This window comes from Gigantopelta aegis, chromosome 7, assembly GCF_016097555.1.
Source record: "Gigantopelta aegis isolate Gae_Host chromosome 7, Gae_host_genome, whole genome shotgun sequence".
In the NCBI taxonomy this organism is placed as follows: Eukaryota; Metazoa; Mollusca; class Gastropoda; order Neomphalida; family Peltospiridae; genus Gigantopelta; species Gigantopelta aegis.
The window spans coordinates 3,762,592-4,033,541 of record NC_054705.1 but is presented as its reverse complement, the minus strand read 5'-3'; the positions used below and the strand labels follow the sequence as shown (position 1 = coordinate 4,033,541).

At 38.6% G+C, this 270,950-nt stretch overlaps 6 protein-coding genes and 1 long non-coding RNA gene across 9 annotated transcripts in view; 4 read left to right on the top strand and 3 right to left on the bottom strand.

Moving 5' to 3' along the window:
• Positions 1-9,052: 9,052 nt before the first annotated feature.
• LOC121377233 (zinc transporter 2-like) lies at positions 9,053-33,981 on the bottom strand. Its single transcript, XM_041505142.1, has 9 exons — positions 33,631-33,981; positions 30,435-30,463; positions 26,564-26,674; positions 21,712-21,858; positions 21,080-21,233; positions 18,669-18,699; positions 14,779-14,884; positions 12,114-12,248; positions 9,053-10,713 (listed from the first exon to the last, which is right to left on the bottom strand). Exons 1-9 carry the CDS (start codon positions 33,900-33,902, stop codon positions 10,568-10,570), a joined length of 1,131 nt encoding a protein of 376 aa, XP_041361076.1. The 5' UTR covers positions 33,903-33,981; the 3' UTR covers positions 9,053-10,567.
• Positions 33,982-44,534: 10,553 nt separating this feature from the next.
• LOC121377704 lies at positions 44,535-56,027 on the top strand. Its single transcript, XM_041505783.1, has 2 exons — positions 44,535-44,801; positions 53,896-56,027. The coding sequence occupies exons 1-2, from the start codon at positions 44,652-44,654 to the stop codon at positions 55,105-55,107; spliced, it is 1,362 nt and encodes a 453-aa protein (XP_041361717.1). The 5' UTR covers positions 44,535-44,651; the 3' UTR covers positions 55,108-56,027.
• Positions 56,028-56,864: 837 nt separating this feature from the next.
• Positions 56,865-57,462, top strand: LOC121377631. The gene is made up of 2 exons (XR_005958638.1): positions 56,865-57,038; positions 57,091-57,462. It is a non-coding gene; the product is annotated as an uncharacterized LOC121377631 (long non-coding RNA).
• Positions 57,463-59,167: 1,705 nt separating this feature from the next.
• On the top strand, positions 59,168-72,232 carry LOC121377113. The gene is made up of 2 exons (XM_041504997.1): positions 59,168-59,364; positions 70,496-72,232. The coding sequence occupies exons 1-2, from the start codon at positions 59,182-59,184 to the stop codon at positions 71,708-71,710; spliced, it is 1,398 nt and encodes a 465-aa protein (XP_041360931.1). The 5' UTR covers positions 59,168-59,181; the 3' UTR covers positions 71,711-72,232.
• An 8,872-nt stretch (positions 72,233-81,104) lies between these two features.
• Positions 81,105-84,316, bottom strand: LOC121377418. The gene is made up of 2 exons (XM_041505400.1): positions 84,157-84,316; positions 81,105-82,338 (listed from the first exon to the last, which is right to left on the bottom strand). The coding sequence occupies exons 1-2, from the start codon at positions 84,283-84,285 to the stop codon at positions 81,169-81,171; spliced, it is 1,299 nt and encodes a 432-aa protein (XP_041361334.1). The 5' UTR covers positions 84,286-84,316; the 3' UTR covers positions 81,105-81,168.
• A 15,269-nt stretch (positions 84,317-99,585) lies between these two features.
• LOC121377232 (diacylglycerol kinase theta-like) lies at positions 99,586-214,078 on the bottom strand. Its single transcript, XM_041505141.1, has 25 exons — positions 213,710-214,078; positions 179,509-179,588; positions 163,424-163,526; positions 141,601-141,689; positions 138,653-138,784; positions 137,666-137,795; positions 132,460-132,686; positions 129,934-130,006; positions 128,926-129,042; positions 128,001-128,098; positions 127,552-127,624; positions 125,994-126,138; positions 124,392-124,497; positions 120,235-120,348; positions 117,959-118,109; positions 116,558-116,715; positions 115,644-115,795; positions 113,200-113,348; positions 110,327-110,435; positions 106,348-106,551; positions 103,988-104,143; positions 103,046-103,211; positions 101,554-101,652; positions 101,238-101,365; positions 99,586-99,991 (listed from the first exon to the last, which is right to left on the bottom strand). The coding sequence occupies exons 1-24, from the start codon at positions 213,885-213,887 to the stop codon at positions 101,243-101,245; spliced, it is 3,132 nt and encodes a 1,043-aa protein (XP_041361075.1). The 5' UTR covers positions 213,888-214,078; the 3' UTR covers positions 99,586-99,991; positions 101,238-101,242.
• A 27,970-nt stretch (positions 214,079-242,048) lies between these two features.
• The window catches only part of LOC121377142, a 35,748-nt gene continuing 6,846 nt past the window's right edge, over positions 242,049-270,950 (top strand). The window contains exons 1-11 of one of the 3 annotated variants that reach the window (XM_041505037.1): positions 244,434-244,762; positions 246,582-246,698; positions 249,024-249,147; positions 250,531-250,626; positions 251,453-251,525; positions 252,903-252,959; positions 256,172-256,356; positions 258,080-258,699; positions 261,268-261,421; positions 262,820-262,948; positions 263,687-264,194. In XM_041505037.1, the coding sequence (XP_041360971.1) occupies positions 246,591-246,698; positions 249,024-249,147; positions 250,531-250,626; positions 251,453-251,525; positions 252,903-252,959; positions 256,172-256,356; positions 258,080-258,699; positions 261,268-261,421; positions 262,820-262,948; positions 263,687-263,709 (1,569 nt within the window). In that variant the 5' untranslated portion in view covers positions 244,434-244,762; positions 246,582-246,590 and the 3' untranslated portion in view covers positions 263,710-264,194. Of the gene's footprint in view, positions 242,139-244,433; positions 244,763-246,581; positions 246,699-249,023; positions 249,148-250,530; positions 250,627-251,452; positions 251,526-252,902; positions 252,960-256,171; positions 256,357-258,079; positions 258,700-261,267; positions 261,422-262,819; positions 262,949-263,686; positions 264,195-270,950 lie in introns of those variants that run through there. The other 2 variants (XM_041505036.1, XM_041505035.1) reach the window with 2 other exon arrangements.

Sequence of the window (270,950 nt, the reverse complement as noted above, 5' to 3'; positions counted from 1 at the left end):
TATTCCATCTGTGGGATGGTACATATAAAATATCCCTTGCTGCTAATCGAAAAGAGTAGCCCATGAAGTGGCGACAGTGGGTTTCCTCTCAATATCTGTAGTCCTTAACCATATGTCCGATGCCATATAACCGTAAATAAAATGTGTCGAGTGCGTCGTTAAATAAAACATTTCTTTTTTGATCATGCAAATTTAACATGGAAACTAAAATGTGTGCCCCACCAAAACTAGATTATTATTTTCACAATTGGCCAACACCTACCGTTTCTTTTATTGTATCCAGTAGTCTGTACAGGAAAACCAGGCCATCTGTAGGAATTTGTGCATTACTTAACACAATAATAGAGCATTTTTGGAAAATTTAACTAAATAATGCACTATGACATTGTGGAATCGAACGAGGTTATTTTGGGAAAAAGATGAAGGCATTAAAGTTGTCGTGGTTATATCGAAAATCAGATGGGTAAGTATTTAGGGTATCAAGGCAAGTGAGAGGGATCAAGGCAAGTGAGGGGCATCGTGGCCAATGAGAAGGGATCAAGGCAAGTGAGGGGTCACAGCAAGTGAGGACATACAAAAACAATATACCCAACTTTTATGTCCAATTCTTGCTTTAAAAAAAAAAGAGTACCAGCGAGGTATATGATACGCCCCATCTGGAGTTTGATTGAAAACCAGATATTAATGAATATGTTATGGATACGATTCAAGTCTATTTATGTGAAGTTTGTTTTGGACCATTCCAAGTTGTCCCTACATGCGAGGTTTGATGGTCCTGTATGCAAGAGATGGTCAAGACAAGGATTTACTGTTACGTGCAGTAGACCGTGAAAAGTAGGTCACAGTGACCTAGTAATAGTACACGACACGCCGCAATCCCAAGTTGTTCCTACATGTGATGGTCCAGTATGTATGGAAGAAATGGCCCCGACAACAAAACGTTGAGGGACGGAGTCATACCATCATAGATGGGCATATATGAAAAGAACTTGCATCACCACATTAGTTTTGGGCATATATGAAAAGAACTTGCATCACCACATTTAGTTTTGGAACTTTGGTCTTAACTAGAGACGGACCTTTTTTTCTTTCTTTTTTTTCCTTATTATTAAAGCCAACAGAAAAAATCCTTTGACTTGCACATTTATAACATCATAGAGATGTTAAACGTTTTTTAAAATCAATATTAATTTTTGATACTTCATAGACTGTTGTTACGTGTACAACAATGTTACTATTTGTACCACAATATTGCTAATTCAGTCATTGGTTTGGGGTTTTCTCAAGAAAAATTAATGTTATTTACATTTCAACCAATTAAATACCTTCGAATACATAACATAAAGCAAAATAACTAATAATAAATCGTAAAGATAATAATAATAATAACCAGACATTACAAATTATCATTTATTAGCAAATGTATCGAGATCCAACAACAAAATGTTACTGTTTAGAAAGTAAACTCTTGTAACCAACGTTTGTTTATGCAGCTCAACCGTGTACCCGAAATAACAGATTACAAATAGAAATCTCACTAAACAAAACATTCTCTGTCCAGCAGCAGAAGACCCTAATAGCCATATTACTGTGCTCTTAAAGTTTGTTTTTGTTTAACGACACCACTAGAGCACATTGATTTATTAATCATTGGCTATTGGACGTCAAACATTTGGTAATTATAACACATAATCATCAGAGAAAACCTGCTACATTTTCCCCTAATACAGAAAAGGATCTTTTATATGCACTTTCCCACAGACAGGAAAGCACATACCACAGCCTTTGACCAGTTGTGGTACACTGGTTGGAACGAGAAAAAAACCCCAATCAGTTGAATGGATGGTTTGATTGTGTGACGACAAGCACCTCAAACGAGCACTCAAACTACTGAGCTAAATCCCATCCGTGTGTTTTTACTGCCTCGATGCGTCCCCTCCCCCGTGATGTTTGACTAGGTAGGGCCCTAACAATTAGACACTTATTAGTCCTTATAAATCAAGTCGGCAATACTAATAAAGAGTCCTTGGCTGCTGGGACCCTGCATTGCTGGAATGTATCGTAATTTATAGCATAATTCATAAGTCATTATTTACTCTCAGTTTTACCATTTTACATTGTGAAATGTGTATTATTAATACTTGAATATCACAGAGTAATTAGAGCCTATAAAAAAAAATATATATATATATGTGTGTGTGCTTCCTGGAAACTGACCGTACCTAGAAAATACATGTAGGCTTTGAACAAATAGTTTTTTCCACTTTTTTTTTTTTTGAGGGGGAGGGTGTGTTCCAATTGTTAAAATTAATATGTAGATGAATAGAGTACATACGTAACATTTACCTGCATTTATCTATATGTCTTTCTTTTTTTTGGCATGTTCCTAGAAACACAATTTGTTGTTAAATTAGGCCTAATGTAATGCACCAATGTAAGTTACATAATACAGCAGTCTGCCAAAAGTTCTGTACACCCAGACTCGTAAGAGCCAGAAGCTACTCTTCCCTGTGTTGTCAACATTGGGTTACATACCACTAGATTACTAGTACACTCTCTTCCAACTTGCATTAAATCATTGAAACTTACTTTTGAATATTATGAACACATTTTACATTTAGTACAGAAATACTATTTGGCTGTTACATAAACTCTACCAGCCAAAATGGTTTTGTTTTTATGCACCACCACAGGGTGGATCCAAAAAAATATTGGGGTGGGTGGGTGACACTAAGGGAAAAAGTGCACCCCAATAAAAGTGGTAACATTACCCACAATTAGTAGATAACACGCAAATGTCATTTTTGATTGAAGACATTAGCCGTAGGTCAAAAATGAAACATTTGCTGGCATCAAATAGACAATAACACCTGCAAATCTAAAAACTCCATTTGGTTATGTCCATTGTAAACTGAATTGTTTTTTTACGGAACTAACTGTATATTTGGTATTTCTTGAAAAAAAATACGTGGCTACAATCTAACTGTAGACCCTTGAATCGTCAACTTCGCCTGTTCCAATTGCTAATGACGTAATTAGCTTTCCGGGTGTTTGATCCCGAAAAAAGAATGTAATTAACCAATCACAATACAGAACACACTCGCAGTTAGTTTACAATATACATTTAACACATATGAATACACACCCAAAGTTTATATAAAAATAGCTACTTACAAAAGCTAAAATTGTTTACAAACAAAAGGGACAAGTAATTTTTTTTTGGAAGGGGTGTATTCCCATGCCCCCTCCACCCCTACACCACCATCCTCTTGGATCTGCCGCCTGCTGCATGGAAAATGCAAAGAGGGCACATTCTGGCTCTTAATAGGTGAACAAGATTTTCTTTATGAAATATGGAAGATGAACTCGCATAATGAATAATCAAAAACGTAACGAAAGTTTAGTCAAAGAGTTTAAATTTGATATAATTTATATTAGCTGCACCTTATATTAGCTGAACCTATCTCTGAGAGTCTGGACCCATATGACACTTGATGTGTACGCTGCAGACAAGCTAGAAATGAATAATGAATACAGATTTGTATAACACTGTCGACCTGAGTACAGATAATACCCACTGGACCAACATATACTAAATTATGCAATGAACAATTCAATTCTTCTTGCACACATGTTGGTTAGAACATCGTTTGTTACCTTTTATTGTATTTTATCCAAAGGAACAGACCCTCGTTTTTAAAATTCACAAGGCATATAACACAAACTGTATTCACATATATCTGTGACACCAATTCACATATATCTGTGACAACAATTCAAAGACAACAATTCAAAGACATCCAACTGGCTGTTACTAGGTGGTTACCAGGTCACCACTGGTATTTTATCCAAAGGAACAGACCCTCGTTTTTAAACACAAAGGCATATTTTCACCTAGGCCCTAGTTTTTAAACACAAAGGCATATTTTCACCTAGACTAGTTTTTAAACACAAAGGCATATTTTCACCTAGACTAGTTTTTAAACACAAAGGCATATTTTCACCTAGACTAGTTTTTAAACACAAAGGCATATTTTCACCTAGACTAGTTTTTAAACACAAAGGCATATTTTCACCTAGGCCCTAGTTTTTAAACACAAAGGCATATTTTCACCTAGACTAGTTTTTAAACACAAAGGCATATTTTCACCTATACCCTAGTTTCAACCCTTAAAAATGGACCCTAAGCTTGTTAATTTACAAACCTGTAACAGATTTGGATACAACAGAGTGAAACAAGTTTCTTTGACATTGAAATACCCTTAAAAATAAGACTAAAATGCGACTCATTAACCGATACTTGTCAGACGCACATGCGCTTTTAAAAATATAAAAAAATGCATTTTGTGGCATTAGAAACACCAGAATGATCAGAAAAACTTTGGTTGTACGGAAATGGATAAATCTAAACAATAAAATATAAGTAATGTTTGATTTCAGTGATCATAAATGGCTTTAATAGTTAAAACTATGCCTTAGTGTTTAAAAACTAGGGTATGTCCCTTTAATCTAAAACTGAATACCCTGTGACCATAAGTTACCTGTTGCAGGTTAAGTGCCATAATACCAGTCTTATTTTGAAAAGATGTTAAAATGTATTTTCAATATATTTTTTTGAGGATATATAAGAAATAGAGTATTACAGTCGTTGTGTGTGTTAAATACCATTTATCTTACAACTCGTTTAAAAATGAATTCAATTTTTTTCCCCACTCAATTAATACATTTTTAAACAACTGTTGTAAGATAAGTTATATCCAACGGCCACTCATGTATTATTCTGTATGTATGTCAATGTCTATCTTATATGTCAACTATAGACAAGAGGTTGTAATGCAAAGGTGCCCATTAGAGCAGGTTCAACTATATAACAATAGAGTAACTATTAAATAAACAAGTGGTCATTGTATGGAGTTAATTCATATCTATCTGATATGTCCATTATATGTGGGTGGTTGTAATACAAAGGTGTAACAATAATAATGTAATGACCGTTTCTTTATTAGGAAGTGGTCATTGTGTCGAATGTCTATCATTAATTATAGGTAAGTGGTTGTAATATAAAGGTGATTCCTATATCCAATTCAACATGCATAAAAAAAAAAAAAACTTTTTTTTTTTCTTAACGATAAGACCAGAGCATATGTGATAAGGAAAAAGTGCATAAATCTAACTAAATGAACAAAAAGAGGGTTAAGTCTTTAAAGGTCAAGGTCTTAAAAAAGGTCTTGTAGGCCTTACCAGAAGGTGAAGGTCGAAAAAGGGGGTTTAAGTCTTTAAAGGTCAAGGTCTTAAAAAAAGGTCTTGTAGGCCTTACCAGAAGGTGAAGGTCGAAAAAGGGGGTTTAAGTCTTTAACGGTCAAGGTCTTAAAAAAAGTCTTGTATGCCTCACCAGAAGGTGAAGGTCGAAAGAGGGTTACATCTTTAAAGGTCAAGGTCTTTAAAAAAGGTCTTGAAGGCCTTACCAGAACGGCAGAAGGTGAATGCCTAAAAAGAGAGTTAAGGGTAAAAGTCAAGAGAACCCTTCAAATACTGAATGGTAAATACACACACATATATATATATATATACCCTGTAGATCTGTCCCAGGCATCGAAATAATCTGAGTGTGAGGTAACTGATGTACAGGTTAGCACCAAATACTCACTTAGCTAGCTACGTGTTAGGACATATTTATCACGCTTACGATGCCCATTAACATTAACTATATATACTATACACACTAAAGCTGTCATACTTTATCCACCCTCAACCCTAATGTTACAAAATAACATTCTTGTCATAATTATAAGTTTTATACAATAGTATTATTTTATTATAAAATGGTTTGATTGCATCTCAGAAAGACAGGTTTTTTTTAACAGTGACATAATCACCAGATGCTGGGGAAAAAGATGAAATACGACAAAATGTGATACTGAACTGTACAAGTTATTGCATAGGCACATACCGCTAGTATATCACAGAGAAGATAATACATCTACAAAAGAAATGATTTACAGCTCCGACCCCCATTGAATTATGTTACAAAATAGCATTGTTACACAGTACAAATATTTTGGTACAACATGATTGTGTCAAATAACAAATTGAGGTCTTATCAACAATGATTGAAATCATCAGCTTGAAAAAAATTGTTTTGTTTAACGACACCACTAGAGCACATTTATTTATTGATCATCGGATATTGGATGTCAAACATTTAGTAATTCTGACATAGTCTTAGAGAGGAAAGCCGCTACATGTTTCTATTAGCAAGGGATCTTTTATATGCACCATCCCACAGACAGGACAGCACATACCACATCTTTTGATATATACCAGACGTGGTGTACTGGCTGGAATGAGAAATAGCCCAATGGGTCCACTGACGGGGATCGATCGTAAACCGACCGCACATCAGGCGAGCACTATACCACTGGGCGACATCCCGTTCCCAAATATATAGAGCTCCCAGCCCCTTGAATTATCTTACAAATATATATAGAGCTCCCAGCCCCTTGAATTATCTTACAAATATATAGAGCTCCCAGTCCCTTGAATTATCTTACAAATATATAGAGCTCCCACACCTTGAATTATCTTACAAATATATAGAGCTCCCAGCCCCTTGAATTATCTTACAAATATATAGAGCTCCCAGTCCCTTGAATTATCTTACAAATATATAGAGCTCCCACACCTTGAATTATCTTACAAATATATAAGCTCCCAGCCCCTTAAATTATCTTACAAATATATAAGCTCCCAGCCCCTTAAATTATCTTACAAATATATAGAGCTCCCAGCCCCTTGAATTAGGTTACAAAATAGCACTGTTGTTATATTTTACTTTTTACACAGTACAAATATTTTGGTATAACATGATTATGTTCAATAACAATACTGACAGTGCTGTCACTATGCATTTACCAAAAAAAAAAAAAGAGTATGGAATCTTGCCAAAAAAGAATCAAAATAGTCTTTAAAAAAAAAAAGTACTAAAAAAGTATAATTTTTCATCAACATAGCCTGATAGGTAACCATATACATGTAACATTCATTACCTTTGTCCTACTAATGTTTGCTGCTTATGAATGGAATGGTGTGTACCATGTTGTGAGGATTTGTGATTGTTGAACACTCTGTTCTGCATATTTCAGTACCCTGTCATTTGGTCACTGAGAGCAGCAGGTTCAGAGAGCTCTACAAATAACAAATCACTCCTGAAAAGATTAGCAAAGCATAAATCTCACGATAGTCAAATTTGAAATTGGATTTCTTAAGTTATTTTTTGCAGAAAAAAGTATTTAAAAAAGTATTTTCATGTTGAGAGGAAAAGAAAGAAATGTTTTATTTAACGACGCACTCAACACATTTTATTTACAGTTATATGGTGTCAGACATATGGTTAAGGACCACACAGATTTTGAGAGGAAACCCGCTGTCGCCACTACATGAGCTACTCTTTCCGATTAGCAGCAAGGGATCTTTTATTTGCACTTCCCACAGGCAGGATAGCACAAACCATGGCCTTTGTTGAACCAGTTATGGATCACTGGTCGGTGCAAGTGGTTTACACCTACCCACTGAGCCTTGCGGAGCACTCACTCAGGGTTTGGAGTCGGTATCTGGATTAAAAATCCCATGCCTCGACTGGGATCCGAACCCAGTACCTACCAGCCTGTAGACCGATGGCCTAACCACGACACCACCGAGGCCGGTACACTGTAGTGAAGTCTTTTCAACAATGACTGAAATCACCAACTTGAATGCAAGTCATAGGCAGAATGTCAAAATCTGACAATACGTCATGTCAAATTAATCGAGTTGTAGCGTAGACACATCTCAGTAATTAAACAGTGAATAAAATCTAAGTTTTTTACATGCTGTGGTTGATCTTCAACAAACTGAAAAAACCTGAATCACTGAATAAGAAAAATGGAACAAACAATTTCTTCATTTTGTACTCCCAATGTTTTACCACAACTGGCAAATATTAAATAAATTGTCCCCAGTTTGTTGTCACTGTAACACCTTTCTCATTAACATAGGTTGCTTTAACAATTAAACTTGCATATTAAATTTTATCATTTTCTGAATGATCAACTGTTTTAACAGAACTGGCAAATATTAAATACATTGTTACAGTGGCATAGCGTGGGTTGCCGGGGCCCGGGGCAAGGCAAGTATAGCGCCCCCTAACCAGTGGACCGTTAGCATTCCCCCCCCCCCCCCCCCGAGTCCCTTCCACCAGTCCAGAATTTTGCGCCCAGGGCAAGGGCCCCGCCCACGCTATGCCACTGCGTTGAAGTCCCCAGTTTGTAGCCACTGTAACACATTTCTGATTAACATAGGCTTCTTTAACAATTCAACTTGCATATTAAATTCATTACCTGCATGATCATCTGCTTTACCAGAACCGGCAAATATTAATCATCCTGAGTTTCTTGAAATTGTAACACATTTCTGACTAACCAAAGACTTTTTAACAATTAAATTTGCATATTAAATGGCTTCATTTTCTGCACCATCAAATGTTTCAGCAGATCAGGCAAATACTAATTAAAGAGACTGTCGAGTTTATTGCCACTGTGTCATGATCCTAACTATATTAGCCATTTTAACAACTAATATTACATATTAAATACATTTTCTTCTTTTAAATATCAAAGTCTGTATATTCGGGGGAACATTTTGTTGAGTATTGCATCGCGATTCACTATGCAGGTTTCAGAGGTTGCTATACAAAGAAAGGTAAGGAAATGTTTTATTTAACGACGCACTCAACACATTTTTTATTTACGGTTATATGGCATTGGTTGCTATACAATTCTGTCAAGTTAAATACTCGTTGATAATAAAGGAAAGAAGGAAATGTTTTATTTAATGATGCACTCAACACATTTTATTTACGATTATATGGTGTCGGACATATGGTTCAAAACCACACAGATATTGAGAGATGAAACCCGCTGTTGCCACTTCATGGGCTACTCTTTTCAATTAGCAGCAAGGGATCTTTTTATATACATCATCCCGCAGACAGGATAACATATACCACAGCCTTTGATGTACCAGTCATGGTGCACTAGCTGGAGTGAGAAATAGCCCAATGGGCCCACCGACGGGAATCGATCCCAGACCGACCGCGCATCGAGCGAGCGCTTTACCACTGGGCTATGTCCCGCCCCTGGTTGATAATCAATTTTGAAACATAACGAATCGAAATTTTGAAACCAAAATATTCCCTCATCTACATAGTGCTTTTTTAGGTTGTTCTAATATTTATAGTAGCCAAAATTAAGATTGATTTTACTTTCAAATACGTCCACACATATAATCAACAGATTTGTAGGATATTAAACAGGCTTCCATTTCGTATGATGTTTATGTCCCAAGTGAAATAAATTTCAATTGTCATAAACTTGATACGAAATGGTAGCGAGTTTAATATCCTATTTATTACCCATAATCGATCTTAATTTATATCACTCAACTGGTTTGGTTGACGTTCCTGTGAGGTTGTAGTGCACCCATCGACAACGTCATCGCGTGACGTCGAAGTGTTACGTCCCACTTGGCGTTTTAATGGGACAAATCACTTTGATATGCACCAAGATATTTTAATCATATGGGTAATAATAAAATAAATTCTGAACAATTTTTTAAAATTAAATTTGACTATGTAATTTTAGTCATTAAAAACAAAACCCTGTCTGTTAGTCTGAAAAATGTTTTACAATGTCAGCTCACACCAGTCCATCTATTTAATGATCTCTCAGTGTTAGCTGTAACACTGTCGGGTATAACAATCTCATAGTGTTAGCTGTAACACTGTCGGATATAGCGATCTCACAGTGTTAGCTGTAACACTGTCGGGTATAGCGATCTCACAGTGTTAGCTGTAACACTGTCGGGTATAGCGATCTCACAGTGTTAGCTGTAACACTGTCGGGTATAGCGATCTCACAGTGTTAGCCGTAACACTGTCGGGTATAGCGATCTCACAGTGTTAGCCGTAACACTGTCGGGTATAAACATCTCACAGTGTTAGCCGTAACACTGTCGGGTATAAACATCTCACAGTGTTAGCCGTAACACTGTCGGGTATAAACATCTCACAGTGTTAGCCGTAACACTGTCGGGTATAAACATCTCACAGTGTTAGCCGTAACACTGTCGGGTATAAACATCTCACAGTGTTAGCCGTAACACTGTCGGGTATAAACATCTCACAGTGTTAGCCGTAACACTGTCGTGTATAAACATCTCACAGTGTTAACACTGTCGGGTATAACGATCTCACAGTGTTAGCTGTAACACTGTCGGGTATAACGATCTCACAGTGTTAGCTGTAACACTGTCGTGTATAAACATCTCACAGTGTTAGCTGTAACACTGTCCTGTATAAAGATCTCACAGTGTTAGCTGTAACACTGTCGGGTATAACGATCTCACAGTGTTAGCCGTAACACTGTCGGGTATAACGATCTCACAGTGTTAGCCGTAACACTGTCGGGTATAACGATCTCACAGTGTCGGGTATAATGATCTCACAGTGTTAGCTGTAACACTGTCGGATATTTCAGTCTTTTAAATCCTGGCACTTGGTGCAGTCCTGCATCTCATCCACATACTCCTCGATCTGCATCGTTGTGTCGACAATCCCATATTTCATTTTTATCCTGCGCGACGCATCTTTGATCAAAACCAGTGGGTTCTGATCTTTATCTGAAAGTAAACAACAATAAAACATAGATGATACAAATTTTACAGAAATGAGTAAGTGATACCCACTGTATTACAATCAGTGGGTTCTGATCATTCTCTGAAAGTAAACAATAAAAAATGTAAATGTAATTTTCACAAGCATACATGTATTTATAGGATATTAAACAAGCTTCCATTTCGTATCATGTTTATGTCCCGAGTTTATTGTCACGAGCTTTAGCATAAACTTGATAAGAAATGGTAGTGAGTTTAATATCTTATTTATAACCTATAATCGATCTTTAGTTATATTACTCAACTTGTTTGGTTACGTTCCTGTAAGGTTGTAGTGTGCCAATCGATGACGTCACCGTGTAATGTAGAAGTGTTACATCACACTTGTCGTTCTAGTGGGACCTAACACTGTACCAAGATATTTCACCGTGTAATGTAGAAGTGTTACATCACACTTGTCATTCTAGTGGTACATAACACTGTACCAAGATATTTCACCATGTAATGTAGAAGTGTTACACACTTGTCATTCTAGTGGTACATAACACTGTACCAAGATATTTCACCGTGTAATGTAGAAGTGTTACACCACACTTGTCATTCTAGTGGGACAAGATATTTCACCGTGTAATGTAGAAGTGTTACACACTTGTCATTCTAGTGGTACATAACACTGTACCAAGATATTTCACCGTGTAATGTAGAAGTGTTACATCACACTTGTTGTTCTAGTGGGACATATCACTTTGATATGTACCAAGATATTTTAACCATATGGGTAATAAAATGTGATATGTCATTTTATCCACCTACAGTATAACTTACCCATAATATCCATGTCATAAACCCATTTCACAAGTCCAGTATCAAGGGGTATCTGCTTTAGAGAGGTTTTGTTGTGAACTGATATTTAAAAAATCATCCAGTTTTGAGGGGCATCACTGTACAATGTTCAATCACTGCTTCTAGTAATGTCAATGGGGATCTCCATCACTGTACAATGTTCAATCACTGCTTCTAGTAATGTCAATAGGGATCTCCATCACTGTACAATGTTCAATCACTGCTTCTAGTAATGTCAATAGGGATCTCCATCACTGTACAATGTTCAATCACTGCTTCTAGTAATGTCAATGGGGATCTCCATCACTGTCAAATCCTTTTATTTTCACAGGATTAAATTTTCTTAACTTTATTAAAATTCTGTTAGACCTAAAGGTAGCACCATAAATTCATATAGTTAGTACACATGTATTATGTTTGTGTTGTGTTGTGAAATTCGTGAACCGCCTTGTCTAAGAATGACATGGAAAGTAAACGGCCATAAACAAAAGTGACTTCACAGTATATAATCATTATTTGAAAAGACAAAAAATGGTCTTATTAAATTACATCTTCATACTAACCTACTGCAATATGAACAGACAGGGCTATCTTGTCTAACGTCAGTGACCAGACTCGAAGATTGTGAATATCTTTAACACCATCTATCTCGTAAAATGTCTGCCTCACTTCAGAAAAATCTACATTTTTAGGTGTCCCTGAAATAATAAAATAAGAGTACATTTACTTTACAGTACAATCTGAATATGAATGATAGTAGGTGTCATAAGCGTACAAGACGGGGGGTGGGGGGGGAATGTTTTATTTAACAACGCACTCAACATATTTCATTTACGGTTATATGGCGTCAGACATATGGTTAAGGACCACACAGATATTGAAAGAGGAAACCAGATATCGCCACTTCATGGGCTACTCTTTCTTTATTAGCAGCAAGGGATCTTTTATATGCACCATCCCAAAACAGCCAGGATAGTACATACCACAGTCTTTGTTACACCAGTCGTGGAGCACTGGCTGGAACGATATATGGCCTAATGTGTCCACCGACGGGGATCAATCCTAGACTAACCGTGCATCAAGCAAATGCTTTACCATTGGGCTACATCCTGCCCCATGGGTGGGTGGGGGATTGGGAGTGCTAGCAAAACCTTAAATTCAGGAGAAAATGAGAGAAATATTCGGGTACAATGCGCTAACCTGAGACCTTTTTACTATGCACATGTATTTCCATCATTCTACCCTCAAAATTAGTTGTAATTCATGTAAAAATGTGTAGTGATTCGTTTGTAACCCTATATAGCTGGTTGGCAGTAAAGTTAATATGAATAAATGCTGTTATCCACATTTGGGCATTTTCTTTTAATTCGGGCAAAAGGCAGCCTTACCGCCTACAAAAGTGGGAGCCTGTATGCTCATGATAGGTGTTCAAAATAATACCTCTGCACAAGAGAATCCAAAGAATGTTTTGACAAGATCATGACTTCTTCCATGAATCACTCTAAGGTATTCTGTCTAAAGGAAATGTTAACATTTGTTTTGTTTAACGACACCACTAGAGCACACTGTTTTATTAATCATCAGCTATTGGATGTCAAAACATTTGGTAATTCTAACATATAATCTTAGAAAGGAAAACCGCTACATTTTTCCATTAGTAGCAAAGGATCTTTTATATGCACCATCCCACAGACATGACAGCACATACCACGGCCTTTGATATACCAATAGTGGTGCACTGGCTGGAACGAGAAATAGCACATTAGTCCACCAATGGGTATTGATCCCAGACCGACCGCGCATCAGGCAAGCGCTTTACCACTGTAAAAAACTCCCTCCTGTCACCAGAAAGACTGCCACTCTCTAGAGACAGCACTAAACCATATAACTTCCAGCTGGGTCAAAGTTCGAGGTGCACCCAACTTTTGATAGAGAAGTGAACACCACAAGTCCTGTGATAGGTGATAAATGTGAGTGTGTTGTAAAAAACAAAATAGTTTCATCTGGGCAAAAATATATGCAATTTTCTTTCATCTAGTACCAATGTGTCAAGTAGCCTTGTGCTTGAAACATGTATGGGGTACCTGTAAAAAAAAGTACTAAAATTTTGTGCAGAACTAGGGTAGTCATAGACGCTACCAGTTATCTCAGAAATGAGCAGCTTGACCCCAATTTTTTTCGGATTCACTTTAAGGGTGAGGGGTGGTAGTATTTATATCCGTGGTGTCTATGTCGATTGATACGTTGCAGGTAGGAGTTTTAGCCACATATGTTACTATTGTCGTCTATGGGATTTGATTTGGTAGTATACACCTTGGAACAATACATGAAGAGTCTGTATGATATTCAGCAATTTCCAGATTTTGGAAGGAAAGAAATGTTTTATTTAACGATGCATTCAACACATAAAATGGTTAAGGACCATGCAGATATTGAGACAGGATAGTACATACCACGACCATTGTTACACCAGTTGTGGAGCACTGGCTGAAGCGAGATATAGCCAAATGGGTCCACCGACAGGGATCGATCCTAGACTGACCACGCATCAAGCGAACGCTTTACCACTAGGCAATTTACCTTTATTTTTAAAATGCCAGCAGCAAAATAGTTCCGACTTTCTTACAGTGAAGATAACACTTTCTACAGTGACAATAACACATTTTAGACTGAAACAGTGAAATATTCACTCTAAATGTGTTATCATCACTGACTGACTTATAACACTTTTATTTCAATGATATTTTAAAATATTTCACTAAATGTTATAAAATAAAAATGTAACACCTACTCTAGCTGGACAGTATTAATGTCAAGATATCTTACCTTCCATAAGAACCACAAGGACGTCTCGTAACGCGGTCATTGTGGTATTAATGTCAAGATATCTCACCTTCTATAAGAACCACAAGGACGTCTCGTAACACGGTCATTGTGGTATTAATGTCAAGATATCTCACCTTCCATAAGAACCACAAGGATGTCTCGTAACACGGTCATTGTGGTGTTAATGTCAAGATATCTCACCTTCCATAAGAACCACAAGGATGTCTCGTAACACGGTCATTGTGGTGTTAATGTCAAGATATCTCACCTTCCATAAGAACCACAAGGATGTCTCGTAACACGGTCATTGTGGTGTTAATGTCAAGATATCTCACCTTCCATAAGAACCACAAGGATGTCTCGTAACACGGTCATTGTGGTGTTAATGTCAAGATATCTTACCTTCCATAAGAACCACAAGGATGTCTCGTAACACGGTCATTGTGGTGAGCAGAACCAAACCCGAGAAGAAAAATGTGCAGATCGGATCGGCAATCTTGTACTCTGGCTGAATAAAAACAAACATCTAACTACATGTAGCTCTCTCTCTAGTTATTCATCCATTTGTCTGTCTATTCAACAGTGCCACTTCACAAGTTCAAAATACTGTACTCAGCTACTTGAGGGTCAAACTTGACCTGGACCTGAGTACCCGACACTTACACAAGATGATAATGAGACTAAGGAATAAAGTAAAATAGCATTATGCATCTCAATTCCAGTGCTGAACATGGAAGGAAGGAAGGAAATGTTTTATTTAATGATGCACTCAACACATTTTATTTACAGTTATATGGCGTCGGACTTATGGTTAAGAACCACACAGATATTGAGAGTGAAACCCGCTGTTCCCACTTCATGGATTACTCTTTTCGATTAGCAGCAAGAGATCTTTTATATGCACCATCCCACAGACAGGATAGTACATACCACAGCCTTTGTTACACCAGTTATGGAGCACTGGCTGAAATGAGAAATAGCCCAATGGGCCCACCGAAGGGATCAATCCTAGATTCATCGCTCATCAGGGCGAGCGGTATACCACTGAGCTATGTCCCGCCCCCTGTTTAACGTGGATGCCAAATCATGCCATTGTATTGCACTCCACACATTCCACGTTTGTTTTCCCTCCATGTATTGCACTCCACACATTCCATGTTTGTTTTCCCTCCATTGTATTGCACTCCACACATTCCACGTTTGTTTTCCCTCCATGTATTGCACTCCACACATTCCATGTTTGTTTTCCCTCCATTGTATTGCACTCCACACATTCCACGTTTGTTTTCCCTCCATTGTATTGCACTCCACACATTCCACGTTTGTTTTCCCTCCATGTATTGCACTCCACACATTCCATGTTTGTTTTCCCTCCATTGTATTGCACTCCACACATTCCATGTTTGTTTTCCCTCCATGTATTGCACTCCACACATTCCATGTTTGTTTTCCCTCCATGTATTGCACTCCACACATTCCACGTTTGTTTTCCCTCCATGTCTCACAGACCTATAATGTAACCGGCGGCAAGCATATGGCAAAATGATGTAAAAAGATATAATTAAATGAGAGTGCTGTCCCTTAAATGGTTACTCAAGTCCTGTGAACGGACTCAAGTCTTGCTAGGCTTGGTCCGTACCCCAGTACACAAGTACCCAGTACCCCAGTACACAAGTACCCAGTACCCCAGTACACAAGTACCCCAGTACACAAGTACCCAGTACCCCAGTACACAAGTACCCAGTACCCCAGTACACAAGTACCCAGTACCCCAGTACACAAGTACCCAGTACCCAGTACCCCAGTACACAAGTACCCAGTACCCCAGTATCCAGTACCCCAGTACACAAGTACCCAGTACCCCAGTACACAAGTACTCATGGAGACCCTACAATTCAAATGCAGGCAGGATGTAGCCCAGTGGTAAAGCACTTGTTCGATGCTCAGTCAGACTGGGATCCATCCCCATTGGTGAGCCCATTGGGCTATTTCTCGTTCCAACCAGTGCACCACAACTGGCATATGAAAGGCTGTGGTATGTACTACCCTGTCTGTGGGATGGTGCATATAAAAGATCTCTTGCTGCTAATCGAAAAGAGTAGTCCATGAAGTGGCAACAGCGGGTTTCCTCTCTCAATATCTGTGTGGTCCGTAACCATATGTCTGACGCCATATAACCGTAAATACAATGTGTTGAGTGCGTCGTTAAATAAACATTTCTTCTTCTTCTCTACAATTCAGAAGTCTATCTGTCTTTAAGTTTATCTGCCTGTCTCTATACTTGTCTATCTGTCTGCGTGTCTGTCAGCCTGTCTGCCTGTCTGTTTACATGTATCTGTCAACAGATGTCTGTCTGTACACCCATCTGAAAGTCTGGTATGTCTGTCCATATGTATATCTGTCTGTCTATATGTATGTCTGTCTGTTTATATGTATGTCTGTCTGTCTATATGTATGTCTGTCTGTTTATATGTATGTCTGTCTGTCTGTCTGTCTATATGTCTGTCTGTCTGTTTATATGTATGTCTGTCTGTCTATATGTATGTCTGTCTGTCTATATGTCTGTCTCACTATAAAACTGTCTTTAAGTTTGAACATAAATCTGTATGTCTGTCTGTCCATATGTATGTCTGTCTGTCTGTCTGTCTATATGTATGTCTGTCTGTTTATATGTATGTCTGTCTGTCTATATGTCTGTCTGACTATAAAACTGTCTTTAAGTTTGAACATAAATCTGTCTGCAGTAAAAGTAAAAAATATGTACAAATAATTATTACTAAATCAGAAAGTTTAATGTAATATGTCAGCCAATATACTTACACTTTGTCTACCTATGTACACACTGAATTACTCTAAGTATTACAACTGATTTGACAATTATTACTAAAACAGAAAGTTTAATGTAATATGTCAGCCAATATACTTACACTTTGTCTACCTATGTACACACTGAATTACTCTAAGTATTACAACTGATTTGACAATTATTACTAAAACAGAAAGTTTAATGTAATATGTCAGCCAATATACTTACACTTTGTCTACCTATGTACACACTGAATTACTCTAAGTATTACAACTGATTTGACAATTATTACTAAAACAGAAAGTTTAATGTAATATGTCAGCCAATATACTTACACTTTGTCTACCTATGTACACACTGAATTACTCTAAGTATTACAACTGATTTGACAATTATTACTAAAACAGAAAGTTTAATGTAATATGTCAGCCAATATACTTACACTTTGTCTACCTATGTACACACTGAATTACTCTAAGTATTACAACTGATTTGACAATTATTACTAAAACAGAAAGTTTAATGTAATATGTCAGCCAATATACTTACACTTTGTCTACCTATGTACACACTGAATTACTCTAAGTATTACAACTGATTTGACAATTATTACTAAAACAGAAAGTTTAATGTAATATGTCAGCCAATATACTTACACTTTGTCTACCTATGTACACACTGAATTACTCTAAGTATTACAACTGATTTGACAATTATTACTAAAACAGAAAGTTTAATGTAATATGTCAGCCAATATACTTACACTTTGTCTACCTATGTACACACTGAATTACTCTAAGTATTACAACTGATTTGACAATTATTACTAAAACAGAAAGTTTAATGTAATATGTCAGCCAATATACTTACACTTTGTCTACCTATGTACACACTGAATTACTCTAAGTATTACAACTTATTTGACAATTATTACTAAAACAGAAAGTTTAATGTAATATGTCAGCCAATATACTTACACTTTAACCGGCACTATTGCAAACGCTTTATTGTTTTTTGTTGTTTTTTGTTCTTGCAGTTCTTTTGCATTTTCACAAAAATTAATCTAGGAAGAATATACGAGAAAACCAAATGTAAAATGTGTACAAACAGTAGGCAAAGTAAAGAATACTAAATGAGCTTGCCTGTCAGACAATTTTTATGAAACGAGTGAACAGATTTGGTATCTGACGAGTGAAAGCGAGTAAGATACCAACACTGTTCACAAGTTTCATAAAAATGGTATGACAGGCATGCTAGTTCAGTATTTTATTTACTACAAACAATGCAAACAAGCTGCAGCACAGAAGTAAGCAGATGTCGAGACATATATGTTTATTTTCTACAAACTGGGTCAGCAAATGATCTACATCACGCCAATATTACACCAGTTAGATACTGAGTTATTGTTATGTCATGAGCAATATCTTACACTGGTGTGTAATAAAGATTTAACGTGGTCACATGACCAGAAATAAAAAATTCAAACCTTGAAATAAATAATGAAAGCTGCGACATGTCTGTTGACCAATCCCATCTGTTAATATATAAACAGAAATAAACATTGTTAAACCAAGTTCTGCAGTTAGTACTTCCATTGTATAACATAGGGAAAGGTTTTTATATAGGCTATGTCTGTTGACCAATCCCATCTGTTAATATATAAACAGAAATAAACATTGTTAAACCAAGTTCTGCAGTTAGTACTTCCATTGTATAACATAGGGAAAGGTCTTTATATAGGCTATGTCTGTTGACCAATCCCATCTGTTAATATATAAACAGAAATAAACATTGTTAAACCAAGTTCTGCAGTTAGTACTTCCATTGTATAACATAGGGAAAGGTTTTTATATAGGCTATGTCTGTTGACCAATCCCATCTGTTAATATATAAACAGAAATAAACATTGTTAAACCAAGTTCTGCAGTTAGTACTTCCATTGTATAACATAGGGAAAGGTCTTTATATAGGCTATGTCTGTTGACCAATCCCATCTGTTAATATATAAACAGAAATAAACATTGTTAAACCAAGTTCTGCAGTTAGTACTTCCATTGTATAACATAGGGAAAGGTCGAGGATAGGCTATGTCTGTTGACCAATCCCATCTGTTAATATATAAACAGAAATAAACATTGTTAAACCAAGTTCTGCAGTTAGTACTTCCATTGTATAACATAGGGAAACTGTTATATAGGCTATGTCTGTTGACCAATCCCATCTGTTAATATATAAACAGAAATAAACATTGTTAAACCAAGTTCTGCAGTTAGTACTTCCATTGTACTACATAGGGAAAGGTCCGCTATATAGGCTATGTCTGTTGACCAATCCATCTGTTAATATATAAACAGAAATAAACATTGTTAAACCAAGTTCTGCAGTTAGTACTTCCATTGTATAACATAGGGAAAGGTCTTTATATAGGCTATGTCTGTTGACCAATCCCATCTGTTAATATATAAACAGAAATAAACATTGTTAAACCAAGTTCTGCAGTTAGTACTTCCATTGTATAACATAGGGAAAGGTTTTTATATAGGCTATGTCTGTTGACCAATCCCATCTGTTAATATATAAACAGAAATAAACATTGTTAAACCAAGTTCTGCAGTTAGTACTTCCATTGTATAACATAGGGAAAGGTTTTTATATAGGCTATGTCTGTTAGACCAATCCCATCTGTTAATATATAAACAGAAATAAACATTGTGTGGGGCGGTTCATCTTATCCACCACAGGACCCCCCTTATGTGGTGGATGGCAATCCCATGAATGGAATCTGCTATCTTCCATTGTATAAATGAGATTATATAGGCTATGTCTGTTGACCAATCCCATCTGTTAATATATAAACAGAAATAAACATTGTTAAACCAAGTTCTGCAGTTAGTACTTCCATTGTATAACATAGGGAAAGGTTTTTATATAGGCTATGTCTGTTGACCAATCCCATCTGTTAATATATAAACAGAAATAAACATTGTTAAACCAAGTTCTGCAGTTAGTACTTCCATTGTATAACATAGGGAAAGGTCTTTATATAGGCTATGTCTGTTGACCAATCCCATCTGTTAATATATAAACAGAAATAAACATTGTTAAACCAAGTTCTGCAGTTAGTACTTCCATTGTATAACATAGGGAAAGGTTCTTATATAGGCTATGTCTGTTGACCAATCCCATCTGTTAATATATAAACAGAAATAAACATTGTTAAACCAAGTTCTGCAGTTAGTACTTCCATTGTATAACATAGGGAAAGGTTTTTATATAGGCTATGTCTGTTGACCAATCCCATCTGTTAATCTATACACTCTGAAACTTATTTGGTTATAAATATAACATAGAAAGGTTTTTATATAGGCTATTCTGTTGACCAATCCCATCTGTTAATATATAAACAGAAATAAACATTGTTAAACCAAGTTCTGCAGTTAGTACTTCCATTGTATAACATAGGGAAAGGTGTTTTATATAGGCTATGTCTGTTGACCAATCCCATCTGTTAATATATAAACAGAAATAAACATTGTTAAACCAAGTTCTGCAGTTAGTACTTCCATTGTATAACATAGGGAAAGGTTTTTATATAGGCTATGTCTGTTGACCAATCCCATCTGTTAATATATAAACAGAAATAAACATTGTTAAACCAAGTTCTGCAGTTAGTACTTCCATTGTATAACATAGGGAAAGGTCTTTATATAGGCTATGTCTGTTGACCAATCCCATCTGTTAATATATAAACAGAAATAAACATTGTTAAACCAAGTTCTGCAGTTAGTACTTCCATTGTATAACATAGGGAAAGGTTTTTTATATAGGCAATGCCTGTTGACCGATCCCATCTGTTAATATATAAAGAGAAATAAATATTGTTTAAAAGCGACTCACAAGAGGTTGAATGCGACTCCGACCGCGGCGGTGATCAGCATGATAGTGGCGTTGATCTCGTACTGGTTGCTGATGACACGCTCCACCGCAGAGTAGCACAGAATACCAGTCAACACCCACAGAACCAGGATGGACATCAGTGCGCCAAGAATCTCTGAAAACATGTCACGTTTTGTTTAACGATACCTCTAGAGCACAAAACATTTGTCAAAAACATTTGGTAACTTTGATAAAGTTTTCGGTTAAAGCTTGTTTTGTTTAACGATACCTCTAGAGCACATTGATTTATTAATCATCAGCTAGTGGATATTAAAAACATTTGGAAATTCTGACAAGGTTTTCAGTTAAAGCTTGTTTTGTTTAACGATACCTCTAGAGCACACTGATTTATTAATCATCGGATAGTGGATGTCAAAAACATTTGGTAATTGTTTTTTCTTAACGATACACATTAATTTATTAATCATCAGCTAGTGGATGTCAATTGGAAAAAGGTAGCGGGTTCCCTCTCCATGACTGTGTCAAGATGACCATATGTTTGACATCCAATAGCCGATGATTATTAAATCAATGTGCTCTAGTGGTGTCGCTAAACAATAATTTTTAAAAATGACCAACACTACAGTACCTACCTGCTCTGTACCATCCAAAACTGAGTTTCTTGGTGGCCGGGCGAGTCCCGAGATACAGCGCCAGCAGACTGACGAGGAAACTCGCAAAATCTGTCAGGAGATGAGCCGCATCGGACACGATCGCCAGACTACCGGCTAATATACCGCCTACAACACAAATTACATGATAGTCAGACTACCAGCTATTATACCGCCTACAACACAAATTACATGATAGTCAGACTACCGGCTAATATACCGCCTACAACAAATTACATGATAGTCAGATTACCGGCTAATATACCGCCTACAACACAAATTACATGATAGTCAGACTACCGGCTATTATACCGCATACAACACAAATTACATGATAGTCAGACTACCGGCTATTATACCGCCTACAACACAAATTACATGACAGTCAGACTACCGGCTATTATACCGCCTACAACACAAATTACATGACAGTCAGACTACCGGCTAATATACCGCCTACAACACAAATTACATGACAGTCAGACTACCGGCTATTATACCGCCTACTACACAAATTACATGATAGTCAGGCTACCGGCTATTATACCGCCTACTACACAAATTACATGATAGTCAGACTACCGGCTATTATACCGCCTACTACACAAATTACATGATAGTCAGGCTACCGGCTATTATACCGCCTACAACACAAATTACATGATAGTCAGGCTACCGGCTATTATACCGCCTACTACACAAATTACATGATAGTCAGGCTACCGGCTATTATACCGCCTACAACACAAATTACATGATAGTCAGGCTACCGGCTATTATACCGCCTACAACACAAATTACATGATAGTCAGATTACCGGCTATTATACCGCCTACAACACAAATTACATGATAGTCAGACTACCGGCTATTATACCGCCTACTACACAAATTACATGATAGTCAGACTACCGGCTATTATACCGCCTACAACACAAATTACATGATAGTCAGACTACCGGCTAATATACCGCCTACAACACAACCACCATGGATATAAACACTACCACCCCTCATCCTTAAAGTGAATCAGAAAATATTAGGGGTGAAGCTGCTCATTTCAGAGATAACGGGTAGCATCTATGACTATCCTAGTTCCGTACAAAAGTTTAGAACTTTTTTTTATATGTACCCCATACATGTTTCAAGCACAAGGCTACTAGATGAAACAAAATTCAATAAATTTTTTGCCCAGATGAAACTATTTTTTTTTACAACCAACACACTCACATTTATCACCAATCACATAACTTGTGGTGTTCACTACTCTATCAAAAGTTGGGTGCACCTCGAACTCTGACCCAGCCGGAAGTTATTTGGTTTAGTACTATCTATAGTCTCTGTGAACTACATATCTGTTACTATCAGTAATTCTGGGACATCCCGTCTACCTTGGTTTACCTTTACACTTGCATTAAACATCAGATTTAACCTACATAATCCTGGGCTGGGAATTGGTGAACTGTTAAAAAGTGGAAATCTAGAGGGGTCCCGGAAATTCTTGAAATCCTAGGTTAAAATCTGTGCCATCTGACACATTTTGGAGGAAAGGATGATTAAAATGCAAGGAAATGCAATGTTCCATGAGAGGAAAACAGCTGATCGGAGGAGAATTCACCCCCTTGAAAATTTTATGGTAATTTGTTAAGAATTGTTTTACATTTACACTGACTGAAAAACAAACTAACGTACGTGATGCAAGTTAGTTTGGGATTAAACAAATTTAAAAGTGCAATCTCAAAGGTCCTTAATAGTGGATTATCTCACAATTCCACTTTTATAAAGACCAAATATCACAGACAGACATTTGAGAAATAAAACAGTGCAATCCATTTAAAAGGGCTGAGAAAAGTTAAAAGTGTGTTTTGTTTAAAGCCACCACTAGAGCACATTGATTTATTAATCATCAGCTATTGGATGTCAAACATTTGGTAATTCTGACATCAGGGCTTCTAGAATTTTTATAAAATCAACTAGCCATGGGATCAGTGATTTTAAACATTTAATAGCCACGATTAAACATTTACTAGCCACGATTAAACATTTACTAGCCACGATTAAACATTTACTAGCCACAATTAAACATTTACTAGCCATAATTAAACATTTACTAGCCACGATTAAACATTTACTAGCCATAATTAAACATTTACTAGCCACAATTAAACATTTACTAGCCCTACTTTACCTTAAATAATACAATTTTACTAAGTAATAGTAATAATCAGCAACAACAAGATAGAGATTAAAAACACTAACACTGGGAGGTTGGGGTGGAGACTGGATATTCATATTTACAAAATAGACGTAACTGCAACATTTGATCAAAAAACATTCACTAGCCATCAGGCCAGGCAATAGTAGTTATTTACTAGCCCACAACTGAATATCACTAGCCATGGGAGTGGGACTACCATATTTTAGAAGCCCTGAACACATAGTCTTAAAGGAAATCTACTACATTTTCCCATTAGCAGCAAGGGATCTTTTAAATGTACTTTCCCACAGACAGAGCAGCATATACCACAGCCTTTAATATGCCAATTGTAGCACACTGGTTGGAACAGGAAAAAAGCCAATCAGAGAATGGGACGACCGAGGTGATTTGATCCTAAGACACAATCACATCAGCCGAGCGTTCTACCAACTGGCCTATGCATGGGTTATGAAAAATAAATAATATCAGGGCTTCTAGATTATGGTAGCCCCACTCCCATGGCCAGTGATATTCGATGTTGGGCTAGTAAATAACTACTATTGCCATGTCAGACAGGGCTTCTAGATTATGGTAGCCCCACTCCCATGGCCAGTGATATTCAATGTTGGGCTAGTAAATAACTACTATTGCCATGCCAGACAGGGCTTCTAGATTATCATAGCCCCACTCCCATGGCCAGTGATATTCCATGTTGGGCTAGTAAGTAAATACTATTGCCATGCCAGACAGGGCTTCTAGATTATGGTAGCCCCACTCCCATGGCCAGTGATATTCCATGTTGGGCTAGTAAGTAAATACTATTGCCATGCCAGACAGGGCTTCTAGATTATGGTAGCCCCACTCCCATGGCCAGTGATATTCAATGTTGGGCTAGTAAGTAAATACTACTGCCATGCCAGACAGGGCTTCTAGATTATGGTAGCCCCACTCCCATGGCTAGTGATATTCAGTGTTGGGCTAGTAAATAAATACTATTGCCATGTCAGACAGGGCTTCTAGATTATGGTAGCCCCACTCCCATGGCCAGTGATATTCAATGTTGGGCTAGTAAATAAATACTATTGCCATGTCAGACAGGGCTTCTAGATTATGGTAGCTCCACTCCCATGGCCAGTGATATTCAATGTTGGGCTAGTAAGTAAATACTACTGCCATGCCAGACAGGGCTTCTAGATTATGGTAGCCCCACTCCCATGGCTAGTGATATTCAGTGTTGGGCTAGTAAATAAATACTATTGCCATGCCAGACAGGGCTTCTAGATTATGGTAGCCCCACTCCCATGGCCAGTGATATTCAATGTTGGGCTAGTAAATAAATACTATTGCCATGCCATACAGGGCTTCTAGATTATGGTAGCCCCACTCCCATGGCCAGTGATATTCAATGTTGGGCTAGTAAATAAATACTATTGCCATGCCATACAGGGCTTCTAGATTATGGTAGCCCCACTCCTATGGCTAGTGATATTCAATGTTGGGCTAGTAAATAACTACTACTGCCATGCCAGACAGGGCTTCTAGATTATGTTAGCCCCACTCCCATGGCTAGTGATATTTAATGTTGGGCTAATAAATAACTACTACTGCCATGCCCGACGCCTAGTGAATTTGTTTTGGGTCAGATGTTGCAGTTAAATCTATTTTGTAAATATGAATATCATGCCCCAACCCCAACCCTCTCCCCCCAAATGTTAGTGTTTTTAAGCTGTATCCTCCCCTCTTTAGGTGAAATATCTGATTATTACTGTTATTTAGTAAACTTTTATTAACTTAAAAAAAAGTAGGGCTAGTGAATTTTTAATCGTGGCTAGTAAATATTTTTAATCACTGATCCAATGGCTAGTGAATTTTTAATCGTGGCTAGTAAATATTTTTAATCACTGATCCAATGGCTAGTGAATTTTATACAAATTCTAGAAGCTCTGTAATATGGTAACCCATTTCATTAATGTGCATGCGGCCATGGAAATCATGTCTGAAATTAAATGTGCAAATGAAAACTACATGTATATTACACAAGACCAGACTTGCTTCAGCAATGATTGAATTTAAACGATTTAAAACCAAACAAATATTATAGCAGTTGGTATGGTTTTAACTTTAAAATTACAATATCAAAGATACATGATAGTGGAGGTCAAACATTTGTTAATTTTGACACACAGTTTATCGACAATATATTGACACATAGTTTATCGACAACATATTGACACATAGTTTATCGACAACATATTGACCCATAGTTTATCGACAACATATTGACACATAGTTTATCGACAACATATTGACCCATAGTTTATCGACAACATATTGACCCATAGTTTATCGACAACATATTGACCCATAGTTTACCCACAACATCTTGACCCATAGTTTATCGACAACATATTGACCCATAATTTATCGACAACATATTGACCCATAATTTATCGACAACATATTGACCCATAATTTATCAACAACATATTGACCCATAATTTATCAACAACATATTGATATAATTGTATGTTTAAAGTTAATTTTCAGAAACCTCTTCTCACAAGTACCACATGTAAATGCTGATACAGACAGATTAAACAATGTGCTGGGGTGTCAACCCTTCCTTTCTTCCACTCACCAGCAGCCTCGGCCGACAAGAAGATGAGACAGAAAACGCTGGCAGTGATCAGTTTGTTACGAGCTTTCTTGTCCATCTGTCTCGTGTTCGACTTGTCATGGCAATGACCAACTGAAACAAGATTAAAAAAATTTAGATAAAGAGATTGCAACCATCTACGGATAGTTTATTATTTCTGTTATGTTCATCACGGTATGAACAAAAAAAATCATCATCAAACTGTGTGAATCTGCAAAGCCGTTCACACAACAAGTTTACGGATGATTTTTAGTTTTTTTCATACACAGATGAAAGTAAAAGAAATAACATACAAACTGTATAATTAAATTTGAAGCATACTAATAATAACATTAAAAATTCATTTTATTTTGAATTCTTTTAGTTCTTAACAGTAATGCTCAATAAGACAAGTTGCCCATATCAAATGAAGGAAGGAAATGTTTTATTTAATGACACACTCAACACATTTTATTTACGGTTATATGGCCTCTGACATATGGTTAAGAACCACACAGGTATTAAGGGAGGAACCCCGCTGTCTCCACTTCATGAGCTACTCTTTTCGATTAGCAGCAATGGATCTTTTATATGCACCATCCCATAGACAGGATAGCACATACCACGTCCTTTGATGTACCAGTCGTGGTGCACTGGCTGGAGCGAGAAATGGCCCAATGGGCCCACCGACGGGGATCGATCCCAAACCGACCGCGCATCATGCAAGCGCTTTACCACCGGGCTACGTCTCGCCCTCATTTATAATGACGTCATCAGATATGACGTTCCCTCCTGTCATGAACAGAGGAGCCGGTCGAGGTCAACACCTGTGCCCATGACAGGCGTGCGCTAAAACGGCTTGCTCTGAATGTACACGTTAATTCCTATACCATACCATACCATAATGTTCCCTGACAACGTTATTTCTACGTTCATCGAGAAATGAACAAGCTCAAGATGGTTCCGACTAAAAAAATGTTTTTGGCATCTAAAATTACATATAACCGGCCTCGTTGGCGTCGTGGTTAGGCCATCGGTCAACAGGCTGGTAGGTACTGGGTTCGGATCCCAGTCGAGGCATGGGATTTTTAATCCAGATACCGACTCCAAACCCTGAGTGAGTGTTCTGCAAGGCTCAATGGGCAGGTGTAAACCACTTGCACTGACCAGTGATCCATAACTGGTTCAACAAAGGCCATGGTTTGTGCCATCCTGCCTGTGGGAAGCGCAAATAAAAGATCCCTTGCTGCTAATCGGAAAGAGTAGCCCATGAAGTGGCGACAGCAGGTTTCCTCTCAAAATCTGTATGGTCCTTAACCATATGTCTGACACCATATAACCGTAAATAAAATGTGTTGAGTGTGTCGTTAAATAAAACATTTCTTTTTTCTAAAATTACATAAATACATTTTCTTCATTAGGATACCAGTGTCTTAATCAGACCTGTCAACCTTTAGTCAAGAGAAAGCAGGAGGTGTGTGTTGAAAAAGCAGGAGATTTGGTCAAAAAGCAGGAGATTTTTTAAATTCACACAATTTAACCCAAAATCGCAAGATTTAAAAAAAACATTATTACAATAAGTTATATGAATACTTTATAATGTCATATATACTTCTTAACTTTAGATCTTGGCATTAAAAAAAAAAAAAAAAAAATATTATTATTATTATTTTTTTTTTTTAAGTTTAAATATTATTATGATTTAATACATATTTAAACAAAAAAATATATTTTATCCAAAAATGTTAAGAACATGAACAAGAAATAAAAAATTTAATTAGTACATTTACGGTATTACACTTACAGCCTTACAGGTTGCGTTACATTATCATTTGTGGTTAGTGTACCTAATACCAAAGACAAATTTATATAAATCTTATAAATTAATATTCAGTTTTTACTATAATGAGGAACGGTGGCGTGGTACTGATTTAAAATCATTATAATGATGCAATAAACATTGTATTTTCATTAATCATAAGTAAAACCTCTTTACGGACATCGTGTGAAATATACCGGAATTATACCCATTTCCGTGAGTAACTTTATGTCAATGTCAAACAAATTTTTTTAATTGTACAAAAATAATTTCTTGAAGTGTACCCTTATAACCAACATTTTACCGCACAAACATACAAAATTCACTGACACAAGTATGTTTATACAGCTAATTGGTCTTTTCGTTGTCTTGCTGTGACATGTGATTTTAACATGCATCGTGTGTATCGCTGTCAACTCAGATTTGTCATAGTTGCATTATGTAATCCAGTGGGAAGACATTTTACAATTCAGAGGTGTTATTAAAAGTAAAGTTTGTTTTATTTAACGACGCCACTAGAGCACATTGATTTTTAATCTTATCATCGGCTATTGGAACTAAATTGGATAGTTTTTTTTTTTTTTATATGGCAACACTGAATGTCAATACACAGCCTGTTTAATTAGCGGCAACACGCTTCGTAGCCATTACGATGACAACAAACATTATAATAACACATCATTTTATAAACTCCATGTGCTTTTTTAACAATATAAATAGGCTATCCCACAATTCTCACTTCGGCAAAGGTTAAACAGTCGGGACAATTCGGCCTGTTACATTCTCGGAAACCGAAAGTAGTCGACATTTTCCGAATGAGAAAAAAAGGCAGAGTTACTTCCCTTCTGTTATTTTGACAAAAGAGGATCGATTTTTTTTTTATGCTTACAAAAATGTCATTTAACAGGAGAAACTGTCTCCCGCACAGGCGAAAGGAGATTTGATCAAATACCGGGAGACTCCCGCGGAATCCGGGAGGGTTGACAGGTCTGGTCTTAATATGTTGTATTTGCAGTCCTATGCTACTGTTTACAGCAGTCATTGTTATTTTCTTCTCGATATACATTTGTTCATATGCATGAACAATCTGTTAGTTGTATGTTACAATGACAGCAAACTCAGGTTAGTCACTTTTAGAGTGGTGCATTACTGAAATTTGAGGTTCGGCATCGGTATATTTTTTGTGATTTAACTTGGCATCGGTATCGGTATTCTGTCATTAACACAATACCGATACCGCAGGGCTTATAAAATATTTGTTTAAATCTAATAGCAATGAGATCAGTGATTTTAAACTTTTACTAGCCACAATGAAATATTCACCAGCCCTACTTTACTTTAAGTTAATGTAATTTTACTAAACAATAGTAATAATCAGATATGTCGCCTAAAGAGGGAGACAGAGCTTAAAATCACTAACATTGGGGGTTGGGGTGGGGTCAGAATATTCATATTTATAAAATAAACATAACTGCAACATTTCACAATATTTTTTTCACTAACCATCGGGTATGGAAATAGTAGTTATTTACTAGCCCAACATTGATTATGACTAGCTAGGTGAGTGGAGCAACCATAATCTAAAAGCCCTGGATACTGATATTGAGTGGTATTTTCGGTATACTCGGTTTTAAACGCATGCCTGAGTCGACGCTCACCTGCTAATGTCATCTAAATAAAATTCCATACACACGGCTCTCTTCTGATTTATAGTTATACCCAACCCATTTTGCATCCGTTAGATATATTGTTACTGCTTTACTAAATGGCTGGAAACATTTTTCTTCGCTCGGTACGGTCAATCGGTATTGACATGATACCGATACTGAACGGTGTATACCGCCTAGCTCTAGAGGTATTGACATGATACCGATACCGAACGGTATATACGGTATACTGCCCAGCTCTAGAGGTACTGACATGATACCGATACCGATACCGATACCGAACAGTATATATGGTATACCACACAGCTCTAGTCTGTTTGTTTTGTTTAACGACACAATTAGAGAATATTAATTTAATCAGCAGCAAATAATCTAAAATATACTTTACCATCTGATCCTGGATACCATCCATTTGATCTGAAAAAAAGAAGAAAAAAAAACATTAGCAGGATATGACAAATATTTTGAAAATTAAGACACAATAGCCATAGGGTTAGAGAGTTTGAACATTCCTTTCATTTCAACTTATTATCATGCTTACATCCAATTAAGGTTCAAGCACACTGTCCTGGGCAATCACCTCAGCTATCTGGGCTGTCTGTCCAGGACAGTGGGTTAGTTGTTATAGTTGGTTAGTTATTAGTGAGAGAGAAGCGGGTGTAGTGGTGTTACAACTACCCACCGAGTCGTTAAAACTCACTCTGGGTGGGAGTTGGTACCAGGCTGCGAACTCTGTACCTACCAGCCTTATGTCTGATGGGTTAACCACGACACCAAAGAGGCCGGTACATTCCAGTAGCCCACAAAGATAAAGCACTAGTCCAAATTTGTTATCAATTATAACAAAGTTTTATTTACATTTGTTTCCATTTTGATCCCTGGTCATTGTCCAGTTACTACTTTTGACCCTCCCCACACCTAGGCTACAGTAAGAAAGCCGACAGCAACCCCTTTCAATAATGTTCTGGTTAAATACGTATTTCCTAACGGGTTTCTTCCTGTAGTGTCATTGTGTGTATTAGTTTTATCAGGGGGATAAAAATATTATCGATGTAAATGTATTTAACGTCAAACATAGGATTGTTGTTGCATTTAACATCAAACATAGGATTGTTGTATTTAACGTCAAACATAGGATTGTTGTATTTAAGGTCAAACATAGGATTGTTGTATTTAACGTCAAACATAGGACTGTTGTTGTATTTAACATCAAACATAGGCTTGTTGTTGTATTAGAGCGAGAATCTTTTGACTACAGTTTGGTTGGCAGCCATTGCGCAGAATTTATATAGATTGGTCTCCGACTGTTGATAACTGTCGAAATGTCCGTCTAGCTCTCTTACCGTCAGAGCTAGTATTCGGGCTAAATGAGACCTAAGTCTTACCGTCAGAGCTAGTATTCGGGCTAAATGAGACCTAAGTCTTACCGTCAGAGCTAGTATTCGGGCTAAATGAGACCTAAGTCTTACCGTCAGAGCTAGTATTTGGGCTAAATGAGACCCAAGTCTTACCGTCAGAGCTAGTATTCGGGCTAAATGAGACCCAAGTCTTACAGTCAGAGCTAGTATTCGCGCTAAATGAGACCTAAGTCTTACCGTCAGAGCTAGTATTTGGGCTAAATGAGAACTAAGTCTTACCGTCAGAGCTAGTATTCGGGCTAAATGAGACCTAAGTCTTACCGTCAGAGCTAGTATTCGGGCTAAATGAGACCTAAGTCTTACCGTCAGAGCTAGTATTTGGGCTAAATGAGACCCAAGTCTTACCGTCAGAGCTAGTATTCGGGCTAAATGAGACCCAAGTCTTACAGTCAGAGCTAGTATTCGCGCTAAATGAGACCTAAGTCTTACCGTCAGAGCTAGTATTTGGGCTAAATGAGAACTAAGTCTTACCGTCAGAGCTAGTATTCGGGCTAAATGAGACCTAAGTCTTACCGTCAGAGCTAGTATTCGGGCTAAATGAGACCTAAGTCTTACGGTCAGAGCTAGTATTCGGGCTAAATGAGACCTAAGTCTTACCGTCAGAGCTAGTATTTGGGCTAAATGAGACCCAAGTCTTACCGTCAGAGCTAGTATTCGGGCTAAATGAGACCTAAGTCTTACCGTCAGAGCTAGTATTTGGGCTAAATGAGACCCAAGTCTTACCTAGTATTTGGGCTAAATGAGACCCAAGTCTTACCGTCAGAGCTAGTATTCGGGCTAAATGAGACCTAAGTCTTACCGTCAGAGCTAGTATTCGGGCTAAATGAGACCTAAGTCTTACCGTCAGAGCTAGTATTCGGGCTAAATGAGACCTAAGTCTTACCATCAGAGCTAGTAATTGGGCTAAATGAGACCCAAGTCTTACCGTCAGAGCTAGTATTTGGGCTAAATGAGACCTAAGTAACCTATCCATCTAGGGTCAGGACGTAGTCCAATAGTAAACTAAAGCATTCACTTGATGCACGGATACATGTAGTCTAGGATCAATGACCTTTGGAGGATTGATTAGGCTATTTCCCATACCACCCAGTGCACTACAACTGGTATATCAAAGGTTGTGGTATGTGCTATCCTGTCTGCTACTCTAAGGCATTTTTTTCTTCTTTGGTGGTAGGCAGTGTTTCCGTGTTTTCACTATAAAACAGAGAGCGATCATAACCATTCAAATATCCATCTAGCTCACGAACGGCCGAGTACTCGGGCTAGGTTTGGGCACAGATACGCCCAAACAGAAACCCCTATTACGAATACTATAATTAAATATCAATGGTGTAGCCAGCACGAGGCAGACTAGGCGTTTGCCTCGTCTGGAATTTCTCCACATTTATTTTATTTTTCCCCGTGACACTGATATTTATTTTTACAGGTCTGGGTTTTCCTCAGCGTGTTTTCCTCTCTAGCTACTCCCCAGCATATATAAAGTAACTACCAGCCTCGGTGACGCAGTGGTTAGGCCATCGGTCTACAGGCTGGTAGGTACTGGGTTCGGATCCCAGTCGAGGCATGGGATTTTTAATCCAGATACAGACTCCAAACCCTGAGTGAGTGCTCCGCAAGGCTCAATGGGTAGGTGTAAACCACTTGCACCGACCAGTGATCCATAACTGGTTCAACAAAGGCCATGGTTTGTGCTATCCTGCCTGTGGGAAGCGCAAATAAAAGATCCCTTGCTGCCAATCGGAAGAGTAGCCCATGTAGTGGCGACAGCGGGTTTCCTCTCAAAATGTGTGTGGTCCTTAACCATATGTCTGACGCCATATAACTGTAAATAAAATGTGTTGAGTGCGTCGTTAAATAAAACATTTCTTTCTTTCTTTATATAACGTAACTATAACACATCCGGGTTATTGGTTGGGGATACCTGTGGGTTAGGGTTAGATTTAGGCCCGAAATTCAGGCTAGTGTCTCTCTTTACATTGACTGACAAGGAGGCTGTTTGGCAGGACTTTCCTTTGGCACTGTCATGTATAAAGAACATTATAAATACTGTTCATAAATAGAGTTAGGGTTAGGGTTAGTGACAGTGCCAAAGGAAAGTCCTTCCAGGTGTTTTTTTCCAGGTGGGGCATCTATAGGCATGCGTGGACCTGACAGGTAGATTTATACCTGCAATCAGTAAGTTTGCTAGTCTCCGTGTAAACGTCACTATCGTCAGTGAAGTCAGACTTCTCGGACAACGGAGCGGACACACATCTGTGATGTGATTTCCTCCTCCATCGTTCCGGAGCGGACGCAGTTTCACCTTCCACTCCGCTGTCAACTCCGACACTTCGAAATACGGTGTCCGGCACTTGTTCCACGTCGCCCGGAGAAAATGGCGAATCCTCTTCGACTTCTGTCTGAATTGATGGAATGTGCCACAAACGGTCTGCGTCCATTGTGTCGGCCTTTTATTTCAAGTAAAACACAACACAAGGAGCAAACATCTCGTGCCAAATTGCGAGTTTGGGGAGTGAATAATAATTGAGAGTGATCTCCCCTTAACAAAACCTTTGAAATGTGACGCAAAATGGATGGGGTTGGGGTGGTATTAAAGGTGTAATGTCCTTTGTACGTTGAATCCACAAATATATAAACTAAACTGTCACGTGTGGGGTTTTCGTTTTGTTTTTGGTGATGTTTTTTTCAAAATTCATTTACACCTCAGCTGACAGTGGAAAACTGTTTTAACAATAGGCTATTAATTTACTCTGGCATAGGAAGCGGGAGGCAAGGGGGCATGTGCCTACCCCCTCCCACTCTGTAGCAGCAATGGTTTTCGTATATTTATAGGTAACGTGTATTTATGTGTGTGTGTGTGCGCCCCCCCCCCCCCCCCCATCACCCCACCCACTTTGTGGTACCTTCCTACGTCCGTGGAAAATCATATTTATAACTGGGGTGAAAAGACTGAAGAGTAAATAAACCAGTGTTGATCTAATAGTGTGCAACGGGTCATGACATTAATGTACTATTGTAGGTCAGTGGCATCGATAAACAAACAAGCCTCCTCATCGGGACTGTTCAAAGGTAAATTATGTAAAAACAGAAATGGGAGGGGGCAGGCGCGGATTTAGAGGCAGGGTCTCGATGTGCGCGTCGCCCCCTCAAATTTCGAAGTGGACCCAAAAATCCCGTGTTTAGCAAATTATAGGCGTCGGAAGATGGCAGCAACTGGGGGGGGGGGGGCACTTATTAAATGCGAGTACATTTTGTGCCCCCCCCCCCCGATTCAGAGTTGGGGGGAGGGTTTATTTTAATGTTTTAGGCGCCATTTTTCAAACATTGCGCACCCCTCTCCTTCAGCTACACAGAAAGGGCATTGATGGAACTTTCGCAGGGGTGTGTGTGTGTGCAGGGTTTCGGGTTTCGGGGGTCAGATCATTTCTCTGGGAAATATATATAGGCCTATATCGACTCCCAAAGCATTCCACCTCCACCCTCCACCCTGACCCACTTTGCAGACGTGCCTGACACTTTCTAAAGTATAGTTTCGTATTTTTAAGGGCTACAAATACTCCTCATCCCCCCTCCCCCCCACCGTGCACCCTCCCACAAACACCCCCCCCCCCCCCCCACCCCTGCGAACCTTGTACCTACCCACTTTATTTCCGGTGGCTTAACCACGATTCCACCGAGGCCAGTATTTTAAGTCAATACTTTCCTTAATGTGCAAACTTAAATGGCGGGGACATTTTTTATGTTGTTGTTTGAAGATTTATTTTGTTAATAATGATGCAAATACTTCAATCGGGATTTAGTGAGTACGGTACGTTATACATTTTTGGTTTGTGTGTCCATTTGTTGCACTATTTCGGTTGAGAAACGGTTGAAACATGGTGCCACAAGTTTTAAATACCAGCCATATATAAGGTTATGTAACAATTTCGGACGTAGAACGAATCACTTTCTACGTTCTTTGGGACTACATTCTTAGCAACACTTAAAATACAGCAGACTGTGAATGTTTTTGTGGATGCAGATTTCGAAATTGCGTATCTGAATAATGTTAGATCATTGTTTGAAACAACAATTAATCTAGATAAAAGTATTTTGAATTTAAATATGTTAGTCAGTGTCCATTTAAAAATGATGACAGAGAATTGTATGATATCATTACTATTAGGACAGTGTTAACTTTCAAAACGAGCTACTAAGCTTAATTAAATTTTAAAGAACCTCAAACCTGGTCATTTGGAATGGGAAAAATTAACTTCTCCTGCCTTCAAACCGCATATATAACCTGGTCATTTGGAATGGGAAAAATTAACTTCTCCTGCCTTCAAACCGCATAATATATAACCTGGTCATTTGGAATGGGGAAAATTAACGTCTCCTGTTTTCAAACCGCATATATAACCTGGTCATTTAGAATGTGGAAAATGAACTTCTCCTGCCTTCAAACCGCATATATAACCTGGTCATTTAGAATGGGGAAAATGAACTTCTCCTGTTTTCAAACGCATATATAACCTGGTCATTTAGAATGTGGAAAATGAATTTCTCCTGTCTTCAAACCGCACATATAAGCTGGTCATTTAGAATGTGGAAAATGAACTTCTCCTGCCTTCAAACTGCACATATAACCTGGTCATTTAGAATGTGGAAAATGAACTTCTCCTGTTTTCAAACCGCATATATAACCTGGTCATTTAGAATGGGGAAAATGAACTTCTGTCTTCAACCGCATATATAACCTGGTCATTTAGAATGTGGAAAATGAACTTCTCCTGCCTTCAAACCGTATATATGAACTGATCATTTAGAATGGGGGAAATGAACTTCTTCTGTCTTCAACCGCATATATAACCTGGTCATTTAGAATGTGGAAAATGAACTTCTCCTGCCTTCAAACTGCACATATAACCTGGTCATTTAGAATGTGGAAAATGAACTTCTCCTGTTTTCAAACCGCATATATAACCTGGTCATTTAGAATGTGGAAAATGAACTTCTTCTGTCTTCAACCGCATATATAACCTGGTCATTTAGAATGTGGAAAACGAACTTCTCCTGCCTTCAAACCGCATATATAACCTGGTCATTTAGAATGGGAAAATTAACTTCTTCTGTCTTCAACGGCATATATAACCTGGTCATTTAGAATGGGGAAAATGAACTTCTCCTGTTTTCAAACCGCATATACATGACCTGGTCATTTAGAATGGGGGAAATGAACTAATCCTGCCTTCAAACCGCATATATAACGTGGTCATTTAGAATGTGGAAAATAAACTTCTCCTGTTTTCAAACCGCATATATAACCTGGTCATTTAGAATGTGGAAAATAAACTTCTCCTGTTTTCAAACCGCATATATAGCCTGGTCATTTAGAATGCGGTCTTCAAACCGCATACTGTAGATTCTGAAATTAATGCGATCATTTTATTGATGCGAAACATGCAAGATCGTGTTATTCGCATTAATAACATGACGCATTTATGTCTATGTTTTTGTCTATGTGCTCCATGTTATTAAAACAAAACAAAGATTAAAATTCTAATATATTTATAACACACAATTCATTATAGACGAGACAGACTAGTTGTCCAATAGCTCAGCAAGCTGCCAGCCACGTGTGACGATTGCAGGGTCTTTGACCACCCTGTCAATAGCCGACACGATCCATCGCGCGTGAATGTGTTTTAGCACGCTAATCCTGAGGTCAACGGTTTCTTTGTTTTTGCTGTTCAAGTTTGATGAAACTTTGTCCTGTTAAATCCAAAGGTCATCAAACATTGTTCGGAAAGTCGCACAGATGTAGAGCGCTACGCGGAAAGTACCATGAAGCCAAAAAAAAGTTATAACTTGTATAAACGTGTAGAAAATAAGATAAGACTAATAAATGCAAGTAAATCATACAAAAAATCATACATATTGAACGAAGCCCAAACTTCTTTTCGACAAGGTTATTCCACCACAGACCATCTATTTAATATACATTCACTGATAGAAATTTTAAAGAAAAGAAAAAAGACACTATTCTGTGCTTTTGTTGACTTCCAAAAGGCGTTTGATTTAATTTCTAGAACATGTCTGTGGCAAAAACTATTAGACAATAACATAAATGGAAAATTCCTTAAAATCATAAATCAAATGTACCAAGGAATAAAATCATGTATTTGTACAGTCAATGGAACCTCAGAACAGTTCCCGTGCAACATCGGAGTCCGTCAAGGAGAAAATTTGTCGCCAGTCCTATTCTCTCTCTATTTAAATGATCTAGAAAACTTTTTAAAATTTCAAAATTGTAATGGAGTATCCTTCGAAACAGATGGTATGGAAACTTTTTGTGATCTGACCCTGCACTTCCTATGCCTATTATATGCTGACGATACCGCGCTTCTCGCAACTAATGGCTCTGACTTACAGCAATCACTAAATATATTTTCCAAGTATTGTAACAAATGGAAACTAAAACGTCAATGCAAATAAAACTAAAATAATCATTTTTAATGGTAATGGAAACGATTACAAGAAGGTATTTACACTTGGAAACCATGAACTTGAAAACGTAAAATAATATAAATACTTAGGCTTAACTTTTACAAAACTAAACAAATTTAATATAACCAAAAAAATAGTAAAACAAAAGGCACTTTGTTCTATCAAAATCTAAAGATAACAACTTTTCAGTGGAATGTAAACTAAAACTATTTAACTCAATTGTACTTCCGATTCTTTTATATGGGACCGGCCTCGGTGGCGTCGTGGTTAGGCCATCGGTCTACAGGCTGGTAGGTACTGGGTTCGGATCCCAGTCGAGGCATGGGATTTTTAATCCAGATACCGACTCCAAACCCTGAGTGAGTGCTTCGCAAGGCTCAATGGGTAGGTGTAAACCACTTATACCGACCAGTGATCCATAACTGGTTCAACAAAGGCCATGGTTTGTGCTATCCTGCCTGTGGGAAGTGCAATAAAAAGACCCCTTGCTGCCTGTCGTAAAAGAGTAGCCCATGTGGCGACAGCGGGTTTCCTCTAAAAACAAATGTCAGAATGACCATATGTTTGACGTCCAGTAGCCGATGATAAGATAACAAATCAATGTGCTCTAGTGGCGTCGTTAAATAAAACAACTTTTACTTTTATATGGATGCGAAATATGGGGTTCTGAAAATACTGATATTGTCGAAAATGTTCATATTACATTCTTGAGGCATATTCTACCCATGAAAAAAGGTACCCCACTTTTCATGCTATATGGAGAATTAGGAAGAAAACCCCTTAACCTGGTTATTCAACAAAGAATTATAAGTTTCTGGGCCCGAATTGTATCAGGTAAACGAACGAAATCTTAATTTCTGCTGCACGAATTAATGTCACACGACTCAATTCTAAATGGATATAACTATAAATGGATGGAATATGTGGAACATATATTCAATTTCTTGGTTATGACCGATATTTGGTTGACACATAACTTTTCTTCTATAAAGCTGCTTCTTGACCACGTAAAGCTAAGACAAAATGATCAATATCTACAACAATGGAATAGTGATATATCTACATCATCAAGAAGTAAAACGTACGCCATATTTAAAGAAAATCTTAGTTTAGAGAAATATCTTATCCTATTACCACAAAAGTCCTGGACTACTTTACTAAAATTTAGAACCTCCAACCATTATATGCCTATTGAAACAGGGCGCTGGAACAACACCCCAGTGGAATACAGAACATGCACCTTATTTAATACAAATGACATAGGAGATGAATTTCACTATCTATTCACCTGCACATTTTTCGTAAATTCACGTCACTGATTGTTAAAGCCATACTATTATATTAAACCCAGTATGCTGAAATATAATATATTTGATGACTAATAATAAAATAAATGCCCTTAAGAAACTATGCAAATTAATAATAGAAATTATTGACAAATTCCATAAATCCTAAAACTACAGCTGTGTACAGATGAAAATATATACACTATCCATTATTGTCATTATCTATTTGTTTACGAATATGTATGTGTGTATATATATATGTATGTGTATGTATAAGGATGTGTGTGTATGTATATATGTGTGTGTGTTTGTATGCGTATATGTATGTATATGTATGTGTGTGTATGTATATGTATGTATGTGTATATGTATACGTATATATGTATGAGTGTTCGCGTATATTTTTGTGCGTGTGCAGTGTTAATACCATTGCATATTACATTGTGAATTTATTACATATATGCATTGTACTGTATACATATATATATTATCTCCTGTAAAACCCATCTTGTCACTGTCAAACATTGTTATTTCATACTTCCCATATGCCGTTGTGTAACGGCCTGGGAGAAATAAAGTTCTGTTCTGTTCTGTTCTGTCGGCATACCACTGGGTGAATTGTTCTTTCATTATGATTTTGAAATCACCATTCACAGATAAACATAGTTGTAATAATACATACATGTTTAACCAGATTTAGTTAAATATACACATTACGTAAATGATTGCTAAAAACATATGCTTTGAGTTGATCTCATCAAAAACACAAGGGACTAAACAGGGTAATTGATGTCTACACACGCATGTTAGTGAGTTGATCTCATCGAAGAGACCTTTAACTCGGATTTAACCGAAAAGTACACAGACGTATATATGTTGTTAGAAAAGTAACACGCATTAATTTAGGGAAGCATTAATTTCAGGATCTATTGGATATGACCTGATCATTTAGAATGGGAAAATTAACTCCTCCTGTCTTCAAACCGCATATATAGCTTGGTCATTTAGAATGGGAAAATTAAATCCTCCTGTCTTCAAACCGCATATATATAGCCTGGTCATTTAGAATGGGAAAATTAACTCCTCCTGTCTACAAACCGCATATATATAGCCTGGTCATTTAGAATGGGAAAATTAACTCCTCCTGTCTTCAAACCGCATATATAGCCTGGTCATTTAGAATGGGAAAATTAACTTCTCCTGTCTTCAAACCACATATACACGAGGTAAGGGAAGAGGATGAAACATCTGAATTCACACCTAATTATAATCATCATAGTGCGGTAACGTAGCCCAGTGGTAAAGTGCTCGCTTGATGCGCGGTTGTTCTGGGATTGATCCCCGTTGGTTAGCCCATTGTTGGTGGGCCCAATGGGCTATTTCTCGTTCCAGCCAGTGCACACTGACTGGTATATCAGAACAGAACAGAACAGAATAGAACTGTATTTACTCTCATGTCCCCCATTCGGTGACATCAGATGAACATAAATAATAATAAACATACAAATTGTCAAGATGATTTCAGAAACATATATACCACGATACAAACAGATGAGCAGCTAAATATTAAAAACAGTTAAAATTACACGCAAGTCAAGAAGCACAAAATTGTTTGTTAATAATTGATATAAACTTACACAGTTTTTTAAGAACACTAATACGTTTTGAGATGGAACTGAGGGGGGGGGGGGGGGACGCAGCCTAGTGGTAAAACGCTTGCTTGGTGCGCAGTCGGTTTGGGATCAATCCCCACCGGTGGGCCCATTGGGCTATTTCTCGTTCCAGCCATTACACCACGACTGATATATCAAAGGCCGTGGTATGTGCTATCCTGTCTGTGTGATGGTGCATATAGCAGGGTCCCATGCTGCTTATGAAAAAAATGTAGCGAGTTTCTTCTCTAAGACTATATGTATGTCAAATTATCAAATATTTGACATCCAATAACCGATGATTAATAAATAAATATGCTCTAGTGGTGTTGTTAAACAAAGCAAACTTTAACTTACGTATGGAAAGAGTCTAGCCATTCAACGTCTGGCAACTCGGTAGAAGTAGTTTGATCCACCATTTCTGTCTAAAACTCTCTTCACAGCGCAACAATTTATAGAAAAAAAGTCCTTCTCAAGATTGGACAAGAGTTAGTAAATAGAAGAAGAAAAAGCAACCCACAAATTCGAAACAATGGAACACACTAAACGTTCAATCACCTTTCTCCGGAACACAATTAACGTTTGCGGTTTATTTTAAAGAAGGAATGTGAACTGCGGATATACGGACCAACTACGGATACACTCAAGCTTATATATAACTTGCATAAAGAGCTTTAGAGCAGACGGGATAACTTGAAGGAGCGATTTTCATGTTCAGACGTGTCGTGAAAACGAATCGCTCTCGTGTAGTTTATATCCGTCACATTTGTCTGAGCGCGATGTCAGTGTAAGCACTATGAACACACATTTCATTTTATTTGTAAGCACTATAGCGATACGCATGAAATACTAATTAACAACATTCGTTTGATTGTTATCACTCACGTGTCATCTGTCGCGAACGCCAGTAGTATCTATATAGAATTATGCTCAAATCATCCATGTTATTTAATACACAGATATCGCCCTGATAAGATAAACATATGTATCTGAATGCACGCATTGTCCAGTTTGTGGCATCTCTGGTTGGAAAACAAAGTCAAACGGGAAAGGCGGTAACAGGGGTGGACATTTACCACAGCTCTACTGTACTTGCGGGCAAGAGGGCAGACCCCTACCCCTATGAAAATATTAATAACGTCCCTTTTTATTTTACATTCCCCTCCCCCTTTGTGTAACGAGATGATCGTATCAATGGTTGGGCCCTGGCGCCCTTTTACTGCCCACCCCCACCCCCCTTGGGTTAGGCTAGGTACCACCCTGTGTAGGGCAGATTGCGTTATCCACCAAGGGTAACTTGGCATAACAGTTTACACGGACTTAAGAAAGAATAAATATTATTATGCTCCCCGGCTTAAAGGGACATTCCTGAGTTTGATGCATTGTCAGATGTTTCCGACTAATAAAATATTTCTACAATTAAACTTACATATTAAATATATGTTCTTGTTTAGAATATCATTGTCTGTATATTAAGTGTGTTTTTGGTCGTCTTAATATATGTAAGAAGCCCAAACAAATTATCAGGGACTGAGGTAGATTAACTGAAAGAGAAACTAACTACGGACAGTACACAAACTAACAACAGGGCTTGAACTTAATAATTTTTTACTGATTGCAATTTTGAGGCTGCTTACGTAAATTTTGTTAAAAAGTTAAATTTACCGTAAACAAATATGACTAAAAGGTTATTTTGCAGAGATCACTCCCGGGTCCCCCTCTAGATTTACCCCCCCCCCCCCCCCCACACACACACACACACACATCCCACACCACTCCCGGGTCCCCCTCTAGATTTATGTTGTTGTTTTGTAACACACACCCCACACACACACACATCCCACACCACTCACGGGTCCCCCTCTAGATTTATGTTGTTTTGTAACAACCCCCCCCCCCACACACACACACACATCCCACACCACTCCCGGGTCCCACTCTAGATTTACCCCCCCCCCCCACACACACACACACATCCCACACCACTCCCAGGTCCCCCTCTAGATTACCCCCCACACACACACACACACACATCCCACACCACTCCCGGGTCCCCCTCTAGATTTATGTTGTTGTTTTGTAACAACCCCCCCCCCCCACACACACACACACATCCACACCACTCCCAGGTCCCCCTCTAGATTTACCCCCCCCCCCCACACACACACACACACATCCCACACCACTCCCGGGTCCCCCTCTAGATTTATGTTGTTGTTTTGTAACAACCCCCCCCCACACACACACACACACACACACACATCCCACACCACTCCCGGATCCCCCTCTAGATTTATGTAATTTCTTTGTAACAACCACCCCTCCCCCACACACACACATCACACACCACTCCCGGGTCCCCCTCTAAATTTATGTTTTTTTTGTTTTGTAACAACCGCCCCTCCCCCCCCCCCATCCCACCCCACCCCACCGCGACGTGATTTTACCAACATTATAATACATGTAATAATAATAATAATAATAATAATACACAATTATTATTCTTACTACTACTACTACTACTACTACTACTACTACTACTACTACTTTTATTATTATTATTATTATTAGCCTACTACTACCTTTATGGGGTGGAGGGGCGGTGTTTTATCTGGAGTAGTTTTGGCTATAAAAATGCAAGATTAACGTGCGTGCACACACGCACAAACGGCAGGCTGAACTTGTCCCTGCACGTAGAACTGGATTAAATTGGGTTAAGTAACAATTAGCCAACCTTTGGACAACAAAACATGCAACAGTACACTGGGTTTTTTACGCTATACATTAAAACCGAAATACCACTTTGCGAACCAGTCAAAATAATTTTCACACGCGCCTTATAATAATAATAATAATAATAATAATAATAATAATAATAATAAATGGTGAGTTCATGTTCCGACTGTTTATTATTTTATTTCAGCGGATTCGCGGTTAGTTTCGTCATGATATAATATTTTTTTTTAATTATTTGAGGGCCCTCATTTGCCAAGTCTCTATACACGGCGATCGTTTATATAAAATCCAAAAATACATTATACGGTTGTCGTATATATAGCCTCATCACTACGAGTCTGTTTTTCCGTATTTTTCATGTCTCATCACAAGAAGAGTTCCAAATTTTTAAAAAAGAAGCATATCATAGAATTCCCTCGAAGAAACAAGGCCCACTAAATCCGTGATTGAGCTCCTTTAACTCCGCACAATCTTTCTAGTGGAAGGGTAACAGATTGTAGTAGGGGGCACAAGCCAGATTATTATTTTAACACACTTTCTATTATTAGATACGTGTTTAAAGAACTCGTAAAACTAATGGCGTCTAACGGTCACTCGGTCATTTATTTTATTTAACGAGTAGAACAGGAGATTGCATATCAGAGGCGGATCTAGGGGGGTCCCAGGTGCCCGTCCCCGCCCCCCCCCCCAAATTATGCGACAATTAAAATGTTATTATATATTAATTTTCTTCTTTTGTTTACGATCCCATCCAAACCTCCCCCAAAGTTCCCTTGGCATTCCAACTCATGTCACTGGGGGCCCCCTAAATGGATTTTCTGGATCCGCCACTGCATATTTTCGTAAATGTTCCGGAAATAGGTGAGGTATACCGAAACAGTAATCAACAAGATGACGCCGTTCTGTTTATGACGTCATGAACAATCGAACACTGATGTTAGTAAGTAGGTCACACCAATAATGTAACTTTAACACTTTAATAAACAAAACTAAATAATTAACTTGACTGGTCGGTTCTGTTGGCACGATGGATGACGCTGTCTTGTTCAAAGAGAGGCTGTGGGGGACCGCGGGGCTGGTGACGGTGGGCATCATGGCTGCCGGGGTCGGATTGCTCTTCTACATGAGACGCAAGTCGAAGAACGACCCGATGAAGGATGATCTAATTATATGTATGGTGAGCTGTTTGTTTAATATCAATATATATATATGTCTGTTTCTCGGTTTGTTTAATATCGAGATATACGTGTCTGTTTCTCGGTTTGTTTAATATCGAGATTTATGTGTCTGTTTCTCGGTCTGTTTAATATCGAGATATACGTGTCTGTTTCTCGGTGTGTTTAATATCGAGATTTACGTGTCTGTTTCTCGGTGTGTTTAATATCGAGATATACGTGTCTGTTTCTCGGTCTGTTTAATATCGAGATATACGTGTCTGTTTCTCGGTCTGTTTAATATCGAGATATACGTGTCTGTTTCTCGGTCTGTTTAATATCGAGATATACGTGTCTGTTTCTCGGTCTGTTTAATATCGAGATATACGTGTCTGTTTAATATCGAGATATACGTGTCTGTTTCTCGGTCTGTTTAATATCGAGATATACGTGTCTGTTTCTCGGTCTGTTTAATATCGAGATATACGTGTCTGTTTAATATCGAGATATACGTGTCTGTTTCTCGGTCTGTTTAATATCGAGATATACGTGTCTGTTTCTCGGTCTGTTTAATATCGAGATATACGTGTCTGTTTCTCGGTTTGTTTAATATCGAGATATACGTGTCTGTTTAATATCGAGATATACGTGTCTGTTTCTCGGTCTGTTTAATATCGAGATATACGTGTCTGTTTCTCGGTCTATTTAATATCGAGATATACGTGTCTGTTTCTCGGTTTGTTTAATATCGAGATATACGTGTCTGTTTAATATCGAGATATACGTGTCTGTTTAATATCGAAATATACGTGTCTGTTTCTCGGTCTGTTTAATATCGAGATATACGTGTCTGTTTAATATCGAGATATACTTCTCTGTTTCTCGGTCTCTTTATGGGGCGGGACGTAGCCCTGAGGTAAAGCATTCGCTTGATGCGCGGTCGGTCTGGGATCGATCCCCGTCGGTGGGCCCATTGGGCTATTTCTCGCTCCAGCCAGTGCACCACGACTGGTATAACAAAGGCCGTGGTGTGTGTTATCCTGTCTGTGAGATGGTGCATATAAAAAATCCCTTGCTGCTAATCGAAAAGAGTAGCCCATGAAGTGGCGACAGTGGATTTTCTCCCTCAATATCTGTGTGGTCTTTAACCATATGCCTGACGCCATATAACCGTAAATAAAATGTGTTGAGTGCGTCGTGAAATAAAACTTTTCATTCTTCTTCTGTCTGTTTATCTATCCAGCTATCTATCAATTCATTCATCCATCAATCAATGTATCCATTCATCTATCTGTGCACCCGTGCATGAATCCATCCATGCATGAATCCATCCAGCCATTCTTCCCAGGCCCGTATTTAGGGGGGTTCGGGGGGGGGGGGGGGGGTTCCAGTGACGAACCCTCCCGCAAAAGTTAAGGTCCACTTTTTATTCTGTTTTTAATACTGCACAAATAGTTGACTGTAACTTTTGCAACCCTCCCATAAAACAAAATGTTCTTGTCTTCGTCATTTAATAATCCTCTTACCAAAACTGCAGTGTACATGATTCACAATTTCTAACTAATCGGAATTTTTTTTTTACATAAATAAAAAATAAAATGAACGTACATAAATTAAATTGTACTTTCTGCTATATTAATGACCTCGTAGCATTCGATAATTACATGACAATGATAGCAGTTCACCTTGCATTGATTTATCAACCAAAGTTAGAAATAAAGGTTACTAACAGAAAGTAATTCTGATAGTTCGGGTCAGGTCACGTGCACATTAAGAACGTGCACATTAAGAGCAAGCTGTTGTAGCGCAGGTGTCAACATTCTCCGGCTCCCCCGTCCAGGACAGGAAAGGGATGAGTTGGGTGGAAGAGAGGATTGGGTTTGTTGCTCTTGAATTTGAAAATGTCCCGTAGGATTAAGGCCAATTAGAAAATGTTGCGTATTTTCTTGAAGGTAATTTCCAAGTACTTCAAAATGTTTTATAGCCGCCATTTTGATGATATGACGTACCAGTGACAAAAACGGAATGGTATACTAGACACTTTTCTAAAAATGTTTGAGGACTACACCTGTACTTTTAACAGGGGATGCATGTGTTGGCGGTGATTGGTGATCATACAATTTTTATGAACGTAATGTAATTAGTTTTTTCATAAATATGTTCATTATTAAAGGAACTGATCATAGTTCTGAGGTACACATACCGTTTCTGTTACTAAGGTTATAATAAGCAATTGCCAAAAATATTTAACCTCGGGTTAATACACAGAGTTAGTACCTCTAACTTCTGCTGTATGCTAGAATTTTCATTATCTTGAAAAAAAGCCACAAATATAATAATAACCTTAATAACAAAAATACAATCTAATAAATAATCGAAAATCGTTGTTTTAAATTATCCGTTTTTAAGTTCCAGATGCCAGGAAAACGCGTTTTAGACTTTCGGAGATTTCAAATGTTACGGGGGAGCATAGTCCTGGATCCCCATACAAAGTTCGGGCGCTTCGCACCCCCAAGCAACTTCATATCCAAAAGGCCTGACAAATACATAGTCGAACCCTCCCACTCGAAATGCTGGCTACGGGCCTGCTTCCATCTACCATCCATCCATTCACGTATGCATGTACGTGGACCCATCTACCCGGTATCTAAATATTCAAGAGTCACTTTTAGGAATCCATCCATCATCCATCCATCTCTTCCATCCATTGATCTATTCCATTCATCCATCTATTCCATCCATCCATCTATTCCATTCATCCATCTATTCCATTCATCCATCTATTCCATTCATTCATCCATCTATTCCATTCATTCATCTATTCCATTCATCCATCTATTCCATCCATCCATCTATTCCATTCATTCATCCATCTATTCCATTCATCCATCTATTCCATCCACCCATCTATTCCATTCATCCATCTATTCCATTCATTCATCTATTCCATCCACCCATCTATTCCATCCATCCATCTATTCCATTCATTCATCCATCTATTCCATCCATCCATCTATTCCATTCATCCATCTATTCCATCCATCCATATATTCCATTCATTCATCCATCTATTCCATTCATCCATCTATTCCATCCACCCATCTATTCCATTCATCCATCTATTCCATTCATTCATCCATCTATTTCATCCACCCATCTATTCCATTCACCCATCTATTCCATTCATTCATCCATCTATTCCATTCATCCATCTATTTCATCCACCCATCTATTCCATTCATCCATCTATTTCATTCATCCATCTATTCCATCCACCCATCTATTCCATTCATCCATCTATTCCATTCATTCATCCATCTATTTCATCCACCCATCTATTCCATTCACCCATCTATTCCATTCATTCATCCATCTATTCCATTCATCCATCTATTCCATTCATCCATCTATTCCATTCATCCATCTATTCCATTCATCCATCTATTCCATCCACCCATCTATTCCATTCATCCATCTATTCCATTCATTCATCTATTCCATCCACCCATCTATTCCATCCATCCATCTATTCCATCCATCCATCTATTCCATTCATTCATCCATCTATTCCATCCATCCATCTATTCCATTCATCCATCTATTCCATCCATCCATATATTCCATTCATTCATCCATCTATTCCATTCATCCATCTATTCCATCCACCCATCTATTCCATTCATCCATCTATTCCATTCATTCATCCATCTATTTCATCCACCCATCTATTCCATTCACCCATCTATTCCATTCATTCATCCATCTATTCCATTCATCCATCTATTTCATCCACCCATCTATTCCATTCATCCATGTATTTCATTCATCCATCTATTCCATCCACCCATCTATTCCATTCATCCATCTATTCCATTCATTCATCCATCTATTTCATCCACCCATCTATTCCATTCACCCATCTATTCCATTCATTCATCCATCTATTCCATTCACCCATCTATTCCATTCATTCATCCATCTATTCCATTCATCCATGCCCCTTTCATTTAGGATTTTTAGGGTTTTTTTACAAATTTATTTATTCTGTCAATGTATAGGACACTGTGGAATACGTCTGCCAGCGTCCCTGTTGTAGCACTGTTTATGCCTTACACGTGTGTAACTACGTATATTTACACAGCCTGCTCCTGTCTTACACGTGTGTAACTACGTACATTTACACAGCCTGTTCCTGTCTTACACGCGTGTAACTACAGACATTTACACAGCCTGTTCCTGTCTTACACGCGTGTAACTACGTACATTTACACAGCCTGTTTATGTCTTACACGTGTGTAACTTCGTACATCTCCACAGCCTGTTCCTGTCTTACACGTGTGTAACTACGTACATTTACACAGCCTGTTCCTGTCTTACACGTGTGTAACTACGTACATTTACACAGCCTGTTCCTGTCTTACACGCGTGTAACTACAGACATTTACACAGCCTGTTCCTGTCTTACACGCGTGTAACTACGTACATTTACACAGCCTGTTCCTGTCTTACACGCGTGTAACTACGTACATTTACACAGCCTGTTCCTGTCTTACACACGTGTAACTACGTACATTTACAAAGCCTGTTTGTCTTACACGCGTGTAACTACGTACATTTACAAAGCCTGTTCATGTCTTACACGTGTGTAACTACGTACATTTACAAAGCCAGTTTATGCCTTACACGTGTGTAACTACGTACATTTACAAAGCCTGTTCATGTCTTACACGTGTGTAACTACGTACATTTACAAAGCCAGTTTATGCCTTACACGTGTGTAACTACGTACATTTACAAAGCCTGTTCATGCCTTACACGTGTGTAACTACGTACACTTACAAAGCCAGTTTATGCCTTACACGTGTGTAACTACGTATATTTACACAGCCTGCTCCTGTCTTACACGTGTGTAACTACGTACATTTACACAGCCTGCTCCTGTCTTACACGCGTGTAACTACGTACATTTACACAGCCTGTTCATGTCTTACACGCGTGTAACTACGTACATTTACACAGCCTTTTCATGTCTTACACGCGTGTAACTATAGACATTTACACAGCCTGTTCATGTCTTACACGCGTGTAACTACGTACATTTACAAAGCCTGTTCATGTCTTACACGCGTGTAACTACGTATATTTACACAGCCTGTTCCTGTCTTACACGCGTGTAACTACGTACATTTACACAGCCTGTTCCTGTCTTACACGCGTGTAACTACGTACATTTACAAAGCCTGTTCATGTCTTACACGTGTGTAACTACGTACATTTACACAGCCTGTTCATGTCTTACACGCGTGTAACTACGTACATTTACAAAGCCTGTTCATGTCTTACACGTGTGTAACTACGTACATTTACACAGCCTGCTCCTATCTTACACACGTGTAACTACGTACATTTACACAGCCTGTTCCTGTCTTACACGCGTGTAACTACGTACATTTACACAGCCTGCTCCTGTCTTACACGCGTGTAACTACGTACGTTTACACAGCCTGTTCCTGTCTTACACGCGTGTAACTACGTACATTTACACAGCCTGTTCATGTCTTACACGCGTGTAACTACAGACATTTACACAGCCTGTTCATGTCTTACACGCGTGTAACTACGTACATTTACACAGCCTGTTCCTGTCTTACACGCGTGTAACTACGTACATTTACACAGCCTGTTCCTGTCTTACACGCGTGCAACTACGTACATTTACACAGCCTGTTCATGTCTTACACGCGTGCAACTACGTACATTTACACAGCCTGTTCATGTCTTACACGCGTGCAACTACGTACATTTACACAGCCTGTTCATGCCTTACACTTGTGTAACTACGTACATTTTCAAAGCCTGTTCATGCCTTACACTTGTGTAACTACGTACATTTACACAGCCTGCTCATGCCTTACACTTGTGTAACTACGTACATTTACACAGCCTGTTCATGTCTTACACTTGTGTAACTACAGACATTTACACAGCCTGTTCCTGTCTTACACGCGTGTAACTACGTACATTTACACAGCCTGTTCCTGTCTTACACGTGTAACTACGTACATTTACACAGCCTGTTCCTGTCTTACACGCGTGTAACTACGCCTGTGTGTTCCTGTCTTACACGCGTGTAACTACGTACATTTACACAGCCTGTTCCTGTCTTACACGCGTGTAACTACGTACATTTACACAGCCTGTTCCTTTCTTACACGCGTGTAACTACGTACATTTACACAGCCTGTTCCTGTCTTACACGCGTGTAACTACGTACATTTACACAGCCTGTTCCTGTCTTACACGCGTGTAACTACGTACATTTACACAGCCTGTTCCTGTCTTACACGCGTGTAACTACGTACATTTACACAGCCTGTTCCTGTCTTACACGCGTGTAACTACGTACATTTACACAGCCTGTTCCTGTCTTACACGCGTGTAACTACGTACATTTACACAGCCTGTTCCTGTCTTACACGCGTGTAACTACGTACATTTTCACAGCCTGTTCAGCTTACACGCGTGTTCACTGCCTTACACTTGTGTAACTACGTACATTTTCAAAGCCTGCTCCTGTCTTACACGCGTGTAACTACGTACATTTACACAGCCTGCTCCTGTCTTACACGCGTGTAACTACAGACATTTACACAGCCTGTTCCTGTCTTACACGCGTGTAACTACGTACATTTACAAAGCCTGTTCATGTCTTACACGCGTGTAACTACGTACATTTACACAGCCTGTTCCTGTCTTACACGCGTGTAACTACGTACATTTACACAGCCTGTTCCTGTCTTACACGCGTGTAACTACGTACATTTACACAGCCTGTTCCTGTCTTACACGCGTGTAACTACGTACATTTACACAGCCTGTTCCTGTCTTACACGCGTGTAACTACGTACATTTACACAGCCTGTTTGTCTTACACGCGTGTAACTACGTACATTTACAAAGCCTGTTCATGTCTTACACGCGTGTAACTACGTACATTTACACAGCCTGTTCCTGTCTTACACGTGTGTAACTACGTACATTTCCACAGCCTGTTCCTGTCTTACACGTGTGTAACTACATACATTTCCACAGCCTGTTCCTGTCTTACACGTGTGTAACTACATACATTTGCAATGTCTGTTTATGTCTTACACGTGAGTACCTACATGCATTTAAAATGCTTGAACACCTGTTTATGTCTTACACGCGTGTAACTACATACATTTACAAAGCCTGTTTATGTCTTACACGTGTGTAACTACATACATTTACAATGCCTGTTTATGTCTTACACGTGTGTAACCACATACATTTAAAATGCATGAACACCTGTTTATGTCTTACACGCGTGTAACTACATACATTTACAAAGCCTGTTTTTGTCTTACACGTGTGTAACTACATACATTTACAATGCCTGTTTGTCTTACACGTGTGTAACTACATACATTTAAAATGCTTGAACACCTGTTTATGTCTTACACGCGTGTAACTACATACATTTACAAAGCCTGTTTATGTCTTACACGTGTGTAACTACATACATTTACAATGCCTGTTTATGTCTTACACGTGTGTAACTACATACATTTAAAATGCTTGAACACCGGCGTTTAAGAGAAACAGGCTTCCTAGATTCGGCTCATAGTTTTTACATTTCCAAATTAATAAATAATGTTTGGCGGGAAGCCGCCTTTGTGCCACTTTGAAAAGTTTGGTTTGTTTAACGACACCACTAGAGCACAATGATTTATTAATCATCGGCTATTGGATGTCAAACATTTGGTAATTAGTTTTAGAGAGGAAATCCGTGACATTTTTCCATTAGTAGCATGGGATCTTTTATATGAAATCAAATCAAATCATTTATTTATATATGGATCATATAAAAATGGCATGATATACACTGGACAACATAATAAGAATATAAAATGGTTAAATCAGATACATAGTAATAGTAATGATGACAATGATTATATGCATTTACGTTATACGATATGTATACATATATGTGTGTAGTGTGTATATGTGTTAAAGCTGCAGTGTCTGGTTTCAATCGTATATAGTCAAGTTCTAAGTTTAAATACAAGCATAACTGTACTTTTAATTCACTCGCGAGTTGTCGTCATTAACGCATATCGTCAAATGCTTACTAGCCAGTTAGAACAATTCTCGCCATTTTGTAATACCAAGCGGATTCTAGCAGCCACTTCCTAGCATCCAATTACGCTAGCAGCCAATTTCAGCAGACACGCATGGCGACGTTCTAAACACCGGACTCGTACGCCTTTTATAATGTGTTGTGGTGTGGACTATACGAAACTAGTTGGACATCCTATATTACCGTAGTACAGAAGGATTTTTAAAGTGATACCTCAGATATTATAAAAGTGCTTAATAAAACGGTTAAGTTGTATTTATACGGATATTATAACAATAAGACTGTGAAAATGAGTCTTGGTTGTTATTTTGTTTTTATGTTGTTTTTATATAAAGATACTCTTTAAAACTCTAAAATTCTTAAGTTGTAGTGTAGTGAAAAATTAGCATAACAGTGTGTTTAAAAGTGTGAAATACAGGTAACAGTCGAAAGGCGTACGAATCCGATGTTTAGAACGTCGACATGAGTGTGCTAAAATTGGCTGCTTGGAATTGACTGCTAGAATCCGCACGGTTTTTGTAATGCAACAATAGCCGAACCATGCTATTTTTAGCCCAGTGGGCGCCCGCCAAAAGTGTCCCACTTTCAAAATACTAGGTTTATTTTTAACTTTAGAATAGCCAGTGTAGTGAAACCAATTCGGAGTACGGCGTCTTATATGCACCAAACGTAATGGGATTTTCTGTTCTATATGCTTAAATAATAAAAAATATTCCAGGGAATGCCGCTTTAATTTAAGTTGCACCATCCCACTGACAGGATAGCACATACCACGGACGTTGATATACATGTCGTGGTGCACTGGCTAGAGCGAGAATTGTGCCACTTTGAATAACTACAGGCCAACTCCTTTCCGTTAGATACTATTTACGTTACAACTAGTTATCTGATGACGTCACAGCACTGATTGAGAACGTTAAATAATCTTTTGCCTTCTTTTTGTTTTCGCCCTCCAGAACACACTGAGCGACATGAACTTCGCATCAGACTATTCCCTGTCACTGGAAACCTTCGTCTCCTCGTCCGAGTCCTCCGTGTCCGAGTTAGACTCGACCAGCTATCCAGAGTTCGACATCAGCAGGCTGCTCACGAACACCGGCATGGAGGGAATCCCAGACATTTCCGTCGAGCCTATCCACTCCCCGGGAGAACTCGCTGCCGAAATAACCGTCCCGCCCGTCGACCCGCTGGAGATTGCCGAACCGATCGCGCCACCGACTCCAGCCGTTCGGGCTGCTTCGGCTCTTTCCGTGGCTGTCTCGTCTACCAGCAACCGGCAGTTACCTCGTCGAAGGGTTCGCTACTCTGGTGGAAGCGTCCTGCAACAACACCAGCAGGAACAGCACCAGCAGACGAACCGGAAGCGGTACCATCTGGAGGGGACGCCGCCCGACGACTTCGCCGCGACGGCGTACAGCAATAACGCCTGCGAGGGCGTCGACGTCTTCGCCGAGTCGGAGTTAAACAATCAGAAAGACGCACATTCCAAAATTTTCCCTGTTAACAAGGACGGAAAGCCCAGGACGGAAGCGAAGCCCGTTTCCCACGAGACGCTCCGAACATCCTCTCCTGTACTCGTGGCGTCGGATCACGAGAAGCGCTCTGGTGCTGTGACGTCATCAGATCATGCGGAGTTATATGGCGTTGTAACGTCATTTGATCACAAACAGTCGTCTCATCACATGACGTCGTCACATCAATGGAAGCTTTCTGATTCTGTGACGACATCACATCTTGGCAAGCCATCCGCTCTAAAGAAGGTGTCTGTGACGTTTTCTGATCAGATGACGTCATCGAATCGTGTGACGTCATCGAATAATGCGACAACATCGGATCACTTTGCGTCATCTGGTCGCGTGGCATCATCGAAAATCGGCGATGTCGGCTTAAACATCTGCAGCAGGTTGTACCTAGAAATGAGCGGAGCAGACGACGTGGCGTTCTGCAAAATGCCGCACATCGTCACCAGATGCTCGGACGTCTTCCAGCAGTTGATGGCGGCCGAGAAACTCAAACAACAACACCAGAAGTTGGACGAGGAGTTCAAGTTTATGACGTCACTAGGTAATCCCAACTGGGACGAAGTTCTGAGTCACCACACACCTGGGATGTCTGTTCGTAGAGTAAGACGAAACTTCAAGTTAACTCACCACGAACGTAAATATTAAGAAACAAAAACAATTAGTATATAACAATCATATGAAATAGGCGCCACAGGACATATGAATCATATGAAACTGACGTCACAGTACATACAAATATATTGCAAGATAAGTTTGAAAAATCTCGAGTAGAATAAACCGGCCACGTTAATTTTCTTGCGCATCGCGCGCCATCCTTCGATATCATTCGGCTATAATTGGTTATCTAGGCGATGTTGAAATGCATCATTCTCCATTTTAACGATCACAAGCGGGCTGGGTTGGGAGGTTGGGGGGGGGGGGGGGGGGTTCATTATTATTTTGGTAAATAGTCTTAAAAAATATACAAAATATATAAAATATACACGCATAAAAATGTGGTTAAAATTATATTTGTTATTAGTATATGATGTCATAAAATGACGAGGCGATATCGTGAGTGTACTAAGATTGTAGTTGTGTTTGTATTTTACTATTTTGTATTAGTATACGATGTCATAATGTGGTTGCGAGTTTATTAAAACCGTGGTTGTGTTTGTATTTTACTATTTTGTATTAGTGTATGATATCATAATGCGGTCAGGTGTGGTTGCGAGTTTATTAAAACAGTGGTTGTGTTTGTATTTTACTGTTTTGTATTAGTATATGATGTCATAATGCGGTCAGGTGAAATTGTGATTGTATAAAAACTGTGGTTGTGTTTGTATTTTACTGTTTTGTATTAGTATTTGATGTCATAATGCGGTGAGGTGTGGTTGCGAGTTTATTAAACGTGGTTGTGTTTGTATTTTATTATTTTGTATTAGTATATGATATCGTAATGCGGTCAGGTGAAATTGTGATTGTATAAAAACTGTGGTTGTGTTTGTATTTTACTATCGTGTATTGGCATATGATGTCATAATGTGGTGAAGTGTGTTTGGGATTTTATTAAAACTATCAATGTGTTTGTAGTTTTTCATTAGTAAACGATGTTTTAATATGGCGGGGTGACATTGGGTGAGTTTAGAAAACTAGTTGCATTTGTATGCTGCATTAGTATGTCATGTCATAATATGGTCAGTCGAGATTGCAGCTTTAAAAGTTAGTTTATTTTCACCACTTTAAAGTAAGCATGGCTCGTATTAGGAAAAGCCATGTCAACTGTGAGTTGATTATCTTTTGTTTTCGGTTATCTGGACCAAGTGTGGCGCTGTTCATCAGTCATTTGCGACATTCATGTGTGTGTGTGAAAATGTTACATGAATTTTATGCCGTGTTTACATGTTAGGTTTGAAAACTGACTTATGTTTTTCGTTGGGTTTCAAACTGGTTTGAGTTTTCGTTGGTTTTTAAACTGGTTTGAGTTTTTATTTGGTTTTAGGACTGGTTTGCGTTTTTTTTTCTTTTGATACTAGTTGGATTTTAAGCATGGTTATTAGTAATTTTAATTATATATTTTACTATATTAGTTCTGTCTCTGTCTATATTTATATATCGTTTAACTTAAATTTGGTTTTGGTACTAGTTTTAGTTTGATTTTGAGAAATATTGTCGGGTATTGGGGTGGGTATAGGGTGGGGGGGTATAGGGTGGGGGGGGGGCGGGGTGGGGGGGGCGGGCGTAGCCCAGTGGTAAAGATGTCGCCTGGTGCGCAGTCGGTCTAGGATCAATCCTCGCCAGTGGGTCCATTGAGCTATGTCTCGTTCCAGCCAGTGCACCACGACTGGTATATCAAATACCATGGTATGTGCTCTCACGTCTGTGGGATGATGCATATAAAAGATCCCTCGCTACTAATTGAAAAAATATAGCGGGTTTCCTCTCTAAGACTATATATCAGAATTACAAAATGTTTAACATCCAATAGCCGATGATTAATAAATCAATGTGCTCTAGTGGTGTCGTTAAATAACAAACTTTAACTTTCGTGAATTTATTTCAGTGAGTTTGAGACAATCGATGATATCGGTGTCCTGGTTATTTTTATATACGTGTATATATTACACGGGTCGTTTGCTTACTAAATAGGTTATTTTTATATACGTGTATATATTACATGGGTCGTTTGCTTACTAAATAGGTTATTTTTATATACGTGTATATATTACACGGGTCATTTGCTTACTAAACAGGTTATTTTTATATACGTGTATATATTACACGGGTCGTTTGCTTACTAAATAGGTTATTTTTATATACGTGTATATATTACACGGGTCGTTTGCTTACTAAACAGGTTATTTTTACATTAAAAACTTGGTTTACTAGTACATGTGTTTCATATTTAACGTACTCGTTGTTTGCTTATAAAAAAAACGCTTTTTCCGTAAGCCGGTCGTTTAGTAGTAAACTGGTTGTATTGTTATTAAAATGATCATTTATTAAAATTATTTTGCTAAACAGGTTTGTTTTTATTTCTTAAATAGTTTTTTTAAAAACTGTATAATTGTTACAAACAAGTTGTTCGATCACTAAAAGGTTTGTTCAGTAGGCTAAATTAACGGTTTGTTTATTTACACACACACACACACAGACACACACACACACACACACTCTCTCTCTCTCTCTCTCTCTTTCTCTCTCTTTCTCTCTCTCTCTCTCTCTCTCTCTCTCTCTCTCTCTCTCTCTATATATATATATATATATATATATATATATATATATATATATATATATATATAATGTCTGTCTGTCTCTCTATTTCTCTGTGTCTGTCTCTCTTTGTGTCTGTGTCTCTGTCTCTCTGTGTGTCTCTGTCTGTGTGTGTCTGTCTCTCTCTGTATCGCTCTCTGTGTCTGTCTGTCTGTCTCTCTGTGTGTCTTTCTTTTGTGTGTGTGTTCTCTGTCTCTCTCTCTCTCTCTCTCTCTCTCTCTGTCTTTATTTGTCTCTCTCTCTCTCCCCCTGTGTGTGTGTGTGTGTGTGTGTGTGTGTGTGTGTGTTAATACGTCTTTCAGTGGGGGATACATAATTTTCGTTTGGGGTAGATTGTTTTTGTTTTCATACAACAAAGTAAAGAATATAAAAATAAATAAATAAATAAATAAATAATAGGCCTACTAAAGTAAAATAACGGTAACAATAACTTATTTACTGTAAGAACCATGTTTACATCTCCCTTCATATAAGTGATGTTCCAGTGATAGAATATAACCGAAAACTGATCCGTTGGACTCTGTCAGTGTGATGATCGATTATCGCAATCCGTAACCGATTATCAGGGGCGTAGCCAGAAAAAAAAGAGCATTACGCACATCGAAACTCAGGACGCCTGTAGATGAATTGTGAGCCTTTTTTGAGGCATTTTTTTTCTATCTGTTTTCGAGTCAATTTTAAGAGGATATTTTATAGAACAATTACAGACAGCCTCGACCTATTCCCGGATTTTGTTTTCTTCTTCTTCTTCTTTTTTACATTACACACATACGTACTGTCCGTAATGGGCCTTTGATGATCGCGGGAAATGTTGACTGTAATTGTTCCTGTGGATCGAGTGATGACATGACTGTAATTGTTCCTGTGGATCGAGTGATGACATGACTGTAATTGTTCCTGTGGATCGAGTATTGACATGACTGTAATTGTTCCTGCGGATCGAGTGATGACATGACTGTAATTGTTCCTGCAGATCGAGTGATGACATGACTGTAATTGTTCCTGTGAATCGAGTGAAGACATTGTCGCAAATAACAGAAACAGAAGCCGCCGGTCGCTTGTATTACGTACAAGTATTTACGATAACCACCGAAGAGTTCCGATTGCGCTGTGTCTGTGAGTTTGTTTTGTTTAACGACACCACTAGAGCACGTTGATTGATTAATTAATCATCGGCTACGGGATGTAAAACATTTGGTAATTCTGACACGTAGTCATCAGAGGAAACCCGCTAATGCAGCATGGGATCTTTTATAATCACTTTCCCACAAACAGGAAAGCACATACCACGGCCTTCGACCAGTTGTGGTGCACTGGTTGGAACGAGAAAAAAAAACACAACCCAATCAGTAGAATGGATCCACCGATGTGGTTCGATCCTGCGACGCAAGCACCTCAAGCGTCAACCAACTGAGAGCTTAATTCCGCCCACTCGCATTATGACGTCAAAGACAATGCCAGGGAGTTATGGCGTTACGCATCGACACTATTTTCAGTCACTCAGTTTTTCAACAGGTCATGGATGCTGCCATCGCCTTCCGAAACGAGTGGGCGTTGTCTGGATTACTGGGCGTGGCCGCTACTAGCCTGGGTCTCATTCTGTACTTGAGGCGAGGCCCGTGTTATAACAACCGAATGAAAAGAAACGCTGTAAGTATTGATGTCTCCTAGACAAGAGTAGATTTTAAACGTGTCTTCTAAACAAACAAAATTAATTGGAAAATGGATTAGTAACAAATATTCCAACTTTCTCCATAATACATCGCTTGATTGACTAATCGATTTTAGATTGCATCTTGTCATCAAAATAAACCAAAAGAAAGGAATGTGCGTGAGCACACTTTAAGCTACCGTTATTTAGAATAGCATGGCTACTTCGACAACCACAACAGCAGTAATAACAAACTGCTCACAAACGGTCGTTTTGGGCGCGGTTTTTGTTGTTTTTTCCTCCAAGAGGAAATCGTTTTTCTGATTTCTTCTAATGTGATTTCTTCCCGTTTCTCTTACTTTGTATTTTAGTGAACTCAGGCCCGTCGTAAGAGTATCTGAGGCCTCCGAGCAAAGCAATGTTGTTGTTTCTTGTTTGTTTTCTTGTTTTGTTTTGTTTTGTTTTGTTTTTTGGAGATACGTAACGGGATATTTCATCCCTCCTGCACCACCCACATGACTGCCACTCCCCTTGGAGATACGTAACGGGACGTTTCATCCCTCCTGCACCACCCACATGACTGTCAATCCCCTTGGAGATACGTAACGGGATATTTCATCCCTCCTGCACCACCCACATGACTGTCAATCCCCTTGGAGATACGTAACGGGATGTTTCATCCCTCCTGCACCACTCACATGACTGTCAATCCTCTTGGAGATACGTAACGGGACGTTTCATCCCTCCTGCACCACCCACATGACTGTCAATCCCCTTGGAGATACGTAACGGGACGTTTCATCCCTCCTGCACCACCCACATGACTGCCTCCTGCACCACCCACATGACTGTCAATCCCCTTGGAGATACGTAACGGGATGTTTCATCCCTCCTGCACCACCCACATGACTGTCAATCCTCTTGGAGATACGTAACGGGATGTTTCATCCCTCCTGCACCACCCACATGAATGCCACTCCCCTTGGAGATACGTAACGGGATGTTTTATCCCTCCTGCACCACCCACATGACTGCCACTCCCACGACTAGCTTAGAAAACACAAACTTGGACAGGGTAGAGCCCAATGGAATATATACAGCTGTGGTGACATGCACTCATGAAGCACTGTGAAAATGGATTATATTGATGTTCGTGAAAGGTATCACTCTTCGTGAAAGTTATCACTCTTCGTGAGCACAGCCTACAGCCGTGAAGTTCATGCTTAAAGGGACATTCCTGTGTTTGCTGCAATTTTTAAGATGTTATCGACTAACAGAGACTTTTTTAACGATTGCAATTACATTTTCTGCATAAAATATTAGTGACTCTATATTAAACGTGTTTCTGATCGTTCTAATATTTGTACTAGGTTAGATTTCATTTTATTTCCTAAAAAAAAATTTTTTATATATACGTACGAAATTATTTTAAGACAAAATCCAGTTTGGGATTCTTACAAATATGAAGACGACCAGAAACACATTGAATATACAGACACTGATATTCTAAACAAGAAAATATGCATTATAAATGAAACTTACATTCATTTGGAATACCAAACCTAGTTATTATATGAACCAAAATATTTTAAATGAACTACGATCAAGGGAATGCCATGATACGCTTCTTTTTTTAAATTTGGAACTCTTCTTGTGATGAGACATGAAAAATACGGAAAAACAGACTCGTAGTGATGAGGCTATATATACTGAACAAAATAAGAAACTTCCGCTAACTTTGCTTGAACATAACTTGATGAAAACAAACCGGGGGAATAATTGTTATATATGTGTTTAAAGAGTGTTCCATGATGCATCGTTTGGTGAAAAAATCATGGCCATAGGTTAACAGAAACTGGGAGCAATTTTGACCAAGTGTGGTAGGGGTTAAAAAAAAACCCACCCACTTAATAACGGGTATGACCACCTCTTGAATTGACCACTACAGTGCATCGCAGGCCATAGAATTGCCTGTGGAATATTGTTCCATTCCTGAATGAGCGCTTGACGAAGTTCGTTGACGTTAGCGGGTGGGTTGGGACGACGCCTCAATCGTCTGTCCAGACTATCCCAGACATGCTCGATGGGGTTGAGATCAGGACTTTTAGCGGGCCAGTCATCAATGAAATCAATGTCATTTGTCCTAAGAAAATTTACAGTGTCTCTAGCTGTATGAGAGGTGGCATTATCATGCTGAAAAATCGAGATGTTGGCGTTGTTATGGAACAGAGGAATGACGTGATGAGCGAGAATGTCATCGCGGTAACGTTGAGCATTTAAATTGCCATCAATGACGACTAGTGGTGAACGATAACCATGGGCAATGGCTGCCCAGACCATGACACAACCCCCACCCCCGAAACGATATCGTTCAAGAAAACAACAGTCAGCATAGCGTTCATTTCTCCTACGGTAGACGCGCACCCTGCCATCACCACGTTGTAAAGAAAATCTGGATTCATCCGAAAAAAGAACGATATTCCAGCGTCGTCGTATCCAACGAATGTGTACACGTGCCCAATTAAGACGATTTAGACGGTGACGTTGCGTTAAAACGCATTCGACGTAAGGACGTCGTGCATGTAAACCGTTCTCCCGCAGACGATTACGAACAGTTTGCCCACTGATTCGGTTATTATGAAGCCCAGGTGTGTTTAGCAGCAGTAGCAGTGGCAGTTTGGAATCGATTGCGCAAATGCGTGTTCATGATATAGCGGTCTTGACCACGCGTTGTAACACGCGGACGTCCACGATATGGCAAGTCGTTGGTGCTTCCTGTCGTTCGAAATCTTACACGAAGATTTCGTATCGCTCGACTAGAACTCGCAACATACCTTGCAACGTCTTCTGTCGACATGCCAGCATCAAGCATGCCAATCGCCCGTTCTCGTAAATTATTGGGTATTCTTGGCATACTAAATATGCTACAATGTAAAAAACGTTAATTTTTTTTACAAATTTGGAAGCGTTTTTGTTCACTTGACAACAATGTCAGTAAGACAAGTAAAACAAATTGACCGAATACTACACGGGACATGTCGAACCATGCATGCACGTGCAAATTGAATTTCACGTTGTCGACGATTAACAGTGCAAAAATAATCGATAAAATTCATGAATCCTGATAATACAGCTCAAGGCTAATACTACCTATATAATTTCATTACACAATGAATTCTGTAACACAACAAATACTATATGTACAAATCGGAAGTTTCTTTTTTTGTTCAGTATATATACGACAACTGTATAATGTATTTTTAGATTTTATATAAACGATCGCCGTGTATAGACTTGGCAAATGAGGGCCGGCTATACAGAATTTTTTTTTAGAAACTTAAAGAAAATTATATTCTTATCCGTTTAAGGAGTTTTATACTTTAAACTACTCAGTTGCCCCCCCCCCCCCCCCCCAAAAAAAAAAAAAATAAAATAAAAATTAATTAAAAAATCCTAGCTACGGCCCTGCTATATGCATGGCAAATAAATATATAATTTCACGAAAATAACCGCGAATACGCTGAAATAAAATAATAAACAGTCGGAACATGAACTCACCATTTATTATTATTATTATTATTATTATTATTATTATTAGGTACCTTGGCGTTGAAGGGACATAGAAAAAATAATTTAAAGCGTGCCCACGAGTTATTAAAGCGTGTGCACGAGATATTAAAGCGTGCGCACGATAATATCTCGTGCGCACGCTTTAATAAGTTGTGCGCACGTTTCAGTAACTCATTCGCACGTTTTAAATTTTATAATTTTTTTCTTTGTATGTCCCTTCGACGCTGTGGTAATCAGACGCGTGTGCAAATTATTTTGACTGGTTCGCAAAGTGGTATTTCGGTTTTAATGTATAGCGTAAATAAACAGTGTACTGTTGCATGTTTTGTCGTCCAAAGGTTGGCTAATTATTACTTAACCTAGTTGAATCTAGTTCTTCGTGCATGGACAAGTTCAGCCTGCCGTTTGTACGTGTGTGCACGCACGTTAATCTTGCATTTTTATAGCCAAAACTACTCCAGATAAAACACCGCCCCTCCACCCCAAAAAGGTAGTAGTAGGCTAATAATAATAATAATAATAATAATAATAATAGTAGTAGTAGTAGTAGTAGTAGTAGTAGTAGTAGTAGTAGTAGTAGTAATAATAATTGTGTATTATTATTATTATTATTATTAATATAATTACATGTATTATAATGTTGGTAAAATCACGTGGCGGTGGGCTTGGGTGGGGTTGGGTGGGTGGGGGCGGTTGTTACAGAAACGTTACATAAATTTAGAGGGAGACCCGGGAGTGGTCTAAGCTTTACTAGTAGCCTATTAAAAAAATGTATTTTGAGTTTTATTGGCCCTTGCAATTTTGAGCATTTGAAATTTGACTAAATACAGCAAAATAACCTTTTAGTCATATTTATTTACGGTAAAATTAACTTTTTTACAAAATGTACGTAAGCAGCCTCAAATTTGTGTATTATTATTATTATTATTTATTTATTTATTTATTATAATTAATTTTTTGTTAGTACTGTAGGGACAATATGATGCTATTCATATATCTATGGAAAAAGTACACAAAAGGGTCCGCTAAATTCATATACTCCCCCACCCCCTCCCCTGTTCAGAAAATGCACTGTTCGTACAGTACTTAGTATGTATTCCGCCTGTTCCAGATGGTTCGGTAATATGGATCAATCAAATACATGTACTTATTTACCGCCTATATACAGTTTTGCTGTGAATATAGCCAACCCTCGTTAGTGGAGGCTATAGACACGGCCTTCATATATATAGTCACATCGTATATAAACACCGTCTAGTTCAGGGTATTCTTTAAAAATGTAACAATTCCTATCCCATGTCACCTGTTATGGCATAGTTTGTATCAATCTAATTAAAATTAGCTCCACTATTACATGTGGATCTAACACCAGCCAGTTGGAGCTCATGTCCACCAATCAAAACCTTACTTGCAGAATCCTGCCAGTGATTTAAAAATAATTTGAAAACATTCCGAATTATTCTGAGGGTATACGACATGTTTCATGTGAATTACGAATGCCTTAAAACATGTTTTATTTTATAAAATAAATAATTTGTAATGTAAAACTGAAGACTGATTTAGTTTTTTGTTTTTTTTATAAATAAATAAATAATTTTTAATGTAAAATTGAAGACTGATAACCCACCCCGTACGTATTGGTATGGTTCGCTGTACTGCGGCCACTAAAATTGACTCGCCCGATATTTTTAGAATTTGTATGCTCCCAAATAACGTTATAAAAGGCGAAGCGTGATTGGTCAATATTTAAATTATTATTTACAGACGAAATGTTACCTGGACATTGGGGACTACGCAGTGTTGTTAGTTTTAAATCACTGGCAGGATTCTGCAAGTAAGGTTTTGATTGATGGACATGAGCTCCAACTGGCTGGTGTTAGATCCACATGTAATAGTGGAGCTAATTTTAATTAGATTGATTTTGTATAATAATGAATTTGACAAGGTGGAAAATGACGGTGTTTGTGATCCAGATGTTTAGAGTTTTTCACGTACGATTAACGATAAATTTACCTATAGATGCAAAGGCCTAACTAGTCGGGATTGTCGACGTTTAACATGCTTCTGTTACTAAAATAAATTAATGTATAAGCTTATTATTATTCAGTACATGTTTTTATTATTTTTTAATAACTTATTTTCATTGGGTTTTTTTTTCTTCTATTTACCCTACGTCGCAGAGGACGGTCAAGCGTTCTCGTTACACGAGCTTGGTAAATCGTGTTGGCACTGCGGTTATTCGGGGAATGCCCGTCACGTGACTCAAAATAATACGTCACACCTCTGCTCTTCAAATAGCCGTTATTTTTCTCAGAATTATGGACCGTACCCATAATTCAATTTTTTTGTTTTATATAAAATATCAATAATAAGTATGATATGGTGGTTATGTAGATGGTTCAATAAAGTACTTTTAGGTACAAATCAAATGTATATATTGTCATATAATACCTTGTTGGGTCAATAATTAGGTCAACCATCTGTGAGAGAGCACGTTTAATACGTAAGTTTAATCGTAGAAATATTCCATTAGTCGGAAACATCTTACAATGCAGCAAACCCAGGAATGTCCCTTTAAAATGCACCGGACTTTCACCAAAAAGACGAAAAGGCATGTACACGGTCAAAATAGGGTATTGCATTTGTAATGTTCTGGCTCAACAAACTCATTTCAAAAATTATAGTGGCTTTTATTCATAGACTTGTCGTCTGCTTGACCATGCCATATCCCTAGGATACACTTCCGGGCATTCTTATATTAGCACTTCCGGTAATGGTAACTAAAAGATAATAGTTTCTCTATCGCTATTGGTATTAATGCTATAAACATTACAGCATCAGACATCATTTTAGGTCAGTGATACGCGATATTGTGATATGATCTCCAAGTAGTTACCGTAAAACATTTGAAGACTTTCAGGAGTCTTTGGTTGTTATCACCCCTGATCAAACAACGTCTTTAATATAACGATATGTCGATCGCTAAAATCGGCATATGATGAGTCTGCTCTATAGACAACAACCAAAAAAAAAAGCTGAAACAGAAGGAATATTGCTCGACATGAAGGGAAAATTGACTATTGAAAAACTAAAGTCATTCCTTCAACATACAGCTCTGTGTGAAGGCCGACGTCGTTCTGAATATATATGTACAGCGCTCAAAGTTCTCGACCAACTGGTCGCATATGCGACTGGATTTTTCACGAGTGTGACCAAAATTTACTACCAAGTCGCACGAGTGCGACCAAACTAAATAACTAGTTTTGCTGGTTGGAAAGTGGCCACTGCATTGACGCATACTATGAAATTCGTAGTCTTAAGTTATAGCCAAGTGACCCGACATTTTGTTAATCTGCACGTGATTCACAACAGAATCATAATACTTGGTCTGGTGACGTCATCAATTCTGAGAAAAATACCACACTTTGGCCTACTACGCTAAGGCTGAAAAGAAACAGCTTTCGCTGAACATATTTTTTAAGCAGTAAGTTTAAAATTTGAGATGTACCTTGAACAGGATATCAACTCAGTTTGAACAAAATTATAATTATGTATACCGATTTAATCGGTTTTATTAGGATTCTCGTCTGATAACGGTTAATAATAACTGGAAACGAAATAACGCCAAACGACTACAAAATCACGGTAACGCGGTTCAAGACGTTTCTTACAAATAGGCCGTATTTTCTACGTGGCTCCATTTGCAAGTCGACTTTTAAACACGTTCACGATTTTAAAGACCTTTAGTTTAAAAGCAAGTGTAACACAATGCACGTCGCATTGTTACATTTACTTTAATTTTAACGCAAAACCGGACTGTAATGTCTACATACGATCTGATCATCACGTCAATGTCTGAAAAGTTCTGACCCAGATACGTGTACGTTTCATCGATTGGCGACTGATGATTGGCCAGTATTTATAATTCGGTATCATGTGACCGTCGTAGAAGGTGAAGGAGAGAACTGTTACAGTTACCGTCATTCTGACATGGGCGTACATAGGATTTTGAAAAGGGGGGTTCCAAAATAGATTGCAGAGATATTCGGCATATATTTCTATGTTGAGTTTTGAAAAGGGGGGTTCCAAAATAGATTGCAGCGATATTGGGCATATATTTCTATGTTAAGTAAATATAATAATGTCAGATATATTAAATTATAAAAAAAGGCGATTTCAGGGGGGGGGGGGGGGGGGGGGGGGGGGGGGGGGATGTCGGTCGAACCCATCGAACCCCCCCCCCCCCCCCCCCCCATGTCTGATGGTCGTGGAAGCTTTGTTGTTAATAAACTTGTATTTACTCAGGTTTCTATTGTGATGTTTTATATCATTAATATCAAATAATAAATTAGCTATTATGAAGTACTGGTAGAACTATAATCATTACATTCTTCTATAGCTTAAGTTACAATTAACTACTATAGTATTCATTGATGATCTGGGGAGTCGGAGTTGGGAGCCTGCGGGGTGGGGGTGGGGACATGTTTTGGTTCCCCCCCCCCCCCATAATTTGTTTACAAATAGGTTGTTTTTTTCATCTTTATTACTTATTATATGTTTAATCTTTACTCAAAATTGCTCTCTTTACCAGTTTCAAAAATCTCTCACTCGGAAATACTCCTCCCTCAATGGCGTAGGAAGGTGACAAAAAGTGTGTGTGCGGGGGGAGGGGGGGGGGCACACTTTTATATTTACACACTTTTACACTATTATAAAGCAAAATATCTGAAAAATGCCCCCCCCCCCCCCTCCCCCCCCCCGCTTTCTACGCCAGTTCCCCTTTATGCATTTTGTACATGATCACCACCACCACCCTTCCAGGAACGTAAAAACTATGTACTTTATGGATGCCCCTATGAATATTCATCAGTGCTCCAAACATATTCCCCAGTGCTCCTAAAATATGTAACTGTGCGCCTAAAATTAGAATGTTAGGAGCACAGTGCTCCTAAAACATTTTTCAAACTTTGAGCCCTGATGTATAGATCAAGGTATGAAACAGATTTTATACTTTTATTATGCAGTTTCCTTATTTCTAGGGGCGAGACGTAGCTCAGTGGTATAGCGCTCGCTTGATGCGTGGTCGGTTTGGGATCGATCCTCGTCAGTGGGCCCATTGGTCTATTTCTCGTTCCAGCCAGTGCACCACCGTGGTATGTGCTATCCTGTCTATGGGATTTTGCATACAAAAGATTCCTTGCTGCTGATCGAAAATAGTAGCCCATAAAATGGCGACAGTGGGTTTCCTCTCTCAATATCTGTGTAGTCCTTAGCCATATGTCCAACGCCATATAACCGTAAATAAAATGTGTTGAGTGCGTCGTTAAATAAAACATTTCTTTCCTTCTTTCCTTATCCCGAACTCTGGTGAGTAAATCAATGAAAGGTAACCTGTGATCTTATTTATTATTGAATGACAAAAGATCATCAATATATCGCCGGACTTTTGGGTTTTGATTTAGCCACCTTAGTTAGAAAATCTTATTCATATGCATTAAAAAACAAATCGGCGAATAACGGAGCACAGTTGGTGACATGGGATTACCTACTTCGTGTTCATATGTCATATTTCCAAATCCAGTGGTAAAGCGTTCGCTTGATGCGCGGTCGGTCTAGGATCGATCCCCGTCGGTGTGCCCATTGGTCTATTTCTCGTTCCAGCCAGTGCTCCACAACTGATGTAACAAAGGCCGTGGTATGTACTATCCTGTCTGTGGGATGGTGCCTATAAAAGATCCCTTGCTGCTAATCGGAAAGAGTAGCCCATGAAGTGGCGACATCGGATTTCCTCTCTCAATATCTGTGTAGTCCTTAACCATATGTCCGACGCCATATAACCGTAAAATAAAATGTGTAGAGTGCGTCGTTAAATAAAACATTTCCTTCTTTCCTTATTCCCAAATCTGTGTCGTCAATGAGGAAATCTGTTTCAGAATATTTTTGTCTTCATTTACTTGTAATCTTAACAAATTGTGCAGATCCACTGAAGATAAGTTATATAACTATATCTCTGTTCGCCTGTTTTAGAAACCAATGCATCCTTGATTGAGAAATTTAGTTTGTCCTTAAGTTTGTAGTGGGTGACCGTTGTGTGCAGTGTTGAAAAATCGAGTTTTAACACGGGTGAACTTTGATCTGGATAAATTCAAGTAAATCTTTGGAGTTCTTGAGAATCCATGTGATTAATTCCACTTTTCTTGAATCACTTTTGGCAATAATGGTTAGTTTCTGAGACAAGGATTTGGTGATGCGTTTGCTGGACCTCGCAATATATCTCTCCTTATGGATTCTTATGAAGTTTTGGAATCCAGTACAGAAGAGGGATGGACAGGTCCTCAGATTTTAAATTCAAGCCAAATATGCGTTGAACAGATTCATGGTTTTGACCAATCTGATTAAAATTGGCTCTACTGGGTCTTACCAGTAGATCTAACAGCATTGCGTGGACTCCCATGTCCAGGTGACATTTCATCTATAAATAACAATTTAAATATCGACAAAATTACACTTCGCCTTTTATAGCGTTATTCGGGAACATACAAATTCTAAAAATATCGGGCGAGACTATTTATGCAATAGGCGAACTTGTTGGTAATTTCAACATTGAAAAAACCAGGAGGAAAAGTGCAGTAATAAACTCTGGATTGTATACTAGTAGAAACAGATTTTATGGCTATAACATCACGGGGTTTTTTTTCGTCTTGAAACTAATTTTATATAAAATTTTATATTGCAATTAATTTTCGGTATACTTCGTAATTCACCCGAATCATTTCGTATATCCTTGGCAGAATCCCGAATGTTTTCAAATTCTTTTCAAATCACTGGCATGATTTTGCAAGTAAGGTTTTGATTGGTCGAATGAAAGGTCAACTGGACATGAGCTCCAACGGGCTGCTGTTAGATCCACATATAATAGTGGAGCTAATTTTAATTAGATTGGGTTTTGACACGTTTGTTCCTCAGACAGCATACTAGTCGTGTATGTAGCACTAATAGAATTGTTCTCAATTCCAAGTTCAGTTCGGAGATAATTCATGTAACACTGGTGGTGCCATTCGTGTTACAGGAGCCCACATTTGAAAGGTGGAATTTAGACAAACATTTAGCGAGTATTTTTTAAAATTATTATTTTATTTGTTTTCTTGTTGTTGGTGGTGTATTTTTGTTTCTTTTTCTTTTCTTTCTTTCTTTGTTTTATTTTATTTTGTTTTGTTTTTTTACATAGACTACCCAATGTTTTGATTTCCAGAGGGGCGGGACGTAGCCCAGTGGTAAAGCGCTCGCTTGATGCGCGGTCGGTCTGGGATCGATCCTCGTCTATGGACTCCTTGGCCTATTTCTCGTGCTAGCTAGTGCACCACGACTGGTATATCAAAGGCCGTGGTATTTCTTATCATGTATGTGGGATGGTGCATACAAAAGATCTCTCGCTATATCAATGGAAATTGTCCAAATCCATTGAAGCGGGTTTCCTTTCTATAAGGTTATATTTAAAAATCAATGTGTTCTAGTGGTGTCGTTAAACAAAACAAACTTTAACTTTTTTTTTCTTTCCAGAGCACGAGCAGTGTGAGTTCTGTCTCGTCAGAAGAATCCTACTCCTACGACGACGGCCTGTCTGGCTCCAACTTGTCCGTCTTCGAGTACGACTCGCTCGGCTCCTCGGACACCGACTGTGACGTCATCCCCTCCAACACCGTCACACACAGACGTCAAAACCTCGAGTCAGACACCTACCTAGCCGTCCCCACTCCTTCTGCAGCTACTGCTGCAGGAAACAGAATGTCACCACGTCGCAGAATTCGCTACACCAACGTCGGCGTCCACCGGCCACCGCTAGTGAATAAAAAAATGTCAGGTCTGGAGGAAAAGCCGCAAGGAGATTTTGTCTTTTCAGCGAATAACAGAAGTTCTGAGAAAAGTCTTCTTCATCCATCAAGCAATGTTCGCAAAAGAGCTGGCGAAAAAGAGGTGCTGCTGACAACAACGTCGTCCAGGATCAAACAGATGGATTCCGACACCGCCATTAAAATTCTCAGAGATTTGGGCACCGACGAGGAACCCAGCAAAGACGCGATACAACTCTTCCATAACTGGCTCGCAACGCCGTCAGATCTTCTGGCGTCATCTCTCCTCGTAACGTCATCTCCTCTCGTGAATGCATCTCTCGTGACGTCATCTGCTCTCGTGACGTCATCTACCTCCGGAATGCCGTCTGGTGATAAGGTTATTGAGTTGTTGAAAGTAGATAGCGGCGCGGGTTTGAACGTTTTCATCTCATGGTATCGGGAAATCTGGGGACAGACGTACTGCCCGGGTTACAAACAGCGAGGCATTGTGCATAGATCTTCTCACTTTTTACAACGGCTGTTGTCGTCTGACGAGGAAAACCACCCTGACAAGATGGACGTTTTTCACAAATGGCTTGCAGCGCCTTCTGGCGGCGAAAAAGCCGTCGATGATGGCTTAAACATATTCGTGAACTGGTACCGAGATGTGAACAGCGCAGAGGGTGCCGACGATTTCAAGACGCTGTCCGTTCTACAGAAAGGTTCCTACCCATTCCTTCGAGAGCTGTACCTTGACAGTCAGCATAAGAAGAAGAAGGCGGTTGTGAGGAATGTGGAATCAGTGACCAGCCCACGGAGTGTCGTCACCGTCAACGACGCTCACAGTCACCAGGCAGACAGCCCGGGCTCAGCGACACGTAAAAGACAACGGGTTAACAAGAAACAGAGGGATGAAAACACGCACCAGAGGAATTCTAGTTGATATAATGTAACATCAGTGAAAACATTCTTCAAAACTGAAGGACTATTTAGTTGGGTCTGGGTCTAGTGAGTCTGGCGCTGGCAAAATGGAGCATAGTATTCTACCGTCTGCCAGCAATACCTGTAGTTCGCGCCAAAAACAGACGCAGTGTTTTTCTTTCTTTCTTTGTATCTCTCTCTCACTCTCTCTCTCTCTCTCTCTCTCTCTCTCTCTCTCTCTCTCTCTCTCTCTCTCTCTCTCTCTCTCTCTCTCTCTCTCTGTGTGTGTGTGTGTGTGTGTGTGTGTGTGTGACACATTCGATGAGTGAATTTTTCTCTTTTTTTTTTCTTCTTCTTTTTTTTCACTAGTACTATACTCACTAGACCCAGACCCCGATACAGACCCAATTCAGGTGTGTTTTGGGCCTTTCTAGAAGAAAATATTAAAACGTTACGCTTATCACTATTGAAATGTTCATATTTCAGATTAAGTTAGTTGCATAAAATATATTATTTAAATAAAAAAAAAAAATTGCTAAATATTCTTCCGTCTTCTTGAACTATTCAGGGTCGTACCTAGCTTAAAATGGGTGGGGTGTCAGTATGAAAACAACCAGGGCTTAGTAACAGAGGGTCTTCGCCAGGTGAAAGAAAATTAATTTGAAAAGGAAATTTGTTCACATTTTTCTTGGGTGCAACTGTCCTCCAATCCCCCCTCCCCCCTCCAGTTGCCTCCTTGATAGGTACGGTTCTGATATATGGGGGGGGGGGGGCGTAGCTCAGTGGTGAAGTGCTCGCCTGACGAGCAGTGGGTCTGTGATCGATCCCCGTGGATGAACCCATTGGGTTATTTCTCGTTCCAGCCAAAGCTCCAAAACTAGTGTAACCAAAGCTGTGGGATGGCGCATATAAAAGATTCCTTGGTGCTAAGTAATTGAAGTGTAGCGGCAAAGGGTTTTCTTTCTAATTATCTGTTTGGTTCTTCGCCATATTATGTCCGACGCCATATAACCGTTATTAAAATGTGCGGAGTACGTCGTTAAATAAAAACCTCTCTCCGTCTCTGTCTCTCTCTCTATCTCTCTCTGTGTCTCTCTGTCTCTCTCTCTCTCTCTCTCTCTCTCTCTCTCTCTCTCTCTCTCTCTCTCTCTCTCTCTCTCTCTCTCTCTCTCTCTCTCTCTCTCTCTCTCTCTCTGTCTGTCTAGCCCTATTTTGTTTATATGATATACATGTATATGAGAACGGGCGCACCCGGTAGACAAAGACGGAGCGACACAACAGGCGCTGAGCGGGAAAAACGGGTGGGACCACAGCGAGGTTGAATTAAATACTACTGGAGTTTATATACTTTATGGGACTTAATTGAATGTGTCATTGCATGCACTACATTAACACGATGTTCGGCCATCAGAATTTCAAAATGAGCCATTTTGAAAAAGTGATTTTCAAGGTCATGTCATAGTGTTTTACGTGCATATTCAGAACAAGCTGTTGTAGCGCACGCCGATTTTAAAGGTTATTTTGAAGGGTTTTTATAACCCATGACTTTTCAGAGGAGTTAAAATATGGGCATTTTGTCGGGTATTATCAGGACGTGTATGTGTGTGTGTGTGTGTGTCTGTCTCTCTCTCTCTCTGACCAATGTTTAAGAGCTCTCTTCCCCCCACCCCCCATCTCTCTCTCTCTCTCTGTCTGTCTGTGTGTGTGTGTGTGTGTGTGGTGCGTGCGTGCGGTGTGTGTGTGTGCGCGCGTGCGTGCGGGCGTGCGAGCGTGTGTGTGTGTGTGATAAAATAAGCACTTTTCAGGGTGATCCAAGTATCGGTGCAGTTTCCAAGTAGCTGCATTCAAAAGAAGTAAATTCTTCAAGATGACGTACGTACACAAGAGGAAGTATCACATTATGGACTCCGATTCCAAATTTACTTACAATATTTGTCTGCATATCGTCGTGTGAGAGCCAGAAGGATGTAAGTGCATCAAAATTCATTTTTAAAAAGACGAGATAATGAAGGAAAACTGTTTTTTCTTGATCAGTAGTTAAGATGTCGAATTTGTTTTAATAAAAATGAAAGCTGAACATATTTACGATTTCTTTGTATGTATGCGGTATTTATAGCATATTATGTGTTTTAGTTATTTGCTTAAATAGTTGTAGCTACGACAATTATTTATGATTAAATTAAATGCGTAATTTACGACCAACAGTATGTCAAGTAAATTTGAATATTTATTCTGAAAGAACCATCACTTCTAAAACATTTCAGCTTTGCAAATCACATATTTATTTTTAAAAAGGAGAAAGCTTGTAAATAGAAAATATTTAGAAGCAAACATTCAAAAAGGAATACAAGTAGAAGTACGCGCATTAATAAAATCACCGCTTAAACAAAATAATACGTGAAAAAAGTTATTTTACTTTTGTTAATAACAATACGATAAATAAAATCACCAATTGAGTAAAATAATAATGTGAAAAAAACTACTCTTGACTCGTGAAATCCTTGGGGTTTCTTTTACCCACCCCTGATTTTGTGTGACCTTATCTGGTGCAGGGTTTCTGCCAGAGGGCAAAATGGGTATGGTGCGTTACACAAATATTTTTGCAGAATTGTTTTTTAAGTTAACCTTTTGACAAAATTAATTACTCTTATCATTACTGTATGATCTTAATCCTAACCCTGAACTTAACCCATTATGTTCTGAGGGAGGACCCCCTATTGACTGTGGTTACATTCAATTCAATAGAGCAATACCCCAAAATTTCTTTCTGGCAGAAACACTGTGGTGGTAGTGCTCCATGTTCGTTGTTTGAAGATGGTGCATCAGAATCAGACGACTTGTCCATACAAAACCTCTTTTCTAGGCAAGTATTCGTTCCTGTTGAGTCATCAGAAAAGCTGATGTCATGTTGTGCGCAGTGTTTTTTCCGTGTTCTTTGCGCCATGGGAGTCCTTTTGCAGATAGTTCCTGGTTCTGCTGCCTCAGGGTGTACTTCACTAGTTTCAAGAATATCTGGTTTACCAGCTAGTGCAACAGACAAACCATAATAGTTAAGCATACTGAAACTGGTGTCCTGTAATGAAGAAACTATGTTTAGCAGCGTATTGGTTTGGGATACACCGGGTTCAAGTGAAGCTCATTCAAAGAATAAAGGGTTTACATTTCCAATGAGGGTGTGCACTGAATATCAAATCCAGAAGTAGTGAACACTATACCATGTCCACCTGTTGAGTATGCAGCGTTCTCTCCAGGTTATATTAAGTGAACAGTAAACCCTACAGCTTCTGCTGTGCGTTTGGTGTACTCTCCGGGTTCTGTTGTGTGTTCAGTGCACACTCCTGGTTTTGTTGTGTATTTGGTGATCTCTCCGGGTTATAATGTGTGTTCAGTGATCTCTCCAGGTTCTGTTGTGCGTTCAATGATCTCTCCAGGTTGTGTTGGGTGTACTCTCCGGGTTCTGTTATGTGTTCAGTGATATCTCCAGGTTCCGTTGTGTGCCCAGTGATTTGTCCAAGTTCTGTTGTGTGTCCAGTGATCTCTCCAGGTTATATTGTGTTCAGTGATCTCTCCAGGTTCCGTTGTGTATAGTGATCTCTCCAGGTTCCGTTGTGTATCTGGTGATCTCTCCAAGTTCTATTGTGTGGTCAGTGATCTCTTCAGGTTTTGTTGTGTGTTCAGTGATCTTTCCAGGTTATATTGTGTGTTCAGTTATCTATCCAGGTTATATTGTGTTCAGTGATCTCTCCAGGTTATATTGTGTTCAGTTATCTATCCAGGTTATATTGTGTTCAGTGATCTCTCCAAATTCTATTGTGTGGTCAGTGATCTCTCTAGGTTCTGTTGTGTGTCCAGTGGTCTCTCCAAGTTCTGTTATGTGTCCAGTGATCTCTCCAGGTTATATTGTGTTCAGTGATCTCTCCAGGTTCCGTTGTGTATCTGGTGATCTCTCCAAGTTCTATTGTGTGGTCAGTGATCTCTTCAGGTTTTGTTGTGTGTTCAGTGATCTTTCCAGGTTATATTGTGTGTTCAGTGATCTCTCCAGGTTCCGTTGTGTATCTGGTGATCTCTCCAAATTCTATTGTGTGGTCAGTGATCTCTCTAGGTTCTGTTGTGTGTCCAGTGGTCTCTCCAAGTTCTGTTGTGTGTCCAGTGATCTCTCCAGGTTATATTGTGTTCAGTGATCTCTCCAGGTTCCGTTGTGTATCTGGTGATCTCTCCAAGTTCTATTGTGTGGTCAGTGATCTCTTCAGGTTTTGTTGTGTGTTCAGTGATCTTTCCAGGTTATATTGTGTGTTCAGTTATCTATCCAGGTTATATTGTGTTCAGTGATCTCTCCAGGTTATATTGTGTTCAGTTATCTATCCAGGTTATATTGTGTTCAGTGATCTCTCCAAATTCTATTGTGTGGTCAGTGATCTCTCTAGGTTCTGTTGTGTGTCCAGTGGTCTCTCCAAGTTCTGTTATGTGTCCAGTGATCTCTCCAGGTTATATTGTGTTCAGTGATCTCTCCAGGTTCCGTTGTGTATCTGGTGATCTCTCCAAGTTCTATTGTGTGGTCAGTGATCTCTTCAGGTTTTGTTGTGTGTTCAGTGATCTTTCCAGGTTATATTGTGTGTTCAGTGATCTCTCCAGGTTATATTGTGTTCAGTGATCTCTTCAGGTTCTGCTGTGTTCAGAGATCTCTCCAGGTTATGTATGATGTGTGTTCAGTGATATCTCCAGACTATGTTATGTGCAGTGTTCTCTCTGTGGGTTTTTTGTTGTTGTTTTTTGGGGGGTTTTAGTGTTAAGTGATCAGTCCTCCGGTTTCTGCTGTGTGTGCTAAATTATTTTCTGTGCCTGTTGTAAGTGATACGTCATGTTCAAGTTCTCTTGTGTGTGCTATGTCATGATCATGATACGTTGTACGTGTGTTCTGTCATGTTCTTCTTCGGGTTCTGTTGTGTTTACTATGTCACGTTCAGGTTCTGTTGTGTGTGCCACATCATGTTCAGGTTTTGTTGTGAGTTCTCTGTTATGTTCAGGTTCTGTTGTGTGTGCTATGTCATGTTTAGGTTCTGTCGCAAGTGACTGGATAAAGGCCGTGGTATGTGCTGTCTTGTCTGTGGGGAAGTGCACATAAAAGGCACCTTTCTGCATTAGGAAAAATGTAGCGGGTTTCCTCTAATGGCTACGAGTCATAACTACCAAATGTTTGACAGCCAATAGCCGATGATTAATTAATGTGCTCTAGTGGTGTTGTTAAACAAAACAAACAAATAAACTGTCGCAAGTGCTGTGTCACGTTCATTTTCTATGGTGATTATTTTCTCATGTTCTGCTTTTTGCTATGTTGCGTTCAGGTATTGATGTCATTTGTGTGCCAAGTCCTGTTGTGTATGCTATATATCATGTTCAGGTCCTGTTGTGTGAGCTATGTTATGTCCATGTCCTGTTGTGTGTGCTATATCATGTTCCGCTTCTGTTGTGTGTGCTATGTTATGTTCAGCTTCTCTTGTGTGTGCTATGTCATGTTCAACTTCTGTTGTGTGTGCTGTCATGTTCAGCTTAAGTTGTGTGTGCTATGTTGTGCTAGTGTTTTGGTGTGTGTGTGTTGTGTCACGTTCGCATTCAACTTTCTGTTGCAAATATTTGTTAACTGCAAAGTTAATCAAAATTCATAGATCTTGCTATCGTTTATGTTGAGGCCACATTCACTTTATTCATCTTTTAACCTTACGTCTGATTACACTGTCTTTTGTTACTGGACTTTGTCCTGGATAACTTACAATTGCATTTGTATGTGACATATTGCTAATCCATAATGTCTCCACGTAGGGCAATCCTGTAGATCTTCAAGGGAAGCTGAAAAACGGAACTTGATTGCCGTAACATATAATTAAATACATCCAAAATCAGTGTAATTATGCTTGCACTTTGGTCGTATATGCCACATACAACATTATTATGAATTAAAATTGTATCTACAGATACAAATTACATGTTGGAAACTTTGTTTCAATTAAAAACACTTCAAAATAGCTCTTTGTTTTTCAAGAAAATTCACCAAAACATGTTTATTATTATAATTATGGTGCACATAAAATAGCAAACCATACAAACATTAAAGGGACATTCCTGAATTCGCTGCAATTTTTAAGATGATATCGACTGGCAGAGACTTTTTAACGATTGTAATTACATATCAAATATATTTTTTCTGCATAAAATATTAGTGGCTGCATATTAAACGTGTTTCTGATCTTTCTAATATTTGTACTAGTTTAAATTTTAATTTATTTCCTAAAATATATTTTTCATACGTACGAAATTATTTGAAGACAAAATCCAGTTTGTGCTTTTTACAAATATTAAGACGAACAGAAACGCATTGAATATACAGACACTGATATTCTAAACAAGAAAATATATTTAATATGTACGTTTAATCGTAGAAATATTTTATTAGTCGGAAACATCTTATAATGCAGCAAACTCAGGAATGTCCCTTTAATGTTACTGCAATTACAGATACGATTCTTGTCTGTTGCCAAATGGTTCGTTGCATGCAATATCAAAATGCTGTACATTACACACGGGGCTCTCACAACGACAAAAGTCCTATTATTTTTAGGATTCAAGCACATAAAAATTTTCTATTGTACTTCGCATTTGTAATTTCTAACACAGATCGATAACAAATAATACATATGGGTCGTATTTGGCACATACGACCTATGTCAGGCATAATTATATAACGAACTGTATTTAAAAAGGGTGTATCTACCACATACGACCAGTCGTGTTCACATAGTGGACAGCAAGCAAATCGGAGGAAAGTCGTATTTGTCAGTTACGTCTATTTTCGTGCAAATTGGTATCTGGCCTCAGACCACAATTAATTTCGCTATATGTTTCTATATAGCCTTAGTGGCTATAACATTTTTATTAATATCAGCAGGCCCGTGAAGTTTTGTATGTACCTTTGCCTGCATGGGGGACACATACCCTGAAAAGGACAACCCTGTTGTCCAGCTCTTTCTCCCAGCATATTGGTTTAAACAGACACACCCTCTAAACCAGGCCGGAGTACACCCATTTTACACAAAAAGCACTACTTTTGCATGGGCCGGAATTACCACAAACAAGTCTTCAATGTCAACAAGTTACACATGTTTACAAACTACCTGCTATCCCCTGTCACTTCAGTCAAACAGTTGCCACTTCATAGCTGTCTGCCATGAAATAATCACAGTCAAACAGCAGACTACTTGCGCGGTGAAACTTCCGGATTTTCGACAACCAAATGGGAAGATAACTGTAATCTGAGGCCATCTGCGATTCACTTAAGACCATTGAAATCCTTCTGTATAAGCGATGCTATTAGGGCCACAGCTACGATTTTTGTTGTGACAATATGTAATTGGGGATGGCGATTCCGAATATGCAAAAAAGACGTTTTAGGTCGTATCTGCTACTTACGACCTTTTAGCTCTCACGCAACGATAACTCTTTTACTAATTGCTATTTTCAAAATTCTGCCCATTTTCAACTCTACCCCCCCCCCCCCCCCCCCCCCCCCCTCACCATCCCGAGTCAGGCCACCGATCTTATCTAATTTCATTTTGACCACCCGATCACATCTAGCGACCAAATTTAATGAGCAGAATTTTCTTTATTAATTATATTAATTAGAGATGCGCATCAAAATTTTAAAGTCCCACTATTTAATTTTTGTCCGCTTAATTTTTTTCTGTCTCGGGACAAGCCCTTGGCTATCTAGAGACAGGCCCCGGGACGGACATGCTCGAAACTCTAGTGGTATATGAGCATGTAAAAATGATTCGCACTCGCACTCAGATCCAGGGTGAAACTCGCAGGCGGCATACAGCAAATGGCACTAGAGATGCACAGTTTGAGAAGTAGAGTTTGTTGTCATCTTACATACGACACTATTCCAAATGTGAGGAGCGGGACGTAGCCCATTGGTAAAGCGCTCACTCGATGCGCGGTCGGTCTCGGATCGATCCCCGTCGGTGGGCCCATTGGGCTATTTCTCATTCTAGCCAGTGCACCAAGACTGACATATCAAAGGCCGTGGTATGTACTACCCTGTCTGTGGGATGGTGCATATAAAAGATCCCTTGCTGCTAATCGAAAAAAAGAGTAGCTCATGAAGTGGCGACAGTGGGTTTCCTCTCTCAATATATGTGTGGTCCTTAACTATACATGTATATCTGACGATATATAACCGCAAATAAAATGTGTTGAGTGCGTCGTTAAATAAAACATGTCCTTCCTTCCTTCCTATTCCAAATGTGTACATTTTCAGGTGTGATCATATAAATCGAAAGCTTTAATCCATGTCAGGTCAAGTTTTCCACATTGGTGTTGTTGAAAAATAATGTATTTGTCTTTTCTTTTAAACCTGTTTCACAACAACAAGTCTAGTAACAAGTCTTAATTTAGAGACTGTTTTCTAGAGTGGCTTCCCAAAGATTGCTTTGTACTCTACAAAACGAATTAATAAGTATAAATCACTGCTTACATGTACTACTAATGACACTACACAGAATCCAGGGCCCCGTTCCATGAAGCGATCTTAGCCCTAAGATTACCTTAAGCGCATAGCTACCCTATGCACTAAGGTAATCTTAGTGCTAAGATCGATTCGTGTAACGGGACCCAGGCCGTTAGGAATCGGGAAGAGGCGGTGCCTTCTAACTTGAGAACAAACGTATACCTTTTTTATGTGTCCCCCCCCCCCCCCCCCTCCACTCCGAGACTGTGCTCCCTCTATTAGAGGTTGTGCTCCCCTCCCTAATCTGATTAAAATTAGCTGCACTGGCTACCTGTAGAGCTAATTTCAATCAGATTGCCCCTCCCCCTATTCAGATATCGTTCCTACTGGCCTGCAGAAAACATCTGTTGCTAATACAATATTAGCATACTTGGATCGTATTCTTTTATTAATGTATATATCATTAATTACTTGTAAATTTGAAATGTACACACATCAACGGTGTTCATATCACAGGTGCTACAATAATGTGTATGTAGATATCTAAGATATAACAAGGTCGCTTGTGTTGACATCAAAACAAGATTTAAACAAATAATATAATAAAAGAAAACGCTATTTAAGGGACTAGAGGTTTACTGGACAGTTTAGTCCCCAGTCTCAATACCCTATCCGTTTTCCCTCCCTCGCCCGTCTATCTCTCTTTCCTCTGTCTTTCTCCCACCTTTTTCTTGTATATCAGTTTTCTCTTTTCATCCGGGACCAGGCATCATCCCTTCACCCTCCCTCCTTCTCTATCTTTCTCTATCTCGGCAAGACTCTTTAACTCTTTTGTACGAGCACCTAATCTCCTGCCCACCCTCCACCCGCCTTTCTAACATTATATTCCATCTCTCCCCCCCCCCCCCCCCCCCCCCCCACACCTCTCTCTCTCTTCCCCACTCCCTCCCCCTTCTCTCTCGTAACGTGTTACTATACGCCTAAACCGGGTGGAAGTAGCTGTAAGTGCCAGGTACTGGCGTATTGGACAAGTTCACGTTATAAATAAACCGAAATCGAGACTCCCACAGATTCTCAAACCGGGTGCCAATTCTGGTCACGTGATACTCGGCTCTCTGCGCCGATCTGAAGACCGGAGCCCAGAGCCGGACCACACTGGGCGAAAACCGGTCGCGACTGGTTAAAGGGGACACGTAGGGCAGCGACAAGTCCTCGGAAACTCCTTCGCTCCCCACCCAGTCCATGGTATAGACCTGAGACGGGTCTTCTAGCGGGACCATAGTTCGCAGCTGCTCGAGAAAAAACGGATCGTCCGTAGAAGGGGGCGGAGTAAAGAACGACACCCTTTGCACCAATGCCTCATGGGGATGATCGCCGATCGCTACCGACTCCACCCCAGAGACTGTTGGAGTCTGTTCGCCACACTGTGTGTCAGCTTGACGCTGCTCGCCACACTGTGTGTCAGCTTGACGCTGCTCGTCGTAACATTTCACGCAGTCCATCTGTGACGTCGTCAGCCAGATCAAACCTCGGCTGTGCGTCAAGCCGTTCAAGACGGACGGGTGTTCCAAGAGATGTGAAATCCGAGTAAAATCGCAGGGCGGCTCCAACCATTGGCCATGATTTTTAGATCGACGTTCCTGGTACCACACCATGAATATTTTCACATCGCTGTCGTCTGCTACGGGCGGACTGGGGTCCTCGGGCAGGGACAGGGTCTTCAGCCATTGGTCGAAAACGTCGATGGCTTCCGGGACGATTTTGTTTTCGGACTGTAACCGTTTTAAGATCTTTCTGGCAGTGTCCCAGTCGATCTCTCGCATCGTCGCTTCTCTGTCAATATCTGTTCCGTAATTGTTCACGACATCCGGGTCCTCGTTACATAATTGTATGGACAGGTCGTCGGCCATGGCTAGATCTAAATATATAATTGTCTGCTCCGCCGAGTTCAGAGCAGAAACACGCCGCTCGTAGTAGTGGATTCTCCGTAGAGTGTCCACCAATGAGCGCGCTGCTTTCCGCTGTCTGTCCGGCCCATGTCTGGTGAGATTCGTCTTCTTGGGCTGACCCAGACGGCTTCGAAAGGAGGCGGAAGCGGAACTGGAGGTGGAAGCGGAAGTGGAAGGGGCGCTTCCTCCATCGTGCATTTGCTGGATAGAGAAAGAGAGAGAGAGAGAGAGAGAGAGAAAAAAAAAATATATATATATGGATCTTCAGCTAATGGTAGGCACTGGGTTCAAAATTGAAATCCGACCCGAAGAATGAACATTGAAATCTCAGAACAAGTTCGACATTAGTCCGAAGGGACGTAGATAGTGTGGTTCTTTGTACGTCGGAATATTGTTAAATACCCTATATATAGATGGTATTCAAAACTTGTGGCACCATGTTTCAACCGTTTCTCAACCAAAATAGTGCAACTAATGGACACACAAACCAAAAATGTATAACCTACCGTACTCACCAATTCCCGATTGAAGTACTTGCATCATAATTAACAAAATAAATTTTCCAACAACACAAAAACTTTCCCCGCCCATTTACATTTGCTAAATAGAGGGAAGCAACTAGCGCTGCACATTAAGAAGAATATTGACTCGATCTAATTACAATTAGCTCCACTATTACATGTGGATCTAACACCAGCCAGTTGGAGCTCATGTCCACCAATCAAAACCTTACTTGCAGAATCCTGCCAGTGATTTAAAAATAATTTGAAAACATTCCGAATTATCCTGAGGGTATACGACATGTTTCGTGTGAATTACGAATGCCTTAAAACATGTTTTATTTTATAAAATAAATAATTTTTAATGTAAAATTGAAGACTGATAACCCACCTCGTACGTATTGGTATGGTTCGCTGTACTGCGGCCACTAAATAAGACTCGCCCTATATTTTTAGAATTTGTATGCTCCCAAATAACGTTATAAAAGGCGAAGTGTGATTGGTCAATATTTAAATTATTATTTACAGACGAAATGTTACCTGGACATTGGGGACTACGCAGTGTTGTTAGTTTTAAATCACTGGCAGGATTCTGCAAGTAAGGTTTTGATTGGTGGACATGAGCTCCAACTGGCTGGTGTTAGATCCACATGTAATAGTGGAGCTAATTTTAATTAGATTGATATTGACTTAACTTGCGTCCTGCACTAGCTCGACATGTATGCAGGTGGGTTTTAGGGGTCGACCCCCCTCCCCCTCAAGCAAATTTTCCTTTTTGTTTCCAGTATATTGTCCGTGTCTGCATGACTCGATACCCCTATAAATGTCGCTCGCCTCCCCCCCCCCCCCCCCCCCCCGTAAACTTTCAGTATACGGTCCTGTTGGTGTAGCAGTTTGTCGCCAGGCCTTCCAGACGGTATTGGCGTAGCGATTATTTTATATTGATGCCACCCCATATTGGTGTGTATTGGATGGGGGGGGGGGGGGGGGGGGATACATTGTATATTATGGGGGCAATTATTAAAGGTGGTGGGAAGAAAAGGTGCGATTGAACAAAAATTATCCCTTACCCACCCCACCCCCTCCACTACACAAAATAATCCGTGGTACAAGCTGTAAATATAAGATTACATGTATTGTCACCCATGTTATGGAGAGTTCAGTGACCTGAGAAACGATTTACAAATGATCAATCTTTCTGCTAACCGGAAGGTGTAGCCTATGTGGCGGTTGCGCGTCTACCAGTGCACCATGACTGGTATGTGCTATCCTGTCTGTGTAATGGTGTATATAAAAAGATTCATTCCTACTAATGGAAAAATGCAGCGGGTTTCCGCTCTAAGACTGTATGTCAAATTTACCAAATGTTTGACATCCAATAGACGATTAATAAATCAATATGCTCTAGTGGTGCCGTTAAACAAAACAAACTTTTAACTGTCGGTTAGAAGGTATGTGGATTCTACTACCAGACTAGTTTTCTTTGTACGCAGATTTTAAAACAACATGACTTCCATACCTTCCTAATATTATCACTATCTTCCGCATCGTCTGGACCACACCTTCGTTTTAGGTAGGACATCAACAGGCCTACCGCCGCCAACACCACGCCCAATGTCAATATTTTCGACTCGCTAGTAATAACCATGGCGTGGAAAATTCACTTTCATGTTACATGATACAACTGTATATGACGTCATAGTCAGTTGTTATGCCATTACAAGTCATGACGTCATAGCCAATCATCGTAGCGTGCAAATCGGGCTTTCTGCCTACGCCCATACTCTACCCACCCTTATTTTCCTGTGGCGGATCCAGAAAATCCATGAGGGGGCAATGACGTGGTCGAAAAAAGAAGAAACCGTCTCCTTTAGATCTGACACTGTTCTCGTCCCTACTTGATTTTTACCATCCACAAAATATATGCGGGGGTGGGTGGGAGGTATCATTAAACAAAACACCTCTTTCTCCACCCCACCCCCGTTCTAACATAACACACAACAAAGACGGCATGTAATCGACTTACTTCTATTTTATTTCACATATACAGATATCAATTTAACATAGGAAACTGCAAGTCATTAAACAATCACATGGCATTATAGATTTTGAACACAAGAAAAGAGAAATTTCTCAAACATGATTTGCGATCGTCCCACGCTTTACGTGTGGCGTGGTCCGGTCATATTTCCAGTATATATCACAAATGGGGTTTTTAAACACTGATCAACTACACAAAACGGCGTCACAGTCGATCGATCGTCTATTGGTTAAAACATCAACGCAACAAAGCGCGCGTCGATGACGTCACACCATTATTACGTCTGACGTTACACAGAGTATTACGTTCTCTCTTCGTGTCGCAGATGACGCAAAACTGTGACAGCGGCAGGTCGACTTTTACACTTCACAAGCATACACACAGACAGACGGACAGACAGACAGACAATGTCCAATGAAAAGACTAATTGTGCAGAATTCTTAGCCATTCATTCATTCACTCACACGCACACACACACACAGCAGGTAAACTAACGTATCTGCCATGTCAAGAACCCCCACAAATATATTGCATCAATAAAATTGAAAACAAAAACAAGGAAAATAGGGTAGACAACTCAAGACAAGTTTTCTGGGTTTTTTTTGTTTTTGTATGGTACAATTTAATTTAATTTTTTTCAACTTATAAATTACATTATCAATGCCCTTGGACTTCTACATTATAAATAACAGGGTGATGATGATGATAATAATAATAATAATAATAGGCTAATACAGGCCTAATGACTAGTGAAGAATCTTCAAAAACACCCACATAGGCCTAATGACATTTTTATCCTAATGCAAATGACATGTATAACAATGCCACTTTAATGAACGGGAACCGGAACTCTATTACCGTGCCCATATCCACTAAAGATTCAGGCACGCCCATCCTGGATGTAGTCTCTTTAATTAACGTACTGCTAGCTGAATGCTTATTAACATAAATACTACCTTCCAACACACATGATCTGCCATTGTTATTTTAGTCTTCTTCGCTTTACTGACTGGCCTATCCCGTTATCCCCCCCCCCCCCCCCCCCCCGCCCCCATTCCGCTAATCCTGGTTTCAACCAGTCACACTTTTGGATAAAGTTACAATAGATTGAAACAAGAGTCTGTAACGTTGGAAAAGCGGAAGTACCTTCTAAATAGTAGACTACAGCTCGTCTTCATAACCGTTACTTCTTTGAGGTACATGCGTCTTTAAAAATAAGAAAAAAAATTTTTTGTGGTATTGAGAAACATCAGGATGACCAGATAAACGTCTGGTGTATGGAAATTGATAATGTACACAGTAAAATCTTAAGTAATATCGGATTTTAATTATGAAAAATGACTAATAGTGAAAAATACCCCGTGGTGTTTAAAAACTAGGGTCTGTCACTTTAATAAAAGCATTAAATAATAATAATAATAATAATAATAATAATAATAATAATAACATCATTTACAATGACAGTTAGTTACCGTCCACCCCACACCTCATTATTCCGTATTTCTCAAAGAAATATCTTCAGCTAGTTTTTCGAAATTATCTTAGTACTACAGGGATGTCGGTTGTAACCACTGCAATTGCCCACGGCAATCAGCAATGCCGTGGAGATTGCTGTGGAGGTTTTAATTCTCTACGGCACTTTTTTGCCTTGCACATTCAGGTGTTGTTTTGTTTTATTTTTTTCAATGTCATGTTGTTTACCATGGACATTTTCTTAATTGCAGGGGTTGTTGGACGTACTGCTTTTTGGGCCAAGAACGTTTTTTTGTTGTTGTTTTTTTCTTCTTCTTCCAATGGCGCTCACATAGTATAGATATCATCATATACATTGCTTTCATGGCTGTACCAACTTTTAATTGCTTCCGACGCTCCTGTAGTACTGCAATATCGTAAAACAGACGTATGCTAGTACAGCATGTGCCGTTGTGATGCCATAGCTTACGACGGTTTTACCATATCATAGTGCTAAAATAGCTTGGAAAATCCCATCCCTGGTGATTCCAAACTTCGCCACTCTGTTGAATGTGATAGCGTTAATTAATTAACTAGGTTATCCTACCACATATATATATATATATATTTTTATTAAGCGTAGTCTTATTCTTGAACAAATCATTAACAAGTGGTTATATGAAATATTTTATGATTGCACAATTACCTAAAAAAAAAAAAAAAAAAAAAATATATAAAAAAAAGAGTAAATTTACAAGAATTAAATTTTTCTTGCCTTCCATCCCCTCTCTTAAGAACGACCCACTTTGTAACAGCTGTATTTCTATACATTTCTATATATACTAGTAATGTAAGGATACTGTCAAACCAGCTCAAGCGGCCACCTGTGTTGAGAGACCACCTTTTTATTATCAGAAATAATCTAATAGTATAAAGTGACCTGAATTAAGCAACCACCTCTTTTAAAAGGCCACAATTTATTATCAGAAATAATCTAATATAGTATAAACTGGCCTGTGTTATGCACCCGCCTGTGTTAAGAGACCACAGCGTTATTCTCAAAAATCATCTAGTACAGCATGAACAGTCTTTATTATGCAGCCACCGAGTTAAAAGACCGCTGTCTGATACTCCCTTCGGTAGCTGCCTAACCCAGGTTTGACGGTAAATTGAACTGATTCAAGTCTAACATGGAAACAGCGACTTTCACTGCTCTCTTTGGTAAAACGTTTGATTGCAGAACTTAAAAAGGACGGATCTGGGAGGGGTGAGCACCTCTCCCTATTTAAGGGGACATACCCTAGTTTTTAAACACTAAGACATATTTTTCACTATACCCGTTTATGATCACTGAAACCAAACATTACTTATATTTTATTGTTTTAGATTATTCATTTCCGTTCAACCGAAATGTTTCTGGTCATCCTAGTGTTTCTAATACCACATAATGAATTTGTCATAATCTTAAAAACGCACGTGCGTCTGAGAAGTAATGATTACTGAACCGCGTTTTAGTATATTTTTAAGGGTATTTCAACGTCACAGACTCTATTGTATCCAAATTTGTTACAGGTTTGTAAGTTAATCAAACTTAGTGTCCATTGTTATGAGTTGAAACTAGGGTTTAGGTGAAGAATATGCCTTAGTGTTTAATAACTAGTGTCTGTCCCTTTAAACAAACATAATTAATTTTACTGGGAGTTCGAAAGTGTCCCATGTTATATTATTACGGTACCAATATAGTTTTGCACTTCTGTCCCTATTTAAAAATTCTGTATCCGATTATGAATAAAATAAGCCCCCCCCCCCCCCCCCCCCCCCCCCCCACACACACCACCCTGCCCTATCTCTTGAATAGAATTAAAGCTGTACAGATTAGAAATTCACTCCAGGCCCTGGGCTTATAAAACTTATAAAAGTTAAAGTTTGTTTTGTTTACCGACACCACTAGAGCACATTGATTAATTAATCATCGGCTACTGGATGTCAAACATTTGGTAATTCTGACTCGTAGTCATCAGAGGAAACCCGCTATATTTTCCTAATGCAGCAAGGGATTTTTTTTATATGCACTTTTCCACAGACAGGAAAGCACATACCATGGACCTTTGTCCAGTTGTGGTGCACTGGTTGGAATGAGAAAAACCCAATCAGCTGAATGGATCCACCGAGGTGGTTCGATCCTGTGATGCAAGCATCTCAAGTGAACACTCAACCGCCTGAGCTAAATCCTGCCCACTGATATAGATTCTTTAATAAGACTTTACGGTCATGGCAATGTAAACGAATTATATGTGGGTGACGTCGTTAAAGATCCGAGATCTATAAACGAATTACATGTGGGTGACGTCGTTAAAGATCCGAGATCTATAAACGAATTATATGTGGGTGATGTTGTTAAAGATCCGAGATCTATAAACAAATTACATGTGACGTCGTTAAAGATCCGAGATCTATAAACGAATTACATGTGGGTGACGTCGTTAAAGATCCGAGATCTATAAACGTTTTATAAGCCGGGGCCCAGAAAATGAACGGGGTGGATCCAGGTGTGTATAAACTCAATCCCCACCCACACCACCCCCCAAAATAATCCACCAATCCTAATCATTTCACAGTGTCCCAGTTATCTTAACATACATCTCGTCTGCAAATTGAAAACAATGAATCTTGTTTTGGGTTTTTCTGTTGCACCTCCTTCAAATAAAAACCCTGGAGAACCCTTCCCAATATAACGTAGATATCACAATAAAGCACAGAGAGAAGGTCTAAATATATATATATATATATATATATATATATATATATTATATATATATATATATATATATATATATATACCTACTGCCAAACAGCCCCACCCACCAACAAAAAACACAAGAAATGCTAAACGTTATCAGAGCAATAGAAACTGAACAAAATATAAAAAAATAATAATACACAACAGACTTCATCATTTGAGAACAAAGTAAATAAATAAATGAATATATTTAAATATATATGTATATGTGTGTATATCTTGTTTCTAGAAAATAAGGATATATACAACCTTCATCTATTTCATAAATAAATCAACAAAAAATCACAACACAAAAAATTAACAATGTAACAGAATATATGTTATTTTGTGTATACAGTTATGCTTAGTAGTTACATTATGTCAACAACAACAACAACAACAACAACAGAAAAAAAAATCAAGAAGGAAAGAAAGAAAAAGAAAGAAAGAAAAAGAAAGAAAGAAAAAGAAAGAAAAAAATCAAGACATTCTAAATTAGATACTTGCTACATGCTCTGTCGCACACAACTGACATTTATTTTGAGATTTTTAACCAATAAAATCCAAGACACAAGTTTGCTTTGTTTAACAACACCACTAGAGCACACTGATTTATTAATCATCAGCTATTGGATGTCAAACATTTGGTAATTTTGACATATAGTCTTAAAAAGGAAACCCACTAAATGTTTTCATTAGTAGCAAGGGATATTTTATATGCACCATCCCATAGACAGGATAGCACATACCACAGCCTTTGTTATACCAGTCATGTTGCACTAGCTGGACCGATAAATAGCCCAACAGGCTCACCGATGGAAAGGACATTTTTATTTAATGATGCACTCAACACATTTTATTTACGGTTATATGACGTCGGACATATGGTTAAGGACCACACAGATATTGAGAGAGAAAACCTGCTGTCGCTACTTCATGGGCTACTCTTTTCGATTAGCAGCAAGGGATATTTTATATGCACCATAGGCTCACCGATGGAGATCGATCCGAAACCGACCGCGCATCAGGCAAGTGCTTTACCACTGGGCTACGTCAAAGTACAGAAACTGATAACACATAGCTGTTTACACACGTACATGTGTTAACAATTTCAAGACATACGACTGGCTGCTCCTAGGTGATGACCAGGTAGCTAACCAATGCCATACGTCCAATAAAAAAACAGAACGGTGTAAATCAATTACACTGTGACGTATAGTTAACACCGCAATCATGTGTCTGTGATGCATAAGGCAGCTACAAGTGCAAAGGGTTGTAAATATCTTTTAGTCGATAAAGATGTTAAAATTTGCTTAAAACCTGGTTTTTCGTGTTCGTTAAGATACCATTTATCTCACGACTCATTGTTCAAAAACATATCAAACTTGCTTTCGCTCATTTGAAACATTTTAAAACAACTTGTTATGAGATAAATGGTATCTAACGGTTACTTGTGTATTACTGTCTATATAAACAACTTGTTATAAGATAAATGGTATCTAATGGTCACTTGTGTATTATTCTCTATATAAACAACTTGTTATGAGATAAATTGTATCTAACAGTCACTCGTGTATTATTCTCTATGAAGTTATGATATCACTATGGAGTGTGCTATAATGGCGTCATAGCCTACGATGGTTTTACAATTCTGTAGTTCTACGTCGGTAGCCCCATTGGGCTATTTCTCATTCCAGCCAGTGCTCCACAACTGGTGTAACAAAGACCATGGCATGTACTATCCTGTGTGTTGGATGGTGCATATAAAAGATCCCTTGCTGTTAATCGAAAAGAATAGTCCATGAAGTGGTGACAGAAAGTTTCCTCTCTCAATATATGTGTTTCCTTAACCATATGTCTGACACCATATAACCGTAAATAAAATGTGCTGAGTGTGTCATTAAATAAAACATTTCCTTGCTTCCTGTAGCGCTTCCTGTAGCGCTAAGATAACTTTGAAAAGCCCTAGCCTGAACTTGAACCTTAACATGAAAACACTTTGAATTAAATCAACTGGTTTTGTGTTTGTTTCAGACAGATCCATGAGCAAAGTAACAGAAAACAGTCTATGATAACTGTAACCAGTCTATGATAACTGTAACCAGTCTATGATAACTGTAACCAGTCGTGTGATTACAGGAACCAATCTATTGTAACAGAAACCTGTCTACAATACTAGGAACCAGTCTATTATAGCCCTTAAAGCAACAATTGCACGAACCCATCAAAGCATATTTACCAATGGAATTATCATTTTAGGCTTGTCCTATGATAAATGGAAAACATAAAAACAAACATATCAACAAAAAAAAAGCACCAAGAATAACAAATTTATATTTCATGTAATTAAAATATCAAAATGAGGCTTTTTGAAAAAAAAATTTTTTTTAGTTTATTAAGAAAAGCAAGGTTTAAAAAAGTGTGAATTTAAAGGAACATATTATTAATATTACCCTATAAACTCTTATACATTTATTGTAAAAAATAAAAAACTATTTCATGGACCTTAAATTTTTAAGTTTTTTTTTAAATGGCCATTTATTTCTTATACTATTACGTTTTCCTGCTGGCAACAACTAGTAGAAATTTCCATCAATTGGAAACATAAAGTAAAGTCTTGGGTTCAAGCCCCCTCAATGGAAGTTGATTCACATGCTACACATAAGGTTTTTTTTGTGTGTGTTGTTCTAATATTCGGATATAGCCAATCGTTTTAATATGACTTTAATACAGCAGGAGCGTCGGAAGCAATGTATATGATAAGATATATACCATATAAGTGCCATAAGAAGAGAAAAAAACATTGTTGGACCGACGCCCTTGTACAATTATCACGTGCTAGGACTGATGTACATTTCACATGTAACTGTAACACGGTACTAGTTTTACTTCTACCATTTAGTCCCAAACATATTTTGATCAGTTAGATTATGACCGAGGACATACGGCTCGATTTGTTAGCAAAACAGCCACATAAATGACAAATTTTGATTGGTTGTTATATACTATGGTTAGTATAAAAAACTTTCCCCACCTTAACAGTACAACAAAATAGTTTGCATCCATTGTAATAAATAAATAATATAAATAAATAAATAAATAAGTTAAAAAAAGTAAGTAAATAAATAAATAAATAAATAAAAACATATATAAAACATCATAGGTGACTGCCCAAATATGCAAAAAGATTGGCAAAAAGGTAGTATTGTATAATACTTAAAAAATAAAAATAAAATAAAAATAAAAATACACACACACAGAGAAAAATGTAAATATACATACATACACCCACATAAAGTGACTAGTTATTCTATAAAACTGACTTGTTCCACACTTGTTTTTTTAGTTCTTGGATATTACACATGCAAAAATGGTACATAAAACTTTAAAATTCTTTTTTGATTGACAGATAGCAGTTGTTTCCCTGTTATAGATATATATATCTTACTTCCTCTTCCTTTTTGATTAGTATTTATATATCCATGATCATATCAAATATTTTATTTGATAATTACATCTAGTCATTCTCTTGGTTTCATTATTATTTACACTTAAAAATTAATACAGATTAATGCATATAACACAAATTCTAAACATATCTGGTTATCTCCCCTGAACAAGACTATAATACGTCGAATTTTGTTAGTAAATGATGTCACTAGTTATCTCCCCTGAGAAAGACTATCATAATATGCACACTTATCTAGTGTAATATGTTCTGTTTATCCACAGCTAGCTGTGATAAATAAATAAATAAATAAAAAATGAAAGAAGTAATATCTATTCAAATACCCCTAAATATTAACATATTTAACATTTCTCTCAATACTGAACATTATTAATGGAGACCTATACAAACTGCCACCTCCCTCCCCAAAATACTAATACATTCTTCAAACATTACTGAAATCACAAATTATAGTGCAAGTGGCAAAGTGTGTTTACCAAATTATTAGTTTTAAACAATATCTAAGTACAGTTGAATCTCACTGGGTTGACCTCGAAGGGTCAAATACACCGCAACACTCAAACCAAAAACGAAGTCCCGAGTTACACCTACACATTGTTGACCGAATAGTTAGGTCGAACTACCTGATTGGTCGAACACTTTCTCGAGCACCGACGGGGTTCGAGCCAATGGGATTCAACTGTATTTATATGTCTTTGAATACTGGTACTCCTACATTTAACAAATTTGGCTGTCTTGGAATACCTGTAAGGCATCAACAAATTTGTCCATCTTCGAATCCCATCGACATTGACCAATTTTAGTACATGTGTGACTATGTAGGTTTTCTTAGCAATTATTGATTGAAAAATATCAATGAATGCACACCTTTTCAAATACCCCAAAATAGGAAATTCACATTCTACAAAACATCACTACATTCATACATTTGTTTACCAGTGGCAAAGTGTGCTTACTTGGAAATTGTTAGTAAAAATTATAAAAAAAAAATTCCCAAAATATTAACATTACTGTTTTTAAAATACCAACTAATGAATGTCTACATTTTTTAATACCCACAAAATATTAACAGATTAACCTTTCTTTGAATACCCCCAGAATATGAACAAATTAACATTTCTTTGAATACCCCCCAAAAATATGAAAAAATTAACTATTCTTTGAATACCCCCAAAATATGAACAAACTAACCTTTCTTTGAATACCCTCAAAATATGAAGAAATTTAACGTTCTTTGAATACCCCATAAATATGAACAAAGCACCCTTTCTTTCAATACCCCCAAAATATGAACAGATTAACCTTTCTTTGAATACACCTAAAATATGAACAAATTAACCTTTCTTTGAATACCCCCCAAATATGAACAAATTAACCTTTCTTTGAATACCCCCCAAATATGAACAGATTAACCTTTCTTTGAATACCCCCCAAATATGAACAAATTAACCTTTCTTTGAATACCCCCCAAATATGAACAGATTAACCTTTCTTTGAATACCCCCCAAATATGAACAGGTTAACCTTTCTTTGAATACCCCCAAATATGAACAGATTAACCTTTCTTTGAATACCCCCAAAATATGAAAAAATTTACCTTTCTTTGAATACCCCCAAAATATGAACAAATTTACCTTTCTCTGAATACCCCCAAATATGAACAACTTCATTCATCTTCTGAATTCTACTACATTCACAATTTTAGTACAAGTGGCAAAGTGCATTTACTTGGAAATAATTATTGGTGCAATTTGAGCTACGTTTTTGGGAATTCGCTATTATCATCTGTCACAAAAAAAGAAGAAAACAAAAACAAAAAACCCTAACATTTCTATATATCTGAGCATAACAGTATTGGACACCAAGATGCATATATATATTCACATGTATAATAAATATATATATTTATATATTTATATATATAATGAAAATGATATAAATAAAAATTGAAACAGTTTATGAATGAAAATATTTTTCAACAATTTATTATTAATACGTGTCATCATACCTTACACAACGACTAAAATCACTGCCGTTCACACACACCCTCACTCATTATATAACAAAAACTCTTGACTGGCTGTAGGTCATGTATAATAAGTCTGAAACAGCGAATCAAATGAGCCGATACAAATGGTAGGACAGTAATGGGCCAGCCAGCATTACACACACATACAATCTCCACAAACGAATCAATACAATAATCTGGCATCTTGCCAAATTTCAAATTCAATATACACTCGTTTTTTGTGGTAGTTTTCTTCTTTTTTCATATTATTCTTTGGGTGTGAAACTTGGTTGATTATTTTAATATACTGTTGCATACATGTTTGCAATTTAAAACATTCACATGTACAATACAATGGGGGGGGGGGGGGTTCTTTAATACAAAGTAAAATTGAGGAAATGACTTCTTTTTGGGGGGTGAGTGTTTGTCTGATATGATTTTTTTCTCTCATATTTATTACTGGCTAATTTTTCATTTAACTTGTTAAAAATATGTCATCTATACTGTATCTCATGTTAATTATTTTTATGCATTTTGATACAATTAAAAACATTATACAAAGATGGGGTGTGACCACTATCCAGTATGAAATATCAAACTCCAAACAGCCTGGAATCCTAGCACATACTTTCAAGTCAGATGGAATTTAAGCTATAAATAAATAAATACAATGTTATGCTGGTAAGATAATAAATTGATATGACATCACTAAATATGTTATGGTACATCAGTTGTTAGAATACAATTATTATTCTGTGTAACATTGTTATCAGTGTATAATATTAGCAATCTTTTCTCTGTGTATATCATTAGTGATATTAAATTAAATTTGTTTTCACTATATCACTGTTACTAGAATGTGTAATAGCATTAGTTATTAGACCGTGTAATAACATTAGTTACTAGGCCGTGTAATAACATTCGTTATTAGGCCATGTAATAACATTAATTACTAGGCCGTGTAATAACATTAGTTGTTAGGCCGTGTAATAACATTAGTTGTTAGGCCGTGTAATAACATTAGTTACTAGGCCGTGTAATAACATTAGTTACTAGGCCGTGTAATAACATGACTTATTACATGTACAAATACTGTAACACATCAATACTGATTGCACACTAGTGTGTTATTACCATGTCGCCAAGAGTAGTAACAATCGTAGACAGAGTTATCAAACTTGAACTGCACTAACACTCACAATTATTTTCTATAGCTTAACGTTGGGAATGCAACATTTGTAGCCTGATTCTTTTCACAGGTTTCTGGTTTTTCCATTTTGATTATATTCTGATGTTAATACTGTAAATCATGAAATTAACGAATCACAATTTCCAGCAAAAAATAGAACAGAATGCACTTGTTTAGTATATTTATCCTTTATATCTTGATATAGTAATAGCATAGAGGCCTATATAAAAACTAAATGTGCTATAATGATGTAACTGATAAATTTTTGTGTTATTTGTTATATGCCGTTGTGGATTTATAAACACAATAAATGTTGCAGTGTGTTAATGGCCACCAGTAGCAAGCAGACACCTGATTAAAGAAACCACATGTCTCAAAAGACCTCAAATAAACTAATTTAACACAAATGGTAAAAGAACGAAATCCCAAATTTGATGATACCGTACCAACAGGCATTTGTTTATGTGAAGTTTGTCTCATTTGCACTATTAAGAGAGTGGTTTTATGGGCATTTTACACAGGTGTCCACTACAACAGGGTTAAATTCAGCCAGTCGTTTGTTACTAACAGTTGGTAGACTGATTTTTACACATTTCAGGAATCAATAAAAATAGTTTGCACAAATTTTGGGCCGAACTTATGAAGCCTGTTTTTCTTAACCGCAGGTGTTTAACAATTTTAAATGTATGTAATTATACACGCTTCGTAAATTCTGCCCTTAGCGGAACAGCTGGCTGAATGTAGGCCAGATCTCACTAGAGTACATACACTTCCATACAGAATAAAAATTATAATGAGTGATAGTGTGTAAAACTGTTTTGGTTTTGATACTGATGGTGTTGAGATTTTCCCCACATCTTCTACTTTCAGTATTACTTGATATCTAGAGCTTAACCACAACTTCGGCTGTACTTACTTAAAGTTGTGTTCCAGGGCCCCATTTTACGAAGGGAACTTAGCACTAAGATTATCTTAAGTGCATAAGATAGCTATGGGTGATCTTACAGCTAAGATCGCTGTATAAAACAGGGTGCAGATATACCCACTGTTTTAGTTTAGTTTAAAAATAGATACCATTAATATAAAAAGCTTAACCAACCACTACTTAAGACTGTGCTGACTTAAAGCTGTGTTCCAGATATACCCACTGTTTTAGTTTAGTTTTAAAATAGATACCATTAATATCCAAAGCTTAACCAACCACTACTTAAGACTGTGCTTACTTAAAGCTGTGTTCCAGATATACCCACTGTTTTAGTTTAGTTTTAAAATAGATGCCATTATGCAACTTCTACAAATTCTACTCTTTTTTTGTCTTCATCAATATAGATATACATCACATTATTTAATAAAATATTTGAAAATGAGCATTTTATTCTTTCAGAGCTTCTAGAATTGTATAAAAATCCACTAGCCATGGGATCAGTGATTTTTAAAATTTACTATCAATGATTGTAAATTCACTAGTCCTACTTTAATAAATACAGTCAGATGTAGGTACATGTATGTCACACAGAGAGGGAGATAGAGCTTAAAAACCCTTTGATTTGGGTAGGTGGGTGGGTCAGGAAAGTCATATTTACAAAACAGACATAAATGCAGAATCTGACAACTTTATTTTTTACTAGCCATCGGGCATGATGATAGAAGTTATTTACTAGCCCAACATTGAATATCGCTAGCTATCACTACCATAATTAGAAGCCCTGTTTTTTATTTCATTTTACAATCTGAATCTGAAACTAGTAAATTTATGTGCTTATATACCACTAAGGTTTCAAGCACGCCTATCCCGGGCTTCGTCTCTGACATCGCCAGTGACTAAGTCCGTTACAGGAGAGGGGGGAGGTAAGTTAAGAGGTGAGCGGAATTTACAATACAATTTAGAAGAAGGTCAAAGATGTAAAATTCATTTTAGAAAGATGACTTGGTTCACAAAAAGACATCCGATGCGAAATGGAGCGAGATTTAGTCGTTCGAGGAGCCACTGAATGTTTTGTCTATCCCATCAACTGTCAGACATATGGCATATCAAAGGCCAAAGTATGTGCTGTTCTATTCATGGAAAATGTGCATATTAAAAAAACCGTTGCTGCAAATGGAATTATTAAAAGTTCGACATCGAATAGCCGTTGATTAATTAGTTAATCTGCTGTTGCAGTATGAAAAAAGAGAAGAACTAAGGAATGTTTTACTTAACGACGCACTCAACACGTTATTTACAGTTATATGGCATCAGACATGAGGTCGAGGACCACACAGATAATGGGAGAAGAAACCCACTGCCACTCTACTCTGTGACTCTTTCCAATTAGCATCAAGAGATCTTTTATATGCAGCATTCCACACAGGATGGCACATATCACGGCCTTTGTTACATCAGTTGTGAAGCAGTGGCTGGAACGAGAAATAGCCCAATGGGTCTATCGACAGGAATCAATCCTAGAGCGACCGCGCATCAAGCGAGTGCTTTACTACTGGGCTACGTCCCACCCCTCTTGTAATCTCATTAAAAACAAAACAAATTTGACTGATGCAAGACAGTTATCATATGGGAGACCCAAAACACAGATTTAAGTATGCACAACCTTCACATAACTAACACAGGTTTACAGCACAAACCAGGAAACAGGTTCGTTACCCAGGAAACGGAAGGTGCTTCAGTCACTACCGGAATCCTGCTGCATCTATCTTGTTTAGCTGTTTGCGGTTGACGGGCTGGATTCACAGAGCACCGTGGTTCGATGAAGATTCATAGGTTTAGAAAGAACATGTTTAATACACTTTGTATTGACTGCCTTACACACTGAATGGCATCGGTGTCAAAATTATACCATCTAAGAAAGATCACTCTCTCAGTTAAATATACTCGAACTTTCTGGTGCAAAAGTCATAAAAAAAATCATTCACATTTTAAACCCATGGTTACAGAAAACAATTGTTTAGAAAAAGAGAAATTTCCAAGAATTACTTTTTTTTTCTCACAAAAAATAAAATCATCTACACCCCCCCACCCCCCACCCCCCGACAGTGAAAACTGTATGGTCTTACCCCAGATTACAGAACAACTTAAACTCCCTACACACTCAATGATCCTGTCCCATTTACAATGCACTTTTTATACCCTGCACAAAACACTGAATGGGTTTGTCCCAATTGCAAAATGAAATGGACATCCCAAACAGACAATTTTAAAGTAAATAATAGTACTTAAAAAAACACAAAAATTAACTTTGAGACCGATATAAATAAACTATTGGAGAAATATTTATAGCCATGTTAAGATGTGATGCTGATTTACATAACAGCTGATATTTATGATCTTTAAAAAGCTGAAGAAAAAACTAGACCATGGGCTTAATACACTAAACTTTCGTAACTTTGCGATCTCGCAGTGCAATGCTAAAAGAATTACAAAGAGAATGCTTTGTTGTCTAACAGAGAACAGAGAATTCGTCCCCATACCCCAAAACAGGTAATTTTCAGCATTTCACAACAAATTCAGTAGACTTTGTAAAAACTGTCTTATGCCAAAAAAAAATCCATGAAGAAATCAAATTTAAAAAAAGGTAGGAAAATCACATCACTGCAATGCCATTTGTTTTTTGATTAAGATCAATTTTAATTTCTGGTTCACTGGCCCATAGGCTAAACGTGATTTCTGTTTTACTAAAAAAGCTTTAAAAATGATAAAACTGAAAACTTAACTGAAACTGAATCTGTATAAATACACCCCAGAAAAACCCCTAAAAACTATTAAAAACTGTAAACTGAATCGACCTGAAATGAAACTGAAAAAACACTGAATAATTGAAAAATGAAACAATGTAAAATGAAACTGAAAATATTAATAAACAGAAACTGAACTGATTTAAAATGGAACTGGAAAAAACCCACAAAAAAACCCCTGAAAAATGAAATGTCAGTGAAACTGAAAATATGAACAGACTTAAAATGGAAATGAAAAAAATATATGAATAACTGAAAAATGAACTGATGTAAAATGGAATTGAAAATATGAACAAACAGAAAACTGAACTGAACTGACTTAAAATGGAACTGAAAACAATGAGTAACTGAAACCTGCATAACCTGAGTGGTACGACTAAACTGTAGATGGCAGAATCTTGACAGAGCCTTCTAATCGAGGTACACATTGTATATATATATTTATATATCAGCCCACTCCACGTTAAATCGCATTCCACAATTTGAGTATATATATTTATATATCAGCCCACTCCATGTTAAATCGCATTCCACAATTTGAGTATATATATTTATATATCAGCCCACTCCACGTTAAATCGCATTCCACAATTTGAGTATGCCGAGTGGCAGCACACAGAAGTACTGCGACTACTTTTGGCATGTCAGTATATACAAAGCCGTACGACAGCCACAATGCTGGTTAATCTGGAAAAAAACAAGAACAAAAAAACCAGTTGGTATTAAGCTTCTAGAATAGATTATTGTCAAGTGGAGTCAAGATACTAGGTGTTTGGTTATGAAGGCAAGCTTCTCCCAAGATATTTTACGTGACTTTGTAGCATGCATTGGCATGACAGAGACCTACTCTGTTAGATATATATGTATTAAAGAGAACCCGTGTATTATTGTGGTTATACATACATGTGTTAAAGAGATCCACTCTGGTATATAAACTTGATATTAAACGGTAATCTGTGTATTATTGTGGTGATACATACATGTTAAAGAGGCCCACTCTGGTATATAAACTTGATATTAAACAGTAACCTGTGTATTATTGTGGTGATATGCACATGTGTTAAAGAGGTCCACTCTGGTATATAAACTTGATATTAAAGTAACCTGTGTATTATTGTGGTGATACGTACATGTGTTAAAGAGGTCCACTCTGGTATATAAACTTGATATTAAACAGTAACCTGTATATTATCCATGGTAATATGTACATGTGTTAAAGAGGCCCGCTCTGGTATATAAACTTGATATTAAACAGTAACCTGTGTATTATTGTGGTCATACATGGTATATAAACTTGATATTAAACAGTAACCTCTGTATTATTGTGGTGATACGTACATGTGTTAAAGAGGTCCACTCTGGTATATAAACTTGATATTAAACAGTAACCTGTGTATTATCCATGGTAATATGTACATGTGTTAAAGAGGCCCGCTCTGGTATATAAACTTGATATTAAACAGTAACCTGTGTATTATTGTGGTCATACATGGTATATAAACTTGATCTTAAACAGTAACCTCTGTATTATTGTGGTGATACGTACATGTGTTAAAGAGGCCCACTCTGGTATATAAACTTGATATTAAACAGTAACCTCTGTATTATTGTGGTGATACGTAAATGTGTTAAAGAAGCCCGCTCTAGTATATAAACTTGATATTAAACAGTAACCTATGTATTATCCGTGGTAATACGTACATGTGTTAAAGAGGCCCACTCTGGTATATAAACTTGATATTAAACAGTAACCTCTGTATTATTGTGGTGATACGTAAATGTGTTAAAGAAGCCCGCTCTAGTATATAAACTTGATATTAAACAGTAACCTGTGTATTATCCGTGGTAATATGTACATGTGTTAAAGAGGCCCGCTCTGGTATATAAACTTGATATTAAACAGTAAACTGTGTATTATTGTGGTAATACATACATGTGTTAAAGAGGCCCGCTCTCGTCACTGGGAGATTGTGCTTTAAGAGGTTCACATTCAGGGAAAAAGATACTTGGTTCTGTGTTTCTTCTCTTGATCTTGTTTTTGCTCTTCTTTAGCATAGTAGCCTGTAAGGAGAATTACTGCATCAAAGACAGGAATGTACAGACATGGATATAACAGCTATATAGATCGAGACTGCACATCAGTCAAGTGCTTTACCACTGGACTACATCCCACCCTGCCAATTACAGCATCAAAGACAGCAATATACAGACATGGATATAACAGATATAAAGACTGAGATTGCACTGACCTTGAGAGCTGATCTTAGCACGACAACCTGGCCGGCTGGTTGTATCCACGGTTCTCCATCCACCTGAACCGCAATGTCCGTTAACAGAGTGATTCGTAGCTGTAACATAAAACAATAAATTATAGAAACCACCTGAACCGCAATGTCTGTTAACAGTGATTCATAGCTGTAACATAAAGCAATAAATTATAGAAACCACCTGAACCGCAATGTCTGTTAACAGAGTGATTGGTAGCTGTAACATAAAACAATAAATTATAAAAACCACCAACGCAATGTCCGTTAACAGAGTGATTCGTAGCTGTATCATAAAACAATAAATTATAGAAACCACCTGAACTGCAATGTGCACTAACAGGGTGATTTATAAACAATGAATTATAGAAATCATAGTGCAAAATATTTCCTTTCTAGAAATAACAAACACATTTGTTTGGATGACAAAACTGAAATATATATATCAGTTTTCAATTCTTCTTGTTAAATTTCAGAATAGATAAAAATTAGCTTTTTTCACCTAAAGTAAGATGCTGGCTTTGATTTGCTCAGGTCAAACCTTTGTAGGATAAAACTGATATGTAACATCAGTAACTATTTATAATCAATATATGGAAGGAAATGGTTTATTTAATGACGCACTCAACACATTTTATTTACAATTATATGGTGTCAGACATATGGTTAAGGACCACATAAATATTGAGGGAGGAAACCCGCTGTCACCACTTCATGGACTACTCTTTTTTATTAGCAGCAAGGGATCTTTTATATGCACCATCCAATAGACAGGATAGCACATACCACGGCCTTTGATGTACCAGTCGTGGTGCACTGGCTGGAGTGAGAAATAGCCCAATGGGCCCACCAACGGGGATCAATTCCAGAGCGCCAATGCATCGAGCGAGCGATGTACCACTGGGCTAAGTTCCGCCTTACTCAATATGTGGATATGTAGGACAATCCGATGTGTGTTGTAAATATTTACAAACTTCTTATCAATGTAAATCTTCCAGTATTTTGAAAAAAACATATGTAGGACAATCCGATGTGTTTTGTAAATATTTACAAACTTCTTATGAATGTAAATCTTCCAGTATTTTGAAAAAACACATACGTAGGACAATCCGATGTGTGTTGTAAATATTTACAAACTTCTTATCAATGTAAATCTTCCAGTATTTTGAAAAAAAACATACGAAGGACAATCCGATGTGTTTTGTAAATATTTACAAACCTCTTATGAATGTAAATCTTCCTGTATTTTGAAAAAAACATATGTATGGAAATTCTTATCACGGGCTGTATATTCTCAAACACTGCAATTAAGAAAATGCTTGCACCAAAACAAAAAAAAATTTTGTTGAAACATTAAAAAAATATATATAATCCACAGCAAAACATTGCCATGGAGAATTATAAACTCCGTCACAATCATCACTGCCGACTGCCGTGGGTAACTATGTGGGCTGTGACCTGCTAGGTGAGTACTCACATGCCCTCCCTGTGCTATCCGCATGGCCTGCCGCAGCCCGCTGTGGATCTGTCCCATGTGCACCACCCCCGTGACGCCCACGATCTCCAGCATCCCGTCATAGTGTGTTGGCTTGGAAAAATTGTCCTCCTTCTCTGGCCCCCACGGATTGGCCCCAGAACCCCAACTGGAGAGAAAATGAAGAGAGTCATTGTTAGAATGTGTGTATATGTAAGTACAAAAGTGAACTATTTTGTGTTGTATTGTATTATATTATATTGTATTGTAGAAAATGAAAACAGTGATATTATTAGAATGTGTGTATACATCATATGAAGCGCGGGAAAAACACATTTTGTATTGTATGTATTGTATTGTATTATATTGTATTGTAGAAAATTAAAACAGTGATATTATTAGAATGTGTGTACACACCATATGTAAGCACAAAAATAAAGCATTTTGTATTGTATTGTATTGTATTGTTGAAAATGAAAACAGTGATATTATTAGAATGTGTGTATACACAATATGTAAGCATGGAAAAAACACATTTTGTATTGTATTGCATTGCATTGTATTTTGTTCTGCCGAACAACTGTTTTTACCAACACAAATAATTTATTTATATTTTATTTATTAGCATCAGATTGTGAAATAACATACTAAACAATTGAATTCTCATGGATTCATTCCACTGACCTAACAATGCAAGAATCCAAATGAATTCTAGTAGAAATGAGGCCTCTGAAAATTGTGAGACCAATTATTTTGTTTGCACATTGTATTTAGGACATCATTCACATGGTCGTTACAGGTTAGGCAAAAATGAAACGGGTTATCTGAATTTGTTTTTTTTGTTAACCCATAAATAGTTTACATCAATTTTTAATTGTTAGAGACAAGAAAAATAAGCCGTTAGACAATATGGACATCTCTTTATTTTCTAAATATTCCGCTAACCTCAGAATGTTGAGGATGATGATTCCTTCGACCTGCGGCAAGTCGAGAGGTTTCCCATCTACCTCGATCTTTATGTGTCGGTGAAGATCTTTACACGACTTGCGGTTCACCATCTTCCTCAGGCCCATCTTTATATACACACCCTTGTTGTGCAATCTGAAACACAAACAAATCTTTATGTGTCGGTGAAGATCTTTACACGACTTGCGGTTCACCATCTTTCTCAGGCCCATCTTTATATACACACCCTTGTTGTGCAATCTGAAACACAAACAAATCTTTATGTGTCGGTGAAGATCTTTACACGACTTGCGGTTCACCATCTTCCTCAGGCCCATCTTTATATACACACCCTTGTTGTGCAATCTGAAACACAAACAAATCTTTATGTGTCGGTGAAGATCTTTACACGACTTGCGGTTCACCATCTTTCTCAGGCCCATCTTATATACACACCCTTGTTGTGCAATCTGAAACACAAACAAATCTTTATGTGTCGGTGAAGATCTTTACACGACTTGCGGTTCACCATCTTCCTCAGGCCCATCTTTATATACACACCCTTGTTGTGCAATCTGAAACACAAACAAATCTTTATGTGTCGGTGAAGATCTTTACACGACTTGCGGTTCACCATCTTCCTCAGGCCCATCTTTATATACACACCCTTGTTGTGCAATCTGAAACACAAACAAATCTTTATGTGTCGGTGAAGATCTTTACACGACTTGCGGTTCACCATCTTTCTCAGGCCCATCTTTATATACACACCCTTGTTGTGCAATCTGAAACACAAACAAATCTTTATGTGTCGGTGAAGATCTTTACACGACTTGCGGTTCACCATCTTCCTCAGGCCCATCTTTATATACACACCCTTGTTGTGCAATCTGAAACAAACAAATCATCAGGTAATGGATAAAGGAATCTTCACCGACTGATCTACACAACTGTTAACCAACTGATCTACACAACTTGCAGTTCACCAAAGTCATCAATTCCATCTTTATGTACACACCCTCGTGGTGCAATCTGAAACACAAAACACATTGTCAGGTACCAGATAAAGCAATATTAGTGAAGATTTAAACCAAAGACGCCTTTGTTACATAATCTGAATCCTATGTGGCCATGTGGAAGTCAAGACAAAGGTTGTTAAAACCAACCTATTAGAAATATCTGGACAATGTTAAAACTATATCAACTATTAAAAATATCCATACACTGTTACAACTCTATCTATTAAAATATCCATACATTGTTACAACTCTATCTACTATTAAAAATATCCATACATTGTTACAACTCTATTAAAATATCCATACATTGTTAAAACTCTATCTACTATTAAAAATATCCATACATCATTAAAACTCTACCTACTATTAAAAATATCCATACATCATTTCAACTCTATCTACTATTAAACTGTTGAGTCAAGACAGAGTTTTTTAAAACTCTACTACTATTAAACTGTCAAGTCGAGACAGAGGTTGTTAAAACTCTATTTACTATTAAACTGTCGAGTCGAGACAGAGGTTGTTAAAACTCTATTTACTATTAAACTGTCGAGTCAAGACAGAGGTTGTTAAAACTCTATCTACTATTAAACTGTCGAGTCGAGACAGAGGTTGTTAAAACTCTACTACTATTAAACTGTCGAGTCGAGACAGAGGTTGTTACAACTCTACTATTATTAAACTATCGAGTCGAGACTGAGGTTGTTAAAACTCTACTACTATTAAACTGTCAAGTCGAGACAGAGGTTGTTAAAACTCTACCTACTATTAAACTGTCGAGTCTAGACAGAGGTTGTTAAAACTCTACTACTATTAAACTGTCGAGTCGAGACAGAGGTTGTTAAAACTCTATCTACTATTAAACTGTCGAGTCGAGACAGAGGTTGTTAAAACTCTACTACTATTAAACTGTCGAGTTGAGACAGAGGTTGTTAAAACTCTACCTACTATTAAACTGTCGAGTCGAGACAGAGGTTGTTAAAACTCTACTACTATTAAACTGTCGAGTCGAGACAGAGGTTGTTAAAACTCTACTACTATTAAACTGTCGAATCGAGACAGATATTGTTAAAACTCTACTTACTATTAAACTGTCGAGTCGAGACAGAGGTTGTTAAAACTCTACTATTATTAAACTGTTGAATCGAGACAGATATTGTTAAAACTATCTACTATTAAAAATATCCATACATGGTTACAACTCTACCTACTATTAAAGATATCTGTAAAACGTTAAAACTCTATCTACTACTACACTGTCGAGTCGAGATAGAGGTTATTAAAACTGTACTACTATTAAACGGTCGAGTCGAGACAGAGGTTGTTACTATTAAACTGTACCTGCTATTAAACTTGTCGGGTTTCTCCTCTCTGGCCATGTGGAAGTCGAGGCAGAGGTCTGCGTCGATGCCGATGCCGAAGTAGTTGTTCATCACGAAGATGGACGTGGTGTCCTCGCTCGTGTTGGCTGTGTTGGTGTTGTTGGCGATCGCAATCTTCGCCTCGTCCGTCTCCTTCTCGTTCGGGTGGAATATCACCGTCCACCTACAATACAGATATATATATCATTGTTAACCTTAATATCACCATCCACCTGCAATACAGATATATGTATCATTGTTTGTTAACCTTAATATCACCGTCCACCTGCAATATAGATATATATTTCAGGGCTCGCGCTGTCGGTAGCCAAATTAGCCATTGGCTAATTAAAAAAAAAAAAGGCTAATAAAATTTGCAAGTGGCTAAAATTTTGGCTAAGCCATTTTCTGTCTTCTGATGTAAACAAACGGTTACATAATCTATCCGACACCTCAAACATAATAATAATACCAAATATTCAATTAGCGTAATGTCGATCTCGCGACCGGTAACAAAAAAATGGTGTCATGTAGAATTCAGCGTAGGTCTTATAATGTTTGCTTATTTTAATAATCACGGTTATTAATTTTAACGGCATGCATTCAACATGTATGACAGCAATGTCTGGAAGATCTGTAACTTGTTATTTTTACTTTGTAAAATCTTTGAACCAAAGTAATAAAAACAGCCCGACAAAGCGTGTCAATTTTAATACACATGCCAGTTCAGGGCCGAAAGACGTGTAGGCTATCTCAAGTGCAGAGTTCAGCCAGACCGAGCGAATATACGTCACGCTTCAGAGTCAGCCGACACCTGCGTGTCAAGAGATATTGTTGCGGACATTAAACAATACAATTACGCAAAAGTAAATCTTGATGTAAATTTGTAGAAAAAACAATAGTTGTTCGCATCAATGAATACCTAACTGCAGTTTTTGTTTATTCCTTTGTCATTGTTAATTTCGTACCCATGGTCGAGAGCACGCATGCAGATCGCTCTCGCGGGAAATGAACATTCAGTATTTTAAATACTATTTATACAAATTGCAGTTAAATGTACACTGAATAAAAGTAGTTTACAATAATCATATTTGTTAGATAATTTTAGCTATAAATTTGCAAGACTGTGAGGTGACATTTAATAAGTTAGCTGGATTTTAAAAAGACCGTACATTTTAATTTTATTAACGTTTTTTTTTTTTTTCGTTTTTTAAACAAATAAATGGAGTATACTGTGAAGTCGGTATTCTTAGCCAAGGTATTTTGCAAGCAGAAATCACAAGCATTTAACACGACGCTGAAATCAACAGCAACAACATGGCACAAATTATGAAATTGTTTGGGGTGGGGAATTGATGGGTCACTTAAAAAAAAAAAAAAAAAAAAAAAAAATAATAATAATTCAAATTAACATAAAGATTGCTATTTAAAAAAATAATGAGCCCTATATAAAAAAAAGCTCTCAAATTTTTATTTGGGAAAAAAGGAAGAAAGAAAAAACAACCACGCACCCCCATATTTCTGTATGTTTGTTAATTTAATGTCATAGGCCTTAGAAGCACCCCACTCCCGCTGAAAAAATCGAAGTAATATATTAACTGCCCCTACCCCCATTTAGGTTTTGTTATTCCTATTTATTCCAGTTTGTACACAATTAGCTGAAAAAGATACATTTTCTTATTCATATATAAATACTCTATACAGTACTGCGTAAACAAATTTGGCTAAAGCATTTTCAATATGGCTAATAAAAATTCCATTTGGCTAATATTTTGGCTACAGGTATTTTTGATCCAGGGTGAGCCCTGTATTTATCATTGTTAGTTAACCTTAATATCACCGTCCACCTGCAACATTGTTAGTTAACCTTAATATCACCGTCCACCTGCAATATTGTTAGTTAACCTTAATATCACCGTCCACCTGCAATATTGTTAGTTAACCTTAATATCACCGTCCACCTGCAATACAGATATATCGTTGTTAGTTAACCGTAATATCACCGTCCACCTGCAAACATATATACCATTGATAATTAACCTTAATATCACTGTCCACCTAAAACATATATTTATAGGATATTAAACAACCTTCCATTTCATATCATGTTTATGTCATGAGTGAAATTATTTTCAGTTGTCACGAGCTTGAACTGGAGTTAGAAACAAATGCATAACAAAGCCTGAGCCCATACTTATAAGACTTTATAGTGTAGACTCAAATCTTTAATAATAGATAGAGGTTTAAGGATACCCCATACTTATAAGACTTTATAGTGTAGACTCAAATCTTTAATAATAGATAGAGGTTTAAGGATACCCCATACTTATAAGACTTTATAGTGTAGACTCAAATCTTTAATAATAGATAGAGGTTTAAGGATACCCCATACTTATAAGACTTTATAGTGTAGACTCAAATCTTTAATAATAGATAGAGGTTTAAGGATACCCCATACTTATAAGACTTTATAGTGTAGACTCGGATCTTTAATAATAGATAGAGGTTTAAGGATACCCCATACTTATAAGACTTTATAGTGTAGACTCAAATCTTTAATAATAGATAGAGGTTTAAGGATACCCCATACTTATAAGACTTTATAGTGTAGACTCGGATCTTTAATAATAGATAGAGGTTTAAGGATACCCCATACTTATAAGACTTTATAGTGTAGACTCAAATGTTTAATAATAGATAGAGGTTTAAGGATACCCCATACTTATAAGACTTTATAGTGTAGACTCGGATCTTTAATAATAGATAGAGGTTTAAGGATACCCCATACTTATAAGACTTTATAGTGTAGACTCAAATGTTTAATAATAGATAGAGGTTTAAGGATACCCCATACTTATAAGACTTTATAGTGTAGACTCGGATCTTTAATGATAGATAGAGGTTTAAGGATACCCCATACTTATAAGACTTTATAGTGTAGACTCAAATGTTTAATAATAGATAGAGGTTTAAGGATACCCCATACTTATAAGACTTTATAGTGTAGACTCGGATCTTTAATAATAGAGGTTTAAGGATACCCCAGCATGAAAAATATATCGGCTATTGGGTGTCTAACTATGGTAAATGCAAAACAAATGATGAAAGGAAAGAAAGACATGTTTTATTTAATGACGCACTCCACACATTTTATTTACGGTTATATGGCGTCGAACATATGGTTAAGGACCACACAGATTTTGAGAACAAAACCCAATCAGTTGTATGGATCCACCGAGGTGGTTCGATCCTGCGACACAAGCACCTCAAGCGAGTACTAAACTGACCGAGTTAAATCTTGACCACAAAAAGTCTTTAATGATGTCATACATGTGCAATGTGTATGTGTTACCATGACGTTAATCCATCAAGACGTTAGTAAAGACTCGAGTCCAGTCTCTAAAAGTTTAACAAACATTCTTAGAGTACTGTTAAGCAATACATGTCCCCTACAGGGCCCCAACAAATTTTCATATCTCCCAAGCATAAGGGCCATAACTCTGGGGGAAATGGGTAAATCACCATGAAAGTTAAACTTGATCTGTAATAGTAAATCATAAAGCTATATACAAAATTTCAGTTCATTATCTTAAGGCATTGAACAAAATAAATGCAGAAAAACAAATGTTTGTATCTCCTAAGATCAACTGTCGAAAATGTGTAAACCACCATGAACATTACACTTCATCTCTAACAGTACTTAACAAAGCTGTACATAAAGTTTCAGCTCAATATCTCAAGGCACTGTGGAAAAAGCATCCGGAAAAACCATATGTGGGACAGATGGACAGACAGAAAGACAGACACACAGGCAGATAGGCAGACAGACAGAATGAAAGATAGACACAGGCAGATAGGCAGACAGACAGAATGGAGACAAAACCTACAGTTCCCTCTGGTTGCACCGGTAGGGTCTATTAAATATGGGGCCAGGTAGACTAAATATCTGATGTACGTACCTATCTAACTTAATTTCTTCTGCATCAATGACATCTCGTAATAGGTTAAGGGGGTCCTCTCCCCCGGTATAGCCTGGACCCCACCTCAACACACGGGCAAGGTCATTTCCTGGCAAATAAAAACACACAACACAACTTTAGATAAATCAAACATAAACATAAACATAAAGCTTTAAAAAAAAACAATCCAGAAAGCATTGTAGAAACGTAAAGAAAATTCTCTTCTTAACCGTTTAAGGAGTTTTAGACTATTAACTACTCAGTTGGCCCCCTCCCCCTCCAAACAAAAAATCCTAGCTACGGCCCTGGCTCAACATATTTGAACAATTAAATGAACAATTTTAAAAGTGTGTATCTGTACAATGCATGAGTTAATCAGAATGATAAAAACCATAATATATTATCAGGACCGTATCTCTGTACAATGCACGAGTTAATCAGAATGATAAACCATAATATACTCTTCAAAAGAAGAAACGCAAAACCACATTGTCGTAACATTTGGAGAATTGATTTAATTATTGAATGGTGAGTCCGATAATTACCAAATGTTGGAGGATTGTTCACAATTCACTCTAGTCCATTGTGAGTAAGTGATAGGACACACCACCAAGGTCAAGGTCATCTGGAGTCAATACCGGGTGTGGCCTCCGCGTGTGTTGACAACTGCCTGGCACCGCCTGCCCATTGAAGCAACCAGAGTACGGATGACGTCCCGGGGGATGGTGGCCCACTCGGCCTGCAAGGCTGCTGCCAGCTCGGGCAGGGTCTGGGGCTGTGGTTGTCGCTGTCGGAGGCGTCGGTCAAACTCGTCCCAATTGGGTTCAAATCCGGTGATATCGATGGCCAAGGAAGGACATTAATGTTGTTGTTCTGTAGGAAAGCCGTTGTGAGACGTGCTGTGTGAGGCCTGGCGTTGTCATGTTGGAACACTGCGTTGGCGTTGGCCATAACTGGAACGATGTGTGGCCGGAGGATCTGGTCAATGTAGCCCTGTGCATTCAGGTTGCCCTGCACGTGGACCAGGTCAGTTCTGCCAGTGTGTGAGATGGCTGCCCACACCATGACACTACCCCCGCCGAATCTGTCTACTTCCTGCACGCAGTTTGCCGCATAACGTTCACCACGACGCCTATACACGCGACATCTTCCATCATGACGTCGGAGCAGAAATCGGGACTCGTCACTGAACCACACCTGTCTCCATCGCAGTTGAGGCCATTGTCGATGAATCTGGCACCACTGCAGTCGGAGTCGACGGTGTTGTGGTGTTAAGATGACACCTCGAACTGGACGTCTGGCACGAATTCCTACCTCACGTAGGCGGTTCCGTACGGTCTGGTCGGATATCCTGCGCAAACCTGGTATTGCTGCGGCTGTGGAGGTGGCAGTAGTCAATCGTTCCCGAAGGTGGCGTACCCGGATGTAGCGGTCCTGCCCGGGGGTAGTGACCCGTGGTCGACCGGATCTAGGGAGGTCACGTGTTGATCCATGTTGCTGGTAACGGTCCCACAGTCTGGAGATGGTGCTTGGGGACACATGGAATGCCCTGGCAATGGCCGTTCTGGATTCGCCTGAGTCTAGTCGGCCGATGGCATTGTTTCTCTGCGGTTCACTGAGTCGTGGCATGTCCTGGATTGTCAACTGTCGGCCAGATACAGAGGCCAGGCAAGCGAACACCCTGCACTTTTATACTGTCGGTGTTCATGTTGCACGTGCAGACAACGCACGTGCAGTGGTGACATGGTTTGCGTTTTTGCGAATATTCACATTTTGAAACTTTATTTTACAGTAGCTGCGTTTTATCGAATGTAACCGTGGGAATGTGTTTGGGACATGCAATGACCTTATATTCACAAAGCATGAACCGGTAGGAAACATAAAATCGGAGTTATAACCCATTTGTACCCTTTTGCGTTTCTTTTTTTGAAGAGTATATATTATCAGGACCGTATCTCTGTACAATGTGGAGGCCAATGGGCATGTGGCAAACTAGTGGTTGATTTCATTAATTTCTATATAGTGCCCCTCAATAGGACAGCCACTTCCAAGGAGATCCTTTACTGGAGATGTGATATACAGGTGGTATATAGAGATTATTATACGAGCTTGTGTTTCGTACTGATTTTACGACAGAGTGTCAGGATTATTGTATTACCCAAGTAGGATTCACATCCGAGTGTAATAATTTCTTTATTATTCACATTATCAATAAATATAATTTTTATGAATAGCAAGCTAGGACCATGTCAAAACGTTTCAAATGTAACTGAAAAAAGAGGAAGGAACAACATCATTTTCTGAAATGACGTCATTTTGATAAGCATTTAGACCGAGGAAGCTGCATTAAATTGTGACATCGTTTCACAAAATTATGTCATTCATTGTGCACGTGAAATCAATATGACACACATGGGTCATACTGGTTATATTTCCCTGAATATCTTGAACTATGGGGATAATAAGCTTGGTTATTTACTCTACTCTTTTGATGTTTTGAGTACTATCCAATAGTCCCGCGGGCGACAGCACAAAGTTCTATTGGCTGTCAATCAAAATAAGGAACCATGCAGCACTATCTCTGGAACTCGCCAACTGCTAATTTTAAAAACAAGTGGAAAATTGGATTTTAATTTGGCGAAATAATTTCATGTAATAATTGCTCTTTTTTTCAAACAAAATAACCAGGTATCTATTAAATTTGGAAGTTTAATAGACAATTTGGCAAAATGTTCTTACCAGGAGTAAGTGTATGAGGCAACCGACTTGTATCGTGTTTCCTGACACGATAACGAAGTTTAGCTAACCGAGAGATGGGGTTTAAAAAACATTCGGTTATAATTTGTGTGAGTGACTGATGAAGACAAACTGACCTGTGCCCAGTGGTACGATGGCCATTGGTGGGGACGAGCACACCCCATCCTGCCCCACGTTGTCCAGACAGGACAGCACCCACCCTACGGTCCCGTCCCCTCCGCACACCAGGATCTTGTAGTACGGGATGTTCCGGAACACGTACAACCTGCGAAAAAATCACAAACGCACGATAATAGTGATAATAGTGTTCATACTACCTGGGAAAAACACAAACACACGATAATAGTGATAATAGTGGTCATACTACCTGGAAAAACAACATACGTGCAATCATGCTACAAGGTAATACCGTTTATCTTGCACTCGTGAATTGATGTTGTCCTTCCCGAGCCTTTGGAGAGGGAAGGACAACATCAACTCATGAGTGCAAAATAAACGGTATTGCCAAGTAGCGAGTTCAGTATTCTATTTATTACCCATTATCATCTTTATCATTTTATGGAAGGGGCGGTACTTATCTCAATGGTAAACCACTCGCTTGATGTGCGGTCGGTTTGGGTCCTGGCCCGGACTTAGTCACTGGCGATGTCAAAGACTAAGCCCGTGACCGGAGTGTACGAAACCTTCGTAGTACATGCGCACGTTAAACCGTATCCGCTCTGCTCATTTTATGGAAGATTTTTTAACGATACTGTTGTTGAAAATAAAGTTTGCAATGTAAGAACAAGAGGCTGTGTTGCGTCATAGCTTTGATGTACATAGTGCTGATGACATAAGTTAGTTGTTGATATGACTTCAACCATGGGAACTATTCTTACACACAATTAACCGCCTATAGTGTTTATGACATCAAAACGTATCTAGGAAAAGAAATGTTTGGTTTTTCCCCCCTAGGGATAGATCACTTTTCTTTCCCCACTTCTCTCTGTCCATCTGGGTAATAATTAGTATTACTACTGTAACTGCAGAGTTAGGGGATGTACTGGAGGGGGATGTACCTGATCTCCCAAACTCCATGAAAATCTAATGTTTAACGCTGGCAATTTTTTTCTCTCAGGAATTTTGTACATTTCAAAATACTGGTCTAATCGTTCGATATAGATAGGCCATGTTTCGACCGTTTCATCAAAACAGTCAATTTTTCCAATTGTTTGAGCCATTATTTTAGGTTGTACATTTCGTGCACTTGGTATACAAGAGTTGTCTCCCTTGTTTGCCAGAAACCCACGCTGTCAAACGTTTAACCGGCGTGACGTAATTCATACAGCACTCAACTGCTATCACACGACATTTAACACACATTGGTATAAATTCAGATCAATCATTTAACTCACAAGGTCCTTCAAACACTTGCGTAAATGTTCGCATGGATAAATTTCCATTTCTCGTTGCCCAGTTGTGGTGTATTTTATCCAAATACACACCAATTCAATCAAATTTCCATTCTTTATTAATGGCGCTAACTGAGCAGACAATCAACTCCACCAATCAGAATAAAGGATACAATCTATCAAGGCAATTACTTGGGCCGACTTCGGTCGAGTTACACAAGTTACTCTGATAACTAAGAATTACTTGGGTCGACTTCGGTCGAGTTACACAAGTTACTCTGATAACTAAGAATTACTTGGGTCGACTTCGGTCGAGTTACACAAGTTACTCTGATAACTAAGAATTACTTGGGTCGACTTCGGTCGAGTTACACAAGTTACTCTGATAACTAAGAATTACTTGGGTCGACTTCGGTCGAGTTACACAAGTTACTCTGATAACTAAGAATTACTTGGGTCGACTTCGGTCGAGTTACACAAGTTACTCTGATAACTAAGAATTACTTGGGTCGACTTCGGTCGAGTTACACAAGTTACTCTGATAACTAAGAATTACTTGGGTCGACTTCGGTCGAGTTACACAAGTTACTCTGATAACTAAGAATTACTTGGGCCGACTTCGGTCGAGTTACACAAGTTACTCTGATAACTAAGAATTACTTGGGTCGACTTCGGTCGAGTTACACAAGTTACTCTGATAACTAAGAATTACTTGGGTCGACTTCGGTCGAGTTACACAAGTTACTCTGATAACTAAGAATTACTTGAGCCGACTTCGGTCGAGTTACACAAGTTACTCTGATAACTAAGAATTACTTGGGTCGACTTCGGTCGAGTTACACTAGTTACTCTGATAACTAAAAATTACTTGGGCCGACTTCGGTCGAGTTACACAAGTTACTCTGATAACTAAGAATTACTTGGGCCGACTTCGGTCGAGTTACACAAGTTACTCTGATAACTAAGAATTACTTGGGCCGACTTCGGTCGAGTTACACAAGTTACTCTGATAACTAAGAATTATTTATCTACCGATATAACATATTTCTCTTCAGTGGGAAAGATGTAATGATATCTTAGTTGATGGAGTATTTTTGGAGGACGAAAAGTTAAAAGTTTGTTTATTTTAACGACACCACTGTAAATGTTCATAAAGTTGTCTTTCTTACCCAGGTAGTGGTCCTCCATTTTCTAAATTGAAGACTTGATGTGGGTTGAGAAGTTTGCGGAAGGAAGTAATCAGTTCTAGTCCCTGACAGCCGCCACTTTTCACGTTGACGAACACAAGTAGCGGGTTCTTGTTTTCTGGTATCATGTGGGGCTGTAACACAAAACAACATTTTAAATACAGTGTAAGTCACTATAAACACGCCACTTTTCATGTTGATGAACACAAGTAGCAGGTTATTGTTTTCTGGTATCATGTGGGGCTGTAAGACAAAACAAAATTTTAAATATAAGATAGTTTGCTAAAGGTTGCACATCCAAAGCCTGCGACACTGACCATTTTAACAATTACAACTAGGAATATAAGATTGTATTGATTGTACATTATGTAAGGTAAAATACTGAAAGACATGCAATGTGCAAACAAGAAATCTGCTGAATGAAATGTCTCGCCTACCATAAACCTTTTTTGAACATCCATAGGTGCAACTATAAACCAAGTTTGACTGACCTAGCACTTACAGATTGTGAGAAACTGATCTAAACACAAAACTTTACTGTTAAAACTAATACTTATATCTCACCGTTTTACTTTGTAAACACAAGACAAAAATGACAAGTAATTTTTACAAGAATCAGATTATCTTATCAACTATTTAATTCATAATTCTGTAATATTTGAATTCCATAATGTTCTAAAATACACCCTGGAAGTCCTAATTTTTTGTAACCGGACATTTGTTTTCAGCCATACATATTTCTTTTGACTAGTTATTTAAAAAAATTAAAAATACCAACAGTAAGCTGTATTTTATTTCCTATTTCAATCCCTGAATTTTCATCTTTGATTCTAGTAAAACTGGTCAATAATTTTTCATCTTATTTCATTTACCAACAAGCCATTATAACTTCTCACCTGTATATTTGGTAGTAACATGACTAACAGTTGTTTATCATCAAAAACTGCATCCTTCAAAATATTAAAAACTTGGGTAGCTTTATCGGGCGACGTGTAAACCAAGACGAGGGAACCGTATTCGTAGTAGATCACATCAAAATGAGTCCATTTTAAATCTGAAAAGATAAAACACACAGAAATGATCTCACTATACACTTCACTTTTGAGTCAGAGTTCATTCATTATGCTTGACCATGGTATGCTAACAGTTAATTGTGAACTGTGTTGTAGGAGCCTATACTCATCTCTAGTAATGTCAAATAAAATTGAAACTATTTACAAAAAACAATGTTCATGAAGCAAGGAAGGAAGGAAATGTTTGAATTAACGACGCACTCAACACATTTTATTGACGGTTATAATAGAACTTATATGGAGTCAGACATATGGTTAAGGACTACACAGATATTGAGAGAGGAAACCCGCTGTCGCCACTTCATGTGCTACTCTTTTCTGTTGCAAGCAAGGGATCTTTTATATGCACGATCCCAGAGACGGGGTAGTACATACCACAGCCTTGTTATATCAGCTGTGGAGCACTGGCCGGAACGAGAAATAGCCCAATGGGCCCACCGATGGGGATTGATCCCAGATCGACCGTGCATCGAGCGAGATGTTCATGGAGGCTGGGAAGGACTATAGATCCTGCCCCTGAATCAGTTTTAGCACTAGGCTACTTTCAGCACTTATCAACTGAGTGATCACGGAGAATGAAATCTGACATGCAATTAATGTCTTAATTTCTTAACACAACGGGCCAAATGTACGAATCCTGTTTTTCTTAAACACAGGTGTTTAAGCATTATAAATGTTTGTAGTTACAGGTGTTTAAGCATTATAAATGTATGTAGTTACAGGTGTTTAAGCATTATAAATGTATGTAGTTACAGGTGTTTAAGCATTATAAATGTATGTAGTTACACGCGTAGAAGTCGAAAACAGGTGTTTAAGCATTATAAATGTATGTAGTCACTACATGCGTAGAAGTCTAAAACAGGTGTTTAAGCATTATAAATGTATGTAGCCACTACATGCGCAGAAGTCTAAAACAGGTGTTTAAGCATTATAAATGTATGTAGTTACACGCGTAGAAGTCTAAAACAGGTGTTTAAGCATTATAAATGTATGTAGTCACTACACGCGTAGAAGTCTAAAACAGGTGTTTAAGCATTATAAATGTCTGTAGTTACACGCGTAGAAGTCTAAAACAGGTGTTTAAGCATTATAAATGTATGTAGTTACACGTGTATAAGCATTATAAATGTATGTAGTTGCACTTGTAGAAGTCTAAAACAGGCTTTGTAAATTCAGCCCAAAATGTTTATGTAGCCTATTCTTAAATCAGAAAGCACCACTGACCTTTTCCAATAATTTCTAACAAAATCTTCTCGTATTGCCGTTGTGACAAGCCGGTTGGCAAGTTGCCAAGATAAAGAGAAATGCTAGGTCCGTGTGGGTCTTCCTTCTGCTGCAGGTAAAACCGCGTCATTCGGTTCTGCCGCAACGATTCCTGAAAATACCAAACATATACATAATAAATAACTGGAAAATAAGATAAATTGAAATGTCAGTGAAAAAACAAAATCCACAACGCAATAAAGCCCAAAGACAAGGCTCAAGAACAGATGTTTGGATTGTGAAGAGTAAACCAAACCATGTGTGGATTGTGAAGAGTAAACCAAACCATGTGTGGATTGTGAAGAGTAAACCAAACCATGTCTGGATTGTGAAGAGTAAACCAAACCATGTCTGGATTGTGAAGAGTAAACCAAACCATGTCTGGATTGTGAAGAGTAAACCAAACCATGTCTGGATTGTGAAGAGTAAACCAAACCATGTGTGGATTGTGAAGAGTAAACCAAACCATGTCTGGATTGTGAAGAGTAAACCAAACCATGTCTGGATTGTGAAGAGTAAACCAAACCATGTCTGGATTGTGAAGAGTAAACCAAACCATGTGTGGATTGTGAAGAGTAAACCAAACCATGTCTGGATTGTGAAGAGTAAACCAAACCATGTGTGGATTGTGAAGAGTAAACCAAACCATGTCTGGATTGTGAAGAGTAAACCAAACCATGTCTGGATTGTGAAGAGTAAACCAAACCATGTCTGGATTGTGAAGAGTAAACCAAACCATGTCTGGATTGTGAAGAGTAAACCAAACCATGTCTGGATTGTGAAGAGTAAACCAAACCATGTTTGGATTGTGAAGAGTAAACCAAACCATGTCTGGACAGTGAAGAGTAAACCAAACCATGTCTGGATTGTGAAGAGTAAACCAAACCATGTCTGGACAGTGAAGAGTAAACCAAACTATGTCTGGACTGTGAAGAGTAAACCAAACCATGTCTGGATTGTGAAGAGTAAACCAAACCATGTCTGACAATGAAGGAAAAAGATATTATGAAAGAGAATCAGGGGTGGGAATTGGTGAACTGTAAATCTAGAGGGGTCCAGGAAATTCTTGAAATCCTAGGTTAAAATCTGTGCCATCTGACACATTTTGGAGGAAAGGACGATTAAAATGCGAGGAAATGCAATGTTCCATGAGATTAAACAGCTGATCCGAGGAAAATTCCCACCCCTGAGAATACACTGGGTTTTTTTTTTAAGATTCTAGCCAATCGCCTGTTGGGATGTTAAAACAGGGGTAAAGTGTTACAGGTCAGAGGTCAGGTTATGGTATGGAAATAAAAAACATTAGCATGTCAAAAGGTAAATTAATTTTTATAACATAAATTATCCAGTTTCTAAAACTGACATTTTATATATTAAGTATAACATGCATAAGTCATAAAATGTTTCGTAATTCATAATAGTTTGTTAATAAAACAAGATTAGTCACTAATTATGTGAATTCACCAATCAGTCCTTAAATCCATCCTATTCTAGAACTAGAAGTTAATTGATTTTCACCTGATGCTATTTCGAGTTTGAATAATAATGAAGAACTATTAATAAGAATGTATTAATTTATGAAACTTAACTAAAAAGATGTTGCATGTTAAAAATAAAACCATACTATTAATTACCTGTAATATTTCGAAAGGGATTAATTTTCATAATTAATACGTTCATGGGTAATATTTATTAGTTTTTATTTTTTCAAGGTAAAGAATGCAAAAAAAATTAATTGCTAAAAGTGTTACAGGTATATTGATTTTTTCTCACAAGAGATTCTCAAACTAATTCAGGATTTTAATTTGTTTGTAAATTATGTTTGAAACTATATACTGTAAAAGAAAAAAAGATGAATATTAAACTATGACAATGTTAGTTTCAACCTGTGAAAATGGACATTAAGTTTGGTTAATCTACAAACCTGTAATATTTATGAATAAAGTTACAAGTAACATGAGTCTGTGATGCTGAATCAGGGACATATTCGTTACAAAAGACTCCAGTTCATATCCATAACCATTATTTGTGTTTCTAATAATATGTAAAAATGCATTTTGTGGTATTATAAACTCCAGAATGACCAAACACAATTCAGATGTATGGAAATGGATAAGCTAAACAACAAAATCTAAGTGATGTCTGGTTTCAATTATAACAAATGCATCTAAATAGTAAAACAAATATGTTCTAGTGTTTAAAAACTAGGGTTTGTCACTTTAAATGGTGTGACCTACTTTTCTACTTTGTTGTATAAGTTCCCAAGGCTTTTCGTCATGTGCTAGAGTTCGTTCTGTGACTCCTCGGTCCAACAACACCTCGACCAGGTCAAAGTTATCGGTATACTTCTCCTGTAAGTCAAATGCATTGCATCATTAATGTTACATGTGTTATATCATAGATACATACTCTTCTATAAAAGTGAATATAGATCTGCTAATGGGAAAATGTTGAAAGTTTCGTCTAAGAAAAAACAACACTTCGACCAGGTCAAAGTTATCGGTATACTTCTCCTGCAAGTCAAATGCATTGCATCATTAATGTTACATGTGTTATATCATAGATACATACTCTTCTATAAAAGTGAATATAGATCTGCTAATGGGAAAATGTTGAAAGTTTCGTCTAAGAAAAAACAACACTTCGACCAGGTCAAAGTTATCGGTATACTTCTCCTGCAAGTCAAATGCATTGCATCATTAATGTTACATGTGTTATATCATAGATACATACTCTTCTATAAAAGTGAATATAGATCTGCTAATGGGAAAATGTTGAAAGTTTCGTCTAAGAAAAAACAACACTTCGACCAGGTCAAAGTTATCGGTATACTTCTCCTGCAAGTCAAATGCATTGCATCATTAATGTTACATGTGTTATATCATAGATACATACTCTTCTATAAAAGTGAATATAGATCTGCTAATGGGAAAATGTTGAAAGTTTCGTCTAAGAAAAAACAATTTTGTTTAACAATACCATTAGAGCACATTGATTTATTAATCATCGGCTATTGTATGTCAAATATATGGCAGGGCTTCTAGATTATGCTAGCCCCACTCCCGTGGCTAGTGATATTCAATGTTAGGCTAGTAAATAACTGCTATTGCCATGCCCTATGGCTAGTGAAAAAACAGTTGTCAAATGCTGAATTTGTATATTTTGTAAATATGAATATCCTTCCCCATCCCCAGCTCCCAATCTTAGTGTTTTTAAGCTCTACCTCCCTCTTTAGGTGACATATCCAATTATTACTATTAGTAAAATTAAGTAACTTAAATAAAGTAAGGCTAGTGAATTTTTAATCGTGGCTAGTCAATTTTTAAAATCACTGATCTCATGGCTAGTGTATTTGATAAAAATTCTATAAGTCCTGTATATGGTAATTTTGACATATAGTCTTAGAGAGGAAACCTGCTACATTTTTCCATTAGCAGCAAGGGTTCTTTTATATGCACCATCCCACAGGTGGAATAGCACATACCACGGCCATTGATATATCAATCGTGGTGAACTGGCTGAAATGAGAAATAGTCCAATGGGCCCACCAATGAGGATCGATCCCAAACCGACCGTGCATCAAGCGTTTTATCAATGGGCTACTATGTCTGGCTACACTTTTGTATAAAGGTACATATAGATCTCTAACTGCTAATGGGGAAATGTTGCAAGTTTCGTCTAAAGACAACATGTCACAATTCCCAAATGTCTGACATCCAGAAGCCAGTATTAATAAATCAGTGTGCTCTCGTGGTAACATTAAAGAAAACAAACTTTAGTCTTTAGTTCATATATAGTAAATCTTATTGTTGAATGAAATAAATTGTAATTTGTTTGGATAGACTGAATAGCTATAGTTTAAAATGTGCTGAGGTATCAATGTCAACTTAATCATATTCTAGAAACCTAAATAAAGGTAGTTAACAATGTGCTGAGGTTTTGGTCAAAGCAACCATATTCTAAAACCCCAATAGATGTGGTTTACAATGGTGCTAAAAGGGCCTTAAACAAGAATTCAATTATCTAATATTCTAAAACCCCACTAGCTGTGGTTTACAATGGTGCTAAAAGGGCCTTAAACAAGAATTCAATTATCTAATATTCTAAAACCCCACTAGCTGTGGTTTACAATGGTGCTAAAAGGGCCTTAAACAAGAATTCAATTATCTAATATAAAGTTAAAGTTTGTTTTCTTTCATGACACCACTAGAGCACATTGATATATTAGTAATATATTGTAAAACCCCACTAGCTGTGGTTTACAATGGTGCTAAAAGGGCCTTAAACAAGAATTCAATTATCTAATATTCTAAAACCCCACTAGCTGTGGTTTACAATGGTGCTAAAAGGGCCTTAAACAAGAATTCAATTATCTAATATAAAGTTAAAGTTTGTTTTCTTTCATGACACCACTAGAGCACATTGATATATTAGTAATATATTGTAAAACCCCACTAGCTGTGGTTTACAATGGTGCTAAAAGGGCCTTAAACAAGAATTCAATTATCTAATATTCTAAAACCCCACTAGCTGTGGTTTACAATGGTGCTAAAAGGGCCTTAAACAAGAATTCAATTATCTAATATTCTAAAACCCCACTAGCTGTGGTTTACAATGGTGCTAAAAGGGCCTTAAACAAGAATTCAATTATCTAATATAAAGTTAAAGTTTGTTTTCTTTCATGACACCACTAGAGCACATTGATATATTAGTAATATATTGTAAAACCCCACTAGCTGTGGTTTACAATGGTGCTAAAAGGGCCTTAAACAAGAATTCAATTATCTAATATTCTAAAACCCCACTAGCTGTGGTTTACAATGGTGCTAAAAGGGCCTTAAACAAGAATTCAATTATCTAATATAAAGTTAAAGTTTGTTTTCTTTCATGACACCACTAGAGCACATTGATATATTAGTAATATATTGTAAAACCCCACTAGCTGTGGTTTACAATGGTGCTAAAAGGGCCTTAAACAAGAATTCAATTATCTAATATTCTAAAACCCCACTAGCTGTGGTTTACAATGGTGCTAAAAGGGCCTTAAACAAGAATTCAATTATCTAATATAAAGTTAAAGTTTGTTTTCTTTCATGACACCACTAGAGCACATTGATATATTAGTAATATATTGTAAAACCCCACTAGCTGTGGTTTACAATGGTGCTAAAAGGGCCTTAAACAAGAATTCAATTATCTAATATAAAGTTAAAGTTTCTTTTCTTTCATGACACCACTAGAGCACATTGATATATTAATCATCGACCAATAGATGTCAAACATTTTACAATTTTGACTTGTAGTTATCAGAAGAAACCCACTACATTTTTTCCATTAGCAACACATTCCCACAGACAGGACACCACATGCCATGGTCTTTGGTATACCAGTTATGAGTTTACCGAGGAGGTTCAACCAGGCAACCGAAAGCATCTCAGGCGAGCACTCTACCAACTGAGCTTTTTTTTTCGTTTTTGTTCAAACTGATTTTCGTGCTTATAGCCAATTAAGGTTCAAGCATGCTGTCCTCGATACACACCTCAGCTATCTAGGCTGTCTGTCCAGGACAGTGAGTTAGGTATTAGCGGTTAGTTAGAGAGAAGAGAAGAGGGTGTAGTGGTCTTACGCCTACCAACTGAGTCGTTAAAACTCGCTCTGAGTGGGAGCCGGTACCAGGCTGCGAACTAGGGTCTCCACGAGTACTCGAGTACTCGGGCACGGATCGAGTCTAGCAAGACTCGAGTCTGTTCACAGGACTCGAGTACCCGTACAAGGTGGAATTAACTATAATACACTGGACAATGTAGGACAATAATTTCAGGAGTAGATAATCAACGATATAAGTGACACAATAATTATAAGATCATGCGCTAGTTTCTTTTTTTAAACTGGCCGTCCATCCATCATAACACTAAATATATCAACCGGTTATCAATACAATGACATGATTTGGCATCTATGTTCAGCCCTGGAATTAAAATGTATAATTCTATTTAACTTTATTCTTTAATCTCATCATCATCTAGTGTAAGTGTCGGGTACTCGGGTCCGGGTCGAGTTTGGCCCTCGAGTACTCGAGTCCCATATTTTGGAATCGTGGAGGCCCTACTGCGAACCCTGTACCTACCAGCCTTATGTTTGATGGCTTAACCACGACACCACCGAGGCTATGCTTTTCATGTTGGTCAGTGAGAGAGAAGAGGGTGTAGTGGTCTTACACCTACCCACTGAGCCGTTAAAAATCGCTCCGGGTGGGAGCTGGTACCGGGCTGCGAACCCTGTACCTACCAGCCTTATATTCGACGGCTTAACCACGACACGACCGAGGCCGGTGAGCTAGATCTCGTCCCCACTTATCTAATACAGTCGACTTTATTAGGATGACGATGTTTACCTCCAATCCAAACTTCCTAGACGCCTTTTTGATCACTTCTTCAGCTGTCATATCACGGTGCACGGATATGTTTTTATAGCCGCTCGGGGTCGCCTGATGGAAGATACTGAAATAAACACAAAACACTCAACATGACCAGATAATACATTCAAAGTAGTTTTGTCAAATTAACATTATCAGTGGAGAAAAAAGTCATTCAATTTAAAAAAAAAAGAAAAAAGAATTTAAACATTAAGTACCGTATATCGCTGTGTATTAGCCGACTTTTTGATACAGCTGGGGTCGGCTTATCTAAGGAGTCAACATTTTATTGGAAATGTAAAATTAGAATAGTGACGTCACGGCTCGACTCGATCTATTGTCATTATTGTGCTCTGCATTTCCGCTTTCATAAAGGTTTAATATTGCATTTTAACACAAGCTATTACAAATAAAAGATATTAAAATTGTATATATATGTTCATCTTTAATAAATGTTGGTGTTTAAAAGTTATTTAGTAATATTTATCTGTTTAAACAACAATAAATGGTGAACGATCAAAACAATTTCGGAAAACTTCGCAGGTCACGTGTCATTACAAAACTGCTTACTAAACCGGTGAACATATTAATTGTTCCAGCTTCATTTGTTTTGTTTGTCGGCTTGGGATTAATCGACACGGGTGGTTGGGTATGGTAGGGTATAGCCGACTAGTAATGAAAAGACCGATTAGCACAATCAACAATTCAAACAGTCACTGTGTTTTTAACATGTGGCTGCAATTAACAATGTAAGAGAATAAAACAAATTCACTGCTGACGATCTTCCCGAGTGAATGAATAGTGAATAAACCGTGTGGATTGTGCTACTTTGTAACATTAAAACAATTAGAAATGGACATAAAGTTTTAAAATGTAACCTATAAATGTTTACTGACATAAAGTATGTAAAAAAAAAAAAAGCCCTGGTTGTTGTTATTACTACTACTATTATTATTATTATTTCTGTTTAGGTATATTTCGCTATCTTGGTACTTATATTTTACGAGAAATAAATTAATCGGACACCATTTCTATAAATAGAAATCGGCTACTGCTTCCGGATAAGTTTGCTGTGACAAATGACGTTTGAAAGCAGATGTACTTTGTCATTTTGTAGACCACACAGACATCTGACTTGGTTAGTTTTATATAGGGGGCTCGGCTTATATACAAGGTCTATAATTTTAAAGCCGATTTGGAGGGTGAAACTAGGGGGTCGGCTAATGCATGGAGTCGGCCAATACACAGCGATATACGGTATACAGTTAAAAATTATATCATGTATTTAACGTATATCCCCTGTATATTTACCTGTATATCACCTGTATATTTATCTCTACATCATCTGTATATCACCTGTATATTTACCTAACACTATATGTGTATATACCTAACATCACCTGTATATTTACCTGTATATCACCTATATAGTTACCTAACACCACCTGTGTATATACCTAACATCACCTGTATATTTACCTGTATATCACCTGTATATTTATCTCTACATCACCTGCATATCACCTGTATATTTACCTAACACCCACCTGTGTATACACCTAACATCACCTGTATATTTACCTGTATCTCAAGCCTCCAGGGTAGATTTTCATGTATCCCTTATCGGGATTCTTCTCTCTGTAGCGTAGAAAAATGGACGGCCTCTTCCCGTCGGGCGTCTTCAGCTGAGATCGAATCGGACTTGTTTCCTCCAGCTCACGTTCGCCTGCAAGTCACAAGTCACAACGATCAGCAATGTAATACGACTGATATATCATGATTGATCTCAATGATTAGTGATATAATACGACTGATATATCATGATTGATCTCAGTGATTAGTGATATAATACGACTGATATATCATGATTGATCTCAATGATTAGTGATATAATACGACTGATATATCATGATTGGATACGATAAGAGATATAATACGACTGATATATCATGATTGGTCACAATGATCAGCAATATACTACGAATGATATGTCACGATTGGTCACAATGATCAGTGATATAATATGACTGATATATCACATTGATCACAATGATCAGCGATATAATACGACTGATATATCACGATTGATCACAACAATCAGCGATATAATACTACTGATATAGCACAATTGATCACAACAATCGAAGAAATCAGTGAAACCTCTCAAAACCAGACATTTTGTAATTAAACCGGAATTTCCTCAAAACTGGACGTTCTTCCGAGTCCCTTTTGAAGCATCAGTACAGAACCTCTCAAAAAATGGATAATCCTTATCACTGGACTTTTTACTTGGTCCAATGGGTGTCCAGTTTACAGAGGTTTCAGCTGATATATTATAACCATTGTTATACTACAACTGCCATATATTACACATTACATATCACGGTTGTTATATCATGTGTGTTATAAACATTGTTATACTACAACTGCCATATCATGTCTTTTATGTTACACATTACATATCATGGTCATTATATCATGAATGTTATAAACATTGTTATACTACAACTGTTATACCACTGTCGTTAAATCATGTTTTATTACACATTTATATTGCATCATAAACGTTATAACATGTATGACATATTACAGCTGATTTTTTTGGGTGAATTTATCAATCTATTAAGATTACTAATTGTAAAAAAAATTGAGGCATGTAGCAGGTACGTCGGAAGCAAGTAGAGTGGGGGTGGGAGGATAACTGAGACTGAGGGTGCAAAGCAAAGTTACTACGGGATTCAGGAGTAAGTTAGCCCATAACATTTTGAAAACTAGATGTTCTAAAACGCAATTTCCTGCATTCTACTAGGAAAATTCTTTTCTACCTTAAGATTTACTACTAATACTTTTTATACAGTCCCCCCCCCCCCCCTCACTCCACCATGCGTGTAATTGTATAGAATCGTGGCATGTAGTAAAGCGATCTTCTATTAAATTTGTAATCATTATACATCAATAAATTCATTTAAAAATGACTAACAATATATTCTCATAATTACAAATAACAACTTATTTAGTTAAAAATACACATAAATCAGTTTCTTACGAGGCCCTGACATATGTGTATACTATTTGTTACAAATGCTACAGTAACTAGAACTAAGTAGAAATAAGTAAACCGACTAACATAAAAACATACCACCATCAGAGGCCTCAGCCACATAGTAATTCTTGGGGTCGTCAGATATGTGGAATGTTTTCAGAGCTGCCTCCTACAATAAAAAATATCACATCATGAAATATTAGAAAAGAGTTTCAATTTTATTTCCATGATTTGCAGAAGTATTTTGGCCAAAGTTTATGTTAAATTTCCTATTTTCAAGCAATACAATTTTCATCAGTCAGTGTTTTTCCATGAACCATGAGATGTTAAGAGTACTTTTTTAAATGCATATTACTATCATAAGTATATTTAATTCATGTATAATTGCTATAATTAATGTTTAATCATTATATTGTTAGGGTGTGCTATGAAATTTAAAGTTATATTTCAGTTTTCAATCCTGATATTTTTAGAAAAAAGGGAAGTAATTCACAAATAAAGGGAAATAATCAACGATTAAGAAAATGTTTTTGTTATTTTGTTACCAGAATGGTTTGAGCTGCAGCATTTCTGGGAACTGATATTGTGCGATACAGTCGTCTTCGCAGTGATGCATTTCCGTCAAACACTCGAATTATCTCCACTGAAAATAATTAACATATTAAATATTAAACTATTTTGTTGAGTATTTTGTTCAGCTGTCTCCTTGGCAACACATTTTTACTAAGTACATGTACATCAAGGAATTTTGGAAAACAGTAGAATAAATTATTCTGGTTGTAAATCTGAATGACAATACCATAACATGTGATCAGTGCCATATCTCAAAATACAGAGTTGAATGGGCATTTGGCAAAATAGTGGACGATTCCATGAATATCTGTCTAGTGCCTCATCTATAGGATGGCAGCCACACCTGAGGAAATCCTTTATTGGACATTTCATTCCTCTTGCATTGCCAGAGGACTGCCACTACCAGACTAGTTTACTAAATCAAAACTAGCACCGGAAAGAACTGACAAAATAAGTCTGACAAAAAAGGGAGATAACTGACGATATATGAGAATAAGGAAAGATAACTGGCAAGGATGTCTGAAAAGGGGAAATAATTGATGATATAAAATAAGGGGAAATAACTGGAAGGGATGTTTGAGAACATGGGAAGAGAACTGACAAGGATTATGTGACAAAGGGATATTACTGAAAAGGATGGATGTCTAGCAAGGGCAGATAACTGAGAAAGCACTGACAACATGAGGGGATAATCGATATGGATTTCATTGACAAGGGGAGATAAAACGGAAGAGAAGTTTGAGAACAAGGGAAGATAATTGACAAGGGGGATAACTGATAAGGATTACAGTGAAAGAGATGTCAGACAAGGGATGATAATGAACATTAAAGGCCAAGAACAATGGGAGATGAAGAACACAGAAGAGTGAGAACAAAGTGAGATAAGTGTGAACTGACTGTCGGTATCCTTATCCTTGTCTTTGCCCTCCTTGTCTCTCGGCGATCGTCTCTCCTTCTCCTCGTCATCATTCTTAGAGTCTCCACTAGACGACCATTCCTCAGACACTGTGCGTGCTGAAACAAATGAATAAATCAATTAATGATTGAGTGAGTGAATGAATGAATGATAGAATGAATGATAAAATGACTAAGTGAATGAGTGAATTAATGAATGAGAGAATGAATGAATGAATGAGAGAATAAATGAGAGAATAAATGAGAGAATGAATGAATGAATGAGAGAATGAATGAATGAATGAATGAATGACTGAATGATTGAGCATAGATGTACAGGCTTTCATCTGTGTAGGGAGGCAGGCTGGCTTTTGCCCGACTTAAATGAAAATGCCGAATCTAGATTAACAACATTTATTCATATTAGCAGTAGAAACAACTATACATTTTTACATGGATTACAACTAATTTTGAGGGTAGAGTGATGAAATACATGGTAAAAAGGTCTTGGGTTAGCACATTAAATTTTTTACCTGAATATCTGTATCATTTTTGCCTGAATTTGAGGTTATTCTCTGGTACACCCACCCATCATTGCACCACACACACCAACCAGATTCGAGGAGTGAATAACACCCATTTTGTTTCTCGGGTCAAGCTTCCCACTAAATTTGGTTGGAAATGGTCCAGTAGATTTGAAGAAACTATATGTCTAGGTTGATATTCAACATAGGTTAATATTTTTATCAGCAGTAAGGTAAATTTTAATTCAATAGGAGCAGAACAAAACGAAACAAAAACATAAAAAAAGATCCAACAGTAAAAAGCTTCTCACCTGGTATGTCTGTAAGGTAACATCCATGACAATCAGGAGAAGATGAAAGGAGAAAAAGAGAAGGAAAAAAAAACATGTTAATTTTATAGACATAAAATTAATTCAGTGAAAACTGACAGGTACAATTAACATTCAAATGTACTATGGAACCTGTAATTAAAGGCCACCCACATAACCATGCCAGTATAAGAAGGTGTCCTTATTTAGAAAATACACAAATATTTCCCTGTGGAAAGATACAGCACCCACCTGCAGTAGAAATACATATTAGTCATAAATTTCTATGTGGTTGGAAATTTAAAAATTAAGAGTAGGTATTGTAAGTTTGAGACGGCTATTTTGGTGAAGTTCACAAATTATGCTAGTGTCAGTTTAAACCAACTGATCATCTTTTGATTACACAGTTGGTTTGAATTCTAATTATGAATATAATAAGGATTTTAATTCTAAGGGCAATACACATATTGTCATGTTTCCTGGGACAGACATAGTCATTATTATACAAACTTCTGTGTCGTATTGATTTTACGAAACGAATGTCTGGATTTTTTTTATTGCCCGAGCAGAGCGAGGGTAATACATGAACCCAGACACAAGTAAAATCAGTACGACACATATGTGAGTGTAATAATTTCTTTATTATTCGTATTATTATTGTAAATATTTTTCTTTATGAATAACAAGGGCCGTCTTAAAATGTTCCAGCCACAACTAGGAGACGATGAAATGACATCATATTTCAAATGCACAGTCTGTGCTAGGACTGGAGAAGCAATGTCATGTTATGACGTCGCTTCCCAAAATTACGTCATTACACTTGTTATTACACGTGTGCTTCGTATGATTATTATTAACCCGTTATGTTGAACCACGTGGATAATAATCGTAATTTTTAAACTAAAACAATGTGTAAAACTGGTGTAATTTGGTTATTATTCGTAGCCCCAGTGCTGTATTATTATTTTTATATATACAGCCTTTGCTCTCTACAATATTCAGACATTTTAAAATTATTTCCAATAAACAAACAGCAGTCCCTTACATGTATATGAAAAATGCATATATATATATATATATATCTCTACCAGATTCAGTAAACAAATTATCACACACACACATTCACTTCTACATGTATAGTTCAGTACACTAGACAGCACTAAGTCAACTAGTCATACAAAGTTGATTTCTCAGTCTACAGGGTTTCTGCCAGAGGGTAAAACAGGTCAAATGTCATCCTCCAAAAATATCATTTGGGTATGACACTATATACTCAAAATTGTTTATAGATTTCCTTTTTTACCGTATGATTAATATTCGAAAAATAAAAAAGTGTGAGTTGGCGGGATTTGAACCTATTGCATTGACTTGCATGACATTTGACAGTCTGTGATAACCACTTAAAATAAACCTGAGGTGAACATACATAAAGTTATAATTGTCTGAAATATAATACCCTAAAATTAGTGTCTAATGAAGTAAACAAGTGCTATAAAAACACTCTCAAATTCTTTCAAAGAGTGAATTAAGTTACCAGAAAATGGTTTCCATTATTGGTTTCAAACTTTGAGATACAGTTACAGTCATGCATCTGACATAAATAAAATTTAAGTGACTTTCTTTATAAACACGTACATGCAACGATCAAAGCACAAGTTTATTAGCCAGTCTGTATTGCAGTCACAGCACTGAAATAAAATGCCCTGAACAACATTAAAACACACCAGTGGTACATCCAAAGTTATTTTGATGTCTTTTTAACAAGATTAAATTTGTAAAAATTACTTCAGTACTCTTTTACATAAATCTCTGAACATATAATTTTTTTTTAATGTTGCATTTTAGATATTAAAAGTCAATACTGACAGAGAAAATCTTACTGGTGTATTTTTAATGCTGTTCAGTATACAATATTACATGCAAGTATGGCTTGAACGTGACGACAGTGCTGATGACAAAGCTGATGACAAAGCTGATGACAATTGATGTAGCTGCGATATGAACTGTCGACTTTGATTTACCGATGATGATAAATAAAAATGACTGCCATCAGTGAAAGGGATCATATTTGCTTTTTAATTTTGTGTTTATTTCTTGCAAAGTTCCTGTTTTAAAATTGCCATATGTAGGCTCCGTTATAGGTGAGGTTTTGTCTTTGGTAAAATCTTTTCAAAACTGCCATAGGTCTATGAAGCAATAAAAGAAAAAAAGGTGTTTTGGATAAAACAAAAATGCCTACCTACAAAGACTGCTGGATTAAAATCACTACCTGTTAAGCGATAATTAAAATGGAGTTTTGGGTAAACAATCATAAAAAGTGCATGCCGGATAAAATGAAAATGCCTACCTACGAAGCCATCATTACAATGGCGTGCTGGGTTACAGCAAGTCAACATGCTGGATTAAAATCTCTACATGGGTCTACGAAGCAATAATTAAAATCACATTTTGGATAAAATAAAAATGCCTACCTACAAAGCCTATTGGGTTAAAATCTCTATGTATTAAGCGACAACTAAAAAGACATTTTGGATAAAATGAAAATGCCTACTTACAAAGCCATCATTAAAATGGCGTGCTGGGTTAAAATCTCTATATATTAAGCGATAATTAAAAAGGCTTTTTGGATTAAAAAAAAATGCCTACCTACGAAGCCATCATTAAAATGGCGTGCTGGGTTAAATCACTTCCTATTAAGTGATAACTAAAAAGGCGTTTTGGATAAAATGAAAATGCCTACCTACAAAGCCATCGTTAAAATGGCGTGCTGGGTTACAGCAAGTCAACATATTGTTTAGGGATGGCCTAGTGGGGAGGCTCCTGCAGCCCCAGTCGTGAGAGAGAGCGTTTGCGGAGGTGGAGGAGTAGCGGACAGTGGTAAAGTTGTCGAACGTAAAACCGTCGGGCTGGGCAGTGTCGGATTTAGTGAGATCTGAAAAACACGGCACCTAATGCCTTTGTACAAATGTCTTGTTGAAAGAATTTCTATATCATGTAAACAGTTAGCAAAGCTTTTATAAATAAAGTTTTTTAACTAGGATTTTTTTAATAATTTTTATATCATGTAAACATTAAATTATCAACAGTTTAGATTCTGTCTTTGTATAATTATGTTGTTTTTTAAAAATAATTTAGTTTAAAAAAAAATAATTTTGTAATTATTATTTTTATTTTCATTTTAATTTTTTTACAGACTTATGCATGCAAACAGCAACGGTATGAGCATCTATATCTACAATTTTGATACGTTTTCAAGCATAAATTAATTTTAAAATATACAACTGTTGATTCATGTGACCAATTTGCAGAGATTCTAAGCATATAATTACTGACCCATTGTAAGGCATGTTTTAGGAATGTGTGTTGTGTTAATGCTGACCTTGTTTTAGGAATGTGTGTTGTGTTAATGTGTTTGGCCCATTGTAAGGCATGTTTGTATATGTAAACAGTTTTCATATGGCTTGAGCATAAATTTAGTAAAATGAATCTTCGATGTTTACAAACATTTTGACATGTAAGCATTTATTTATTCTAATAAATTGTGTTGTGTTAATGGGTTTGGAATATAAATTTATACGTGTATATCATTTTAAGTTTTGCAAGTTTAGTAGTAGATTTAATTACATTCTTGTTTTAGGAATGTGTTAATGCGTTTGGAATATACATGTATAGATGTATATCATTTTAAGTTTTGCAAGTTTAGTAGTAGATTTAATAACATTCTTGTTTTAGGAATGTGTGTTGTGTTAATGGGTTTGGAATATACATTTATATGTGTATATCATTTTAAGTTTGCAAGTTTAATGGTAGATTTAATAACATTCTTGTTTTAGGAATGTGTGTTGTGTTAATAGCATTTTAAGTTTGGAATAGATACATTCTTGTATATGTGTATATCATTTTAAGTTTTGCAAGTTTAGTAGTAGATTTAATAACATTCTTGTTTTAGGAATGTGTGTTGTGTTAATGCGTTTGGAATATACATGTATACATGTATATCATTTTAAGTTTTGCAAGTTTAGTAGTAGATTTAATAACATTCTTGTTTTAGGAATGTGTGTTGTGTTAATGCGTTTGGAATATACATGTATAGATGTATATCATTTTAAGTTTTGCAAGTTTAGTAGTAGATTTAATTACATTCTTGTTTTACACGCAGTACCGGGTACTCATACATTATTTTTAATGATACATGACACCCCAGCACTTTGTTTAATCATCAACTATCAGGTGTAAAACATTGTGTATTAGAGAAAAAACCTGCTACTGCTACAGACTGCCCATCATTACTTGCCAAGCATCTTTTACAGGGCTGCACATACCAATACCACGAAAGAAAAGCCGCAAGGGATATTTTATCTGTACTTTACTACAGACAGGACAGTAGATACCACAGACTTTGATGTACCACTACCGGTAATGAGGACATTGTTGGGAGGGAGGTGGGGGGACGGAGGAAAAACAACAATAAGTGATTTTACACCATTTTTGACTGATAGACATTAGTAAATGTGCAAAAAGAATGACAAAAAGAAAATCTTATTTGAATGAATGAATAAATAGTGTGATGAAATCTGAACTGATCACAGTAAGATCTGTTTATCTGAGCTGGAATCATTATTTTAAAGTGTATCTGAATATGATTTAAGTGAGTGAAATGTGTTCAAACATGCACAAATGTCAAATCAGATGATGGCCCTTTAACAAAGTTTAACAAAGTTTTAACAGCTAAAGCAGCACACAACACCAAACATGCATCTTGCAAACAGAAAAAGGACACAAGACAACAACAAACTAGAAGACATGTAATACTACTGATAGTAAATATGTTATAGTCCCTTTATGAACTGCAACAGGATTATACCACACACACGCATGCACACATGCATGCATGCACGCACACACATACACACACCTCACTAACAACTGATATTATCTATAACTAATATGTTATAGTCTCTTTATGAACTGCAACAGGATTATACCACACACACACATACATGCATGCACACACACACACGCGCACATACACACACACACACCTCACTAACAACAACTGATATTATCTATAACTAATATGTTATAGTTTCTTTATGAACTGCAACAGGATTGTACCACACACACATGCATGCACGCATGCACACATGCATGCGTGTACGCATGCACACGCATGTGCACACACACACTCACCCACACCCACCCACACTTCATAACAACAACTGATATATCTATAGCTAATGTTATAGTTTCTTTATAAACTGCAACAGGATTATACCACACACACACCCACCAACTCACTAGCGACTGAGAAAATAAAGCCATTTTAATACAGAGAAACCCCTTCAAACCGGACACCCTTGGGACTAAGACCAATGTTCGGGTTATAAGAGGGGTCCTGTTCAGAAAGGTTAAGATCTGTACTGGTTTTTAAAATGGGACTCTGTAAAACGTCCGGTTTTGAGGGAATTCCAGTTTACAGAGGGTCCGGTCTTGAAGGTTTCCAGTTTATAGAGGGTCTGGTCTGGAGAGGTGTCCAGTTTATAGAGGGTCCTGTCTTGAGAGGTTCCATTTTATTAGATAATTAATCAGGCCTGTGGAATTTTTTTTTTTTTTTATAGCCAATAATCAGGCCTGTTGAATTATATATTTTTTTATAGCCAATCAGGCTAGCAAATTAAAAAATCCACTAGCCCACAGATAATATCACTAGCCCGAGATGTTTCCTCAAATCTTACAACCACTTTCATTTGCCTTATATAAAACAAACCATTCATCAACACAGTTTTACTCAAAATTTTGAGTCCGCCCGACAGGCAAGTGGGTTTTTGATCTTGATTCGCCTGGTATGTTTTTTTCACCATTTCGGGCGAGTGGGCGAGTGGGCAAGTGCAATTCCGCAGCCCTCAGTGTTTCTGCCAGAAAGACACTTTTGGGTATGGTGCTATGGAATGCAACCACAGTCAACAGCGGGTATGGAGAGCCTCCCCAATAAAGAAAATGGGTAAGTTTAGGGTTAGGGTTAAGAAAATCATACAGTAATGACAATAGTAATTAATTTTGTCAAAAAGGTTAACTTAAAAAAACAAAAAATCTGAAAAAGAGTTGGGTATGGGGCCATACCCGTTTTACCATCTGGCAGAAACCTTGGCCCTGGACAATGAACATGACGCTGGTTCAGAACAAGCCATACTAATTTCTATATTGGCATACAAAACTGTGTTAAAAGTTTTCTCTTTTGTTGAATACTTAGCCTGCCCTCAAACTAATGGCATTCCCCCCTGGAACAATCAGTGGACTGCTCTGAACATCCCAACAGCCAATGGGATGGCTTAAAATCTTCCAATGTTAAAAGTTTGTTTTGTTTAACAACACCACTAGAGCACATTGATTTTATTAGTCATTGGCTATTGGATGTCAAACTAAAGTTTGTTTTGTTTAAAGACACCACTAGAGCACATTGATTTATTAATCATCGGCTATTAGAATGTCAAATATTTAGTAATTCTGACATATTGTCTTAGAGGAAACCTGCTACATTTTTCCATTAGTAGCAAGGGATTGTTTATATCCCAGACAGGATAGCACATACCAGTCTTAGAGGAAACCTGCTACATTTTTCCATTAGTAGCAAGGGATTGTTTATATCCCAGACAGGACAGCACATACCAGTCTTTGATATACCAGTCACAGTGCACTGGCTGCAACGAGAAATAGCCTAATGGGTTTACTGATGGATATTGATCCTAGATCGACTGCATTTGCAGCAAATAAACCTGACTGAAAGCCTATCTTGTTATATGTAGACATCTTTTAAATGTGCAAATATTAAATATTGGCAAATAATATACACCAGGTGTATACATTACGCTATTGTTGACACTATTATCGACGGCACAAATGTGCCATCAGTGATGATCTCTACCTACGACAATTTATATCTCAACGACGGCAATTGCCATCAGTGCCGCCGTTAAGTTAGAGCCCTGTTTGTGGATGTTCAGACCAGACCATTGTTCCAGGGGGAAAATGCCCTCAGTTTGAGGTCAGGTTAAGATGAAAACAAACAGTTGGTTAAGAGACGATTAGCAAAAAGCAGAAGCCAAACAGCAGCAGCACATCAGTAACATTCAACGACTTTCTTAAAGCATCGAGTCTGGACTTTAAAACGTTTTACATGCACAGGTCTGCAGCAGGGCCATACCCTGTCGAAAAATAAGGGGGGTGGCAGTATTTAAAGGGAATCAGGGAACCGTAATTGAGGGTCTTCTACAAACAGACAAAATGGACACTTCTATCTAAAAAAAAGCACACTTTTGAACTTTAAAAGGCCACTACTGAACTAGAGGAAGCAGGGTGTTTTTGTCTTTTCAAAAAAGCACTTTAAATTTAATAAGGACCCTTTAAAACTAAAAAGAGCACTTTCAAACTAAAAATAACACTTTTATACTTAGTATAAGGAACATTTTTAAACAAAAAAAGAGGGCACTTTCAAACTAAAAGGGGTATTTTAACCCCCAAAAAGAGCACTTTTAAGCTAAATGTATTTTTCTGGGAGTTCAACTGATTCCCTCTGCCTCCCATCACGACTAGGTACGCCCTTGATCGTAAGCAATATACAGTGACACTTCTCTAAACCAGACACCCTTGGGACTAAGTAAAAAGTCTGGTTTTAAGAGGTATCCAGTTTTAGAGTTGTTCTCTTCTGTACAAATATTTAAAAAGGGGCTGCGAAAAAGGTCTGGTTTTGAGGGAATTCCTGTTTACAGAGGGTCTGGTTTCGAGAGGTTTAACTGTACAAGTGTTTAGCATTGACCATGGCTATTTGTTTTAATAAAGACAAAATAAAATGAATGTCACTGGCTTCTGACAAACAAGACAGCCCGTAAGCATCCATTATACTGTTTTTCCTACTTAGTCCAAGAATGGTTTCTACGGGAACGTCCATCCTGGGGACGGTCAGACAGCTGGGGGGCAGCATGATGTCACGCAAACTGCCAAACTTGCACTCCACGGGCAGGCTCCGGTAGCACTGGGCGTGGGCCTGGAATCAAAATAAAAGTGAAAGTGAAAGTTATAGTTTGGTTTTGTTAAGACTCTGGTAACACTGAGCTCAAAATTGGATGGATGAATAATGGATGGATGGGTTAATGGGTGGATAGGTAAAATTATTAGATGGACAGATGGCTGTTTATGATGGATGGATGGATGGATGGATGGATGAACGGATGGATACATGGATGGAAAGGTTAAGATGAATGTATGAATGAATGAACATGTGAGTGAAATAATGAATAATGAGTTATTTACTGACATAGGCAGGTGGATTCACACAAACTTAGCACCTCAGCCCATGGTCTTCCCAGTGTGTATATTATTCTATTATTCTGTGTGTCAGTCGAACGTACCATGACTCCCTCACACCCCAGCCCATGGTCTTCCCAGTGTGTATATTATTCTATTATTGTGTGTGTCAGTCGAACTTAGTGACTCACTCACACCTCAGCCCATGGTCTTCCCAGTGTGTATATTATTGTGTGTGTGAGTCGAACTTAGTGACTCACTCACACCTCAGCCCATGGTCTTCCCAGTGTGTATATTATTCTGTGTGTGAGTCGAACTTACCATGACTCCCTCACACCTCAGCCCATGGTCTTCCCAGTGTATATATTATTATGTGAGTCGAACTTACCGTCACTCCCTAATACCTCAGCCCATAGTCTTCCTAGTGTGTATATTATTCTGTGTGTCAGTCGAACGTACCGTGACTCCCTCACACCCCAGCCCATGGTCTTCCCAGTGTGTATATTATTATGTGAGTCGAACTTACCGTCACTCCCTAATACCTCAGCCCATGGTCTTCCTAGTGTGTATATTATTCTGTGTGTGAGTCGAACTTACCGTGACTCCGCACCACTCGCAGCGCATGCCGGCCAAGCACTCTGAAGACCAGCAGGTTTTCTTACAGGCGACACACTTCGAGTTGGGCGGCAGGTTCCCCTCGCGCCAGTGGTGGTAGTGGATGACAGACGCCTGCAGAGAAAAACAACAACACAGTGTCAACTCCACTCAACATCAGAACTACATAAAAACAGACCTGGTGCTTATAAAACTTTTAGAGTCTAGACTCGAGACTCTAATAATTAGAGTCTGAGACACTAATGTCATGACAATGCCATACAAACTGCATATGTGCGACGTCATTAGAGATTGAGTCTGGACGGGCCCAGATGCTACATTTTTTAAACAATATGCCAAACAATATACAATGTATGTACTCTGTAGGGATGTCACAATGCGCCTACCTCAAGATGTGATATATATCACGAAACATAACGTGCAATACGATAGGGGTGTCATGATACACGTACCTCGAAATACGATATGTAATATATATCACGATACATAACCTGCAATACATTATGTATCACAATACCTAATACCGTATTTTCAAGGGGTTTTATGATACACCTACATATGTACCTCACAATACAATATGTAATATATATCATGATACATAACCTGCAATACTATATGTATCATGATACCTGATACATAATATTTTCTAGGGGTGTCATGATACACCTACCTCACAATACAATATGTGATATATATCACGATACATAACCTGCAATACTATATGTATCATGATACCCGATACATAATATTTTCTAGGGGTGTCATGATACACCTACCTCACAATACAATATGTGATATATATCACGATACATAACCTGCAATACGATATGCATTATGATACCTGATTCACAGTGTTTTCTAGGGTGTTACGATACACGTACCTCGCAATACGATATGTGATATATATTACGATACATAACCTGCAATACGATATGCATCATGATACCTGATTCACAGTGTTTTCTAGGGTGTTACGATACACGTACCTCACAATACGATATGTGATATATATCACGATACATAACCTGCAATACGATATGCATCATGATACCTGATTCACAGTGTTTTCTAGGGTGTTACGATACACGTACCTCGCAATACAATATGTGATATATATCACGATACATAACCTGCAATACGATATGCATCATGATACCTGATTCACAGTGTTTTCTAGGGTGTTACGATACACGTACCTCACAATACGATATGTGATATATATCACGATACATAACCTGCAATACGATATGCATCATGATACCTGATTCACAGTGTTTTCTAGGGTGTTACGATACACGTACCTCGCAATACAATATGTGATATATATCACGATACATAACCTGCAATACGATATGCATCATGATACCTGATTCACAGTGTTTTCTAGGGTGTTACGATACACGTACCTCTCAATACAATATGTGATATATATCACGATACATAACGTGCAATACGATATGCATCATGATACCTGATTCACAGTGTTTTCTAGGGTGTTACGATACACGTACCTCGCAATACGATATGTGATGTATATCACGATACATAACCTGCAATACGATATGCATCATGATACCTGATTCACAGTGTTTTCTAGGGTGTTATGATACACGTACCTCGCAATACGATATGTGATATATATCACGATACATAACCTGCAATACGATATGCATCATGATACCAGATTCACAGTGTTTTCTAGGGTGTTACGATACACGTACCTCACAATACGATATGTGATATATATCACGATACATAATGCGCAATACAATATGTATCATGATACCTGATTTACAGTGTTTTCTGGGGTGTCATGATACACCTACCTATCGTCAGCAGCAGTATCGTGATACATCGATGTATCGACACAAGCAAGGCTATCGTGTATCGTATTGTCAGCAAGAGTATTGTGAAACATCGATGTATCAACACACAAGCAAGGCTATCGTGTATCATATTGTCAGCAGTGTAGTGATGCACTGATGTACAGACACACAAGCAAGGCTATCGTGTATCGTATCATCAGCAGTATCATGATACATAGATGTATCAACACACAAGCAAGGCTATCATGTATCGTATCGTCAGCAGCAGTATCGTGATACATCGGTGTATTGTGACACACCATGTACCCAGATTATAATTTTAACTAGTTGACATAAAATAAGCATTGAAATAAACAAAGAAAGAAATGTTCTATTTAACGACGCACTCAGCACATATTATTTACAGTTATATGGCATCAGACATATGGTTATGGACCACAGAGATATTGAGAGATAAAACCCGCTGTTACCACTTCATGGACTAAGTTTTTCTATTAGCAGCAAGGGATCTTTCAAATGCACCATCCCACAGACATAATACCACATACCACAGCCTTTAATATACCAGTCGTGGTGCACTGGCTAGAGTGAGAAATAGCTTAGTGGTCCATCACACTGACGGGGATTGATCCCAGAATGACCGCGTATCAAGCTTTACCACTGGGCTCCTATTAGAGTTGGTGTGATCCTTTAGTCCTTTCAACACGAATAGAATGTATTGTCCCGTGTAGTGACAATGTTTCCTACAGACAAAAGTAGGATACATCACTCAAGTATAACTTTATCCAGATGCTTTACATGTCTGTAGATAACCAAACTTCCGCTAGGCTCAAACTACCAACTACCATCACAAAGTTGGCCAATTTTCTGCTGACACGACTTTATGACTCTCCAGTAGCTAGTCTGAGCGATCTTACAACTCGATTCTAAACGTATAACCCATTAGCTAGTCGTAAGTCGTCAGTAGGAAGAAATTATAATGCAACCATAGAGTTGGCCAACTTTCTGCTGGCAGTTGACAGTCTGAGCCAAGCATAGGTATCCATTTTCACAGGCTAAAACCGAGGTGTGTGACTTTAATAAACATGTATCACTGAGACTGACCTTCTCTCTCTGGGGCTGGTACGTAGCGCACTCTTTACAGTCGCTGACCACAAAGTCTTGACAGTCCAGATGTGCATAATACTCACAAACTGAAAAACAAGAGAAAATACATTGTACGTACAAATATTTACAACTTGTGTTACACATAATATACTCTTCAAAAAAAGAAACGCAAAAGGGTACAAATGGGTTATAACTCCGATTTTATGTTTCCTACCGGTTCATGCTTTGTGAATATAAGGTCATTGCATGTCCCAAACACATTCCCACGGTTACATTCGATAAAACGCAGCTACTGTACAATAAAGTTCCAAAATGTGAATATTCGCAAAAACGCAGCCACGTGCAAACCATGTCACCACTGCACGTGCGTTGTCTGCACGTGCAACATGAACACCGACAGTATAAAAGTGCAGGGTGTTCGCTTGCCTGGCCTCTGTATCTGGCCGACAGTTGACAATCCAGGACATGCCACGTCTCAGTGAACCGCAGAGAAACAATGCCATCGGCCGACTAGACGCAGGCGAATCCAGAACAGCCGTTGCCAGGGCATTCCATGTGTCCCCAAGCACCATCTCCAGACTGTGGGACCGTTACCAGCAACATGGATCAACACGTGACCTCCCTAGATCCGGTCAACCACTACCCCCGGGCAGGACCGCTACATCCGGGTACGCCACCTTCGGGAACGATTGACTACTGCCACCTCCACAGCCGCAGCAATACCAGGTTTGCGCAGGATGTCCGACCAGACCGTACGGAACCGCCTACGTGAGGTAGGAATTCGTGCCAGACGTCCAGTTCGAGGTGTCATCTTAACACCACAACACCGTCGACTCCGACTGCAGTGGTGCCAGATTCATCGACAATGGCCTCAACTGCGATGGAGACAGGTGTGGTTCAGTGACGAGTCCCGATTTCTGCTCCGACGTCATGATGGAAGATGTCGCGTGTATAGGCGTCGTGGTGAACGTTATGCGGCAAACTGCGTGCAGGAAGTGGACAGATTCGGCGGGGGTAGTGTCATGGTGTGGGCAGCCATCTCACACACTGGCAGAACTGACCTGGTCCACGTGCAGGGCAACCTGAATGCACAGGGCTACATTGACCAGATCCTCCGGCCACACATCGTTCCAGTTTATGGCCAACGCCAACGCAGTGTTCCAACATGACAACGCCAGGCCTCACACAGCACGTCTCACAACGGCTTTCCTACAGAACAACAACATTAATGTCCTTCCTTGGCCATCGACATCACCGGATTTGAACCCAATTGAGCATCTATGGGACGAGTTGGACCGACGCCTCCGACAGCGACAACCACAGCCCCAGACCCTGCCCGAGCTGGCAGCAGCCTTGCAGGCCGAGTGGGCCACCATCCCCCGGGACGTCATCCGTACTCTGGTTGCTTCAATGGGCAGGCGGTGCCAGGCAGTTGTCAACACACGCGGAGGCCACACCCGGTATTGACTCCAGATGACCTTGACCTTGGTGGTGTGTCCTATCTCTTACTCACAATGGACTAGAGTGAATTGTGAACAATCCTGCAACATTTGGTAATTATCGGACTCACCATTCAATAATTAAATCAATTCTCCAAATGTTACGACAATGTGGTTTTGCGTTTCTTCTTTTGAAGAGTATAGTACAATATCAAGCCTTTGGATTTCATGGTAACGATTGTTTCCGGTACCATTTTGGTAAAATCACGAAACAGAAATTTTATTTCCATGATCATTATATTCAGTACGACTATTCAACGAAAACAAGCATTTTGAGAATACTGTTAAAGTAATACACGTCTCCTACCTGACCCAAAAATTTTTTCGTATCTCCTAAATTCAAGGGCCAAACATCTGTGAAAAGTGGGTAAATCACAATGACAGTTACACTTGCTCAGTAACAGTACATGGTAAAGCTATATGCAAAATTTCACTTCAATATTACAAAACAAAAGTCAGGAAATTTTCTTTTCATATCTCCTAAGTTCAGGGACCACAACTCCGTCACAAATGGGTAAATCACCATGAAAGTCAACCCTGATCTGTAACAGTACACGATAAAGCTATACATAGCTACATTTCAGCTCAATATCTCAAAGCCTTCTGCAAGAAACATCCGAAAAACATATGTGTGACAGACAGAAGGACAGAGATGAAACTTATAGTCCCCTCTGGTTGGACCGGTAGGAGACTAATAATATATAATTATATATAACTTTATTTTTTAAAATTATATTTCTAACATCACACTACTGAAGAGCGTGTTTGACACAATCACAAGACTCAGATTGTTGTGTTAACAGAGCTTCTCAGTGTTCCTGAATCAGAGTTCGAAAAGGCGTCCAATCAAATGCATTACACATTTGAACCAAAATTATTGACACAAATTATTTGTGGTATATCTTTTTAAATATAAGTGTCAAGAAAATAGTAGTAAAACTCATGATTAGAATTCAAGAAGCATAAACAAACTGAATGCAGAAGAAGAAATTAAAATATACTTTTGTAGAAAATATTTAACCTTCTGACTACTAATAGTACTATCACTGAAGCTGAAAACAGTTGATGTCACACTTGTGCTTGAGTACTGAAGGTGGCAATCGAATAGGCTCCACTATTTCCTGTACTTTCATTATGGGAGGAAATGACGTAGGCCTAAACTATTATTTTTATTTAGCTGTCAAAATCACAACAGCATGCGTATAATGAGAGGGTGTGTCAAAAATCTACTTTATATTGATTTTGAAGACATGTCTCTGTCAGATTTTTGCAATAATAATAATAATTTAAATCAATGGTATCAAAATGGGTTCCCATGATCACAAAGCACGGAACCGAAAAAGTGTTTCCCATGAAATTTGAAATCTTAAGACTGTACATACATGTGGTAATACTCACAAACTGAAAAACCCCCACGACAAAACACTGTCAAATGTTTACAAGTTTTTATATACTCAACAAAACCTATTAAGAGTCAGTATATATTTTCAGCATTGAAAAAAAAAACATATGGTGAAAAAAAAGCAATTCAAAGCTTCTAGATTATGGTAGCCCCACTCCCACGACCAGTGATATTCAATGTTGGGCTAGTAAATAACTACCACTGCCATGCCCAATGGCCAGTGAAAAACTAAAAAGTTGTCAAATGCTACAAATGTCAAAATGTTGTCAAAAGTCTTATTTTGTAAATATGAATATCCTGACCCCTCCCTCAAATCTTCGTTTTTCAGCTTTATCTCCTTCTTTAGGTGACATTCCTATTAGCAACATTGCAATTACTTAAAGGGACATTCCCGAGTATGCTGCATTGTAAGATGTTTCCGGCTAATAAAATATTTCTACTATTAAACTTACATATTAAATATATTTTCTTGTTTAGAATATCAGTGTCTGTATATTCAATGTGTTTCTGGTCATCTTAATATTTGTAAGAAGCCCAAACCAGATTTTGTCTTCAAATAATTTCGTACGTACAAAAAAAATATATATTAGGAAATATAATTTAATTTAACCTAGCTAGTACAAATAGTATAACGATGAGAAACACGTTTAATATACAGCCACTAATATTGTATGCAGAAAAATATATTTGATCTGTAATTACAAGCGTATTTGATCTGTAATTACAAGTGTTAAAATGTCTCTGTTAGTCAATAACATCTTTAAAATTGCAGCAAACTCAGGAATGTCCCTTTAAAATATGGCTAGTGAATTTTTAATGATGGCTAATACTTTATTTTAAAACACTGAATCCATGGCTAGTGGATATTTATAAAATTGTAGAAGCCCCACAATGACTCTATTGTAAGGTGTCAAACTGACATCATCTCAAGCTCAGTGATTTAAACAACAATTTACAAGGAAGGAAATGTTTTATTTAACGACGCACTCAACATATTTTATTTACGGTTATATGGCGTCAGACATATGGTTAAGGACCACACAGATATTGAGAGGAAACCCGCTGTCGCAACTTCATGGGCTACTCTTTTCAATTAGCAGCAAGGGATATTTTATATGCACCATCCCACAGACAGGATAGCACATACCATGGCTCTTGATATACCAGTCTTGGTGCACTGGCTGGAACGAAAAACAGCCCAATGAGTCTACCGATGGGGATCGATCCCAAACCAACCTCGCATCAAGCAAGTGCTTTACCACTGGGCTACGCCCCTCCAACCCCCCCCCCCCCCCACCCCCCAACAATTTAGAGTGAACACAGTTAGTGAAACCTCTCAAAACAGGACCCTCTATAAACCGGAATCCCCTCAAAACCAGACATTTTTCATGGTCCTGTTTCAAATATCTGTACAGAAGAGAACCTCTCTAAACCGGATACCTCTTAAAACCAGACTTTTTACTTGGTCCCAAGGGTGTCCGGTTTAGCAGAGTTTCACTGTACAAAGCATTATTACCAGTCTACAAGTACAAGTTCTAGCCAAATGTACGTTTCACTGTACAAAGCATTATTACCAGTCTACAAGTACAAGTTCTAGCCAAATGTACGTTTCACTGTACAAAGCATTATTACCAGTCTACAAGTACAAGTTCTAGCCAAATGTACGTTTCAATAGTTTTCATAAGACGTTTGTTTGTTTTGTTTAATGACACCACTAGAGCACATTGATTTATTAATCATCAGCTACTGGATGTCAAACATATGGTAATTTTGACACTGTCATAGAGAGGAAACCCACTACATTTTCCCATTAGTAGCAAGGGATCTTTTATATGCACCATCCCACAGAGAGGGTAGTACATACCATGACCTTTGATATACCAGTTGTGGTGCACTGGATGGAATGAGAAATAGCCCAATGGGTCCACCAGCAGGGTAGTTTTCATAAATGCATGAAAAATTCATCATGGGTCAAATTTGACTGAAACAATGTTTAGAAAGCATCACAATTTCCTATAATTATCATATTAAACTACTAGCAATGAATTTCTAAAAGTCTGTCGGCCCTCCATTTATTTAGTTTCCATGACAATATTCATAACAAAATATTTGTGTCTAAAAATAACTGACACCACCAAAGAAACCTGTTGTGAAAATATCCCAATTTCCATGACAATATTTGTAACAAAGTGTTTAAAAATAACTGACACCCCCAAAAGAAACCTGTTATGAAAATACCCCATATTCCATGACAATAGTAATAAACAAACTACTAGTGTTTAAACATAACTGACACCCCCAAAAGAAACTGTTATGAAAATATCCCAGTCTTGGTCAATGGTCAAATTTGACCCCAGTGAGTCTCCACAGCTTGCCAATAATGACTCTGATGATACACACTATAAGAAGGTGCTCTAGTGGTGTTGTTAAAAAAAAAAAAAAACACTATATAAGAAGGTGATGGTTAATGAGTCAAAGTGAAAACAGATGCTGATGTCAAAAACTGTGATGTAAAGGTTTTCTTTAGACATAAAATTAACTTCTAAACTTAACGTAAATGTGCATTACCTAGGTAATTAGACTTCCTAGCACGTCCTCTATAAAAATATTACATACAACAAAACAAGCATTGGTTTCTGTCAATCTGAAGTTGAAAAAGGGAGACCTATTTAAAATGACAAATTTCACTTTGGAAACATGATTCTGTAAAATCATTTTTAATTGTAACGTTAGATGCTAAAGAATTAATGTCATGTATTTATTGCAATTAACCTATTGCCATTATTGGATAAAGTAATATAAATAGATCATCATGTCGTGGGTTCATGTTTTGTTGAAATATAGCTGATAAAACTAAAATAGACCACTGCTAATTGATTTTCATTTATTTTAGTTTATTTCTGAAATTTTATTTTGGGTTTACGTGCTTGCAAATTGACTGTGAAAGTTTATTTTTGTTCTTGGATTATGTGACTACCAGCTTGTACACTCACCACTGGTGGCAAAGGAAAGGAATGATTGTTTGTGACTATGACCTTGTACACTCAGCACTGGTGGCAAAGGAAAGGAATGATTGTTTGTGACTGACCTTGTACACTCACCACTGGTGGGAAAGGAAAGGAATGATTGTTTGTGACTGACCTTGTACACTCACCACTGGTGGCAAAGGAAAGGAATGATTGTTTGTGACTGACCTTGTACACTCACCACTGGTGGGAAAGGAAAGGAATGATTGTTTGTGACTGACCTACACTGACCACTGGTGGCAAAGGAAAGGAATTTGTTTGTGACTGACCTTGTACACTCACCACTGGTGGCAAAGGAAAGGAATGATTGTTTGTGACTATGAGCTTGTACACTCACCACTGGTGGCAAAGGAAAGGAATGATTGTTTGTGACTGACCTTGTACACTCACCACTGGTGGGAAAGGAAAGGAATGATTGTTTGTGACTATGAGCTTGTACACTCACCACTGGTGGCAAAGGAAAGGAATGATTGTTTGTGACTACCAGCTTGTACACTCAGCACTGGTGGGAAAGGAAAGGAATGGTTGTTTGTGACTATGACCTTGTACACTCAGCACTGGTGGCAAAGGAAAGGAATGATTGGACTATGAGCTTGTACACTCAGCACTGGTGGCAAAGGAAAGGAATGATTGTTTGTGACTACCAGCTTGTACACTCAGCACTGGTGGCAAAGGAAAGGTATGATTGTTTGTGACTACCAGCTTGAAAACTCACCACTGGTGGCAAAGGAAAGGAATGATTGTTTAGTGGCACCTCAGCACATTTTTAAACTATGGCTATTTAACATCTAATATGTATGGTTATTTAGAGGCGAGGGGAGAGAGAGAGAGAGAGAGAGAGAGAGAGAGAGAGAGAGAGAGAGAGAGAGAGAGAGAGAGAGATAGAGAGAGAGACAGACAGAGACAGAGAGAGAGAGACACACTAAGAGACACACAGAGAGAAAGAAGGGGATAGGAGAGTAAGAGTGTGAGAGAGAGTGTCTCAGAGAGAGAGAGAGAGAGAGAGAGAGAGAGAGAGAGAGAGAGAGAGAGAGAGAGAGAGAGAGAGAGAGAGAGAGAGAGAGAGAGAGAGAGAGAGGGAGACAGAGACAGAGACAGACAGAACAGACAGGCAGACAGAGTGAGAGAGACAGAAAGGACTATGAAAAGATTAATGTTTTAAAAACAGACTTAAAAACTCCTGTGCCCGATTGCTTATGACTACCCAATTTATAAACCAGGTTAATATAATATTTTGTGTTATAAGCCCAACAGGCTACCAGATATTTATTTGTGAAAGTACTATATTTTGTGTTATAAGTCCAACAGGCTACCAGATATTTATTTGTGAAAGTACTATAATATTTTGTGTTAAAAGCCCAACAGGCTGCCAGATATTTATTTGTGAAAGTACTATATATGAATCTGGGCATCTTAAAATATGAAGCTTCCATAACCTGTTGCTGGCCTACCGTATTTTAGATGCCTAGTACAGTGTTCTACGCTTGGTTTTATAAATTACTCTTCTTTGGTTATAGTGGACAAACAAAATTGTACTCGCCAAGCTTAAAATGTTACTAGCCACACTACTCTTTTTGTATCATTTATGCATGTGTCGTAACCATCTAAACATTATACATGACTTATGCTGCTGGATTAAATAAACAGTTTGAAACAATGAAATTGTTTAGTTTTCACTCAATCATGAATTTGAAATGAGGACTATTTCAGAATTGATCGCATGAGGAGGTGGGAGGGAAAGTAATTATAATTCTATGCGTCATATGACTGCTATGTTTTTTTCCTACGTATCCTATCATTTAACTTAAATTTTATTTTGTGGGTGGTGGGTATACAAAAAAACCTGTCTCCCCTCATTTGATTTATGCCAGCAACATGCCTGCTAATTTTTCTACAATATTGGTATAGTGCATTGTGTCAGTATCATCGCCATGTTCAAGCCACAGAAACTGAAAGTGAAGTTTTATTAAATATTCTACAGTTTTTGGATTCAGCTGCACATTTCTCAGATTGGCCTCAATTCATTTGACTTTTCAGTACTTGTTTCACCGGTCTCGTCTTCTTGATTAGCATTTCAAGTTTTAGATTTTTGTTTTCCTAAAGAATTGTAATATTTTAACATTTTGCCGTTTTGAAAGTTTTCGCCGTGCTTCTACATGCTGGGCGGAAACAGTGCATACATCTACACAGCAAGAACACATCGCATGGTGCATCAAAGAGCGTTACATAACTGTTGAAATGCTTATTTTGTAATGCATTGTTTAATAATCATGTTTGATTACAATGTGTATAGTATGAACAGTGAGTGAGCAACCTTTACTTGATTTTGTACTTGTGTTCTTCAATCGAATGCAACTACCAGTAATGTACCATAGTCAATCGGTTATGTATGGTACAATACAGTATTCGGAACTTCTTTATTACATATATCATCTAGAAATCGATATCAATTGAGATATTCCAAATGGTAGTCTGCATTAAAATAACACACCAATCGAAATATCTGGATTGTTTTCGCCAAATCACTAAAATCAACGATGAGTTCCGAACGATACCAAAAATTAATACGGAATTCACAGTGATCACTCGGACAACTTCGTAAAAAACCAAAGTGTTCTGACCACACTATGACAGGGAATAATTTGTTGGGGTTCGCATCGCAGTTTGCTAGTCATTCTAGCTCACGTGCGAACCAATTTCGCACTATGGATCGCTCTTACTGCGAACCAAATAATCTAATCATTTTCGCGGTTGTAGCAAAATTACCATCATGTTTTTTTCACTCTTTCAATTGGCAAAGTTCGGCTTTGTCACATTCAGTATTCAATCGAAATTTCAATGACGTTATGTGTATTCGGTAAAACTTGGAATTAATACCGGTAGTTGACTTTTTGTGTTCTAAAAATAACTTTTGTGCTGACGTCACTTGTGCAAAACATGGATCAAAATGGTTGTTAATTTGTCTACGGTAAACGCGTGGATTCGCGAAACTGACCCAAGGGAGAAGTGGATACGCCCTCTAATACTTAGCATGTACATCAAAACTGATAATACTGGAACTTTCAATTAAGGTACACATCAAATGATGATTTATTCACACTCCACAGTATATCTTATTGCTTAGAATACATCCTGAAGACAATTACATGTGTGTGTAGATCACAAAATCTCTTGGGCTCTGAAGGGATTCATTGTGCTGTCCATAACTTACATGCTTAAGCCTACGTGGAAACTGCTAATTAAATTTACAAAGGTGCTAATCAAATCACAAAATGATTAGCAGCAACTGCTAACCATTTTTTTCTGTACAAATTATTCCCTGAATGATGTCAACAAATTTCATTTGTTTTCGCTGTTAGGACTCTGAACACACATGGCAAATAATTTAATAGACATTTTTGGAGTCAGTCGCCAGATGGCGACGATAATAAATTCAATCAGTCAAACATTTTGGTCGCATTGGCAACCATTTTGGTCGCAAAGTAGAACACTGTAGTAGCCCATAGGCAACTGCAAAAATGTAATATTTGTCCAAGCCTGGTAAAAGCAGTTGGACAACAATTGAGGATTCTAGGTTATTAACGACAGACACATGCTGCGCAGCATCATTTTGGCCCAATAAATAGATCATATCTTACCATAAGTTCATTTCATATCCATATTTTGCAAATGGTACAATGTTTTAATTACAATATTTGCTTCTTTCATTGTTTGATGGATTAGTAATAGTAAAATATTATTGCCAATAGCAAGTTTGCACTGAATGTTTTCCAGTGTTCTGAAAATGGAAGTGTCAGGCACCCTGTTTATTGTTATTGTAAAGGAGGAGGGAAAGAAATGTTTTATTTAATGATGCACTCGACACATTTTATTTACAGTTATATGGCATCGAATATATGCTTAAGGATCACACAGATATTGAAAGAGGAAACCCGGTGTCACCACTTCATGGGCTACTCTTTTCAATTAGCAGCAAAGTATCTTTTATATGCAACATCCCATAGACAGGATAGCAAATACCACAGCCTTTGATGTACCAGTCGTGGTGCACTGGTTGGAATGAGAAATAGCCCAATGGGCCCACTGACTGGTATCGATCCCAAACCGACCGTGCATCAAGCGAGCACTTCCCCACTGGGCTATGTCTCACCCTAACAACGATCGAAAGCCTACTTTATTATTCTTGTTCTCGAGAGAGCTGAAGAGGCCATCACAACATAATATTCATTTCATTCTGACTTATTCTTGTCACATCACATTTCAAAGTTGTCGAGAGAGCTGAAGAGGCCATCACAACATAATATTCATTTCATTCTGACTTATTCTTGTCACATCACATTTCAAAGTTGTCGAGAGAGCTGAAGAGGCCATCACAACATAATATTCATTTCATTCTGACTTATTCTTGTCACATTACATTTCAAAGTTGTCGAGAGAGCTGAAGAGGCCATCACAACATAATATTCATTTCATTCTGACTTATTCTTGTCACATCACATTTCAAAGTTGTCGAGAGAGCTGAAGAGGCCATCACAACATAATATTCATTTCATTCTGACTTATTCTTGTCACATCACATTTCAAAGTTGTCGAGAGAGCTGAAGAGGCCATCACAACATAATATTCATTTCATTCTGACTTATTCTTGTCACATCACATTTCAAAGTTGTCGAGAGAGCTGAAGAGGCCATCACAACATAATATTCATTTCATTCTGACTTATTCTTGTCACATTACATTTCAAAGTTGTCGAGAGAGCTGAAGAGGCCATCACAACATAATATTCATTTCATTCTGACTTATTCTTGTCACATTACATTTCAAAGTTGTCGAGAGAGCTGAAGAGGCCATCACAACATAATATTCATTTCATTCTGACTTATTCTTGTCACATTACATTTCAAAGTTGTCGAGAGAGCTGAAGAGGCCATCACAACATAATATTCATTTCATTCTGACTTATTCTTGTCACATCACATTTCAAAGTTGTCGAGAGAGCTGAAGAGGCCATCACAACATAATATTCATTTCATTCTGACTTATTCTTGTCACATTACATTTCAAAGTTGTCGAGAGAGCTGAAGAGGCCATCACAACATAATATCATTTCATTCTGACTTATTCTTGTCACATTACATTTCAAAGTTGTCGAGAGAGCTGAAGAGGCCATCACAACATAATATTCATTTCATTCTGACTTATTCTTGTCACATTACATTTCAAAGTTGTCGAGAGAGCTGAAGAGGCCATCACAACATAATATTCATTTCATTCTGACTTATTCTTGTCACATCACATTTCAAAGTTGTCGAGAGAGCTGAAGAGGCCATCACAACATAATATTCATTTCATTCTGACTTATTCTTGTCACATCACATTTCAAAGTTGTCGAGAGAGCTGAAGAGGCCATCACAACATAATATTCATTTCATTCTGACTTATTCTTGTCACATTACATTTCAAAGTTGTCGAGAGAGCTGAAGAGGCCATCACAACATAATATTCATTTCATTCTGACTTATTCTTGTCACATTACATTTCAAAGTTGTCGAGAGAGCTGAAGAGGCCATCACAACATAATATTCATTTCATTCTGACTTATTCTTGTCACATTACATTTCAAAGTTGTCGAGAGAGCTGAAGAGGCCATCACAACATAATATTCATTTCATTCTGACTTATTCTTGTCACATCACATTTCAAAGTTGTCGAGAGAGCTGAAGAGGCCATCACAACATAATATTCATTTCATTCTGACTTATTCTTGTCACATCACATTTCAAAGTTGTCGAGAGAGCTGAAGAGGCCATCACAACATAATATTCATTTCATTCTGACTTATTCTTGTCACATCACATTTCAAAGTTGTCGAGAGAGCTGAAGAGGCCATCACAACATAATATTCATTTCATTCTGACTTATTCTTGTCACATCACATTTCAAAGTTGTCGAGAGAGCTGAAGAGGCCATCACAACATAATATTCATTTCATTCTGACTTATTCTTGTCACATCACATTTCAAAGTTGTCGAGAGAGCTGAAGAGGCCATCACAACATAATATTCATTTCATTCTGACTTATTCTTGTCACATCACATTTCAAAGTTGTCGAGAGAGCTGAAGAGGCCATCACAACATAATATTCATTTCATTCTGACTTATTCTTGTCACATCACATTTCAAAGTTGTCGAGAGAGCTGAAGAGGCCATCACAACATAATATTCATTTCATTCTGACTTATTCTTGTCACATCACATTTCAAAGTTGTCGAGAGAGCTGAAGAGGCCATCACAAACATAATATTCATTTCATTCTGACTTATTCTTGTCACATCACATTTCAAAGTTGTCGAGAGAGCTGAAGAGGCCATCACAACATAATATTCATTTCATTCTGACTTATTCTTGTCACATTACATTTCAAAGTTGTCGAGAGAGCTGAAGAGGCCATCACAACATAATATTCATTTCATTCTGACTTATTCTTGTCACATTACATTTCAAAGTTGTCGAGAGAGCTGAAGAGGCCATCACAACATAATATTCATTTCATTCTGACTTATTCTTGTCACATTACATTTCAAAGTTGTCGAGAGAGCTGAAGAGGCCATCACAACATAATATTCATTTCATTCTGACTTATTCTTGTCACATCACATTTCAAAGTTGTCGAGAGAGCTGAAGAGGCCATCACAACATAATATTCATTTCATTCTGACTTATTCTTGTCACATCACATTTCAAAGTTGTCGAGAGAGCTGAAGAGGCCATCACAACATAATATTCATTTCATTCTGACTTATTCTTGTCACATCACATTTCAAAGTTGTCGAGAGAGCTGAAGAGGCCATCACAACATAATATTCATTTCATTCTGACTTATTCTTGTCACATCACATTTCAAAGTTGTCGAGAGAGCTGAAGAGGCCATCACAACATAATATTCATTTCATTCTGACTTATTCTTGTCACATCACATTTCAAAGTTGTCGAGAGAGCTGAAGAGGCCATCACAACATAATATTCATTTCATTCTGACTTATTCTTGTCACATCACATTTCAAAGTTGTCGAGAGAGCTGAAGAGGCCATCACAACATAATATTCATTTCATTCTGACTTATTCTTGTCACATCACATTTCAAAGTTGTCGAGAGAGCTGAAGAGGCCATCACAACATAATATTCATTTCATTCTGACTTATTCTTGTCACATCACATTTCAAAGTTGTCGAGAGAGCTGAAGAGGCCATCACAACATAATATTCATTTCATTCTGACTTATTCTTGTCACATTACATTTCAAAGTTGTCGAGAGAGCTGAAGAGGCCATCACAACATAATATTCATTTCATTCTGACTTATTCTTGTCACATTACATTTCAAAGTTGTCGAGAGAGCTGAAGAGGCCATCACAACATAATATTCATTTCATTCTGACTTATTCTTGTCACATTACATTTCAAAGTTGTCGAGAGAGCTGAAGAGGCCATCACAACATAATATTCATTTCATTCTGACTTATTCTTGTCACATCACATTTCAAAGTTGTCGAGAGAGCTGAAGAGGCCATCACAACATAATATTCATTTCATTCTGACTTATTCTTGTCACATCACATTTCAAAGTTGTCGAGAGAGCTGAAGAGGCCATCACAAGATAATATTCATTTCATTCCGACTTATTCTTGTCACATCACATTTCAAAGTTGTCGAGAGAGCTGAAGAGGCCATCACAAGATAATATTCATTTCATTCCGACTTATTCTTGTCACATCACATTTCAAAGTTGTCGAGAGAGCTGAAGAGGCCATCACAAGATAATATTCATTTCATTCCGACTTATTCTTGTCACATCACATTTCAAAGTTGTCGAGAGAGCTAAAGAGGCCATCACAACATAATATTCATTTCATTCCGACTTATTCTTGTCACATCACATTTCAAAGTTGTCGAGAGAGCTAAAGGTAGTACTAAACCAAATAACTTCCGGCTGGGTCAAAGTGCGAGGTGCACCGAACTTTTGATAGAGAAGTGAACACCACAAGTCCTGTGATTGGTTATAAATGTGAGTGTGTTGGTTGTAAAAAATAATAGTTTCATCTGGGTAAAAAAAAATTGCAATTTTATTTCATCTAGTACCAATGTGTCAAGTAGCCTTGTGCTTGAAACATGTATGGGGTACCTGTAAAAAAAAGTACTCGAATTTTGTGCGAAACTAGGGTAGTCACAGACGCTACCCGTTATCTCAGAAATGAGCAGCTTGACCCCCATTTTTTTCTGATTCACTTTAAGTGTAAGGGGTGGTAGTATTTATATCCGTGGCGTTTATGTCGGTTGATACGTTGCAGGTAGGAGTTTTAGCCACATATGTTACTATTGTCGTCTATGGGATTTGATTTGGTAGTATACACCCTATAGCACATATTCAGTGCATAATAAAAAATATTATGATTTTGTCATTTTATTTAATTAAACTATACTGGTTGATAAATTAGCCATCACTCGATCATACAAGTTCACAATGACCTTGACCTTGACAATAATCTCTGTACATGGCTCTGAATGGAGTTTGAATCAAAGTTAGCACTGAAGAAAAGTTGGTTTTGGCCTATAATTCATACTGTAAAGATTTCAATAATTTCTTTTTACATGGTATTTGACTTGCCATATACAACTGCTCTTAAATATGGTATTATATATAAGCAACCTGAACTAAGATTTTAATAGCAATTTATTTTTATATTAAAAATAGCATGTGCCAATAGTGGGTTAATGTCTTTAGTTTCCATTAACATTGTTAATTTTTTATGTATGAAATTCTGAAAACTCAAATTTGTAAAGAAGTTGATTTTTATTGTCATTTTGACATATTTATAGGGTGCTAAGTTATATTTTAGACAAATTTGTAGTTTTATGCAAAATTTAAAGTAAATTTTAAGAAAAACTTTACCAAAAACATAATTAAATTTGTTGTCACTATTGTGCCTTCTGTTCTTATTTGTACATAACAATAAGGTTGTTAAACATATACTTAGATCTCCAGATAAAAATTTTTTTTTAATAATCACTTAGTTAGCTCTCATGAAAAGTATTTTGAGTTTATACTAGATTCAGAACCAATTTTTTCAGATCTGATTATCTGCCTTGGATTAAGTTGATAATTTATTTTATTGTTAAAGCTGTATTACCTAATGTTACTAGCTAAATAAAATGCTGGATTACAGATTGTAGGAATACATCTAATGTACATATTGTATTCATCAGGATTAGAAAATAATGCAAGAAAATAGATGTTCGGGTAATTTTGTCATTTAAAAATAGTTTTTTTCAGTAATTAATCAAAAATAAATGTGTTAAAGCTGCATGATAATTCCAGATATCACAACTATTAAAACCTCCAACTACAGTAGGCTATAAATAAAATATAGTCAGGAATATTGGTGGCTGCCAATAGTTTTGATGGTTCATTATGAAAATCAGCATGGCCGATGGATTTGAAATTCGCACACCTGGTAACTTGAAGACACCCACACCCAGCATACAGGATTTCCTCCCAACACTAATGTTCAGGACATTAAGTCATTACTTCATACAGGTACAGTCATGTTTGTGTTTCCTTCCTCAGACAGTGTATTTTTTTAATACTGATATTTCTTTGATGTGCCTGTTAAGGTCTTCATAATCTAGGGGTCAATCAAGTGCATGTGTTTTAATGGAATTCTTTAAAGGGGTAGAGGTACTCTGACTATCTTTGTTGTCTCTACATATATACCTGAGTACACACACCCAACTGAAAGTAAATATCTTCAGGAGTTTTATTTTAAAACATTTTGTTGTTTAATATGACATATTGCATTTGTACAAAACTATATGCAATATATATGCTTTTTGAGGTGTACATTATATTAGGTTGCACTGTAGAAACAACAGTTTCAGTGAGGTTGTCAGTTTATGTCAGAATACACCAGATCCTGGTTGTCATAAAGTAAAAAAAGTAAAGTTTGTTTTATTTAACGACGCCACTAGAGCACATTGATTTTTAATCTTATCATCGGCTATTGGACGTCAAACATATGGTCATTCTGACACTGTTTTTAGAGGAAACCCGCTGTCGCCACATAGGCTACTCTTCTTTACGACAGGCAGCAAGGGATCTTTTATTTGCGCTTCCCACAGGCAGGATAGCACAAACCATGGCCTTTGTTGAACCAGTTATGGATCACTGGTCGGTGCAAGTGGTTTACACCTACCCATTGAGCCTTGCGGAGCACTCACTCAGGGTTTGGAGTCGGTATCTGGATTAAAAATCCCATGCCTCGACTGGGATCCGAACCCAGTACCTACCAGCCTGTAGACCGATGGCCTGCCACGACGCCACCGAGGCCGGTCTGGTTGTCATAAAGACACATAGCTGGACACTTTTTGAAAAATGTATGTTATCAGTATAGGTAGTACTAAACCAAATAACTTCCGGCTGGGTCAAAGTGCGAGGTGCACCGAACTTTTGATAGAGAAGTGGACACCACAAGTCCTGTGATTGGTTATAAATGTGAGTGTGTTGGTTGTAAAAAATAATAGTTTCATCTGGGTAAAAAAAAATTGCAATTTTATTTCATTTAGTACCAATGTGTCAAGTAGCCTTGTGCTTGAAACATGTATGGGGTACCTGTAAAAAAAAGTACTCGAATTTTGTGCGAAACTAGGGTAGTCACAGACGCTACCCGTTATCTCAGAAACGAGCAGCTTGACCCCCATTTTTTTCTGATTCACTTTTAGTGTAAGGGGTGGTAGTATTTATATCCGTGGCGTTTATGTCGGTTGATACGTTGCAGGTAGGAGTTTTAGCCACATATGTTACTATTGTCGTCTATGGGATTTGATTTGGTAGTATACACCCTATAGAGGCCATCACAACATAATATTCATTTCATTCCGACTTATTCTCGTGCTTATATCCAATTAAGGTTCAAGAACACTGTCTGGGCACACACCTCAGCTATCTGGGCTGTCTGTCCAGGACAGTGGGTTAGTTGTTAGTTAGTAAGAGAGAATAGGGTGTAGTGGCCTTACACCTACCCATTGAGCCCTTAAGAACTCGCTGTGGGTTGGAGCCGGTACTGGCTGCGAACCCAGTACCTACCAGCTTGCAGTCCAATGGCTTAACCACTGCGTCACCGAAGCCGGTTATTCAAATTCAAAAAGGGCTTTGCCATTTTAGGAATAAGGAAATGTTTTATTTAACAATACACTCAACACATTTTATTTACAGTTATATGACGTCGGACATATGGTTAAGGACCATACAGATATTAAGAGAGGCCATCTCATAGACAGGATAGCACATTCCATGGCCTTTGTTACACCAGTCGTGGTGCACTAGCTGGAGTTGCCATTTTAGGAGACAAAAAGACCTGTTTTCTTACCATCACCCCTGTCAAAATTGAACTGAGTTTCATACTGAGCAGACGACGCTGTTTACATGTTGCTATGTTTCTGTTTTACATAAATATATATACAATTTTAAGTTAAAAGGTTAAAAAGATGAAAGAAGAAAAAAAGTACCATTCATCAAGTATAATGTTATATATTATCCAGTGATAGAAATAATTAGAATTTGTCACTATTATCCTGTTCAATTATTTAGACCCAAAGTTTTTTGCAAATGTTACGTTTATTTCCTATTCTATATTTGTTTTCTTTGCATATACATGAAAACAAACCTAAACCCCGACAGGTTTTATATACAAATCATCATATAAAATGCACGAAGTTGACTCAATTCCACTTTTTAAAAATCTCTGTGTCATTTGAATGCACGTTATTTCTTCTATAAATAACTACGGTCATTTGCATATCAAAACATTGGGATCTGAGGCTACGTGAAGGCCATTATAGCTTGTTTCACTAAATCAAGGTTATTATTGTTTTGCAGTGTGTAACAGCATTGTCTAATCTTTCCGTTAAACATAGATGTAAACAAACATAACATGTAACCCTTTCTTGTAGGTGCATTATATTTAATAAATTTAGCTAATGTATTATGTATTTTTATTTTATTATATCAATTATATATTAGCATACCATACCTAACCTAACACAACTGAGGTGTAGCACAGTAATAAACACAAATCACCTCACACACCGCAGGAATGTGCTTTCCAAATGTATAAATAAATTTAATGCAGGGCCGGACCCAGAGGGCCGGACCCAGAAGACCGGGGGGGGGGGGGGGGGGGGGGGGGGGGGGGAAAAATGTCAGAGGCCACCAACATCAAATAATAATAAAAATGTTATTTAATTTGCCTCTAAATTGGGAACTCATACGTATATATATATATATATATATATATATATATATATATATATAATATATATATATATATATATATATATATATATATATATATATATATATATATATATATATATATATATATATATATATATATATATAGTATTTAGGGTGGTGCTAGGGGCTGGGGTTTGGGGTGGGGTGTTACATTTGTAATGCGAAAAACCAAAGCGCTATTGTTCGGACTCGTATGGGTTCAACCACTTTTTCATCCCGCAGACACAGCCCTGAATGTTCAAAATACGATAGCATTGCTTGGTCAATAACATCATTATTTCGATCTATGACTGCACGTGCTATTGTAGCAATGTGTAAACCACGTAAAATACAAGTTAGGTAGGGTATATAAATTCATTGAAAATGTAGTAGTCGACATTCTTGTTATTGTTATTTGAGGTAAAATATGGGTAAATCGAAAAACACTTCAGTTGATGTAAAATTGTGTATTAAGAACGTTTTCGATTATTTTGAAGATGAATATCAGCGCGGTAGACCTAGGTATGCTTCTTATCGAATTGTCGATCGAGTTGCCGCTGCACTTAAAGTTTCGGTTTCAACAGTAAAAAGAACTGTGAAAAATCTAAGCTCTACGAATCCAAGCACAGAAATCACTGTTAAAAAACGCGACCGAAAACTCATCGATTTATTTGATAAAGATGTTATTAGACGACGAGTATACAGATTTTATAGAGATAAGATTAACGTGGCTTTAAGGGAGGAATGTGGAATCAACATATCCATATCAACTTTACGAAGAACACTCCATGACCTTGATTTTAAATACCAACATATGTCTACAACTGGAAAAGTGATTTTTGAGCACGCCAATATATCAGACAGGAGACTGTCCTATCTCCATGAAATATCCAGTTTACGAGAACAGGGGTATTTAATAGTGTATCAAGATGAGACCTGGGTGAATGTCCCATCACTGGACAGATATCCACCCGGGCACAAGTACCGCCAATCACCTGCCGAAATCAGACGCTGCTGATCGAGTTCCTAAACTCTGTTCGGTGACTGGGAAGGGAAAAAGACTTATTATTTGTCATGCTGGCTGTGATAAATATGGATTGATAGATGGCTGTGAATTGATCTTTGAGGCTAAAAAAACAGACGGAGACTATCATGGTGAGATGAATCATGACAATTTCATCAAATGGTTTGAAGAACAACTTATGCCTTCTCTACCAGAACCTTCTGTTATCGTCATGGATAACGCAAGCTACCACAACAAATTAACTGAGATTACACGATGTCCTGCACTAAACGCTAAAAAGGAAGAAATTCAGTCGTGGCTACGAAACAAAATATACCTTTTGAGAGTAACATGACAAAGCCAGTTCTTTATGAACTTGTGAAAAGTAACAAATGTGCAAAGCAATTTGTTACTGATGATATTGCTGAACGCCGTGGGCACTTGTGTCTAAGACTGCCACCAAGACATTCTGAACTCAATCCGATAGAACTGATCTGGAGTCAAGTCAAAGGGCACATAGCTCGTCATAATGATGGTAAAATGACCACGGTGCAGAGAGAACTTGCACATGCATTGAACTCTGTAACACCTACACACTTCTCTGACACAGTTAAACATGTAATAAAGATCGAAGAAGATTTTAGAAAACAAAATAGTTTTATAAGAAATAAAATACCCCCTGTGATAGTCCCCCTTAACGAAGATAGTGATGAAGAAATGAGTTTGTCGACTGATTAAGTTATTTCTCCATACCCATCAGGAGTATTACTTTAATGTATGCATGAACTCTTTAACACCAAATTTTTTTTATTTCCATATCATTCACTATCAAACAACGTAACAACCTATAAACTAATCGACTAGAAATGCATATAGACTACACATACATACGAGAGAAATGTTTATTTAACGACACACTCAACGCATTTGATATACGTTTATGTGGCGTCAGACAAAACGGTTAAGGAGCATTATGACAGTGAGAAAGAAACTCGCTACCGCCACATAGGCCACTGTTTACGATAAGCAATTTTGATAAGCAATAAGGGACGTTTTATATGCACCATCCCATAGACAGGATAGCACATACCACAGCCTTTATACATCAGTTGTGGTGCACAGGCTGGAACTAGACACAACCCAATGGGTCCACCATGTGGGATCGATCAGTCGACCTACCATGAGCGAACGCTTTACCTCTGAGCTACGTCCCGCTCCATATATAAAAGAAGCCTTAAGTGGGGTTGGGGTTGTGCAGAGGGCCACACCTCCACCAATCGCATGCATACCATATTCTTCTCTCTCTCTCCCTATAACCATATAACCATAGATTAAAATATGTTGAGTGCGTCGTTACATAAATGACGTCTCTCTCTCTCTCTCTCTCTCTCTCTCTGTCTGTCTGTCTCTCCTTTCAGCGAGCGCTTGTGTATTCCACAATATAATTATAATATTTGATACATATTTTTTTTTTCAAACTGAGGTTTTGTCACTTGAACTCCCCACCTGAATCCGCGCCTGCTTCATGTTTACAGATATTTTCTTAAATATAGGTCATACTACGATTTGTGCGGAGAGGACGATAGAACCGAACATTAGTCTGAAACGCACTATAGAATGATGCTTTTGATATGCAAATGACCGTAGTTATTTATAGGAGAAATAACGTGCATTCAAACGACACAGAGATTTTTAAAAAGTGGAATTAAGTCAACTTGTGCATTTTATATGATGATTTGTATATAAAACCTGTCGGGGTTTGGGTTTGTTTTCATGTAAATGCAAAGAAAACAAATATCGAATAGGAAATAAACGTAACATTTGCAAAAAACTTTGGGTCTAAATAATTGAACAGGATAATAGTCCACAGGACAAGTACATCTAGAAATCTACTTGTCCACCAATAGTTTCACTTGTCGAAATGAGTTGTTAGTTTTATTTAAGTGCAAGGATAATGTTTTGGGTTTCTCAAAATGAAACAGCAATATACATTTTTACTTGTCCACTGGACAACTATTGAGGTACATTTTGCTTGTCCGACCAATTATTCACTTGTCAGGACAAACGGATAAGTGATAATTTCGAACTCTGTTATTGGGTATGAAGCCAATATAATGGTGTGGTAATTGTGTGTCATCGACATTACTGTGTTCATCTAGAACAATTGAGACTAGGAAATCAGCCATGGGTGTTTGGTTGGTTTTACAGTTGTGTCACATACTGTACACATAACAGTAAACACTTACAGACAAGGAAACCATCTATGGGTGGTTGGTTGGTTTTACGGGCGTGTCACGTACTTTATGTATAACAGTAAAGACCTACAGACTAGGAAACCATCTATGTGTGGTTGGTTTTACAGTTGTGTCATGTACTGTGTGCATAACAGTAAACACCTAAAGATTAGGAAATCATCTATGGGTGGTTGGTTGGTTGGTTTGACAGCTGTGTCACATACTGTATGCGTAACAGTAAACACCTACAGACTAGGAAACCATCTATGGGTGGGTGGTTGGTTTTACAGTTGTGTCACGAACTGTACGTATAACAGTAAACACTTACTTTCACAGTGAATTGCAGGGCTGTCTTCCAGTCGTTTCCGACAGACATTGCAAAATTTTCGTTTAAAGTGCCCAGGCTCAGACCAGCAGTGGGCAACCGGGTTCTGGAAAACAGAAACAAATATATTATTAACTAAATAACTGGGTTGAGAAAATACACATAATTAAACAACCAGAACTTTGTGAAAAATAGGAAATGTATCAAGTTAAACAACCTCGTTGTGAAATATAGAAAATAGACGTAAGTAAACAACCAGGACCTTCTGAAAATATAATGAAGTAAATAATTAGGTTATCAAAATACACATAATTAAACAATGACGACTTTGTGAAAAATAGAAAAAGTATCAAGTTAATAAACCTCGTTGTGACTTTGTGAAAAATAGAAAATATATCAAGTTAAACAACCTCGTGAAATATAGAAAATAGATGTAAGTAAAGAAACAGGACCTTCTGAAAATATAATGAACTAAATAACTGGGTAAAGAAAATACACATAATTAAACAACCAGGACTTTGTGAAAAATAGAAAATGTATCAACCTTTTTGTGAAATAACGAAAAAACACATAAATAAACAACCAGGACCTTCTGAAAACTAGAAAATATAATTAACTAAATAACTGGGTTCTGAAAATACACATAATTAAATACTCCAGGCTACAGATCTTCAAAGCCATCTTAGTGCTATGTTATCATAAAAATGTCTTAAGCTATAATGTCACTACAACTCTATATATAGCCTACAACAGTTTTACTATACCGTAGCACTAAGATTAGAAAATTCTATTTCTCCTGTAACACTTCTAAAATAACATTTTAATTAAGTTTTTAGTAAATCACAGTACTAAAGTCGCCTCCATTGGTAATATGACGTGATCATGTTTTTAGTAAATCACAGTACTAAAGTCGCATCCATCGGTAATATGACGTGATCATGTTTTTAGTAAATCACAGTACTAAAGTCGCCTCCATCGGTAATATGACGTGATCATGTTTTTAGTAAATCACAGTACTAAAGTCGCATCCATCGGTAATATGACGTGATCATGTTTTTAGTAAATCACAGTACTAAAGTCGCATCCATCGGTAATATGACGTGATCATGTTTTTAGTAAATCACAGTACTAAAGTCGCATCCATCGGTAATATGACGTGATCATGTTTTTAGTAAATCACAGTACTAAAGTCACCGCCATCGGTAATATGACGTGATCATGTTTTTAGTAAATCACAGTACTAAAGTCGCATCCATCGGTAATATGACGTGATCATGTTTTTAGTAAATCACAGTACTAAAGTCACCGCCATCGGTAATATGACGTGATCATGTTTTTAGTAAATCACAGTACTAAAGTCGCATCCATCGGTAATATGACGTGATCATGTTTAGCACAAATTAGTTTGATGTCACCCATTCTTGTGAAAATGTTACGCTCAGGTATCCAGGTCTTGTTGGCTTGTAAACAAATGACCCATTGATAGCAACACATTATTACCTAGACACCTTACAAATTTGCATATACCTTTAAATTTGCATACCATTATTACACGGGTTAATACACTAAATTATCACATGTGTTTATGACATGGATATCATGGGTACGTTATAGGATAAACTTAATTAAATAACACCAACAGAGTTTTGTAAATGCACGTAATTAAACAGCTAGAACAAATATTATGTAATTAAATAACCATGTGAGTGATTTCTTTGGAGCAATTCTACCCCTATCTAATGATTTACTTTTTATTAATGTCAGTGGCTGGACATCACAAGGTGAAATTCACTTTATGTACAGTGTTCAGAAGCAACACAGGAATGTGAACTTGTATCCTGCAAACACTGTTTCTGTTGGCAGATTGTGATGACTGAGTAAAGCAAAGTCATAGATGTATACTAGCAGATTATCACTTTTGATGTCATGCATATGACCTACCATGCATAGCTACATGTATTACAAAATAGCCAATCGTATAATGTAGCTGAAATAACAAGAATAACAGCTTTCCACCTTAAATTTTATGGACTGCAGGACAAAAAGAAGAAGAAAAAAGTTAATGATATAGGATATTAGTTATTCTTTATATATATTTTACTGATTTACATGACACATTTGTTAACCAGACCTTCTTCCCCTCATCCCCACATGTATGGTTAGTAATAACAGTTAGTGCAATGTACATATACATACAATGTACTATTAGTACTAACAATTATTACAATGTACATCTATGTTCTCTGTGCCATCACATGTACATGTACATACAATGTACTATTAGTACTAACAATTATTACAATGTACATCTATGTTCCCTGTACCATCACATGAACACACAATGTACTGTTGGTACTAACAATTATTACAATATACATCTATGTTCTCTGTACCATCACATGTACTACAATGTACTGTTAGTACTAACATTTAGTACAGTGTACATCTATGTTCTCTGTACCCATCACATGTACATACAATGTACTGTTGGTACTAACATTTAGTACAGTGTACATCTATGTTCTCTCTACAATCACATGTACATACAATGTACTGTTGGTACTAACAATTATTACAGTGTACATCTATGTTCTCTGTAAACCATCACATGTACATACAATGTACTGTTGGTACTAACAATTATTACAATGTACATCTATGTTCTCTGTAAACCATCACATGTACATACAATGTACTGTTGGTACTAACAATTATTACAGTGTACATCTATGTTCTCTGTGCCATCACATGTACATACAATGTACTGTTGGTACTAACAATTATTACAGTGTACATCTATGTTCTCTGTGCCATCACATGTACATACAATGTACTGTTGGTACTAACAATTATTACAGTGTACATCTATGTTCTCTGTGCCATCACATGTACATACAATGTACTGTTGGTACTAACAATTATTACAATGTACATCTATGTTCTCTGTGCCATCACATGTACATACAATGTACTGTTGGTACTAACAATTATTACAGTGTACATCTATGTTCTCTGTGCCATCACATGTACATACAATGTACTGTTGGTACTAACAATTATTACAATGTACATCTATGTTCTCTGTAAACCATCACATGTACATACAATGTACTGTTGGTACTAACAATTATTACAGTGTACATCTATGTTCTCTGTGCCATCACATGTACATACAATGTACTGTTGGTACTAACAATTATTACAATGTACATCTATGTTCTCTGTAAACCATCAGATGTACACACAATGTACTGTTGGTACTAACAATTATTACAATGTACATCTATGTTCTCTGTGCCATCACATGTACATACAATGTACTGTTGGTACTAACAATTATTACAATGTACATCTATGTTCTCTGTGCCATCACATGTACATACAATGTACTGTTGGTACTAACAATTATTACAATGTACATCTATGTTCTCTGTGCCATCACATGTACACACAATGTACTGTTGGTACTAACAATTATTACAATGTACATCTATGTTCCCTGTGCCATCACATGTACATACAATGTACTGTTGGTACTAACAATTATTACAATGTACATCTATGTTCCCTGTGCCATCACATGTACACACAATGTACTGTTGGTACTAACAATTATTACAATGTACATCTATGTTCTCTGTAAACCATCACATGTACACACAATGTACTGTTGGTACTAACAATTATTACAATGTATATCTATGTTCTCTGTGCCATCACATGTACATACAATGTACTGTTGGCCGTGCCTGATGACAAACTGCTGCAAAAAGCGCCCTCTCTCTCTGTGGCGCGCGCGGTGGCCATCCCTCGTTTGGAGGTCAGCGCTGGCGATCGATAGCATGAGTACAAATGACCAGACCTGTTTCCTTTGCTAACAAGCGCACTGGATTTATTGATTTCTCCCCTGTTTTCTCCACACTGTGGCCACTGCTATTTTTGGACGCGTGTATTCATAATGAGAACATACTGCACACTGCTGCCTGCCTCGCTCTTCTCAAGCAGGCTGTGCACCGCTTTCTGGGAGGGGGAGGGAGGGTGGGGCAGGGTGAGGCTCAGAGCAGGGGATTTGGAGTAGTGGTTCGTTAAGAATGTTGGTGTGATATAATTATGTGTGAAGCTTATTTTACAGAACGCAGTTGCAGTGGGTTCTGGGAGGGGCTGAGAAACCAATAACATACTGCACAGTGTGATCTGCCTGTCTCTTCTCAAACAGGCTGTACACCCAGTTTTAGGAGGGGCAGGGGCAGGGGTAAGGGCAGGGGTAGGGCATTAATGGTAGTTATTCATTATGAGTGTAGGTGTGATATCTATGTGAAGCCTATTTCACAGAACAGAGTTGCAGTGGGTTCTGGGAGGGGCTGAGAAACCGATAACATACTGCACAGTGTTGTCTGCCTGTCTCTTCTCAAACTGGCTGTCCACCAGTTTTTGGGAGGAGCAGGGGTAGGGCATTTATGGTAGTTATTTGTTATGAGTGTAGGTGTGATATACATGTAAGGCATATTTTGAGAACAGGAGATGAGAACACTGTTGCAGTGGGTTCTGGGAGACTACAGAAACCGATAACATGCTGCACAGCTCTGTCTACCTGATTCTTCTAAAACAGGTTGTGCACCATGTTTTTTAAGGAGGGGCAAGGATGTGGTGCTGCCAAGGGTAAGGTATTTGTAGCAGTTGTTCATTATGATTGTAGGTGTGACATATATGTACAGCAAATTTCAGAACAGGAGTCGCATAGTGTCTGAGGAAGGAAAGGAAGGAAATGTTTTATTTAACGACGCACCCAACACATTTTATTTACGGTTACATGGCGTCGGGCATATGGTTAAGGACCACACAGATATAAAGCGAGGAAACCCACTGTCGCCACTTCATGGGCTACTCTTTTTGATTAGCAGCAAGGGATCTTTTATATGCACCATACCATAGACAGGATAGCACATACCACGGCCTTTGATGTACCAGTCGTAGTGCACTGGCTAGAGCGAAAATAGTGTCTTAGGAGGGTTCTGTGAGGGACAGAGAACCCAGTAACATACTGACTCTTCTTAAACAGGCTGTGCAGGTTTTGAGGGTGGGACAGGGTGGGGTGCGGTTGAAAGTAAAGGGAAAATTTTAGAATCATAATCGTTGGATATAAGGCTATGTTTTGATATTAGGCATATTTTAAGAACAAGAGTTGCGCTAAAACAGAACATATTCAGACCAATCTAATTAAAATTAGCTCCACTATTACATGTGGATCTAACACCAGCCAGTTGGAGCTCATGTCCACCAATCTAATTAAAATTAGCTCCACTATTGCATGTGGATCTAACACCAGCCAGTTGGAGCTCATGTCCACCAATCTAATTAAAATTAGCTCCACTATTACATGTGGATCTAACACCAGCTAGTTGGAGCTCATGTCCACCCAATCTAATTAAAATTAGCTCCACTATTACATGTGGATCTAACACCAGCCAGTTGAGTTCATGTCCACCAATCAAAACCTTACTTGCAGAATCATGCCAGTGATTTAAACATAATTTGAAAACATTCCTAATTATTCTGAGGGTATATTTCGTGTGAATTACGAATGCCTTAAAACATGTAAAACTGAAGACTGATTTAGTTTGGGTTTTTTTTTTATAAATAAATAAATAATTTTTAATGTAAAATTGAAGACTGATAATCCACCCCGTATGTATTGGTATGGTTCGCTGTACTGCGGCCACTAAAATAGACTCGCCCGATATTTTTAGAATTTGTATGCTCCCAAATAACGTTATAAAAGGCGAAATGTGATTGGTCAATATTTAAATTACTATTACAGACGAAATGTTACTTGGACATTGGAGACTACGCAGTGTTGTTAGCAGTCTGATTAAAATTAGTTCTACTGGTCTAAATAAGGCATTCGTAATTCACATGAAACATATTGTATACCCTCAGGATAATTTGGAATGTTTTCAAGTTATTTTTAAATCACTGGCATGATTCTGCAAGTAAGGTTTTGATTGGTGGACATGAGTTCCAACTGGCTGGTGTTAGATCCACATGTAATAGTGGAGCTAATTTTAATTAGATTGTATTCAGACTGGCTGTGCACCATTTTTTTGGAGGGGCAGACATAGGGAGTGCAAGGGTGTAGAAATGAAAAATATTCAACTAGCCTGCTGGACCAGAACCAACTAGAATATACTAGCCCACCAGAATTTCTACTAGTTGGCCAGTCTATAGAACAATATATTATTAACAATGTTATACAGTGTCTTCACTTCAAATGATATACATGTATAATAATAATAATAAAATAAAAAATATTTATAGAAGGTAGCTCAGTTAGTTCTAGACTATTATCCCTTGGGGACTTCTTACTAATTATAACAATAATAATAATAATAATCAAAGATATATAGATATATTGACAAAACCTTATTAAGAACACTTGGTAAATGATCAACATCATGTGGCAAACAAAATAAAAACGACAGATGGACCGTCAGACTGGTAGTTGCAATTGTGAACTCATCCGTCAGAATTTGTACTCGCATATGGTGAGTGGGCAAGTACTTTCTGCAGCCCTGGGAGTGGCTGAGAGTAGGGGATTTCTAGCAGTGGTTCATTATGAGTGTAGGGGTGATGTGCATGCACAGGTAGAGTACATTGTGAGAACATGAATTGCAGAGTGTCTTGGGAGAGAGTCAGAAAGACTCATTTGTTTACATTTATCATAGTTTCACTCCCAATAGCTGATGTATTTTTGCATGCTGGGGTGTCGTTAAACATTCATTCATTCATTCATTCAGAAAGACCAAGAACGTACTACTGCACTGTGTTGCCCGTCTCACTCTTCTCAAACAGCTTGTACACTGGTTTTGGGAGAGGAGTAGCAGGGGTGGGATTTATGGTTGTGGTTCATTAATTTATTAAGAGTGTAGGTGTCATAGAAAGACCCATTTGTTTGCATTGCCATAGTTTGACACCCAATAGCCGATGTATTTTTCGTGCTGGGGTGTCGTTAAACATTCCTTCATTCATTCAGAAAGACCAAGAACATACTGCCTCACTCTTCTCAAACAGCCTGTACACTGGTTTTGGGAGGGGTGTGGTAGGGGTGGGGCATGTCTGAGGAAAAAGGATTTATGGTTGTGGTTATACACGTGGGTAAAAAGTGACAAGGAATTGCAGCTGATTCTGGGAGGAACATACTGCATAGTGTTGTCTGCCTGACTGTAAACAGGCTGTGCATCATGTTTGGGGAGGGGTAGGAGTTGGGAGCGGCTCAGAGTAGAGGGTTTGTGGTAGCAGTTCATTAAAAGTGTAGGTGTGATTTACATGTAAAGCATATATAGAAAGCAGAGTTGTAGGGTCTCCACGAGTATTCGGCCACAGGCCGAGTCTAGCAAGACTCGAGTCCTATGAACAACTCGAGTACCCGTTCAAGGAAGAGCACTCTCATTTAATTCCATTTTTTACATCATTTTGCCACATGCTTGCCACCGGTTACATTATAGGGTTATGAGTGGAATGTGTGGAATGCAACACAATGACATGATTTGGAATCCATCTTCAGCGCTGGAATTAAGATGCATAAAGCTATTTCACTTTATTTCCAAGACTCATTATCATCTAGTGTAAGTATCTGGTACTCGGGTCTGGGTCGAATTTGACTCAAGTACTCAGTCCAATATTTTGGACTCATGGAGGCCCTACTAAGTTGCAATGGGTTCTGGGAGGTGCAGACAGAATAAGAACGAACTGCATCATTTTTGGGATGGGCAGGGCACAGCTGACATTAGAGAGAGATTTTTTTTAGAATCACTGGATATAAAGCTAGGTCTTAATATTACGCACATTTTGAGAACAGGAGTTGCAGTGGGTTCTGGCAGGGGCAGAGAAAGTGAGAACATACTCAAACAGGCTGTACACAATATCTGGGAGGGACAGACATAGGGTGCGGCTGAGAGTAGAGAATTAGTAGTAGTGGTTCATTATGAGTGTAGGTATGATATACATGTATGTAAACATATTTTGAGAACAGAGTCAGAACAGGAGTTGCAGTTGGTCCTGGGAGGTGCAGAGAGACATAGAACATACTGCAGTTTTCTTTGCCCGTCTCTTCTCAAGGTAGTACTGAACCAAATAATTCTGGCTGGGTCAAAGTTCGAGGTGCACCCAATTTCTAATAGAGAAGTTAACACCACAAGTCCTATGACTGGTGATAAATGTGAGTGTGTTGGTTGTAAAAAAAAATTTAGTTCCATCTGGGCAAAACAATTTATTTGGTTTTATTTTATCTAGTACCACTGTGTCAAGTAACCTTGTGCTTGAAACATGTATGGGGTACCTGTAAAGAAAAGGTACCCAAAGTTTGTGCGTTTCTGATTCACTTTAAGGGTGAGGGGTGGTAGTATTTATATTTATGGTGATTATGTCGACTGTTACGCTGCAGGTAGGAGTTTTAGTCACATATGTTACTACTGTCGTCTGGGGACGCTTGATGCACGGTCTGTCTAGGATTGATTCCCAATGGTGAACCCATTAGGCTATTTCTCGTTCCAGCCAGTGCTCCATGACTGAGTAACAAAGGCCGTGGTATGTAATATCCTGTCTGTGAGATGATGCATATAAAAGATCCCTTGCTGCTAATCGAAAAGAGTACGGTAGTCCATGAAGTGGCAACAGCAGGTTTCCTCTCTCAATACCTGTGTGGTCCTTAACCATATGTCTGATGCCATATAACTGTAAATAAAATGTGTTGAGTGCATCATTAAATAAATATTTCCTTCCTTCCTTCCTTCCTATTGTCGTCTATGGGATTTGATTTGGTAGTATACACCCTCAAACAGGTTGTGCACCATGTTTGGGAGGGGCAGGAACAGGAAGATATTTAGAATCACTGGATATAAGGTTAGGTCATGATATTACACATACTAGTATTTTTCAAACAGGATGTACTATGGGTTCTGGGTGGGGCAGGGAGACTTGCAATGAGGCAGGGCTTCTAGATTATGGTAGCCCCACTCCCATGGCTAGTGATATTCAGTGTTGGGCTAGTAAACAACTATTATAACTAGCCCGACGTCTAGTGGAGAAGAAAAAAACCTTGTCAAATGCTGCATTTACATAGTTTTTAAATATGAATATCCTGCCCCCTCTTTCCACCCCAATCTAAGGATTTTTAAGCTCTGTCTCCCTCTTTAGATGACATATCTGATTATTACTATTAGTAAAATTGTATTTATTTAAAGTAGGGCTAGTGAATTTTTAATCATGGCTAGTACATTTTTAAAATCACTGATTTCATGGCTAGTGGATTTTTATAAAATTCTAGAAGCTCTGAATGAAGGCAGGTTTCTAGGAATTGCATTTGATTAAATAACGTGAAACAGTTCCGATGTTTAGAGAAGAGGCTGCTCAGTTTTTGTAAGGGGCTGAAGCAAGTAGGTTGTTAGGGGAGACAGGGGTCTGAGGCTGGAAGAAGTAACAGATTTTAGTATAAGTGATGCACAGGAGAAAAAAGTATATCTGCCAGAGTGAAATATAAATTTCTTGAAGCCACCATGTTATTCAACAGGAGTAGAGTGCTAAGGTGCTTGTCTGATGAACAGTCACCCTAGGAGTGATGGCTGTTAGTGAACAAGGCTATTTCTTGTTCCAGACATTGCTCCATGACTGATGTTACAAAGAACGTGGCTTTCCTCTCTCATCATCTGTGTGTTCCTAAACCCTACGTCCACTGACATATAACCGGATATACAAATGTGTTGTATGCATCATCTGTGTGTTCCTAAACCCTACGTCCACAGATATATAACCGGATATACAAATGTGCTGTATGCATCATCTGTGTGTTCCTAAACCCTACGTCCAGACATATAACCGGATATACAAATGTGTTGTATGCATCATCTGTGTGTTCCTAAACCCTACGTCCACAGACATATAACCGGATATACAAATGTGTTGTATGCATCATCTGTGTGTTCCTAAACCCTACGTCCACAGACATATAAACGGATATACAAATGTGTTGTATGCATCATCTGTGTGTTCCTAAACCCTACGTCCACTGACATATAACTGGATATACAAATGTGTTGTATGCATCATCTGTGTGTTCCTAAACCCTACGTCCACAGACATATAACTGGATATACAAATGTGTTGTATGCATCATCTGTGTGTTCCTAAACCCTACGTCCACAGACATATAAACGGATATACAAATGTGTTGTATGCATCATCTGTGTGTTCCTAAACCCTACGTCCACAGACATATAACTGGATATACAAATGTGTTGTATGCATCATCTGTGTGTTCCTAAACCCTACGTCCACAGACATATAACTGGATATACAAATGTGTTGTATGCATCATTAAATAGACCATTCCTTCCTTGTTCTTCCAAGTTGGGACACGAGACGTAGCCCAGCCGGTACAGCACCCGCCTGATGCACTGTCAGTCTGCGATTGTTCTCCATCAGTGGACCTATTGGACTAGTTCTCGTTCCAGCCAGTGCACCACGACTGGTTTATCAAAGGCTGTGGTATGTGTTATCCTGTCGGTGTGATGGTGCAGGTGTGGCAGATGATATTTTAGTAATATTACAGTATTTGACCAGAAATAAGCCCAGGGGGCCAAGACTACTCATTGTGAGCTTAGCATGGGGTGGGCTTATTCCCAGACAAGGGGCCAGTTTTGTTGGAAAAAAAATTAATAATAATAATTAAAATAAATAACAATACTTAAATGAACTAGGAAGAAAACAAAAAACGTTCAGTAGCACATCTATTAATTAGTGTTCCATTTGTTATTAATAAATAATAATTGTTTATTAATTAAATTGTGTTTTTCTTACTAGTATCTAATTATCAGAAACACACCTTCTATGTTACAATTACTTACCAGTGCTGTTTATTTACATCCAAAATTTAATGCTGAGAAGACTTAAAACAACAGCAATTAACAACAAACTCAAAGAATTGTCAATCTAAGATCATTGTTCTTAGCCAATCAGAATAAGGTATTTGCTTAATTAGCATTAACTGCGGACCCAGTGTGGTGGTAAAAATAGACATTGGTTTTTAGTTCATACTTGGGTTTGGATACTTCAGAGAAATACTGCAGGCATGAAATTGAAAACAATGTTACACACTGTTATTGTTAGACTGCTAAATCTCACTGGTGGTAAAATATTGTGTTACATTTGTGTTTAATTATCTGCAGGAGGCATGACCTTTTAAATGAACTTTGAGCAAACTTGCAATTTCATGTTATTTATAAGGTGACGAAGTTGGGGGTGGGCTTATTTACGAATGAGGGCCTAATTTCTTAAATGCTATCAAAACGGAGGGGGCTTATTCAAAGACATGGGCTTATTTCCGGTCAAATACGGTAAGTGTATATAGTTTGCTATTTTTAATATTATGTTTTAGGTATTTGTCAGATATAGTTGTCTGCAAAATAGTATTTATTTTAATAGTTTTCTTAGTCAGGTTTCCTTTATCTGATTGGATAATAGCACTGCACGCTTTTCATGATCACAAATCACATTGACAGCAGACATGATGGACATGAGATTGTGACAGGACAATTACATTTACAGGTACAAATTAGTTTAATAGTTTTAGTTAAACATTATTAAAACAACAAATATAATATAATATAGTTATGTAGAAATTAATCATTACAAGTAAATGGTGTTTAAATTATTTTGATAATTTAATTATTATTGTGTAAAGTTTTGTGAGTAACTATTAACTAATTGTTAAATGTTTAAATAGTTTCTAAAAGTAATCTTAACAACATATAATATTAATTATTTAGCTTAAAGGTTATATTTTAAGCTTAGGTTTGTATTTTAGGCATTTATCCATTTTTAAGATTTCCAATAATATTTATTAATTTATATCAATGGGTGTATGCGGTGTGAATGTTTTATGTTTTGTTTGTAATGAGGTAATGCTTAATAACTCATATTAGGTATTTAGTTATATTTATATCAATGGGTGTATGCGGTGTGAATGTTTTATGTTTTGTTTGTAATGAGGTAATGCTTAATAACTCATATTAGGTATTTAGTTATATTTATATCAATGGGTGTATGCGGTGTGAATGTTTTATGTTTTGTTTGTAATGAGGTAATGCTTAATAACTCATATTAGGTATTTAGTTATATTTATATCAATGGGTGTATGCGGTGTGAATGTTTTATGTTTTGTTTGTAATGAGGTAATGCTTAATAACTCATATTAGGTATTTAGTTATATTTTATTATATCAATGGGTGTATGCGGTGTGAATGTTTTATGTTTTGTTTGTAATGAAGTAATGCTTAATAACTCATATTAGGTATTTAGTTATATTTATATCAATGGGTGTATGCGGTGTGAATGTTTTATGTTTTGTTTGTAATGAGGTAATGCTTAATAACTCATATTAGGTATTTAGTTATATTTATATCAATGGGTGTATGCGGTGTGAATGTTTTATGTTTTGTTTGTAATGAGGTAATGCTTAATAACTCATATTAGGTATTTAGTTATATTTTATTATTCCCCAGGTTTTGACAGTAGTGCCAACTCACTTGTGAAATCATTGTGGTGCGCCCGTGTACCACATACAGGGTATGGAATAGTGATGATTTATTGTCAAACATGAATTCAATACCGTATTAATATTTAATGTCATTATATTGTAATTGTAATATTTAATAGAGTAAAGTGTTTATTTTCTCACAACATATTCACTTGTAATTTATTTACATCTAATTAGGGTAATATATTCATTTAATGCTAACCATTTACTTTAGTGGTTATCTCCCTTGAAATAGTATTTTTTATCATCTATAGGTGTGAACCAGAAAAAGTTAACTATGGATTGTAATATTTTTATGATGATGATTTATCTTTTTATTATGATGAATTGAAGATTTGGAAAATATTTGTATAACCAACTTATAATGAATTGTTATTATATACTGTGTATTTTTAATCTTGCAGGGTGTTGTTTGTCATTGACACATGATTCTCCCACGAGAGTAAAACGTTTTCCAAACGAGACGTGTTGTTGTTGTTCAATACATGGACCCTGTTACACATATAAAATATTCCTGGCTGCTAATGGAAAAATATAGCAGGTTTCCTCTCTAAGACTATCCGTCAAAATTACCAAATGTTTGACATCCAATATATACTCTTCAAAAGAAGAAACGCAAAACCACATTGTCGTAACATTTGGAGAATTGATTTAATTATTGAATGGTGAGTCCGATAATTACCAAATGTTGCAGGATTGTTCACAATTCACTCTAGTCCATTGTGAGTAAGTGATAGGACACACCACCAAGGTCAAGGTCATCTGGAGTCAATACCGGGTGTGGCCTCCGCGTGTGTTGACAACTGCCTGGCACCGCCTGCCCATTGAAGCAACCAGAGTACGGATGACTTCCCGGGGGATGGTGGCCCACTCGGCCTGCAAGGCTGCTGCCAGCTCGGGCAGGGTCTGGGGCTGTGGTTGTCGCTGTCGGAGGCGTCGGTCCAACTCGTCCCATAGATGCTCAATTGGGTTCAAATCCGGTGATGTCGATGGCCAAGGAAGGACATTAATGTTGTTGTTCTGTAGGAAAGCCGTTGTGAGACGTGCTGTGTGAGGCCTGGCGTTGTCATGTTGGAACACTGCGTTGGCGTTGGCCATAACTGGAACGATGTGTGGCCGGAGGATCTGGTCAATGTAGCCCTGTGCATTCAGGTTGCCCTGCACGTGGACCAGGTCAGTTCTGCCAGTGTGTGAGATGGCTGCCCACACCATGACACTACCCCCGCCGAATCTGTCCACTTCCTGCACGCAGTTTGCCGCATAACGTTCACCACGACGCCTATACACGCGACATCTTCCATCATGACGTCGGAGCAGAAATCAGGACTCGTCACTGAACCACACCTGTCTCCATCGCAGTTGAGGCCATTGTCGATGAATCTGGCACCACTGCAGTCGGAGTCGACGGTGTTGTGGTGTTAAGATGACACCTCGAACTGGACGTCTGGCACGAATTCCTACCTCACGTAGGCGGTTCCGTACGGTCTGGTCGGATATCCTGCGCAAACCTGGTATTGCTGTGGCTGTGGAGGTGGCAGTAGTCAATCGTTCCCGAAGGTGGCGTACCCGGATGTAGCGGTCCTGCCCGGGGGTAGTGACCCGTGGTCGACCGGATCTAGGGAGGTCACGTGTTGATCCATGTTGCTGGTAACGGTCCCACAGTCTGGAGATGGTGCTTGGGGACACATGGAATGCCCTGGCAACGGCTGTTCTGGATTCGCCTGCGTCTAGTCGGCCGATGGCATTGTTTCTCTGCGGTTCACTGAGACGTGGCATGTCCTGGATTGTCAACTGTCGGCCAGATACAGAGGCCAGTCAAGCGAACACCCTGCACTTTTATACTGTCGGTGTTCATGTTGCACGTGCAGACAACGCACGTGCAGTGGTGACATGGTTTGCACGTGGCTGCGTTTTTGCGAATATTCACATTTTGGAACTTTATTGTACAGTAGCTGCGTTTTATCGAATGTAACCATGGGAATGTGTTTGGGACATGCAATGACCTTATATTCACAAAGCACGAACCGGTAGGAAACATAAAATCGGAGTTATAACCCATTTGTACCCTTTTGCGTTTCTTTTTTTGAAGAGTATATATATATATATGTGTGTGTGTGTGTGTGTGTGTGTCAGGGTGTGCCACCCACCTAACCCCAACACACACTTTTTGGCACCTTCCTATGCCCATGGTTACTATGACAACACAGAATGAAATACTCTTACCTTAATAAGACTTTGTATTTAAAAATGTACTACATGTTACTATGACCACACAAGGTGAAACATTCTTATCTCAAGACTATTTTTAAAAATGTACTACATGTTACTATGATGACACAAGGTGAAATATTCTTACCTTTACAATACTTTGTATCTAAAAATGTACTACATGTTACTATGATGACACAAGGTGAAATATTCTTACCTTTACAATACTTTGTATCTAAAAATGTACTACATGTTACTATGACCACACAAGGTGAAACATTCTTATCTCAAGACTTTGTATTTAAAAATGTACTAAAAATGTACTACATGTTACTATGATGATACAAGGTGAAATACATGTAGTCTTACCTTTACAAGACTTTGTATTTAAAAATGTACTAAAAATGTACTACATGTTACTATGATGACACAAGGTGAAATACATGTAGTCTTACCTTTACAAGACTTTGTATTTAAAAATGTACTACATGTTATTGTGACAACACAAGGTGAAACATTCTTATCTCAAGACTTTGTATTTAAAAATGTACTAAAAATGTACATGTTACTATGATGATACAAGGTGAAATACATGTAGTCTTACCTTTACAAGACTTTGTATTTAAAAATGTACTAAAAATGTACTACATGTTACTATGATGACACAAGGTGAAATACATGTAGTCTTACCTTTACAAGACTTTGTATTTAAAAATGTACTAAAAATGTACTACATGTTACTATGATGACACAAGGTGAAATACATGTAGTCTTACCTTTACAAGACTTTGTATTTAAAAATGTACTAAAAATGTACTACATGTTACTATGATGACACAAGGTGAAATACATGTAGTCTTACCTTTACAAGACTTTGTATTTAAAATGTACTAAAAATGTACTACATGTTACTATGATGACACAAGGTGAAATACATGTAGTCTTACCTTTACAAGACTTTGTATTTAAAAATGTACTACATGTTATTGTGACAACCTAAGGTGAAACATTCTTATCTCAAGACTTTGTATTTAAAAATGTACTAAAAATGTACTACATGTTACTATTACAACACAAGGTGAATTAGTCTTACCTTTACAAGACTTTGTATTCAAAAAAATACTACGTTACTGTGATGACACAAGGTGAAATATACCTTTACAAGACTTTGTATTTATAAATGTACTACATGTTACTATGACAACACAAGGTGAAATATTTTTACGTTTACAAGACTATTTTAAAAATGTACTACGTGTTACTATGACGACACAAGGTGAAACATTCTTACCTTTATAAGACTTGATGCAACACTCGAACACGCAGACACCACAGTTCGTAAACAGCGGTCATGTACAACAAAGTTACACACTGAAAATAAACATATAATATTATTTACAATTTTATATAAGTCATTTATAGATTAGTCATTAACAGATTAGACTTTAGATCGGTAATTTAAAACAAATTACCGGCCATCGGTGGTGTTGTGGTTAGGCCATCGGTCTACAGGCTGGTAGGTACTGGGTTCGGATCCCAGTCGAGACATGGGATTTTTAATCCAGATACCGCCTCCAAAACCTGAGTGAGTGCTCTGCAAGGCTCAATGGGTAGGTGTAAACCAGGGGTGGGGAAATGCCCTTTTTTCCCGGTCTGGGACCGATTCTCAATCTCTGAGACCGAAATTATTTTTTAAAAACGTGCATTTGCCTGTCCCACTTTTGTCATTCTTGTCGGTCCGAAGCACCTGTCCATCTTGTGCATGATTTAAAATAATAATAAATAAATAAATAGTGGTCAAACTGACTGGTGTTTCAGATGTCTGTGATTTTAAAGTCTGCCATAAGATGATAAGTCGACCTACAATCAATCTACTGCCACTAGGCTAGACATTTGTCAAAGCCGCTGTGCTGGTCACAAGATAAAACAGGTGTTAACAATAACATCATTCTTCCTGAGAAAGCTACCAAGGTATTACACTCCAATTAAAACAAAGGACCCAGAGTTTGCAACTGGTTACAATCAACACCTGTCAACGCCTGTGTATGGAGCTCTGGTCGAGTGTCCTAGTCCGAGGCAAGAGGCTTTTGTGAAATACAAAGTAACAAACTGCTTGAAATAGCATAAAATATACTGAAATAAGTGGGAGTGAGCTGGAATAGCTAAACCGGCTATTTTTAGAGCCAGGAGAGGTCAAATGTCATCCAATCGGCGACAATGTTATTAAAGGGACACACCCTAGTTACGGCTATTTGTTAACCATTACGGCGTTGTTTTTCGCTATTAAACCCCATTTTTCACAAATAAAATTGCACTTTACTTACATTTTATTATTTAGAATACACATTTCCATTCACCTGAAGTGCTTTTTGGTAATCCTGATGTTTGTAAAACCACGAAATGCATTTTTTGCATTTTTTCACAAGACGTGCTGTCGAGAAAAAACCGCAAGCGAGGTCCAATCTATTTTTAGAGGGAATCTTCCTGTGTAAACGTCACAGATGTTGGTATACCACGTGACAGTTATCATTTTGGTTCGGTTTGTTTTCTCGTGCACGGTTCGCGCAATTAACATCCGATTTGTTGTTGTTCATTTGTGAGATTTTTCTTCACAGTTCGTGAACATTTTCAGTAACAATAAAGTTTAGACAAGTAAGTGTCTCAATACAAAACGTTACAAACCCTCCAATAATTTTGCTAAGTCTTACGATATCTGGAGAGGGGATACAACCAGGACAGAACAGTTGGAACATGTTCAGGAGAGGTGAAAAGAACACACCCCAAGTCTGTGCACACTTGTGAAATTTGTCGTGACGTAGGCATTGTTGTGCTTCGAGCGACATCTACCAGTGACATCAGAATACTAACTTTCAAAATTATTTCAAGCAATTGGGACATGGGGATTCCCATGGTATTTATCGATATAAAACCTGCTTTTTCACTCCACTTGATAAAAACGTGATCTAAGTGTGTTACAGGTTTGTAGATTAACCAAATTATAATTTATTTTCGCTGGATGGAACTAGGGTGTGCGGCTTTAATTGCTTTGTCTAAAAGTGTGCCAGCTCAAGTTGTCAAACGCTCCAACAGTGTTATTGTTTATTAATTTTCAGGACAGTACTAATACTGGTACTTTTTATACATATATGGGAGTTAAAATGCATAACTTTTATTCCTTTTTTATATTATTTATTCCATTATCATCATTATGTAAAATATATATAATTTGTTTTTTTCACTGATGTGATCAAACATTTTGTTTTTCTTTCATGTTTTGATGTTTATTGTTTCGCGTTCATGATTCAAGATAAAAATATACAAATGCTACTATGATTTTGTTTTTAAAACACTATTTGGCAAATATCATCTTTTAAATGATTTTATAATTTTTATTTGTATTCCTTTCTTCTTTACCCCACAACCCCTCCCCCCAGGTAGTGATGACGTGGGACCGATTAACAATTTTATTTTCCCCCACCCCTGGTGTAAACCACTTGCACTGATTAGTGATCCATAACTGGTTCAACAAAGGCTATGGTTTGTGCTATCCTGCCTGTGGGAAGCACAAATAAAAGATCCCTTGCTGCTTGTCCTAAAAGAGTAGCTTATGTGGTGACAGCGGATTTCCTCTAAAAAACCCAGTGTCAGAATGACCATAAGTTTGACCACCAATAGCTGATGATAAGATAAAAAATCAATATGCATTAGTGGCATCGTTAAATAAAACAAACTACTTTTTTTCAAAACAAATTTACAAACTTAAAATAAACAATTAATTGACATATTATAGCAGTCATGTATAAGAAAGTTAAAAATTGAAAACCCTCAAATACTTTACATTTTATGTATGTCATTGATAAAACAGGGAGAGGTCATGTGTAACAAAGTTACACACTGAAAACAAATAATTGACATTTTATATCAGTAATAATATCATGAATAAATAGAGATGTATACAGTTGCATACTGAAAACAAATACATGTAATTTACGTTTTGTAAATCAGAAATGTATAAACATACATGTTGAAAATTTAACTATACATGTACACCATGTTACTCACTGACAAACTGTTTTTTTTTTATGAAAGCAGTAAACATGTACATATACCAAGCGGTGTTTCTGTCAGAAAGAAATGTTTGGGTATGGTGCTATGGAATGGAATGCAACCAGTCAACAAGAAAATGGGTTAACTTTAGGTTTAGGGTTAAGAAAATCATACAGCAATGATAAGAGTAACTATTTTGTCAAAAGGTTAACTTAAAAATAAAAAAATCTGCGAAAACATTTGGGTATGGCGCCATACCCGTTTTAATCTCTGGCAGAAACTCTGCCAAGTTACCCAGTAAAGTAAATTATTTATATTTTTAAACATCACTGTAAGGAGTCATTCATACAATTACATAACACAAAATTTGTAATTTTTATTCCACCCCTACCCATATAATGTTTTGTAATATGAAGATCACTCTCCAGGAACCACTTTCACATAACACCGTAAACCTACAGTCCATCCCACCCACACAATGTTTGGTAATATCATTTAATATGAAGATCACTCTCCAGGAACCACTTTCACATAACACCGTAAACCTACAGTTCATCCCACCCACATGTTTGGTAATATCATTTAATATGAAGATCACTCTCCAGGAACCACTTTCACATAACACCGTAAACCTACAGTCCATCCCACCCACATGATGTTTGGTAATATCATTTAATATGAAGATCACTCTCCAGGAACCACTTTCACATAACACCGTAAACCTACAGTCCATCCCACCCACATGATGTTTGGTAATATCATTTAATATGAAGATCACTCTCCAGGAACCACTTTCACATAACACCGTAAACCTACAGTCCATCCCACCCACATGATGTTTGGTAATATCATTTAATATGAAGATCACTCTCCAGGAACCACTTTCACATAACACCGTAAACCTACAGTCCATCCCACCCACATGTTTGGTAATATCATTTAATATGAAGATCACTCTCCAGGAACCACTTTCACATAACACCGTAAACCTACAGTCCATCCCACCCACACAATGTTTGGTAATATCATTTAATATGAAGATCACTCTCCAGGAACCACTTTCACATAACACCGTAAACCTACAGTCCATCCCACCCACATAATGTTTGGTAATATCATTTAATATGAAGATCACTCTCCAGGAACCACTTTCACATAACACCGTAAACCTTGTCCATCCCACCCACATAATGTTTGGTAATATCATTTAATATGAAGATCACTCTCCAGGAACCACTTTCACATAACACCGTAAACCTACAGTCCATCCCACCCACATGATGTTTGGTAATATCATTTAATATGAAGATCACTCTCCAGGAACCACTTTCACATAACACCGTAAACCTTGTCCATCCCACGGTGACATGGAACGCCTTTTTTCATGCTATGGAATTTATTACAAGTTATTCATTTCTGAGCCAATTGTTTTCTAAATTGCACACAAAAATAATTTTTTGTTGTTTTTGTTTTTGTTTTGTTTTTCAACAAAAACGTTTACTTTTCTTCTTATGTCAAACCAAACTGAAATTACTTACAATATTTTTTTTTAGTTTTGCACGTAAATGTTTAATCTATAACCAACCCACGAGTCACATTTCTAACAATGGTTTGAGGAATACATATATTTCAGTTTCTTTCCACCTTACAATGCTCTGTCAAGGGCAGGATTTAGGTCAGTTGGGGGCCATTTCTCGTTCTGGCCAGTGCTCACAACTGGTGTAACAAAGGCTGTGGTATGTGTCATCCTGTCTGTGGGATGGTGCATATAAAAGATCCCTTGCTGATAATCGAAAAGAGTAGCCCATGAAGTGGCGACATCAGGTTTTCTCTCTATAGATCTGTGTGGTCCTTACCAGTATGCCTGACACTATATAACCGTAAATAAAATGTGTTGAGTGTGTCGTTAAATAAAACATTTCCTTCCTTAGCTCAGTCGGTTGAGCACTCCCCTGATGTGCTTGCAGTGCCGGTTCGAACCACATTGGTGGATCCAATCAACTAATTGAGGTTTTTCTCATTCCAACCATTGGACCACAACTGATCAAAGGACATGGTATGTACTATCCTGTCTGTGGGAAAGTGCATATAAATGTTCCCTTGCTGCATTAGGAAAAGTGTAGCAGGTTTCCTCTGATGATTAAGAGTCATAATTATCAAGTCGATGATTGATAAATCAAGGTGCTCTAGTGGCGTCGTTAAACAAAACAAAACCTTACAATGCTCCATCTTCTGTAACAATGTCATTTTCTGTCTTAATTTAAATGTAACCGTAAACCGTAAACGTGTTGAGTGTGTCGTTAACTAAAATATTTCTTTCTTTCATAGCTTACGATGGTTTTATGATTTTACAGCACTGAGATGTCTTTAAAAATATGAGCTGTGCTTACCTGTAAGTTACATTCATATTTCCATTATAACTACTAGATAAAATGCCTTCACAAACTAATAGAATCTATCACCGTTATGAGCTGTAGATGAGGCAATTCCAACCCAAGGGACAAAATGTTTTTACCTCGGCCCTTACAAAAACATTTTGTCCCGAGGGTTGGAATTGCCTTATCTAAACCTCACAATGGCGATTGTTTCTTTTTCTTGCTCATATAATCACAGAAACAAAACATTAATTTTGTAAGTTACAGTTTGTTTATTGTAGAACGATTCAAAAACATTTCATTTACAAACTCATTTAATCCTACGTGGAAAATATAGTCCACATTATACAATCACATAATATTTATGTAACAATATTAAATATAAAGCTGAAAATATTAATTTGTTTACATATTTTTAGAACAATGATACAATGTGAAATGGCAACTTGGGGAATACCTAATTCAACAGAATTCTGAAAAACATTACCGTATATTGCCGTGTATTAGCCGACTTTTGAAGTCTAGAAAAACTTTCCAAAAGAAGAGAGTCGGCTTATACACGGAGGCAACAAATTGGAGCATAAAATTTCGATCGAAATTACTCCCAACCGTGACATAAATTTTGATCAGACCCTTAGCCTTTCACAGATTATGTAACAATAATTTGTGCACAGTATAAATAACACACCCCATCATGCAATATTATGCAGTTTTTTGTTCTTGAATGCATTATAACTTTGAGGAATAATAATAAAAAATTACTTGTTTTATTGTCATTTCAATGATAAAAACGTATTCTTTCCAACTGTCCGCCATCTTTGTTTGACCTGTGCTGGGACCAGTCTTTCATATAGCAAATTTAAGATACAAAACTGGGTTTTTTTCTTCAAACAAGTATTATATTTCTAATATTATTGTTTTGTTGGGAGGGTGCATTAAACTGTAAAGTAATCCATAAATAAATTAAGCTCATTATTAACATTACCAGCTGAAAAAACATAACATGTATTTCAGGACGATAATTACTCCCACTATTGTCACATGACCATACCATATACAGTGAACAGCTGCAGTCACGGACTGCATCTTTTGTTTCTGTGTGTGTGGTGGGGGATTAAACATTCCTCAATGATTTTACTTTTTGCTGTCTAGTGAATAAATTAATTACTTGTGTGCAGTGATATGTTGTTACAGCTTGAATTATTTATTTTTCTGTTATGCTTTATCAGTTCTAAATTATTTTTCACGGCATGGTAGATGTTAGCATTGCCGCATTGATTGTGATCGCGATTACCATGTTTGTAATAATTAAAGGGAAAACAAATATAATGAACAAGAAAAGCACAAGTCTATTTGTTGACAGTATTACTGAAATCGATAGAACATACAGCTGGACAAAAGATGACTTCGGCTTATACACAAGGCCGATGATTTTGTACTAGATATTTAGGGTCAAACTAAGAGGTCAGCTTATCCAAGGAGTCAGCTAATACACGGTAATATACGGTAGTTACGATGCCAATCATTGTAAAACATAAGTTATGACGTCAGGCGTATGTAGAAAGTGAGTATGTAGACAGATTTTTCTCCCATCCCTAGCCATGCAAGACAGACCCATTCCATGATGTCAGCCCATGCAGAATAAATCTGTCTTGCATGAGCTATGACGTCATTGAATTTAACATGGGGAGTATTACGGTGTTGGTAATAGATGACATCATATCAATGAAAGTTGGTTAGTTTTAGATCGATATTTGGTTATTAAAACCTTAATTTTAAAAGCTATCTTGTTAATTTGTATTGTTAAATTATATTTAACACATGAAACAAACGCGGCAAGTATGATAGTGTAGTTTACTTATGATAAAACGGTCAACTAAAGAAGTTACTTTATCAGCCATTTTTGTTTGTGTAAAATAATGGTTTATTTATCGAATGGATGAGAGAAAATCACTCCATAATAATTATGTGATCATGTGGGATAGAAAAAGTAAATCCTTGTCCCAGGTCAAAATTTCCACCACCTCGGGTGTTCAGTCCAGTGGACAAGAAAGATTTATCTAGCACCGTGCAAAAGCTGGCTAGTTCCGTCCAGTGGACAAGAAAGATTTATCTAGCACCGTGCAAAAGCTGGCTAGTTCCGTCCAGTGGACAAGAAAGATTTATCTAGCACCGTGCAAAAGCTGGCTAGTTCCGTCCAGTGGGCAACAAAGATTTATCTAGCACCGTGCAAAAGCTGGCTAGTTCCGTCCAGTGGACAAGAAAGATTTATCTAGCACCGTGCAAAAGCTGGCTAGTTCCGTCCGGTGGACAACAAAGATTTATCTAGCACCGTGCAAAAGCTGGCTAGTTCCGTCCAGTGGACAAGAAAGATTTATCTAGCACCGTGCAAAAGCTGGCTAGTTCCGTCCAGTGGGCAACAAAGATTTATCAAGCACCATGCAAAAGCTGGCTAGTTGAGTCCAGTGGACTAGAAACACTAGTACTCTTGTTTCTCGGTCATGTCACTGTACTAAAACTGTATGTTTATCTAATAACACTCAACTAATCTAAATTTAGGTGCTGTAGTTATTAAAAGGCAAAATTAGCCATTTGTAAGGCGAACATGACAACCAACCCAAGTTCAGCCACCAAACGTTTCACTAATGTTCGGGAACTATTTCATTGGTTTCCGACGTGGCCATTCAGGCCTGTAGCATGGTGGACATTATTGGGGGAGGGGGGATGGCCCAACTGAATGAGCACTGAAGGCGCCAGTTATTTGGGGGGTCTGGGGGCATGATTCAAAGGTTATTTGCCCGTTACTGTAAGTCTCACCATTAATCTCGATCCGTTAATCTCGATCCGTTAGTCTCGCTACAACATTTACATTCAGTCAAGATGTAAAGGTTATCAAAAAAAACCCAAAACAGCCCCCTTGGTCACCCACCTCCCTGCCTTTTGGTTTATTGTGAAGCACATAAACCAGTCCAGCAGGAGTGTTTCTGCTCGGTCTGGCTGAACTGAGCACAGGTACATGGTCTTTATAATTCAAATCCTCTAACCAATTTGTAGTCGAAAGTTGATCGGTTGGTGCAAACCGATTATAACCGATGATCGATGATGAAATACCCTCCGATTCTCATCACCAGCCGGACAAAATGTCTGGTAGGAACTTCAGACAATTTCGATCCCTGACCTATTGCACTTAATAGAAACAGCTGCCTATGTATAAACGTCTTGCAAAGAGGATGCTTTGTTGTCTAGCAGAGCCTAAGAGACCTTTATGAATTAGGCCCCTGATGCGTTTATTTCTCTGACAATACTGGGCCGATTTCATATGTCTGGGTTATCAGTGGGTTTTGGAAACCTAGGTTAAACCTAGGTTAAACCCTGGGTCTTGTTTACTGTGCATTTCACATGTCTGGTTTTCAATAACCCAAGTTTAACACTGGGCTACAATTGTATTGCTTGTTTAAACCTGCCCTTGAGGTGGTTTTTCACTGGGTTTGCTCAAAGTAATTTTTCTTCATAGATAATTTCACCAGCAAAATGGTGTTTTACATCAGTATCGCCTAGCCATTAAATATCAACATATTTTTAGATACCATTTTAATCCACTACAATACCAGATAAAGGGTAGAGGATCAGTGGGTTCGACACCCCCCCCCCCCCCCTTTTTTTTTTTTTAGACAAGATGCCCTTTTGGGGGTTTTTTTCTTTTTCTTTTAGACCTACTGTATATAATATACATGAGTGGCCATTAGATACCATTTATCTTACAAGTTGTTTATATAGAGAATAATACATGAGTGGCCGTTAGATACCATTTATCTGACAACGAGTTGTTTATATAGAGAATAATACATGAGTGGCCGTTAGATACCATTTATCTCACAACGAGTTGTTTATATAGAGAATAATACATGAGTGGCCGTTAGATACCATTTATCTGACGAGTTGTTTATATAGAGAATAATACATGAGTGGCCGTTAGATACCATTTATCTCACAACGAGTTGTTTATATAGAGAATAATACATGAGTGGCCATTAGATACCATTTATCTCACAACGAGTTGTTTATATAGAGAATAATACATGAGTGGCCATTAGATACCATTTATCTCACAACGAGTTGTTTATATAGAGAATAATACATGAGTGGCCATTAGATACCATTTATCTTACAACAAGTTGTTTTAAAATGTATCTGACACAGAAAATAATACATGAGTGGCCATTAGATACCATTTATCTTACAACAAGTTGTTTTAAAATGTATCTAACGAGCGAAAGCGAGTTGGATAAATTTTTAATCAGCAAGTAAGATAAATGGTATCTAACGGACACGAATGCATTATTTTATTTCTTACATATCCTCAAAAATCAGGTTTTAATCAAATTTTAACATCTTGTTCGAGTAAAAGTTATTTACAGACTTTCTGCTTGTAGCTAAGTTATGCATCACAGACAAATGATTATCAGGTTAACTATACATCAGTGTAATCGATTTTGACTCTGCTGTTTTTCCACTGGATGAATGGCATTGGTGACCTGGACATCACCTAGGAGCAGCCAGTCATATGTCTTGAAATTGTTAACACACGTATGTTAACAAGTATGTGTTATCAAATATAACAAATGATGTTCTCACCAATGGGTGTGTCAGAAAATTAGATCCACCCCTTCACACAACAATTATTCACCATGTTCATGGCGCCCGAGATATATAGATGATAATAAATACCAGTTATTATAAATTAGATCCACCCCTTCACACAACAATTATTCACCATGTTCGTGGCGCCTGAGATATATAGATGATAATAAACAAGATACCAGTTATTATAAATTAGATCCACCCCTTCACACAACAATTATTCACCATGTTCGTGGCGCCTGAGATATATAGATGATAATAAATAAGATACCAGTTATTTAAATAAAAAATTCATGAGTGAGGGACATAAATTTGATAATAACTGGTATCTCGTTTATTATTCTATTTATTACACCAGCAATTTTTTCTTTAAACACCTTTATTTTATACGCACATGCACGCACATGTATAGAAACTATATAAACCACTTTACACACTGTTCTGAGTATTGCTATTGCTTTGTATTTTAATCACACTCACAGATAATTTTCAAAACCAAAGTCATCTCTATTCTGCTAAAAATATATATAATGAATTGCATTAAAATGACATTTTGTTATAAATTTAACACTAAAAACAGTCATGAACGCAAATTATTTAAACGTCTATCACAAACTGCCGTCTTATAATGACATGCTTTCGTGTTTAAGAAAATGTTTTCTCGTTACCCTCAGGTGTACGGGTCCCTTTTTTATTTTGGAGTTTGGGGGGGGGGGGGGGGGGGGGGGGGCTGGTTTTTTCCCCAATTAAGGCAAATGCCCAATTCTGGGTAACAACGTTTATTCATCTGTGCATTATTACCAACAGCTATGTAGGGTTCTGTACACATTTTACGTGCATTAAGGGATCTTTTTATATGCACTTTTCCAAAGACAGAAAAGCACATACCACGGCCATTGACCAGTTGTGGTGCAATAGGTGGAACAAGAGAAAACCCAGTCAGTTTCAAGAATAGATCCACTCAGGTGGTTTGATTCTGCGATGCCAGCACCTCAGGCGAACGCTCAACCGACTGAGTTAAATCCCCCCCCCCCCTCCCCCATATTGTCGCCTACACTTATTTCACTGCATGCAGTAGGGAACCAGTTGAAACTGCACACACATTATCATTTTTGTTTGTTTTGTTTAACGACACCACTAGAGCACATTGATTAATTAATCATCAGTTACTGGATGTCAAACATTTGGTAATTCTGACACTTAGTCATCAGAGGAAACCTGCTACATTATTTTTTAATGCAGCAAGGGATCTTTTATATACACTTTCTCACAGACAGGAAAGCACATACCACAGACTTTGACCAGTTGTGGCGCACATTATGAAGTTCGTTTTAAAAATGGGGTCGTTTTGTTTAATAGGTACCATGTAAATGTTTCATGAATTTTATAAACATGAAACCCTAGTTTCTAAGACTATAAATGTTTGACATCCAATAGCTGATGATTAATAAATCAATGTGCTCTAGTGGTGTTGCTAAACAAGACATGTTTAATTTTTGGGATTTTACATACCACACTGTGTTCAATAGATAAAGTTGCCTTCTGTTCATGCTTGTACAGTTATACACCCGTGTTCAGTTTAAATGTTTACAATAAATGTTTACAATTATACACTGAACTGCACTCAGGGTTATGGTTGAGTTCAGTGGAGATATTCACCTACTTTTTATGTTTACAATAATACACCTGTGTTTATTAGATATAGGCATCTATGTTTTATGTTTACAGTTATACACCCCACTGTGTTCAATAGATAGTTACTTACTTTTTGTTCAATTATCCACCTGACTGTGTGGCACCTACTTTACATGATTACAGTTATCCACCCCACTGTGTGGCACCTACTTTACATGTTTACACGTATCCACCCCACTGTGTGGCACCTACTTTACATGATTACACTTATGCACCCCACTGTGTGGCACCTACTTTACATGTTTACACTTATCCACCTCACTGTGTGGCACCTACTTTACATGTTTACAGTTATCCACCTCACTGTGTGGCACCTACTTTACATGTTTACAGTTATCCACCTCACTGTGTGGCACCTACTTTACATGTTTACAGTTATCCACCTCACTGTGTGGCACCTACTTTACATGTTTACACTTTTATACCTCAGAGTTCTCGCTGAGTAAAAATTATAGGAGAGCGGCTGCTCGGCATCACACCCTTTAAAAAAAACAATAAATGAAAAGAAAAAGAAAAAAAGGGGGGGGGGGGGGGGTCATTTGGTTACCATATTGATGTGTGTTGGTAGACTTTGTGAAAAGACATATTCCTTATTTCCTTATTTTGCCTACAAAAAGGTTTATAAATACAAAATACAAGCAAACTCGTCTTTTAATTGAACCGAAGATGATATCGGTCTGACATTCACGGGCAGTTCTGGTTTTGCTGAATCGATCAAAGTTTTAATATTATTTTTAATAAAGGTTTCAAGATATATACGAAAAACAATAAAGATGTTTGTAAAGTGGATCCTCTAACGTCGGATACATTTTTTGTTATTTCCACCTTCATCGAATGAATCGATCACTATGATAAAATATTATCGCCAGCTGATAAACAGTAGTTTTGTTTTTGTAAAGGCGGTGTATATATTATTTGGCACTCAAGATAAATGATTTTAATGATAAACACTACCACTTTGTTGTTTTTATAAGCGTTTATATCTCCCCAAAATGAAAAGTTTACAATATTTTATAAAGAACTGCTGAATAACGGAATGACAGAAATGACAGAAATGACAGAAAGTAAAAATCATCAGTTACAACGAATTATATCTGCAACTGAGGACAAAACATCAGACGATAGTTAGTGGAAACAAAAGACAGAATGACCGTTCTGATCACGTGACAAATTTGGCGCCAAATAAGTGAGGTTTTTTTTTTCAATCGGAGATTACCGAATCCGAAAAAATTAAAATGTTTTTATTGCTGAAATAAAATATATATCATCAACGTCCCTAACTGCGTTATGCTTCAAATTCCGTTCACTTTGTTTTCTCGTGCACGGTTCGCACAATCAACATCCGATTTGTTGTCATCGGCATGTCGTTCATTTATGAGGTTTTTCTTCACAGTTCAGGAACATTTTTATAAACAATAAAGTTGAGAAAAGTAAGTATCTAAATAAAAAACTTTACAAACCCCTAAAACCATTAATTTTACTAAATCGTTTTTGTTTATTCCTTAAAATTACCAATGTCGGGTCCACATGACTCGTAGAAATTGACTTAAAATGGAGAAAGATGAATTAACATTCGGTGCGTGTCACATGACCTCACACGTGCCAGATCAACAAAGCCAAAGAATTTAATTTTTACGATTTTTAAGACCCTTGTTGACCTGCAAACGGTATGCTACATTTCTGTGCCTCTATTGTAGTGAATAGTATTCATAATCCATTCATAACAGTTGTAAATAATGTTGAGTATATAAATTGTGTTAATTTCGAATCAATTCATTAAAAAAATGATATTTTATCAACTATTCGCAGGTACATGTATGAACGTAATGCCTATCAGTATTGACATCAAGTGTGAGCGATGCGTGTTGATAAAATGCGGCCCGGACCAGAACGCTTGATAAATTGAATTTTTCCTTTAAAAAAATTAATAAATTAAGTATTCGGCAACTGTGCATAATTAAGAAACATGTATTTTTGTCATGTAGTTGCCTCAAAAATGGAAAATGACGAACGCACATGCGCAGTACAATACTTTTTAAAAACGCATGTGCCTGAACTCAGTTAGAAACGTCGCACCCTTTTCTGTTTAACGGAGGGTGTTTCACTTTTATTTATTAGAATGGATTTGTTTTATGTCCACATTGTTGATTTTTACGTTATTTGATTGCAATTTATTTTGTTTCACGTATTGTAGCTGAAAAATGTAGAATAGTATTTCCGCAAATATCGTATTCGTGTTTTTGTCATTAGGTGAATGCAGTTTGGGACGTCGATGGTAACTTTTATTGTGTCTATTAAACATACAAATGGATACAAATATAGGACAAAATAGAGGCTGTTAAAAATACTGGTAAATTACGTTACGGTAACTGTCCAGTGTGCAGATTGATCGTTGTTTTTTGTGTGAAAAAAGTGTGCATTTGGAAATAGCGGAGATAGGTGCTGGAAAATAAAGGAGGGCGGAGAATGTGAAAGGAGGGCGGCAAAATGGAATAGCAGGGCGGGCTGCCCCGCTTAAATGGAGCAGCGAGAACACTGCACCTCACTGTGTGGCACCTACTTTACATGATTACAGTTATCCACCTCACTGTGTGGCACCTACTTTACATGTTTACAGTTATCCACCTGACTGAGTGGAACCTACTTCACATGTTTACAGTTATCCACCTCACTGTGTGGCACCCACTTCACATGTTTACAGTTATCCATCTCACTGTGTGGCACCAACTTCACGTGATTACAGTTATCCACCTCACTGTGTGGTACCTACTTTACATGATTACATTTATCCACCTCACTGTGTGGCACCTACTTCACATGTTTACAGTTATCCACCTCAATGTGTGGCACCTACTTTACATGATTACAGTTATCCACCTCACTGTGTTCAGTAGATAATATTGCCTGCTTGTCATGCTTACAGTTACACACCAAATTGAACTCAGGGTTAAGGTCAGTAGATATAGCCAGGGCTTCTAGATGATGGTAGGTCCACTCCCATGGCTAGTGATATTCAATGTTGGGCTAGTAAATAACTAGTACAGGGCTTCTAGATGATGGTAGGTCCACTCCCATGGCTAGTGATATTCAATGTTGGGCTAGTAAATAACTAGTACAGGGCTTCTAGATGATGGTAGGTCCACTCCCATGGCTAGTGATATTCAATGTTGGGCTAGTAAATAACTAGTACAGGGCTTCTAGATGATGGTAGGTCCACTCCCATGGCTAGTGATATTCAATGTTGGGCTAGTAAATAACTAGTACAGGGCTTCTAGATTATGGTAGCCCCACTCCCATGGCTAGTGATATTCAATGTTGGGCTAGTAAATAACTAGTACAGGGCTTCTAGATTATGGTAGCCCCACTCTCATGGCTAGTGATATTCAATGTTGGGCTAGTAAATAACTACTATTGCCATGCCAGACAGGGCTTCTAGATTATGGTAGCCCCACTCCCATGGCTAGTGATATTCAATGTTGGGCTAGTAAATAACTACTATTGCCATGCCAGACAGGGCTTCTAGATTATGGTAGCCCCACTCCTATGGCTAGTGATATTCAATGTTGGGCTAGCAAATAACTACTATTGCCATGCCAGACAGGGCTTCTAGATTATGGTAGCCCCACTCCTATGGCTAGTGATATTCAATGTTGGGCTAGTAAATAACTACTATTGCCATGCCAGACAGGGCTTCTAGATTATGGTAGCCCCACTCCTATGGCTAGTGATATTCAATGTTGGGCTAGCAAATAACTACTATTGCCATGCCCAGCAGTTAGTGAAAACAAGTTGTCAAATGCTGCATTTAAGTCTATTTTGTAAATATAAAAATCCTGACCCCCCCCCCCCCCACCCTCCCAATATTAGTGTTTTAATCTGTTTAGGTAAGATATCTGATTATTACTATTAGTAAAATTGTATTAAGTAAAGTAGGGCTAGTGAAGTTTTAATCAAGGCTAGTGGATTGTTTTCAATCCCTGATCCCATGGCTAGTGGATTGTTTTCAATCCCTGATCCCATGGCTAGTGGATTGTTTTCAATCCCTGATCCCATGGCTAGTGGATTGTTTTCAATCCCTGATCCCATGGCTAGTGGATTGTTTTCAATCCCTGATCCCATGGCTAGTGGATTGTTTTCAATCCCTGATCCCATGGCTAGTGGATTGTTTTCAATCCCTGATCCCATGGCTAGTGGATTTTGTAAAAGATCTAGAAGCCCTGATATAGCGGTCTACTGTTTATGTTTACATCCGTGTTCAAGAGATATATCCGTTGACTGTGTTCAGTATATATAGCGGTCTACTGTTTATGTTTACATCCGTGTTCAAGAGATATATCCGTTGACTGTGTTCAGTATATATAGCGGTCTACTGTTTATGTTTACATCCGTGTTCAAGAGATATATCCGTTGACTGTGTTCAGTATATATAGCGGTCTACTGTTTATGTTTACATCCGTGTTCAAGAGATATATCCGTTGACTGTGTTCAGTATATATAGCGGTCTACTGTTTATGTTTACATCCGTGTTCAAGAGATATATCCGTTGACTGTGTTCAGTATATATAGCGGTCTACTGTTTATGTTTACATCCGTGTTCAAGAGATATATCCGTTGACTGTGTTCAGTATATATAGCGGTCTACTGTTTATGTTTACATCCGTGTTCAAGAGATATATCCGTTGACTGTGTTCAGTATATATAGCGGTCTACTGTTTATGTTTACATCCGTGTTCAAGAGATATATCCGTTGACTGTGTTCAGTATATATAGCGGTCTACTGTTTATGTTTACATCCGTGTTCAAGAGATATATCCGTTGACTGTGTTCAGTATATATAGCGGTCTACTGTTTATGTTTACATCCGTGTTCAAGAGATATATCCGTTGACTGTGTTCAGTATATATAGCGGTCTACTGTTTATGTTTACATCCGTGTTCAAGAGATATATCCGTTGACTGTGTTCAGTATATATAGCGGTCTACTGTTTATGTTTACATCCGTGTTCAAGAGATATATCCGTTGACTGTGTTCAGTATATATAGCGGTCTACTGTTTATGTTTACATCCGTGTTCAAGAGATATATCCGTTGACTGTGTTCAGTATATATAGCCACCCACCTAAACAAATGTTTACAATAAATGTTTACAATAATACACCTGTGTTCAGTAGTAGGGCCTCCATGAGTCCACAGTATTGGACTTGAGTACTCGAGGGTCAAACTCGACCCGGACTCGCGTACCCGACACTTACACTAGAGGATAATGAGAGTAATAAGGAATAAAGTAAATATTGGACTCGAGTACTCGAGGGTCAAACTCGACCCGTACTCGCGTACCCGACACTTACACTAGAGGATAATGAGAGTAATAAGGAATAAAGTAAATATTGGACTCGAGTACTCGAGGGTCAAACTCGACCCGGACTCGCGTACCCGACACTTACACTAGAGGATAATGAGAGTAATAAGGAATAAAGTAAATATTGGACTCGAGTACTCGAGGGTCAAACTCGACCCGGACTCGCGTACCCGACACTTACACTAGAGGATAATGAGAGTAATAAGGAATAAAGTAAAATACTAGCATTATGCATGTTAATTCCAGCTCTGAACATGGATGCCAAATCATGCCATTGTATTGCATTCGACATATTTGACTTTTGTTTCCCTATATGTTTTATAGGCCTATAATGTAACCAGCAGCACGCATATGGCAAAATAATGTTAAAGGGATAGACCCTAGTTTCAGCCCATGAAAATGCACACAAACTAGTTTAGTTAATCTTCAAACCTGTAACACATTTGGAAAAAGTTACAATTGAGTGAAATAGGAGTCTGTGACTTTGAACTAGTGAAATACCCTATAAAATAGATTAAAAACCGACTCCATAACTGTTACTTCTCAGACGCACGTGCGTTTTTAAAAATATGAGAAAGGCATTTTGCGATATTAAAAATACGAGGATGACCAAAAACACTTCAAATGTACAGAAATAGATAATTTAAACAATAAAATTTAAGTAAAGTATGATTTCAGTTATCAAAAATGGCTGTAATAGTAAAAACTATGCGTTAGTGTTTAAAACTAGGGTATGTCCCTTTAAGAATGAGAATTAAATAGTGCTCCTCAATGCGCAGGTACTGAAGTCCCTGAATGGACTCGAGTCTTACTCGTGAACACAGATATCCTCAAACAATAACGTTGCATATTTTATAGTAACGTTATATATGTAACTATAGTGTTTGTATTAGTGGTTTCTGTTTGGGGGTACCTGTGTTCGTGAAGACCTTATTCAGTATCTATATATCCATGTCCTTTACATGCTTACTGATATTCAATGTTGGGCTAGTAAATAACTACTATTGCCATGCCCGATGGCTAGTGAAAAAAAGGTCAAATTTAAGTCTATTTAATAAATTTATATGAATATCCTGACACTATCCCAGCCCCCGATGTTAGTGATTTTAAGCTCTATCTCCCTCATTAGGTGACATATTTGAGTTATTGTTTAGTAACATTTTAAATCGTGGCTAGATAGTAAATTGTTTAAATCACTGATCCCATGGCTAGTGTATATAGAAACAATTCTTGAAGCCCTGGTAGATACACCAGCCTACTGGTCTGGTCAGGTTACAGGTTTTAACGTGCACATTCAGAGCAAGCTGTTGTAGGGTACGCCTGTCATAGGTGCAGGTGTCGGCTATTTCTCGTTCCAGCTAGTGCTCCACAATTGGTGTATCAAAGATTGTAGTACCGGTATGTACTATCCTGTCTGTGGGATGGTGCATATAAAAGATCCCTAGTTGCTAATCGAAAAGAGTAGTCCATGAAGTGGCGAAAGCGGGTTTCCTCTATCAATATCTGTGTGGTCCTTAACCATGTCTGATGCCATATAAGTGTAAATAAAATGTGTTGAGTGCATGGTTAAATAACACATTTCCTTTATACACCTAACTGCACTCATTAGATAGTTGCCCAATTGTCTCCAACAGCCTTCTACCTTGAAACCTTGAAGGATAATGAAGTGTTATGCGGGATGGAGACAACAACCACACTGCTGGTATATTTGTAAAAAGTGACGCGGTGTGTGCTGGCTAGTTCATTGTCCTGGTAGGACGCTTTAATGAAGTATTTACAATGAACATCTGTGACCAGACTGCCGTGTTGTTGGTCATTACATAGGTCATTTCTATGTCATTTGTTTACTATCTACATTGTATGCTAGTACACAAGTAATTACTTGGACATACAAATAATCATGCGGTGGATAGGTGAATACACATGTATGTTTACTTCTATCTCATTGGTTTATAAGCTATTCACATTGTATGCTAATTAGTGAGACATACAAGTCATCATGGGGTGGATAGGTGAATACACATGTATGTTTACTTCTATCTCATTGGTTTATAAGCTATTCACATTGTATGCTAATTAGTAAGACATACAAGTCATCATGGGGTGGATAGGGGAATACACATGTATGTTTACTTCTATCTCATTGGTTTATAAGCTATTCACATTGTATGCTAATTAGTGAGACATACAAGTCATCATGGGGTGGATAGGGGAATATGTAGTTTACTTCTATCTCATTGGTTTATAAGCTATTCACATTTTATGCTAATTATCTGGATATATGAATAATCATGGGCAGGATAGTTTATTTCTATTCGATTTGTTTACTAACTAACCACATTTTATGCTAATTATCTGTATATATGAATAATCATGGTCAGGATAGTTTATTTCTATCCCATTTGTTTACAAACTATCCATATTTTACGCTAATTATCTGGATATATCAATAATCATAGCAGGATAGTTCATTTCTATCCCATTTGTTTACAAACTAGCCACATTTTATGCTAATTATCTGGATATATGAATAATCATGGACAGGAATAGGTTATTTCTATCCCATTTGTTTACTAACTACCCACATTTTATGCTAATTATCTGGATATATGAATAATCATGGTCAGGAATAGGTTATTTCTATCCCATTTGTTTACTAACTACCCACATTTTATGCTAATTACATGGATATATGAATAATCATGGCCAGGAATAGATTATTTCTATCCCATTTGTTTACTAACTACCCACATGTTATGCTAATTACATGGATATATGAATAATCATGAGCAGGATAGTTTATTTCTATACTGGGCTAGCTCTGGCACTCGCCAAATTCGCCACCTGCGAACTTCGAAAACAACTGACAAAAATATGTTTTAATTTGCCTTAATAATTGCATGAAATAAATGATATTTTGTTACAAGATAACCTGGGTTTGTGCAACTTTGTAAGTTTAGTAGATAATTTGGCAAAATGTTCTGATGACCCAGAGTTAACCCTACTACATCATTTGTTTACAAGCTACATCTTATGCTGATTATATGCACATATTTGAATGAGATGGATGGGGGAAAATATATACGTTATTTGATTTGTTTACTAACTATATATCAGGGTTTCTGCCAGAAGATAAAATGGGTATGGCTCCATACCCAAATGTTTTTGCAGATTAAATTTTTTAAAGTTGACCTTTTAATAAAATTAATTACTCTTATCATTACTGTATGCTTTTCTTAACCCTAACCCTAAATCTAACCCATTTTCCTTCTCCCATACCCCATATCAACTGCAGTTGCATTCAGCACACACACTGCAAATACATGTATTCTATTTCACAGCGCCATACCCACAAATGTCTTTCTGGCAGAAACATTGTATGTGTATATGTATATATGTATGTATGTGTGTGTGTGTGTGTGTGTATATATATATATATATACACACACACACACACGCACATATTGCATTTCATTTAGAGGGAATATATGTCTATTTCTTACTTGTTTACAATCTATACAAATTTTATGCTAATTACTTGCACATATTAAATATGTAGGTGGGGTGAGAACTTTCTGGCGAAGTCAGACGTTGTGCACATGACAGGCATACTTGACCAGTTTTTTAATGGATGCATGCCGAAAAGTTAAAATTTGTTTTGTTTAACAACACCACTAGAGCATATATTGGTTAATAAATCATCGGCTATTGAATGTCAAACATTTGGTAATTCTGACATGTAGTCATCAGAGGAAACCTGCTACAGTTTTCCTAATGCATTTACAGGAAAGCACATACTACGGCCTGTGGTGCACTGGTTAGAATGAGAAAAAAGCTAGTTGAATGGATTCACCGAGGAGGTTCGAATCTGTGGTGCGCTGGTTAGAATGAGAAAAAAGCTAGTTGAATGGATTCACCGAGGAGGTTCGAATCTGTGGTGCGCTGGTTAGAATGAGAAAAAAGCTAGTTGAATGGATTCACCGAGGAGGTTCGAATCTGTGGTGCGCTGGTTAGAATGAGAAAAAAGCTAGTTGAATGGATTCACCGAGGAGGTTCGAATCTGTGGTGCGCTGGTTAGAATGAGAAAAAAGCTAGTTGAATGGATTCACCGAGGAGGTTCGAATCTGTGGTGCGCTGGTTAGAATGAGAAAAAAGCTAGTTGAATGGATTCACCGAGGAGGTTCGAATCTGTGGTGCGCTGGTTAGAATGAGAAAAAAGCTAGTTGAATGGATTCACCGAGGAGGTTCGAATCTGTGGTGCGCTGGTTAGAATGAGAAAAAAGCTAGTTGAATGGATTCACCGAGGAGGTTCGAATCTGTGGTGCGCTGGTTAGAATGAGAAAAAAGCTAGTTGAATGGATTCACCGAGGAGGTTCGAATCTGTGGTGCGCTGGTTAGAATGAGAAAAAAGCTAGTTGAATGGATTCACCGAGGAGGTTCGAATCTGTGGTGCGCTGGTTAGAATGAGAAAAAAGCTAGTTGAATGGATTCACCGAAAAGGTTCGAATCTGCGACACAACCACCTCGAGCGAGTACTGAACCGACTGCATGCCTGAAAAAAACTTTACCAATAATCATTTGTTTACAACTACATTTTTCATTTCATTTCAACTTATTCCCTTGCTTATATCCAATTAAGGTTCAAGCACGCTGTCCTGGGCACACCTCTGCTATCTGGGCTGTCTGTCTAGGTCAGAGGGTTAGTTGTTAGTGGTTAGTGTGAGAGAGGAGGGTGTAGCAGTCTTACACCCACCAAGTCATTAAAACTCACTCTGGGTGGGAGCCAGTACCGGGCTCCGAACCCTGTACCTACCAGCCGTATGTTCGATGGCTTAACCACGATGACATCAAGGCAGGTTTTACAACTACATTTTATGTCAATTACATGTAAATTTTATATGAATTAGGTGGATGGGGAACAGATTATCTCCATCTCATGTTTACAAAAACATTTTAAGCCGATTACATGAAATGGGGGAATGGGGGGCTGATTACATGGGTAAATGAATATGGGGAATGGGGGGGGGGGGGGGGGGGGGGGGTGGCGATTACATGGGTAAATGAACTGAGGGGAATGGGGGGCTGATTACATAGGTAAATGAATTGGAGGAATGGGGGGGGGGACTGATTACATGGGTAAATGAATTGGAGGAATGGGGGGGGGGGTGTGATAACATGGGTAAATGAAATGGGTGAATGGGGGATTGATTACATAGGTAAATGAATTGGGGAAATGGTGGGCTGATTACATGGGTAAATGAATTGGGGAAATGGTGGGCTGATTACATGGGTAAATGAAATGGAGGAATGGGGGCTGATTACATGGGTAAATGAATTAGGGGAATGGGGGTGGGGGGTGGCAATTACATGGGTAAATGAACTGGGGGAATGAGGGGGGGGGCTGATTACATGGGTAAATGAACTGGGGGAATGGTGGGCTGATTACACGGGTAAATGAACTGGGGAAATGGTGGGCTGATTACATGGGTAAACGAACTGGGGGAATGGGGGGCTGATTACATGGGTTAATGAACTGGGGGAATGGGGCTGATTACATGGGTAAATGAACTGGGAAAATGGGGGGCTGATTACATGGGTAAATAAACTGGGGAAATGGGGGCTGATTACATGGGTAAATGAACTGGGGGAATGGGGGGGGGGGCTGATTACATGGGTAAATGAACTGGGGGGGATGGCTGATTACATGGGTAAATGAACTGGGGGAATGGGGGGCTGATTACATGGGTAAATGAACTGGGGGAATGGGGGGCTGATTACATGGGTAAATGAACTGGGGGAATGGGGGGGGGCTGATTACATGGGTTAATGAACTGGGGGAATGGGGGGGGGCTGATTACATGGGTTAATGAACTGGGGGGATGGGGGGGGGGCTGATTACATGGGTTAATCAACTGGGGGAATGGGGGGCTGATTACATGTGTAAATGAACTGGGGGAAGGGGGGTTGCACTAGAGCACATTGATTTGTTAATAATTTGCTATTGGATGTCAAACATTTAATCATTCTGAAATGTAGTCTTAGAGCATATGTTCTACATTTTCCCTTTAGCAGCAAGGGATCTTTAATACATGCACTTTCCAAGGCAGGGCAGCACATACCATGACCGTTGATATACTATGTATTATTCTGCACTTTCAATGGCCCAACTCAAAATTGCATGACATTCCTGGCCTTGAAAATGACAGATGCAAATTCCATGACTTTGCAGGGTTTACATGACCTTAAATCAACCATGACAAATAAACGACTAAAAGAAAAAACATTCTCTATTGGAAAGAAAGAAAGAAATGTTTTACTTAACGAAGCACTCAACACATTTTATTTACGGTTATATGGCGTCAGACATATGATTAAGGACCAAACAGATTTTGAGAGGAAACCCGCTGTCGCCACTACATGGGCTACTCTTTCTGATTAGCAGCAAGGGTTCTTTTATTTGCGCTTCCCACAGGCAGGATAGCACAAACCATGGCCTTTGCTGAACCAGTTATGGATCACTGGTCGGTGCAAGTGGTTTACACCTACCCACTGAGCCTTGCAGTGCACTCACTCAGGTTTTGGAGTCGGTATCTGGATTAAAAATCCCATGCCTCAACTGGGATCCAAACCCAGTACCTACCAGCCTGTAGACCGATGGCCTAACCACGACGCCACCGAGGCCGGTTATTCTCTATTGTGAAAGGAAAGGGTCCATTAAAACAAACCCCCGAGCTCGATTTAAACTGTAGTCCATTTGAATCAAAAGGAAATAGATGAATTGCAACGCAACTCTATAATGAGTTAAATATATAAAATAAAGTTTAAAATATTAAAATTCTTACAACAACATATTACATTTAATACCCATACCAACTCAAAGATCTTCTTTTTTTTCTAAAAAAAAAAGTTTTAATGTAATACAATTTTAGTTTCTTAACAAATCATCTTCAAATTATATATTATATAGATTAATTTCATTTTTAATACATGGGTGAAGGAAGGAAATGTTTTATTTAATGGTTATATGGTGTCAGACATACTCTTAAGGACCATACAGATACTGAGAGAGGAAACCCGCTGTCGCCACTTCATGAGCTACTCTTTTCAATTAGCAGCAAGGGATCTTTTATATGCACCATCCCACAGACAGGATAGTACATACCACGGTCTTCATTACAGCAGTTGTAGAGCACTGGCTGGAACGAGAAATAGCCCAATGGGCCTACCAATGGGGATCAATCCCAGACTGACCGCACATCGAGCGAGTGCTTTACCACTGGGACAGCCAATGAATGCAGCTCCACTTGCATTGTCAGTCAAGTAATCAACGATGCAGAAAACAGAGACTAAATGTAGAATTGCACATGTATGTATGTATGCTTTAACAGACCAAATCAATTCCTATTGCTGATAATGTTAACGTTTACTAATAAAACTGAAATAAGCAGCATATCAACACACCCAGGAAGTACAGCAATAAACAGTGTGGCACCTCACATCTAATCTACCTTCAAGAAAATGGGGGTGGGGGTAACATATCCTTTTAGAGATTTAATTAATGTTTTTATTAGCAACCATCATTTTTGCTGAAAATTGCAGTTCCATTTTTGGGGGTACCCCACATTAGTTTCAACCTCTGGTATATACTGCATAACAACTATATAACAAATAAAAGTGTAAATATTTATTGTCAATGGATAATAGTGTTTACATAAATAATTAATCAATGTCACATATCACTACCAATCACAGCCACAGCTGATCTTAATCTTTGGTACCATGCAACTTCATACCTGTATCAAAAATAAGGTGGAAAGCAAAAGCTGTTTATAGTTCTAACCAATTACTAGAAAGCATATTGTGATTTGTCTGGCATCTACTTCCTGCCTCCTGTCAATTGTCTGCTTGTATCACAGCACAAGTTAAATTTACTGTGTGTGTGTGTGTGTGTGTGTAATATATATATATATATATTACTTAAATGCATGGATATTACACACTTTTGATGTTTTGATTGACAGCTGATAGTGCCAGTGTTTCTGCCAGAAAGACATTTTGGGTATGGAAGTGAATGCAACCACAGTCAACAGGGGGAATAGGAGGCTTCCTGCGGAAAGAAAATAGGTTACGTTTTGAGTTAGGGTTAATAAAATACTGCAGTAATGATAAGAGTAATTAATTTTGGCAAACAGTTACTTAAAAAAAGTAAAATCTCCAAAGAAATTGGGTATGGCACGATACCCGTTTTACCGTCTGGCAGAAATCCTGACAGAACCTCAAGTGATGTTAATCTAAGCATAGTTTTTGGCCCAGTATCTAGCAAAGTAGCATCACTTTGCTCTAACTAGTACACCATCAACGCCATTCTACACTGAGATTAAACAAGTCTTTTTCGGTAATAAATTCTAAAATTAATTATAAAACATTGGAAGAAGGAAATGTTTTATTTGACGACGCACTCAACACATTTTTTATTTTACGGTTACCCGGTATATGGCGTCAGACATATGGTTCTCCACCAGTTAAAACACCGAGGAGTGAATGCATAGCTACTAGGGTCTCCACCAGTTAAAACACCGGGGAGTGAATGCACAGCTACTAGGGTCTCCACCAGTTAAAACACCGGGGAGTGAATGCACAGCTACTAGGGTCTCCACGAGTTAAAACACCGGGGAGTGAATGCACAGCTACTAGGGTCTCCACGAGTTAAAACACCGGGGAGTGAATGCACAGCTACTAGGGTCTCCACGAGTTAAAACACCGGGGAGTGAATGCACAGCTACTAGGGTCTCCACGAGTTAAAACTCCGGGGAGTGAATGCACAGCTACTAGGGTCTCCACCAGTTAAAACACCGGGGAGTGAATGCACAGCTACTAGGGTCTCCACGAGTTAAAACACTGGGGAGTGAATGCATAGCTACTAGGGTCTCCACCAGTTAAAACACCGGGGAGTGAATGCACAGCTACTAGGGTCTCCACCAGTTAAAACACCGGGGAGTGAATGCACAGCTACTAGGGTCTCCACCAGTTAAAACACCGGGGAGTGAATGCATATGCTACTAGGGTCTCCACGAGTTAAAACACTGGGGAGTGAATGCACAGCTACTAGGGTCTCCACCAGTTAAAACACCGGGGAGTGAATGCATATGCTACTAGGGTCTCCACAAGTTAAAACACTGGGGAGTGAATGCACAGCTACTAGGGTCTCCACCAGTTAAAACACCGGGGAGTGAATGCATATGCTACTAGGGTCTCCACGAGTTAAAACACCGGGGAGTGAATGTGTAGCTACTAGGGTCTCCACCAGTTAAAACACCGGGGAGTGAATGCATATGCTACTAGGGTCTCCACCAGTTAAAACACCGGGGAGTGAATGCATAGCTACTAGGGTCTCCACCAGTTAAAACACCGGGGAGTGAATGCATAGCTACTAGGGTCTCCACCAGTTAAAACACTGGGGAGTGAATGCATAGCTACTAGGGTCTCCACCAGTTAAAATATTGGGGAGTAAATGCATAGCTACTAGGGTCTCCACGAGTTAAAACACTGGGGAGTGAATGCATAGCTACTAGGGTCTCCACCAGTTAAAATATTGGACTCAAGTACTCAAGGGTCAAACTCGACCCAGACTCGAGTACCTGACACTTACACTAGATGACATAATGAGGCTAAGAAATAAAGTAAAATAGTGTTATGCACTGAACACGGATCATGCCAAATCATGTCATGTTCCCTTACTCGTCTTGTAACCTATAATGTAACTGGGGGCAAGCTGACAGGGCTAGCTCTTACTCGTCTTGTAGCCCTATAATGTAACTGGGGGCAAGCTGACAGGGCTAGCTCTTACTCGTCTTGTAGCCCTATAATGTAACTGGGGGCTAGCTCTTACTCGTCTTGTAGCCCTATAATGTAACTGGGGGCTAGCTCTTACTCGTCTTGTAGCCCTATAATGTAACTGGGGGCTAGCTCTTACTCGTCTTGTAGCCCTATAATGTAACTGGGGGCTAGCTGACAGGGCTAGCTCTTACTCGTCTTGTAGCCCTATAATGTAACTGGGGGCAAGCTGACAGGGCTAGCTCTTACTCGTCTTGTAGCCCTATAATGTAACTGGGGGCTACAGGGCTAGCTCTACTCGTCTTGTAGCCCTATAATGTAACTGGGGGCAACTCGCTGTACCCTAGGGGGGCTAGCTCTTACTCGTCTTGTAGCCCTATAATGTAACTGGGGGCTAGCTCTTACTCGTCTTGTAGCCCTATAATGTAACTGGGGGCTAGCTCTTACTCGTCTTGTAGCCCTATAATGTAACTGGGGGCTAGCTAGCTCTTACTCGTCTTGTAGCCCTATAATGTAACTGGGGGCTAGCTGACAGGGCTAGCTCTTACTCGTCTCCCTATAATGTAACTGGGGGCTAGCTCTTGTCTTGTAGCCCTATAATGTAACTGGGGGCTAGCTGACAGGGGGCTAGCTCTTACTCGTCTTGTAGCCCTATAATGTAACTGGGGGCTAGCTCTTACTCGTCTTGTAGCCCTATAATGTAACTGGGGGCTAGCTCTTACTCGTCTTGTAGCCCTATAATGTAACTGGGGGCTAGCTGACAGGGCTAGCTCTTACTCGTCTTGTAGCCCTATAATGTAACTGGGGGCTCTTACTCGTCTTGTAGCCCTATAATGTAACTGGGGGCTAGCTCTTACTCATCTTGTAGCCCTATAATGTAACTGGGGGGCTAGCTCTTACTCGTCTTGTAGCCCTATAATGGGGGCTAGCTCTTACTCGTCTTGTAGCCCTATAATGTAACTGGGGGCTAGCTGACAGGGCTAGCTCTTACTCGTCTTGTAGCCCTATAATGTAACTGGGGGCTAGCTCTTACTCGTCTTGTAGCCCTATAATGTAACTGGGGGCTAGCTCTTACTCATCTTGTAGCCCTATAATGTAACTGGGGGGCTAGCTCTTACTCGTCTTGTAGCCCTATAATGTAACTGGGGGCAAGCTGACAGGGCTAGCTCTTACTCGTCTTGTAGCCCTATAATGTAACTGGGGGCTAGCTGACAGGGCTAGCTCTTACTCGTCATGTAGCCCTATAATGTAACTGGGGGCTAGCTCTTACTCGTCTTGTAGCCCTATAATGTAACTGGGGGCTAGCTCTTACTCGTCTTGTAGCCCTATAATGTAACTGGGGGCTAGCTCTTACTCGTCTTGTAGCCCTATAATGTAACTGGGGGCTAGCTCTTACCCGTCTTGTAGCCCTATAATGTAACTGGGGGCTAGCTCTTACTCGTCTTGTAGCCCTATAATGTAACTGGGGGCAAGCCGACAGGGCTAGCTCTTACTCGTCTTGTAGCCCTATAATGTAACTGGGGGCTAGCTGACAGGGCTAGCTCTTACTCGTCTTGTAGCCCTATAATGTAACTGGGGGCAAGCTGACAGGGCTAGCTCTTACTCGTCTTGTAGCCCTATAATGTAACTGGGGGCTAGCTCTTACTCGTCTTGTAGCCCTATAATGTAACTGGGGGCTAGCTCTTACTCATCTTGTAGCCCTATAATGTAACTGGGGGCTAGCTCTTACCCGTCTTGTAGCCCTATAATGTAACTTGGGGCTAGCTCTTACTCGTCTTGTAGCCCTATAATGTAACTGGGGGCAAGCCGACAGGGCTAGCTCTTACTCGTCTTGTAGCCCTATAATGTAACTGGGGGCTAGCTGACAGGGCTAGCTCTTACTCGTCTTGTAGCCCTATAATGTAACTGGGGGCAAGCTGACAGGGCTAGCTCTTACTCGTCTTGTAGCCCTATAATGTAACTGGGGGGCTAGCTCTTACTCGTCTTGTAGCCCTATAATGTAACTGGGGGCTAGCTCTTACTCATCTTGTAGCCCTATAATGTAACTGGGGGCTAGCTCTTACTCGTCTTGTAGCCCTATAATGTAACTGGGGGCTAGCTGACAGGGCTAGCTCTTACTCGTCTTGTAGCCCTATAATGTAACTGGGGGCTAGCTGACAGGGCTAGCTATTACTCGTCTTGTAGCCCTATAATGTAACTGGGGGCAAGCTGACAGGGCTAGCTCTTACTCATCTTGTAGCCCTATAATGTAACTGGGGGCAAGCTGACAGGGCTAGCTCTTACTCGTCTTGTAGCCCTATAATGTAACTGGGGGCTAGCTGACAGGGCTAGCTCTTACTCGTCTTGTAGCCCTATAATGTAACTGGGGGCAAGCTGACAGGGCTAGCTCTTACTCGTCTTGTAGCCCTATAATGTAACTGGGGGCAAGCTGACAGGGCTAGCTCTTACTCGTCTTGTAGCCCTATAATGTAACTGGGGGCAAGCTGACAGGGCTAGCTCTTACTCGTCTTGTAGCCCTATAATGTAACTGGGGGCTAGCTCTTACTCGTCTTGTAGCCCTATAATGTAACTGGGGGCTAGCTCTTACTCGTCTTGTAGCCCTATAATGTAACTGGGGGCTAGCTGACAGGGCTAGCTCTTACTCGTCTTGTAGCCCTATAATGTAACTGGGGGCTAGCTGACAGGGCTAGCTCTTACTCGTCTTGTAGCCCTATAATGTAACTGGGGGCTAGCTGACAGGGCTAGCTCTGGCACTCACAAAATTCGTTATTGCGAATTTTATTTTAATTTATCGAAATAATTTCATACAATAATAGATATTTTGTTACAAAATAACTGCGGTTTTAATAGATAATTTGGTGAAATTTCCTGTTGACCCAGAGCTTACCATGAAGCATGTGGCAAACTGGCGTAAAAAAAATATATAATGAAATGAGAGTGCTCTCCCTTGCATGGGTACTTAAGTCCGCTGAATAAGAGATCCCTCGTATTCTATAATGGTAGAAATTAAATAAAAATAGAACTGTCGTAAAATTTAGGAGGGAGGGTAGGCCCCTGGGCCATCCTCCTTATATCCACCACTGGTGTTTGGACGAAAGCATCAAATCACCTTGGTGAACCCATTCTCTGTATACCACAGGCCATGGTATGTGCTGCCATGTGTTTCAAAGGAAGGAAGGAAATGTTTTATTTGACGACATACTCAACACATTTTATTTACAGTTATATGGCGTCGGACATATGGTTAAAGACCACACAGATATTGAGGGTGAAAACCTGCTATCGCCACTTCATGGGCTACTCTTTTTCGATTAGCAGCAAGGGATCTTTTATAATACATACCACAGCCTTTGTTACACCAGTCGTGGTCCACTGGCTGGAATAAGAAATATCCCATTGGGCCCACCAATGGGGATCGGTCCCAGACTGACCGCGTATCAAGCATCCCGCCCACATGTTTCAAAGTGTGTATATAAAACTAAAAGATCCCCTGCTGCCAATACAAAAATGTAGCATGTTTCCTCTGAAGACTACGAGTCACAATGACAATCCTATAGTGAATGTAAAGTTTGCTTTATTTAACAACGCCACTAGAGCACACCAATAGTGAATGTAAAGTTTGTTTTATTTAACCGTCTGAGTACTGCAGGCGAGATATCTCGCCCGACGTCACGTCAGTCGACATACTGTACACTGTATACAGTGCATTCCCCAATTCATATTTCCCGCCGTTTTGCACACGACACTCACCGGAAACGGAAATATAATATAAAAAAAATAAAAAAATAAAAATGTTGGCTTTTGTTTTGATTTTTTCAACTGAAAATACCTTTAAATTTTTAGATCAAAAAGTAGTTTTCGGCAAGTATTTTCGCTTGACAACAATGGCGGCACGTCGCGGTCATTTTCAGGGATCGATAGCTGGTTGTGACAGCTAATTTGATAATAAATTTGATCGTTTTACCAACAACGAAAATTACCAAATATTGCAATATGAATCGTAGTTCGGGTTTAAAAAACAATTCTGGTCAGAAAACCACTGTTATCGAGAATAATGGACATAAATACTGGACCACAAATGCTCGTAAGTAAACGCAACTTTTTCAAAAAAAATTGCCTAATTTTAATCACCATTAGCCGATCTAAAAATAATAAAAATTACAAAAAAGATACGAAAATAATACTTACCGATTCATATATGAACTTTATTTCATGTATTTATAAAACATTTAAGTGAATATATATATGTGAGTAAAAATTATAAACTTGTACCCACTCAACATGGTTTTTGTTAAAAATTAATCCAGTAGTCTAAAGGTTAACGACGCCACTAGAGCACACCGATAGTGAATGATTTATAGGGCTAGCTCTAAGTGGTTAGAACATTTCGCCAAATTATCTTTAAAATGCAAAACATATAGCTATTTTCCAACAAAACTATTAAACAAAAAATGTTCACCAAATAAAAATAAAATTTATCAACTGTTCTTAAAGCTAGCCCTGATTTATAAGCAACATGCTCTAGTGGTGTTGTTAAACAAAAACAAACTTAAACTGAGGACTGTAGGAATTACTAATTGTTTGACATTCAGCAGCTGATGTGTAATTCATAAATGTGCTCTATAGAGAAGATGTGTTACAAATTGTAACGAAGTTTAACTTTAAATAACTTAGTTAAAACAAACATAAATGTGCTCTATAGAGAAGATGTGTTACAAATTATAACGAAGTTTAACTTTAAATAACTTAGTTAAAACAAACATAAATGTGCTCTATAGAGAAGATGTGTTACAAATTATAACGAAGTTTAACTTTAAATAACTTAGTTAAAACAAACATAAATGTGCTCTATAGAGAAGATGTGTTACAAATTATAACGAAGTTTAACTTTAAATAACTTAGTTAAAACAAACATAAATGTGCTCTATAGAGAAGATGTGTTACAAATTATAACGAAGTTTAACTTTAAATAACTTAGTTAAAACAAACATAAATGTGCTCTATAGAGAAGATGTGTTACAAATTATAATGAAGTTTAACTTTAAATAACTTCTATAGTTGTTACAAATTATAACGAAAACTTTATAAGTTATAAATGTGCTCTATAGAGAAGATGTGTTACAAATTATAACGAAGTTTAACTTTAAATAACTTAGTTAAAACAAACATAAATGTGCTCTATAGAGAAGATGTGTTACAAATTATAATGAAGTTTAACTTTAAATAACTTAGTTAAAACAAACACTAGGGGGCAGGATGTAGACCAGTGGTAAAGTGCTCGCCTGATGTGCATTCAGTCTGGGATCGATCCCAGCTGGTGGGGCCCATTAGGCTATTTGTCATTCCAGCTAGTGTAACACAACTGGTATATCAACGGTCATGGTATGTGCTATCCTGTCTGTGGGGTGGTGCATATAAAAGATCCCTTTCTACTAACTTAATGGGAAAATGTAGCAGGTTTCCTCTCTAAGACTATATGACCAAATGTTTGACATCTAATAGCCGATAATTAATAAATCAATGCGCTCTAGTGGTGTCATTAAACAAAGACAAACACTGACACACTAAAGACTGCTTTAAATAGGATCATTGCTTCAGCAGGGCTCGAACTTAACAGTGGCACAGACAGTCGCACACTGTACACTTTTCAGAACGTAAAAATGGAATGGACACTAAGTTTGGTTAATCTATAATAGTATAAACCTGTAACACATCTCGATAAAGTTACAAGTACAACAGAGTGAAGCAAGAGTGTGATGAAATGGGGAAAACTCTTAAAAATAGACAAATAGTGTCCATAACCTTTACTTCTCAGAGGTATATGTGTTTTTAAAAATATGAAAAATGCAGTTTGTGGTATTAGATTCTGAAACAGCAGGACGACCAGAAACACTTCGGATGTATGGAAATGAATAAATCTAAACAATAAAATCTGAATGTAAGAATAGTATGTTTTCAATTATCACGAATGGCTCTAATAATAGTAATATGCTGTAGTTTGTTATTTTAAAGGGTCTGTCACTTTAAATTTGAGACCTGTTTCAGTTAGTGATATATCACTAGGAACACTGCAGAGTCGTAGCTAGGATATTTGGGGGTGGGTTTTATTTATTTTTTTGTTGTTGGGTTTTTTCGTCTAAAACTCCTTAAATGGTTAAGAAGAGAATTTTCTTTAAGTTTTTATAATATTTTCCGGATTTTTTTTCCCTTGCTCCCCCGGTAGCTATGGCCCTACACTGGCACTGATGTCTACAAGTGGTATAACTGAACAGAATTTATACAACACTTCTCAGTCATTTCACCACCCTTGATACCAACATATCATCGTCACAATCATCTGTGACCAAACAGCAGATTTGCCAAGCAATAAACCCAGAAAATGTCGGGAAATATTATTATTATTATTGGCCTTTTAATCAACCTGCTTTAATTATGAAAATAAAACATGTGCAGGGCTTCTAGAATTGTTCTTAAATCCACTAGTCATGGGATCAGTGATTTCAAATATGTACTAGCCAGGACTAAAATTCACTAGCCCTACTTTACTTTAAGTTACTACAATTTTACTAAATAATAGTAATAATAAGACACATGTCAACTAAAGAAGAAGATAGAGGTTAAAAACAATAACGCTGGGGGTTCGAGTGGGTCAGGATATTCACATTTACAAAATAAGACTTAACTGCAACATTTGAAAAAATAATTTCACTAACCGTCAAGCATGACAATTTAGTAGCTACATATTTACTAGCCCAACATTGAATATCATAAGCCATGGCAGTGGGGTTACCATAATCTAGAAGCCCTGATGTGACAGGTTTCCTATCAAAAACTATATGTCAAACATTACCAAATGTTTGACATCCAACTGGCAGTGATTAATAAATCAATGTGCTCTAGTAGTGTCGTTAAACGAAACAAACGTTTAACTTTTAATTATGGGACTACCACCCAGCCATCATAATGTCTATTTTGTATCTGGGATTCTCTCTCACACACACACACACACTGAGCACTGCACATTCGTTACTCTGTTTCTCAATGTTTAATCCACAATTAGCAATAAAATACTACATGTGTGTGACACAGACATGCCTCATGTTATTAATTTGAAGGAGAAGAATATTCAAACTATATTGATTTTAAGCAGGCGATGTCGGAGCCAAAATAGTTTACATTAAATCGCATGTCAAATACTGCCTTCTCCCAATTACTATCCAACGGCCAGGGGAAAGCCGAAATCTTTTTGCCGGTATATTTTCCTGTACGCTTGCACAACGTCTAAGTTTGGTCTAACACGAAACTAGACAATGAAATAACGCAGAGTTTGACAAAACATCAAGTCTGGGTGCCCACAGACAGTTTTGTCATAATATTAAAATTGATAACACATCCGTCATAAATTAGTGCAAACGAGGTAACGGCATAGGCTGTGTAATGCGTGCGGGCAAAACCTTTAGCGAACTCGTCGAGCGAGCGAGCTAGAGAGAGAGATAGAGAGAGAAAAACGTCGACGCGCGACACACGAGCACGTACACGTACCTTCACACACGTATCCCTGCCCGATCAGACCCCACATTATGTCCGTACAGTGGTGGCAATATGTCGGTTTGTGAAATGTTTTCTTCGTGAAAAAGTGACCGTGGCCTTCATGGTGGTTATCCAGCTCTGATAACGAGCCGCCGCTTGGGCTCTCTCCTCTGTCAGTATCGTCTGCCATTCGGCTTGTTCCGACAGTCCGGGAAACAAGGCCGCGCACTACTCCTGACACTAAACTACCCTTTATCCGCAGGTGTTTCGGCGGGCTGGCCTCACGGGCGCCGGAATTCGGGTACTCCAAACCATATTCACTGATTTTACCACTCAGATGTAGACGGCCATTTTATACCGGGGATAAATCTAGTATCATAATATGCCAATCAATCGCTCGACGGAAACGAGGCCATTCGTACCAGACCGAGACTCTTGGAATTTTCCGCGAAGCAAATCCTGCAAGAAGAACGCGGGAATTGTTGGCATCGATCTGGCAATGGCAATGTCGGACTGTGTTTTAAATAATAATAATAAAATAGGAAGCTCGGTAAATGGCGTTGAAATCAAATGTACAGTCAGTTGGGACGTTGAACAGCTGTTTAGAAAAGACTGTGTAAAGTTGGAACAGACTCTACTTTTGGCCAATTAGAGGCATCACCAAAGGTGCCAGTCATCTTGATTGTGGTTCCAATAACACTGCTTTCATTTTCCCAATCGGTCTTTGGTTTGCTTACTAGGGGTGTACATTTAAAGACTCGCCGAAAGCCCCTTACCCTTTTGTTTGGCCAGTGCGAAGTTATAGTTTATAAACACTGGTTCTATTCTTTTATTTCAGGAATTTGGCATCTGTGGTTCACAATTACACGTACCCCATTATCATATAAAAACGTCACATTTACGAACTACGTCAGAGTCACGTGGTTTATTAATATACTCAACAACATTAACTAAGGGCAGGCCTGTAGGAACCTGTTGGCCTGTGGAGTCTCCATGAGTCCAAAATATTGGACTCGGCTACTCGAGGGTCAAACTCGACCCGGACCCGAGTACCTGACACTTACAACTACAATTAAATGAGAGTGATCTTCTTCTCACGGGTACTAGAATCCTGTGAATGGACCTGACACTTACAACTACAATTAAATGAGAGTGATCTTCTTCTCACGGGTACTAGAATCCTGTGAATGGACCTGACACTTACAACTACAATTAAATGAGAGTGATCTTCTTCTCACGGGTACTAGAATCCTGTGAATGGACCTGACACTTACAACTACAATTAAATGAGAGTGATCTTCTTCTCACGGGTACTAGAATCCTGTGAATGGACCTGACACTTACAACTACAATTAAATGAGAGTGATCTTCTTCTCACGGGTACTAGAATCCTGTGAATGGACCTGACACTTACAACTACAATTAAATGAGAGTGATCTTCTTCTCACGGGTACTAGAATCCTGTGAATGGACCTGACACTTACAACTACAATTAAATGAGAGTGATCTTCTTCTCACGGGTACTAGAATCCTGTGAATGGACCTGACACTTACAACTACAATTAAATGAGAGTGATCTTCTTCTCACGGGTACTAGAATCCTGTGAATGGACCTGACACTTACAACTACAATTAAAGAGTGAGAGTGAAATGAGAGTCTTCTTCTCACGGGTACTAGAATCCTGTGAATGGACCTGACACTTACAACTACAATTAAATGAGAGTGATCTTCTTCTCACGGGTACTAGAATCCTGTGAATGGACCTGACACTTACAACTACAATTAAATGAGAGTGATCTTCTTCTCACGGGTACTAGAATCCTGTGAATGGACTCGAGTCTTGCTAGACTTGACCTGTGCCCGAGTACTCGTGGAGAGCCTAGTGACCTGTGCCCGAGTACTCGTGGAGAGCCTAGTGACCTGTGCCCGAGTACTCGTGGAGAGCCTAGTGACCTGTGCCCGAGTACTCGTGGAGAGCCTAGTGGCCTGTGCCCGAGTACTCGTGGAGAGCCTAGTGACCTGTGCCCGAGTACTCGTGGAGAGCCTAGTGACCTGTGCCCGAGTACTCGTGGAGAGCCTAGTGACCTGTGCCCGAGTACTCGTGGAGAGCCTAGTGGCCTGTGCCCGAGTACTCGTGGAGAGCCTAGTGGCCTGTGCCCGAGTACTCGTGGAGAGCCTAGTGGCCTGTGCCCGAGTACTCGTGGAGAGCCTAGTGGCCTGTGCCCGAGTACTCGTGGAGAGCCTAGTGACCTGTGCCCGAGTACTCGTGGAGAGCCTAGTGGCCTGTGCCCGAGTACTCGTGGAGAGCCTAGTGGCCTGTGCCCGAGTACTCGTGGAGAGCCTAGTGACCTGTCCCCTCACCCCCTTTCCCACTGAGGACAACAATATGTACATTTTTGTACTACTCTAAAAATCAAGATTAAAATGTGGTTTGCCCCACCCCACCCCACCCACTAGAGCCTTTGGTCATTCCCCCTCCAGATATCGTTCCTACGGGCCTGAAGGGCCAGTAATTGTATTCTTGATGGCAATATTTGTTAGTGCCATATTATTTTAGCAAGTTTTGATCACAGATTAGTGGCGGATCCAGAAAATACATTTGTGGAGGGTGGGGGCAATGACAAGTGGTCGAAGGCCACATCCGTTCCCGAAGGGATTCCTCGGATTCTCTAGTGTAACAAAAAAATAAATAAAATAACATTAAAATAAACATATAACTGTCGCAAAATGTAGTGGGTGTTCTTGGGGGTGGGGGGTGGGGGTCCTTAGATCCGTCACTGCAGATGACTTAAAGTTACATTATCTGGTTACCATATTATAACAGCTCAAATGCACTTTTTAAAAAGTCGTGTGTGTTCGCTATGAACGGATATCGTCAAACGTATACGCTTGATTCGTCGCCTGTGCCGCCATAACTCGGCAAAGCACAAACGACAGCCTGTTGTCAGTTTCAGTTAACACGTGCGTTAGCCGATTTCAAATTGTAGGGTTCGTCTCAAAAAATTAAAAGAGAAATCTTGCGCTGTAGTTAAAACCGGTTTGATCTTGACAACGTATTATCGACAGTCGTACCTTCCTATTTCAGAATTGATATTTTATAAAGTGTTAGTAGAACTTTCACATTTTAGTTTGTATACTAGTAACACATTAATCATGTATATATTTTAAAAATAAAATATACTAAAGTAGACAATGAACGTTTTCACTTCTTAATTTTACGTGTTAAAATTGACAAATTCAAATAAATATTATTTCGTTTGGAAAGGGTAAATTTGGGGGGAGGGGGGGTGTTTAACGACATCAAAGATAAAGCATATTGATTTAATAATCATCCGACCCCATACAACGGTAAATAAAATGTGTTGAGTGCGTCGTTAAATAAAACATATCCTATCCTTCCTTCCATCTGCTGTTGGTAATTTTGACATATAATCTTAGAGAGGAATCGGGTGCATGTACAGGGGAAGGGTATTGGAGGTCGAAACCCTTACTTGCCCAAGCTTAAAAAAAATTGAAATGTATTTTTTGGGGGAGCATGGCCCCATATAAACTTCGCTTAACACAGTCTATAACCCCAACCCCGCTTAAATCCCTACACACGCGCCTTGGAAACCCGCTACATTTTTTTTTTTTAGCAGGGGATTGTTTATATGTACCATCCCACAGACAGGATATCACATCACATGGTCTTTTTGTATACTCGCCGATGGGGATCGATCCTAGACTGACAGCGCATTTCCAAAAAACACCTTTTTAGGTCTAAGTAATGAATAAAAATAACATATAGTCTTGAAAAATGTTACGTAAATCGAACACAGTACCCTCTTCCTCTACCCCTAGAGCGTTACGTAATTAGTAACACCCCCTTACATGTAACGTGTATGCCAACAGCTGGCCACTGTCAAAATTTCAAGTCAAATCCCCCACTCACCGACCCCTGGAAAGGCGTTGTACCATACCTCTATGGATATAAATCTGTTTTGGAGATATGAGACGACCCCTCAATCAAGACAGTTAAATTTGTTAAAGGGACACACCCTAGTTACGTTTATTTGTTAACCATTACGGCGTTGTTTTTCGCTATTAAACCCCATTTTTCACAAATAAAATTTTCACAAATAAAATTGCACTTTACTTACATTTTATTATTTAGAATACACATTTCCATTCACCTGAAGTGCTTTTTGGTAATCCTGATGTTTGTAAAACCACGAAATGCATTTTTACATTTTTTCACAAAACGTGTTGTCGAGAAAAAACCGTTAAGCAAGCGAGGTCCAATCTATTTTTAGAGGGGATATTTCCATTTCAATGTCACAGACGTTGGTATATCACGTGACCGTTATCATTTTGGTTCGGTTTGTTTTCTCGTGCACGGTTCGCGCAGTCAACATCCGATTTGTTGTTGTTCATTTGTGAGATTTTTCTTCACAGTTCGTGAACATTTTCAGTAACAATAAAGTTCAGACAAGTAAGTGTCTCAATACAAAACGTTACAAACCCTTAAAACCAATAATTTTGCTAAGTCTGGAGAGGGGATACAACCAGGACAGAACAGTTGGAACATGTCCAGGAGAGGTGAAAAGAACGCACCCCAAGTCTGTGCGCACTCTGTGAAATTTGTCGTGACGTAGGCATTGTTGTGCTTCGAGCGACATCTACCGGTGACATCAGAATACTAACTTTCAAAATTATTTCAAGCAATTGGGACATGGGGATTCCCATGGTATTTATCGATATAAAACCTGCTTTTCACTACATTTGATAAAAACGTGATCTAAGTGTGTTACAGGTTTGTAGATTAACCAAATTATAATTTATTTTCGCTGGATGGAACTAGGGTGTGCGGCTTTAAAAAAATTGCGAAATCTCACGTGATCTCTTGTTGGGGAATTCTATTCTTGTGATAAGCCAATGAAAACCGAGATCGGTACGAGCCCGTCAAAAGTGTTCCACTTTCAAATCATGGCTTTGTTTTTGACCTGGATAAGCCAGCGTAGTGAAACCAATGTGGAGTGCGGCGTCATATATGCACCAAACGTAATTGGATTTTCTGTTCTATATGCTTAAATAATAAAAATATTCCAGGGAATGTAGTTTTAAACATTGTTTTAATAAACTCTGACCTATGATACACACAAACGTCTGTAGGTTTTTTCAAGCATTTACGAAAACTACCGAAATGTGCATTAGACTAAAGGATTCGTTACATGTTGTTTCGCAAAGATACTTAATTGCCATGTTGTTCGTTTTAAAATTTTGTTTAAGTCATTAAGTTTTAAAATATGCCACAACGTCGACATCTTACAACGAAAGAAGTTTTATTTTTATTTTTTATTTGAATAAGTTTCAAAAAGAGAAGACTGACAAAGGCTTTTGATTCTTAATGCATATCTGCCAGAAAAGAGGTCTCCACTTAGATTCACAGCTGTTTCTGGATAAAAATCTTATTCCAGTTGTGGAGGAAGGAAGGGAATGTTTTATTTAACGACGCACTCAACACATTTTATTTATAGTTATATGGCGTCGGACATATGGTTAAGGACCCCACAGATATTGGGCGAGGAAACCCGATGTCGCCATTTCATGGGCTACTCTTTTCGATTAGCAGCAAGGGGTCTTTTATATGCACCATCCCACAGACAGGATAACACATACCACGGCCTTTGATATACCAGTCGTGGTGCACTGGCTGGAGCGAGAAATAACTCAATGGGCCCACCAACAGGGATTGATCCCAGACCGACCTCGCATCAAGCGAATGCTACGGAATGAGAATTCAGTGGTTTGTGCTACAGTTTTTCCATTATATATAATCAATTTCATGAGATTTCCTTATTCGGCATCTTTTGTTTTCTGCTGAAACTGAGCAATGATTAAAGCCTTGGAAAAAAATTAAGGATTCCATAGCATCTAAATATGTTCGTGTCTCCAAGCTATAGAAAATATGAAGCTGGGACATTCCCTAATTGGGATGTAGATTTGAAAGTGTGTCTTGTTATCCATTGCCAATAACCCCTGCACGTGCTGAAACCTCACCGTGGTGCAGGGTGTAACATTCTCTTTGAGAATGGCCAATACAGCACAAATAAATTTGAGTAAAAGTCAGTATCTATCTGTGATATTTGTGTTTTACACGGTTCTTTACACTGTTTTTGTTTAAATCTTGAATTTTTATTGATGTTGATCATCACTTTATTTGTTTGCATTACCATAGTTTGACACCCAATAGCCGATGTATTTTTCGTGCTGGGGTGTCGTTAAACATTCATTCATTCCATTGCCAATAAATATTTTGTTGGATGCCCAGTCATACTGGCATCAGGGGTAATGAAAAGGCAGACACAGCTGTCAAATCTGCTTTGGATTTGCTTCATGTCAGTAGCCATGATGTCCTCTAATATATCTTTTCAAGTTGGTAAGATGATTGGAACGGTGCTATTACGAATAAGCTTCATTCTATCAAGTCCTGGCAGAGTGGCAGTCCTCCTATAGGCAGTGCAGGAGAGATGAAATGATCTTGTATCGTGCTCGCATCGATCATACATTATTGACACATTATTGTATATTAAAGAAGGATCCTCGTCGTCAGTGTGAACTTTATCGGTGTATTCTGGCGGTTCACCACATTTTAGTGGAGTGTAAGCATCTTGGATAGACGAGGAAATGTCAACAATAATTTTGATTCCATCCCGCAAGGCTCAATGGGTAGGTGTAAACCACTTGCACCGACCAGTGATCCATAACTGGTTCAACAAAGGCCATGGTTTGTGCTATCATGCCTGTGGGAAGCGCAAATAAAAGATCCCTTGCTGCTAATTGGAAAGAGTAGCTCATGAAGTGGCGACAGCGGGTTTCCTCTCAAAATCTGTGTGGTCCTTAACCATATGTCTGACGCCATATAACCGTAAATAAAATGTGTTGAGTGCGTCGTTAAATAAAACATTTCTTACTTTTTATTTCAACGCTGCCCTTATCCACAATATCAGGAAAAGTTTAAGGGTTTCTTTTTTTGTTCAACGACACCACTAGAGCACATTGATTTATTAATCATCGGCTATTGATAATTTGGACATATAGTGTTAGAGAGAAAACTCGCTACATTTTTCCATTAGTAGCAAGGGATATAATATTTTATATACACCATTCCAAAGAGGTTAGCACACAGTGCACACCACATCTTTTGATATACCAGTCGTGGTGCACTGGCTGGAACGAGAAATACGGCGTTGAAGAGGCAGACTAAAAATAAATACTCTTTTTCTTTTTCTTGTGAAATATAAATATTATACTCGCACAAATGACAACCTAATCATTTCATTGACTATTATTTATAAAATGTGTGTTATTGCAAAATCCAGTTGGTTGAGTGTTCGCCTGAGATGCTAGCGTCGCAGGAACGAACCACCTCGAAGGATCCATGCAGTTGATTGTGTTTTTTCTCGTTCCAATCAATGCACTACAACTGGTCAAAGGACGTGGTATGTGTTTTTCTATCTACGGGAAAGTGCATATAAAAGATCCCTTGCTACTAATGGAAAAATGTTGTGGGTTTCCTCTCTAAGACTCCGTGTAAGAGTTACAAAATGTTTGACATCCAATAGTCGATGATTAATTAATGTGCTCTAGTGGTGTCGTTAAACAAAAGAAACTTTATTAGTGTTTATTGGGGAACGTAATATTGTGGTCAGTTTGATTTTTTATTGGAAGATTACCATATACATAATACATGCAAGTGTATTTTTTAATACTGTAAGTGCCCTATGCGAGTAGAATTGTGTGTGGGGGGGGGGGGGGGAGGGCTGTTGTTGTTACACCCCAAAAAAAGGAAACTGAGTCCGTTTTATTTAGCTAGGAGAAGACTTGTTATTACTGTGTCCTGTTTCTGTTTCTACTCCCCAGCCCCCCAAACACCCCCTCCCCCCCCTCCCCCCCCCCCCCCGTATTTCCGTCTGCGCACAACCCTGTTGTTATAATTTGACAGTGTATGAGGAATTATACCGAGAGAAAGAAAAAGGGAGCACTTGATATTATAGACCAAATTTAATTAACTATTTCGCAGGGTGTGCACTTTACAGTCGCCCAGTCGCCCCAGACAAGTGAAAACAACATCGGGCAAGTCAAAATCTTATCGCGAATCGCCCGGCTGGCGACTGAAATTTCGCGCATTCGTCACAGCGTATTATCTCAGAAAGTCCTAAATGTAATGGTCGTGACGCTCACGAGGGAAACCTTGCTACATAACAGCCAATTTAGTGCTCATTCGAAGGGTAAAAATAGTAATAAAAAGCTGGCTATTTGCTTAACAACTTCCTCTTTATAAACATTGATATACTTTAGAACCGAGTTGCGTATGCCCATTGAAACTGATCTCTTATTTGCCAAGTACAATACTTTCAACAAAAACAAAAACAAACACCCACACAAAACCAATTTGCGCCATTCAAATATTGCACGGGCAAGTCAAAGTGCTGACATGACTCGCCCGAATGACAAGTAAACAAATAATTCAAACTGCACACCTTGATTTCGTATATTCGTAATATCTGTATACAATACAAGGATCAGGTACGTGTAAATGGGTGGGTTTCGGCGTTCTGAAACACCCCCCCCCCCCTCAAGCATATAAATATATCTATATATTGTTTAATACGTGTCTCGATCCCCTGTGAACTTCGCTCGCCATAGGGTACCCTTCCCCCCACCTCCATCCCCCACTGCTAAACACCTGTACATTCGCCTGAATATGTCATCTGGACTAAATGTCAGTACTGTGCGATCGACTGCCACTAACACGGTCGACATCCTCACACTGTGGATGAGGGGTTTGGTTGACTGCCACTAACACGGTCAACGTCCTCAGACTGTGGATGACGGGTTTGGTTGACTGTCACTAACACGGTCAACGTCCTCACGCTGTGGATGACGGGTTTGGTTGACTCACTAACACGGTCAACGTCCACAGACCGTGGATGTCGGGTTTGGTTGACTGTCACTAACACGGTCAACGTCCTCACACTGTGGATGACGGGTTTGGTTGACTGTCACTAACAAGGTCAACGTCCTCACACTGTGGATGAGGGGTTTGGTTGACTGCCACTAACACGGTCAACGTCCTCACACAGTGGATGACGGGTTTGGTTGACTGCCACTAACACGGTCAACGTCCACAGACCGTGGATGTCGGGTTTGGTTGACTGTCACTAACATGGTCAACGTCCTCACACTGTGGATGACGGGTTTGGTTGACTGTCACTAACACGGTCAACGTCCTCACACTGTAGATGAGGGGTTTGGTTGACTGCCACTAACACGGTAAACGTCCTCACACTGTGGATAACGGATTTGGTTGACTGTCACTAACACGGTCAACGTCCTCACACTTTGGATGACGGATTTGGTTGACTGCCACTAACACGGTCAACGTCCACAGACCGTGGATGTCGGGTTTGGTTGACTGTCACTAACACGGTCAACGTCCACACACTGTGGATGACGGGTTTGGTTGACAGTCACTGACACGGTCAACCACTAACACGGTCAACGTCCTCACACTGTGGGTGACGGGTTTGGTTGACTGCCACTGACACGATCAACGTCCTCACACTGTGGATGACGGGTTTGGTTGACTGTCACTAACACGGTCAACGTCCACACACTGTGGATGACGGGTTTGGTTGACTGTCACTAACACGGTCAACGTCCTCACACTGTGGATGACGGGTTTGGTTGACTGCCACTAACACGGTCAACGTCCTCACACTGTGGGTGACGGGTTTGGTTGACTGCCACTGACACGATCAACGTCCTCACACTGTGGATGACGGGTTTGGTTGACTGTCACTAACACGGTCAACGTCCACACACTGTGGATGACGGGTTTGGTTGACAGTCACTGACACGGTCAACCACTAACACGGTCAACGTCCTCACACTGTGGATGACGGATTTGGTTGACTGCCACTAACACGGTCAACGTCCACACACTGTGGGTGACGGGTTTGGTTGACTGCCACTGACACGATCAACGTCCTCACACTGTGGATGAGGGGTTTGGTTGACTGTCACTAACACGGTCAACGTCCTTACACTTTGGATGACGGGTTTGGTTGACCGTGTTAGTGACAGTCAATCAAACCCGGTTTGGCTGACTGTCACTAACACGGTCAACGTCCTCACACTGTGGATGACGGGTTTGGTTGACTGTCACTAACACGGTCAACGTCCTCACACTGTGGATGACGGGTTTGGCTGACTGTCACTAACAAGGTCAACGTCCTCACACTGTGGATGACGGGTTTGGCTGACTGTCACTAACACGGTCAACGTCCTCACACTGTGGATGACGGGTTTGGCTGACTGTCACTAACACGGTCGACGTCCTCACACCGTGGATGACGGGTTTGGCTGACTGTCACTAACACGGTCGACGTCCTCACACCGTGGATGACGGGTTTGGCTGACTGTCACTAACAAGGTCAACGTCCTCACACCGTGGATGACGGGTTTGGCTGACTGTCACTAACAAGGTCAACGTCCTCACACTGTAGATGAGGGGTTTGGTTGACTGCCACTAACACGGTCAACGTCCTCACACTGTGGATAACGGATTTGGCTGACTGTCACTAACAAGGTCAACGTCCTCACACTGGATGACGGGTTTGGCTGACTGTCACTAACAAGGTCAACGTCCTCACACTGTGGATGACGGGTTTGGTTGCAGTCTCGCTTTGCTGTTAGTGTTGGTTTGATCCCATATATGGTTTGATCAGTATCGTTATTATATATACTACTCAAAAGAATTTAAGGTTCAAAAATTTATAACCAAATAAGTTTCAGAGTGTATTAGATTGATGATGTAAACTACACCAATTTTTTTTTTTATTGTTCCATATTTACAAAAAAACACAAATAAACGTCACTGTATACAAGAAAGTCACATGACATGCTGTCAAAGTTGAAGGTTGTCAAACATGGATTTTACACATTAGAACATTCGTTTAATAGTGTGTGAATCCACCCCTGGCGCGAATACACTCGACACATCGTTGCCTCATGCTGTTGATCAGACGTCTGAAGAACTCTTGGGGAATGGCCTGCCACTCTGCCATAAGAAGTTGACCCAGATCATGAAGGTTGGCCGGAGGGGCATGGTTATCCCGAACTCTCCTGCCTAATTCGTCCCAGGTTGGCTCTATTGGGGCCAAGTCAGGCGAATATGCTGGCCAATCCATCCTGGCGATACCTTGTTGTCTGAGAAAGTCCGTTACCACCCTGGCGCGGTGGGGTCTGGCATTGTCATCCTGCAGAACTGCCCCGCCGCCAATCTGCTGAAGGCCTGGGAGAACCAACGGCCGGATAATCTCATTCAGATAGCGGATTCCATTCAGATTGCCATCCACCACATAGAGGGGGGTCCTGTGGTGGATAGAGATGCCGCCCCACACCATGACGCTGCCACCACCGAACCGGTGACGTTGTCTAACGTTAACGTCAGCGAAGCGCTCCCCAGGACGTCTGTAGACACGAACACGACCGTCGTTGAACTGGAGACTAAACCTGGACTCATCAGTGAACATCACTCGACCCCACTGAACACGTTGCCACCGCAGATGAAGCGTGCACCAGTGATGTCTGGCCGTTCTGTGACGTGGTAGGAGTGGTGGTCGAACAGACTGGCGACGGCAGCGTAGATTATTGGCTCTCAGCCGATTGCGTATGGTTTGATCAGACACTCGAGTTCCAGTCGCAGTCCGCAGATTGTCACGTAATCGGCGTGCAGTGGTTGTGCATTCACGTAGAGCCATATTGGTGATGTAGCGGTCCTCTCTATTTGTAGTGCTTCGGGGTCTTCCCGAACGTGGACGATTTCGAACAGAATACGTTGCTTGGTACCGTTGCCACAGTCGGCCAACGACACTCTGACTGACACCAAGTCTCAGAGCAACATTTCTTTGCGTATTGCCATCCTGAATCGATAGTCAGTTGAAGTCGTACCATTGTCGAATTTGGAGTGTGCACCGTACACGAACGCAAGCTCCAATTATACGGAAATTCAGCATTGGGAACATGGAATACACGTGCAAAGCGTGCAAATGAAGCGCTTTGTGAAAAAGCAAGTTATGGGCACTTAGCGGACCTTTCGCTTTCGCCCTAATTTACGTGCAAATGTAAGCATGTTTTCGCCATTAGAACTAGTCGACAGTGTCAATGACAGTGGATTTTAATTCATTTATGGGTTGTTTAGACCCACTTTCGTCAAAATGGAACAATACCATGCGTGACATTATGGTCTAGCTAATATAATTGACATTCAGAAAATAATGTCGAAAATATCGTCTGACCCTTAAATTCTTTTGAGTAGTATATATATGTCTGTCGTATTGTCAGGTCAGGTCATAGGGTTTTACGTGCACATTCAAAACAAGCTGCGCCTGTCCTGGGCACAAGAGCCGGCCTCGGCTGGCTCCTCCGTCCAGGACAGGAAAGGTGTGTGTGAGGGGGGGGGGGGGGGGAGAGAGGGACCGCCTGTACTGGCAGGTGCAAGTGAGCACCAGCAGCCCGGCCGTGGTCGGTAACAGGCGAAGGGGGGGGGGGGGGGAAGGAACTCTTTTCAGGAGAGGGGTGTAATGGTGCTATGGAATTTTGAATGGAGCAGAAATTATGCCAAAGAGAAAAGGTGCTTAATTTGGGCGCAATTTTGAACGGTCGGCCAAACAGAAAGTTTCGAAGCTAATATAGGTTTTGACATTAGTGAATCGAGAGTAGCTCGTTAATTAGTCGTATCGTAGGGAAGGAACTCTTTTCAAGTAAGAGCAAGTTAGAGCAATACAAAAGTTGTTTCCCTTTAAATAGTTTTTGGCGTCCTTTACACGTACATATAATATTATTAGATACATTATTGATCAGTGGCAATCTAATTAAAATTAGCTCCACAATTACATGTGGATCTAACATCAGCCAGTTAGAGCTCATGTCCACCAATCAAAACTTTACTTGCAGAATCCTGCCAGTGATTTAAAACTAACAACACCGTAGTCCCCAATGTCCAGGTAACATTTCGTCTGTAAATAATTTAAATATTGACCAATCACACTTCGCCTTTTATAACGTTATTTGGGAGCATACAAATTCTAAAAATATCGGGCGAGTCTATTTTAGTGGCCGCAGTACAGCGAACCATACCAATACGTACGGGGTGGGTTATCAGTTCTCAATTTTACATTTAAAATTATTTATTTATTTATAAAAAAAAAAAACTAAATCAGTCTTCAGTTTTACATTACAAATTATTTATTTTATAAAATAAAACATGTTTTAAGGCATTCGTAATTCACACGAAACATGTCGTATACCCTCGGGATAATTCGGAATGTTTTCAAATTATTTTTAAATCACTGGCAGGATTCTGCAAGTAAGGTTTTGATTGGTGGACATGAGCTCCAACTGGCTGGTGTTAGATCCACATGTAATTGTGGAGCTAATTTTAATTAGATTGGATCAGTGGTCGGCTTTAGTCAACAAAGAATGTCGCCACATCGGGTTTAAAAAGAGGGCCACTTTCCGACTTTTGTAGTTTTGACGTTTTTTTTATTAGTAAATCGCAAATTCAAACAATAAAAATGACTAAAAACAAAACAATAACAACTGTATGATCTACAGAATGAAAACGATTGACAGAAATGATGTTCCACAGTTATTAATCGACCTTCCTGGAAATTGTCAAAATCGAGAATGACACCCCACGACCGAGTACGGGGCAACTGCGTGATGCACGTGCAAACTATGGAATGTGATTGGTGTGTTGATAAACGGACCTGAACGTCCTTTACTAGGATGTCTGTGGTCAAAACGTATGCTCGGTCTAATGGTTGATATTAACATTAATATTTCAGGTTCCCCTACTTTTGTTTTTATAGAGAATATGGTTATATATATATATATATATATATATATATATATATATAATACTGACAGGAATCCTCACTGCCGTAAAACATTTTGGTAGAGTCCAGCAGACTATAATTCAGTCGTAGTCGCTGATGTAACGTCAGTTACAGTTCATACCACACGGCGGTTATTGACGTGATCCAGCGGCCTCGGTGGTGTCGTGGTTAAGACATGGGACATAAGGCTGGTAGGTACAGGGTTCGCAGCCCGGTACTGGCTCTCACCCAGAGTGAGTTTTAACGACTCAGTGAGTAGGTAGGTGTAAGACCACTACACCCTCATGATCTCTCACTAACCACTAACAACTAACTCACTGTCCTGTATGTATGTATGCCCACAAAAAACTGTCAAGTCAAATGTCGGAAATTAACGTGCTTATATCAAATGAATGTTCAAGCACGCTTGTTGTGGACACAATGTCCGACTTAGGCCAGGCATTGTACCCAAAACAAGAAGGGGAAGGGGGAAAAGGCTTCTGCAAATTGCAATAAAAACAATTTTAGGTTAAAAAAAAAAAAAAAAAAAAAAAAAAAAAAAACATAATCTAGAAATTTAACTTAAATGCCAAATAAATAATTTATGTGCGGCGAGCCAAACAAATTGAGGAAAATTAGACGCAATTTTGACGGTTCTCTAATAATAAATATTTTAATTAGGACTCCTAAAATTAAATAATTTTGAACCAGAAGTAAAAGCAGAGTCCTAAAATAGAACCAAGGGGTAGCTCTAATGTGGGTTCGCAATTCTCACACCAGTGAGTCTAACTTCCAAAAATCAAATTCCTACAAGTTATAAAAAAAGATGTAAACTGGAAGTAAGCCAGTATACGGTTAATTACTGCCATTATCAAGTTAATAATAATAATATATGGGTATACCAAGGTCGGTAAACCTTGACCATAGGAGGTATATGTCAAGGCGAGAAAACGACAGCCCTGAGGTGTGTGCCCAGGACAGCGTGCTTGAACCTTAATTGGATATAAGCACGAACATATATTGAAATGAAATGACGTGATCCCCCATTGTCCTGTCACAGTGAGTGACAGTTCGTACCATACAGGACGGCTATCGGTTTAATTAACAGTCGGGATGTATATATTATTGTTATATATCGACAACATAGAGTTACACGGTTTTCACTACACCAGTCACAATTTGGACATAACTTCACGTAGCGACAGCTTTCACCTGGCACTCTGCAGGTTGGTCATATTAAATGTAGTCACAATTACTAGGATCATTTTAAATAACCCAAATCCTCAAATGATTAATTCATTTCATTTCAACTTATCTTCGTGCTTATATCCAATTAAGATTCAAGCACGCTGTCCTGGGCACACACCTCAGCTATTTGAACTGTCTGTCCAGGACACTGAGTTAGTGGTTAATGGTTAGAGAGAGAGAGAGAGAGAGAGAGAGAGAGGGGGGGGGGGGGGGGGGGGTAGTTTTCTTACATCTACCCAATGAGTCGTTAAAACTCGCTCTCAGTGTGAGCCGGTACTGAGCTGCGAACCCATTACCTACCAGCCTTATGTCCGATGGCTTAACCACGACACCGCCGAGGTCGGTACCGGTCTGCGAACCCAGTACCTACCAGCCTTATGTCCGATGGCTTAACCACGACACCGCCGAGGTCGGTACCGGTCTGCGAACCCAGTACCTACCAGCCTTATGTCGGATGGCTTAACCACGACACCGCCGAGGCCGGTACCGTTCACCCAGTACCTACCAGCCTTATGTCCGATGGCTTAACCACGACACCGCCGAGGTCGGTACCGGTCTGCGAACCCAGTACCTACCAGCCTTATGTCCGATGGCTTAACCACGACACCGCCGAGGTCGGTACCGGTCTGCGAACCCAGTACCTACCAGCCTTATGTCCGATGGCTTAACCACGACACCGCCGACGCCGGTATCGGGCTGCGAACCCAGTACCTACCAGCCTTATGTCCGATGGCTTAACCACGACACCGCCGAGGCCGGTACCGGTCTGCGAACCCAGTACGTCCGATGGCTTAACCACGACACCGCCGAGGTCGGTACCGGTCTGCGAACCCAGTACCTACCAGCCTTATGTCCGATGGCTTAACCACGACACCGCCGACGCCGGTATCGGGCTGCGAACCCAGTACCTACCAGCCTTATGTCCGATGGCTTAACCACGACACCGCCGAGGCCGGTACCGGTCTGCGAACCCAGTACGTCCGATGGCTTAACCACGACACCGCCGAGGTCGGTACCGGTCTGCGAACCCAGTACTTACCAGCCTTATGTCTGATGGCTTAACCACGACACCGCCGACACCGGTATCGGGCTGCGAACCCAGTACCTACCAGCCTTATGTCCGATGGCTTCACCACGACATCGCCGAGGTCGGTACCGCTCTGCGAACCCAGTACCTACCAGCCTTATGTACGATGGCTTAACCACGACACCGCCGAGGTCGGTACCGGTCTGCGAACCCAGTACCTACCAGCCTTATGTCCGATGGCTTAACCACGACACCGCCGAGGTCGGTACCGCTCTGCGAACCCAGTACCTACCAGCCTTATGTACGATGGCTTAACCACGACACCGCCGACGCCGGTATCGGGCTGCGAACCCAGTACCTACCAGCCTTATGTCCGATGGCTTAACCACGACACCGCCGACGCCGGTATCGGGCTGCGAACCCAGTACCTACCAGCCTTATGTCCGATGGCTTAATCACGACACCGCCGACGCCGGTTCTTAAAAGAAGATATGGACATATTTCAAAATACTAGTTTTTGGTGTCGGGTGAAATTTGAAACTTTTCCCCTGTATTCCTTTTAAGTCATTCACATTAGGAAATAAAGTAATATAGTTTTGTAGGAGGCAGGAAGGAAATGTTTTATTTAACGACGCACTCAACACATTTTATTCACGGTTATATGGCATCAGACATATGGTTAAGGACCACACAGATATTGAGAGAGGAAACCCGCTGTCGCCACTTCATGGGCTACTCTTTTTCAATTAGCAGCAAGGGATCTTTAAATGCACCATTACACAGACAGAATAGTACATACCACGGCCTTTGTAACACCAGTTGTGGAGCACTGGCTGGAACGAGAAATAGCCTAGTGGGTTAGGAGGCAGGAGGAGCTGCGTTAATACCATGCATAACAAATTCCTTAATTAACCCATTTTGACTTAGTGAAGTTCAAATTCTTTTAGTGTCGAACATTGATAGAAATCAAAGATGCCAACTTAAGAGAATTTTTTAAACGTAGTTTTTTTTTGGTTTAACGACACCACTAGAGCACTCTAAAAAATTTGTAATTTTGATATATAGTCTTACAGAGGAAACCCGCTACATTTGTTCATTAATAGCAAGGGATATTTTATATGCACCATCCCACAGTCTGCATAGCACCATCTTCATAAATCAAGGCTAATATTCGTTCCTCGTATTCAGCCTTGATACATGTAGTCAAGATTACTGATATCCACTACTAGCGCCCTCTATTGGAAGAAAATTTGTAACACCGATTATGTCCCTTACACGATGACATCGCTGACCAATCACAACATCGGTAAAATGTGACAATTTTGAAAGCAATATCAAAAATTAACCGCCGAAACCTTTTTTTTAACATATCGTGACAGACACGACACGTTTCCACGGACGCTGACGTTGCCATTTTTGTTTACAATAACAAGGGAATCTATAAGGAGCGTTGCGATTCGTTGCAATCAGATCTCATCGCATCCAGTGAAATTTAAGCATTTTGTGGCACGATTTCTTGACGACATGTATCAAGGCTGAATACGAGGAACGAATATTAGCCTTGATTTATGAAGATGGCATAGCACATACATGGGCGTACATGGGGGGGGGGGGGGGGGGGGTTTTCGATGGGTTCGACTGACACACACACCCCCCGAAATCGCTTTTTTTATAATTTAATATATCTGACTTTGATATCTGACATTATTATATTTACTCAACATAGAAATATATGCCCAATATCTCTGCAATCTATTTTGGAACCCCCCTTTTCAAAACTCAACATAGAAATATATGCCTGTGACGGAACATGCTGTTATCTTTTCGCCTGTGGCGATGTTAATTGTTTTAGAGGGCCGTGTGCAACTTGGTTACGTAATACCTCCGCGCGACCGTACCCCCTAATACACACCCATACCAGGTGTGTAGGCCATGTGGCCAGTAGTTACGTAATAACTCCGGTAGTGCGGTTTTACGACCGTGGATTCTGGCGAACTAGGCGACAGTAAGTCTGGCCATCTAAGAAAATATACCGTCTCTGGGAGTTGTGGAAATATCACATGATAGGTGAGGTACCGCGTTGTGCCCCCAGGCGATATTCGCTGTCTCTGAGATTTTTGAATAAATAGCTAGGATTTTAGATATATCGGGGAGAAACATTGGAAGGCTCCCGGGGAACGTAGTCCGACAGGACTGGTAAATATATTTTTCTGCTCTGTTGTATAACCTTGATGTGATTGATGTGACTTTAAATATTTTAATACTGTATTATACCAATATTCTTTAGACAGTGCCTCCGGTAATCTGACGAAGTACATTGTAGGCTTCACTGTTCTAATATATTTATACGAGTATTTGGTAAGATAAAGCTTAGCCGGTCATCCTAGGGGACCTAGGTAAACTGTAGGTTATTGTCTTTATGGTGATATGTACCAGTATTAATACCAGGACTGAATGAGTAGTTAAGGGTTAATTAAAAATTAACCAGTTAGGAATAGAGTTGTAATTCCTTTATTAATTAAGTTCCCCTGGCAGCGTTTCTCAATTATCACACGCGTGTGGATTGTATCACCGTGAAGTGATTAGAATATAATGTAAACTAGACACCTAGTGATTAACTAATTAAGTGATTAGTTCTGGGTTGTTATTATATTGTTGTTGTTAATTAACTACTGCGGCAAGTACATTTGTCAGCGTAGTGTTAATACAGATTCCAAAGTGTATTGTGTTTTGTTGTGTTTTCTAGTGAACTAAACGTGCTACATAAATATATATTTATATAAGATCTTATCTCTGATTAAACCTAGAGCCGAGCCACTCGGGTATTAAACTGCCCGATACAGAGAGATCTAATAGATATACAGTTAGGAGAGATATTTGGATAATCGTGTTTTATTCAGTTACGGGTATTATAGGATCCCCGTGACAATGCCCAATATCTCTGCAATCTATTTTGGAACCCCCCTTTTCAAAATCCTATGTACGCCCATGACATACCATGGCCTTTGATATACCAGTCGGGGTGCACTGGCTGGAACGAGATTGTGTCGAATGGAAAAAAAGTCATACATTTCATCAGTATCATTGTAATGAACATGTTATACCACACCTTGATACATATTTTATTTCATCAGTATTATTGTAATGAACATGTTATACCACACCGTGATACATATTTTATTTCATCAGTATCATTGTAATGAACATGTTATACCACACCTTGATACATATTTTATTTCATCAGTATCATTGTAATGAACATGTTATACCACACCGTGATACATATTTTATTTCATCAGTATCATTGTAATGAACATGTTATACCACACCTTGATACATATTTTATTTCATCAGTGTGATTGTAATGAACATGTTATACCACACCGTGATACATATTTTATTTCATCAGTGTGATTGTAATGAACATGTTATACCACACCTTGATACATATTTTATTTCATCAGTGTGATTGTAATGAACATGTTATACCACACCGTGATACATATTTCATTTCATCAGTGTCATTGTAATGAATATGTTATACCACACCTTGAAACATATTTTAAAGTGCTTTCTTCGTCATTATACTTCATTGGTTTGTTTTATTTAACGACACAACTAGAGCACATTGATTTGTTAATCATCAGCTATTTGATGTCAAACATATGATCATTTGACTCAGTCATAGAAATGAAACCCGCTACATTTTCCCATTAGTTGCAAGGGATCTTTTATATGCGCCATCCCACAGCCAGGATAAAACATACCACGGCCTTTGATATACCAGTCGTGGTGCACTAGCTGGAACGAGAAATAGCCCAATGGGCCCACCAACGGGGATCGATCCTATACCGATCGCGCATCAAGCTAGCGCTTTACCACTGGGCTACGTTCCGCTCTCTATATATAACTCTTAAAGGGACATTCCTGACTTTACAGACATTTATACATGTTACATTTTCTTCCTTAGAATATTAATGTGGATAAACCATGTGTTTCTGGTATTCCTAATGTTTATAGTAGCTTAAATATATATATTTCTTTAAAAAACATGTACGAAATTATTGAGCAGTTTGAGCTGTTAATTTGAATTTTTGGGTCTGGTGTTGACCAGTTTTTAAATATGCCCATATTACTGACAGAAATATCCAGTTTAAAGGATATATGGATCGCAGTTAGAATCCTGTAACTGCTGTTTAATGGTTGATATTGTAATTATTACAAAATTATAGTATATTTAAATTATACACATTTTTGGAAAGTGAACATTTTAGCAATTACATTATCGTAATTTGGTTCCCAGACATCGTGTTGGACGACCTGAATAAGATGTCGACAGTTGGAAAAGTCCCTCGCATCACTTGACCTGTTCACGGAAGGAGGTCACCACAGAAACCTCTCGGCGATTGCTATCATACAGAACTTGTATCACAGCAAAAACCCGACAGTAGTAATACCCCCACTCCCGACGCAGAGAAGAAACTGTTAATACTTGACACTGTTCAACAATCCTATCGACAAGCAATCTGAGTAAAATTAGCTCTACTGGTCTACCAGTAGATCTAACAGCATTGTGTGGACTTCCATGTCCAGGTGACATTTCATCTATAAATAACAAATATCGACCAATTACACTTCGCTTTTTATAGTGTTATTCGGGAGCATACAAATTCTAAAAATATCGGACGAGACTATAAAACGGGGGAAAGTGCAGTAATAAGCTCTGGATTGTATACTAGTATAAAATGATTTTATGGTTATACTATCACGGGGTTCTTTTTCGTCCTGAAACGAATTTTATATAAAATTTTATATTGAAATTAGTTTCCGGCATACTTCGTAATTCACCCGAATCATTTCGTAGACCCTCGGCATAATCCCGAATGTTTTCAAATTCTTTTCAAATCACTGGCATGATTTTGCAAGTAAGGTTTTGATTGGTCGTCGAATGAAACGTTAACTGGACATGAGCTCCAACGGGGTGCTGTTAGATCCACAGGAGCTAATTTTAATTAGATTGATCGACAAGCAACACATCCTAACATTTCTTTGAAACATATCGTCTGCTTCTTCAACTGTTTCGACTCAGGGTATTATATTTCCGTCAGGCAGCGCATTTCACAAGAGAGCAACACCATTATCTTTCACTTGAAAACGACACACGTTTTTCATTAACGTATTTTTAGCAGACGATATAGTATTCTGTATTTTAAGACCTAGGTACACATATGATGGCCTCTGCGGCAAGTGGCTAATGTTTTCTTTGTGAAATAAAGTTTCAAACCATGGAACACTGTTGTGTTTATATTTATTTTCCTTACTTCTATCCAATTAAGATTCAATCACGCTATCCTGAAGACACACACACACACACACACACACACACACACACACACACACACACCAGTTATCTAGCGCTGTCTAGGACAGTGGGGATAGTACTTAGTTGTTGAGATTCTGCAGTCTAGAACTAATCCAATAATCCACTAAGGTTTAAGCACGCTATCCTGGACACACGCAGCTATTTAGGACAGTTGGGATAGTGGAGGCGTGAGAGAGATTCTCCGGTCTAACACTAATCATAATATCCAATAATCCATTAAGGTTTAAGCACGCTATCCTGGACACACACACGCACGCGCGCACGTACTTAACTATTTATGGGTCTACCTGTCCGGGACAGTGGGGGGTAATGGTTAGTGAAACGTCTGGGTAGTGACCAGTTGATACCCGGATACGAACCCAGTAACTACCAGTCTTAACCACTACACCAATGAGGCCGATAATAATGTGGGTTTATTTATTTAAATACAGCAATGTCTCGGGTATTTCTTGTAATATCACACCCCACACCATCCATAGCGTCCTCACGCTATCTTGACGTCAAGACGTGTCTGAACACGTTCTGGGATGACTCATGGCCATCGCCATATTTGGGCACGTTTTAAACCTTTCCCTCCCCGGATGTGCACAGCAAACCTATTAAACCAACGCTATCTTGCCATCTGATCGTCATTAACGACTCCCGCACCATCTGTTTCCTGTACATCAAAGGACCCCCAACAGCTACCAAACCCATTAAACCCACGCTATCTGGCCATCTGATAGTCATTAACGACTCCCGCACCATCTGTTTCCTGTACATCAAAGGACCCCCAACAGCTACCAAACCCATTAAACCCACGCTATCTTGCCAGCTGATAGTCATTAACGACTCCCGCACCATCTGTTTCCTGTATAGACCCCCGACAGCTACCAAACCCATTAAACCCACGCTATCTGGCCATCTGATAGTCATTAACGACTTCCGCATCATATGTTTCCTGTACATCAAAGAACCTCCGACAGCTGCCAAGCTCATAAATCTGACCAACATCCGGTGTGTCGTGACACAGAGGTTAGGTTCCCACGCCCATCCCACAGCTGCCAAAGTCATTAAACCTAGTTAGGTCAGCGACCCCGTGACGTCACACCCCACGCTTGGAGGTCAGCCCACCAGGAGAGGCCATGCCCCCTAGAGGTCAGCCAATCAGAACACGTCACGCTCAAGTCACGTGACCTAGCTCATTTGCATATTTTGGGGATCAGTTGACGGTGGTACTACTTCTTTATCGTGTTTCATGTTATTGTATATTACCAAGCAAATATATCGAAAGCACATTGACCAACTACAGTGTTTCTGGCTCCGTACACAAAGGCCTACAAACAGCACATTACAATTTCTTCTTTCATCATATTTGCTTGTGTCGTATCGCATAAAACTTTCCAACTGAAACGTCTTCTGGCCACACGTTAGGACTCGTTCAGTTTGTCGCGGGCGGGACGTAGCCCAGTGGTAAAGCGTTCGCTTGACGCGCGGTCGGTCTAGGATCGATCCCCATCGGTGGAACCCATTGGGTTATTTCTCGATCCAGCCAGTGCTCCACAACTGGTGTATCAAGGGCCGTGGTATGTACTATCCTGTCTGTGGGATGTTGCATATAAAAGATCCCTTGCTGCTAATCGAAAAGAGTAGCCCATGAAGTGGCGACAGCGGGTTTCCGCTCTCAATATCTGTGTGGTCCTTAACCATATGTCTGACGCCATATAACCGTAAATAAAATGTGTTGAGTGCGTCGTTAAATAAAACATTTCTTTCTTTCTTTCTATGTCAGAAGCCATCATGGCAATTCTCATTTTCCTCCCTTCCCGTTAGTTTGTCGATGTTTTTGGAGTCAACAAGGATTTTAAAAGACGAATAGGTGTCAAATCGTGTTCTGGGCCCAGAGTTTCGAAGCTATCTTGGCGCTACAATATCGTAAAACCATCATAGGCTATTTCATGCGTCATTGTGACATCATATAACTTACGACGGTTTTACGATATCGTAGCGCTAAGACAGCTTCGAAAATCAGTAGCCAGAGTTGTTCTCGCCAGACATCAATCCCCAGCATGGACCTTACGTAATCAAGTACTCCTTAGTTCCAGGCGCCAATCTGGTTACGAAAACGGGTACCGGTGTAGATTTGACTCCCCGCCGATGACTGCATTTCCTAAATTACTACCGGCTTTTTTCGCTTTGAACCAACATACTTAAATCGCTCGGAATCAACACTGCTTTTGTTCGGAACCGCTTTTCTTGTTTTCTTTTCTCTCGTCAGCTCCATGCCATTAGATGCCAGTCCCGACTCCATGGGTCATATCAGCAACACTGCGCGCAGTACCTGTGCGTTGTGACAACTCCCTATAATAACATGAGATACCGGTCCCGAGCTGAGGGGCCTAATTCACAAAGGTATCTCAGGCTCTGCTAGACAGCAAAGCATCCTCTTTTCAAGTCTTTTAGCATTGCACTGCGAGATCGCAAAGTTGCGAGAGTTTAGCGAATTAGGCCTCTGGTTGTACTGGGCTGACTCAATCGGATTAAAATCAGCTCCACTGGTTAAAAAGTTAAAGTTTGTTTTGATTAATGACACCACTAGAGCACATTGATTTATTAGTTATCGGCTATTCAATGCAAAACATATGGTTATTTTGATAGTCATAGAGAGGAAACGCGCCACATTTTTCCATTAGTAGCAAGTGATCTTTTATATGCACCATCCCACAGACAGGATAGCACATACCACGGCCTTTGATATACCAGTCGTGGTGCACTGCCTGAAACGAGAAATAGCCCAACAGGCCCACCGACGGGGATCGATCTTAGACCGACCGCGCATCAAGCGAGCGCTTTCCCACTGGGCTACGTCCTGTCACATCTCTGGTTAATAACTACTGGTAGTCAGTCGAGCTGCTTGCGTCGCAGTCTCTAATCGAACCACCTCGGTGGATCCATTCAACTTATTGTGATGTTTCACGTTCCAACCAGTGCACCACAACTGGTCAAAGATCGTGGTATGTGCTTTCCTGTCTGTGAGAAAGTGTATATAAAAGATCCCTTACTGCATTAAGAAAATATAGCGGATTTCCTATGATAACTGTGTCAGAATTGCCAAACGTTTGACATCCAATTATCCGATTACTAATAAATCAATGTGCTCTAATGGTGTCGCTAAGCAAAACAAACAAACGATTATCCATCAGATTCTTGACCTGTTTTGGGCCACGCCCATCTGTCAGTCTTTGCAATGCCCATCTCGTGACGTCATGAACTACGCTCACCTATCCACCTATCAACTACGTCATATCACAGCCACGGTTACATGTCAATCATAAGCTCCTCCTACCGATGGATCCTAGTTATATATTACTGTAGATGAATGGTCCTATCCATGTCTTGGACAGAGAGGCCGGCCAAGGCCGGCAACTGTGCCCACGACAGGCGTGCGCTACAACAGCTTGCTCTGAACGTGCACGTAAAACCCTTTGACCTTGACCTTGGTCCTATCCTTATTTTACTCTTTATACCGACCGTTAAAAAATGCGCCAAATTTCCTTCATCTAAAATGCGCACCCATGATAGGCGTGTGCTACAACAGCTCTAAATGTACACGTTAAAACCTAGTCCTGTCCTATGACAAATTACAAAGGACCCCCAACCCCAACAAAACAACAACAACCCCCCCCCCCCCCGCCCCCAAACAAACAAACAAACAAAACCAATGATAATTTATAATGATTTATTTCAGAGATTGAAAACGGTTATCTCGGCAACAATGAAGGCCTACTTTATTATTTTTGTCATATCACATTTCAAAGTTGTCGAGCGAGGTAAACAGGTCATCACAACATAATATTGACCTTTCCCATGGGTAGCGGAGTCACCCGAGGTTCGTTTCGTGTCAGGATCTTTCATCAATTTTGTAATGTACACAACTGCATCAGCTGTCTGCGTTATAATAAATTATACTTCGGGACATGTTAAACGCACAACAATTGAACAGTGGAAGGAATGAAGGAAATGTTATTTAAAGACGCACTCAATACGATGTTTTTGCCAGAAAATAAGTTTTTGGGTATGGCACTATGAAATTGAATGCAACCACAGTCAACAGGGGTATGGGGGGACCTCCCCAAGAAAGAAATGGGTTAAATTTAGGGTTATGGTTAAGAGTAATTAATTTTGTCAAGAGGTTAACTTAAAAAAATTAAATCTGCCAAACAATTTGGGTATGATGCCATACCTGTTTTACCCTCTGGCAGAAACCCTGCCTCCCCACCCAGGTGGAGATGCCCGGTGTTGTCCCTTTGTCAGCATTCACTAACACTGAAAAATAACAAACATGTCACCGGTGAGTAATGATTCTCTTAAACTCCATGGCCCATATTTTCGAAGCCATCTTAGCGCTTCGAAATCGTAAAACCATCGTAGGTTGTGACGTCACTACAGCACACGCCATAGTGACGTCATAACTTACGATGGTTTTACAATTTAGTAGGCTATGATTGCTTCGAAAATATGGGCCCTGGGCCCATATTTTCGAAGCTATCTTAGCGCTACGAAATCGTACATGCATCGTAAGACATGACGTCACTACAGCACTGGCTATAGTGACGTCATAGATGCGATGCCTTTACGATTTTGTAGCGTTATGATTGCTTCGAAAATCTGGGCCCAGTCTTTGATTTGTGTTGCTTGTCAGCGTAAACACACCTCTTTCTGTGTGTACCCCTGAAGTCAACTTGAGGGAAGAAAGGAAGGAAATGTTTTATTTAATGACGCACTCAACACATTTCATTTACGGTTATATGGCGTCAGACATATGGTTAAGGACCACACATATTGAGAGAGGAAACCGCTGTAGCCACTTCATGGGCTACTCTTTTCGATTAGCAGCAAGAGATATTTTATATGCACCATCCCACAGACAGGACAGTACGTACCACAGCCTTGTTACACCAGTCGTGCGGCACTGGCTGGTACGAGAAATAGCCCGATGGGCCCACCGACGGGGATCGATTGAACAGTGGAATGGAAGAGGAATGGAAGTGTACGCAAGGGCCCGTTCAACAATTACATAGCAAAATCTGGCGATTTTGTACACCCACCACCCACATAACGATCTGTGACAAGACCACCGAAATTACATACGGTGACACTTTTGTTACCCATCCCTCGCCTCTCCTTCCGCCATTAGTGAAACGTAATTTATGCCAATATATTATAGTGATTTTTTATTTTTTTATTTTGTCTTTGGAATTACGTTATTGTTGAACGGTCCCTTTTAAAAAGGGGGAGGGGGTTAATTCGCTAAAAGCCATATAGTCATGCATGTGCTATTATTTAAACCTTTTTTTCTATAAAGGCCTAATTACACTGGAGAGCGGTAACGGAGATCGGCAACCGGAAAGCGATAAACCGCGCGTTTTTTAAAATTACATACAGCGCGGAAAACCATGGGTGTTTTGAGTTGTTTTTATAATTTAAAAAAAATAGCAACTTGATAATTTTAGCGCGTAAATCACCATGGCGAAGGCTAGAAAATATAAAGATGGGAAGATGTTACTTCTGCTACTGTTGACGCGAAGACAGAGACGTGGTTGGAGAAAACCAAGAAAAATTTGGGTTCACAAGATCTTGCAAAACAGGAACAAACTAGGTGAATTCCATAAAATAGTACGTGAACTGAGTTCACGTGAATATCGCTTCTTCGGATACTTCCGAATATCCCGTGGTTAGTTTGCACAGGTTTTAGGGCTAGTGAAGAACGACATCACAAAAAGACCACACATTGGAGAAAACCAATAAGCGATACTCAAAGGCTTTAAAGGAACATTCCTGAGTTTGCTGCATTGTAAGATGTTTCAGACTAATACAATATTTCAACGATTAAACTTACATATTAAATATATTTTCTTGTTTAGAATATCAGTGTCTGTATATTCAGTATTCTTCTGGTCGTCTTAATATTTGTAAGAAGCCCAAACTGGATTTTGTCTTCAAATAATTTCGTATGTACGAAAAAAAACCAACAACACATTTAGGAAATAAAATGAAATTTAACCTAGTACAAATATTAGAACGATCAGAAACACGTTTAATATACAGCCACTAATATTGTATGCAGAAAAATGTATGTAATTACAGTCGTTAACATGTCTCTGTTAGTCGATAACATCTTAAATATTGCAGCAAACTCGGGAATGTCCCTTTAAGGTAACCTACGTAGGCCTATATAAACATATTGATAAACAAAATAATGCACCATATTAAGTCGTTCAAAAAAAACCTTCCCTTGGAGAAATAATGCGTGTGTATGTACATATATGCCTGTACTGCAGGGACGGTTTTGTCTAGGGAATGGGTGCAGCTGCCCCCCCCCCCCCCCCGGAGGGTACGGCCCTGCACTATCACCACTAACATAAACATATTTGTGGTATTCCTCCGATAAACACTGGATTTTTCGGAGCACTAGGCCTATACACAGCACTCGCTCCGATTGGCTGAAATCATAATTTTGCCGCGCGGCATTTTAGAAAAATCGCTTGATTTCTATCGGAAGCGGTTTAACGCTGTACCGCTGGCCCGTTCCGCGTTCAGTGTAATTAGATCCATTGAAAAAGCACTAGTTCTATTTTTTTTTTTTAACGCGCGCTTTTCCGTTACCGCTCTTTAATGTAATTAGGCCTTAATACCGCTTTCTTTTTATTCCACTGCTCTCCCACTCCAATACTGTTTTGAAGTTCTAAAAATAGATATCATCTGACGTCATCAGTGATCAATGTGACGTCATAACTACTTAAAAAGGAAGTGGACATATTATCCCCTCTTTTCAACATAATTATTATAACGTGCAATTTATTAGATTTTTCAGCAAGGTAATAATTATAAAACAGATGAGTATAAAATTTAATATACATGTCTATTTTATATTTACTTAAAGTTATGAGGCGAGCGGTCAGTGCAAATAGTTTATATATTATCAGCAAAAATGTCGGGTGGTTTTTTTGTAGTTTTTGTAGTTTTGTTTTCAATGTTTATTTGTTGTTGTTGGGGGAGGGGGGGGGGGGTTTGTGGGTTTTTTGGTCAATATTTCCAGTTTGGCCTGGCGTAAACAGATAATGATATAATGTTTTGGAAATAACAATGTTGTTTTACTTTATATATCGTACCGTCATACAATTTCGATCGACATATGTTTTCGATACTTTGTTTGTAACTGCATGTATCGCGAGATTATGCGAGATATTACGTCACTATCAGCCTAAACATAAACAACGAAGTCTCTTTTACCTCACAATATTAAAAATGCTTCAAGTCAAGCTGGTCTACAGGCTGGTAGGTACTGGGTTCGGATCCCAGTTGAGGCATGGGATTTTTAATCCAGATACCGACTCCAAACCCTGAGTGAGTGCTCCGCAAGGCTCAATGGGTAGGTGTAAACCACTTGCACCGACCAGTGATCCATAACTGGTTCAACAAAGGCCATGGTTTGTGCTATCCTGCCTGTGGGAAGCGCAAATAAAAGATCCCTTGCTGCCTGTCGTAAAGAAGAGTAGCCTATGTGGCGACAGCGGGTTTCCTCTAAAAACAGTGTCAGAATGACCATATGTTTGACGTCCAATAGCCGATGATAAGATTAAAAATCAATGTGCTCTAGTGGCGTCGTTAAATAAAACAAACAAACTTTTTTTCAAGTCAAGCTGCCAACTTTATGTTTTAATTATAATACCATAAATAGTGTGCATGTTATCAGTTTTTCGTAATGCAATATTTTGGTACTAATGAAATGCCTCACATGGCGAAATCCAGGTATCACAAATCCCTGCAAAGTTATCGTCTGCAATACTGACATCTGACTTGCCAAAGTTCGAAGATATACCACGTGATCATTACACTGAACAATAAAATTTATGGAAGGCTGGTTGGGTTACCTCTTATGTTATTCACAGCAAAGATCTTTTCGGTAATTTCTGGTGGGGACATGTTTACATGTGCATTTACATTTACTACAAATAAAGGTGGTTTGGTGGAATTAGATTTTTTGAAAATATATAGTTCTGTATCTCTGTCAGAGTACTTAAGGTGACAGTCTGATTTTAGGTGTCGTTGATACGTATAACAAGAGGAGTAGACATTAACCTATGACGAAAACATAATGTAAATATGTTTTAAATGAACACTGTCTATTGGTCTGAAGATTATTCAATATTTTTTTTCACAAGTTACAAACATTATATGATTTTATTTTCAAAAGAAGATTTTGATGTAAATTATTGCACGGAGTATAGATCCTTCACTGCCATAAAAAGGACAAAAATAGACAGCCAATGAAACTATCGAAAACATATGACGTTTGTTAAAATATAGCGGAAACACCTGTACAACTTAGCAGCTAGTGTTTTTGGAGGAAAATTTGGTGTTCATGGGAAATTATCACTGTTTTTTACAATAAACTAATGTGACTTGAGAAAGGTAAAGTAGTATTGTATGTACGAAGTATTGTTTTTATTACATTTTAATTTTTTGCTTATCGTATCGAAAACATATGACGCCAGGATAAATGCAAAATTTGTGAAGACACTGCTCGAGATGTAAATAAAATGGTAACTCTCGTCTGGACGTGAAGTTTTGACAATGACGACATTATTATTTATTGATATATTTTTTTTTAATTATCAAAACGGATCTCCAACTATAGTCCATGAACAGTATGTTTTGTAACTAATTTCAGTTTGATTTGACATAAGAAGAAAAGAAAGTGTTTTTTTTGTGGGTTTTTTTTTTTTTGGGGGGGGGGGGGGGGATTTTTTGGGTGGGTTTTTTTTTTGGGGGGGGGGGACCCTCACAAAACAAACACCCCAAACAACAACAACAACAAAAAACCCCAATCAAAACCAAACAAACAATTTTTGTGTGCAATTTATAAAACAGTCGGCTCACAAATAAATAACTTCTGGTAAATTCCATAGTATTAAGAACTAAAAAATTATTGACAAAAAACAACAGCAACAAAAAAACCCAACAACAACCCCCCCCCCCAAAAAAACAAAAAACCCAACCAACCAAACAACACCCTCCCCCCCCCAACAAATCAAACAAAAATAACCCCCGCCAAAAGAAAACAAAAAAGAAAACCACCCCTCCGCTCCCTCCCTCCCCCCAAAAACAACAAACACCCAAATATATATATATAAAAATATATATATAATATAAGAAAAAACAATAACAAAAACGCGCGAGCACGAACAAACAAACACACACACACACACACACACAAAATACAACACACCCACTCCCAAAAAGATGTTGCGTTTCTTTTTCAAATCAGTATATATTTAACAACTGAATAATTATCTTCCCTTGAACCGCCGCGAGAGGGCGCAAAGTACCACCATACTGTGACTGGATAGCGACTGAGTGAGTGTGGCAGTGTCTAACTGAGGTCGATCGACATTTACACGAGTTGACGTTTTCAGTCGTTCTAAGCAAGTTTACTTCAGTAAGTAGGCCCTATTTAAATCCTGTTTCTAATATTAGTGACTCCCTATCACTTGGTTACTGTTGGTAATGTACTGACATAAAGATACTGAGTAAAGTGTTTAACCCGTCGCCGTCGTCTATTTTTAGTATGATATCTGATCATGTCACTGTATGACGTTGATCTAAGACGTAAGGTTTATTTTTAGGCGGAAATTCCACGGTTCTTTTTTCATAATTTAGCAAATTAGCCATATGAACTGGGTATTGCATTAATAAAAACCCCCACTACAAACGATGTAGTGCTAGGCCTGGATTCGAACTCCAGACCACCGGGACTAGCCGAGCACTGTATCCACTCGACCACGCAGTGGATTAGCCCGAGTACTCTGACTGTAAGAGAGCTAGACGACATAAATATGCTCTCATTACAGTCAGAGACCAAGCTATGTATTTTTTTGGCAATTCCTGACAACCAAAAAGTTGGAAAAGATTTCAGCTCTAATACCACAACAATCCTATGTAACGTATGTTTGACATCAAATACCTTTACATCGATCATTTTCGAGTTAACTGATTAAAACAAATCCACAAAACAGCCCATCTAAATACATATTAATATGAATATGCACTATTAAAACTTGCAAACTTCAGATGTTGATTTTGAATCTTGGTTTGTGGTAATTTATTAGATTAAAAAAATGTGTAATTCTTGGTTGACCTAGGTAAAAAATCAAGTTAACTGACCGGTTTTTGGTTGCACAACATTTTGAACTATATTGTTCCTTGCCAGACGTATTTGAACATTGTCATAATGACAGGTTTTGTTTCTACAGCTGATTGATAAGGAAGGAAGTAAACAAATGTTTTATTTACTCTTTTCGATTAGCAGCAAGGGATCTTTTATATGCACCATCCCACAGACAGGATAGCACATACCACGGCCTTTGATATACCAGTCGTGGTGCACTGGCTGGAACAAGAAATAGCCCAATGAGCCCACCGATGGGGATCGATCCCAGGCTTACCGCGCATCAAGAGGGCTTTACCACTGGGCTACATCCCGACCCCTTATTGATAGTTACTACTGTGTGTTGTTTGTTACAGATCTCCAACATGTTCAGCACTAGTAACGACCCAGAGGAGTTGATTGATAGTTAATACTGTTTGTTCAGGCATCGAAATAAGCATTGTGTTTGGTAACCCATTTACAGGTTACCACAAAATATAGCCTGGTAACCTATAGGTTACCACAACTACATGAAAGTTAGAATTGGTTTTCTGTTCCTACTACTACTTTTAAGGCTAAAACGCGGACGTTCTAAAATTGTATCGGTGCGTGCGAACATTGGTACGAGAAACGAACTCCGGAAGTAAATTTATCTAGTGAGCACTGCTTAAACGCGGAATGACTATAATTGCTTGCAATTGCACAAGTGTGCACGAACATTGGTGCAATTTCGTACGAGAAAACGAAACGCGGAAGTAAATCCATCTAGTGGAGGCTGCTTAAACGCGGAATGCCTATAATTGCTTGCAATTGCACAAGTGCGCGCAAACATCGATGCAATTCCTTACGAGAAAATGAAATGCGGAAGTCCGGAATGCATAGCCTGGTATACGTTCAGAAACGAAACTACCGTTACGTTGAAATTTTTGTCGAGAACGAAACACCGTTCTCGACTTTTCTTACATGTGGTAACCTCCCGGTAACCTGAACGACCGTTCTCGACTTATTTCGATGCCTGTGTGTTGTTTGTTACAGATCTCCAACATGTTCAGCACTAGTAACGACCCAGAGGAGTTGATTGATAGTTAATACTGTGTGTTGTTTGTTACAGATCTCCAACATGTTCAGCACTAGTAATGACCCAGAGGAGTTGATCGAGTGTCCGTACGACACGTCTCACATGATACGCGCCAAACGCATGCCGTATCACCTGATGAAGTGTCGACAGGTAGCGTATCTTTTATAGACAAGTGTTGACAGGTAGCGTATCCATTATAGACAAGTGTTGACAGGTAGCGTATCCATTATAGACAAGTGTTGACAGGTAGCATATCTTTTATAGACAAGTGTTGACATATAGCATATAGACAAGTGTTGACATGTAGCGTATCTATTATAGGCAAGTGTTGACAGGTAGACAAGTGTTGACAGGTAGCGTATCTATTATAGACAAGTGTTGACAGGTAGCATATCTTTTATAGACAAGTGTTGACAGGTAGCATATCTTTTATAGACAAGTGTTGACAGGTAGCATATCTTTTATAGACAAGTGTTGACAGGTAGCATATCTTTTATAGACAAGTGTTGACAGGTAGTATATAGACAAGTGTTGACAAGTAGGGTATCTATTATAGACAAGTGTTGATAGGTAGCATATGGACAAGTGTTGACAAGTAGGGTATCTATTATAGACGAGTGTTGATAGGTAGCGTATAGGCAAGTGTTGACAGGTAGCATATAGGCAAGTGTTGACAGGTAGCATATCTATTATAGACAAGTGTTGACAGGTAGCGTATCTATTATAGACAAGTGTTGACAGGTAGCATATCTTTTATAGACAAGTGTTGACAGGTAGTATATAGCCAAGTGTTGACAAGTAGGGTATCTATTATAGACGAATGTTGACAGGTAGTGTATAGACAAGTGTTGACAGGTAGCATGTTGACAAGTATGGTATCTATAATAGACGAGTGTTGACAGGTAGCAGATCTATTATAGACAAGTGTTGCAGGTAGCAGATCTATTGTAGACAAGTGTTGACAGGTTGCCTATAGACAAGTATCTACAGGTAGCGTATAGACAAGTGTTGACATGTTGCGTATAGACAGGTGTCGACAGGTTGTGTATAGACAAGTGTTGACAGGTTGCGTATAGACAAGTGTTGACAGGTTGCGTATAGACAAGTGTTGACAGGTTGCGTATAGACAAGTGTTGACATGTTGCGTATAGACAAGTGTTGACATGTAGACTATAGACAAGTGCTGACAGGTAGCGTATAGATTAGTGTAGGTGGGTAGAATGTATAGACAAGTGTTTACTGTTAACATATAGATAATTGTACACAGGTAGTGTGTTTACTGGTAGCATATAGATCATTGTAGATAGGTGGTGTACAGACAAGTGTTGACAGGTAGCATATAGATCATTGTAGATAGGTGGTGTACAGACATGTTTACTGGTAGCATATAGATCATTGTAGATAGGTAGTGTACAGACAAGTGTTGACAGGTAGCATATAGATCATTGTAGATAGGTGGTGTACATACATGTTTACTGGTAGCATATAGATCATTGTAGATAGGTGGTGTACAGACATGTTTACTGGTAGCATATAGATCATTGTAGATAGGTGGTGTACAGACATGTTTACTGGTAGCATATAGATCATTGTAGATAGGTGGTGTACATACATGTTTACTGGTAGCATATAGATCATTGTAGATAGGTGGTGTACAGACATGTTTACTGGTAGCATATAGATCATTGTAGATAGGTAGTGTACAGATATGTTTACTGGTAGCATATAGATCATTGTAGATAGGTAGTGTACAGACAAGTGTTGACAGGTAGCATATAGATCATTGTAGATAGGTGGTGTACAGACATGTTTACTGGTAGCATATAGATCATTGTAGATAGGTAGTGTACAGACAAGTGTTGACAGGTAGCATATAGATCATTGTAGATAGGTGGTGTACAGACATGTTTACTGGTAGCATATAGATCATTGTAGATAGGTAGTGTACAGACAAGTGTTGACAGGTAGCATATAGATCATTGTAGATAGGTGGTGTACAGACATGTTTACTGGTAGCATATAGATCATTGTAGATAGGTGGTGTACAGACATGTTTACTGGTAGCATATAGATCATTGTAGATAGGTGGTGTACAGACAAGTGTTGACAGGTAGCATATAGATCATTGTAGATAGGTGGTGTACAGACATGTTTACTGGTAGCATATAGATCATTGTAGATAGGTGGTGTACAGACATGTTTACTGGTAGCATATAGATCATTGTAGATAGGTGGTGTACAGACATGTTTACTGGTAGCATATAGATCATTGTAGATAGGTGGTGTACAGACATGTTTACTGGTAGCATATAGATCATTGTAGATAGGTGGTGTACAGACATGTTTACTGGTAGCATATATATATATATATATATGTCTACATGTAGTATGTAGACAAAGTGTTTTGTTAAAGATTTTGTTACATGTTAATATTTCACGTATATATGTTAATATGCTTGTTTGTGTTTATTGTAGAACTCCACGAAGGAGCTGGCTGTGTGTCCGTTCAATGCGCGACACGAGGTTCCCAAGCCCGAGCTGCGTCACCACATGGCCAACTGTCCCGACAAGGCCGTGCTCGAGAAGGATCTCGCATACCGTGAGATTTATTACACTCGACATACAGAGATTTATTACATGAGGCGGTGTGTCGTACTGAGTTTATGAAATGAGTGTCGGGATTCTTGTTTTATAAGAACGAGGGTATTAATACACAAATCCTGACTCGAGTTTCCTAATGTCAGTATGTCTCACATGCGAGTGTAATAATTTCTTTATTATCCATATTGTCCATAATATTATTTCCTATGAATAGGCTAACAAGGATGTGTAAAAATGTTTCAAATGTAAGCAGAAGGAGATTATGAAATGACATCACTTTGCTAAGCGATTACAGAGCTAAGACTGGAGTAGTCACATTGTTATGTTATGGCAAAATGACTAAACTAGCCACATTTGAATCATTTTCAATGACGTACTCTGCATATCTAACAACTGACTAAACCAGAATGTATTCCAGTGTGAGCCATGATAACGTCATTTGTAGGTCACGTGAAATTGCTATGACACGTGTGTTGTTCTGGTTATCTTGAACCCTCTTCAAAGTATGTAGATAGTAAATACATGCATCTCTCTGATTCCATTGTACAATAAATGTGTGTTGGTGCTATGTCAGATTGTGGTATGTACTACCCTGTCTGTGGGATGGTGCATATAAAAGATCCCTTGCTGCTAATCAAAAAGAGTAGCCCATGAAGTGGCGACAGCTGGTTTCCTCTCTCAATATCTGTCTGGTCCTTAACTATATGTCTGACGCCATATAACTGTAAATAAAATGTGTTGAGTGCGTCATTAAATAAAACATTTCTTTCTTTCTATGTCAGAAGCCATCATGGCAGTTCTCGTTTCGAGTGGAAGTGCTTGTATCTCTAACCCGTTTTCTCACAGATGGCCAACATTTTTGGTTTCTCTGCACAATATTATTTGTCAAGCCTCGTTCCCGATCAAAATTTCTACCACCACATGTGTACTTTTTCAGTTCTACATGACCACATATGATGGGGTCTTATAATCTTCAAATAACTTTGAGTGTTCTTTCTCAGTGTCAAAACTTTTTCATTCCCGCCAGTGCACTATGATTGGTATATCAAAGGCTGTGGTATGTGCTATCCTGTGCATATAAAAGATCCCTTTCTACTAATGGAAAAATGTAGTGGGTTTCCTCTCTAAGAGTAACACTATATGTCAAAATTACCAAATGTTTGACATCCAGTAGCCAGTGATTTATTGAAAATAAAAATTACGATTTAAACAAGTTTTTGTTTTGTTCCTCTGCATCAAAGATCACTGTTACCTAAGAATATCTACAAACTTACGTAACATGTACTTCTTGGGTGTTATATGTAATGTTTGTGTTTTTGTGTTATATAAAATGTATTTCTCGTGTGTTATATTAAACGTGTGATGATGATGTGTGTTACAGAGGTAGCGAATGAGGAGGGGACGTTCTTCAAAGGGTGTACGGACGTGCCAGGCTACAACGCATACAACGTAGAGATCAATGAGAACTGGGAGGAAGGTATGTGTCACCGTGACGATGATATGTGTGGTGTTTGTGTTGGCATAGTTTTCTTCTTGAAGTTTTCCCACTTGTAGCATGCACTATTTCAGTGGCAGATATAGAGACCATACTAGAGATTTTCGAAGTTATCTTAGTGCTATGATATTGTAAGCTATGATGTCACTACAGCATATTGTACGTCATAGTGACATCATAGCTTACAGTGGTTTTACGATATCGTAGCGCTAAGATAACTTTGAAAATCTCCAGTATGGTCTCTATATCTGCCACCCAAATAGTGCACACTACAAGTGGGTAAACTTCAAGAAGAAAACTGCCAACACGACACATACATCATACAATCGCCCACAAAAAGTTACTGATTTTTCTATTCGCTGTACCCCTGAGGTCTCTAGGGACGTAACCCTAACCACTGTGGTTTTTATTCTGGTGACTTTTCATGGTTAACGGGTACTTCAAAAGTGCTGAGCTTTGTTTTCATTGGTTAAATAAAAAGTCATGTGGACGGTGTTTAAAATGAACAAAATATATTTTCAATTTGTCTCACAAAGTTGCAAAAGATGTTCATTCTGTAATTAGATCAGTTCAATGTGTGCATATTCAGAACAAGCAAGGCGGGACGTAGACCAGTGGTAAAGCACTCGCTTGAAGTTCACCTACACTGACCGGGGTCGTTGTTAGATGTTTGTTTTGCAGATTGGACTTAGGTAATGATTTGGTCATTCGTGCTACACTTAAAAATGTGCCTAGTCCTAGTGACCCATTTGTGTTTTCAGGACAGTTTATTGTTTTGAGTTTACATTTATGCTGTTCTCTTTACTAGATATAAATCCACGACCGAGGATTGGGGTGCATCCGAGTTTCCGTGAGAGAATCCAGTATCGGGATGTGACAGGGTAAGATAACTCTGTAAATTGTGGTCAGATATTACATATTGGGTGGCCCCCAAAACCGATAACCCTACTAAATATAGAATAAGGATGGCTGTAACGTTGGTATTTCACACCCATTACAATATGGATATTTGCCACTTTGAGTGGAAATTAAAGCCCTGTATGTCAAACGTTAAAGTAGCAACAGATTCAACATAGTAAGTTTAAAAAATGAGATGCCAAAAGCTAAGTGGCCCACCCCCCAAAATGATAACCCTACTGAATATGGAATTGTCTAAAAAGTATTGGGACTGTAGGCTTAGATCTTCACGCCCATTACTATCTGGATATTTGGCACATTCAGTGAAAATTGTAGGCTCATAGGTCAAGTATTGTTAAAATAGCAACACATTCAAAATTGTATTAGTAAGTAAAAAATATAACAACAAAAGCGAAGTGAAAGTTTATCTACTTTTGTTTACTTAAAAATGTGGTTAATGCGTCTAGCGTCTTGCTCACAGGCTGCCCTCAAATGCTGATTGTTTTTTTCCCATGACAAAATCGAGTCCATGGTGCTGTATACTAAAAACTCTTAATAGGTTTTGTTTGAAATGTGCTGGGATCTTGTCTCATTTCTTTATATACTGACATTACTGTCAGCTCTGTGTGAATCCTATTTATACATTTGAAGGAATATTGCTAATACCATGTATGTTTTAGTTTACTAGTTTCAGCAGGAAAATCTTTTTTCATTTTTTTTCATCATCACTGTTTTGTTAGTATTGTGTTCATTACCACTGTGAAAGAGTGGAGACTTTTAAATAAAAGCTTTTATCATATAATATCTTACATTTTCAGTGCAATCAAAGTATGTGATATTTTTCAGATCACATACTTTAAGAATTTGATAACTTAGATGTAACTTAATCGAGATATGGCACTAGATTTATTGACATTTAAGCAAAAGTACAAGGGTGACACTCCATAATTGACGTATGCATTCATAGTCCTCAAATAAAAACATTTTAATAGCAATTTTACACTGAAAGCTGTCCAGCGTTCAGAAAACACAAAACGTTGTGCACTAGTTTTATTTTGATGTAAGGAAATCCATAGCGATGTCATTAGAGTTTGATGTCAATTCCATTTAAATAGACACTGCGCGTCATTTGAGTATCTAGTAATGGCGGACTGGAATTAAAGTTGCATGTACAGTTTTCAAAAACGTGTAACGCTTGAAGTTATGTGAGAAAGAGATTATCACCCTTGTGTGTTTCGGTATCGTCAGAGGCTCGCATAATACAATTTTTATTCCTAATATATGATATTGACTTTACTGAAAAACTCTCTGGTAATAACCTCTATTTATCCTCAGTGTTTTATTGTTTTTATTACTTTCAGGTACAGTACATCACAGAAGAAAGCATTTCACGGAAATCTGGCACCAGACCCTGAACAGTAAGTTGTTGTGAATGTATTCTTCTCTCACTCTATACACTATACAGATATCACACTTACTGTCATCCGTCAGAATCGAGGAAATTGGAACGCTTGTGACTATACTCTGGGCACAATATAACATGCCAACAACTTGAATGAAAAACTTGTAAAATTGTTATGGGAGGCAGGGGCACATTATGTAAAAAGTAGCACAAGATGGATCGCATACACAGGGGTTGAAATTAATTTTTTTTACCACTATCCCAAAGGAATAGTGAATTTCAAAAAATGCTATTCCGTCTAAAAATGTACTATCCCTTCAGTTATTAATGTACCACTAGTTTTCATGACTGCTACGTTGCCCTGTATAACATTGCGTAATGAACAGTTGTTTATATACCAGTCTATGCATTACTGTGTATTAGCTGGAATTACCGGTAAGTGCATGAGAAAGGTCTTAGTAGCGCGAGGATTTGTTCTGCAGAAAAATGTAGCTGAAGAAAAAACATAAGCGGAATAGTTGCAGGCAAATTTCGGTATTCCGTGCTTTATTTTCACTTTCATGACGGAATATTGGAAAAACTGTTTGACTATTCCGTTTCGAAATTTACTATTTGCGGAATAGTGTAAAATTCGACCCCTGATACGTTTGCATATTGTGACTATACATCTTTCAAAAAAGCCATTTGAAACGTCATTGTTATAATTACAAATGTATTAGGGTTAGATAACTCTGCGTTTGTGCAGATATAATTCACATAACTGATTAGTCAGCTACTGATGTAACAAATATATACTTACTTCCAGTTCACTACTGATGTAACAAATATACGTACGTACGTACTTCCAGTCAGCTACTGACGTAACAAATATATACTTACTTCCAGTTCACTACTGATGTAACAAATATACGTACGTACGTACTTCCAGTCAGCTACTGACGTAACAAATATACGTACGTACTTCCAGTCAGCTACTGACGTAACAAATATACGTACGTACTTCCAGTCAGCTACTGACGTAACAAATATACATACTTACTTCCTGTCCGCTACTGACGTAACAAATATACGTACGTACTTCCAGTCAGCTACTGACGTAACAAATATATACTTACTTCCAGTTCACTACTGATGTAACAAATATACGTACGTACGTACTTCCAGTCAGCTACTGACGTAACAAATATACGTACGTACTTCCAGTCAGCTACTGACGTAACAAATATACATACATACTTCCTGTCCGCTACTGACGTAACAAATATACGTACGTACTTCCAGTCAGCTACTGACGTAACAAATATATACTTCCTTCCAGTTCACTACTGATGTAACAAATATACATACGTACGTACTTCCAGTCAGCTACTGACGTAACAAATATACATACTTCCTGTCCGCTACTGACGTAACAAATATACGTACTTACTTCCAGTCAGCTACTGACGTAACAAATATATACTTACTTCCAGTCAGCAACTGACGTAACAAATATACGTACTTGCTTCCAGTCAGCTACTGACGTAACAAATATATACTTACTTCCAGTCAGCAACTGACGTAACAAATATATGTATGTACTTCCAGTCAGCTACTGACGTAACAAATATATACTTACTTCCAGTTCACTACTGATGTAGCAAATATACGTACATACGTCCAGTCAGCTACTGACGTAACAAATATACATACTTACTTCCTGTCCGCTACTGACGTAACAAATATACGTACGTACTTCCAGTCAGCTACTGACATAACAAATATACGTACTTCTAGTCAGCTACTGATGTAACAAATATATATTTACTTCCAGTCAGCAACTGACTTAACAAATATACGTACTTACTTCCAGTCCGCAACTGACGTAACAAATATATACTTACTTCCAGTCAGCTACTGACGTAACAAATATACATATGTACTTCCAGTCAGCTACTAACGTAACAAATATACGTACTTACTTCCAGTCAGCTACTGACGTAACAAATATACGTACTTACTTCCAGTCAGCTACTGACGTAACAAATATACGTACTTACTTCCAGTCAGCTACTGACGTAACAAATATACATACTTAATTCCAGTCAGCTACTGACATAACAAATATACGTACTGACTTCCAGTCAGCTAAGATTTTGAAATGTTGTTCACTGCATATTAGCAAGAAATGACCAATAATTGTTATATAACTAATTATTATCCACTTAGTTCAAGATATACAGGGAAATATAACCAGTATGACATACGGGTGTCATGATTTCACGTCGGTGTTCAAGATTAAATATTTTGGGCAGTATCCCAGTTGGATACTAATATTTCAAAATCTGGTATCCCACCTGAGAATTCAGTATCCCACTTCAATGAAATTCATAAATAACATCGTAACAAACTTGGACAACACTGTTACTTAACTTCACCAGTAAATGATGACTTTCATTGTTTCAGCGAAAAATAAAAACGTAGGATTAAAAAACCCAAAAAACAACATTATATGGTATCCCGGTGGGATACTGGGTTATTGAAGTCTGGTATCCAAAATTAAATTCTGGTATCCCTGGGATATCGGGATACCGTTAATCTTGAACACTGCACGTACACAACGACTGATGTAATTTTGGGCAGCGACGTCATAACATAATATGGCTTCCCCAGTCTTAGCTCTGTGTAAACGCTTAACAAAATGACGTCACTTCATCATCTCCTAGTTACGTTTGAAACGTTTTGACTTGGCCCTAGTTATTCATAAAAATAATGTTATGGATTATGTGGATAATAAAGAAACTATTACTCTCGAGTGTGCGTTGTACTGATGTTACGAAATTCTAGTCAGGATTCTTGTATTACCTTCACACTCGTTTAGGTGTTACAGTAATCCTTACACTCGTTTAGTAAAATCAGTAAGAGTCTAAGACTGTAAATAAATTAAAAAAACATTTTTAGAACAGAATAAATATAACTTCTTTTTTTTAAAATTATCTGTGATCATGAATAAAATACAAAGTCATATCAATACTCAGAATAGTGTGTAAAGCTGTTCACATCTCATTTTATATAAACGTAGTCATAATGAAAATAGATGGTTCTTAAAGAACAAAAATGGCTGAGGTAATAAATAGAATGATAAACTCTGTACTCGTTTATTATCCTCTATACATGTTTGTCCTGTCGATAAAGTAGTGTTTGTTGTTGTTGTCGTTAAGTAAGTAAGCTACATCATGTTGTTGTCAGACCATCGCAAGAACAAGCTGCTGATGACATCAACAATGCTGCAGGCAAGCTGAGGCTGCCGAAGAAGGCGTCTGAGGCGTACAAGCTGAGCGTGGAGGCAACGCCGGAGGAGAAACCCGCCGCTCTCCCACCCAACATCTTCATGTACTCGCTGTCACTGGCGGGTATCGGGCGCGGGCGTGGAGGTGAGTGGATCACACCATGGATGATTGGCTCTCAGGGCTGAATCCACATAGGGTGGGCTTTTTTCTTGTCTCAGTCGGTGTTCTGTGATTTGTAAATCCAAGACTATGGAATGTCCTGCCCTGCCTGTGGGAGTAGAATATGCACTGATTTATCTGTACTTCCCCGAAATACTAAGTATTATTGTACCTAACTGTAATTTGATTTTTTCCACGGCTCTTTTTCAGTCATATGGTTTCTTCAACGAATAATGGGTGGGTTAACTAGTCCCTTCTTATAGGTTACTGGTCCTCAAAGCCGATGACAATATTTCTTAAATTTCTACCCGTTTATCCGTTCATCCATTGTCAGGTCACCACGACTGGTATATCAATGGCCGTGGTATATGCTATCCTGTCTGGGATGGTGCATATGAAAGATCCCTTGCTGCTAATCGAAAAGAGTAGTTCCAGAGTATGACAAATATTTTGAAAAGTCACTAGCCACAGGGGTAGTGGGTTTGTGAAAACCACTAGCCCACCAAGATAAAGCACTAGCCCAAATTCCTGATCAGTTATAACTGGATTTTTATATAATTTTTGTAACATTACACATTTACGAGTATAACAGTAAAATAAAACATACATTTAAATCATGTTGTAACTTTCAGTTTTTTGTCGTGTCGTATGTTTTGTCTTTTGTCAAGTGTGATTCATCGTCATTGTCCCGTTTTCGTTTTTGCCTTCCCCCCCCCTCCCGGGGAAAAATAATTGAGCAAACTCTTGGTTGGTATCTAAACACACTATCAAAATAATTAAATTTAAATGAGGGTACGACAGTGTGACACACGGTAATAGATGGTTCAGTGTATTTGGTAGTTGGTTATATATTTAGGGCCTACTATTTATGTTGCCAGGAACGGTGATGCCAAATACAGGGCATTATCCCGTGTCAGACCTATTTCAAAAGAATATAACGGCGACATCTAATCCGTTGTTAATTGATGAACAAAAAAGGTATTATCTTGTATCGGCAGGTGTGACGTATTATCCAAACCGCTACACGTAATAGGCTTCCTGATTGCCGATAACCACATGTTAGCGAAGTGTTAAATTAGAAAACAATAGGTAAATAAAACAAACACTGAAATTCAAAGCATGGCTGGGGTTTACTTGATTGAGATTAACCTGTCGTCGCGATTGGTGATTTCCAAGTTATGTGCGAGATTAACTACCACGTGACGTGTCTAACCAATCAAAATACGCATGTCATTAGACTTTATTTCCTGTGCCAGAAACTTGAAAGGGAAAGGTAAACAATGCATGTTGTAACTGTGACGATGTAGAGATAGTATGTTACTGCAGTTTGCAGACCTAGCTCAAGTGGATTATTATTATATACTGATTGCGTTGTTGATATTATTCGATGACAAACGTCACAATCAAATTTATTAAACGAAATTTCAGCCGAGAGAAAAAGAAAGATCGAGCGATGACGAGAGGAGGGGGGAAACCACTAGCCCGCAGGGGCTAGTGGTTTTTGCGTTTCTCACTAGCCCGAACTTAAAAATCACTAGCCACGGGCATCGGGCTAGTGGATTTGTCGAACTCTGAGTCCATGAAGTGGCGGCAACAGGTTTCCTCTCTCAATATCTGTGTGATCCTTAACCATATGTCTGATGCCATATAACCATAAATAAAATGTGTTGAGTGCATCGTTAAATAAAACATTTCCTTCCATTGTCAGGTAATCCTCCATCTGTGGGCAGCGTCCAGCCTCAGCCGGTGGTCATCCAGCCAAGTTCGCCGTACGCCGTGATGACACAGATGGGGCAGCTCGGCCGGGGGAGACACGCACCGACCACAGCAGCGGTGTTGACCACGGCATCCCACCAACAGAAGAACAACAATAACCACTTGACGATGCAGGAGTCGTTCGGCGACGACCTTGACGAATTCCTCGACGAGGAGCTGGCCACGCGGTCTGATGTGACGCCCAAGTTGACAATGAATGGTCAGCTGGTGCCTCAGTCTGTTACGACATTTTCATCGAGTCCCACGAGCAGGGCTACTACACAGGCCGAGTCTGCTGAGATGCCGCAGTTTGATGATTTGGAGGCGCCGCCCACACGCACGCGCTCCATCGGACGAGGTCTGATGGGCGTGCCCAGTCATATGACTCTCCCAACGGTGGGAGTCCAGAATGGCGGGGGGCGAGAAGGACTACAGCAGCATCAGCAACAACAACAACAGTTATTGTCCAATAATCATGATGACGGGATGATGCGATTTAATGATCACAATGATAGCAATGGGGTGACCGGGACAGATCAACGACAGACGAATCATTACGGAATTCAGAACGGGGTGAGTGACACAGAGCAGCAGTTATAACACCGGGGGTGGGGGAGTGAGGGGGAGGGGACAGATTAATGACAGACGAATCATTACGGAATTCAGAACGAGGTGAGTGACACAGAGCAGCAGTTATAACATGGGGAGGGGAGGGGGGGTGGGGAGAGAGTCTGCACAGATCAATGACAGACGAATCATTACGGAATTCAGAACGGGGTGAGTGACAGAGAGCAGCAGTTATAACACTGGGGGTGGGGGAGTGAGGGGGTGAGGAGAGAGTCGGCACAGATCAACAACAGACGAATCATTACGGAATTCAATGAGTTAATGAGAACATTAGCTATAACACCAGGGTGGGTGGGTGCGGGGGGGTGTAGCTCAGCTGTAGAGTGCTCGCCTGAGGTGTGACAGGTCTCGGGGTTGATCGGCCATGATGGAATCACGTGTTTCAAGTCCCAGCCAGCGCTCTTGTGGGTGGTACATGATCGGCCACGATGGAATCGCGTGTTTCAAGTCCCAGCCAGGGCTCTTGTGGGTGGTACATGATCGGCCACGATGGAATCGCGTGTTTCAAGTCCCAGCCAGCGCTCTTGTGGGTGGTACATGATCGGCCACGATGGAATCGCGTGTTTCAAGTCCCAGCCAGCGCTCTTGTGGGTGGTACATGATCGGCCACGATGGAATCGCGTGTTTCAAGTCCCAGCCAGCGCTCTTGTGGGTGGTACATGATCGGCCACGATGGAATCGCGTGTTTCAAGTCCCAGCCAGGGCTCTTGTGGGTGGTACATGATCGGCCACGATGGAATCGCGTGTTTCAAGTCCCAGCCAGGGCTCTTGTGGGTGGTACATGATCGGCCACGATGGAATCACGTGTTTCAGGTCCCAGCCAGGGCTCTTGTGGGTGGTACATGATCGGCCACGATGGAATCACGTGTTTCAGGTCCCAGCCAGCGCTCTTGTGGGTGGTACATGATCGGCCACGATGGAATCACGTGTTTCAGGTCCCAGCCAGGGCTCTTGTGGGTGGTACATGATCGGCCACGATGGAATCACGTGTTTCAGGTCCCAGCCAGCGCTCTTGTGGGTGGTACATGATCGGCCACGATGGAATCGCGTGTTTCAGGTCCCAGCCAGGGCTCTTGTGGGTGGTACATGATCGGCCACGATGGAATCGCGTGTTTCAGGTCCCAGCCAGCGCTCTTGTGGGTGGTACATGATCGGCCACGATGGAATCGCGTGTTTCAGGTCCCAGCCAGCGCTCTTGTGGGTGGTACATGATCGGCCACGATGGAATCACGTGTTTCAGGTCCCAGCCAGCGCTCTTGTGGGTGGTACACGATCGGCCACGATGGAATCGCGTGTTTCAAGTCCCAGCCAGGGCTCTTGTGGGTGGTACATGATCGGCCACGATGGAATCGCGTGTTTCAAGTCCCAGCCAGGGCTCTTGTGGGTGGTACATGATCGGCCACGATGGAATCGCGTGTTTCAAGTCCCAGCCAGCGCTCTTGTGGGTGGTACACGATCGGCCACGATGGAATCGCGTGTTTCAAGTCCCAGCCAGGGCTCTTGTGGGTGGTACACGATCGGCCACGATGGAATCACGTGTTTCAAGTCCCAGCCAGGGCTCTTGTGGGTGGTACATGATCGGCCACGATGGAATCACGTGTTTCAGGTCCCAGCCAGCGCTCTTGTGGGTGGTACATGATCGGCCACGATGGAATCACGTGTTTCAGGTCCCAGCCAGCGCTCTTGTGGGTGGTACATGATCGGCCATGATGGAATCACGTGTTTCAGATCCCAGCCAGGGCTCTTGTGGGTGGTACATGATCGGCCATGTGGTGTTGTGTCTGTGAAGAAAGTACATACAATAGAACAATGTGGATTTTTTTAACAAAAGTTGTCTTTCCTTTGTTTATTAACCAAATGATGAAATAACTAGTTGTTAGACACCAAGTAACTGCAATTTAAAATGTGACTGGTTATCAACAACAGCCTATCAACAACAGCCTATCGGTGAGCCCATTGGGCTATTTCTCATTCCAGCCAGTGTACGTCGACAGGTATGTGAAAGGTCGTGTTGTGTGCTATCCTCTCTGTGGGATGATGCACATAAAAGATCCCTTGCTACTAATGGAACCATCTTAGCAGGTTTCCTCTCTGAGACGATATGATCAAATTATCTAATGTTTGAATTCTAATAGCCGAAGATATATAAATAATGTGCTCTGATGCTTCCGTTGAACCCCCCCCCCCCCCTAAATATTCCTTTCTTTTCCTTTACTTGTAGGAGTATCCCGTGTGACCAAAGGCCGATATATTGCCTGTGTTAGACACTAAACAAAGCCGTAGTTTGAAATGTGCTGAGGTGACATTAAACAAATTGTTTTTCGCCCATCTTGATCAAGTGTCGAGATAACAATATCACGTTGCAAATAGCAATACTTTACAATTACTGAGGTCTTGTTTAATATTTCTTTTCTTCCTTTTGATCAAGTGTCGAAATAACAACATTATGTTAGACACAGCCATAATTTAAAATGTGCCGGGGTTTTGTTAAATAGATTCTTCTTTCCATCACAGGTCAGACAGCACCTACCGCAGACTAACGGTTACACAGACAGCGGGGACGACAGGGATGTGGGTGCAACACCAGCCTCCTCCATTGCCGCAGTACCACCCCCTCCAGGATTCGTCTTGGGTGGGGGGAGAGGGCTGAGGCCAGCCATGGGGAGGGGTGAGTAGGTTTTAATGTATATCAGTAGCTTGCGGCGAGTGGAGAGACTCGGTACATGTAAATTAGTTACGATGTAAAGATAATAAGTAACAGTACTATACAGGTCCTGACTTTAATTGTGTCTTTATATTCACTTCGGTTTTGTAATTGATAACGTTTACAATTATAGCTTGGAGTGGAGATGTTAAATATATTTCTAGCCAAGTCGGAAAATGTGTGTTAAAACAGTCTGTATGATATAACTGTTACAATTATAGCTTAGAGTGGAGATGTTAAATATATTTCTAGCCAAGTCAGAACGTGTGTGTTAAAACAGTCTGTATGATATAACTGTTACAATTATAGCTTAGAGTGGAGATGTTAAATATATTTCTAGCCAAGTCGGAAAATGTGTGTTAAAACAGTCTGTATGATATAACTGTTACAATTATAGCTTAGAGTGGAGATGTTAAATATATTTCTAGCCAAGTCAGAACGTGTGTGTTAAAACAGTCTGTATGATATAACTGTTACAATTATAGCTTAGAGTGGAGATGTTAAATATATTTCTAGCCAAGTCGGAAAATGTGTGTTAAAACAGTCTGTATGATATAACTGTTACAATTATAGCTTAGAGTGGAGATGTTAAATATATTTCTAGCCAAGTCAGAACGTGTGTGTTAAAACAGTCTGTATGATATAACTGTTACAATTATAGCTTAGAGTGGAGATGTTAAATATATTTCTAGCCAAGTCGGAAAATGTGTGTTAAAACAGTCTGTATGATATAACTGTTACAATTATAGCTTAGAGTGGAGATGTTAAATATATTTGCAGCCAAGTTGGAAAATGTGTGTTAAAACAGTCTGTATGATATAACTGTTACAATTATAGCTTAGAGTGGAGATGTTAAATATATTTGCAGCCAAGTTGGAAAATGTGTGTTAAAACAGTCTGTATGATATAACTGTTACAATTATACCTTAGAGTGGAGATGTTAAATATATTTGCAGCCAAGTTGGAAAATGTGTGTTAAAACAGTCTGTATGATATAACTGTTACAATTATACCTTAGAGTGGAGATGTTAAATATATTTGCAGCCAAGTTGGAAAATGTGTGTTAAAACAGTCTGTATGATTAAAATAACTGTTACAATTATAGCTTAGAGTGGAGATGCTAATATATTTCTAGCCAAATCAGAAAACAAAGTCATAACGTTTTATAATGTTCTCGCACTTCTATTGTGTGTATTTATATTCACTCCAGTTTTGTATTTTAAGATGTTTGTACCAGTCATCCATTTTTTTTATTCAGTTCCCATCGATGGTGCTCTATTTGACACCCAGCGGACAATATATATTTATATTTGTTTGTCCTTGTGAGTTGTTGAAGTTTTATTCTGTCTGTTTAATCGACAGGTATTTTCCGAGGCGTCAACAAGTCCGGTGACTTTGTCTTACCTGTCATGAAGACGACTAGCCACGTGGATCGAAGCAGCAACATCAGCGTTGACATCAGCAACAACAACTCGTTCAGCGTTCTAAGTGGTAACTAACGTAAACTGGGGTGGGGAGGATATATGCATTTAAATATTGAATTGTTTACACCCGAGCTCTGTTTATACAGTTTAGATGCATGCGTTATTTTGATTACAGGCCTGGACCCAATTTCACTAAACATCGTAGGTTACGTTTTGCACGTAAACATAAATCTACGACTGAAGAGCATTTCACAAAGAAGTGTAAACGTAAGTTACGAGTAAAGTTAGAGTGCCCTCGACCACAACTAGTCGCACACGTAAATTGCGACATCCACTTCGATAATTCATAAAATGGTCACACTTTTGGTTTTTGTAAAGTGTTTAACAAATTAACTCCCTTTATTAATCCAGTGATAGTCAGTTTTGTTACCTGTGTCATTTGATCCACTTAGGGTGGGATTTAGCTCAGTCGGTTGAGTGCTCGCTTGAGGTGCCAGCATCACAGGATGGAACCACCTCGGTGGATCCATTCAACTGATTTGTTTTTTTTCTGGTTCCAACCAGTGCATCACAGCCGGTCAAAGGCCGTGGTATGTGCTTTCCTGTCTGTGGGAAAGCGGATATAAAAGATCCCTTGCTGCATTAGGAAACAAATGTAGCGGGTTTCCTCTAACAACTACTTGTCTGAATTACCAAATGTTTGACATCGAATAGCCGATGAATAATAAATGACTGTGTTTTAGTGGTGTCGTTAAACAAACACTTTTTTTTTTTTTAATCCATTCAATTTTTTATTATTTTTCAGAGAGGCTGATAGCGTTCTATTAAGACGAGTCTGCATATTTTTTTATATATGCAAATATATGCAGTAACAGACCAGACGATATTTTTCCCCAGTACCTATTTCCTGTACCAGCTCCCATTAAACGCAGGGGCATGGGGTGTGGTAAACTGTCCTGAAAATGCGTCTCTTCTTGTCTTCATTACGAATATTTCAGACCTCGGCTCATTTGTCTTGCACAAACTCAACTTGCTCCTATTACAATTCTGTGACACCCCTCTCCACTTTACAAATGTCTAGATCCGCCCCTGCTATCAACTGTATTAGTTTAAAACTTATATTTGACGCACTGTACCATGTTTTACTTTCATCTTTTTAAAATTCAACATCATATTTTCTCTACAATTTAGAAATAAAAGATATATCCATGCACAAATGACTGCCTGGTCAACTGACTATTATTTTGATTGGGGTGAAAATTGTTTACACAAAAAAAAAAAAAACCCAACCAAAACAAAAAGAGAAACCCACCCAAAATACACCCGAACAGTGGCGTAGCGTAGGCGGGGCCACAGGAGCGGTTGCCCTGGGCGCAAAATTCTGGACTGGTGGAAGGGACTCGGGGAATGCTGAATGCTAACTGGTTAGGGGGCGCAATACTTGCCTTGCCACGCTACGCCAATGCACCCAAATGTCATCTTGCATTTTGCCTACACAAATAATAAACTCGTTTATGACATGGGAAAATTTTAAATGCGGATCCATGGGGTGGACATGACTTTTTTCTTTTTTTTAATGCAGACCCTTTTTGCAGTATAACTACTACTTTGTTGGAAAACACGAATTGAAATCACCATATTTTTTTTTTTTTTTTAAAGTGCGTATCGACTTGTCCAAATCAGGCCAGTAGGAACTGGAGGGGGCCTGGGGGTATGTCCCCCCCACCACACACACACACACACTTGTGAGACTTTTTTTTATCACAGTAATTTTTACCATTGTAACCCAAAATCTGATATAGCGTTTGTACCCGACCCATCAGTGCCCACCTCCCACCTCTCCACACACACTCCCAAAGCAAATATAGGGAATTGACCCATAATACAGTGTTTTTAACTATATAGGTTAACATTGTCGCCTATAGGAGTTTATTTGGTACAGTACAACCATTGTGTTGGTATACCGGAAATGGTGGTTTCCAAACTTTATCAAGTTTATTCGTTCTTTCTTTTAAAAAGTTATGTTTGTTTTGTTTAACGACAGTACTAGAGCACATTGATTTATTAATAATCGGCTAAATGAGCTGCAAAAGGAAACAGACGTAGATTTACGTGCAAAGTAAGTTAGTAGTATTTCTACGACCGGCTTCGTGAAATGGAGTAAACGTACACGTAGAGGTAGACGTACGACAGGTGTAAGTTTTACACGTAAACGTAAATTTACGATGTTTAGTGAAATTGGCTCCTGTGCTTATAAAACTTTTAGAGTCAAAGACTGGAGACTAATAGTGTCTGAGACACTAATGTCATGACAACGCCATACAAATTGTATGTGTGCGACGTCATTAGAGATTGAGTCTGGACTCTTTAAGAGTTTGATAAGCCTGGGTCCAGATACAAACAGTTGTCGGAAAAATGTACCTGTCGCATGATTGCACGCACTAAGGTGCTTTTTAACAGAATTCCCCAAAACATTCCAAAATGTACCTGTCGCATGATTGCACGCACTAAGGTGCTTTTTAACAGAATTCCCCAAAACATTCCAAACTGTACCAAAACATTCCAAACTGTACCTGTCGCATGATTGCACGCACTAAGGTGCTTGTTAACAGAATTCCCCAAAACATTCCAAAACCTGTCGCATGATTGCACGCACTGTACCTGTCGCATGATTGCACGCACTAAGGTGCTTGTTAACAGAATTCCCCAAAACATTCCGAAATGTACCTGTCGCATGATTGCACGCACTAAGGTGCTTGTTAACAGAATTCCCCAAAACATTCCGAAATGTACCTGTCGCATGATTGCACGCACTAAGGTGCTTGTTAACAGAATTCCCCAAAACATTCCAAAATGTACCTGTCACATGTATGCACGCACTAAGGTGCTTTTTAACAGAATTCCCCAAAACATTCCAAAATAGTAATTTGGTATACAGTCTGTTATAGTGTTCTGTTAGAGCTTAAAAAGCAGTAAGTTGTAATCAAGTACAAAGTGAGGTGTGATGTATATTGGCATCGGTCAGCCTCCATGATGAGTGCAGGGTTCGTATGCAGTCTGAAAAACCTTGAAAAGTATGGAATTTTTAAAATTCATTTTCCAGACCTGGAAAAAGTATGGAAAAAGACCTTTTTGTGCGAATTGGTTTGGAAAAAGTATGGGAATTCGTCTTTAGGACCCGTGTAGAAAATTTCGGTTGTGTTAAAGTGGCGGAATCTGACGTCGTTTTCCAATCTCTGCACTAACATACATTTGGGAAATCGAGATTTGAAGTACGCACTTGCATAATGCATATGACAAAAAGATCATCCATTTTGTCAAATTTTCCAAAAATATGGGGAGATTAATTGAGTAACATGAGTTGAAAAAAAACTAATTTGTCTTGGTTTTTCCAAGACTTTTTGTCTGGAATTGTTTTGTTTCCAAGGTGTGTGAACTCTGTGGGTGGGGTGGGGGTGAGATCTAGTTGTATCAAAATCTAGTATTAAAGAACTGAAGCACCTCTGTGGATCCATTCTTTAGGCTTTTCCTCCCATCCCGACTAGCATCCTGTCACGAATATCGGGGCATCTAGATTATGGTAGCCCCACCCCCAGGGCTAGTGATATTCAATGTTGGGGTCGTAAGTAACTACTATTGCCATGCCAGACAGGGCATCTAGATTATGGTAGCCCCACCCTCAGGGCTAGTGATATTCAATGTTGGGCTCGTAAGTAACTACTATTGCCATGCCAGACAGGGCATCTAGATTATGGTAGCCCCACACCCAGGGCTAGTGATATTCAATGTTGGACTCGTAAGTAACTACTATTGCCATGCCAGACAGGGCATCTAGATTATGGTAGCCCCACACCCAGGGCTAGTGATATTCCATGTTGGGCTCGTAAGTAACTACTATTGCCATGCCAGACAGGGCATCTAGATTATGGTAGCCCCACCCTCAGGGCTAGTGATATTCAATGTTGGGCTCGTAAGTAACTACTATTGCCATGCCAGACAGGGCATCTAGATTATGGTAGCCCCACACCCAGGGCTAGTGATATTCAATGTTGGACTCGTAAGTAACTACTATTGCCATGCCAGACAGGGCATCTAGATTATGGTAGCCCCACACCCAGGGCTAGTGATATTCAATGTTGGGCTCGTAAGTAACTACTATTGCCATGCCAGACAGGGCATCTAGATTATGGTAGCCCCACACCCAGGGCTAGTGATATTCAATGTTGGACTTGTAAGTAACTACCGTATATCTTCGTCTGTAAGTCGATCTCGACTATAAGTCGAGTCCCTAATTTCAAGCCCTGAAAACGTATTTTTTTATTGACCCGTTTATAAGTCGACCCATGAAAAACAACTTATAAATATTGAAGTATTTCATATTTTTACCACATGATAACAATAATGTACGATATTTGAACAAAAGAAAATTTAAATTAGTTTACAAACTTCGGTTTTCACGTTTTGTACATCGCAATATTCCAATCAAACTACATAGCAACAAAATGAAATATTCCCTTAGTAGATAATGAAAGCTGTTTGACTGTTACCGTATGGCACTGTACAGCATGGTTTTGTGCACAGACAACAACTTTATTTATAAACACTGACAACAGATCACTACGATAAAACTGAAAGTATCATCAGTTAATCACGTTTTGCCGCCATGTTAATATATGTAAGGAGGATAACTCTGGAAAGTACACTGGTTTTTGTACCAAAATATAGGTGTCCCTGTTGCTCCAGTGAACTGCAGAGACCAGTCTTAAGCTATTTTAAGGGAAAGCTCATTAATATTCATGAATCTAATTGGCGACAAAAGATTGTTTGAACAACGATTAATGCCATTGACCAGATTTCAAAATAAACTCAGGCAACAGGTAGTTAGTATTGTTTACATTTTTGCTATTAGTGATGACTGTTATTTTAACTAAGTGGACTGTTCTCTTGGCAAGTGAGTGAGATCGGACGCCTTTTTGCATAACCAAAACCGATCTAATGCCAAATAAATAGGTTATAAAAAATAATTTTGTCAAACATATTTGAGTATAAATACAGGACATAATTCAACAATAAAACTTGTAAAATAATCCCTAAAACGTTAATATTTTTGGGTGAATTTTTGTTACCCTCTTACAAGTCGACTCTCCAAATTATAAAATATTTTTTGGGTGAATTTTTTTCGATTTATAGGCGAAGATATACGGTACTATTGCTATGCCTGATGGATAGTGGGGGAAAAAAAAGGTCAAATGTTACAGTTAAGTCTATTTTGTAAATATGAATATCCTACCCCCACCCCAACCACCAATCTACCTCTTCAGGTGACATATCCAATTATTGCTATTATTTAGTAAAATAAAGTTTGGCTAGTGAATTTTAAATGGTGGCTAGTAAATTTCTAAAATCACTGATCCCATGGCTAGTGAATTTTATAAAAAGTCTACAAGCCCTGCTGATATATTAAAAAATAGTTGAAGTTTGTTTTGTTTAAAGACACCACTAGAGCACATTGATTAATTAATCATCAGCTATTGGATGTCAAACATTTGGTAATTCTGACACGTAGTCATCAGGAAACCCGCTAGATTTTTCCAAATGCAGCAATAAATCTTTTATATGCACTTCCCCACAGACAGGATAGCACATACCACAACCTTTGTCCAGTTGTGGTGCACTCACTGGAACGAGAAAAATCCCAATCAGTTGACTGGATCCGCGAAGGTGGTTCGATCCTGTGATGCAAGCACCTCAATTGAGCACTCAATCGACAGAGCCACATCCCACCCATGATATGTGCTATAGTAACAATGGGAAAGAGTATAAAAAATCCTTTGATGCAAGCACCTCAATTGAGCACTCAATCGACAGAGCCACATCCCACCCATGATATGTGCTATAGTAACAATGGGAAAGAGTATAAAAAATCCTTTGATGCAAGCACCTCAATTGAGCACTCAATCGACGGAGCCACATCCCACCCATGATATGTGCTATAGTAACAATGGGAAAGAGTATAAAAAATCCTTTGATGCAAACACCTCAATTGAGCACTCAATCGACGGAGCCACATCCCACCCATTATATGTGCTATAATAACAATGGGAAAGAGTATAAAAAATCCTTTGATGCAAGCACCTCAATTGAGCACTCAATCGACGGAGCCACATCCCACCCATGATATGTGCTATAGTAACAATGGGAAAGAGTATAAAAAATCCTTTGATGCAAGCACCTCAATTGAGCACTCAATCGACAGAGCCACATCCCACCCATGATATGTGCTATAGTAACAATGGGAAAGAGTATAAAAATCCTTTGATGCAAGCACCTCAATTGAGCACTCAATCGACGGAGCCACATCCCACCCATGATATGTGCTATAGTAACAATGGGAAAGAGTATAAAAAATCCTTTGATGCAAGCACCTCAATTGAGCACTCAATCGACGGAGCCACATCCCACCCATGATATGTGCTATAATAACAATGGGAAAGAGTATAAAAAATCCTTTGATGCAAGCACCTCAATTGAGCACTCAATCGACGGAGCCACATCCCACCCATGATATGTGCTATAGTAACAATGGGAAAGAGTATAAAAAATCCTTTGATGCAAACACCTCAATTGAGCACTCAATCGACAGAGCCACATCCCACCCATGATATGTGCTATAGTAACAATGGGAAAGAGTATAAAAAATCCTTTGATGCAAGCACCTCAATTGAGCACTCAATCGACGGAGCCACATCCCACCCATGATATGTGCTATAGTAACAATGGGAAAGAGTATAAAAAATCCTTTGATGCAAGCACCTCAATTGAGCACTCAATCGACGGAGCCACATCCCACCCATGATATGTGCTATAGTAACAATGGGAAAGAGTATAAAAAATCCTTTGATGCAAGCACCTCAATTGAGCACTCAATCGATGGAGCCACATCCCACCCATGATATGTGCTATAGTAACAATGGGAAAGAGTATAAAAAATCCTTTGATGCAAGCACCTCAATTGAGCACTCAATCGACGGAGCCACATCCCACCCATGATATGTGCTATAGTAACAATGGGAAAGAGTATAAAAAATCCTTTGATGCAAGCACCTCAATTGAGCACTCAATCGACGGAGCCACATCCCACCCATGATATGTGCTATAATAACGGTGGGAAAGAGTGTATAAAAAATCCTTTTCTGCTGATGGAAAAATGGGGCTCGAACTTGATGACGACGAGATATAAGTTGCCGTAGGTAGAGACCATCACCGATGGCACAAAAGTAAAGCTCCTCAGCAATGGCAAAATATATACACCTGGTGTACATTGTCTGCCAATATTAAACATTTGCATATTTGAAATATGTCTACATAGAGGAAAATAGCCTTTCAGTCATGTTTATTTGTCACTTTTAAAAAAATGGCCATAGGTAGGCTCACAATAGCCTTCAGTGGGACGTTTCACCCAGGACATTATTGTAAAATTCTTAAGTTCCAGCCCTGCAAAAATAGCAGGTTTTTGTCTGAAGACTAGTGGTGGTGTTAAACAAGACAAACTTAACCCTGTATATAACCACTTTAATATTACTTTTATTGCATATACACCAACCACAAAATGAAATTAGTTTGGCTTGAATTTTAAAAACGCAATCAGTTATCTCCCCCTACTTCAGTGGGAATCTTTGTTGTAGAATACCGGCCTCAGTGGTGTCGTGGTTAAGCCATCGGACATAAGGTTGGTAGGTACAGGGTTCGCAGCCCGGTACCAGTTCCCACCCAGAGCAAGTTTTAACGACTAAGTGTGTAGGTGTAAGATCACTACACCCTCTTCTCTCTCACTAATCACTAACAATTAACAACTAACCCACTGTCCTGGACAGATAGATGTGGTGTGTGCCCAAGACAGTGTGCTTGAACCTATATAAGCACGAAAATAAGTTAAAAATGAAATGAAATGTTATAGAATGTAGATCCATCTGACCTTTATTTGTGTTGTGTTTTTTTCTTCACAGCTGTGGCTGTTAAAATATAGTCAGTAAGTTTAAACCATGTTTGATATCTTCTTCCCGTGTGTT

Coding starts and splice junctions, on each gene's coding strand:
- LOC121377704 (XM_041505783.1), top strand. CDS start 44,652: ATGGATGACGCTGTCTTGTTCAAAGAGAGGCTGTGGGGGACCGCGGGG. Junction 44,802..53,895: donor ATGATCTAATTATATGTATG/GTGAGCTGTTTG, acceptor TTCGCCCTCCAG/AACACACTGAGCGACATGAA.
- LOC121377232 (XM_041505141.1), bottom strand. CDS start 213,887: ATGGCAGACGATACTGACAGAGGAGAGAGCCCAAGCGGCGGCTCGTTA. Junction 163,527..179,508: donor TTGCATCAAGTCTTATAAAG/GTAAGAATGTTT, acceptor TCTGTTTTCCAG/AACCCGGTTGCCCACTGCTG. Junction 106,552..110,326: donor GAAGAAATTAAGTTAGATAG/GTACGTACATCA, acceptor TCTGTATTGTAG/GTGGACGGTGATATTCCACC.
- LOC121377233 (XM_041505142.1), bottom strand. CDS start 33,902: ATGGACGCAGACCGTTTGTGGCACATTCCATCAATTCAGACAGAAGTC. Junction 21,234..21,711: donor TTTTGGATGGTACAGAGCAG/GTAGGTACTGTA, acceptor ACATGTTTTCAG/AGATTCTTGGCGCACTGATG. Junction 10,714..12,113: donor GTCTGTTCATATTGCAGTAG/GTTAGTATGAAG, acceptor GTTTACTTTCAG/ATAAAGATCAGAACCCACTG.
- LOC121377113 (XM_041504997.1), top strand. CDS start 59,182: ATGGCGTTACGCATCGACACTATTTTCAGTCACTCAGTTTTTCAACAG. Junction 59,365..70,495: donor ACCGAATGAAAAGAAACGCT/GTAAGTATTGAT, acceptor TTTTCTTTCCAG/AGCACGAGCAGTGTGAGTTC.
- LOC121377418 (XM_041505400.1), bottom strand. CDS start 84,285: ATGGTTATTACTAGCGAGTCGAAAATATTGACATTGGGCGTGGTGTTG. Junction 82,339..84,156: donor ATAGTGATAATATTAGGAAG/GTATGGAAGTCA, acceptor TTCTCTATCCAG/CAAATGCACGATGGAGGAAG.